Here is a 288,358-nt window from a genome sequence, read left to right as displayed (position 1 = left end):
CCCCCAATTCTTTCCTCTCCCTCCCTTCTTTTCTCAATCTCTTCTCTCTCTCTCTCTCTCTCTCTCTCTCTCTCTCTCTCTCTCTCTCTCTCTCTGCCTGTCTCTGTCTCTTTCTCCCTCTTTCTTCCTCTCCCTTTCTCTCCCTAGCTTCAATCCCTATCTATTGAGTCCTTTCTACTATCTACAAACATTCCAACATCTCCTTCATCTTTAAAAAAATCTTCACTTTAATTTGCTATTTCTTGGAGCTATCATCCCATATCTCTCTTCCTTTTATCACTAAACTCCTAGAAAGAGCTATCTCCATTTACTCTCCTCTCAGTTATTTCTCAGCCTTTTATAATCTGACTTCCAGCATCACCATTCAACTGAAACTGCTCTAGTTACCAGTGGTCTCTTACTTGACAAATTCAGAAATCCTTTCTCAAGTTTCATCCTTCTTGAAATCCCTGTAGCATTTGATACTGTTGACACAATTTCGTCACTACTCTCTCTTAGCTTTTCTCTTACCTGTCTGAGCATAGATTAATCATTTTTACTATGTCATCACTCATGTCATACTACCTAACTGTGGTTATACTCCCAAGGCTGTCTCCTAGAGTTTCTTTTCTTTTCTCCCTAAATTCCCTCTCTTAGTAACTTCATTACATAGTGACCCTTTCACATTATGAGGATTAGGGCCACAGTGCCACTGTGAGCTGGAAAATCCAGGTAAAATTTTTTAGCATTCCCTTTATACTTCATTTCCTTAAACAGGCAATTCATCTAGGGGCAATCTCCAGGATGATCTGCACTTATAGACATGGGAATGAGTCTAATTTCCTATTCTGAAGTATAAATCTGATTTTTTTTCTTTTTCTTTTATGGGATTTTTAGATTGCCTTACTGTAAAATTTGGGTTAAATATTTGGTCACGGTCTCACATTTAGTCTTTGCATGTTGTTTACAGTTTCCATAAAACTTCCCCAAAAAATTTCCATTTAATTTCCTATGCCAACTCAGATGTCAAAACTGCAATGGGGAAAGTCATGATGTAAAAGGGATAATTGTATTCCATGGGGGGGGGGGGTGTTCAGTTATCAGCTTTATGCTTCTATCTCCCAAATACACACATATATGTATAAATATATAATACTTTATGTTAGATATTTCAAACTGAATGTCCTTTAAATACTTCAAATTCATCATAAACAAAACACATTATCTTTTGCTCAAAACCCACTCCTCTTCCTGACTTTTAAATTTTTTCTATTTCTGTAAATGGCACCAATCTCAAGTCCTTAATGTATCCTTTGTTCTCTCTCACCCCCAATATAAAATAGGTTTCCAAGTCTTATTGATTCCTCCTCCACCTTTCTCACATCCATCTCTTTTTTTCCTTTCTTACAACTTCCATCCTAGTACTGACTCTCATCACCTCTACCTTGCTCTATCATGATAGTCTCCTTACTGGATTGACTCAGATCTCTCTCTCCAAACCATCCTCTACATAGTCAAAAGGATACTCCTAAGCTACTGGCCTGACCATGTCGCTCCCCAGCTTAATTGTCTTTTAATCCCCAAGACCTAGGATAATGCCAGACTATGCCTAAGCATAATAGGTGCTACCTATTACATGTTGCACCAACTGATCTACATTTATTGTAAAGAAAAGAGTTCCTAAAAATTAAAGCTGTTACATAGAGGTGATAAATGAAATCAACTATCTCAGGAGATAGTTGGTTTCCTTTCAATGGAGGTCTTCGAGGAAAAACAGAATTACTACTTTTCAAAAATCTGATAAAGATAAATACTACTCAGATCTAGGTTGCCCTATATGTTCTCTAAGTACCTTCATTCTTTTTTATTCTGTAATTTTCTAATATGATTCGGAAGTCCACATCAAGAAATAAGGCTAGAAAGTAATTTATATGAAGGACTGAATAATTGTACTACACTTAGCACTGATGCCCACCCCACTTATCTCAAATTAGAAGTCTTAAAAGTCTGGGTCCAAGCATCCAATCCCAACAGGTTCAGATAAAAAAAAAATGTAAACATGACAAGGTATTTAGTAAGCTATTCTAGTTAAGGCAATCTGTGGTTTGACTATACTTATTTTAGCATAAAAATTTCATATTAATAAGATTTTCTTTTCTTATAGTTTTGATTCTTTCCCTTTTCTTGAGTCCTCACTCCAGAAAAGAAACTATACACATGGACCATTGAAGGAAGAATAAGAAGTAACCAGCCGAATCCTTTTTGAAATTTAATGAAAACAAGAATATCTACTACTATAGTAAGAACTTTTAACTTTCCCCTTTTAAAAAAGAATTAAATTCATACATACTTCTCTAGAGTGCTTTGCATTTTTTTAAGTTAGAAGGTGTGCAGCCATGAAATTATAATGACCAAACTTGTATCCAGAGAAGAGTTGAAGAAATGCATTGCTCTCCCTTGTTTACATTCCAGAACTACCAAAACACCACATATCTTCTTATATGTTACACTATACCTCAGCTATCTCCTCACTCTGCTCCTGAAAGCCCCTTCTCTTAATAGTAAGTGTTAGAAATATGCTACAAAGATTAAAGGGATTCAGGAGTATATGAAGTAAGTTAGATTAATTATGGTTCTTACCAGAAACAGGGGCAGTCCATGGACTAATCTGTGCTTATAGACATGGGAATGAGTCTTTCATTTCCTATCCTGAAGCACAGGGTCCCTACCTTGTCATCTCAATTGGCTGGGGATGATGAAGTTAACAGACTACCATTGCATGTTCCTCCTTGACATGTTCTCCCTCTCTCATCATACAACCCATGTTCAAAAATGGTGGAAAACTCCTCCTTTGGGGAGAAGTTAATATTAATTCATTAAGCATGCACATTCAGTGCTTGTAGTTATTTTCCACCCACTTCTTGTTTTGGGATGATTTTTTAAATTAGTTTATCAGTTCGGCAGCTCAACATTTTGTTTTGCACAACTAACTCAATCAGGTGACATGAACTTTTTCTAAGTCTTTGTCCTTATATGGAAATATAATTCTTTAGATTTCTTACAGTTAGTTCTACTAGAACTTTCACTTGAGGGAAGATTGCCATCCCTCATCCTCCAGACTTAACCACCACATTTTGACTTTTTAAAAACAAGAAACATTTCTATTTATGCTTGTATTTGCTTGTGAAAGTTGCCTCGTTATTAAAAATAGTTTTATCTATTCTCTCCTTCTGTTTCTCTTCTTTCCTTTCTCTATATCTCCTCACTTCTCTATTTTTTCTTCTCTATCTCATATTTCAACCTTTTTTCTTTCCCTTATTTCTCTTCTTCATTCTTTTGTATTCTCTCTATCTTTATCTTAGTTAAATCTTTTGCAGGATTTTTCCCATCACATCCCCATAAATCTCTAGATATATCCTAGACCATACTTGATTTTTAATAATGAGGCAACCTTCACAAGAAACAAATTTATTAACAAAATACATTGACAGCATGTCTGAATCAGAAATAGGGAATATCTGATCCAAAGTTATATCAAGTCCTTAGCTTAATTTCATTTGGTCTTTGGAGTAATGTTGTAGTCATCATTGTGACTATAGCTCAGAAAATCATTTCCTTTCTCCTCATCTCTAGATAGTTTTCTATATAGTTGAAACAGAGCCTCTGAAAATTTAAGATAAAGAGTACTTGAAGTGCTGTGAACAGTGGTTAAATCATCTAATAAGCATTTTAAAAGGAAATTATGCAGGATAAAGAGGCTTTGAAGTGTGGAGAACAATGGTTACATCATCAAGCCTTTCAAAGGAAAATAATACAAGTATAGTCTATAGACCAAGTGAATAAGGTCTGACAAAAATAACTTATCTGACCTAATGCTTCCTTCAGAATCTTAGCCTCTCTCTCTCTCTCTCTCTCTCTCTCTCTCTCTCTCTCTCTCTCTCTCTCTCTCTCTCTCTCTCTTATCCTCTTGTGTATGCATTTCCCTTTTTGTATATTTCTTTCTCTCCACTTCCCTAATGTTTTGTGTCCATCTCTCTAATACACTTGTACTCTATCTGGCATTCACTTACTATACCTCTCTGCCTCCTTGACTCTGTTTTCTCTCCCTTTCAACTTCCCACTTTTTTTTACTCCTTTTTCATTTTTCCTTCTCTTCTATTCCCTTCACAGATGGACATTGATTTTATTTTTACACCTCACTCCCCTCCACATACTCTTCAAACCATGACCTCTCCCAAATCCAAGCATTTTCAAAGATTGTCTCCTTGCCTGGAATTCTTACTCACTTCATCTCTGGCTCCTGGCTTCCTTCAAAATTTAAATCTTCAATCACATCTTTTACAGGAAGCCTTTACTGATTCTCTCTAAAGCTAATGTCTTCCCTTTGTTGATTTTCTTCAATTTATGCTGTGTTTATCTTTGTACAAAGCTGTTGACATATTGTCTTCCCGATTTGACTGTGAGTTCTTTATTGATACTGTTTATTGTCTTTCTTTTTGTGCCCAGAGCCTAGCACAATGTCTGTCATATAATAAGTATTTAATAAATCCTTGTTAATTTGACTTGATTGAATTTAAATTATATACTTACCATTTATAATATTAAAATCAAGTGAGTTTAAAAAATTTTAATTTCTCCCTCAAATAATTCAAAAACCCATCCATAATCAGTTGAGTTGTTTTTATTTATGTATGACCTTCGATAATTCCACCACCACTTATTTTTCCCACTGGGTCAGTGGGTCTTAATAATTGAAAAAAAAGTAATTTTTAAAATAAGTTTTACTGATCTCTTTTAGTTAAAACATCACTAGCCAAAAGATATTCAACATAAAACAAAGAATTTTTTTAAGAAAATGAGGGGGAAAAAAACATTAAAACCAATGAATAAATCAAAAAACTGACTACACATATATATGTATAATGTTTCATATTTGTGGACCCTAACCTCTATAAAAAGTAAAGGTGAGGTAGTTATTGTGTACATTGTCTTCTTTCATTTTGTAGCAATTCATATTTTTTCATGATTCTCTGTGAGAATCCTATTCTTAGCTTTTAAAGCATAGTAATATTCTGGTACATTCATGTCAATTGAATGTCAATGGTCAATTTGTTTAACCATTCCCTCATCAATGAACATCCTTTTGTTTCTAATTCTTTGATACCATAAAATGTGCTGCTATAAATATTTTGGTATGTCTTTTAAAAAATTGAATGGATAAGAGGGGAAAGTTTCCCACTTCAATTCATGCTGACCAATACCAATAAAGATTTCCAAGTAACTTTTAATTCCTTTTTGCTTTTTCTGACAATTATATTTTAACAATGATTTTTTAAAAGTTTGAGTTCCCAATTCTCTCCCTCCTACAGCCCTCCCCCATCCATTGAGAAGTCAAGCAATATGATATCAATTCCAAATTAGCCATGTTACAAAACAAAACAAGCATACAAGAAAAATAAAGTGGAAAAAAAAGTATTTTTCAATATGCACTTAGATGTCACTAGTTCTTTCTCTATCTCTTTGGATATGGGTAGCATTTTTCTTCATGTGTTCTTTGAAATTTTCTTGGATCAAGTATTCAAAGTATTGTTCAAAGTAGCTAAGTCTTTCATAATTGATCATCATAACAATATTGCTGTTACAGTATGCAATGTTCTCCTGTTTCATCTCACTTCACATGTTTTCCCAGGTTTTTTAAAATCCATTTCTGTTATCATTTCTTATAATTCAAGAGTAGTATTTTGCAATCATATACCAAAACTTGTTTAATCATTCCTCAATTTATGGGGAACTCCTCAATTTCCAATTCTTTGCCACCACAAGAAGAGCTATTATAAAGAACTATTATAAATATTTTTTGTAAATATAGATCCTTTTCCTATTCCTTTGATTACTTTGGAATATAATCCTAGTAGTGATAATGCTAGGTCAGAGGGTATTGAGGGTATTGCACAGTTTTATGTACCTTTGGGCACAGAATAACTTTTAGTTTCAACCATTTTTGCCCCTTTTCCTGATGGCTGTATTTAGAATTCTAATCTTAATGCTAATAATATGACCTTAGGAAAAAGAGGATAGAACTAAATTATGACCAAAGAACATTTCTGTTCTGAAATTCTAATTATAGACATAATATATCAATGAGATCAAGAGCAAAGGTAACTGATGCCTGCAATTGCATTTGGGTCCATTTTTAAAAATACATTTTAAAAGAGATTTTCAAGGGGCAACTAAATGGTGCAGTGAATATAGTACTGGCTCTAAAGTCAGGAGGACCTGAATTCAAATCCAGCCTCAGGTAATTAGCACTTACTAACTGTGTGACCCTAGGCAAGTCACTTAACTTCAATTGCCTCCCAGGGGGGAAAAATATTTTTGAAAGCACAATATCTTCTGATATATCGTTAAATTTTGGGAGGAGGGAAGAAACCTCTTTTCCTTCTTCATGAAACTCTTAAAACTAAGAAAAACAATTGAATCAAAATGGATATCATGACTATGTGTGAAAACATATATAACACTTACCCTTGTGTCCCTTATCTCCAATCTATAAAAAAGTGAAGTTATGCTTCATTATCTTCTCTAGAACCAGAACTGGTTTTTCAGTTACTACAAAACTGACTTTCTTTTAAACAATTTTTTTTTCAGTTTCATTGGGGAACACATTGTATATAATGTTCTTTTGATTCTGCTCATTTCACTCTGAATCAGTTCACCCAAGTCTTCTGATATTTCTAAATTTCTCATTTTCATTTCTTTCTGCAAAATAATGTTTCACATATTCTTAACTATCCCCCAATTGATGGGCACCCACTTTGGTGCTAATGCTTTACTATTACAAAACATACTGAATGGTTTGGCACATATTATATCATTGTTTCTGTCTATAAGAATAAATCAGTTTTGATTCCAAACCAATAGAAACAGAATAAAGGCATAAGTATAAAAATAAATGAATAATCAACACATGTTTTCAGTATTTAAAACTGTTCCTTAAAAAAAAAAGTTAAATCACATTCTATTTTCAATATTTATGGAATTATAATTCAATATATTTATAGAAATTAAATTCCACATATTTATGGAATTTTAACATTGACAAAGGCTATACCTAGCACAAAACTGTGAAGAAGGCAAAATTCATCTTCAGAACCTCACTCCCTTACCTATCCCCATTCTTCTCCTTTTCTATTTTCCCTCAGGCAAAACTGATTGACAAGAAAACTCATTGACACTAAGATGTATGAATCTGATGAGCATTTAAATTATAACTGTCCCCAGGGGTAAGTACAGTTTAATAGAGATCAAAACAGTAAGATAAAAAAAAAAAATAGAGAGCTCTAACATTGGAATTTTAGAATTAGCCAACAGATAAATCAAAGAATTATTTAGGTCACTAGGCCTCTTCTGTGCCTCCAAAGTCATATTACTGAGGCTGTCACCTACTTCATAGGTAATCATCTAGTCTGAATAAAATCTGGCTCCAGCTATGCCTGTCTATACATGGCTGACATGGAATGGAAGTACTGTATAATTTCCAACATTTATTAAAACAATCTCTCAAGGAGCATGACAGGTCTTTCTGGGTCCTTAGTTTAGTGTGGCTAAACAGACAAGTGGCAGCAGATTGGACAACCATATTTTTTAGCTATGAGCAAAATACTTTCAATTCAACTATTTCTTTAATTTCATACATGCCAATTTTTACAACGTGTTAGTTTTTAAAAGAATAAAGAACAGTTATGAAAACTCAAATCCTTGAACATGAGGCATATTTAAAATATGATGCAGAGAAAAAGTATGTGTTTGTACAGTAGCATTTGCCACCTGAAGGAATATATTCTTGTTTGCTAGAGCTTGGAAGGTTGTTGGATTGGTTTTTTTGGATTGTTTTGTTTTTTTAAGCAAGTTCAATATATTGAAAGGAACTCAACTGACAGCTTTGAAACACAAAGTCCTCTGTTTATCCATAAAGACACACATATAGCCTGGCTACTAACAATTCCAAGCTTTCTTGATTAGTGTACCTCTGTTTGCCCCTCTAGAGAGTGAGAAGAGGGTTCATATTCCAGGCCCATTTGATTCTTGGCTGCTCTGCTAAGACTGCCAATTAGAGCATTTTGTGATATGGACATCTGTCCACTGGACAAAAACCAGCTCATTTCACAAGACAGTTGTCAGATGGTAACAACTTTTTGTGACAACCTGTGTGGGATTCAAATCCATGCCCTAAGAGGTTATGTGGCTTCTTCATCTATTCTCAATTCCAATATCCAAAACTGAGGTAAATAAAATTGATTTTTTCAAAATTAACTAAGAGAGGTGCTCTATAAATTGGAAAATTCTAAAATCAATCTGCATTTTCCTTCATTCTCAACAATGCCTCAATTTATTACTATAAGATAGGTCTGTCCCTGTCCTTCCCCAGCAAAGTTTTATTTATGGGAGAATGGGATTTTTCATGTCTTTTAAAAAGAAATGAATTCATCCTACACTGATTTGAGTTTCTATTATCTGTAAGATACCATGCTAAGGATGATGAAATCCTTGCCATTTTTTCCATGGTCTTATACTTTCCTTACTCCATTTAGCTGAAAATGTCTGCTGAATACATCAGAAATTCTTATCTCCTGCACCATGACTTTTTTTTTTTTACTTTCAATAGTGGAGATTGGGAGGAGATGAGGAAGACTAACAAAAAAAAAGTTTCACTAGTAGAAAGGTAATGCTTGAAGGTACTTTAGTTTCTCAACTATATATAATTACTTCAAAGGCAAAAAAAAAATCATAAGAATAGCTTTATTGTCATATTTTTACCAGTGGGTGTAGGGAGTGATTTAACTTACAGGTAATGATTATGTGATTGTATTGATACAGGGCATGCGGCCTACCAGGCTTAGTGAATCATCAAGACTGACAAGAGGAGGTGTAAAAAATCTGCCTGTTTCTATTCTCTCTCATCCTCCTGGTTTTACAAAGGAGAGAACTGTTTCTCACAAGTAGGGGGTTAGGGAGGCAGCAAAGCTCCAGATCACAGAAACAAATGCATAAAGAGAATGTGTCAATTCCTTGTGGTATAATTTAAAAATTAATTGGGTGGTAGTGGTAAAAACTTACCCAACCCAAATGATGACTTTTCCATCAGGGATACAATGCAGCTGACTATCAGAACCGACCTGTGGTTCAGGGAGAGAAAAATAACAACTGTAAACTTTCCAGTGCTAAACTAAAATACAAGTTAATCTCTCTGAAATGTTCCAAGTTGTTTGTTCATGTTTTACCTCCATAAGCCAGAACTGTTGCACAAATTCATCCATTTATTTAGACTGAGAAGGGACAACACACAAAATAAAGGTCCTAGCTGTAGTCTTGTAGCCTGAGGTAATTAAAGTGAGAATTTTCCAACCAATGGCCCCTGAAGCCAGAGCTGATTAAGAGTACAAAAATTTTTAAGATTGACAAATAATTGTGCCAAGGACAATGCTTGACCAAATGTAATTAGATGAATTTAGATAAATTCTCAGTCTGGCTTTCTTTAACTTGAATAGAAAAATCACACACTTCATTGGATAAGAATAGATTTGAAAATGAACATTTGGATTCTGTGAAGATGTTTTACTGGAATAATAGGCCCAAGATTTCATATGAACTGAGTGTAGGCTCTTTTTGACCCAAGAATATCAGCCTTCTGTTTTTCTTTTCAGTTCCTATTTGCTGATTTTTGTTAATATTTATAATAACAGAAATAATAGGCAAGGGAAAGCAATAGAATAACAGATCCATTTAAATCTTTACTCTTTGTTTTTTTTCCCAGGGTTTCTGGTTCTTTTTCTTGGGGATAATTAGAGATAAATGGTATGGTATTATATTTGCTCAGATAGCAATGCAAAAATGCCTATTTCCATCATTTTCAGTAATAGACTTTCAAGCTATATTTTCCTCAAACTTGATCCTCATTATTCCAGTAATATTTAAGCTATTAATTTCTCCAGAGAGTGCTTTTTGAAAATGGTAAATTATAAGACAAATCTCCAAATTACATTTTCTTTAATTTACAGTATTGTTCAAGCTCCACTGTTAGCATAAATGAATAGTCTGAGCTGCAGTCTCAAAGAAAGACTTAAGCATTAAACAGTTGGCTTGGAAACAGAAACATTAAGAATATGATTGAAATTTTTTACAGAAGATGAAATAACAGCATGCTCCAGAGCTGATTTATAATAATTCTAACATTTCTGCCGGAGCTATGGAAGTGACAACGTTTGCCAAAAACAAGGTGAAGGGTTTCACTTTCTGACTGGTGCAATGATGCCAATTTTGCCCTAAGTAAAAAGTGATTTTCTCAGTTAAATTATTTTAAATTCTTTTCACTCTAAACCAAACTGCCAGTTTACACACTGGAAGTAAAATATAGGGCCTTTCAAAACAAAAGTGAGTTAAAGAAAAAGTTGTCATGTTTGATATTTAAAATGCCAGTAAAATTTAAAGATTTAAACAACAGTAGTAAAAACAGTCAAACTAAATGCTACTACTGTCCACATGTGTCCTAGAAAGAATGACCTTTGGGTGCCTCACCATCGAAAAACTAGAAAAGCTAACTATGTTCTTATTAAAAGTGGATGTTTGTTATGCTAATTTATAATTGAATATGTATGAAATTTCATCCTTCATCCACAGGACTGTTTTTAATCACTTTAATTTATTTCATTCTGTACAAATCCTTCTTGTTTTCTTTACTTCTGTTTTATCTAATGGGTGACAAAGTGGACAGGAGGTATTTTTTGCAAAATTATGAACAAGCTCTCAATAAATCCCCAAAGATATCAGTAATCTGACACCCCTTGCCTACCTAAACCATCTGAGGCCTAAGCAATGGCCATAATCATGTATGATTCTGTAAATAAAAAGGATTCGAAGAGACTTGGAAAATCACTCACTCCATCTAGTGGTAACTGGTTGTACTTAAACCTACATTTTACATTATATTTTATAGGATTATAAATTTGCTAGAAAGGACCTTAGATACTGTCTAGTACAACCTTTATATTTAATTAAAAAGGATTCCAAGACACAGGGAAATATAGTGTCTTTCCCCAAAAGTTTTAAATGAAAGAACCAATATTTAGATATAGTTCTCTAATTCAAAATCAGGCACAATTTTCAGTGTACTAAATTTGGACATAAAGGCCCAGCAACACTGAGTTCTTGCCCAGGGTAGTAAGTAGTCAGATTAGGATCTAAACCAATCTTCTAATTCTGCACATAGTTTTCTTTCTGCTAAATCACAAGAGCCTCATTTTAATCCGAAGAATATTAAAACACCCAGAAGGACAACAAATAATCATGTGGGAAATGAGTCACATTCTGTTAATATTGTATATTGTTCTGTTATTGCCTAAAGCAGGTATGCAACACATCATTAATAAATATTAACTGAGTGCCAACCAGACACAGTCCTTATGCTTGAATTGCTAAGTTTTGTAGCTTCCACTTCCACAACATGTCTTGCATCAGTCCTCTTCTCTTTTCATATGATCACTCCTCTAGCTCAGCCCCTCATCTCTTACCCAAATTATCGCAACAGTCTCCTAAATACATTTCCCCTAGTTCTAACTCTATCCTCATATGATTCTATAATGCCTGCCTCAAATCTTTTCCTTTTCAATCTATTAAGCACACAGCTACAAAATGATGTCTTTAAAGCAAGTCTGACACCCCTTTGCTCAATAAACTCTATGCCTCTGTGGTATTCCTAGAATCAAACATAAATTCCTCTGTTTGGCATTTAAAAATATTCAAAACCAGGCCCCAACTTAACTTTACATTTTTATTAGATGTGATTCCCCTTCCTGTACTCTATGATCAAATCAAATGGACCTTCCTGCTATTGCTTAGACATAACACTATCTCCTGGACATTGCCTTTACAAAAGTATTTCCCATGCACTTACTTCTCACCTCTGCCTTTTAAAATCCCTTTCTTCTTTTTATTCAGTCATTCAGTCAATTCCTGTCTAATTCCTTGTGACCCTATGGACCATACTGTCCATGAGACTTAGCAAAGATACTAAACTGGTTTGTCATTTCTTTCTCCAGTTAAGGGAAACAGGATAAGTGATTTGTCCAAGGTCACACAGCTAGTTAAGTGTCTGAGGCTTAATTTGAACTCAGCTGTTCTTGACTTCAAGCCCAGAGCTCTATTCACTGACTCATCTAGCTGGCACTTAAAATCTGTAGTATCCTAAAAAACTGAATTCAAATGCCCCTTTCCACATGAAGTTACTACTGATCCTCAGGAACTACTGTCTCCTCTCTTTCCTCAATAGCGCTGCCTTTTTGTTACATATTTTATGTGGTGACTATTGGCTCAAAAAGCCAAATGTATGAGATGCTTCTTGGTAAAGATTTCTCAATGCCCCACGTCTGTCCAAGGGGTGATGCTGGTGAGAGCTGGAGAAAAGGGAGATCCTGGTTTTCTAGCTATCAGCTTGAAGGGAAAAGATGCTTCTCTTGAGGTCCTTAAAGAGAGAAAGATAGTGAAAAGTTATGTAGAGGAACTGATTCTTCAATCATCTTCCTATTCCCAGTTTACTATACAAAGAGACTTTGGTGGAATTTTCTCTTGAGGGAGATCTGAAATACTCTTTCTCTTGGTTGAGCTAAGTTACTTCACTCCTCAAAAATATATATTTATTCTATGTCTTGTCTGGTATATATTCCCCTATGTCTAGTACATATTCCCCAGGTGTACCATCTCTGATTTTTGATTTGCTATCAATTGGATAAATGGGTATATTTGCTATTTGTGATCTATTTGTGATTAGCCTGGATCATTGCTTCCCTATTAAGTAATAGTGATGAGAAGCATAGTTTGTACCTAAAAAATTCCATCTCCTGGACAAGAAATATTTAAGGGAGTAAATAGATCTCATTCTTCTCTCTCTCTCTCTCTCTCTCTCTCTCTCTCTCTCTCTCTCTCTCTCTCTCTCTCTCTCTCTCGCAGAGTGGCCAACCTCTGGTCCCTCTTGCTTGCCCTCCTGGAAGGAATCAATGTCTCATTTGGAGAAGGAGGAATCAAGAGAGATGCTAAAAATGTTTGTCCTTGCCTCCCTGCAAGCCATCTCTAGAGAGAACCCATGTGAGCACATGTAACCCACATGAGTAAAACAAAACACCCAAGCCACACTCTCCCACATATACTTTTATGTTTACACATTGTTTCTGTCAAAAGCCCTTTGAAGGCAGAAACATTTTAATTGTTGTCTCTAGTGCATAGTGCCTCATATACTATAAACACTTAATAAATGTTTGATGATTTATTGGCTTACATTGTTTTAGAGAAATATAAGCTAACATGCTAAGTAATAAATGAATAGTAAAAATGGCAAGTACTACAAAAGTTTAGAGGAAGAATCATGGAAATTTAGGGGAATCCTGCAATGATTCATTGGAGGAAGTGAAACATGAAAAAGTAGTGGAGAGTACTCTAGGCAGGGGCAAGAGTGATAATAAGGGGAGCAATTTTCAGAGAACAATATGTAAGCCAATTTGACTGGAGCAGATTTTTATTATTTATTTAACCAGAGTAGAAGTTAGTAAAATAAGTAGGAATTGGATCTTGGAGGACCTTGAGGACCAAGTTTGGACTTTGAGACAGTGGCACAGTGGTCAGAGTGGACAGAGTCAAAGAGATCTGGGCTTGAATTCAGTTATTAACTATGTGGCTCAGTGAAAGTCGTTTAAACTCTCTCAGCCTTATTTTTCTCATCTATAAAATGGAGATAACACCTGTTTCAAAGGGTTATTGTGAAGTTCAAATAAGGTAAACATTAAAGTACTATGTAAATGCTACCTATTATCATCATTATTTCTGGCAAAAGGGTACTATTAAAATTATTTTTAGCAGGTCACTGAAGTGATCAAAGCTGTGTTTTAGAAAGATCAATCTGGCATTATTTTGATTGGAGAAAACAAAGTTTCAAGGTAGTGAGACCAATTAAGAGACTACTACAATAGTCTAGCAGTGAGATAGTAAGAACATGGATCAGGGAAAGGGAAATGGAAATAGAAAAAAAGTTTAGAGAAATGAAAGAAAAATTTAGTGACTGACTAGAGACAAAGAGAGGGAGAGGGAAAGGGGAGAGACAAAGACACACAGAGACAATCAGAGAAATACAGAAACAGAGACAGAGACAGAGAGATGAGAGAGAGACAGAGACAAAGAGAGAGACAAGAGAGAGACAGAGAGACAGATACAGAGAGAGACAGAGAAAGAGAGACAGAGAGAAAGAGAGAGGAGAAAGAGACAGATTGACAGAAACAGACAGAGAGAGAAGAGAGGGCTAGGGAGGAAGAGGGGGAGAGAAGAGAAAGAGAAAGAAATGGAAGGGAAGAGGGAGGGAGGGGGAGAGGAAGGAAGGGAAGGAGAAAGTTATGGTTAACTCTAATGTTTTGAGCCCTGAGTAGCTGAGAAATATAACTGATAAGTTCAGAGGAGGACTTGTTAAGATAGGGAAGAGAGTCAGGGAAGAAAAGGAAAAAAGGATAAATTTGGCTTGAGACATTAAACTTGACATGAAAGCAGGTGAAGCAGACCAACATGCACCTGAAGATCTAAGATAACCATCCACATGATCTCATAATTCAACTTGAATTTATTCTCCTTCCAGTTAGTCTCCAGATATAATATCCTTGCTACTATGTGCTCATCCATGTTCTCCTCCCAACTCCACTCCTTTTTCAGTTCCCTTTTAGGTGTTGTCTTCCATATTAAAATATAAACTCCTTGAGGAGAGAGATTATCTTTCTTTTGCTTGTATTTGTATCGAAAACACTTAGCATAGTACCTGACATGTAATAAGCTTGTTGCCTGCTTGTTTGTGTCACACATTTGAAAATCTGCCAATGGGCATTTTCTAAGCATCTTTATTCTGAAACCACTGAGTATTAACTTCTAGGATACTTGTAGGATCCCAGCCCCAATTATCACATTTAAATGTATATAAATGTATATGCATATATATACACATACATACATATATTAATTTCTTATATAAATTTACATATTATACATTCTCATGAAATATATATACATGTAAATATTTACATCTATAACTTCTCATGAATCATGAAAGCTACTTCCTATTAAAAGAATTTCAGAATTGGAAGGAACCTTAGTGGCCACATAATCCAAATTTTATCTGAAAAAAATCCCCTCTAAAAAGTGGTCATCCCCTCTTTGCTTGAAGATTTCCCAAAAAAGGGAACCCTTACCTCTCAAGACAGAACATTCATTTTTTGGAGAGCTCACATTGTAATCCTTACATCAAGACTAAATTTGTCTATTTAAAACTTCTATCTACTGCTTTCTGGAAGCAAATAGAAAGTGTTTTAAGTCTTTTTACATATTACAGCCCCTGAAATATTTGAAAATAGCTATGTCTCCATGACTCTTATGTTCTCCAGATTAAGCATGCCCAGTTATTTCAACCACTCCTTATAAGGATTCATCATGCCAACTGCGCTCTTCTAGATATTCTATGGCTTATCGATGCCCTTCCAAAAATTTAGTTCCCAGAACTGAGCACAATATTCAGGTGTAATCGGACAACTGAAGTATCACTGCCATACTACTAGAAGTTGTTTGTTTTCAGTAGCCTGAGACTACATTCACTAATTTTTTTTTTGCCTTATCTTATATCAATACATTAACTTGAATTTGTTGTCCACTAAAATTCCCAGATCTTTTTCAAGAAGACTAACTTTTTCCCCTATCCTGGTTGAATTTTGTAAGTAAAAGGCTTTAGACTTCTTTCTATTATATTTAACTTTTTTAGATTCTTTTCAATATTCTAACCTGTCACAATTTTTAAAAATATCTTCATTATATAATCCACTGTGTTAGCTAGCTATCCCATCTTTAGTCATCTTCAAATTTAATAAGCTTACCTTTATCCTTTTATTAATACATTTATCCAAGTCATTGATACAAATTAAACAATATAGGACCAAATCCCAATCACTGGGCCATCCCATTTGAGACTGACTGCTAATGATGATATTATCCAGTTGATTTTTTTAATTTTGGCTAATGGTTCAACATGGTTAATATTTTAGAGATGGTCCCATTTATTGTTAGCTTTCAAGAAACTTGACAAATATCTGACAGGCTGAATTGTCAGGTTTAGACCTCAACCTTTGAAAAACCAAAATTCAAAAAATGTACTATTGATACTACCACTGTCTCATTAAAAAAAAAAAAAAACCAATAACAACAACAAAACCCAAACCATAACATTTCTATGTCAATGGTGATATTTCCTGGCTCTCTTATGATGATGGAGGAATTAGATCAATTGGGTCATCATGATGCATCTACTAGCAATTTTTCCTCATTACCATCAACTGTCAACAACTTTATCTAATTTGAAAATCTGTTGTGTTCATTGAGTCCTTTTCCATATGGTTTACCTCTTGAAAATTCTTATTGATTTGTGCATATAATCAAACATCAGATACAGTATGAGGACTGTAGGAATGGGGAGTGGGGAGGAAGTTGAAAACATATAGAATAGGCTAAACAGAAAGTAAGAAAGAGAAAAACAGATCTTTTTTTTTCCTTTCAACAAACTTCCTATCTAATCACACACAAGCTTCATTTTGCCCCATGGAATACATAGCATCTAAAAAAGGTTGCTGTACAGACACCAACATTCATCACCTTTCACCTGGACTACTTTAAAACCTCCCACTTGTGCTCCTTGCCCCCATATCTCTCCCTACTCCAAGTCATCTTCCACAATAACTGCCAAAGTGATTTTATGAAAGTGAATCTGTCGCACATACTCAATAAATTTCAGTGATTCCTCATTTCCTCTAAGATTAAATGTAGGGGACAACTAGATGGTACAGTAGGTAGAGCAGCTCTATCAGGAGGACCTAAATTTAAATCCAGCTTAAATCCAGACACTTAATACTTGCTGGCTGGGTGACCCTGGGCAAGTCAGATAACTCCAATTGTCTTGCAAAAAAAAAAAAAAAAATTAAATGTAAATCTCTCAATTTGGTATTTAAAAAATTGGACCCTTCCTTTAAGTCTTCTTACTCACTCCTCCACTCTACATTATAGGTATGCTGGCCTAATTTCTATTCCTTACACAAAATTATCGATCTCCTGTTTCAGGGCCTTTCCCTTTTACTAGCTGAAATCCCTAACTTTTTTCAAAATTCAATTCAAACATTAATTTATGCAGAAAGTCTTTCCAAGTCCACCAGCTATTAATGCCTTCTCTTTCAAAATTACCTTCATTTACTCTGTATATACCTTATATGCACCTATTTCTAGATATCTTGTCTCCCATATTAGAATATATGCTTCTTGAAGGCAGGGTTTGTTTTTGCTTTTTTCCTTATATCTCCAGCATGAAACCTAGAACATGGTAAGCACTTCACAAATGCTTATTTTTACATACTATAAATTACTGTCTATTGCTTATTCTCAAGAGATCTAGCAGCACACACTGAATTCCAGGCTGCTTCTCTTCTCTTCCCTATTCTAAGGCCAGAAAACTGAAGAGGGAAGAACAAAACTTTAACCTGAAAGGGATGTTTTTTTCTCTTGAAGATTGGGACTAGGAAGGAATAGAAAGAATATGACACTTTGTGCTGGTTTCAGTTTCTGTGTTTTTAATCTACTTGAATTAAACCAATTTCTCAATTATGTCCTGCGGGGAGAGGGTGAATGGGTCATTAAAATAATCTACTAAATCTTGAAGAAAGTATGACCAGTAATTAAGGGCAGAATCATATGAATTGACACATCAGGATCAACACATTCCTTTAAGAAGAGCACCATAAATCCTCTAGGAGAAACAATAGTTATCCCTTCCATATAGCAACTTTCCCCATCACAATTTTGATATATGTCAGGGTTAGTATAAGAAATTAGTATTGTATAATATCAATCCAACTTTTATAATAAGATGTAACCATCCCATAAAAGAAAAAGAAAAAAATTCAGACTTCTTCTCTAGTAAGAAGGAAGAGCCAAAAAATTTACAGGGATTTTCCAGATTATGGGGGCACCACATTGTAAAAGATTTATTCTCCTATTATTCTTCCCAACAATGTCCTTACTTTACATAAATAAGGAAATCGGGCTTTCTTGAACCAATATGTCAAATATGTAAGCATAAATCCCTTTGTTCTCATTTTTAAGTTTTAGCATAGAAAAGGTGTATACCTTTTTGTTCTACAGAAAACAGACACACATTGTTTAATCAAGTTAACCAACGTTTATTATACACCTACTCTGTGCCAGGCACTGTGCCAACCACAGCTCCTTCTGCTTCTGATACCTAACTTTCTATAAATGTTTCCAAGCATGATCTACAATTTTATAGTAGCTTTTCTTCCTCATACTATTAATGTTGCAACCTGGGTCACTCTCCACCCTCCAACCCCTTTCCTCAAATCTCCTGTTTCTAAAAAAATGTACTTTTCCCCAACATTAAAGCTAGATTAGGCTTAGGGAGCTATATAAGAATAATAAAACAATGACATCACAGAATGTTATTTCTGTAAGGAATTTTAGCAATTGTAGTTTAACTCCATTTTTAAGGATGAGGAAACTAATTCACTGAAAAGTTAAATGTTATTGTACCAATAAAGGTTCAAGTCTCCTGAATTATGGTCATAGAGAGAACAGCACTTAAGAAACAATGGAACAGTAAATAAATTCAGATCAGCAAGACAAATAAAAAATATATTCCAGCTAAGATTAATTCATGAATTTTTGCCACTATTGATACAAACCAAAGATTTTTTGTTTTGTCTTGTTTTATTTTTATTATCCCACTGCAATCTAGAGGTTGTCCTGTGACCATCACATCAAAGATGCCTTGTTACACACACACACAACACACACACACACACACACTCACATGGACTCTTCAAAGTACTTTGCAAATATCAAAGTGCCATATAAATGCAAGTTTGCTATTATTATTATTATTATTATTATTATTAGCCTATATCATCAGACCTCCTATCTGGTGAAAACTTCCTTCCCTGAATTTTCTTCCCTGAGTTTTGAGCTCCAGAAATGTTTATAAAGTTGTAAAGGGGTATGCTGGTCAATGTTTAACAATTCAGCCAGGAGAAAAAATCCTTTTAAGTTTAAGTTGCATTATTAACCTTTTATTAACTGTTTACTAAATTTAGACTCTAGACACTCAACAAAACAATAAATCAAGTCCTAATTTATAGTTATTACTGATTTCTGAAGTGTAATATGCTCACACTGAAAATTTAACAATAATCTTTGAGTTGTGAACTGATCCAACTGTTCTGGAGAGCAATATGGAACTATAACCAAAGGGGCTATTAAACAGTGCATACCCTTTGATCCAGTAGTGTCTCTACTGGGCCTGTATCCCAAAAAGAGCATAAAAAAGGGAAAAGGACTGCAAAATGTTTGTAGAAGCTCTTTTTATAGTGACAAGAAACTGGAAACTGAGTGGAGTTTCTACTCCTTTTTCCATGATAGCCACTATAGTTCAAGAGTAGATGTGTTGGAGAATCATCATCAGTTGGAGAATGGCTGAATAAGTTATATATGGTATATGAATGTTATGGCATATTATTATTCTGTAAGAAACAATCAACAGGATCACTTCAGAAATGTCTGGAGAGTCTTACATGAACTGATCCTTAGGGAAATGAGTAGAACCAAGAGAACATTGTACATGGCAACATCAAGATTATTCGATGATCAATTCTGATGCGTGTAACTCTTTCCAACAGTGAGCTGATTAGGCCAGTTCCAATGGACTTGTGATAGAGACAGCCATCTGCATCCAGAAAGAGGACCATGGGAACTGAGTGTGGATCATAACATAGTATTTTCACCCTCTTGTTGTTGTTTACTTGCTTTTTGTTTTCTTTCTCATTTTTTTTTTCTTTTTGATCTGATTTTTCTTGTGCAGTATAATTGTGGAAAAAATTTAGAAGAATTGTACATGTTTAACATGTATTGGATTACTTGCTGCCTAAGGGAGGAATAGGAGGAAAGCAGGAAGAAAAAAATTTGGAACACAAAGTTTTGCAAGGGTGAATGTTGAAAATTATCTGCAAGTATTTTGAAAATAAAAAGCTAAAAAAAATCAACAAAATGGGCTCCTTGGCTACAGCTGGCTCCAACATATCCCTGCTTTTGACCCAGTGATAGTACTATTAGGCTTAAACCAAGGAGGTCATAAGTAGAGGGAAAGTTCATGTATGTGTACACATATGTGTATTTATGTATATATTTCAGCATTTTTGCATTAGAAAAGAATTAAAGTAGGCACCCAATGATTGAAATGGCTGAATAAATTATTGCAAATGAACATAGTAGAATAATATTCCACTGCAAGAAATGGTGAATATAAAGAATTCAGAGTAACTTACAAAGATTTGTATGAATTGATGGAAAAATAAGCAAAAGTGAGCAGCATAAGCAGCACTAGAACAATTTATCTATTGACCATAATTATGAAAAGGAAATAATAAAGTGTTCAGAGCACTATCAAATCATTACTTCAGAAATATAATGATGTTTGCCTTCTACATCTAGTCAAGAGAGTCAATATTTGTTTTTCTTGACCATACTGTTACAAAGCATTTGGCATTCTATGGGTTAGGAGAAAGGAAGATCAAGAAGTTAATGAAAAATTAGTGTTCTTTAAAAAAAAAAAACAGAAAACATCAACAAAACATTTTTAAGTCAACTCTCTCTATAGTTGTTCTTAAAACTAGAATACTAGTTCAACTCTTTTTGTTCAATTTACTTCTCCATCCCCTCCAATACATACCTTTCAACCCACTGGATGGCAGATTAAACTAATTAAATCAGCAAGTTTGGGCACCCTTATAATTATAATTCCTTTTTCACTTAATATACAATACAACAATAAAAAGAAAGAGAAAGAGTTCTGGTTGCATGGATCATTTGGAGATAACTAACTTCCTATATGATTCAGTTCTTAGAGTCACTTTTTTCCATTAGGAAGAATCTGGAAAAGTGGCAACAGAGCTCCTGTTGATTCTTAACTATGCAATTCTCTATTAAGGTTCTGAATGTCCCCTTGACTATCTTTTGGCCTCAGAACCTGCCAACAGCCTGCCAGTAGGTGACCACATAAAGGATTTTTATGTATAATTTTACATAAGTGAGACACATAGTTAATAGAATAAAGAGTTATTTTAGGTAGCACATAATAAGGGCCTAAAATGGCAGTGAACCTCAGGAAATCAGCAGCTAAGTATTCATGTAACAGTTGTTCTCTGCTGAGCCTGACTCAGGCCAATTCTCTGGTAGTTTAGATTCAATATTGGAACAAAATGAGATATTCCCAGGTCTTTCAATAATTAACAAAAACAAACTTACTTAGTCATAGCAGGAAAGGATATTCAGTAAGGATAGGTATTAAGGATACCTCAACTTAATTTTTCTGAGCAAAATTTCATTGCCAATGCTATCCATTATGATCCACCGGGCAACTTCAGAGTACCCCTGGAGCTACTTGTGGGTACTTTCCACTCAGACAATAAATGTCATCAATAGTTCTGAGACTTTAGTATCAGAGCCAACCAAGTGTTTAGGGGGAAATTAGCCTAATATGCATGGGAAGGAGAAATTAGGATATTGTTTCTATCATAAAATGTTTCTACCATTCAATCTTGAATATATAGACAACCTTTCAAACAAATTTTAAGTTCTCCCTTTGAGCTTCTAATATCAGACAGTATTTAAGGACCCTAGTTTTCAATCTAGACAAATGGACTAAAAATGAATTATCTCATTGGCATCAGAATAGTTCTATAGTAAATGTTTTCTCCAGGTAAAGTTACATTTACCAGTCTCTGGGAGTTTCTCCTGGAGCTTCTTTTAACTATTTTCTCCATCTATTCTCCAAATTAAAGGATCATATTACATTCTATCAATCATGCCCTGCTCAACACTGGTTCTCTATGTCTAGCTAGTTTCTTTCCCTAAGACTGAGGCCTAGTAAGAGCCAACTTTGCTAATACTAATTTGCTAATAATAAAAATAAGCATTTTTCATTAAAAAATTTCTAATTGCATTTTTTAAAATTTTCAACATTCTTTTTTTTTTAATAGGAGCTCTAAATTCTTTCCCTCCCACACCTCTCCACAACTTGAGAAAGCAAAAAAATATGATATTAATTATACATGTTAAATCATACAGAACACTTTTCCATTTTAATTATGTTGCAAAAGAGAATACACCAAAACCCCAAAATTAAAAAGAATAAATAAAAATAGTATGTTTCAGATTGTACTCAGAACTCTCTCGCTGGAGATGGATAAATAGCATTTTTTATCATGGGTCTTTTGGAATTGTATAGTTGTTTTGATCAGAGTAGTTAAATCTTTCACAGTTGAATATTATTACAATGTTACTATTACTGTGTACAGTGTTCTGGTTATGTTCACTTCACTTTGATTCACTTTATATAAGATTTCCCAATCTGAAACAATCCTGTCCATCATTTCTTATAGCACAATAGCATTCCATCACAATCATATATCACAACTTGTTCAGCCATTCCCAAGTTGATGGGCATCTCCTCACTTTTCAATTCTTCGCCAGCTAATGCACTATCTTTAAGGTCTTCAATCTTTCCCAGAAATTTAAGTACTTTCTTTTTTAAAGCTATTATGTAGTCTACAATAAGTATTCTCTACTAATATGTAAACTAAATGGCAAATTTAAAGTTGTAATAAGTTATACATAAGTAATTTAGTCTCTTGGGAAGAGTACAAACATAGCATGAAATGTTCCATTTATTATTTGATATAAAATCTAAAATCAGACTACAATGAAAATGTTTGTCAAAAATGGGATTATTTTGACATTAAACTTCCTTATGTCTGAAAAATGGTTTATAATAATAATTTGTAGCCATTCTCAAGGGTATTAGAATTTTTGGATGCATAATAGTGACTATACATCAATACCAAATATTTTCTACCCCCACTACCCATAATAATCTTATAATTTTTCCAATAGTATTTTATTTTTCCAAATACATGTATAAATAGTTTTTAACATTCATTTTTCTAAGACTTTGTGTTCCTTCTCTTTCTTTCCTTATCTCCCTCCTTCCCTTACCTTCCTCCTCCCTAAGACAGAAAGCAATATGATATAAGTTAAATATGCATAATCCTTTTAAATATTTACCTATTTGTCATGTTGTGAAAGAAAAATCAGACCAAAAGGGGAAAAAAAAGCAAGAGAAAGGAAGAAAAAAACCCAAAAAGGTGAAAATACTATATTTTGATCCACATTTACTCTCCATAGTTCTCTCTGGATTCAGATGGCATTTTCCATCCCAAGTCTATTGGAATTACCTTAAATCACCACATTGCTGAGAAGAGCCAAGTCTATCACAGCTCATATGCATATAATCTTGTTATTACGTACAATATTCTCTTAGTTCTGCTTATTTCACTCAGCATTAGTTCAAGTAAGTCTCTCCAGGCTTTTCTGAAATCATCCTGCTCGTCATTTCTTAGTGAGTATCCAGTGAGACTACTGGATCAAAGACTGTGTACAGTTTTATAGTCCTTTGGGCACTTTATTCTTTTTTTTAATGTGAAAAGCAATTTTTAAAGTGAATTGTGTAAGGGTTAAAAAGCCTCTAGAAGCAAGGAATGTGACTCAAGGCATGTGGGAGGACCTGAGGGATGAGAGGTACTGAGGTGCAGGCGAGTCCTACTTGGAGGTGGGGCTTAGCCCCAGGAGGGGTGTCTGACCCCAGGTACCACATCTCCCTCCTTAGTGCTCTTAAAGCCTAGCACATCTCCCTCCCCCTTCTCGGCCCAATCCCATTATGCCAGGTTCCTAGAGGACCTTCCCCTTCCCCCAGATTCTCAGGCGGGGTATAAATATGTGCTATCTAAGAATAAAGTTCTCTTTTGCTTCACCTCTACCTCCTGGTGATATGTCTCTATGTTATCCAGGACAGGTAAGTGTGGCCTAGCCATGCTGTCGGCAGATGGGCATTAAGAGTAGTTCAAAGGAGAACTACAAGGTTAGGGTAGCGTTAAGGAGATGCTACAAGTGGCGACCAAATAGGAACAATTTTGGTTAGAACCTCACCTTGTAGCAGGTCTATAGGTGGAAAGAGAGACAGAACTCTGCTCTAGTGAGTAGAAAGTTAGGAAATGGGACAAATTGTTGTGAGGGTCCCAGACCAGGAGGTACCAGGGAAAGAAACTTATAGAATAGTAGAGCAAGCAGGACTGGAAATGTATTTTAAAACATGGGAGGTAGTAGGTTGTGCTACCTATGTTAGGAAGTTTAATGACCAAAGGAATATTCTCACGGGAGGCCACTGTGGCCCAAAGGAATCTAGAAAAAGTGTCAATACTGACGTGGATGGCCACACGGCCCACACGTGTCGTGTCCATTTTCCACAAATCATTGGGGAATAAACCCTGGGGATTAACTCCTTTACTAGGTGGAGGAGGGAGAAACTGAACTCACTGCTTCCCTATCTGTCGGACTTGTGAGGTGAGGCCATAAAAGCAAAATAGAGAATTAGCAGGTAAGTAGAGAAAACTATGGGCACGTTCAGGGGGTGTAGCGACCATGAGAAGGGAGCATCGTAAAGTACGGTCCACCACCTCATTGCCAGCAAATATGCCTCCTGCACAGCATTGGTGAGAGTATCCATGCAGGATGTAAATGGGATGTTTTCTAGTATGTAAAATCAGCTGCAAGTCAGCAAGAAGGTTAGCAACTGAAGAATTCTGAGGTTATAGGACAGCATCCTCAATGCCTCTGAGCACTTGGCAACTTCCTATGATAGGAAACTCTGGGAGCCATCAAGTGTTTGGGGCCACTTTAAGAGGTACAAACCACAATCCATTAAAAGTAGATAATAAAGTGCAAACCCTCATAAAACAAATGAGGGTTGTAAACCAGCATTCACTGGGACCAGCCATGCCTATAAAATGGAGCCCGACAGAAGTTAGCTATGGGAAAGAATCAGGAAATTAACAGGAAGACAAAGGAGGTGGATGTGACATGAAAGAAGGAAGAGGTAGTGAGGAAGAAGCAGGAAGTGGATATGATGGAACAGGAGGGGGCAGGGATAAGATGAGGAATGAGAAAGTAAACAGAGAGACATATGACCTTGAGGAAAAGGATGGGGATAAGATCAGGGAAGAGAAAGCAAACAGAGAGAAGGTCACCTCAATCTCCAAATGCATGGCCTTTTCCCTCATCCCCCTGCCCTCCCTGAGGAGATATGTCTCCTGTCTGCTCCCTCTGTGCCCCTTTGTGAAGGCTTTGCAGATTCCCAGACAAGTTTAGGACAAATAATACAATACAGAAAGCTGGAAAGTATAAAAGAAATGAGGATCAAATGCAATATGATAAAGCAGTATATGCAGCCATGTTCCAATGTGCCCAATGAGAATTTAGCAAAATTCAAGCATCTGTAAAGCAAAGGTCCTCAATGACTAGGATTAAACAGGGCCTCAGTTTATATACACCTCTACAGGATTTTTAATTGGGATCATTGAGGGTTTGGGCACCACCTTTCATATCACACCCATTAACATGGAAATCTAACACCCCAGTTTGGGTACCCCAATGGCCTTTCTCAGTTTATAAAGCCCAAACCTTACGTGAAATTATACAACAGTTGGAAGGCCAGACCTACAGAACCAATGTCCAGCCCATGGTATAACCCTGTATTTATTATAAAGAAAAAAAATCTGGAAAACTCAGAATGCTAATGGACCTTAGGGCCACTGATGCTACTATTGAACATATGGGAGCCCTACAGTCTGGCACGCCATCTCCTAATCTAGTACCCACTGGCTGGCCAGTTATAGTAAGAGACATACAAGATTGTTTCTTCTCCATCCCTCTGGCCCCAGAGGAGAAGAAAATATTTGCTTTTACCATTCCTCTATAAACAATGCAGGGCCTGATATGCACTACCAATGGAAAGTTCTCCCCCAAGGGCTGTGTTGTAGCCCCACTTTGTGTCAGGCGTACATAGCGCCAGTGCTAGAACCAATTAGGAAGGCGTGGCTTCATGCCATGATACTGCATTACATGGATGATATACTGTTATCAGTGAGCAGTGGGGAAGATCTCTCTGCCCTGCTTAAAGAGACCATGAGAGTTCTCACTCAACATGCACTGGTGGTGGTCCCCGAAAAGATCCAATATAAGTATCTCATCATTTACCTGGGATTCCACATGAGGACTTCTGCAGTTACTCATCAGATACCTAACTTACACTTAGACAAGATGAATATTCTGAACCAACTTCAGAAACTGCTTGGACAGATTCAGTGGTTAAGGGCTCATGCCCCTATTCCTATTTCTTTGATGCAGCCTTTATATGACATCTTAAAAGGATGTAAGAAATACCCAGAGCCCATTAACATCCTATCAAACAGCTTATATACTGCCGAGTGCTCAGAGGCATTGAGGATGCTGTCCCACAACCTCAGAATTCTTCAATTGCTGACCTCCTTGCTGACTTGCAGCTGATTTTACAGACTAAAAAACATCCCATTTATATCCTGCATGGATACTCTCACCAAAGCTGTGCAAGAGACATATTTGTTGGCAATGAGGTGGCGGACCGTGCTTTACAATGCTCCCTTCTCACAGTCACCACACCCCCTGAACGTGCCCATGATTTTCTCCACTTACCCACTAATTCTCTATTTCACCTTTATGGCCTCACCTGGGAACAAGCCCGACAGATAGGGAAGCAGAGAGTTCAGTTTCTCCCTCCTCCATCTAGTAAAGGAGTTAATCCCCAGGGTTTATTCCCCAATGATTTGTGGGAAATGGACATGACACATGTGGGCCGTGTGGCCATCCACGTCAGTATTGACACCTTTTCTAGATTCCTTTGGGCCACAGTGGCCTCATGTGAAGACTTTCCTTCAGTCATTAAACATTTGTATAGTTGCTTCTCCTCTCATGGAGTTCCTAATACCATAAAGACTAACAATGGTCCAGTTTATACCTCTAAGCAGATGGCTACCTTCCTCGCCACGTTTGCCATTAAACATGTTACAGGGATTCCCTATCATCCACAGGGTCAGGCCCTCATGGAACAGGCCCGTCATACTCTGAAGGCCACCCTTATTAGAAAAGGGAAGGAAGTAGACAGAACCCCTGATGGCCCACACAGGTGAATGTGGATAAGACCTTATATACGTACAATTTTTTGTACCTGGATAGGGATACCAGCCTCTCTCCAGGAATGATGCATTTGGCATAATCTTATAGACAGGACAGAAAACTAAGCTCCATGAAAACTGTGCTTCAAGTGCCAGAGAACATTCAAAAGGTCCTTTGGAAGAACGAGGAAGGACATTGGCAAGTCCATCCTTAGTACTTTGGAGAGGGCCGGGATATTTATGTCTTGCAGATCCTGATGGGGAAGGCCACTGGATTCCAGAAAAAAAGACAAGGAAAGTTGCTCCTATTAAAACAAGGGCTGAAGAAGAAGAGAAGGAGATGACCCAAGAGATGCCCAAAACAGCGCCATAGCAGAGAGATGATACCTTTGCGGGACCAGCTTAGTGATTGGATCCAACACATCTTCCCAACCCTTCTATTGTATCCCATGGGCTCTATGGAGCCATTCTGTATTGTTGCTTCTTTTGCTTTTGCCTACTTTGCTAGGATGCTTTATATGTATTCTTAAAAAATTCTTTAGAGGTGCTTATGGAAGAGCTTCTCATTTGTCAACATGAGAATACCTGGTCTTATTAATAAAAGGGGGGGAAATGTAAGGGTTAAAAAGCCTCTAGGAGCAAAGAATGCAGTTCAAGGCATGTGGGAGGACCTGAGGGATGAGAGGTTCTGAGGTCCAGGTGAGTCCTACGTGGAGGTGGGGCTTATCCCCAGGAGATGGTGTCTGACCCCAGGTACCATGTCCCCCTCCTTAGTGCTCTCAAAGCCTAGCACGCCTCCCTCCCTCTTCTCAGGCCAATCCCATTATGCCAGGTTCCTAAAGAACCTCCCCTTCCCATGGATCCTCAGGTGAGCATAAATATATGCTATCTAAGAATAAAGTTCTCTTTCACTTCACCCCTACCTCCTGGTGGTCTGTCTCTGTGGGATCCTAGTTGATGTGGTCTAGCTGTGCCGTTGAAGCATGGGCATTAAGAGTAGCTCAAAGGGGAGCTACAAGGTTAGGGTTGCATTAAGGAGCTACTACAAATTGTATTGTGTTTTCTGTTTTTATATCATTGTCATTTCCACATACTTTCTCCAACACTGACCTCTCCATTGTAACAAAGAAACAATTGAACAAAACTTACCTCTTGCTCATTTCTGATACCTTATGTAATATTCTTTCACTTACATTCTCTTCTCTACCAAAAAGAGGTGCACTTGATAAGCTCTTACTCAGGATTTAGCGTAGTCATTTCAATTACTCTGAGTTTGATTTCAGTGATGTTTTATTTTACATTATTGTAATGGAAAGGTGAGGTCAACTGAGTCAATCCATCAAACCATCTTATTCCATTTAAGTCAACTAAGGAGATAATAGCTCCAATTACCTGGAACAAGTGAGAAAATTTCTACTGAATCAATAAAACAGGGGTATGAACAAGTTCTGGATTCTCCAATTGTATCAAGACATTGAAAGGCATTTCAATAAAAATAGGAAGTCTATTGGAATTGGTTAAAGGAGTTGGTTAGGTTTATGATACTTCTGTAAAAGTAGGAAGCTAGTGCAGAATTTGTTTTATGAACATCTATCAGCTTAGTGGTGGAAGCTAACAAAACCCCAGAGAAGAAATTAACTGGGGGGGGGGGGGGGAAGAGTCAGCCTTCTCCACTACCACCTTTAGCAGAGAAGGATTTAATGAGTTTTGTAGAAAATTTGGCCTTTTTCATTAATCTTGTGGCAGGACCTCTGCATGTTTTATAGCCATTCTTTCTTTATTTCTTTTTTTCCTTTCTTTCTTTCTTTCTTTCTTTCTTCCTTCCTTCCTTCCTTCCTCCATTCTTCCCTCCCTCCCTCCCTTCCTCTCTTCTTTTCTTTCTTTCTTTCTCTTTCTTTCTTTTTTTCTTTCTTTCTCTTTCTTTCTTTCTTTTTATTTCTTTTTTTCTTTCTTTCTTTTCTTCTTTCTTCTCTCTCTCTCTCTCTCTCTCTCTCTCCCCTTTCTTTCTTTTGAAGCGATCAGTATTAATTGACTTGCCCATGGTCACATAGCTATTAGATGTGTGAGGCCAAATTTGAACTCAGGTCTTCATGACTCTGGTACTCAAGCACTTTTCTAAAAGCTAATTAAACATAGCTGGCCAAGTAATAACTAATGGTAGAAAGTAAACTGTGGTAAGGGTTCATGAGCTACAGTACTAGTAAAACACACCTAATTCTTAAGGGCTACATGTAGAGCTATCACCAAAGAAATGTAATAATTAATCTCTTGAGAGCTAGTCTGACAGCACAAGTTGAGATTGAAAGTATATACTACATATGAATGTTATGGAATATTATATATCCTTTACATATTGGTGACACAACAAATGTGAGAGAGAAGTATGTATGGCCCCAAGTTTTTTGGGTGACAGCAACAAAATAGTTTCCTTATTTCCTTGTTTTATACTGGAAAAATTCCCAATTTTGATAATAAGTTACTGTATCTTAATAGTCTGCTTCCAAAATCTATACTTTATAAAACTAAGTGATTATAGCCAAATTTTGATTTAAGGAATCTGAAGGCAGAGGGAACAGAAACTTTTGGAGCATTCAAAAGAAATGAGGTATTTAAGTCATCAGATACAAGCATTTGCTAATTCTATTTAATATTATTTCACATAAGAGAAATATAGAATTTACTTTGCAATATCTTTGCAGAATTTTACTATTTGCTTAAGCAATTGTATATTAAATGGGTTTTGGCAGGGCTTTTATTTTCCCCACATGCAAAATTTCAGCATGAGAGACATTAACAAGAAGAGGAGAGGAAAAAAAATCTCTTGAACAAATCATTGATCAGGAATGAGAGAAAGAACCATTAACTTTCACTGAAAGGTTTGGTTTTTTTATTTTTATATATATATATACATATATATATATATGGATCTATATTATGAAGAGGCAACAGGGAATAGTGGGGTAAGAGCTGGTCTTAAAGTCCAGAAGACTGTGGTTCAACTGCTTCCTCTGATAAATTTTAGTTATATGATTCTGGATAAGTTCTTTAGCCTGTCAGTGTTCCCAAGTAAGTTTCTAAAATTCAAATTTGCCTATAAAATACCAATGACAAAGTGAGTGTCTTCAATGAGAATTGTTTCTACCACTGAAACTATAGGTCAGGTTTAAAGAAATTACATTTGTACAAATGCATGTGCAAATGAGTATGTATGTTTTTATATATACATAGGCATACATGCATATGCATATACATGCATATGTATCACATACTTTTATTGTTCAATCATTTTTTAGTCCTGTCTGACTTTTTGTGATCCCATTTAGGGTTTTCTTGACAAAGATACTGGAGTGGTTTGCCATTTCCTTCTCCAGCTCATTTTACAGATGAGGAAATTGAAATAAACAAGGTTAAATGACTTGCCCAAGTTCACACAGCTAATCATTGTCTGAGGCCACACTTGAATTCCTAAAAAGGAGTCTTCCTGACTCCAGATCTAGTCCTCCATCCATTGCACCATCTAGCTGCCCACAACAACAATGATAACAAAATGTATGTATATATTATATAAGTATATCCATATCTATACATGTATGCACATTTGTATACATACATATCCATAAATATATATGTAGACACACATATACATACACATAATTTCTTCTTGTGAAAAGCAAGTAAGGAAAAGTCTTATAAAAGTCAGCTTGGTTTTTTGCAGGTAAGGGCCTCTACAAAGCAGATGCTTTTAAGTGAAACAGTTCCTCATAAGAGAGCAAAAGATCCTTGAGAGATAGGGGCTTCAATAACCAAAGGAGGTTTTGAAATGCTTTTTCCCTTTCTAATAAGTCTATACTTCTATTAAGGGAAGCTTACTTGGGAAAGAAAGCTATAAAGCATAATGAGTGACAGTTAACTAGTTAACTGATTGACAGTAATACATCATCTCTGTTTTGAATAGAAATTCAGTGATGTTGAAGGAGCTTTTTCCATCTCTTTTATCAATGCAAGGTAATAGAAAAACAAAGATTTCTTCAAAGTAGAACAGGGCCAAAAATTTATTAAGCAAAAGATTTTTGAAATGTGGTATGGTCAGGAGTATACTGGATAAAGTCACCTCTGCTAAAGCAGATTGTTAAACTTTCAGTGAGCATTTACACTTCAGAATTGACACCCACTATAAATCAGGGATTGATTCATTATTAACATAACATATGAGTGTCTAGACATAGGAAAGTTAAGAAAATGTTACTAATAAAAACTAAACTTTACAATATGTCTATATAGGGTTTTTTCTTAAGAACTGGTTATTAAATATTTATTAGTATACCCTCTGAATAGGATTTTCCCCCAGGATATTCCCAAAGATTCAGGAAAGCAACTGGGAAGAGGTGTAGGAGATATCTTCAGACAAGATTATTTAACCTAGTTTCTTGATATTTTCCTCAATGTACAATAAAATATGATATCACAACTTTGCAAGACTCTGTATTTGTGAACTGAATTTGTGGACTGGTAGTGAACTGAGAGAGCCTAGCTAAAGTAGTGGTTTCTGAATTTGGTACAAGTAATTAATTTTACACTTTAATATTTTGAGCAATTTTTTCCCCTAAATTAATTTTGAATTGGACTAACAAAGATCAATTCAAAATGTTTCAGCCCACCCCATTTGCTTTAAGGAGTGGGGTGGGGTGGGGTAGAGCAGCCTAAGGATTTACTAAGAAAGACCAGTTGAATACCAGAGTTTTTTAGAAAGGCTGTCTCAGCTCATGCCCAAAAGAAACTGATATGGAAGACTGGAGTGATGGCTAGAGTGACATCTAGTGTTCATTTCAGATATTGTAGTCTATTCCTATATAACAGAGAATTCTTTGAGGCTTTAAGCAGCATTGGAGCCATGTAACTCCAGTTCCATTTAGGTTGAAAGAGGCACTGTCTTTGGTCGAGATTGTAAGTCAAAATGTTCCTTGTTCACTAATACTACTTCTGGACTTTCCCTCTACTTCCTTGAGTCAATCTCTCCTACTCTGAGGTTTACTCTATCCAAATTTATTAATCAATTTAGATCCTAGTGGGTATAATTTACTGATCCCTAAGATCATCTACCTACCCTATGGGAAGACATGAGAAAAAAATAAAAACTGACAAAGCCAAAGACTCAGGCCCAAATATGTGTGTTGACTGCTATCCACTGTCTGTGAGGCCTTTGTCTCTGTGCCACCCTTGTGCCAGGATGGGACAACTGCCACTACTTAGATCTGCCTGAGAGCTTTTAGCCACTATTAGGACAGAGTGTTCCTATAGATCTGAGCTCTTAGAGTTTGCTACAGCAGACGGATTCTATCACCTTAAGCAGAATTTGATTAGAAGCCTGCATCTCCACTGCCTTCCTATACTCATCAGGACTGCTGTGGGTACTGCTGCTTCTTATGCTGAAGAAAAGATACAAAGCAACATTAAAAAAAAAAAAAAAAAAAAAAGCCAAAGAATCTTCTTCTTGTCCTAGTACAAGGACTCTATTTCCCTCACACACAATTCTGCTAAGGCTTAGGAAACTGTTCCTGTTCCATTAGAAAACTGATGACTGATATCTGTGCTTTTCAAAGGCCATTCACAGGAAGCTCCAGAGAGAGAATTATGGCTCACAGTTCATAACTTGGGGGAGAGAGTGAAAATTTTTAAAGTGGTACATCACTCCTGTATGTCCTCAGTTAATTAAAGAGAGATAACTGGAGCATTTCAAATTCCAAAAGTGTGTCTAAGTTCCTGAGGAGAATTTAGTATTGTTAATCAAGTATCTCTCCAAATGACTTGCATCAAAGAATCACAACAACAGCCACAAGATAAAATGTTGACTGGTTTATTAAGTTCCAAATTTTTTTTTTTTAAGCAAAAAACAAAACAAAACACAGTTTTTAGCCATCCCTGGATGGCTGGCACAATCCACATAAAATTAATTATGACTGAACACTGATGATTCAGCAGTATTATAATTTCTAAAAAGCCATTCAAAACAAACAATTTACATAAACATGACTCCCTGAGAATAGCTTTTTTTTTTCAGGAGGCTTCCCTTTGTGCAATTGAGTGATGATGACCATTAGTAGTACAAAGGTATGGTTTAGTACTATTATTTCTTCTCAATTAGACTTTTTCAAATAAGAGGAAAATTTCTTGCTCTCCCAAAAGTCAGTCTTTCTAGGCTGCTTTGAAGGTGAATCAAGTTCCCAAAAGATCACTTAGTACAACTTGAAGGCAGTTTAAATTATCAGGCTGAAGGACCAACAAAACTAGACCTATACTGCATACAATTATCTTCTAGGTACAATCTTTAAGGGCAGAGACTTATTCACATTGCTCTTTTATCATTGAATGGCCTCAGGCAGCTTACTCCCTAAACTCCCAGGAGTGAAAGGAACTTCACTGGAATCTCCCCCAGTCTCTAGAGGTATCACAGAAAACACCACTAAAAGAATGAAGGCCCCTGGGGGCCCATTTGCTTCCTCATTACTGCCCACTGCCCACTTAAACGAGATCACTGTGTTCCAGTCTTACAAAACTAAGCCTATCTTTCTTGACCTAGTCTAACAGACCAATCTCCTAGTGTTGAGGTCTAGATTTGGGGTACCTAAATGAAATTAGGGTTTAGTTAAGATCTAGTGGCAGGTTTGGGGTACAGGGAGTCAAGCAAAGCTCCTCTGCAACCCCCTTGGATTCGGCACAAGGGTACGGCTGTAAATGGGGTCTAGTAGCAGTGTGAGTTCCCAATAAAAGCATTTATTGGCCGGGAGAACTAGATTGATAAAAGAGGTTTATTATTGGGTAAGCACGGTTAAAGTATAGGTGAAGGTAGAGATAAGGAGGGCACTGGACAGAGGGTCCAGTGGAAGAATGTACTCACATGGCTACCATGTTTGGAATCTCTGCAAAGAGGGGTTCCCAGCATGGCCTTTTTATAATTAGGAGACTTAGCTCGAGGGATTTTTGGGTGTAGCCCCAAAGTTGGCTCAGAGACTGTGGGGCTGGGACAGGTCCGGATCTTCTATTGGAATTCAAAGGGACTAGGATTTGTGAGTTAAAGGGCAATTTACATTATTAACTAGCAGAGGGTGGGAATCTAGAAAGGAATCTTTCCTGCATCACTAGTACTTAAGGTTTGGCAAAATAAGGTATTCAAATATCATTTAATGGGTAATCAAAGGAAACTTTCCTAGCCTTATAAGTGGGAGAAGGATATTTAATAAGAATAAGCACTGAGAATAGCTCCAGATGAGTGATATTCCCTTGCCCATTATTTCTTACCAGCCATGTATCAAAAATCCTAAAGTTCCTCTGATAAGAGAAAAAAAACATTTTAGAAATGTTTTACATGAGGAAGAATTTCCATTTTGATAATTATATCATAACAAGGCCCTTAGACACCTCAATGCTAGTTAAACAATTTGTGAATTTCCATTCTGATACAACATCTTTATGATCACCATATCTGTAACTTAGAACTTTTACTCTCTGAAATAACCTCCAGATCTAGAAGGTGCTGTAATTATTCTTCCAAATATAGGAACCTAACATCTCATTGATTGGCTAAGTTTTAGGTACTCATCACAGAATACTACCAATAAGCTGTATTCTCTAAATGGTCCTGAAAAAGCTATAAAAATTAAACCTTAACCCTAGGAAAAAGATTAACCCCTTCACATGGATACAAATGACACTTAAATTTTAGTGGGTTAAGAGAAAAATAGGTAGGATTTCATGGACCAAAATGATTTAGGGGAAGTCAGCCCAGGACGGATGGGAGACTCTCAAGAGGAAAAAAAAAAAAAAAGAAAGAAAAAAATCTGATGAGGAAAAAAAGTGTAATATGTCTGAAGAGACTGATATAGATACACAGCAAACTCACCAACTAAGATTTTTTAAAATGAGATGGATAGAAGATGGAAGCTTGAATATAAGAATGGATATAGTCGCATTTTTTCTGAAGTGTTCAAAATGTTAAATCTCATAATGAGCTGAGGCTGATGGACAATGTAGAAGGAAAAAATCAAAACAAGAACTTTTGCTTGGGATGTATGGGACAATGATAACTGACAACAGAGAGAAGCTCAATTGTTATTTTGTGCTGTTTTCTCTGAAAAGCAAAATGACCTTTACACTGAAAATTACAACACAAAAATAATGAAAAGGGAGCTGATATCCAGACAGCACTTATGGCAGTGAGATGGCACAGAGGATGAATAGAATGCTGGACCTGGAGTCAGGAAAACTGATCTTCATCAGTTCAAATCTGTTCTCATGTACTTACGTACTACTTATGTGACTCTGGGCAAGACACTTAATCCTCTTTGCTTCAGTTTCCTTATCTGCCAAATGAGCTAGAAAAGGATATGGAAAAGTATTCTAGCATTTTTGACAAGAAAAACCCTAATAGGGTCATGAAGAATTCTAGACACTATTGAACAACAATAACCATAAATGAGAGAACTTTACCTATCCTTGATGATAGGTCCAGATGAACTACATCCTTAGATCCTGAAAGAACTAGCAAGTATAACTGGTAAACCACTGTCAGTGATATTTTAAAGATTATGGAAAATTGGAAAGGTCCTTCAAGATTAGTAAAGGACAAACATTTTTCTAATTTTTTTAAAAGATAAGAAAACAAAGTCCTTAAATTATTGGCCAATAAGCTTGATTTCAATTCCTATGAAAATTCTTAAAAGGTTCATTCAAGAGAAAGCTGACAAATATCTAGAGAAAGAAATAGGAATGATTTTGCCAGACTAACTTAATTATCATTTTTGCAGGACTACTAAAAGTAATAGATTTGAGAAATGTTATACATTAGAGTATAACTAAATTTTAGCAAAGCTTTGATAAAAAATATCTCACATTCTTCTTGTAGATAAGATGCAGAACTATGAGTTAGATGATAATGCAATTAGATGGATATGTATTTCTTAATTCTTCAGTGTCAAAATGGCAAGAGATCTCCAATGGAGTATTCCAGGGATGTGTAGTTAGGCCACAATGTCCAACATTTTGATCAATAACTTGGACAAAAGTAATGATGGTCTGACCAATAATTACTAAAGAAAATTTTCAAATGGCATGAAGCAGGGAGGGATATCTAATATGCTGAATGACATCTGGGCAGGCCAGAACAGTCAGCTAAATCTTAAAATATAAAATGCAGTAGGGATAAATGTAAATTATTACATTTAAGCATAAAAATATAAACTACACAAATATAAAATAGGATGGTGTGACTATACAAACAGTTTGAATGGACTGCAAGCTCAATATGAGTCAGTAGTATGATATAATGGCTAAAAAAAGAAAATTCAGTATTAACAAAGTTAATTGTTAAAGGGCAAAGTTTCTCACTTCTAACTGATCAACACCAATAAAGATTTCCAAATAAATTTTAATTTCTTTTTTATTTTTAATACTTATAAATATACTATAGAATAAGCAATTACTTCTTTAAGTAATTATTGAACACCATAATTTTGTATTCAAAAGGTTTTTCTAGAACATGATAGTAAAAAAAAAAAAAAATCATTCCTTAGGTTGGGAAAGTATCTTGAGTTGGCAAATAAGCTAAAAGAGAGATTCCCCAGAAAAGGAAAAAAAAAATGTTTTTTTTAAGTTTCCCAACAGGGGACTTCAAAATTGAAATAGAAGAAAAAATTACACTTATCTGGGACCTTGGATTCTAACATAGAATATTAGATTAGAACTAAACTCCACCATAAAAATAGATCTAGTTTGAATGGCTAACTGATAAATCTGTCTTAGGCAAACCTGGTGTAAGGAGAAATGGGTCCAGAGCGATTTGAGTCTTCCAAGGAATTAGAACTATTAAAATCCAGGAAAAAATAAGAATGTATTTGAGAATACAATTGGAGGGAAGGCTGAGTGAAGCTTGAGGGAGGAATCTTTGGAAGCTAAAGAGATAAGTGAGTCCTTCAAGCAAAGCCTCCATCCCTAGAGATAAGATTGGAAAATTAGGTTATAAATATAAATGTAGGATCAAAATCAACTCATCTCCTTTAGCTTCGATATCAGATGAAAATTCTTCTTGATGGTTAACTTGTTGTTCAATGCAACCCAACGCTTTGTGACCAGGGCATGCCAGTATGTCCATAGGGTATTCTTGGCAAAGAATCTGGAGTGGTTTGCCATTTCCTTCCACTCAATTCTTTTTCCCCTGAGACAATTAGGGTTAAGTGACTTGCCCAGTGTCACACATCTAGGAAGTGTTAAGTATCTGGGGTCAATTTAAACTCAGGTCCTCCTGACTCCAGGGCTGGTACTCTATCCACTGCACCATCTAGCTGCCCTCCCCCTCCTACTTCTACTGTATTAAGACAAAGAGAGGTTAATTGTCTTGCCTAGGATCACACAGACAGTAAATGTCTTACTTGGGTTTTTCTGACTCCAAGTCTAACACTCTACCTACTGTGCCACCTAGCTGCCTGATTGTCTATTAGGTGTGAACAAAACCTTCCCTACTTATAATAGGAAGTCTGTTTAGATTGGCTAAGGGACTTGGTCACTCCTTTGGGGACATAGCTTGAATGAAGAGTTTTGAATGCCAGCATTGGAGAGGAGAACCCAACCTTTGAGGAGGAATCACTAAAGGAGAGAGCCTATGCCTCATTCTTTGATTTGGAATCAGTTTCATTCCCTTTGTCTGATGGAGAACTTTGACAACTTGAAAGGGTCCAGTGGATTTTGGATTTCCTATGTTCCCATGCATCCTGTTGATGACCAAGGAACAACTGCTGGTAGTGTTTGCATTAATTGCCAAGAACATATTGATGCAGATTCAGAACTCTACAAAGATCCAAGTGGAAAAAATATACCAAATCTAAAGGGAACATCTTGAGGACTAGAGCAAAAAAATTTCAAAGAGCTCTGAGTTTCCTTTTGCCAAATGTACTATATTTTCACTTAAACGTAATATATACTTGTATGAGTATGTCACAGGTTTTTGAGGGGGAAAGTTAGTGCCAACTATGCTGAAATAGTAAAATACCCCTTGTAGAAACCTATTCATTCTGGCTGAATAATTGATATTCAATTAATAATCATAGAAGGAAGCATAATTAGTAGGAACTCATATGCTCTAGATTATAGAAATACACACCATCCTCAACTCCTCAGCGATGCCCCTACAAACATGAAGGGAGATATAACAACTCTTCTTCCAAGACCTAGACTGTCAGTATGAGCAGGAGTTAGGAGAAGACTGTTACTATGATTATGTGTTACATTAAAATGAAATAACTGAAAGACATTAAAATCTTGGCAAACTAAATTCATTATATCTGAAAATGGAGACCTAAGCAGCATCAAGGTTTAGTTTCAGTTATATTTTCATTGGAGATGCCAGCTCTCTACTCCTACAAAATAAAAAATAAAAAAAAAAAGTACTTATAGTCGTTTTTCTTATTTGGTTATCTTAAACCCTTGTATGTTTTATCTTAAGTCAGCACACAAAAATCCATTTAAAAAAATTTTTAAAAAGTAATGTATGTTTATTTCAAAAAAACAACATGATGGGAACCTGTACTACTTTATATAAGATCTGGGTAAGAGGAACACAGGTTGGAAAAAAAAGTAATAGCAGCAAATATCAATAAAGCAGCTCTGGAATCTCCCATGTGGAAAAATGTGGGATATCAAAAGCTAGCTTGAAACTAAAAAATATCTTTAGAAGCTTAATACCAATAAGAGAGTGGGTATTTTTCCATTCTGTGGAAAATTTCCATAATTCTTCTCCCTCACAAGAAAAGTAAGATTGAAGGGAGATTATAGAATCAACTCAGTTCCCCTTTTCTCCAGTTACCTTCTTATCCTAATTATCTGCCCTAGAATATTAAAGTTCAACTAACTAGCCCAACTACTTTTACAAGTGACCATTACTTTATTCCTTCTTTCATTCAATCAATATTTATTTAGTATTGTGAGTGCTATGAAAGATTAAAAATAAGAAAAATGTATTAAAATGTAACCAGAGCTCTCAAAGCAAGGTAGAATGAGAATATATCCAAAAACCAGACACATGCCAGATGCTCAAAGTAAGAATAGTGAAGAAAAACAAAAAAAGCTTCATTGAGAAGGTAGCATTTGAAAGAAGGATAAGAATTAGAAAATGAAGTTGGAGAAAGAACATTCAAGAGAGAAAATGATAGTAAAAGATAAAGAAGATTGGAAATACAGATTATTTTTAGACACACATTTCTATAACTCACTGAAAATTTTAACTTGGATAGCTAATTATTCCCTCCAAAGGAGTCAAAACTTGCACCCAGATCTTCTGTTTCTATGTAAGATAATTTTTTTCTGCTTGTACCATCTTTCACACAGGCTCACATTCTTTTCAGTTCAATGACAATCCATTCAACAAATGCTTTACTATTTGGTTATTGCTATTGTTTGTCCTTCATTCTTGAAGATGATCATGACATCAGGAAAATGATGCCATGATTTGCAAATAAATTGGGTTTAAGAGAGGGAGGGCTGTGTACCAAAGGTCACTTACCTCACTTTCTCCTCCAGTCATCTGGGTCTAGTGATAAAATATAGATCAAAATGGCTAGAGATGACTCTGTTTTTGCTTGTTTACAATGCTAACTAACTAGAGATGCAAAAACAAAAGCAAATAGTTCTTGTCATCAAAGGACTTATTTTTCCACTGGTAATAGTAACATTAGTAGTAATATTACTTATAATATATATATATGTATATACATATATATATATATATTACTGATTGCCAGTACTTTGGAATTTTAAAATTTCATACGATTTCAAGGTAAAAGATACCTTTGAAGTAACAACCTAACCCCCTCATGTTATATGTAACCAATGGCTTAGGACAGGGCTTCTTAAACTTTTTCTACTCACAATCCATTTTCACCAGAAAAATTTTTCCATGACTCTACATAAAGAGGTATATAAAATAGGTATGCAAATTGAACATTTACTGATAATAAATCATAATTTCACACATTCCACATGTAAATACGAGACCCCATGGGTTGCCATCTACAGTTTAAGAAGTTTTAGTCTAGGGCAGTTGAAAACTATGGCCTGAGTCTGATCATGCGTACTGACTTCCAAAAGACCACTTTTTTCTCTTTGGATTATATCTCTACCCAGAGTTTGCCCCAGAAAAATCTTACATCTAATTATATGCAGAGCCCCCAACTTCCATAAAAACATGCAAACAACAATGCAAACTAGGTATGAAATGATCTTATTTCATTTCGTAGAAAATATGAAAGGTACAAAGGACTCCTAAGAACACATAAGCTAATATAGAAAATACATGATACTTAATCATTGGAGTTCATAAGCAGATGTAGAAAATATAAATTTTTCTTATAACCTTCCTCCATTTCCCACTCCAACCAATCTTAACTTGGAGTACCTGAATAAATAGCACTTATTCCCATTAGATCTTCACTAGTTGAATCATTCATTGTAATAGAAAGTGTGGATAAGGTACAAAAATATTGCATATCCCTGTTGTCATTCCTTTATTTTCTATCTTCAAGACCTACATGGGTAATCCTTCTATTTTTCTTAGAGGCAATGATATTCAAAAAATCTTTTTTCTCTAGAAGTTCAGATTTTCAAAATCTCAAACCTGTTGTTACCCAAAAGATAATCCCAAAGACTGATACAGCCCAAGAGAGTTTTTCTTTCTGGCTAGGTGACTAGAATCTGGGATCATGTTACTTAGGAGAGAGAAATTCCCTCCTCTTCTACACTGACTTCTAAAGTCAGGTTCAATGTAAGTCAACATTGTCTATGAGCAACTATACAATAGTTATATAGCTATTGAGTTATACAAGTAAGCATGTTTGTTTCTTTCATGTGCTTTTGAGAGAAAGCTGTTAGTTCATTGATTGCTTCCTTCTTTGGGGCTGAATAAATCAATGTATAGGCGTTCTCTCACTACATGGATGAACACATTTTTACTTCTACTTTGTGCCTTTACCAAACTATTCCTGGGGAATGGGGAAGAAAAAATCCTTTCATCCTTCCCCCAATACTAAGGCATTCCAGAAGAAAGTCACAAAAGAAAATACACAAAAAAGATTAAGGTGAAAAAGCAAAAAAGACTGAGATCAGTGAATCTCTTTCATAGGCTTCTGCAGTTAGGCCTGACAAGGCTTCAGCCTCAGTTAGCCAGTCATATTGAAAGAAGACCTGGTTATCAGAAATCAATCTGTAATTGACCATGCTTTCTTAAAAAGGCAGCACACACTTTCTGGGGAAGCACCCTCCTTACTCCAGATATAGATTTATATCTTGTTACTTCATCAAATTTTTTGAGTGAACTCTACAAAGTAGTAAGGATTTTCCTGATCACCACTTCCCTCAATTTACTTAACAAGTAGAAAAGGCAAGAAGGCATCTATGTGCATATATGGCACCATAGTGCATAGAGTGTCAGACCTTGAGTTAAGGCAAATAAGCAAATAAATAAATGGATGAATGAATGAATGAATGAATAAATAAAACAACCAATTAATGAATTAATGGCATGAACTCAAAGCCCCTTTCCATGCTAGTTCTATGATCAACTAAATAGTTTTTAAATACTTAACTATATGATCAGCCCCATGCTAGGCATTGATGAATATTTTTTAAAAATTCTCAAATGAGAGAAAACCAGCCTTGGAATCACAAAGAATTGTCAAGTGTTGCTTAACATATGCTGGCTGTGTAACCCTGAGTAAGATCCTTAATCTCTCAGCACCCTAAGCAAATTTCTAAGACAGTAACTCACAATTGCTGTATCTGCTAGAGCAGAGTTCTGTACCAGGAGTCCCTTACATCAATGAAATGACAGGAATAGATACTACCACCTCAAGGGAAAAAGCAAACAAACAACACAACTATGACAAAGCAACAAAATAAATCCATATATTTATATATACTTTCCTTCTTTGGCTAATGCTACCCTAAACATTTTATCAGTTCACATGGCTAATCCATTGAAATCCACATGAGTCATAGTTATACACTTTAATCATTTTAGTAAGACTAAGATGTTGTTTGTCACAAACATAATGCCCTCTTCCCAAATGACTCATATCTTCATTGACTATTTTGATCTAAATCTTTCTCCCACTGTGCTGGGGTGTCTTTTAAAGTCAAATATACCACCTCTTGGCAGCAGGAATTTCCACCCCAAACAGCAATTTCAGGTCTCTTGTTACAAGGTTGCTTGAATAATAAGTAGGTATATGAACAACAACACTTGGGAATGTTATTACTCCTGCTGTGTGACCATGTGGTTTTATCAAAGAGGGTGCAAATTTTGCTGGTAACCATTTCAGTTTATAGTACTCTAATATGGGTCAAGGGGATGACATTTATTTATGCTGATGCAACATTGTTTCCCTTCATTCCTTGGTTTTTGAGAGAGATGGATAACTAAATTGCTTTTTGTCTGGCTTTTGGCCCTGTGCTTTTTCAGAGAAATCAGTGCCTCATTACAGTTATAAGCAACTCTGAATATGGGTATACAAACTAATAGTACCATCCAGATGAAGTCAAGTAATAAACAAAGTGTCTGAATTGAGTCTTAAAATTTTTTGGATACAATTGCTGGCAATCAAAATTGTTTTCATTTCACCCCTTGTTCTTTGATTCTTAATCTCTACTGGAATACTTAGCAAAAAAACTGAGTTGATAGCAGTTCAGACACAATAAGCCTGATTCTCTTCTGCATATCTTTAAAAGCAAAGGGGAGAAGATTTTTTTCTGATTTTCTTTTCAAATCCAAGTGCAGAATCACTAATATAGACTACAACCCATGCAACTACCAATGTGGACACTCAAGATCATGTGAACAAGAAGTATGGAAAGGTTGGCTTTGTAGTTCCCCTAAGCTCTCCCTTTTGTCTATTTAGCAATTAGCATTAAATACTTTAATACCACTTGATTAGTTTATCATTGCCCTGAAATGAGGCAGCCCCAGAGGCCCCAACTGCGGTTATGATACAGAAAGGCTGTATCAGACTGCCAAAAAAGCTTACCCTGCTATTCAATTGTGATTTTTCTATTGCAAACAGAAGTTTTTCAAAATCCCAAAAGCTACATGCATTGAATGATCTGTGAAGAAGAAAGGTACAGACTTGGTCTTTCTGGCTTACTCACATGAAGCCCAATTTATACTTAGCAGTATAAATTACAAACTTTAAAAGAAAGTCTTGCTATCCCATCAGTGGAACTTCCAAGAAAATTCCACAGTCCAGCAGCTAGATGGCGCAGTGGATAGAGCCTGACCCTGGAATCAGGAAGACCTGAGTTCAAAATTGACTTAGACACGTAACACTTCTTAACTACGTAGCCAAAAACATGGCTACATCAAGGACATAATCCATGGCCTAGGTCAGATGCTCCTCTTGCAAAAGTAGCTTTTGGGATCCTTACTGATTTAAAAAGAGGAAAGAGTTTTTCATGTCGTCAAAGACATTCATACTGGGGAGTTTATGGATTGTGATAAGAAAGCTTAACTCAACATTGGCAATGTCCTCACCGTTGGTACTATGCCTGAAGGGACCACTTTGTGCTGTCTAGAAAGAAAAATGCCTGGAGGCAGGGTAAGCTTGCCCATGCATCTGGAAACTATGCTACTTGTCCAATTCCTGAAACCAAGAAAATATCAATGAAGATACCTTCAGGCTTTAAAAAAGTGATTTCTGTAAAACTATGGTTAGTATTGTTGCTGGAGGAAGTCATATTGATAAATCCATCCATAAAGCAAATCATGCCTACCACAAATATAAAGCCAAGAGAAATGGCTGCCTTTGTATCCCGGTGTGCCCATGAAACCTGCAAAACATCCCCTCGGAGGCAATAATCAGCAGCATATGGGAAAAATATCCATTATTCAAGATGTCCCAGTGGGACAAAAGGTATGTCAAGATGTGCTGGTTAGTTGTGAGGTACCAAGATTGTACAGGAAAAGGAATTAAAGTACAGAATCCTAATAATAAAAATTATTTTGGAAATTATATAAATAGAATTATATTTATAATTCACTAGTAGTTACTTAGATTGCATAACTTTTGACAAACATGAAAGACTTAACATGAATTGATGTAAAGTGAAATGAGCAGAACCAGAAGACCTTGCACATGGTAACAACAATATTATTTGATGATCAACTATAAACAAATTAGCTTTTCTCATAAATACAATAATCTAAGACCATTCTAAAGGACTCATGATGGAAAGTGCAATCTACATTAAGAGAAAGAATTGAAGGATTCTGAATACAGATTAAAATATACCATTTTCACTTTTCTTTATTTTTTTTCCTTTTGGTCTTTTTCTTCTTTCACAACATGAGTAACATGGAAATATGTTTTACATGATTGAACATCTATAACCTATATCAAATTGCTTGTTGTTTCAGAAAATAATAGAGGAAGAAAAATTGGAACTCAAAATTAAAAAAAATGAATGTTAAAAATTGTCTTTATATGTAATTGAAAAAATACTATTACTATTAAGAAAAAAGAATTTGGAACCTCCAACAATACTGTGGGACTAGGTAAATTAGGTGCTATTTGTATAAAGCTTTTATGTTGAAGGAAAAAGCTAGGTCCTCTGACTTTGAAATTAGTAAGTTCTTATACCTCATCAGTGAATAATTTGAATATGAATTTTTCCTGTCCTCTTCTTTCCCTGCCTGATGTATATTAAAATGGAAAGTTTAGAAGAAAGAAAAACCCACAACTCTTTATTAAAAAATGACTGGCTCAACATTTACTTAGCAGTATAAATTACAAACTTTAAAAGAAAGTCTCGCTATTCCCATCAGTGGAACTTCCAAGAAAATTCCACAGTCCAGCTGCTAGATGGCACAGTGGATAGAGCCTGACCCTGGAATCAGGAGGACCTGAGTTCAAAATTGACTTAGACACTTAACACTTCTTAACTATGTAGGCCTGGGCAACTCACTTCACTTCAATTGCCTTGCCAAACAAACAAATATATATGTGCTGTTGTTGGGGCAGCTAGATGGTGCAATGGATAGAACATTGACCCTGAAGTCAGTGGTCTGTGATTATGATGGAATACTATTGTGGTATAAGAAATGATAAACAGAATGCTCTCAGAAAAACCTGGAAAGACTTCCATGAGCTAATGCAAGATCCAAATGTGCTATGTAAAAAAGTAACAGCTTCTCTTAAGAGAGATAATTCAGTCTACTTATTGTATGATGTATTGTAATTGGTATAACTTCTTTCATTTCAATTTCCTATCTAATTGCTTCTGTTTGCTATTCACTCTGTGTGGTAGTTATGTGTAGCTGGCATTTGGTTTAGAAGAGAATCAAGCCTTCAGATATGTAACTTGGGGCACTTTTTTCCACATTAAAGACAAAACAAGCAGGAAATGTAATTTGAATTTAAGTTATTTCCCCTAGACACATGGCTAGCAACACTCTTAACTGTAACCCAAATCAGATATAATGTAAAAATGTAATGGGAAATAGTCACAAAAAATAAAAATATAATAAATAATAAATACAATAAAACTTAAATAAACAATAAAACATAAATAAACATTTTGGCTAACTTAGTCTTAAATAGCTAATACCTTCCTACCTTTCCTCAATCTCCTCTATCCTCTGATTAAAGGATTGGAAGCATACAGCACTGAATTCCTCCCAAAGCTTTTCTTTACAGAATACAGAAAGGATTTGGATTTTCTATTCACTTAACTTTCCATCCAAAACTGCACTTGGTTTTTACTCCTTTAAATAAGATGCTCCACACAAGAAATTACATACACATGCAATATGAGTATAGAAATCTATCTTACCCTGCAGGATAATAAGTGAAAAATGGGATATGGGAAGGGAGGAGGGTGATAAAAGAGAGGGTATATTGGGGGACGGGGTGGTCAATAGCATTTTGAGGATGAGCAAGGTGAAAGGAGAGAGAGAATAGAATAAATTGTTGGGGGGGGGGAGTGGAGAATACATGTAGCAATAGTCATTGTAAAAAGAATTTTAAAGCAAGTTTCCCTAAGGCCTCATTTTTTTAAACACTGAAGAAAATGAGTCAAATTTATTTTTAAAAATAAGTCATTATTTTCGGTAATGATGTGATTCAGGCCAATTCCAATAGACTTGTGATGGAAAGAGCCATCTGCATCTGGAAAGAGGACTATGGGGGCTGAACATGGATAACAATATAGTATTTTTACCTTTTTGTTGTTTGCTTTTTTCCTTTCTCATTTTTTTTTGTTTTTGATCTGATTTTTCTTGTGCAGCATGATTAATGTGGAAATATGTTTAGAAGAATTGCACGTTTAACCTATATTGGATTGCTTGCTATTTAGGGGAAGGAGGGTAGGAGAAAGAAAGGGAGAAAAATTTGAAACACAAAGTTTTGCAAGAGTGAATGTTGATATTTAATATATATAGGACTGCTTGCCATCTTGGGGGGGGGGGTGGAGGGAGGGAGGGGAAAAAATGAAACATAAGCGAGTGCAAGGGATAATGTTGTAAAAAATTACCCTGGCATGGATTCTGTCAATACAAAGTTATTATTAAATAAAATAAAATTTAAATTAAAAAAAAAAAAGAGTGAATGTTGAAAACTATCTTCGCATATATTTTGAAAATAAAAGCTATCATTAAAAATTGTCCAAAAAATTGGAAAAAGAGCTATGCCCCAAATTGATAAATGATCAAAAGATGTGATCTTCATCCAAAGGGTTATAAATCCATGCACATCCTTTGACCTAACAATACCACTAGGCATGAGTACCAAAAAAGATTTTTAAAAGGAGTGGGGGGGGGGGGGAGGGAAGAGGAAAGGGACCTAAATATACAAAAATGTTTGTAACAGCTCTCTTCTCTCTTTTTTTTACATTGTAAGTCATTTTATTTATTTATTATTATTATTATAGCTTTTTATTTACAAAACATATGCATGGATAATTTTTCAACAGTGACTCTTGCAAAACCTTCTGTTTCAACTTTTCCCCTCCTTCCCCCCACCTCCTCCCCTAGATGGCAAGTAGTCCAATACATATTAAATATGTTAAAGTATATGTTAAATCCTATATATATATACACACATACATATACATATATGTATGTGTGTATATATATATATATAGTTATCTTGTTGTATAAGGAAAATTGGATCTAGAAAGAAAGAAAAAAACCTGAGAAGGAAAACAAAAACGCAAGCAAACAATCACAGAAAGAGTGGAAATGTTATGTTGTAGCCCACACTCATTTCCCATCGTTCTCTCTCTGGGTGTAGCTGATTTTCTTCTTTACTGAACAATTGGAACTGGTTTGAATCATCTTATTGTTGAAGAGAGCCACATCCATCAGAGTTGATCATTGTATAATCTTATTGTTGCCATGTATAATGATCTCCTGGTTCTGCTTATTTCACTTAGCATCAATTCATGTAAGTCTCTCCAGGCCTCCCTGAAATCATCCTGCTGGTCATTTCTTACAGAACAAAAATATTCTATAACATTCATATACCACAATTTATTCAGCCATTCTCCAATTGATGGGTATCCACTCAATTTCCAGTTTCTAGCCAGTACAACAAGGGCTACCCCAAACATTTTTGCACATGGGGGTCCCTTTCCCTTCTTTAAGATCTCTTTGGGATATAAGCCCAGTAGTAATACTGCTCAATCAAAGGGTATACAAAGTTTGATAACTTTTTGAGCATAGTTCCAAATTCTTCTCCAAAATGGTTGGATTCATTCACAATTCCACCAACAACGCATCAGTATCCCAGTTTTCCCACATCCCCTCCAACATTAGTCATTATCTTTTCCTATCATTTTAGCCAATCTGAGAGGTATGTAGTGGTATGTCAGATTGTCTTAATTTGCATTTCTCTGATCAATAATGATTTGTAGCACCTTTTCATACTAGAAATAGTTTCAATTTCTTCATCTGAAAATTGTCTGTTCATATCCTTCAGTCATTTACCAAGTGGAGAATGGCTTGATTTCTTATAAATTTGAGTAATTCTCTATATATTTTAGAAATGAGGCCTTTATCAGAACTTTTGAATGTAAAAAATGTTTTTCCAGTTTATTGTTTCCCTTCTAATCTTGTCTGCATTAGTTTTGTTTGTACAAAAACTTTTTAACTTAACATAATCAAAATTTTCTAATGAAATCTCTAGTTCTTCTTTGATCACAAATTCCTTCTTCCTCCACAGGTCTGAGATGTAAACTATCCTATGTTCTTCTAATTTATTTATAATCTCATTCTTTATGCCTAGATCATAAACCCATTTTGACTTTATCTTGGCATATGGTGTTAAGTGTGAGTCAGTGCCTAGTTTCTGCCATACTAGTTTCCAATTTTCCCAGCAGTTTTTGTCAAATAGTGAATTTTTATCCCAAAAGCTGGGATCTTTGGGTTTGTCAAACACTACATTGCTATAGTTATTAAGACTGTTTTGTCCTGTGAACCTAACCTATTCCACTGATCAACTAGTCTATTTTTTTAGCCAGTATCAAATGGTTTTGATGACCGTTGCTTTATTAATATAGTTTTAAATCTGGTACAGCTAGACCACCTTCATTTGATTTTTTTAAAAACATTTTTAACATTAATTCCCTTGAAATTTTTGACCTTTTGTTCTTCCAAATGAATTTTGTTTTTTTTTTCCTAGGTAAGATAGTTTCTTGGGAGTTTGATTGGTGTAGCACTAAACAGATTAGTTTAGAGAGTATTATCATCTTTATTATATTCACTTGACCTATCTAAGAACACTTAATATTTTTGTAGTTGGTTAGATCAGACTTAATTTGTGTGGAAAGTGTTTTATAGTTTTGCTCATATAGTTCCTGATTTTCCCTTGGAAGATAGATTCCCAGATATTTTATATTATTGATAGTCATTTTAAATGGAATTTCTCTTTATATCTCTTGCTATTGGATTTTGTAAGTGATGTATGAAAATGCTGATGATTTATGTGGATTTATTTTGTATCCTGCAACTTTGCTAAAGTTGTGGATTATTTCTAATAGCTTTTTTAGTAGATTCTCTGGGGTTCTCTAAGTATATTATCATATCATCTGCAAATTATTACCATTTAGTAGATTACCTCTTTTTCATCTCTTATTGCCAAAGCTAGCATTTCTAATACAATATTGAATAGTAATGGTGGTAGTGAGCAACTGATCTTATTGGGAATGGTTCCAGTTTATCCCCATTACATATGATGCTTACTGAAGGTTTTGAATGGATGCTACTTACTATTTTAAGGAAAAGTCCATTTATTCCTATACTCTCTAGTGTTTTTAATAGGAATAGGTGTTGGATTTTATAAAAATGCTTTTTCTAACAATTCTCTTCTCAAGGCAAAGAATTGGAAATTGAAGAGATGCCCATCAATTGGGGAGTGGATGAATAAATTGTGGTAATATGATTGTCGTGGAATATTGTTATTCTATAAGAAGTGATGAGTGGGAATGCTCTTGGAAAAAAACCTGGAAAGTCTTCCATGAACTCAAACAAAGTGAAATGTACTGTAGTCTGAAATAATCAATTGTAAGTGACTTTGCTATTCTCAGCAGTACCATGATCCACAACTACACTAAAGGAATTATGATGAAAAATCCTATCCATACTCAAAGTAAAAACTGACTATATCTGAATACAAATTGAATCATACTGCCTCTCTATCTCTCTTTAACTTTATTTTTCTTGAGGGTTTTTTTAATTGGGGGGGTTAATCTATGTTTTCTTTCACAGCATGCACAACATGAGTTTTCGCATAACTTCACATATGGTCTCTTAATGGGAACTAGGGGTGGAGATAAGGGAAAGAATATGGAACTCAAAAAAAATTTTTTTAATATTAAAAAAAATTGTTTTAAAGGTAACTGGGGGAATTATTAAATGAAGGAATGAGAAATCTAAAAAACAAATACACAAAAAAAGAATAAACAAAATGCCCCAGGTACCCTCTGATTCTTTCCCACTCTTCCAGCCTCCTTTTGTGTGTTATCTTCCTTAGATTGTATGCTCTTTGAAGATAGTGACTATATTCTTTTCCTTATTGTATCCCCAGGGCTTCTCACAATGCCTGGCACATTTTTGTTATTCAGTCATTTCAGTTCTGACTCTTTGTGACCTCATTTTCAGTTTTCTTGGCAAAAATACTGGAATGGTTTGCCATTTCCTTTTCATTTTATAGTGTAAATTGAGGCAAACAGGGTTAATTGACTTGTTCAGGCTCACACAGATAGCATCTGAGGCTGAATTTGAACTCAAGTCTTTCTGACTCCAGGGCCCGTGCTCTATCTGTTGTCACCTAGTTGTCCATAGCTGGTCCATAGCAGACACTTAATAAATGTTTATGGAATTGAATTTTAAAAACAGTACAATAAATGATCCTCAGGGATCCTTATGTATGGATTCATGGGCCTTGTTTCTATTGGAAAGATAAGAGTGATCACACTACTGCTTTAGGCTAGTAATATTTAAGAGGTTGGGTAAATATTATTCTAACCTGATATCATCTCTCTGAGGAAAGCGGAGCAGCAAGCATCATTGTCCCCATCTTTTGCTCCCAGCCCTGTAGAAGATGATATGCAGAAGAAATTACAGTATTTAGCTCCTGCTTGTTGAACACATATAGAAAACTGTTGAATTTTCAATAAACTCCAGTGATTCCTTATGATTTCTAGGAATATAAAATCCTCAAATATTCAAAGTTCTTCATAACTTTTCCCCTCCTACTTTTCCAGGGTTTTTTCTTAAATTCCTACACACTTTCATTTATTCTGATACTGGTTTCCTTATGATTTTTTAAACAGAACACATCACTTAACTTACTCTCTCTTGCCTGGAACTCTCTCCCTCCTCATCTTTCCCTACTGGCTTCTTTAGCTTCCTTCAGGTCCCACATAAAATTCTACCTTCTACAAGAATTCATGCCTGAGCTCCCTTAATGCTAGTGTCTTCTCTTTATTGATTATCTCCAGTTTATCTTGTGTAGATCTTGCTTGTACATAGTTTGCATATTTTCTATTAGCCTGAGCTCCTTAAGAGCAGAGACTTTTAAAATTTTTTCTTTGTATACTTAGTGCTTAAGATGATTTTTATTATGTAGTAGCATTTACTTTGCTTGTTGATTGTTGACAGACTGGGCAACATACACAGATACACAAAGACACTTTACAAAGTCAATGAGACCTTTTAGAAATACAGAGAAGGAAGTTCAGGGAGGATGCAGATATGCAGAAAAATATTGATACTATAATGTTAAACTTATTATGTGCTTTAAAAAATAAATCATTTATAATCATATACAGTCCCCTTCCCTGTTATCCACTCATGGAAATATACATGTTTGTTGGTGACTGTCAAATTCCTACTGTAAAAAGGAAAATAAAAAAGGAGTAATGCATGAACAATAGCTATATTTTTTTGTGTTTTTTAGCTATAGACCACTAATTTAAAATTTCTGAATTTCAGAGTTCAGAGATCATAACAAATTGTACATGTGGGAGAGAAAGCAGCATGATATTATATTCTTAGAACTACTTTATCTAAAGAATATTTAAAGAAATAGAGAAGAATTAAAGGGAAACACAAAGACCATTTTTGGAAAGCTTCAATAGACTTATTGGGTTAAAAGAGTGTAAAGTTAGAAGAAAAAAAGAAAGGATTCTAGGGATTTTTGTTTTTGTCTCTAAGGAAAATTACTATCAAAAGAATCAGAAGCAGTGAGGAAAATTAAAGATATTCCATAGCTTTATGAACTGTATAAGTCTCAGATGTATTTGTTTTCTTAAAAATACCATCTAGTTGTGTATTGGAGCCTATAAAGAAATATGTTTCAAAGACTTTGTGCTACATGGATTTCTATAATCTTTTGGTGTTACCCTCTTATTCTAAGATGGACACAGGAGCCAGCTTCATAGATGTGGGAGAAAGAATAGTATAGCAGGAAAAGTGATCAGATTTGGAGTTAGAAAAAATCTGAGCTTGAGTCTTTTGAGGTCTTCACTAACTATAAATTAGACCATATTTCTAAGGTACTTACTTCCTAGTCTAAAACCTAGTTCTGAGACTATGAAAGGGAAGGAAGTCGCCACTTAAAAATCCATTATGTAGAGAGGGTAGTCTTGGAGAACTAGGAAACCAACTCAACAAAGTATTGTCTGTGTTAAGAGGGGAACGGTAAAGAGATAAGGGAGACCAACACCAACTACTCAGTGGTCAAAAAGAGCAGAATTCTTTTAAGGAACTGTCACTTTGTAAACGTGTCCTTGCTAATCTTTTGAAGTTCCAAGGTTGGACACATATACCAGTGACTCAAGAGATTTGTTGTATTTTTCCTAATCAGAGTTGCAATGAGTTAAGAAATAGATGAAAAAAAGGAATATAATTAGGACTGCGCAGCGGGTCCTGTGTGTGTGTGTGTGACTTTGGGAGGAAAACATTTTATTTAACAGGTATTACATTTACATTTTAGAGCAAAGACTGGAGAAAGAATGGAAACAGTATTCAGAATTGGAGTTAGAAAAATCTGGGCTTGAATCTCCCAGTTCTCACTAACTACAAGCCTGACGGTTCTATGGCAATTCCTTATCTAAAACTTCTGAAACTGACAGTTCCTTACAAGGATTCAGCTTTTTTCAAGCACGATATAGTGTTGATCTTTCCACCCTTCCTTTTTAAAACACACAAAAGCAAGAGGTGGGGTCAACTTTGTAAAATATATATGCATTGTAGAGGGTACTATGAAATTCTGATACATAAACACAATGCATCTAGTGGTATATATGTATATATGCATACATGTATGTATATATGCCATATCCCATTATTTCTCTTCCCTCCCCCTCTTCAGACATAAAAACGGAATATTTTACATACTCTCATACTCGTCTTAAGAGAAGGATGCAGAGATATATAAATACAAATATATTTTTATAACTACTTCGATATAATAGATTATTTTTGTAATCCTTGCATTAAATTTCATGCATTTAAAAACATTAATCTGTAAAGGGGGGGTTCATAGCTTTCAAGATTGTTCCAGAGATCCAGGACGTTAGAACTCCTAGCCCCGCTGGGAAGCGCAGGGAAACTTCGAGGACTTTGCCTGGAGGTCGCCCTATTTTCCCTCCCCATTTTCCCACACTTGCCAGTCCGGCGGGAAGCCTCCTTCCCCTATGCAGGCTGGATTTCTAAATGGGGGTTCTAGGAAGGGGGAAGAGGGAAGGGCGCGGGCCGACGGGAGCCAGGGAGGACAGCTTCCTCCACGCAGCCACTTCCCTCCACTACTCCGCCCCCCCACCATCCCATCCCCCGTCCCTCCGTCCCCGCCGTCTCCTAGCCCAGATTGATTGGTGGGGGCCGCAGTCCCCTTCCGGGATGCAGGCGGAAGTCGGTTAAATTTGAATCTTCGGGGCCGTTGGTCGGGGTTCAGATCGGGGTTCTCGCGGCTACCTGAGGAGAAAGAGAAGGAAAGGGATGGAAAAAATAGGAATTGTCGCTGCCGGGCCCTGTGGAGGTCTCCAGGCAGCTTCCTCGGTGAGTCTCGAGAAACGAGTTCCGGACATTGTTTTTGCCTGGGCTTCGGGGGCCTCCAGTGTAACCGAATGATATTGTCACTGTTTACGCTGGTCAGCTCCAAGGATGCTTGGGGACGGAAAGTGGGGGTGGGATGGGTGTTGGAGGTGGGGGGTGCTAGAAGGATCTTGTACAGAGTTGTCCCTCACCGCAAGTTGTGGATAGGGGAAATGGAAGGCCTTCCTTTTGGGGGGAGTGGAAGGGGTGGGGAGAGTAAGCTCCTGGGCATCGGATGGGTGGTACCAGTGGGCTGCTCTTTGTCCTCTGTCTTAAACCTCGGCGTGCTCGTGTCTGGGGCTTTGCAATTTGTAGAATGCAATTTCAACATCAACAGTCTGAATTTACAACAATCCATTTCTTTCTAGAAACTTGCTAGTGTTTCCTAGGAGATTAGTTGAAATCCATGTCAGGGAATGTAAATCCCATTCCATAAGTAGGGCTCTACTTGGTCGCTGCTAGTTCTGCTTTGTTGTTGTAGTTGTTGTTGATTTGTTTTGGGTTTCGTTTTGTCTTTTTAAAGTGAAAAATTCAGGAAAATGCAGAATGGAAGATTAGGGTTGGAACTACCTCATGTAATCCTTTCTCTCATTCCTCTCCTGTTGTTTGGAACAGTCTCTGGAAAAATTCCTATACAAAAAATCATGATGACTTCTAGCCTTAAGTTGTAGGTCCGGGGATAGAGTGCTAAGGGAGTGTCTATTCTTTAAAATCTTTGGGGGATTTAGACTGAAATTTGAGTATCCTTTGGTCTAGCAGAATCTCATTAAAAAAAAAAAAACACACACACACACATTAACATTTTTCCTTACCGCAAAAAATCCTACTCCTTTACTTTATTTAAATTACATACGGGTGCCTTTGGGCTGAAATGAGATCTGCCCCAAGTTTCGGAGGTCTTTGTTGTTTGATAATAGGGAACTAAACAAACAGAACCGCAGCCCTGCCTTTTCACCTTCTGTCCTGTTATTGAAATCGGGAATTTTAATCACACGCACACTGTTGTCTAGAATTAAATTTTTTAAATCATGTTTGACAATCCTGAGTTTTCAGAACTCTAGCTTATTACAAAACAAGTGTCTTTTAGCTCAATATAAATTAAATTTTAAAGATCGTACATCTTGCAGCAATGAAAACTGCCAAGTGAATATGAAGTAGCTTTTATCAGGACAGTATTTTTTAGTTCAACGTAATGATTAGCACAATGTGGACATTAAAACATTTACTGCAAACAACCAATAATGTTAATTAACTAGCACAAAAAGATAGCTTCTCTGTCATTTTACTCAGTTCTCAGGGGTAATGCCAACTTCAGCATTAGCAAGAAGAACATATTAAAATGGAAGGTTTGGGATTCACTTAATTTTGGTACTTTCCAAAGATTTATTGTAAGCAAAGAAAAACTCAGGAAACAAACTCCATGGGTGAATGCTGGTCAGTACCTGCTTTGGGCATTAAGAAGTTTAATGATTTTTTAGGGCCAGAGGCTAGACTTGAAACTTGGGTCTTACTGACTTCCAGCTTCTATCCATTAAATCATACTTCCCTCATAAGAAAACATAATAGAACCTACCTGTTTCATTGATGACTGGACAAAGCCCACCACTTCAATATTTCACAATAGATGGTAATGCTTTACTTGAGTGCTTTGGATGAATGAGTTAGAAATAGAAAGTTTTATATTCTCCATCCATTTTGATGATTATAGGAATGACCTTAACATTGGTTGTTACCCTCATTCCCTTGCCGAGAAGGCACCTCTGCTCAGAAAAGCCCTAATTCACTTCAAAAGTTAAGCATAATTTACAGAGGACCCTTTCATGGTCATTTCTAATCCCTCACCCATTATCTTCTATTTGTTTTGTATATATTTTATACTTGCTAATGTATATGTATTATCTCCCTCCTTGGAAGGAAAGCTCCTTGAGGCTCAGGTTGTTGAATTTGTATCATCTCAATTTTTTTGTGTCTGCTACTTTGCAGACACTTAATGAAAGTATTTTGGTTGGTTGAAAGGAAATGGGGATTTGGAGCTGGAAGAGCTTTTAGTGATCATCTATTTCAGCCTCCTGTTATGGAATCACTGAGACTTAGAAAGATTAATTTATTTCACAAGGGTTACAAAGTTAGTAAATGGGGAGATTTCACTTTGGGTCTTTTGGATTTCAGTCTGGTGCTTTTTCCTCTACTATTTGACTTTTATCAGTTCATCAGTATAGGCAATATTATATATAGAAAACATACTGTTCCATTTAGTAAACACTTATTCTCTGTGCAGGTATGCTAAGCTAGACATTTTTGTATTTCCCTGTACAAAATTTAAGATATTGTTCTGGACCTCATAGTGCTTACTGTTTAATAGAAATACACTACCAACAGAAAACATGTATTACTTATAAAGTGCATTGAGCAGTTGAAAAACAAATTGCTATACTAAGATTTAAAAGGAAATGGGGAGAGTGTTCAAATTAGAGAAAGTATTGTAGATGGATTTTTTTAACATTTGGTTGGGAATTTTAAAAGTTGGGTTGGAATTCAGTAGATGAAGGTGAATTCTTAGTATTTCTTATACCATAAAGTTAAAGTATAATAAGAATTTGTGGCATGAGAGATGCTAGAGATTAGGATTATAGAATTAGAACTACCGTGTTTTCCCGATAATAAGACACTGTCTTATTATAATTTTTTGGGACAGAAAAACACCAGAGGGCTTATTTTCAGGGGAAGGCTTATTTTAATGAACATTGACAGCAATTTTAATAAACAGGTAAATGTGAACAAAAAAAAGTGCCTATATTCAATAATGATCATGTCATCTTCTTCAACAACATCGTCATAAGTGTCCATACCTTGAATTCTGTCCTGGATGTCTTGCGCCTCTATTTCCTTTAGAAGAAGTGGACCCAATCTGTCATGTCCAGCAATATAGCTCTCTTTAAATGAACGTGTCTTATCCAGGTAACTTGCTCGTAGTGCCTTGGCGACACAGCTGTCAGTAACTTTATCCCATGACTTCTTCACCCAAGTCAACGACTTCTTGCAGACAGGGCCTCCAGTGTAACCGAATGATATTGTCACTGTTTACGCTGGTCAGCTCCAAGGATGCTTGGGGACGGAAAGTGGGGGTGGGATGGGTGTTGGAGGTGGGGGGTGCTAGAAGGATCTTGTACAGAGTTGTCCCCACCGCAAGTTGTGGATAGGGGAAATGGAAGGCCTTCCTTTTGGGGGGAGTGGAGGGGGTGGGGAGAGTAAGCTCCTGGGCATCGGATGGGTGGTACCAGTGGGCTGCTCTTTGTCCTCTGTCTTAAACCTCGGCGTGCTCGTGTCTGGGGCTTTGCAATTTGTAGAATGCAATTTCAACATCAACAGTCTGAATTTACAACAATCCATTTCTTTCTAGAAACTTGCTAGTGTTTCCTAGGAGATTAGTTGAAATCCATGTCAGGGAATGTAAATCCCATTCCATAAGTAGGGCTCTACTTAGTCGCTGCTAGTTCTGCTTTGTTGTTGTAGTTGTTGTTGATTTGTTTTGGGTTTCGTTTTGTCTTTTTAAAGTGAAAAATTCAGGAAAATGCAGAATGGAAGATTAGGGTTGGAACTACCTCATGTAATCCTTCTTTCTCTCATTCCTCTCCTGTTGTTTGGAACAGTCTCTGGAAAAATTCCTATACAAAAAATCATGATGACTTCTAGCCTTAAGTTGTAGGTCCGGGGATAGAGTGCTAAGGGAGTGTCTATTCTTTAAAATCTTTGGGGGATTTAGACTGAAATTTGAGTATCCTTTGGTCTAGCAGAATCTCATTTAAAAAAAAAAAAAACACACACACACACATTAACATTTTTCCTTACCGCAAAAAATCCTACTCCTTTACTTTATTTAAATTACATACGGGTGCCTTTGGGCTGAAATGAGATCTGCCCCAAGTTTCGGAGGTCTTTGTTGTTTGATAATAGGGAACTAAACAAACAGAACCGCAGCCCTGCCTTTTCACCTTCTGTCCTGTTATTGAAATCGGGAATTTTAATCACACGCACACTGTTGTCTAGAATTAAATTTTTTTAATCATGTTTGACAATCCTGAGTTTTCAGAACTCTAGCTTATTACAAAACAAGTGTCTTTTAGCTCAATATAAATTAAATTTTAAAGATCGTACATCTTGCAGCAATGAAAACTGCCAAGTGAATATGAAGTAGCTTTTATCAGGACAGTATTTTTTAGCTCAACGTAATGATTAGCACAATGTGGACATTAAAACATTTAGTGCAAACAACCAATAATGTTAATTAACTAGCACAAAAAGATAGCTTCTCTGTCATTTTACTCAGTTCTCAGGGGTAATGCCAACTTCAGCATTAGCAAGAAGAACATATTAAAATGGAAGGTTTGGGATTCACTTAATTTTGGTACTTTCCAAAGATTTATTGTAAGCAAAGAAAAACTCAGGAAACAAACTCCATGGGTGAATGCTGGTCAGTACCTGCTTTGGGCATTAAGAAGTTTAATGATTTTTTAGGGCCAGAGGCTAGACTTGAAACTTGGGTCTTACTGACTTCCAGCTTCTATCCATTAAATCATACTTCCCTCATAAGAAAACATAATAGAACCTACCTGTTTCATTGATGACTGGACAAAGCCCACCACTTCAATATTTCACAATAGATGGTAATGCTTTACTTGAGTGCTTTGGATGAATGAGTTAGAAATAGAAAGTTTTATATTCTCCATCCATTTTGATGATTATAGGAATGACCTTAACATTGGTTGTTACCCTCATTCCCTTGCCGAGAAGGCACCTCTGCTCAGAAAAGCCCTAATTCACTTCAAAAGTTAAGCATAATTTACAGAGGACCCTTTCATGGTCATTTCTAATCCCTCACCCATTATCTTCTATTTGTTTTGTATATATTTTATACTTGCTAATGTATATGTATTATCTCCCTCCTTGGAAGGAAAGCTCCTTGAGGCTCAGGTTGTTGAATTTGTATCATCTCAATTTTTTTGTGTCTGCTACTTTGCAGACACTTAATGAAAGTATTTTGGTTGGTTGAAAGGAAATGGGGATTTGGAGCTGGAAGAGCTTTTAGTGATCATCTATTTCAGCCTCCTTTTATGGAATCACTGAGACTTAGAAAGATTAATTTATTTCACAAGGGTTACAAAGTTAGTAAATGGGGAGATTTCACTTTGGGTCTTTTGGATTTCAGTCTGATGCTTTTTCCTCTACTATTTGACTTTTATCAGTTCATCAGTATAGGCAATATTATATATAGAAAACATACTGTTCCATTTAGTAAACACTTATTCTCTGTGCAGGTATGCTAAGCTAGACATTTTTGTATTTCCCTGTACAAAATTTAAGATATTGTTCTGGACCTCATAGTGCTTACTGTTTAATAGAAATACACTACCAACAGAAAACATGTATTACTTATGAAGTGCATTGAGCAGTTGAAAAACAAATTGCTATACTAAGATTTAAAAGGAAATGGGGAGAGTGTTCAAATTAGAGAAAGTATTGTAGATGGATTTTTTTAACATTTAGTTGGGAATTTTAAAAGTTGGGTTGGAATTCAGTAGATGAAGGTGAATTCTTAGTATTTCTTATACCATAAAGTTAAAGTATAATAAGAATTTGTGGCATGAGAGATGCTAGAGATTAGGATTATAGAATTAGAACTACCGTGTTTTCCCGATAATAAGACACTGTCTTATTATAATTTTTTTGGACAGAAAAACACCAGAGGGCTTATTTTCAGGGGAAGGCTTATTTTAATGAACATTGACAGCAATTTTAATAAACAGGTAAATTTGAACCAAAAAAAGTGCCTTTATTCAATAATGATCATGTCATCTTCTTCAACAACATCGTCATAAGCGTCCATACCCTGAATTCCGTCCTGGATGTCTTGCGCCTCTATTTCCTTCAGAAGAAGTGGACCCAATCTGTCATGTCCAGCAATATAACTCTCTTTAAATGAACGTGTCTTGTCCAGGTAACTTGCCCGTAGTGCCTTGGCGACACAGCTGTCAGTAACTTTATCCCATGACTTCTTCACCCAAGTCACGACTTCTTCACCCAAGTCACGACTTCTTGCAGACAGGGCTTCACAAAGTTTCCACGCTGATTTCTTTCCATTCTATTTTCAATGTAGTCATTGATTCCATGTGCAAATGGTCCTTGAATGGCTTGTTTATTGCAAAATCAAGGGTCTGGAGATAGGCAGTCATTTGTGCAGGAATCATTACTTGATCTATTCTCTGCAAGGAAGTTCTTCATTTCTTTAGTGCGGTGAGTGCTGGCTGAGTTCTTTTATCCTCCATGATGCCCCCTGAGTTCTTTTATCCTCCATCATGGCCCTTTTATCCTCCATCATGCCCCCTCACTCCCACTTACATACCCGGTTTTTATGTTATCCTGTCTCAGCTCTCTTCCGCAGCACTGCTCTCAATGGCACCAGCAAGCAAATCACTGGGGAAGAACAGGATGACACGCTCACCGCTGCAGCTCTGATAGGATGCAGCTCGGAGTGCGTTTCACGGTGGGAGACGATGGTGCATACAGAGGGAAGCGTAATGTAGCATATAGCGCAGGGGATCACCTTCACTACAGTAGCAATCGCAATAGGGCTTATTTTCGGGGGAGGGCTTATTTTAGAGGAATCTTACACAGTAAGGGGAGGGCTTATTTTCGGGATAGGTCTTATTATCGGGGAAACACGGTAGTAGGAATCTCAAGCGATGACCACCTAGACCAATCCTTATGTTGTACCATGGGGAGGAGGAAAATGGCTCAGAGAGAGTATGACTTGTTTTTCTTCAGAACCAGTGCCTTTTTCTATTTCATCACTTCGTGTCTTTTAATTCAGTTTGTCTGGAACACAGACTACTTAGAAGGTAATAATATGAGAATAAGGCTAGAAAAGCATAGAGTGGTATCAAATTGTGAATGATAATCAGTGGCAGGCAGAAGTACTAGTTTATTGCAAACCATTGAAGTTTTTTTGTTTTGTTTTTAGCAAAAAAACCAATATGACCTGATTTATATGAGGCAGCTAGGTGGCTAGTAGATAGATGCCAGACCTGGAATCAGGAAGAGCTGAGTTCAAATCTGGCCTCAGACATATGACTTGGGGTATGTAACTCTATTTGCCTTTATTTCCTTGTCTGTAAAATGAATTGGAGAAGGAAATGGCAAATCACTTCAATATTTTCCCCAAGAAAACTCTAATTGTGATTACAAAGAGCTGATCAGACAAGACTAAAATTATTGAACAACAACAAATCTCTAAGAAAGCTGATTCTGGAAGCACCATGGTGCTCTTGTATGAGGAGGGCAGAATGGAAGTAGCAGTAGTTTATTTTGATAGTTGGTAAGGTGTAATGCTGCCCTTGGATAATGTAGTTGGAAGAGATGTGAAATGGATTGACAAGATTTGATTATTGATTAAATATGGGAAGTGAATAAGAAGAATGGACAAAAAGTTACCAAAGGTTATAAACATGAGACAGAAGCTGATGACACAAAGAGAGAAACAGTATCAGAATGAAAAGCCTTTTTAGGGAACAAAACAATTAGGGTTCTGATATGTTTAATTTCTGCAGCTGAGACATTTAAGTGGAGTTGTTTTGTAGACAACTGGTGGAGTGGTTCTGGTTTTCAGAAGAGCTATTAAGTGGAAGAAATAAATTGTCATCATCTTCATACAGGTAGCGGTTGAAGCTGTGAGTAAACAAATTATTATCTAGGGAGGGAGTGAACATTAGGAAAAGACATCAAGAAACTTGGGAAATATTCATATTAAAAGGTTGACAAAGGGGTGAGCAAATTAAGAAAATTCATTCAACATTTGAGCTAAAATTGTCCAGTTGTTTTCTGTATGTGACATTTTGTATTTTTCTTGCCTTTGAACAGGTTGTACCCTGTACTCCTTTTAAACCTTGGCTTCTGGGGGCAGCTAAGTGGTGCAGTGGATAGAGCATTAGCCCTGAAGTCAGGAGGACCTGAATTCAAAATCTGATTTCAGACACTTAACACTTACTGAATGTGTGATCCTGGGCAAGTTACAGACCCCAGTTGTCTCAGCAAAAAACAAAAACAAAAACCCTTAGCTTTTTAGATATACTAGTGTCCCTTAAAATCCAGCTCAGGTGCAACGTCCCATACAAGGTATTTGCTGAACCCCCACTGTTGTCATTAGTGCTCCTGCCCCTTCTGAAATCACTTTGTATATACTATGTTACTTCTATTTGTATGTGTTTTATTTCCTTTAATAGAATTTTTTCTTCTTGAGGGAAGATACTATGTTGTTTTTGTATCTCATCAGTGGGTCATTAATGTTGAATTGCTGTTATCTCTTAATTTCTAGTTAAGAGGAAGTGGTCAATAGATTATACATATATAGGATGCAAAGCATATTTCTCTTTTAGCTATTGCGCAAAAGAAAACAAGACCAAAGTGGGGAGGGCGGGGAGAAACAAGAATAAAGAGTTTAAAAACTATGCTTTAATATTCATTCAGACTCCATCAATTCTTTATTTGGAGGTGGATAGCATTTTTCATCATAAATCTTTGCATTGTCTTACATCATTGAATTATTGAGTAGCTAAGTCATTCACAGTTGATCATTGTATAACATTGATGTTATTGTATACACTGTTCAGATTCTTCTAACTTTGCATCGGTTCATATAAGTCTTTCCAGGTTTTTCTGAAACCATTCTGCTTGTCATTTCTTATAACACATTAGTTTTCCATCACAATCATATATACAACTTCTTTAGCCATTCCCCATTAATGAACATTTCCTCAAACTCCAATTCTTTGCCACTAACAAAGAGGCTAACATTTTTGTATGTATAAGTTTTTTTCCTTTAAAAAAAATCTGGTGTATAAACTTGGCAGTGGTATTTCTGGATCAAAGGATATGCATAGTAGAATACATTTTAAAATTTTTTCAATAGTATTTTATTTATTTTCCAAATACATGGAAAGATTGTAAGACTTTGTGTTCCAAATTTTTCTCCCTCCCTTTCTTACCCACCAAAATATCAATTAATTTGATATAGTTTAAATATGTTTCCCTCCCTCCCTCCTTCTTTCCTTTCTTCCCTCCCTTCCTCCCAATTGGAGTTAAGTGACTTGCCTAGGGTCACAGCTAATGAATGTTGTGTCTGAAACTGATTTGAATTTTGGGTTTTCTTAATTTCAGGGCCAGTATTCTATCCATTGTGCCATCTAGCTGCCCTTTGCTCATCATTTCTTATAGAACAATAATATTCCTTTACATTCATATATCATTTACCAGTTGATGGGCATCCACTCAATTTCTAGTAAAACACAATTCTTAATGGTCAATAAGTATATATTACTTTGTTTTAGGAATCAAAGACACAAATACAAAGAATAAATAAAACAATCCTTACTTTAAAGGAGCTTGATTTTCTTTATTGCCCTTCTAGTTACTCAGATTCACAGTTTTCATCACCTTTAACTCAAGGTTTTGCCCTAATTATGCCAGTTATAGGTGACAGACTATCCTGAGGGATAGTCCCACCTCTATGAGAATACTGAGATACTAAAGAAAAAGGGGATGCCCCACCAACCTGAAAGAAAATAGATTTTATTGGAGGGAGCTTCCTCACTAAGCCAGTCCTGGGCAACCGAAGTATGTAATTTCCACTTCACCCTCAGGTCAGGTGTTATATAGAAACAAAACAAATAAAGCATAGTATTAGGGGTGTTACATGGTCTCATATGTTTTCCCATGGGATAGTTAGAGCATCTTTTGTTCTTAACATTAAAGTTTATGTTAACTGTGGAGTCATATATCACATTCTCATACTCTGTCTCCCACTTTATATCCCACATATCCCTTCAGTTCTCAATTTTGTGAAGGATTTTAAGAAGAAGAGGCTATTAGCAATTGGGAAAAGTGGAAAATGCTTGTGATCCTGGAGCTATATTTTGAAGGAAGACCAGGATCTGTAAGACATTGAAGAAGAGAAAGTGAGAGATTGTATTTCAGGCATAGAATTCCAGTACAAAAGCACAAATGGAGAAAAATGTGATATGGGAGAAAGAGAGAAAGCTAGTTGAGCTATACTGAATTATAGGGTAAGATATAATGAACAATTAATCTGGATAGATTGGCACTAAAGAATAGGGACTTTCAGGTCCCATGAGCAACAAAATGGTGAACTAGACATTTTTTACAATTCCTACAACTTCTCAAACCTTTTCAAAACAGAAATCGTGTATCAACAATAAGATCAACAAGCTAGGATATTGGTCATTGGCGGGTTGCATAATGAGGGACATAGTTGGGAAGGAATCTTATCCTGGGCCAATATCTTCTCTGATACCTGCAATAAATAACTGGCATTGTTCTAGAAGTGAAGCACAATCGAAAAGGAGAATCCATGGAATAAACCCTATGAAGCCATGGCAGAAAGTATTGAGAGGATCCTAAATAGATATTTTCTCAAAATCGTTGATTGCATGAAGAATATAGAAAAAAGAGAACAGAAAATTATATGAGTCATGAATCAGAGAATGAGGCTCTAGAATAAAGAGGAAGAGAAGATGAATAATGAAAAGAGAAAGAAATATCCATTTTTGAAATTGTTGTAAAGAAATGATGTTTTAAAACTTAAGGAACAGAACTAGCTGAAGAGGGAAGAAAGAAGAAAGAATCTGACTAACAAAAAAAAGAAATGTATAATTATTTGAAAGCAGGAAAGAAAAAGGAACTAATAAATAAAACTATAAAGGGAAAGAAGTATTAAATGAAAAGGGAGGATCATGGATGAAGGGAAGAGAGACAGTAGGAACAGGGCCACATAAAGCAAAGTTATATAAAGGAACATAAATATTGTGTTTTTGCACAAGTGGGAACTTGAAGCTGAAAAACTTTGACAATGACAATGTTAATAGGTCTAGGGTGATAAAGGAATCAGTTGAATGAGAAAAAATCTTTGTATGAGATTTATCTGAAAAGGGGTTTTGATACTTAGGATATATAAATAATCAGTATATTTAATACTAATTAGCCATTCACCAATAAATAGTCAGAGGATATGAACAGACAATTCTTAAAAGAATTGCAAAATATTTACAACCACATAACTCTGAGGTTTCACCTATACACTACAAATTGGCAAAAATAACCAAAAAATTACAATAGTCAATACTGGATTGTGCAAGATAGGCACACTAATATATTGTTAGTAGAGCTATGAAATGGTGCAGTCATTTTGGAAAGGAAATTGAAATTAGATAAAGTGACTAAAATGCATATACCCTTTGAACCAGAGACTCCATTATTGGGCTTATATCCCAAGAAAGTAATAAGAAAGTCCCCATATATTCCAAAATATTTATAGTAGAGCTTTTTGTGTTAGCTTGGAATTAGAAACAAAGAAGATGTCTGTCAACTGGGGAATGATTAGGCAAATTCCATGAAGGAAATGAAATATTAATATATTGTAAGATGTGGTATGTGTGAGATAAATAGAAAGAAAATTGGAAAGATCCTTACAAACTCGTTCAGTTTGAAGTAGGCAGAGACAAGGAAACAATATATACTGTTATGGGCTGGAACTCTGAACTTGAAACAAAGGATTCTTACAAGGTACTAAGTCAGTGGAATTAATGGAGACAATAGTTACCTAATTTAGTTCAGTTCAGTATGATTCATTTAATCCTACAAGAAAATGTTATGGGCCAGAATTTGAAACAAGGTACTAAGTAGAATTGAGGAGACAATGGTTAATGTAGTTTACCATTGATTTAATCCTACAACAAATAATGGTTTCCTAGTGATACAATGATTAGTGTATACTCAGTAAGTAGCATATAAGCCTCAGCCAGGGAGATTCAGAGACAAGTGGACAGAAGGCTGGAGGCTGGAATCTGAAGGCTGGAGCACAAGCCCATGGACTCGGACAGATTCATCCCATCTCACACCACATTGATGGCAGGCTCTCCTCTTTTGTTTCTCCACTGAAGCCAAGACTCCGGAAAGCCTCCAAAGTGAAGGAAATAGGACTTTGAAAGAGATAATAAAGAGGATTTGGACTTTAATACCTGGCTGCACTTGTGGTGATTACTGAACTGAAACGAAGGCTGCCTCCAGAGACCCCAAGAAAACCTCAACAGGGAACATTACATTTTAGAGAGAACATTACAATGTACAATAACTACAATGTAAATAGAATGACACACCAAAAAAATCAAAATTAAATATAACAAAATTTAAAAGATCAAGTGAGACTCAAATGAAGACATATAAGAAGACATCTTTAGCCTACCCTTTCATGAAAGTAGGAAGTTGACATGTTACATATTGAGCATGTTTTTGGATTTTTTCAGTGTATTGATTATACTGACTTTTTCCCCCCGAGGAATATAGGATAATTTTCAGGGGTAATGAGGAGGGATATATATGGAATATTATGGTGATGTAAACATAAAATACTAATAAAAACTTTTTTAAATAAAAAAAAGATATAGGAACTGGCATTTGATTTTAGAGGAGCTAATAGAATTTATTGAGTAGCAAAATGATATGGTTAATCTACATTTAGAGGATGGACTGGAAAGGGAAGAAACTATCAGATAAAAAGTGATGAACATCTAACCTAAGGTGGTGGCTCTATGAATAGAGAAAAAGGGTTCAGACACAAGAGATAGGATATTGAGGGAAACAGATGAAATTCCATAATCATTTATAGAGTATTAGACCTAGCATAATTCTATGACTTCTTCCAGCTCCATTCAGAATTAGTATTAACTAGAGTGAAGAAGGCAGTGGGAATAAGCCAGAGTTATTATTTGACAAGGGATTTGGGAATAAATAGTACAGAGGTTGAATTGGTCAATAAAGTTAAAATTGAGAAAGGATGGAAAGTGAAGTTAAAGTAGGACTTAAAGGCTTGAGAAAGTACTAAGGAGTAGAGGTATTAGAAGTTTTGATATGGGTATGGGTTTAGGAAGGTGAGACTTAGGGAAAGATTGAATGATAGAAAATTATAGTCAAGAATACTAAAGTTTTATTAAGAAAACAATGCTGATGTTCATTGGCACTATCCCAATTCAGTAGCTAAAGAGGAGTGAAAGAGTTCGGCAATAGGGATTTAAAGAGATAGAAGGTTTGGGATGATATATAATGGAGACTGATAGAATTTCAACAAGGATATTGAAATTCTTTAATATAATGGCAGGAGTTGGAAAAGAGAAGAAGATAGTGAACTAAGTGCTGAATTCAGTGTACACAAGGCATCATGATTTGAATTGGGTAGGTAGTTGTGTTTGAACTTAAAAGAGGATAACTTGTTGAGTGATGGTAGCAAAGGGATAAGTCTAAAAATAAGACTGGAGAACACAAAGTATTTCAACTCTCTTTCCAGGGTTAATGTCTGTGGGGACAGAAGGTTAGAAGAAGAGGGGCTATAATAAGTGAAGGTAACAGGCATGGAGAGAATGACCAGGGAACTAATATATATTATGGAGAGATCCAAGTCTCAGTGAGAACAAGAAGATGGAAAGGGAGAATGGAGTGTGAGAGAAAGATCTTTACAAAATAATAATCTTCCTATTTATTGATCTGCTCATTTCTTCTCCAATTAAAAGCTCTGTTGGCTCCTGATTTCATATATGATAAAATAACATAAACTTGACATTTAAAGTCTTTCATAAATTTTTTAAAGCATAGCACTTAAGAATCAGGAGAGACTTGCATTTGAATCCTACTTTTCCAACATTTTCTTAGCTTGTTTAAGGGTAAATGACCTAACTTTTAAAGGTTTTACTTTTTTTATTTATATAACAGAGTTATTGAAGGATTAAATGAGATAATGTTTATAAAGTACTTCCTAAACCTGAAAACTGTATGTAAACTTTATCTATTATTATTACTCTTTATGTGTTCTACTTGATAGCCAAAGTGAAGTACTAATACTTTTTTTACATTTGTGCATTTATTTATGCAAGCTCTCATATTTTTAATGTTATCCCTTTGTATTTGGTTTATTTCTTTCAAAGTCTAAGCTCAGGTGCCATCTGGAATCCACTCAGCTAGAAGTGATCCACACCTTCTTAAAATTCTCTTTTCTCTCTATTGAACTTTACTATGTATTTACCACACTTTAATTTTTAACATAGCTACTTATGTACATATCTTTGATTTTTTGGGGGTGCAGGACTAAGCAGTGGTATTGCTGGTTCAAAGAGCTAGATCATTTTTTTTGGGGGGGGAGGTGTAGTTTCTAATTGTTTTTCAGAAAGGCTGGACTTCTTTACTTATACCGAAAGTTCATGAGTGTATCTGTTTTCCTGTGGCCTTTTTAGCCTTAGTCATTTTTCCTTTTTGTCACTTTTGTAAGTGTGATAGCTACTCAAGAGTTGCTTCAATATTGAAGTATCTAAATATTCATGATTTGGAACATTTTTTCACATAGTTTTTCATGGCTTAGATTTCCTCTTCTGAAAATTTCCCATTCCTGGATATTTTGGCCATTTATTGGTTAAGGATTTTTAATCATATTGGAATCAATTCTCTATATGTTAGAAATTAGACTTTTAGTGAATATTGCTGCAAAAAAATTTTCTGCATTTACCTACTTCTAATTTTAGCTGCACAGATTTTGTGTGTTAAAAAAAAAATCTTCTGTAATCAAAATTGTCCTTTTTACCTTTAATCTCTGTAAGCCCCTCTATTCTTATTTTTCTATATATTTATGTGTTTTTACATATTTATTATACATATGTACATACATAGATATGACTGAATTTTTTTTCTTGCTCCCTTAATTTGTGTCTAAATCATATAGATATTTAGAGTTTATGTTGATATAAAGATATTGTGACATATTGGTCTATACTTAGTTTTTGGCAGACTGCTTTTCAGTTTTCCCAGAAGTTTTTTTTTTTTCTAATGTATTGTGAGTTTTTATTTCAGTAGTTGGGATTGTTAGGTTTATCAAACATTAGGTTACTGTGTTTGTTTCTGTATTTCTGTACCCAGTCTGTTCCACTGATCAACATATTTCTTAACCAGTACCAGATAAATTTGCTTTGTAGCCTAGTTTGAGATCTAATGTTGCTAAGCTCCCTTTTTTCCCTTTGAGATTCTTAATCTTGTATTTTGTTTTGTTTTTTCAAAAGAATTATTTTTCTAGCTCTAAAAAAGTAGTTTGACATAGCACTAAACTATTAGTATGCCCATTTTTATTATATTAGTTAAACTTTCTCATGAGTAACCAATAGATATGTGCATTTAGTGTTGTGCATTTGTATTCACGTAGTACTCTGTATCTTGGCAGGTAGGCTCCCAATAATTTATACATTATACAATTTTTAAAATAGAATTTTTCTAATTCTTCCTGGATTTTGTTGGTAATAGAAACATGTGAGTTTAAATCTTTCAGTTTTGCTCATGTTTACCTAATTAATTTTTTGACTGTCAAGAGTTCTCTAAGTATACCATTCTATTTTATGCAAAAGGAAATAATAATGATTGTATACTTAGGGAACTCTGCTTTGCCAATGCTTATTACCTCATTTGCTCCTCTTGCTTTGTTGCTACAGCTATCGTTTTTAGCACTATATTAAATATTAGTTGTGATATGGGCATTGTTGCTTTACCCCTCATCTTATTGGAAAGGCCTCTAGTTTAAACTTATTTCATATAATTCTAGTTCTTTGTTTTAAAAAGATATTAATTGTATTAAGAACTATTTAAGATTATTTCATTCGCATCCTTTCTGGTGGTTTTTTTTTTTGTTTGTTTTTTAAAGGAATGGACAAAATGGTATTTTGTCAAGCCTTTTCTGCATCTGTTGATATAATCATATTTTTGTTGTTCTTATTATTAATATTGTCAGTTATATTGATAGTGTTCTTAATATATGATGCTAATAAAAATCTATTCTGGTCACAATGTATAATCTTTGTGGTATGTTGTTATAGTCTCCTTATTAATATTTTACTTTAAAATTTTTGCATCAGTATTCATGAGGGATGTTAATGGTGTATAGTTTTCTCTGTTTTGACTTTTTGTGGCTCAGGTATCACAATCGTATTTATGTCATAGAAGGAATATAATAGCAGCCTCCTTTTAAAACAGTTTTTGTTATAGTAGAATTACTTTTTAAATGCTTGAGAGAATTTGTTTATGAAGCAATTTGATTCAGAAGGTTTTTCTTGGGGAAACCATTTTATGACTTGTTTTCATTTCTTTTGCTCAGAAAGCGTTAAGATCTCCATTACTTGTGTTAAAAAAGGTATTTTCTTGGCAAATTTGGTAAAAAACACATTTCACTTAGAAATTCTGTTTTTTTGATTTAAAATTGGATAAAATAATTTGATTTCTAGTAATTTTCATAATTTTGTGTTCATTTGTTGTGAATTCACTTTCTTCATTTTTTGATACTGATAATTTGATTTTTCTTTTAACCAATTAGAGTACTTATTTTTCAGTTTTTCAAAAAAATTGCTTTGTGTTGAGTAATTTTTTTGGGGGGGGAGCTTTAAAATTAAATAACATTGGGTTTTCAGAATTTTTAAAATTAGGAGTTAGTGCCTTAAGGTTTGCAAAAGCGCAATACAGTTATTATATTGTTTCATTCTCACAACAGGTGCTATGATTATTTTCACTTTAGAGAGGAGACTAAAGGTAGACAGGTTATAAATGATTTGCCTATGGTCATGTAACTAGTAAGTGAGGCTGAAGGTTTTTCACTAGATTTTCTGACTCCAAGTACAATGCTCTCTTATCTGTTATACAAGCTATCTCTAGGAAATTTTGTTATTTAATTTTTTTAAATGATGTTGATTTTCTGTTTTTAAATTCGTCTTCTCAACTCCAGATATATCACTCTTATCATGTACTGTATATATCATAAACTATACAATATCATAAAGTGTAGGCATTGCATTCCTAATTCATTGATCTATTCATTCTTTTGTTGATGAAAGCAGGAGGAGAAAAATTTCCCCAAAGGACCATTTTGACTACTTCCAAACATCATATATATTGTCTTTTTGTTGTCATTATCTTTAATAAATTACCATTTCCCATGATTTGTTTTTTGACTTGCCAATTCCTTAGGAGTAATTTATAAAATAAAATTTGATGATAACTTTTGCTTGTTACAACTCCAGAATTTGTCACATTGTCCCACTCCCTTCCCTGCTCTGAGAACTAATATATGACAACACGATTGAAAGAACATAAAAAGGGGGGAAATGAGTAAAACGGTCAACCTGTGAGAAGTTAAGAAATAGTTTGTAATCTCTGTGTATGACTTTTGTTGTTGTTGTTTATTTCATTTCCTATCAGATAGTAAAAATCATTCCATGTTTCTTTGTATTCATGATATTTTTCATTTCTTATAGCACAATGATTTTCCATTACATTCATTTCAGTTGGTTTAGCCATTCCTTAATCAATGGATATCAATTTTGTTTTCAATTCTAATTTAACTTCTTCTTCTTTTTTTTTTTTTTTTTTTTTTTAATCTGAGGCAATTAGGGTTAAGTGACTTGCCCAGAGTCACACAGCTGGGATGTCTTAAGTGTCTGATGTAGATTAAAACTCAGGTCCTCCTGACTTCAGGGCTGATGCTCTATCCATTGTGCCACTTACCTGACCCATTTAACTTCTTTTAGCCTTGGTTTTCTCATCTATAAAATGAGTATAATAATGACATCTATCCACAGTTCTTGTGAAAATCAAATGTGATAATATATGACAAGCACTTTGAAAACATGACAAGCACTTTGAAAACATTATAAAACACGAAAACAGTTATTATTTTGTGGGTATTTTCTTCTTATCAGTGACTTCTTGGAGTCTATGCCTGATAGTGGAATTTCTAAGTCAAAATGTTGAGACATTTTAGTTACTTTATTTGCAAGTGACTATTTGCTTGCTAAATTGGTTGTGTTAATTCACAACTCTGACAACCATGCACTAGTGTGCAGCCTTCTATTGACTTGTCCATATGTATTGGATACCAAAATTTTACCTGAGAAACTTAATAAAAACTTAATAAAAACAGATTAACTTTTCTACTGACTGCTTGTTTCTCCTCATCTACATTGTCTTTGTAGGTGCAGGTAGCTGTTTGCTTTAATATATTTGGTTGCATAGCTTACTTATCGTCTTTATTAATTGTTCACCTGTCTTTATGACTTTAGTTTCTTTCTCTAGCTTATTGTTATTGTTAGCATTTTAAGAAATATATCTCTGTGTGGGTTTTGTTGTTGTTGTTGGTTTTTTGATTTTTTTCTGAGGCAATTGGGATTAAGTGACTTGCCTAGGGTGACATAGCTAGGAAGTATTAAGCATCTGAGTACAGATTTGGACTTGGGTCCTCCTTTCTGTCTTCAGGGCTAGTGCTCTCCACTGTGCTACCTAGCTTCCCCTTGAGAAATATATCAATCAACAACAAGAAGAAGAGTGGACTTTTTTTTTTCATTTACATATTTATTGGGAAAGATTCTGATATATCCCCATTGTATATGACTCTTGCTTTTAATTTTAGATACTCTTTATGCTATTCAAAAAGATCCTTCTGTCTTATACATGTGTGTGTTTAGCATAATCAGCTTTTAATTCTGTTTATCATTTCTCTATTTCTTAACATCTCCTTTTTTGTGCTTGTTTTGATTTTCCTTGTTGACTTTCTAATTTTTAAAAATTACCATTCAGTCCATTAATCTTCTCCTTTTCTATTTTGTTAATATATTTTGGGGGGAATTTTTCTTCTGTGGAATATTTTAGCATCCAGAATTTCTGGTATATTGTTTTATCAATATCATTTTCTTTCACATAATTATTCTTTCTGTGGTTTGTTATTCTGCTTGTTATTTTATATTTTATTGCTAGATCCATTTGGGTTTATATCTTTGTGCTCTGTAAACTGATTACTATTCTTATTTGTAATGTTTTGTGGAAGATGTACTTTCTATTTCTACCTTTTTAAATTTACTTGCTTTATCTCTATGTCCCGATATGGTATATTTTTGTAAAATTTCCACAAAATACATATTCTTTAGCAATCCTATTTAATAGACATCATAAGTCTAATTCTATATTGTTTACCTTTTCCAGATCCGTCCAAACCTGGGAGAGATTGATTAAAGTCTCTTTATGTTATTATGCTCCCATCTATGTCTTAATGTAAGGTATTTTTTTCCTTTATAAATTTGTATGCTAATGCATTTTAAGCATATAAATTCAATATTGATATTGGTTTATTTTCTGTTTCCTTTCAGCATAACATAAGTTCCTGGATTATTTCTTTATGTTGTAATTTTACAAAAATATTATGGCATAATTGAAAGTCCTAATTTTTTTTGGATTTACCTAATAAAATTTTATTCTATTCCCTCATTTTCATTTTGTGTGTCACCTTGCTTTTGGAGTATATTTCTTGGAAGCAATGTGAGGTTTTATGTTCTTTCCAATCCATCATTTTCATTCTTGTTGTATTTGTATCTATTCAAATTTATAGTTAATGCAAATTACATTTTTTCTTCCATTTTTTTCTTGAATTAAATTTTTGTTATTATGCTACTACTTCTGTAAGGAAAATGTTTTGTTTCCACTTATATTTTTTAATATTTCAAGGCAGCTCTTTCCACAGACTCTCTTCCCACTTTGTCATTCTTTTACATAGTTTTGTAATTTTACTTAGTTCTTTTTTCTTTCTTTTATTTAATATTCCTCCTTCATTCTCTTGATTAACTTTCTTCCTTTTCTGTACTAGATCTTTATTCTTTGATTCATGGTTCTTATAATTAATTCTTAATTCTAAAAAAGTCTCTCTTCAACATGGAATTAAATCTTCTAAGTTACCTATTTTGAGTTCTTATAAACAACATCTGTGTGTTACTACTTTATAGGTCTTGCATTCTCTCTATTTTCTTCTGTTGTGCCTCACTTTTAAAAATGTCAATTTACCATTTGTCACTGAGCAAGATATATCATATAATATCTTTTACTTCTACCACATGGTTCTTTTATGTATTGTCCAGTGTTTTGAAGTATAATTTATAATGTTTCACATCCATTTTCCCACCATCATATTTGTTTAAATTCTGGTTTTCTTTTTTTAATGGACGATTTTTAAAAAGAAATTTAATGTTGTTGTTATCCTTGTACAAAACTTCCTGTTTCTTAATTGTTTAGGATGGAAGTAGGATTCCATTTTTTTTTTCTTGAGATGATTTATTTCTTGTGTAGTCCTTGTTTATCTTTCTTGTGTGTGTGTTTTTATTTATTTATTTATTTTTTTGGATAAGGTTCCACAAAGCAAATAATTTGCTCCTAACCTTTTTTCTAACACCTCTTGTTGAAGTAAGTATTTTTTCATTAGCATATTAGGCTGATATTTACAGAGTATTGTGATGAATCTTAAACACCTTTGTTCTCTGGGACATTATTCCATTCTCTTCTGCAGTTTATATTGGATGAGGAATAGTCTCATAGTTTTCAGTTGCTTTTATTTAAAGGCCTTTCTTCTGCTTTCAGAGTTTGTTGTTTATCATTGGAATTGTTACATTTAATCACTATATGTCTTGAAGTTTGCTGCATAAAGTTTTTTGTGTTAGTGGTGATGTGTTTTTGTTCTTTTTTTTTTTTTCTCCTGGTGGCAATTTGGGGGGATTCTTTCAATTGGTACTTCTTTATGTTCAGAATTTTGGGAGATTTTTTTCTTGTACTCTTTTTTTGCATCATGGTGTTACTGTTTTTTTGAATTGTTACAATCACCCAGGAGACCAGTGATCTTCAAGTTGTCTCCATATATCTTATCTTCAGGATCAATATGTATGATTGTATGGAAGATCATATTTTCTTTTAATATTATTGCTTTTTTTTTTGTTTCTCACAGATTATATTTTGGTTTAGTGTATTTGTATTCCTAATAATTTGTTCTAAGCCTTTTCATCTCTCATATAAAACAATATGCCAGAATAAGAAATTACATTACCTCTTCTCACCCCAAGCATCTTATTTGAGAACCTCACTTCATATTTCACAGAAAAAAATAGAGACTATTTGAAAAGAGCTTCTTTTTTTCCCCTCCATATCTCATGTCACTTAAATATCTTCCTCATCTCCTCCTTTGCCATCTCTTTTGCCAAAAAAGGCTGGCCTTTCTTGCTAAGGCAAAATTATCTAGAAACAATCCTGATCCCATCTTTTCCTCTCTTCTCCAGAAAATTTCCCCTTCTCTCATCTGTATTTTTCCCAATTCTTTCTGTCTCCCCTGTCTACTACTGCCTTCCTCCGTCTATAAACTGGCTTATGGCGCCTTTCTTTTTAAAAACCCTCACTTGCTCTCTAACATATGTCTGTGAGCATTTGTCCTTTTTCTTTCCTCCCCTTCTCCATTAACCTTTTTGAGAAAGTGGTCTACATCTGAGGTCTCTATTTTCTCTCTTCAATTCTTAACTTTGTATAAGATGGGTTTATGGCTTTTGCTCTCTTCTTTGGATTGAAACTAATCTCTTTAAAGTAGCCATTGACCTCTTAATTTAACAAATCTAATGTTGTTTCAACTCTGACATTGTTCTCTCAATTCTCCTCTTTGCTCCTTCTTGGTCTTTTTTGCTAGATTTTAATCCAGGTCATACCCATTAAGCTTGGTTAATCCCCTAAACCCCATCTGCCCTGTGTCCTTGTCTTCTCTGGTGAGCCTATCAGATGCTCCCATAAGTTCAATGATCTTCTCCATGCAGATGTTTCTTAGGTCTTTATATCCAACCCTAACCTCTCCTGAATTCTAGTCTTTTATCACCAAAAGCTTTTTGAACATCTCAAAATGGATCTCTTATAAGCATCTCAAACTCATGTCTACCACAGGATTTGTCTTCCTCCTCTTCTAAACTTCCCTGTTACTATAGAGGGCACCACTATCCTCCCAGTTGCCATCTCTATTTCCTTGCTGGTAGTCATTTGACATATTCTGTCTGTTGCCAAGTCTTATTTCTATGACAACAGAACATCTTTCATATATATATACATATATGTATGTATATATGTATGTATGTATATACACACCTTCTCTCCTTTCATCACAACCACTATTCTGATTCAGACCTTTATCACCTTGCACATGGGCTATTGAGATAGCCTTATGATTCATTTCCCCAAAGTCTGTTTCTTCCAGAATCTATCTTCACTCAGCTACCAAAGTGCCTAAAATACATAATCTAACCATGTTGCTTCCCTATTCAATAACTCGTGTCTCTTTGTTCCCTCTAGGATTAAATATAAAATATTGCATTTGATTTTAAAAGCTTATTTTCTACTTTCCCAGTTTTTTCTTATACTTTAAACTCTTATGTGTACTTCACAATACCAATGACACTTCATGCCATAGTTCTGTGCCTTTTCATTGCCCCCCCCTTTCTGGAAATGTTCTCCTTCACTTCTGTTGACTTCCTTGCTTAGCTTTAAGATTCAGCTCAAGATCTCCCTTCTATAAGGCACCTTTCTCTTATCCAAGGAAACTCGAGGAAGAATGAAAAGGTGATCTTAGATAAGTCATAAGTTGATTCCAGTATCATCTTCTGAAAATGAGGGGATTGGATTAGAGGGGAGCAAAATTCTCTTCCAGATATAAATTGTTGCTCCAATTTTTCTGGAACAAAACTTAATTGTCTTTTTTTCTCAAATGCTTCTCTTCCTGACTTTCTAAATCTGCTAAAGGTACTATCATTCTTCTAGTTTCCAGTATTTAAAATCTTGACATCATCCTCAACTTTTCACTGTTTCTTCCATGTATTTTTTTTGTGCTAAACTTCAAAAGACAAAAACTAGCTATCTTGAACTGGATATCCTTTAGACATCTTAAACTCCACACGTCTAAGATTGAGTTCATTTTTTTGTCATCTTCAACTTCATACACTCTCCTACTCCCCATATCCAATCCATGAGCAAACTTTATTGATTATCCTACTGTAGCATTTCTAGTATATCTCCCTTCTCTCTTCTTACAGTGCAGCCATCCTGATGTAGACTTTCTTTACCTTACTCTTGGTCTATTGCAATGACCTGCTGGTTTAAAACTAAAGAAAAGAATGTGGGACAATGAGAAAGGTAGGCAGGCAGCAGAAAGGTAACCATGCTGTGAAGACATATGGTAGAAAAAAGTCTGAAATGTATGCTGAAGAGGAATGAGATATGGTTGGCCTGAAGGCCTTGGAAACTTTGAGAAGAATCATCTAATCAGAGAAAGAGACTGGGGCGTAAAGGTATTTCCTACATGTGAATTTTGGGGCTGGAATAAGTTTCTAAGCATGTTAGAGAAAATTCACATGTCTATAGTGCTGCATGGAGAGGAATTACTGTGTGTGAGTGTGTCTGTATGTGTTTCTTTGTACATATTGTCTTTTTTTCAATAGTCTAAGCTCTTTGAGGACAGAGACTTTCATTTTTAATTTGTTTTGTCAGGCCTTAGTACCTCAGTGTTTTTTTAGATGCTTAATAAAATAATTGTTGATTGATAAAATATTGATAAGATGGTTATTTAAATATTAAATTTGAAATTTGAAGTAAGTTTACTGGCTGTCACTAGGGAAATGAATCAGAATGAGGGCTTGTATCTGTATAGTGGGAAAGAAAGCAGTAGAACTGAGCATACCTCTAACTGCCATATTTCTAGACTCTTTAGTTCATTAGTGTTTAATCAAAAATGAAATAGGTTCTATGCCAATCCAAAACTTGAGTTTATCAAAAACCAATATAAACTTGATTGTTATTTTCTCTATACTATAGTCAATCTAATTAGCAATTTAAAATATATAGATTTGGGACAGGAGGAAATTTATTATGACTTAAGAAAAAGAATATGGAATGTTCAGTAAAAGACCTAGATTAGAACTAATTACCTCTGTGATCCTGGGTAAGTTATTTAAATAATAAGGCCCTTGTTTTTCCATGTATCAAATGAGACTGAAATAGATGTTCTTCATCAGCTTTAAAATCATATGTCTTTAAGTCATCCTAAAAATTCGTTTCCATTTTAAAATTTTTTTTAGGACTCAATTTCAAAGTCCCACATTATGAATGAAAATAATCTTTGTCAGATTGAGAACTTTGGTGAGTAAACATAATTTAATGCTATTTTATCTTTGTTCTTAGTACATGTTAACATTTTCAAAAGATTACATTAATGTTTTTTAAACCAGTTTTCTTGTTGATACTTTTATTTCACCAGCAATTTAATTTCCTCACCATAAAATTAGAAGTTTAGATTAGATGATCTCTTAAGATCTAAAAATTTGTTTTATAGGGTTATAAGTTCTCTTTAAGTATCTCGATATATCTAATAGTTTTGAATGACCAAATTGAATTGAAAACCCTACTATTTGAAACTTTATGTAAATAGGCAAATTTCAACATGGAATGTAACATTATAACAAAATTTTACTGCAACAATTAGGAGGTAATATGGAATTCAATTAGAATTAGAATTTTACTTTGGTTACCTATCTTAAGATCTTATTATGTGCTTTTGTATCTATATTTACATTATGCTTGATTTAATAGGGTTAGATCCCCTAAATATATATATTTTTTTATTTTTTACCTATTCTTTATAAAATCTTAGGGTAGGGACATTTCATTTACTGTTTTTTTTTTCCTAGTTGCCTTCCAGGGAGATGGAAAGAAATATAAGAAGGAAATTTGAAGTAGAGCCTTCTTTATATCTTTTTTCCCTGTTTTTTCCCCTGGTTTAATGTACTGTTTAAGGGTTTTTGTAGTGGGGAATATCAAAAATTATCTATGTATATATTTTGAAAATAAAAAAGCTTTAATTAAAAAAAATAAAATGTACTGTTTATTTGGCCCACACATATTACCGCTTTTATAACTAGCTTAGTAGATGCCATTCTTTCTATGAAACTTTCCTCAATTATCTCAATCAAAAATGCTATTTCTCTTCTCCACGCATTCATATATTGTTATCTGATACATAACTCTTGCTCTAAAATATATTTGGAAAAAATCTTTCATTCAGCTTGTGTTCTCTGTCGAAGAACTGATGACTATCCTGAAAAATATGGAGAAAAGAAAATTTACCAAGACCACAACCTCACCATACATTACTATTGTTTGGTAAGTATGATCAGTTTAAATTACTTGAAATTTTAATTTTTGGAAAAAGTAAGGCCATTTTTGAACACTGGCAAATTGTCTTACTCCTTAAATTTAGAGAAACTAGACTTTAATTATTCCTTTATAAAATGTAAGTATTGATTTAGATCAGGGTTAGCAAGCTATATACTCCAAGGATCAGATCAGACCCATTGCCTAGTCTGTGAACTAGGAAATGTTTTTTTATATTTTTAAATACAATAAAATTTTACTCAAAAATATAAATACTACTTTTATTTCATGGGCTTTACAAATAAAGACAATCTATACTTCTTTAAAGAATTTCATGGTTAATTTTTTTTCTGTTCATGTTTTTTTTTTTCCTTTTCTTTCAATAGTGTTTTATTTTTCCAAATCCATGTAAAGTTAGTATTCAGCATTCCCCTTTGCAAAATCTTGTATTCCAGGGTTTTAAACATATGCAATTTTTCTAAACATATTTCCATATTCATCATGTTGCGCAAAAAAAAAAAAAAATTAGAACAAAAGGGAACAAACCATTAGAAAAGAAAAACAAACCCAGCAAACAACAACAACAACAATAGTGAAAATAACTATGCTTTAATTCACATTCAGTCTCCATAGTTTTCTCTCTGGATGTAGATGACACTCTCTATTCCAAGTCTATTGAAATTGCCTTGAATTATCTCACTGTTAAAAAGAGCCAAGTCTGTCACAATTGATCATCACATAATCTTGTTATTTCCATGGACAATGTTCTCTTGGTTCTGCTCTCTTCACTCAGCATCAATTCATGTAAATCTTTCCAGGCTTTTCTGAAATCATCCTGTTCTTCATTTCTTACAAAACAAAAATATTCCATTATATTTTATACAACTAATTCAGCCGTTTCCCAAGTGATGGATATCTACTTAGTTTCTAATTCCTTGCTACTACAAAACATTTTTTGTACATGTGGATCCGTTTCCCTCTTTTATGATTTCTTTGGGTTAACAGATCCAGTAGAGACACTGCTTCATTAAAAGATTTGCACAGTTTTATAGCCCTTTGGGCATAGTTCCAAATTGTTCTCCAGAATAACTGGATAAGTTCACAATTCTACCAACAGTGTATTAGTGTCCTAGTTTTCCCATATCCCTTTCAACACTTATCATTATCTTTTCCTGTCATCTTAGCCAATTTAGGAGTATAAAGTGGTATCTCTTTTATATGATTAGAAATGGCTTTAATTTCTTCATCTGAAAATTGTCTGTTCATATCTTTTGACAATCAACTGGGGAATAACTTATAAAATGTGAGAGTCAGTCCTCTGTATATTTTAAAAATTAGGTCTTTATCAGAAACACTAGATGTAAAAACTTTTTACCAGCTTTCTGCTTCTCTTCTAATCTTAGCTACATTGTTTTTTGTTTGTGCAAAACCTTTTTAATTTAATGTAATCAAAATTATTCATTTTGCATTTCATAATGTTCTCTGATTCTTCTTTGGCCATAAATGTCCCCCTTTTTCACAGATCTGAGACTATCCTTTGTTCTCCAAATATGCTTACAGTATCACCTTTTATGTCTAATCCATGAGTCCATTTTGACCCCATAGGGTATTAGTAGTTCATCAATGCCTAGCTTATGCCATACTATTTTTTAGTTTTCCTAGCTATTTTTGTTAAATAATGAGTTTTTATCCCTGAGACTTGAGCCTTTGAGTTTATCAGACTTTACTACAGTCATTGAGTACTGTGTCTTGTGAACCTAACTTATTCCACTGGTCCACTACTCTTATTTCTTAGCCAGTACCAAATGGTTTTGATGACCACCAATTTATAATACAGTTTAGATCTGGTACAGCTAGGTCAGCTTCTTTTGTTTTTTTTTTTTTTTCCCATTCTGAAATTCTTGACCTTTAGTTATTATTTTTTCTAGCTCTATGAAGTAATTTCTTAACAGTTGATTTGTATGTCTTGGTTATTATAAAATTTCTAGGTTGTAGAAGATTTTAATGCCAATGAAATTTACTTAAATACAATAGCAGTTTAATGGACTTGACTAAGTTTCACACCAAAGAGGCTCGGGTTATTGAAGAAAATGCAGCTTAAAATTTTACATAGTATGATCAAAATGGCATGGGATAATTTTCTCTAATAGTATACTAGAACATTGAAATGAATGTTTTTTACTTAAATTAATACAAAGTAGCTATAGCTGTAGTAGTAGTAGTAGTAGTAGTAGTAGTAGTAGTAGTAGTAGTAGTAGTAGTAATAGCAGCAGCAGTAGTAATATCTGACATTTTTGTGGTGCTTTCAGGTTTCAAAATTGTACAATACTCATTATCTCATTTGAAGATTATAACAACTTTGTGAGATAGGTGAGCGATACAGTGTCATATCGTTACTTCCTAAGTAATTGTCAAGTAATAGATTTCATCTTATAACTTTTTAGCCGGCACTGGCCATATTGACTCTGGTAGTTCTTGTCAAAAAGAGAAAAATCTGTCAGTAGTACTAAGGACAGAAAGATCAAACAAAATTTAGAAAACAAATACTTCGTAGGCATAGGTACAGTTTTTCAACTCATGTACGATTTTAGTCCATTGATTAAACATTTCTTCATATTCTTGGATTGTTATTTTCCTGTTATCTGTAAATTAAATATTTCCTTACAGTTCATAGTTCGTAATGAAAGTCATACTGAGAAGTCAGTAATTAGCTATTTTGTCTAAAATAAGAATTTTAAAATTTAAAATTTAAAATTCCCATTGCTATGGGAAGGGAAGTGTTAAAGATAGAAACTGCTTTACTTGTATAAGCTGCTTTACTTATATATATCTTTCTTTCACTATGGTTGTTATATATCTTATACTCCTTTCCTAAAAGGAGGTCAGCAAAACTGGTCCCTGAAGAAGGTGAATCTGAACCCAAAAAGATAGCATAAAAGATAAATTGAGGGAAAATGTAAAGTTCACAAGCAAAAAAGTGACTTGTTAATAAGAGAATAAAGATGATTTACCCCAATGAAATGGAAAAAAACTAAAAATGAGGAGGTTCCAGATTTTGATTCAACAACAACAACAAAAAAGAAAATTAAGTTTTTTTCACTTGTCTAAGAGAAACTCTAGAAACATATCCTGCCTCATTGCAATTTACCTTATATGTTATATAAGTGTAAATATAATTTTAAGGAGGTAATATCCTGTGATAGCTTCTTTTTTTATAATAGACGCTGAATGGATATTAAGGAAATATTTAAATATATATTTTTTTATATTTATATTTTTCAAAATGAAACATAACAGATTTAAAATAGGGAATTATAAATATGACTTTTAAAGATCTTAACATTTTAACTATTTGTCTTCTGTATCTTTCCTATTTGCAGTAGCATTATTTCCTGAGTAAAAGTTCCCCCAATATCATCTCCCTTTAATAATAGTGTTTTAACTGTAGCATTGTTATATTTCTAGTGGTAATATTAACTTCTTCCACTAACTTTATTAATGTGCTATACAGTATTAGAAAACATTTGTAGAGAATTTTTCAATTGATGGAACTTTTCTTTGTAAAAGACCTAAGACTTCATTAATATTGAAGTTACTAGTAGAAGATATCCTTGTTTTGGGCTTCTAAAACCACTACAGAAAGGTCACTAAAAAATGATTCAGGAAGGGATTACATCCACATGGTTTTTAGATGTTTAATGCTGGCATTTAAATAAATCTGTTGTTCATAGTGTCTGTGTACTGGTAACTACCCAAGAATCAATGAAGTCTTAAATAAAAAAATTTTAAATAATATTTTTCTTTACAACTCTTCCAATTCTTCATTATTCTCGTTGATTATATTCTCAATCCATGGTTGGTCAGGCAGTGTGATTCTGCAGAAAGATATTAACTATGGAGTCTGAAAATCTGAGTTCAAATTCTGCCTCTAATGTTTACTACCTCTCTGAAATTAGGCAACTTTACTTTCTCTGAGTCTCAGAGAAATATTGGTGAAATATTTGGATTTAGGTAATCTCCAAAGTCACTTAGAATCACAAAGTTCTAAATCTGTGATTCTAATATGTGTATGAACCTATCATAATAAGTTACCCAAATCAAAGGACATAAATATTATGTTGCTTTTTTTGGCATGGAAAGTAATCATAGTAAACAAGGTGCTTCAGAATATTTATGAGTTTTTGAAAGGGCAGATATTTTGTTCAAAAGTAGTTTGTCATGATTTATTTTCTAACTGAAATCTATATTCTTAGTTGATGTCAAGTGGAATTTGGCAGAGAGGTGAAGAAAAAGATGGTGTTTATGGTTTTTTAATAGAAGACATCAAGAAGGAAGTAAATAGAGCTTCTAAGCTGGTAAGAAGGTGACTTTAAATGTCTTTTTAAAAATTTATAGGTTTTTTTTTCTTTAAGCATTGTTTATAATGAAAATTTCTAAGGTATTAAGTTCATGTTTTCATGCTGACTACCAGGAAATACAGTAAATAATTAATTATAATTTTTAAAATAGCGAAAAAGTAATTCTAAAAAAGTTAAATGCCAGTATTTTAGCAACCCTCCTTGTCCCTAGGAACATCCTAAACTAACCACCATTGAGAGATTTGGTGCAGCAAATCATGACAGACTGCAACCTATTAACAGGGAATCATAACTTAACAAAACTTAGTGAAAACTAGTTTTATTACAAAAAAAGTGAACATATAGGTGGAACCCAAAGAGTTCACAGAACATAATAGGAAAAAAGAAGGAAGAGATACCAGAAATATCCACCCAAAGGGGCTTTGCATGGGAGGGGGAAAGTTGCAGTAAAGGTGGGAAAAGAATAAAATCCCTCCCAAAGAAGAGGAGCAAGATAACAGAAATCACAGTCTTTTTTCTTAGAAACTGCTAGACTAGAAAATAGAATAGTTAGCTTCTCTACAAGAGTCTCAGCTACACAAGCAGTTTCTTAGCTTAGCATAAACTGATGTCTGTCATTACTCCCAAAAAACACACAGGGAGTCCAGTGTGGGATACAAATAATACATTATATTAACTCAGGTCAGAGGGAATGCTGGGGCATTTTTTCTTGACATATTCAGGGCTTCCTGCATTCTCTGGGTTCAGTGATTCTGGAAAATATAGTAACTCAAGTTTTTCTTTTGATATGGACTTGTGTCACATTGGGTCTAGAGAAAAGGGAAGTTACCTCTGCCTTGGATCTAGGCTCTTAGCTCAGAGCAGCTACATGCTGTTCAGCATTCTATGAATTTTAGAGCACTTCTACATTCAAATTTCTAGTCTTTTCAAGTTCTTGAAATACCAGCAAATGTTTTCCATGGATAAATTACAATCTTTTGAGATTACTTTAGAATAGATTCTTAAATAATACTTGAAGTTAGACCAGCTGTCCCTGCCTGGTTCTTCTGATTAAAATCAACAATATAAGAATATACAATGTCTCAAAAATCTTAATACAGTTTAAAAGCTTTTGTAGTATTAGTAGCATGTACTCCTTGTACTACAATCACATAAGTCACTTAATTTCTCAATGCTCAAGACAGCTAACTATTACATTGCAAATAAAATACCAATTAGTTTTGGTAGAGAAGTTTCCTTGTTAAACTAAGTTCTCTAGGATAATGAAATTTCAGTTGTAGTCCATATCTCTATTAAAACCACAAAGAACAGACTCTTATTCTAGATCATCTCTAGAATGAATCTGAATAGAATAACTGAATCTTTGCTTATCAAAAATGCTATGTGGGAAAACCAATCTTAATGTTCTTAAAAGGCAGTTATTCTTTTAATGAATATCTTGGTCTCAGTATTTTAATGTAAATTTTTTGTAATTGGATTCATCTGAGGTAATCCATGTTTTTCTTTTGTTTTGTTTTAGAAATGTTGTATTTGCAAGAAAAATGGTGCTTCAATTGGATGTGTAGCCAGCAAGTGTAAACGAAGCTATCATTTTCCTTGTGGAGTTCAGAAACAGTGTATTTTCCAATTTACTGGAAACTTTGAGTAAGTTTTTATTTTACTTTATTGTTGAATATAATTAAGAAGATATCTTGATTTAGTACATTTTAAATTCCTTGATAGATTGATGCAATGTCATGGAATTCTTTTTTTTTTTTTTTTTTTAATAACTTTTTATTGATAGAACTCATGCCAGGGTAATTTTTTACAGCATTATCCCTTGCATTCACTTCTGTTCTGATTTTTCCCCTCCCTCCCTCCACCCCCTCCCCCAGATGGCAAGCAGTCCTTTACATGTTGAACAGGTTACAGTATATCCTGGATACAATACATGTGTGCAGAACCGAACAGTTTTCTTGTTGCACAGGGAGAACTGAATTCAGAAGGTATAAATAATCCGGGAAGAAAAACAAAAATGCAAGCAGTTTATATTCATCTCCCAGTGTTCTTTCTTTGGATGTAGCTGCTTCTGCCCATCTTTGATCAATTGAAACTGAATTAGTTCTCTTTATCGAAGAGATCCACTTCCATCAGAATATCCTCATACAGTATCATTGTTGAGGTATATAATGATCTGCTGGTTCTGCTCATTTCACTTAGCATCAGTTCATGTAAGTCTCGCCAGTCCTCTCTGTATTCATCCTGCTGGTCATTCCTTACAGAACAATAATATTCCATAACATTCTTTTTTTTTTTAATTTAAATTTTGTTTTATTTAATAGTAACTTTGTATTGACAGAATCCATGCCAGGGTAATTTTTTACAACATTACCCCTTGCACTTGCTTATGTTTCGTTTTTTCCCCTCCCTCCACCCCCCCCCCCAAAATGGCAAGCAGTCCTATATATGTTAAATATGTTGCAGTATATCTTAAATATGTTGCAGTATATCCCATAACATTCATATACCACAGTTTACTCAACCATTCTCCAATTGATGGGCATCCATTCATTTTCCAGCTTCTAGCCACTACAAACAGGGCTGCCACAAACATTTTGGCACATACAGGTCCCTTTCCCTTCTTTAGTATCTTTTTGGGGTATAAGCCCAGTAGAGAATGTCATGGAATTCTTATCACCAATACTTTAATTTTTGCTATAACGAACTTTTTGTTAGTGCCCAAATTGACATTCTGTCTACCTTTCTCCCATTCTATTTTTGCCCCCAAGTTATATACTTAGCCTCTTTGTGTAATCCCTTTCTGAAACTATGAATGAATCAATAAAAAATAAAGTGCTTTCTATGTGCCAAGCACATATTATTTAAAAAAATACTCTCCATTTTTTTGGCTTTAGGAAGAGGACTTTATAGTTGAGGAACTTGGCTCACTTGACTTAAATCTTAATAATTATACATTATCATCATCATCACATAATAACACCACTGTGAGATAATATGTAATTATTCCTTTTCATGTGCTTAGGGAAATGTGCAAATTCATTGCAGTTATAGATTTTATACATGGTTATATTAATTACAATTATAGGAACAAATAGCACTTTTTCCAGAGAGCTAAATATTCATACCAAGTAAATTAAAAACTAAAATAGACATGACATTCTGAAAAATGAGTTCTAATATTATGAGATAATTTCTTAGCATATTTTATTCTCAACTTTCTTTTACTCATGTTTTACTCTTAACTAATTTCAACTCAAAGATTATCCACTTCAGACTCTTTTCTCTCTTTTATCTTCTACATATAATCATTTACCAAGCCTTGCCAGGTCCCAGCATCATCTTTCCTTATTGTGCCTCTACCATGACGCCATCATTGTCTGTTACTAGACTGTTGTAATAGCTTCCTAATTGGTTTTTGCTCTTGGGATCTTTTTTCTCCAATCCATTCTCCACAAAGCTACCAAAAAAATAATTCCTAGAAATACAAAACTAAACATGTCACTACCTTGCTCAAGCGGCACCTTGTTTTCTGTAGAATAAAATAAAAACTTTATAGTCTGGCATATAAAGCCTCTCATTATCTGTTTCTGCCTTTGCATATTCTATCTTTCCAGACTTATTTATATTCATTCACTGAATGCTGGTGCCAAACTGACTTACTTGTCATTCAGCAAGTATGATACTCAGTTTATCCATCCTTACCTTTCATAGGCTTACCTGTAGAAAGTAAGAATCATCTCCATTCCTCTCTTTATTTCTTATTCTAATTCCTAGCTTTCTTTAGATAAGTTGTTACCTCCCATTGGAAGTCTTTCCTGATCTCTCTAGTTATTAATGTTAACAATTTTCTCAAATTATTACATGCATTATCTGTTTACATGAAAGATCCTTCAAAAGAGTGATTTTTTAATTTTTATCTTTTTTATTCCTAGTTTTCAGCACAGTATTTCACACATATTAGGTGTTTAATATGTGCTTAGTGAATTGAACTAAATTGATTTGAATCATTATATTTTTCAATTCTAGCCTTTTTAATTAAACTGATATTTCAAAAAAAAATGTCATAAAGATCTATAATTTCATAATATGCATTTCTTCATAATCTGCATGTCATAATGAATTTCAGGAATTTCTGTGGCCAGAAAAAAACCCCAAACCCCAAACAACCCATCTTGAAACCAATTTGATAAAGAATTTTGAATTTAGCTAGGTTGGCCTTTGGATAACAGCTATCACTAGTCTCATATTTGAAGCTTTCCTATCTAAACAGAACTCGCCAGTTTTTATGCTCAGATGGAATAGTTGAGAATCTAGGATCACCTCTACTCTGGAATAGTTATTTAGTGTAATTATTATTTTTTTATTTAATTCAAGTCAAAATAAATTTATTGAATGATAAACAAAAGGTTTTTTTTTTTTTAAATTGTTACTGTTGTGAAGAAGAGGAAGTTGTTTATTTGGAATCTCAAATATGTGTATAAGCATTTTGTCTTTAAACTTGTAAATTTTTTTGGAGCACATGTTCAGTATTATAAGTTAGCTTATGAAAAACATGTGCCCTCAAGCTTTTACTAATTCACTGGAATCTGAAAATAACATTTTACTTTAGTTCAAAATTATATATAAGGCAAATCTCTTTGATTCCTGTGTTGGGAATAAAATTTTAATGAGCTTCTATTAATGATATAGAGGAAAAAACACTGGTTTGGGATTCAGTGACCTGAGTTCTAATCCCAGCCCTGCTCTCCTCCAGCTGTGTAATTTAACTATTCGGCATCAGATTTCTTAAATGTAAGGACAGTATATGTTCAATAAAAATTCCTTTTATTTCAAAATTGCTTATGATTCTATAAGGCCCTTGAGAACAGTGTTAAAACAAGTTCCTGTGTGTTAATTGATGATTAATCATGAGAAAGACTTGGAATAATTTGTCTTATTTATATAATATATAATTGCTCAGCCTAATGATATTTATTTGTATTTTATAATGCATTATTATAAATCCAAGGGGACATTCTTTTTTTTCTTTAAAGGTCATTCTGTTGGGATCATCGGCCTGTTCAAAATACACCATCTAGTCATTGTACAGTTTCTTCACAATGCACTATTTGTTTGGAATATGTTGAACATCTTCCAACATACAGTATTTTGGGAAGCCCTTGTTGTAAAAATGCTTGGTTTCACAGAGATTGTCTACAGGTAAGATAACATGTTTGAGCTTTTTATAATTTATTCATAAAGTTTTTGCTAATAAATTTGACTTTATAGCAGAAGAGTAGAAATTCCGGTTCATATTTACATTTAGTTTAATATTTTGAGGATATATAATTTTATCACGAATACACTCTGTGATGGTTCATGCTCTAACTCCTTTAGAGCATAGTTGATGATCTTCAAGGTACTTTAATTGAAAAATGAATCATATTAAAGCCTTGTGATTTCTTTTCAATTATTCTACACTGGACCTCAGACAACAGATACAGTCCATGACCAGTTGCATATTCATATTCAGTCTAACTTAATAGAATTTGCTAGCAGAATATGTTTTTTTAGGATCACCTACCTTTATGTCCCAATGAGGCAGTAGAATAGAATTCAAGGTATACTTGTAAACAATCATTTCCTCAAAAGATGTTGGAGGAAGTAGGAAAGTCTTCTCTTTCTATCATTCCTTATTTAGATAGTTCTAATTGTTTTTTCTTAAGTCAAATTAAATCTACCCCTTTATAACATTTACCAATTGTCACTAATTATCCCTTTTTAGCCAAACAAAATAAATTTTAGTACTCTTTTCCACAATGGCACTTAAGATACTTAAATGTTGCTGTTATTTTAATCCTGAATCTTCTCCAGGTTAATATTCTCTTGATAACAAGGCCCTTCACTATTCAGGTCTACCCTTTTCTCTATTTCAGTGACTTTGTGGAATGTGATACCTAGAATTTAATGCTATTTTTTAATTGAAGTCTGACCAAAGAAGGGACAATGGGACACTTCCTCTCCTAATTTCTTTTTTTCATGGAGCCTAAATGTTCACTAGTTATGTGACTACTTTGTAGCACTTTTGACTGATATTAATCTGTTAGTTTAATAAACCTTTTTCAAATGTAAATGACTATATAGCAGTTAACTTATCACTATTAAGTTTTATATTGTAAGAGGGCCAAATTTGCTTCCTGGTGAAAAATTTTTCGGTTCTTAATCTGACATAATGTTTTACTTATTCTTCCCAACTTTGGCTTATATACAGATTTAGAAAACATGTTAATTATGCCTTCATTCAAGTAACTGATAAAAAGGTTAAATTGCATAGATTCATACACATATCATTGGACCTCTCTTTTGCAGATCTCTACAGTTTGATATTGAATCATTAATGGGGTCATTTGTTCTATTCATTTTGAATCCATCTAAGTATGTACTATTGTTTTAGCTCTAAAGTCTTCATCTTTCCCCTGAAGATAGCATGGGAAACAATGCAGTTTTTTGCTAAATTCTAGCCTAACTATGCTTCTAGCATTCCCTAGAGTTACAATTCTAGTAATTGTCAAAAAAGGAAACAGAGTTCACCTTACATAACCTGTACTTAATGCAGTCATATTGGCTATTTGTGATTACTGCTTCCTGTCTAGATGTTAATCTAATCTTACTATTAATAATTTGATTTGAAAATTATCCTAGGAATCAACCACATCATACTGAAATTTTTGCAGACTCATTTTTTTCTTCTTTGTAAACTATTTGGACCACCTTTGGCCTTCAGTCCTGCCATACTTTTCCCATTCTCCAAATATTATAATCTGGTTATAGTGATTCAGTGTCACCTACACCAGTGCCTTCAGTATTTATCCTATCCAGTCCATCTGATAACTATTCAAATAGTCTTTCCAGATATGTAGTGCTCAAAAGCTTGAACTTGGTTTCCCATTGCTTTAAGAATGAAACACCAACTTTTTAGGGTCATATTTATAAGACTTCTATATTTTAATTCCAGTTTACCTTCATATTTTTATACTATTCAATCTGCATGTACTTATTTCAACCAAACAGTACTATTGATTGTTACCTGGTAATCTTTTGATCTATAATTATGCCTCGTTGGATTTGGAAAAGCCATACCCCCATGTCCTTCTACATCTCTGCCTTTCAAAATTCCATTGCTTCAAGGGCCTGCTTAGGTGCCACTTCTACCATGAAACTATTTCTTATTCCTCTTACCTGAGAGTGGTCTTTTTCTTTCCTTTTTTTTTTTTTTTTTTTTTTTTTTGTTTTGTTTTGTTTTGACTCCCTTCTTTGTTCTAATCATATTTTGCCTTACATTATTTTTTTTGTATAAATTTATAGATATGTATATATGTGCTGTACCCCTTCCCTTTCTTTAATCCTATCATTTTGCATGTAAGCTCTCTGGTAGCGACTATATTTTTTTAATCACCTTTGTATCCTCAAAATTTTTCATAGTGATTTGTGCATTGTAGGCATTTAACACAGCATTTGTGGAATTGAACTAAATGCTTCTATTTGTGGGGCTTTTGTATTAAGCTTTGAGGGGAATAAAAAGAACAGAATATGGACCTTATTTTTACGAACATAGGGTAGACATTCAAATTCTTTGTATTTTACTTTTTTGATCAACTTTTTAGTGAATTGAAAATGACAGTATTAATTATGTTTCCTTGGAAAAAAATGTTGAAAATCCAATTTATTCCTTTGCAACTTACATATAAGATACTTCAGAACAGTTCATAGATATGATATTTTGATTACCTGTTAATAAAAAAATTCATCATATATAAGAATGTTACTGAAAAATAACAATTATCTCAAGGGTTTGCTCCTTCCCTATAAATTTTTATGTGAACATTTTTTGCTTAATATGTTAGCTTTTAATGTTTCATGAACTCCATTAGTTTTTTTTTTGGGGGGGGGGGCGGTGTTGAGGCAATTGGGATTAAGTGACTTGCTCAGGGTCACACAGCTAGGCAGTGTCTGATGTCAGCTTTGAACTCAAGTCCTCTTGAATCCAAGGCCAATGCTCTATCTACTGTACCATCTGCTGCGCCCCCCTGAACTCCATTCATTTAGCAACAACAATGTATTATTCTTAATAACATGTACTTTTTAGTTCCTTTGTGTTTTAATTGGCATGAAATCCATATTTTTATATTATTTAAAGTAAAAAGTAACATTTATTCTTTTAGAGATATAACTCACAAATCAAATGGTTAATTTTTTCTCCTATTTTTCATTATAGGTTCAGGCACTCAGTGCTGGAAAATTTTTCTTCAAGTGCCCATTATGCAATAACAGTGATAAATTTCAGAGTGAAATGTTGAGAATGGGTATTCATATTCCTGAAAAGTGAGTCACACTTAGCTTTTTGGTGATTAAACAGCATTTTAAATGTAGGATTTAATAATGAAGAAAATATATATGAATCTCAAGGTTTCCTGACCCAATCAACTGTCATAGGGTAGCTATTACAGTTATCTGTACAGTATGGATGACAACTGTGGCTGCTTCTGGTCATGCCATCTTCTTGTCAGTTGTTCCCTCCTCAAGAGAGTATGTCAATCCATACAACCTTACCATTGAAGAACTATTGGGGCTTCTAATTTAAATAGAAGTATTTAAATGTTGGTTATTAATGAAAATATCAAAGATCATCTTAAACTAATATTTTTAATGTTATTACTAAATAATTTATCTTAGATTCATTATAAAATTTTCAAAAAGCTTTGACTCATAATAATATAGTAAACATGTTATACACATTGTAATCAATGTGTCTAAGAATATTAATACGAACAATTATTCTTTAGCTAACAACAAAAAAAGGACTGATTTCAATGAATTAGAATTTGGAAATTTCTCTTACTGCGAGAAAAATAAATGTGTTGAGAAGCACAGATGTGGTATTTACATTAGAATTATTATAGAGCATTGTTGTAATGGATATATATCTTGAGACTGTGTAATGGAAGTTTTTCTTAGACTTTTGATATAGGTATTTTTCTATTTCTACTAAATTACAACTTCAAATTTATTTCTAGATATGTGTATAAGTTTATATTTCTACCATTGCAGATTTTTTGTTTTGTTAAAATAATCTAGGGTATATTCTTTCTATAATCCCTTACATATGCAGCAAAATTTCTATTCTTTTCCATAATTATTCATTTTAATGAATTTTCTTTTGAAGCCAAAGCTTATTATTTATTTTTCATGTAAAAATAATCACTAAATGTTTGACTACTAAAAGTAATTCCTTAACTACTTCATTTTATTTTTGAATAAATGTAAGTAACTAATATGATGTGACATCTAAACTAATGGCATAATATAAAATGAGCATCTCATCCTATTATTCATCCCATATAGTCATATATTTCATATATAATATACTTAGTATATATAATATATTAATATAATATGCAACTTTACAAATTTAATCTTTGTTTTAGAATCTTAGAATCATATTATTAGATCTGGAAGAAAATTTAGCAGTTATTTAGTCCAGTCTTCCCCCCTTCTTTCAATTTAGAGAAAAGAAAAGACTCCCTAGCTAATATGATTCAAATACCTATATTCCTTCTGCTCTACTTTCTGAGTTCCTCATCTACCTATATTTTTGAAAGCCACTCAAAAGGACCACATGATTTTAGAGCTGGAAGAGGCTCTATGGATGATTTAATCCAACCTCTTTATTTACAGTCAAGAGAAATGACAGTGGGTTATGATTCTTCCAAGGTCATATAGCATATAAGTTTTTTTTTTTTTTAAATCCAGTATTAGAATTAAGTTATCCCAGTCCTGTGTTTTTTCTATTTTTATATCTTCTATATGCTACACTATATCTTCTTTGTTTCCTTGAGAGTTTTTTTTAACTGTACTATGCATTTTTAGAATTTAATTTACTATTTAATCTTCAGTATTTTCTCAGCAGATACAAAATAATTCTAACTGCATAACCATTTGATTTGGTTTATGTATGCCAGAAGTCCAATATTCTTCAAAATAAAATTGTGAAAATTAAAAACATAACTCTGGAATCCTGGATTAGACAAAAATGTTTGAGAGTTTAAAAATACTAAACAAAGCTTCTGAGGAAAGTTTAAGACCAATTTGATCTTTTGTAGCTATATTGGTGAAGGTAAGATGATGATATTGGATAATGGAGAGAACTGAAATGTTCAACTCTTACTTTGCTATTGTTTTCTTTTCCAAGGAGCATTATCTTTAGGCTGAAAGAGGCAAATAATACTGGCTAAAAGGGAGTAGATACCTAAAGATAAATAAAGTAATATAAGAACATTGACTTTTAAGTATTAATAGATGTGATCACTTGAGGTTATTGTTGTTGTTTGGTTTTGTTTTTTTTTTTTGAAAGAGCACTGAAAATAGGAAAGGTACCATAGGAATGAAAATCTAATATATTCCTGATTTTCAAAAGAGGTTATGGAATCAACAAATTATAGGCCAGTGAGCTTGACTTCAATAACTAGGAAATTCCAGAAGTAGTTATTAAAAGGAATTGGTGAACACTGAGAAAAGAATGATTTCCTTTCACTTAAAAAATGATTTCAAAGAGCTAAAGTGGTTTCATTAAAAACAGGTAATATCAGGATAATATTATGTCCTTTTTTAAATAGTTATTAAATTAGTAAGGGAAGTGCTATTAATATGATTTGCCTAGATTTTAGTAAAATAATTCATAAAGTCTCTCATGTTATTCTCATGGGAAAGTTGGAGTGTTGTAGACTAGAAGATAATAAAATGTGTCTCAAACTACATGAAGGCTATATCTAAAAAGTAGCCATTAATGATTCACTGTCACTTTGTTAAGGTTTCTAATGGAATTTCCAAAGGATTAATGGTTGGCCATGTGCTGTAAAACATTTTTACTAATGACTTGTATAGTAGTATAGATGACATGTTTTTCGTATTTACAAATGAAATAAAAATTAATATCCTGGATGACAATCAGGATTCAGAATAGTTTTGATAGGTGAGAATACTAGATTGAATCTATGAATTAGAGAATCATAGACTTAGTTAAAAAATGTCAACTCACAAATATGAAGTTGGTGGAATATTTTTATTTTTAAAAACTTCACAAATATAAAGTTGGTGAAATACTTTTATTTTTAAAAACTCAAGAGTTTTAGTATTAAGTTCAATGTGTGTTAATAGTATGGTAATCAAAAAAGTTTATACTATCTCACATTGCATTAAGAAATGCATTTTGAAATGAATAGACCAGGAGATCATTATATACTTCAATAACAATACTATATGATGATCAATTCTGATGGACATGGCCCTCTTCAACAATGAGATGAACCAAATCAGTTCCAATAGAGCAGTAATGAATTGAACCAGCTACACACAGTGAAAGAACTCTGGTAGATGACTATGAACCACTACATAGAATTCCCAATCCCTCTATTTTTGTCCGCCTACATTTTTTATTTCCTTCACAGGCTAATTGTACACTATTTCAAAGTCCAGTTCTTTTTATATGGCAAAATAACTATTTGGACATGTATACATATATTGTATTTAACTTATACTTTAATATATTTAACTTGTATTGGTCAACTTGCCATCTGGGGGAAGGAGGGGAAAAATTGGAACAAAAGGTTTTGCAATTGTCAATGCTGAAAAATTACCCATGCATATGTCTTGTAAATAAAAAGCTATAATTAAAAAATAAATAAATAAAATGCATTGTGTGCAGGATCAAATGGTGACAGCCTTGCTATACACTCTGTACTTGCCAGCCTAGTTTTGGGTACCACAGTTTATAAAGAACATCGATAAATAGAAAAATATGCAGAATAACATAATAAAATGCCTTGAATCTATTGCTGTATGATAATCAACTGAAGGAACTCAGTTCTAGAAAAGAAAATAGTTAGGGGAAGGTACTCAGGGAACAATATGGATTTCTAATCATTTGAAAAGCTTTCATTTGAAAGAGGAAATAAACTTCTTGACTCTAAAATGCAGTCATGGGAACTATCAATGGGTATTCTAAAAAGGTTATAGACATACTTTAAGGAAAAATTTCCTAAAAAATAGGTCTTCCCAAAATAAAGCTTAGTTTCTAAGCAAAACTTGGATGATTCCTTGTCTTAAATGGCAGGATATTTTGTTTTAGGATTAAGGTTGGACTAGCCTCTAAAGTCTTTCCTAACTTTGATATTTTTGGTGTTTCTGTGAGTTGAAAATATGGGGGAAATGATAGATGATATTTTAAAATGTTAAATTCTCTGTTTAATATTTGAGACCTTATTGCTAAAATAATAACAAAATTGTAAAATAAAATTGTTAGTTGGATTTAAATCCTGAAAGAATGATGATTTATACATAAAAGCAAGTATTCTTGTCTATTCATATTTATAATATGTTAGAAAAGTATTTTTAGAATCATGAAATTCTGAATGTCATGATATAAGAGGTTTATCGTGTCTATACTTTGTAGAGATGCATCTTGGGAACTGGAAGAAAATGCATATCAAGAACTTTTGCAGCATTACCAACGTTGTGATGTAAGAAGATGTCGCTGTAAAGAAGGGAGAGAATATAATGAACCTGATAGGTATTTGTGAAAATATAATTTAATTTATTGTTATAGAAATATGTGCCATATGTAATAATAAGTATTCTTTTACTTGGAGATGGGACTTAGGAAGGTCATAAAATTGTAATTTAAAGCTGAAAGAATTTAAAGTTCATCTAATCAACCTCCTCCAATCTTCTGCCCAACTCATTTTTCAGACACAATGAAATGAAGTTCAGTAACTTAAATTAACACACACACAAATTGTGTGTGTGTGTGTAAAATTTTTTCCTACATTGATATTTACCCCATGTCTCTGGAGCTTAACACATATCCTTAGGATATATTGAAGAAACTTATGGACAATAGAAGAATCATGTCTTCTGTCTTATCTCCCCTGTTTTCTCTCTCATTCTATCAAATCGCATATACTACAGATCTTAGACCCCAAAAGGTACAGAGGTCATTGAGCATAAGGTAGCAAGAAATTTTTTTTTGCACTGCTACCTTTGTTCTATGCCCAATGTATTTCATTTTTTCCTATTCCTTTCTGTTTTTGCAGATACTAGGGCAATTGCTACCTATTAGTTTGAATCTAAATTAAAAGGACAATCATTGAATAGATTATTTTGAGCTGTACCACTCATGCACAAAGAATAATTAAATTGAATTTGTTTGAATCTCCTTGTACAATTCTGTTAACTGTAGTTATCTTAATTTCTAATATGCCTCCAAAATTACAAATATTAATTTCTTCTAAGTTTATTAACACACACACACACAAGAATAAGGTTAGAAACCTATTTAATCATGATACTTAAGTTCTGATAGCATAATCTAACAGTAAATATTCAAAATACAAGTTCTATTTAATTTTCTATTGTTTACAGTTTTTCTTGTTATAATTTTTTACTAGTTATATTTTTGCTTAATCTTTGGCCTTTTGTGTCTTGTATTCTTTTTGTTTGTTTGTTTCTTCTTCCATTATTTTTTCATTGTAGTTTTTCTTTCTTGGAATATAAAACTATGAGACTGCAGGTTTCTTCCTTCTTGTCCTATATCTTTTATTCATTTTATCCTCATTGTTGGCCACAATTGGTGATAATGATTTAAGAATTAGTTTTGGTCTCCCTCAAATTGCTGTCTATAATCTTTCTACTAACTTGCTAACAAAAACATAGTAACTTGTATAATAAACACAAATACTCAGCAATGATATGAATAGAGAGTAGTGAAGGCACAAGCCAGATGCTGAAAGTACACAGAGTAACTAACTCATGGCTCTAACCCAACCAGCCATCTCGCAATGTTTTCACAGGAACACTGGAGTAGATGTAACAATATAATTGGGACCTATGATTAAGCAAATTATGATTTAGCTTTATATTCTCAATCTAATACACTTCTGTTACATAAAAGAAAAAACAATATTGGGTTTTTTTTCCCAGATCACAGGATGGGAGTTCAAATCTAAATCTACCCTCTGATATTTAATACCTGTGTGCCCTTGGGGAAGTGACAATATCTCCCTTCAATTTCCTAATCTATAAAATAAAGGAACTGCCTTACAAAAAAAATAAATAAAAAATAAAGGGATTGGACCAGGTGACCCCTGAGCTTTTTTTCCAACTCTAAATCTAAAATGCTCTAGGATTAGAATACTCTAATAATCTTGAATATTTGTTGAACAAATTAACAAAGTATAATTTGGAATGTGGAAAAACAATTTTCCCACATTATTTGATAATTGGATCTTATTAAAACAGGTGTATTTCATATATTATGTATCATTTTCAAGTGTTTTGTTATTCAAACTTACAATTTTGCTACATTGTGTATCTTTTTGTAATCCAGGCATGTTTTACAAATCTAGTAATATTCTAATTTACTTTTTGTAAGGTCAAAAAATTGTTCATTTATCACGTTTGCTTAAAAAATATCAAGTTTGTTAGAAAATGGACATTTCCATTGCTCCAAAGATGCTCCAGCATTGTCACTTGTGTGTCTGAGTATACTTTTTGGGAAACACATTCACCACCAATGAGAAAGGTCTTAGAATTAAGATTTAAAGTTGAAAGGGTCCTTAGGACATTTAGTCTTAACATCTTTGTTTTGCAGATGAGGAAATTGAAACTTTGAAAAATTAAGTTACTTGCCCATATATATTCACAAAAAATGGTAGTCAGAATTGAGCTCATGTCCTTTGATTTTTAAATCCAGCATAATTTACACTGCACCATGTAATAAAAAATATATATCCTTTGTAATGATCGTGTATTTAAAATCAGCTGGAGTCAGGAATTCAGGTTAAGGGGAAAATCTTCAATATTTATTGAAGTGAAGAGATGAATAAAGATTGCGATAGCAATATGGGCAAGAAAGATTGCTATAGCAATATGGGCAGCTGCGACAGGAAGCCAGCTAACAGAGAGCAGTCTGAGCTGAGCAAACCTCGCAATAGCAATGCCAAAAGTCTCTCCTTCCCCTTCCTTTTCCACTCCCCTGCCTCCACCCACCAAAATCGTCATTTCCTATACAACACATCAGGACTTGCACAAAGAGTGGGCGGGGGCCATTCTTTCTCCAAGCTTATATATTAATAGAGTATGGTCCAATTACTATTTAGCCTCATGTGCTTGGGACCTCAGTGCATCAACTCAAGCCTCAGCCCATTACAATCCTTAATTAAAGCAGTGCCAGATCACCTTATTTGGGGGTTAATCTAGCTATTCATTTTCACTTCTTTTTCAGGTACTATAAAAATGCCAGTCTTCATCAGGCCACAGCTTCAAATACGAAGAAATACTTGTTCTCTTATTCTCTTTATTATTGTCTTTGTTTGTGTACATATATGTGCTAATATTAAAATTTTGTACATACTTATTTCACAGGGAAATAGCAGTGAAAGAGGTTTGCAAATTTAGAGAATGATAAAGGCAAGAAAATGAAGAATTAAAATATTCCCAAAGCAGTTGACCTGTGTATTTGTTAATAATTGGTAGTTAAGAATGTTATCCTGTAAGATTCTGTCTTATTCATATGTTAATAGCCAACATAATTATCTCTTTTCCCTTCTTTCCGTAGTAAATGGGAAATAAAACGCTGCCAATATTGTGGATCTAGGGGAACACATTTAGCCTGTTCCTCAATAAGAACATGGAGACAAAACTGGGAATGCTTTGAGTGTAGAAGCATTATCTATAATTCAGGTAATATTTTCCAGTTCTAAACCAATATGCTTTTATTAATGCTTTTCAAAAAATTCTCACCTAACCCTGGAATTTAATTTTGCAGGTGATTTCAAAAGACCAAAAAAACGCTCTTTACCTAACTCAGAAAATATTGGGATCACTCATTGTTTATTGGAACAACCCTCTCCCAAATTCTCCAGACAATCCCCTAGAACTCAGAAGAAAGATTTGCTCAGGTAAGTAAACTGATTGGAGCAAATTACAGTATGAAATGATAGAATATTCCTCTTGGAAGTTAAATGCTAAGTAGATAGTTGAAACATTTAAGTGCTTTCTCTGAGCCAGGCATTATACTAAGTTCTAAGGATATAAAGGCCCTATCTTCAAGGAAGTTACTTTATAATGGGGGAAAATAATGCCTGGGACCATACATAAAATGATGATCCAGGATAGGGACTCACCCATTAAGAGAGTGTGGGCCTTACAGAAAACATCTCCCAGATGGAAAGATTACTCATAAAAGAAGTCTGGAGACATGGAATGTTAAATAATTGATAACATAGGAACCTAGAAAACTTTACTAATATATAGTGTAATGATCTGGGACAGGGAGGACCTTAAGAAGACAAGTGACTGACTACAGAAATTGCTAGATTTTTTTTTTATCTTCTCATCCAGTGAATGTTGATATGTGCCTGTGTCATTGTTAAAAATTATGAATACTTTAGATTTACAGATCACTTGATAAGTTACATTTTCTATGAAAACAGTATTTCATGATAGTAAAACAATAATTAGGTTTTATTCATTTAGTTAATGACTGTTGAATAATTGTGTTTGAGAAAAATTTGGTCTTGACATAGTCATTCACAATTGGTGACTCAAATGAAAATGGAATTTGATCTTTAAATGATGTTCCTCTAACTTAGTTTTTCTTTACCTCCATCTTTGGAAATATTTTTTTTCTTCAAGATTCAATTAAAGCATCATCATATATATATACACATACATACATACATACATACATACGTATGTATGTATGTATATATATATAAAGGCTTTACAGATCCTTTCCCTTCCCTGCCCCCAGCTGTTAGTGCCTTCCTCTATATTTATTTTACACACGTATTCATGTGTACACAAGATACATACATTATCACTCAGTTACTAGAAGATCCTTGAGAATGCACTGTTTGACTTTTTCTATTCTAAATTGACTTTAGCACAAAGTGGGCACTGAATTAGTGCTTGCTGAATAGGTGTCAAAACATCTCAACCTCTGCCCACACAATTCATGGTTGACTAACCTAGATTTCTGCCCCAAATGACTTTTGGGTGGTCATAACTGGCCTCAACTGGCTGCTCTTTCCCTTAAACTTGATAAATGCTTCCACTTGCATGGGAGTCCTCTCCTATGACTTATCCCACTTGTCTATTTGTCATTTCTCTAGTCTGACACTGGCGGTTCAGAACCTTACAATGTTGGAACTTTGCTCCTAAAGAGCTATGGCCAAGCTTGCTGCCAAGGAAACTTTCTTAGCCTAAAGTCAGGACCTCCATGAAGGCGGGGAGATGGGGGGGAGGGGAGGGCAAGAAACAGGTTTTCAGAAAGTGTTTTGATATTTATGTGTCATGTTCTTGGGTCTACTTATATATAGTTTTGATACCAGAGGCATGGGAAGTAAGGGGAGAGTGCTAAGTGAACTCTTACGGTTTAGTGTGCATCAGTTTCTGATTATTGTTGTTTTTAACCCTCTCTTAGATTCTGGGTATTCTAGACCATGGAAACAGTTGAAATTATTTTAACTTTGTTGTATAATTTGTCATGAAGAAATCTGAGAAATCATGAAGCTTGGGAAAAAATGGCTTGTTCACCGTCTTGTAGTTCATGTGACCCAGGAATACTAAGCTTATTTTTACACTGTATATGAACTTATTAATCTAAATGAGTTTATTATTCTTTCTAGAAAAAACAGAAGAAAACAATACATAATAAGTGTGTTTTTGTGTGTGTGTAGGGGGTGTTATTATTCCTTGTTTTATCATTGTAGAGAGCTCCTCTGTCAACACAGACTGATTTATCTATGCAATTTATAATCTTAGAGTTGCTGGGGCACTGAAAGGAACTGACTTGGAAGTGGTCATATTGCCAGTGACACAGTTGAAAATAGAACTCAAGTCTCCTTGACTCCAAGGCCAATTATGTATCTACTATGTCAGAGTTTCTTAAACTTTTTCTACCTGTGACTCTTTTCAAACCTGAGAAATTTTTATGTGATCCCTAGTATATTGGTATATTAAATGGATATACAAATCATATATTTACTGGTAATAAAGCATAATTTCACAGCCCACACATTCAATTTTAAGATCTATATGAGATTGTGAACCACAGTTTAAGAAGCTGGGAAAGAGATTCAGAAGAGAAAGGAAAATAGAAATTTAGTTATTAGAATTGAAGGAGAGGAAGCATATTAAACATTTTTATGAAAGTTTGACTATTGGCATATTGATGTGGCTGTACTGAGATAAAACAAATTTTGAATAATTCTAAACATATTCTAGAATATACTATATGTTATAAGTAAAAACTTAAGGATCTATTAATATCAAATTATTTTTTTTGCTTGAAAGTACAATAATATTTCTTGAAATAATTTTTCTTTCTAGGTCACCAAAAATATTACATCAGGGAAGCTTGACTCCTAATTCCTGCTTAGATAAACCACCATGTTCTAGAAGACTAAGGTTAATATCACCACTTATTAATGTTGCTACAAAGAATTCTACTAAAAGGTACATTGCAGAATTATCACCTTTTTTAAATTTGCTAGCTTATGTTAAGATTGAAAATGGTAGGGATTATAAAAAGTTTTCTGTAATCTTAAATAGTCTCCCTAGATTTAGGATCTAAATTGAGGCTTTTAAGCTGAGCTCTGTGAACTTGTTTAAAGTGAAGTTTTATAATTGTAATTCACTATAATTGATTTCTTTTGTAATCTTATATATTTTATTTTATGCATTTTATAACAGCATTTTGAGAAAAGATCCCTAGTAGTCCAGCAAAAGGGTCCATGATACAGAAAAGATCAAGAGTTCCTGATCTAGATGTTAACTTTTTTTTTTCAATTGGCAGGGTATGAGAAAAAGGAGATGATTAAATAAAATAGATCTGGAGATGAGCAAAAATAGGAATTTATTCATGAAGAGTAGGATTAGAATGTTTAGTTAATAAGTGAAATAGACCATGAGTACGAAAATGAAAAATAAAATTGAGAATCAAATAATTATTAGGTGTATGTAAATGATGAATTTAGAACACTAGGAAAATGAAAGAGAAAAAGATAATTGAGTACACAGCTTCAGAACACCATACAACACCATAATGGGAATCAAGTCTTCCAACTGATTTTGGAAGGTTTAATGTACGTTGTAGAACAAGAGAACAAATATGTCTAGTTCTCTTAAGAGTTTCCTGAGGAGTTGCCCTCAGGCAAATGTATGGGATACTTTATTGTTGGTTATCACAAGTGGGAAACAATAATGGGGTACAGGAGCTTGCAGCTAAACTTGGGTCTCATGACAGATAGAAATTTAATTCTATTATCACATACTTTTTAACCAGTCATCTAGTAGAAGGATTGCTTGCTTCTCTCCAAGAATTATTGAAGAATCTATATTACAATAAATCAGTTTCAAGGCTGGTGTTCTTATTACCTTGTAATATACAATCTACCTTGTAATAGAGACTGGCATTCTTTTTTTAATTTAAAAAATTGAATTTTGTTGAGGCTTTTGTTTTCAACACTCATTTTCTTCATATCTCCATTCACTGAAGGTTCATTGAGCTTTCCCTTGTAAAAGAGAAACAAGCTAAATGAATGGGCATTGACGATGTCTGACATTTTAAACTTATTGTCTTCTAGCTCTCTACCCAAAAGAGGAGGATGTGTTTTATCATTTCTTTTCTAGAAAGAAGACTGGCCATTGTAGTTATTCAAAGTTTGGATTCCTTTTACTTTATCATCATTCCCATTATGATAGATATTATATGTACATATTATTCTCCAGATCCTGCTTATCTTACTAAACTTTTTTTTTTTTCACCTTCCTGTGACTTCCTTATATCTATAGTGTCTTATGGTGCAATAATATTCCATTACATTCATTCTACTACTCATTTGGTTTTCAAGGGTGATTTTTTTGGAAGGGAGGTTGATTTTTAAAATGTTTTTTGCTATCATTGTATATTATTGTGAATATTTTTGTATTTTAGTCTTTTGGAATCCATTTAAGGTAATGACAGGTCTAGGATAAGCCTCTCATTCTAACCAGAGGAAGAAGATGTTACTAGAGTTAATAATCTTGGGGGAAGGTGGGAAGTTTATAACTTTATAACTCTATCTCCTACTACCCTCCTGCATAAACATAAAGAAATAATAGATTTAACAATAGAGAAAGATTTTGGGGGGCAATTTAATCCAATTCTTTCATTTTCAAGATCATAAACTGCAGTCCTAGAGGAGTTAAGTGACTGGACAAGATCACACAGCAAGAATTATAACCTAAATATTATGACTCCAAATCCATCCCTCTTTTTATTCCCTACCCCCCACAATGCCTCCTATTGGTCTGGTGATGATTTGGCATGATATACAAAAATGAGTCATTGTGGATGTTTATGATGTAAAAGGAGTGAAGATGGAGTTGGTATATTAGAACAATGTGATGGGAGGGGGGTGGCATCTGGCATTACATCAGCACTTTCTCAATAAAGTAATTGAGAGAGTGAAAGTCTGATGAAAGAGTAAGAGTCACTGAGTGCATGTAGAGACCATTGCAAATGCTAGGGAATAATATTTAAAATTTTTGCATAAATATAATCTGTGCTGCTAAAAATATAACATAGTAAAGGAAGCTGTTGATAGGGGAAAAAATCTTTGCCTCACATACTTCTGATTAAAAAAAAGGTTTGATATCTAAGATATAGAGAGTATTAACACAAAATTTTCAGACTTCAGAGCTATTTCCCAGTGGTTAAATGATTAAAACATAGGAACAGTATGTCCCTTTTAATGGGACATCTTGACAATGGAACATTCTCAAGAGAACTGCAAACTATTAGGAAAAGCTACTCTTAAACTATTAATAATATACATGAAAATCAAAATATTTCTAAGGTAGTAAGTAGCTCATATGCAGTAAATGAGAAAAGGTGACATGAAAATAGTCGGGTTTTAAGAACAAATTTGACATGAAAATAGTCCATTTTCAAGGTTTGCAGAAAGACAGTATGGGAGCTTGGATTTGGAAAAGCCAATTGCTTAAAATTACATTACCATAGCTTATGTTGTCTTATTGTTAAGAAAAAAAATAATAAAAACATAACATCCTAGAGACCAACCAGCTTATCCCCTTTTCCACTTTACAGGTACTGGCTATCCTTGCTTGCCCTGCTTAGCTATTTCTATTATTTTTCAAAAGTGTATTAAGTGCTAGCCTTTAAAGCCAGTGCTTAAGGTTTCAAAGAACTAGGGGAAGAACATATATTTTCTAGGTTCAGGAAATTTAAGGAGAGATACATATTCTTTTTATTTGATCATTGTTAGGAGCCCATAGTATGATATTGTAGTAATCTCAGAAAAAGTGTTTAGGTACTGCTACTAGCCTTCATTGATAAGCAGATTAACTTTTTCAGATAGAGCAGTTATGGTAAATCAGGCAGCTCCACATAACCTTTTGGTATCACTTATATTTTAAACACAGGTAATAAAATCAGCCCTTTATTCCTTTAAGGGCTTTTGTGAAGATAAGATTATTCATGTGAAAGCATTTTGAAAAATAAACTTTTATACTGTGAAGAGTAGCCAACAAAAAAACCTTTTGAATCCTTATCTGCATGACTGCATTCACTCAGAACGGGGACAAGTTTTTGATTTAAAGTTTGTTAGGACCCTCATAAAAAATATTCTTATATTTGCCATAAGAATTGTGATTAGGAAGGTGTATATAGGGCAAACTTAGATTTTAAAATGGTAAAATGGGTGGGATGGCAGCTGTTATAGTTTATAGATAAAGAACATTTTCTTGTGATTCCCTATTATGTTCTAGTTATAACTACTATATTGCATATGCAGAAAATATGTATGTTTTAAATTCCTATTTTTTAGGGAAATCAACACATTGAAAAGAGACGTTTCTAACATACTGAGAGAATTAGGATTCCAAATTAAACAAAAAACTCGAAAACTCTATATCAACAAAGACAGTATCTGGAATAGTGCCATAAAGGGATTCAGAAGGCGAAACTTTAATCCATCAGACACAATTGAGGTACAGTTCTGTAATGGAAATGGAGATGCTGATGGATCAAAGCTTGAATTCTTAAGCCTTTTAATGGAACATCTTGAGAGCTCATCATTATTTGAAGGGTCCCTGTCAAAGAATATATCCCTTAATTCTGAAGGTAAACATTTTATTTATAATTAAGTATGCTTAGTATATATAGCTAGTATGAAATAAATGAAAAAGAAGTTAAAAAAAAATTAGAACTGTGTTTTAAAATATTAAAATGGAATTTCCCTCAGGGTTTTGCCATCTGTACCTCCTTTGCAGCCTTAGAACTTTGGGGCCTTTCCATCCATCCCATAGCTAAATACACATTTTATATACTCGCAGGGGTCCTCAAACTTTTTTTTAAATAGGGGGCCAGTTCATTGTCCCTCAGACTGTTGAAGGGCCGCTATAGTAAAAACAAAAACTTTGTTTTGTGGGCCTTTAAATAAAGAAACTTCATAGCCTTGGGTGAAGGGAATAATCGTCCTCAGCTGTTACATCTGGCCCACGGGCCATAGTTTGAGGACCCCTGCTCTAAAGAGTAAGAACTGTTTTGCATTTTTTTGTTTGCATCTTCAGAGCTGAGCACAGTGCTTAGAAATTAGGAAGCACTTTTTCATTCATTCATTACTAAGAAAGAGTATAATAGAAAAACATGTTTAGTATAGTAAATCTTGGGAAAGAATTATTTTCTTTTGTTGAGGATGTCTGTAGTGATGCCTTTTAAGTTATGAGATTCTCTGGTTCTATGCCAAAATGCAGTTTACAATTTGAATTTTGAGGGGATTTCTTTATACTGCTTTACTATACTGCTTTTGTTGTTGTTGAGTCCTGTTCAACTCTTCATGATTCCCCCCTGGACCAGACTGTCCATGGAGTTTTCTTAGCAAAAATATTGAAGGGGTGTGTCATTTCTCCCTCCAGTGGATTAGGCAAAAAGAAATTTAATGACTTGCCCAGGATCACACAGTTAATAGGTGTCTAAGGCCAGTTTTAAAACTTACACCTTCTTGATTCCAAACCTGCTGAATCACCTAGCTACCTCCTAGGCAGAGGTTAAATGACTTGTCCCAAATCACACAGGTAATAAATATTCAGTACTTCACATAACTAAAAATAAAACCTATTAAATAGTGGACATAGTTTGTTTTTGTTGTTGTTTTCTTTCAGGACAAGTCATGTTTTCTTTTTGTTTTTGATCCCACACAATTCAGCCTCAGTGATTAAGGTGCCAGCTTCTGACTTAACTTGAAGCTTCTTTTTTTTTTTTTAATTTTCAAAACATATACATGGATAATTTTTCAACATTGACCCCTGTAAAATCTTGTGTTCCAAATTTTCCCCTCCTTTGCTCCACCTCCTCCCCTAGACGGCAAGTAATCTATCTATCTATATCTATATCTATATCTATATCTATATCTATATCTATATCTATATCTATATCTTGCTGCACAAAAAAAAATCAGATCAAAAAGGAAAAGAAAATGAAAAAAAAATGCAAGCAAACAACAACAAAAAGACTGAAAATGCTATGTTGTGATAGCCACTCATTCCCACAGTTCTCTCTCTAGGTATAGATGGCATTCTTCATCACTAAGATCATTGGAACTGTTCTCAATCATCTCATTGTTGGAAAGAGTCATGGTGGACATAGCTTCTAAATATGATTTGAGCAATATCGATTCTTAGACAAAATATCTAGTTGTTAAACCTTTCTCTGGCATTATTGCTTATGTTAGGTTTTCAAGATGAGAATGCATGAAACTATACCCAGCAAATCTCTTCTGTAACTAGAAATAGGAGGTGATATACAAACATTTTAATTATGCTTTAGAATTTTCTTCTCATGTTTCCTCTTAGCTCTCCATTTTTGTAACACTAATTCAACAAAGATTTGTCAAGTCCCTGCTGCTATGTTTGATAAGTCACAAAGTTCTCCTTAGAAACGTTATGGACTCTGTCTTAGGGTAGTAAAGAAGACATCCTAGTATTTTAAAATTCTTTCCACAAATTCAATAGAGATGTTGTTTAGTTTCCTATATTTTGAATGTTTTGCTTTACCATATTTTGGATTATATTTTTCTTAATTTAATTATTATTAAAATGATAGTTATTTAAGTAAAAAATAATAATAAAAGAATCCTCAATTTTCATTTATACTTACAGCTCTTAAAGAGAATCTCTACTATGAGGCTGGTAGAATGATTGCCATTTCTTTGGTGCATGGTGGTCCACCGCCTTTTTTGTTTTCTAAAACATTATTTCACTGCCTTATTTCTGGGCCAGAGAATGTAGAGCCAACCCTAGAAGATGTGGAAGACAGTAATACAATGCAAATAATAACCAAGGTAAGAACTTTACTGTTGTGCATGAAAATATAATTAAGAACAAATATTATTTGGTAAATTTAAAGTCCATAGTTTAGGATTAAGACAAGGAATAGACTTGCATGCTTCTTGATTGTAGCTTATTGCCTATTTGGAAAACTATATTTTGGAACAGAAAATTACTATTATCATCATTGAAGTGTTTATTAAACTTTTAACTTAAAAAAATTCTTAATTTCCCAAGTGTAAATCCAAAGTAGAGATAAAGCAGTAGATAAGATTTGTTTAAGGTATACACATCTCTAGTAAATATATACATATATGTTTATTTTTTCTTGGTGCAGATTAAAAGTTCAAAAAATTTGACTCACTTAAGGTCAGCAATACGTGATTACTTTGAATACCTCTCTCACATTGGATGTCTAAGACTTGTAACAATGCTAAGTGACAAGGATGTGTTAGTAAAAGACATACTCACCTATCATGTAATTAAAAGAGTGCAGGCACCCTTGGACAGGTAGGTTTGTTTGCATGTGGAATTCTAGAATTATGTTTTAATTTACATGGCCCAGCTTCTCACTGGTAATTGAAATTGTATTTGGTGTCCCATACATGACATAGCAAACCTAGGAGTAAGCTTCATTTAGTGTGCTCTTTGTATGGATTTCAGCTCCTCCAGTGAATAAAACTTATCAGCCTCACCTTATGGAATGGTTTACTATACAATAACAGCTCACATTTGTTTTGTTCTTAAAGGTTTCCAAAGTATATTACATCCTTTGATGATTATAATAGTCCTATTAAGAAGGCATTTTCATTATTATGATCTCTTTTTTACAGGTAAGGAAATAGGTTCAACAAGATTAAGTGACTGAAAGTTTTTGAGGCTGCCATAATTCTAGTATGTAGTAGGAGAAAGTAGCATCATATCAGCATGTCCTCTGTAAGGCAGAAATGTGAATTTTAAAAATAATTAAAGCATATGATAGAGATATTATTAATTTCTTTTTATCTCTAGTTGACTTTAATTGCAAGCCTAACATTTTTGAAGTCATGGCTTCTGAGGACACATTTTTCGTCTTTTAACAAATAGAACGACATCATTTGGAAATGCTTAATCCTTATATTAAGCTCCTTTATGTATATTACTATAACAATATTCAGGAATTTAATTCCCAAATAATTCTTTGAAACTAGAGAGTTTTCTAAGCTTTATGTTCTTTTAAAACATTGTATATACGAATATATTAAAATATAAAACAATTTGATTATAAGAATTTAATATCCTACTTCTTCATTACATATGAATGATGCCTTTGATTAAATGAGGTAACATGTATAGTGCTTTGCAAGCCTTAAAACACTATATTATTTTTAAGACTTATTCTGTATTGCTTTTATTATAGTGAACAAAACAAAAAACATTAGTATAGTTGTACTAAAGCAGATAATAGAACCCAGGTGTTCATGTAGTTGGGATTTGATATAGATAGGAAAAAAGGGATACTGTGAAAAATATACTTTTTTAAAAATAAATTTTTATTGATGCCTTCTTTTTTAGATTATCATAGTTATTCCTAGTATTCCTAGTTTTCTCTCCCAGAGAAACATGCTGTTTACACAGAGTTTTTTTAAAGAGAAAATAAATGAGCACAATTGTTTTAATATATTGAAAAAGTCAGAAAAATGTATAAAGTGTAATATTTATGAATCTCCCAGTTCCATGTAGAAGTGGCTTGGAGATGTTCTTTCATATCTATTCAAGTCCTTTATAATTTTGCTACATTTACTTTTGACTTTTTTGTGATAGATGGTAATTTTTTCATTTACTTTTTTGTAGTTATTTTGTATCATGATTTCTTGGCATTAATTAACATAGATCTTCCCGAGCTTCTCACTATTCATCATACACATAATTCCATTATGTTAATCTACCACAATTTGTTTAGCCATTTTCCAGGCTTCTACTTTGTTTCTAGCTTTTGCTATCACCAAAAAAAAACAAAAAACAAAAAAAAACTGCTCCTATAAATATTTATCATATATGGAAACTTTCTTTTTAATTAATGGCTTCATTTTTCTTTTTAATCAATGGCTTCATTTGTGTATAAGTATAATAATAATAACGTCTGGTTCAGAGGGTATCCATATGTTAATCACATTATTTGCCCTTTATTTTTCAATTGCTTTCTAAAATGGTGATGTCATTTTACAGCTTCACCAATATCAGTATGCCTTTCTTTCCACTATCCCTCCAATATTGACTGCTGTAATTTTTTGTTACCTTTGCCAATTTGCAGGGTGTGAAATGAAAATTTTGATTTGCATTTCCTTAGTATTAATGATTTGGAGCATTCTTTCATATGACTGTGAATACTTTGCAGTTTTTCTTTTAAAAAATATTTGTTCGTATCATTTTACCACTTATCTGTTGTAGAATGGCTATTAGTATTGTATACATTTATTAAATATTTATATACCTTGGATATGAGACACTAATAGGGCAGGTAGATTTCACAGTGGATAAAGTGGAAGGCCTAGAGTTAGGGAGATTCCTCTTTGTGAATTCAAATCTGACTTCAGACACTTATTAATTGTGCAATTGTGGGCAAATTCCTTAACCCTGTTTGCCTCAGTTCTTCATCTTTGTAAAATGAGCTTAAGAAAGAAATGTCAAATCAATCCAGTATCTTTGCCAAGAAAACTCCAAATGAGATCATGAGGACTTGGATTAATTGAAAAGACTCAGCAATAAAGACAGTAATGAGAGAAATTTGATTGAAAGTTTTTTTTTTCTATTTGATTATTTTCTTTATTTTTTTAATTGCAAATAAAATGTTTAATTTCAGAAACTTTAATTCACCATTTATAAATACACTAAAACGTAATAAATGCAGAAATTAGATTAGGCAAAGGTACAGTATTTTAACAAAACTATAACCATTTCCTTTCTTATCCTAGATGCATTAATTTTATCTGTGCAGAAGCTTTTTCAGTTTCAAGTAATCAAAACTATCAATTTATCTTTTGTAATTACGACTATTTCTTGTTTGGCTAAGAATATATTTCTTACCCATATCCATGAGAGTTATATGATCTCCATTCTTTCAGTTTTTAAATAATATGATCTCTAATATTAAGGTCACCCATTTAAAATGTATTCTGAAATATGATATAAGGTGTTAGTTTAAGTCTAATTTCTTTGACTGCTTTCTAGTTTTCCCAGCAGTTTTTAATCAAATAAGGAGGTTTTTCTAAGGTAATAAATATTTTCCATTTTTATCAAATATCAGCTTATTCATTACTATCATTCCTCATTCTCCTTTATCTAGTTTGTTCCATTCTCCATCTCTTTCTGTCTCTCTGTTTCTCTCATCTATAACCAATACCAGATAGTTTTGATAATTGTTGATTTTTATTATATAAAGTCTGTGGAAGGTACTATTCCTCTGTCTCCTTACTTTTTTTCCCCCATCATTTCCTTTGCTATCCTAGATGTTTTGTTTTTTCCAAATGAATTTTGTTACATTTTCAAATGTATCTCTTTGGTAATTTAATTGATTTAGCATTAAATATTTAACTTTTGTGATAATTGTCATTTTGTTATATTGGCATAGCTTAACTGTGAGCACTGCATATTCTACCAGCTGTTTAAACTATCCTTTCTTTAAGGAACTTTGCAATTGAATCTATATAAGTCTTTTTGTACTTTGGTAGGTCCCTCTCCAGATATTTTTGTGCATTTTATAGTTATTTGGAACGGGATTTTTCTATTTCTGTTTCTTGGATTTTGTTACTATTATATAGAAATGCTGTTGACTTTAGAGGGTTTACTTTGTAGCCAGCAACTTTGCTGAAGCTTTACTTCTTCAGTTAGTATCTTTGCTGATTCCCTAAGATTTTCCAAATGTACCATCATATCAGCAAATAAGGACAGTTTTATTTCCTTTTCCCTTTTTTTTTTTTTTTTTTTTTTACCTTTAAAGAAGTTCCACTACTAGCAATATTGAATGTTAAAGTGCAATTATTTTTTTTTCTAAAATGTTAACTAAGGTCTTTTGTAACAAATTATTCATGAAAATCTGATTAGAAAATATTCAAGTAGAAATAATTATTTTCCTCTTCCTGAATATTTGCAAAACAAAATTAATGGTTTTTTGTTTTTGTTTTTGTTTTTTCCTCAATAGATTAATTCTTTTTTTATCTTCCTCTTTATAGTTTTCAGCAGGGGTTGAGAACTCTTGGTGTGTTAGAAACAATGCAGAAATATCCAGAAGCATTTTATAGTATCCTATGTCACAAGCCTGAGAGACTTACAACCAAAATCCTTAGTGATCTTTTTACTATTCACAAGTTGTCTGAAGCACAGGATACCAGAGCTGTGGGGTTTTGGATGAATTACTTGCAGAGTGTTGAAAGTAAGTGAATATTTTATCATTTCCAAAATATCTTTGTTTCGATTTTGTTTAGGTTTCTACTTCATTGGGCTTTGTTTTACTTAAATTTTTTTTAGAATTTATTTTGCCTCTCAATTTTATAAATTCCTTATTTTTTCTTAGCTTACATTAAAATGTTAATATTTCAGTCTGTTATCTGACATTCAAAGTAGAATATAACATAAGGTAAATAGTAAAATTAACTACCAAATTCTCCCAAAAAAAATTTAAATCTTTTTGGAAAAACAAATTTTGGTAGTTTCTACTTACTACAGACATTTCTGTAGCATACATTTTACATTAGAATTTGACATTTTTCTAGTTTATGTACTACTGCAAAATTTTGGAAAATTTATAGTGAGTTTATCAGTCATTTAATCAATCAGCAAGTATTCACTCAACAGCCATTATTATCTCTGCCTTCATGAAGTTTACAGTGGTCAACTTCAGTACTTCCGTGGCTCTCTTGCAGTTTTAGGATAAGTCTGAATTATATAAACAGTTATTATGGTTCTGTTTAATAATGAAAACAAGACGGTGACTAATATTTTTTTCTTTCTTGTTCCAATATTTTTGTAATAAACCATTTTTTATTGGTTTGTCATTTATGTCAGTGAAATCATCATATTTGTACTTTTAACATTCTCATGTGTTTTGTGAGGAAATGTGAATGATCCCAAATAAAGTAAAGATTGGAAGAGTTGCTGAACTGGACCAAGTACATACAGAAATAAAAAGTGCTAGAACCACCCCAATTTGGAAAACATAGAGAAATTCTCAAGATATCTGAGAGAGAGTATCTTGCTACCAAAGAATAATTTCTTTTTCATTTCATTCAAAGAAGTGGGATTAATAGGACATGAGTAACAACCAACTTGTGTTTCTAATATAAATTCTCTATAATTTCTCTACAATCTTGAGATTGATTTATATATATCAAGAATACCCTAAGAGTATAAGATAGTTTAGCTAAGTTTTCATAAACTATTTTCTTTATTAGACCACTGCTTCTATTGTTCATATTAGGCCACAGCTTCATAGTTATGCAGTTGATTTGAAGGAACAGAAAATATGAGCTCTCACTGTTTTTATAGTGTCAAAAAATGACTCAGTGGAGCAAGCCTTAAAGACAGGTCCTAAAAGGAAACTACTATTTTTTTTTTTTTATGTCAGTTATTTCTTGAATTCTGTAAACTTTCCCTTGTACCAGCTAAATAAAGCTATCAACCCACTTGTGTGGGTCAGAAACCATTAAAAAACAACTGGATAGATCTCTAGAAGCAAAGCAAAGTTTATTTACACTCTCGAGAACGGGCCTCCGACCTTTCGAGCAGACAATCGAGGGGAGGAAGCAACGTAGGGGGCAGGGTTGGCGCTTTTATCCCTAACACAAATTCCCCCTCCCACCACTGACCCTCATCCTTATTGGCTGAGGATCTTATATTCTAAACGTGGGAACTATCCAAGAAATTGAACTTGACCAACAAGTACATAGTTGCCCTTATTTGGCTGAAATAGGAAGGATAACAGGAATGGGGCTTAAGTATGCCCTTAGGGGGGTGACAAGGAAGGGATAGCAGGGAGGAGACTTTAAGTATGTCTTTAAGAAGATTGCAGGAAGGAGACACTTTGAGTATGCCCTTGACTTAATGCTGAAAATCCTTCAGGCCTACTCAAACTTTGAAATAGATGAAGCCTTACTCGATTTTCACAACTGTCTTGAAAGATCTCACTTTATCTCGTTCACACTGGTTGTGAATCCCTCATCCCATATATATTGCTGAGAAGCTATTATCTATGTTTTACCATCATCATAGGTCACTATTTTGAGTTCTGAAGTTTTTCAGTATTGTTTATCTTTATGTTATTGCAGTCATCATGTAATTTGCTTTCCTGGTTCTGTTTTATAAATCACCAAGCTTTCTAAATTCCTTATATATATTTCATTTTTACAGGACAGCTATATTCTATTCCATATACTACAAGTTGTTAAGCTATTTGCCAGTTAATGGACTTCTACTTTTTTAAAAATTGCATTTTGTTAATAGGTATCTCTATTCTTATGTAATCTACATTTCTCAATCTATCTTTTCTCCCCACCTTCCCCAGAGCTATTTAACAATTAAAAAAAAAAAAAAAAAGAACAAAATTCAGTGAAATTAGCTAACACATTGATAAAGTCTGTTATTATAAAGTGTTCCACACGCATAGCCTTTTCACCTCTGGAAAGAAATAGGAAAATGGACAGTTACTTTCTTTTCAGTTATTTGCTGTTTTACGAAGTACTGCTATAAATATCTTTTATATATGTATGTGTGTGTGTGAGAGAGAGATTACCTCCCTTTTTCTAGTGTCTTGTCTAAGCAGGAGTATAAGTATAAGCAAATTAATAGCTTTGCTTAATTATCAGGTATTTGTACTTTAGGTAATTTCCTTAAGTAATTCTATATATCTTTGTTAGAAAGGTTAGACCAATTCACTGTACTACCAACAGTGCTTTAGTATGTCTCTTTTCCTATAGCCTTTCTATCAAAGGTCTATCTTCTGTGAGATGTCTACTATCCATATGAAAAGACCATCACAACAGATGTAATAAAAGAGGAGTTTGTTCAATGAATCAAAAAACAGAAAAACAATTTATCAAGATGTTAATCTTCATTCTTTAAATTGTTCCATATGATGCAAATTCATGAGCAATTCACTCCAACTGATTAAAGACTCCAGACTCTCCTGTTTTGGGGCTATTTGCATCAAGCCCTCCTGGCACTACTACTACAAGTTTTTAATGAAGTCTATAACCATTCAAAAGACTTCAATCTAACTATCCATAAAGGGAAAACCAAATGAATAAAGAAAGCTATTGTCTGGATTATGACAATGCAGCTGAATATGTAGGCCATTGAATTAGACCATCAATACACATAATTTAGAAGATTCTCCAGATGGATAATGAACCAGGGGTAGAATTGAATAGATTTTTCTATATTACAATTGAGAAATAGCCAGAACTTCCCATCATCCCATGTTGCACTCTGGAATAAAAGCTATCTTTTTGTAGAAATATACTATGTCTATAAATCATGAAACACCAAAATCTTTGAAAATTCACAATTGCAGATTATCCAAAGGACAATACATATTGTCAAAGATGGATTTGCACTTAAAATGGCAAGGTAGAATCTAGAAAATATATAATTGGGGAAAGATGGACTTGTTATATAGGAAGATCAAAGGATTTTAGGTGAACAGCCTGAATTTGATACTCTGGAATGTTAAAATGACCTAAAGACCACCTAGAATACATAAGACTCCTTACATGGAGGAATTTATGGGAGGAAGTTGATAAGAATTCCAAAGGAAAAGATGAGGATAAGTAGCAGTCTGTCCTATTAGTGAGAAAATTCCTGAATAAAATCCATTGAAGATAAGATGGTCCAAAGTCAGTAGTTTAAGGTGAAGGAAATGTTTTAAGCCTCTCAAAATATTTTTGGAATAAAAAGGATCTTTTCAGTGTTCTTATCCTTGTTATTTTGTTATTAGGCAAAATTATTTCAAAGTTTCTTAAATGGTATCCTACATTTCTCAATGGTATATCTTAATAGTTTTTCAACTTGGCAGTAGATGTGAATAATATAAAGAAATCAGTATGAACTATTTTTATTAGGATCCAAGCAAAAATTCTGATTTTGAAACTAATGTGTTCATTGTTTGCTAATTTACCTTTTTTGTTTTTATTGCTAACATTTGTTTTTCGTTGTAATTAAGATGCCAAAATTTATTTTTAAAGCAATTATTTTTTTAAAAATTGTTTTAACACCATGTTAAAAGTTAACAAACTTTTGCCACCCAAAAGGTTGAAGATTTTCTAAAATTATGCAAATATTTTAACTTATGTCATTTTAAAAAATGTTTTAGGTGGAGAATCTGTAGTAACATTAGAAGATATCCTAGCTTTTGCAACAGGTTGCCGCTCTATTCCACCTGTTGGATTTCAACCTACTCCATCAATTGAATTTTTGCATGCTGATTATCCTGTTGGAACCAAATGCTGTAACAGGTTAACTCTTCCAATAACCTGCACATACAAAGAATTTCAAGAAAACATGGACTTTGCCATCAGAAATGCCTTGGGACTAGAAAGAGAAAAAACTTACTACAATGGATGTTAAATCTTATTTCAGAGGTGCCTCCTTATAAGCTGCTATCATTATGTTCTTAACATTCCACAACTTAATCCTTATCCTCTTTTATCTTAAAACTTGCCAGTCCTAATTCAGTAATTTTGATATGAACTTAAAGTGGTGACTTTTTTTTTTAAATAAGTACATTATGTTAAGGAACTCCTTAGTCAAATTTGTAAAAAAAAATTTTGTATTAAGGCTTTTGCTTATCTATGAACTTCAAAATAAGTAACTTTAGTAAGTTGTTTCTTTGTCATGATATACAGAAAAACTGTTATCAACTAGTTTTCTAAGTTATGTTTACTTCAGATAAACTATAATAATTTTCCAGTTTTGTATTAAAAACTGGTTATCTTTCAATTTTTTTTAAATTTTAAAGCACTGACTAGAAATGCCACTGAAGTTTAAAGGTATTACAGATACTGTTCTCAGATGGAGTAGTCCTACTCTAGAAATCAAAGTGCTGCAGATAGGACACTAATAAAAAAAATAGAACTGTTCCTGTGAGATTGAATTATATTAAAATTGTGCCAAAAAGTTAATATTTTTCAACTGTATCTTTGGCCTTAATTGTAACAGTTTTGATTTCTGTAGATTAGGGCAGTTCTATGCCTTCAAAGTGAGTGAATGTGGGTTAATAATTAATTATTTTAGTTTGTCATTTGCCACATTATGAATTTGATTATGGTAGTGGATATTAATTGATAATGTGACTGAATTATTATGTAAGTCTCCTGGAGTCCACTCCATAGATATTAACTTTCAATATAGGTAAAATGATTTTGTGTCTATTAACTAAGTTGACAAATTATTTAAAGGAACAAAATTCTTATATTTATAAATCCATGTTCCCATTTCAGAAGTCATTCTCAGTTAATTTCTATGTAAGTGTTATTTTCACTGCATTCCTTCAAGATGTATGCATTTTTAAAAATTGGAAAACATTAATCTGAAGTTAGCACCAAAGTTTTAATGATCTTTTACATGTGTATGTAACTATTTTTTCCTCTAACTCCCAAGTGCAATGCCAGTTAAACTCCTCTAAATTAAAATTCAGCAAGAAACCTTATGAAGTAAATGGTTTAAATTTATTTCTATATTCTTTTGACATTTGTTGGTATTGACAAGAGTACCTTTGAGCAAATTTGAACTTGGAGAGAGAACAGAATAATCTCAGCTTCTCTTCTTCTTTTATTCCTTTTTAGTTTTGAAAGTTAAACTTATTTATTTGACATGTTTTTTGAATGAGGTTGTGTTTTAAAACTTTTATAGCTTCTGAACTTCTTTCAACAACTTTACTTCTCTTGGATTCACTTATGTTAAAGCTTTTAGGTAATAATGATATTATAAATCTTTTATTTTCAATTGTGTCTAAACAAAAATCAGTTTGTAGTTTACTTTTCATATGGTCATATTTATATAATTTCAAAATTGTATCTATGACTAAGCTTGGCTCTTTTTTCCACTTAAGCTTGTTTCTTTTAATCACTAATATTCTAGTATTTTCCTGCAATATCTTTTGGGCTTGTGCCATTTATTTTTCTTTTCAAATTAAATGAGATAAGTAATCATTGGATCATTGATAACTGAATGAGTGATTCCATGCTAATAAAAATCAATGTTAAAAAAAAAAAAAAAGATAAATTTGCCAAGTGGATTTGCCTTTAGTGTTCAATCATCCTAAGGGAAATAATTAGAATAAGATTTACTCTATTTGTAAATAGACAACATTTGATGATATTTTATTGTTACTTTTATAATGAACTGTACTATGTTCTGGTTGTAATATCAAATGTAAAATATTTCCTTTCATTTTACTTTGATTATTTACTTTAATGTATGTAGCTTATGTCAGCTTTTATGCAATTTAAAATTTGTTGTAATCAATTTCAAATTCAATTCTGTTAGTGAAAGTTGTATTTATATACATGAATTATTTTTAAACTTTAAGCAGAATGACAATGCATAGAGAACTGATCTCAAAGCCAGGAAGACTGAGATTGAAAGTATGCATCTGACACACCCTAATTTATGGAATAAACTCTTAGTGTCAATGCCCCAGTTATCTTTCTAAGACTACAAAATACGGAGATGTTATGGGCCTGCATTGGAAAAGGGAATATCTTCACCTGAGAATTCCCTATATTAATAAAATTAGTTTCAATTTTTATCCCTAAGTACTCTTACTTGTACAAACCTTTTAACTAGAGAGAAACTTAGATATGTCTCTGGGTTCTGTTGACAACCTTTTCAGTACTTACATCTTTGTCTACTCAGTTTGATACCCAAATTTGGATAATTTGTAATAATGTCTCTATTGCATAGTAAATGACTAGAAAAACACATGAAGAAAGCATCCTTTTGTGTAAACTGACAACCTAATGCTTTTCTTGCATGAAGTCTGTTCTGAATAAGCGAAGAGAGATTCCTTTTGTACCAAGTGGAAAAATCCTTTTACATAAATTAACTTCAATAAAAGTTTAATTAAACTAAACATATGAATAGGAAGTACATAAATGAGGCAGCGTTGTTATTAAAGCTTTAAATGAGACAAATAGCATTCTGAAATTAATTCATTTTTCATTTAATGAAAGAGAAAGAAAAATTTCATTCACAAACTTGCACATGACATACCCACTCACCTATCCACTAATCTTTACTTTTCAGTCCTTAAGTGAATAGCTGTTTATTGCCTCCATGGGTTTGAAGTATGACTGTTTATTACTCTGTAACTAACTACTTTGTAGTTTTAAGCATTTGGATATGTATATATTGTACATACTGAATGTAAATTGCTTTATATTCTTTATTTAACTCATAAGAAATTAAGTGGTGAGATGATGGGTTTAAAATTAGGGATCTGGGACTTACAATGCTAAGATATCAGAATGAGGAAGGAACTCTCTGAAGCCCTCTCAGATTTCCTTTTAAATATCTAGAAAGCCACTTCAGAATTGATTTAGGAGCAGAAAAGCAGCTTGCTAACCTGGCAGGAAACATCTTGTTTTACAGGGGTGGGAGGGGATTAAGGTCCAAGAACAGCAGCATGGAGCCTGCAGCAAGACTCTCAGCCTGGAGAAATCCACCAGTAAGGCCAAACCAGCAGCAGAGCAAGGCCCCACCCCCAACAAAAGCTACCAGCAAAGACTTGATCCCTTTGCTGACCATTAGTGAAGCCCTGTCCCAGGCCTAGTCAGTAAGGAGACCCCACCTTCTAAGGCTTACCAAATAGGGTGACCCTATTTCTGTGGCAACCCAGGAGCAAGTCCCTGGGCAGATCAGCAATGAAATTATTCCTCCAACGTCTGCTAGCCGAGAGACCTTATTTCTAGAGCAAATCAGCAGTAAGGCACCATTCCTGGAGCAAGTTAGCAATTAATCTCTACATCCAGAGAAGGCCAACTGGAAGTTTCAGTATAAACCAGAAGGAAAGCCTTATCCATCAGAGAAAGTAAATAACTAATCCCTGAAGCCAAGTGAAAGTCTGTAGCAAGACCCAGAGCCCCTGCACCAAAAGCTTAGACCAGAGTAGGACCAGAGCTTCTCTCTTACATAAAAACATCAAGTCAAAGTCAGAAAAATAGGCAAAAAATAAAAATAGCTTACTTTTTGAAAGTTAGCGTAAACTTTGAGGACAATAGTGTCAAAGTGGCTACATGTGAATCCTCAAAGAATAATGTAATTTGGTCTCAAGCCCAAAAAGAACTGAATTAAAAAAAAAAATTTAAAAAGCAAATTAAAAAAGCAGAAGAAAATTGGGGAAAGAGATGAAAGTATAATGCAAGAGAATCCTGAAAAAAGTCAATAGCATGGGGAAAGATATGCAGAATTTTCCAAGGACAAGAATTCCCCCCAAAATAGAAGTAGCCAAATGGAAAAGGAAGTACAAAGGCTCATTAAAGAAACTAATTAAAATTGAACGTGAAAACTAATGATTCTACAAAATATCAAGATACGATAAAACAATTTAAAAATTAAAAAAGAATTGTATGTTGGAGATGTGGGAAAACTGGGACATCTACACTGCTGGTAGTGGTGAGCTGATCCCTCCTTTCTAGAGAGCAATTTGGAACTGTGCCCAAAGGGATATAAAACTCTGTATCCTTGAATCCACCAATCCCACTACTAGGTCTATATCTCAAAGACATCAAAAAAAAAAAAAAAAAAAAAAGGGAAAAGGACCTATTGTACAAAAATATTTATAGCAGCTCTTTTTGTGCTAAGAATTAGAAATCAAAGGGTTGTCCCATCACTTGGAGAATAATAGCTAACCAAGCTGTGGTATACAGTTGTACTGGAATATTATAGTGCTGAAGAAATGACAAGCAGGATGATTTCAGAAAAACTAAAAAGATTTACATGAACTGATACATAGAGCCAGGAGAACATCATACACAGTAACAGTAATATTGTTCGATGAAGAAATGTGAATGACTTAAGTTATTCTCTGCAATGTAGTGATCTAAGACAATCCCAAAGGACTAATGAAGCATACCATTGACTTCCAGAGAAAGAACTGATAATGATTGAATACAGACTGAAGCATGTCATTTTTCACTTTAAAAAAAAATTTTCTTGTACAAAATAACTAGCATAAATATTTTATATAATTGCACATATATAACCTATATTTGCTTATCTCAGGGAGGGGGGAGGGCAGTGATGAGGGAGGGACTAAACATGGAACTCAAAACTTTAAATAAAAATGTTTAAATATTGGGGGAGAAATGGTGATCTGAGTATAGATAGTGGTAGACACAGAAAAGATTGAGGAGGGGAAAAAGGAATGTTGTAAGACAGTTCTCATTTTATGTAAATTTGCATCATGCAAATTCAGTTTTACATAAAGAATTCTAAAAGGCATGCATTCATAAACATATGAAGAGAATTTGGAAAAAAAATATTCTTGAAGTTCATTCCCAATTTTCATTGATTTGAAAGATGAAATGTTCAAAAAAGTAATAAGATTGTAAAATTAGCACAAGAATTGGAGTTAGAAATAGATGAGAATGATGTAAAGGAGTTGAGTCTCAGAGAACTGTTGAATGAAGATCTGAGTTTTATTAACTTTACTGTATAGTACTATGTATGCTTTATTATTAACTTTACCCTTCATAATTCTATTTTTTGTGGTACAATATTCAATATCTGCATTTTAGAACATTTTATGATCTGTGTAAAGGTATTTTGTGTATGGTTTTGTTATATAGTCCAAGTGAAGTGGAGGAGTAGGGGTAAATTCACATTACCAGTAGAGATCTGCACAATGATCCCCTTAAGTAAAGTGAGAATTGTCTATACCTCAATCATATTCAAAGGATTTTAGGAAGTGCAGAAGTTTTCATATATGCTCTCAAGCTCTTGAAGGGCTGACTTTTGTACGTATTGTTTAGTTTTACATCACTGGAGTGCAAATTAAAATCAGTGAATAAATTGACAAGTTGGTAGACATTTGAGTAAATTTATGCAATTTAATAATTATTTTAAGTGTGACTAGTATTTTGAAATATCAATATTTTTCCTTAATATTGGGTCATTTCTGTTGGAATAAGTGATAGGTAATCAATAGTGTTTTTGTGATTTCATTAAACTTTTGATGTGGTAAATAAAAATACTTGCCGGTAGACAAGATGATTGCTACATTTTAATAGCGATTATTATAATTTTAATATGCAAGTTTTAGTTGTGTAAATAGCAGTTTGACATTTACATTGCAAAATTTGGTAGTTTCAGAATCCACCAGTTAGTATGTCAGTGTTGAATTCCATGTTTTGGATATATTGATTATGGGAGATGAACTGTCATGTGTATCCATTTTTTGAAGTGCAATAAAGTCTAAGGATTCGAATTTATAACAATGATTTTGGGTGATTTTTTTTATTGTAGTTTAATAAGTTCACAAACCTTTTTTTCTGCCATCTTTCGCCTTCCCCACATTTCCATAAAGATGGGAAATTAATTTCATCTATGTCACCGCCTAGCCAATAGTTTGAAGCCTCTGTCTCAAGACAGAAAGGGGAAAAGGCCAATAAAGCTAAAGATTAATTTGCATATAGCCAACAATGGGATATTGCCCATCTATCAACACTTGTTAGGTAAGAACCGTACTTGGTGACCTCCTTTTACTCTCAGAGACCGACTTCCAATAGCGCAGAATTGCCACATTCCATTGACTTTAAAAATTTCAAGAGTGCTCCCTCCCAATCCTGGAAAACCACGTGACTTAATCCGACCTAGAAAAGGCGGGGCCGATGTAGTCATGTGTCCTCGGGAGCGCCTTCTGATTCTCCGTTTTCGGCTCCACGCCTGCATCCCGCCCCCTTTCCTTCCGGGGGCGTTAGGGCAGCCACGTCATCCTGCTGCTCCGGAGCCCGGGCGGTGAATGGTGGGAGTCAAGATGGCGGCCGCGGCTGCAGCCAGTATCCGAGAGAGGCAGACAGGTACCAGTTCGTTCGTGTCCTTTGTACTCTTCCTCTTCCTCCCTCCTCCCGCGCTTAGCTTTGCCTAATGCCAGGATCGCCTTCGGTTTTGGACCACCCGGCAAGAGAGGTGTTTGGGTAGTCAGAAGCTGGGTGCTGAGGGGCCCCTCCTCCTGCAGTCAGACAAGGGGGATGCAGACGGGGGCGAAGGGACCGGGCATCGAGGGTCGGGCTGTCCCAGCCCCCTCCTTGGGCCTGCTCTATCCCTTCTGTCTCCTGTTACCCAGTGGACTCAGCCTTTTGTCATTCGCCTTCTTCGCCTGCCACCACTAGCTGCATTTCTGCGCCTTTCCGCAGCATCCCGGACACTTGAGGCGTCCCAGGTGGTATTCTGGGGCTTTTCCCGGTCTTGGTCCCACAGATTGGTCTGTCCTACTCGGACGGGAACCCTTTGGAACACTTTGCCTGGGTTCATGGTCGAGGGAATGTTAGGTGATGAACGGCCCTCACAGGCGGCTCTCTGGGCGGTGATAAAAAGCCAAGGAGAGTTAGTTGCCACTTCCAGCGACGAGAATTCCTCTGAAGGCGCACTCTTTTTTCCATATGGTGCCTCAGTTATTCCTGGAAAATATTTAGGGCCGAGGTAATTAACATCTTCAGTCCTTACTTCTGGTGCTATTGGCAAAATACACATATATGGACATGTATACATGCACACACACATATGCATATTTTCAAAGGTTCAAGTGGGCATTTTGGTAACTTTGGCTGATGTTTATTATGATTGTGAAGGAATACAGTCTTTATGCATCAAAAATATTTGAGGCATGTAGTGTTTGTTTTCCCTTTCTTTTTGCATCCTAGGTCTGAATTTAGTTTAATTCATATTTTGCTATTTGAAACTTTGAGTTTTTCCTTAATATTTTATATCAGAGTATTTAATGGTCTCTTCAAGATTCTGTTATAGAAGTTTGCTAACAATGAAAAGCAATTTTTAAAAGGATCTTTGAAAGACAGCTGAGTGGTGCAGTGGGTACAGCACCAGCCCTGAAGTCAGGAGGACCTGAATTCAAATATGACCTCAGAAGTATAACACTTCCTAGCTGTGTGACCCTGGACAAGTCACTTAACCCCAACTGCCTCAGAAAAAAAGAAATTTAAAAAAAAAAGGATCTTTGGAAGTTTCATAAATAAAAATTTTCATTACAGATATTTCTATTTTTAAAATATGAGTATTAAGGAAATCGGGGGATTTCAGTTCAGATGAACTTGCTACAATGCAATACCACCTTGCTTATGTCATTAATACCAGATCTGTTATTCAATTTAGATGCTGAAGTCAATGTTTTATGCCCTTAAATAAAGTAAAATATTTATTTTCTGAATAATTAATTATATAGTAAGAAGGAATTTTTTTTCCCTGATGCATTTAGGGAATTATCTTTATGAATGTGCAAGAGCTTGCTTTCTCTTTTAAGAACTAAAATACTCTGCATATACAGGTAGTGACCCAAAACATTTTAGACAGAGGAAAACCAGGAGCAGAACGTGGAGGCACAGGATCATATTTTATAGAGGTATACTCCAACCTCTTCACTCTCCAGCTTCTTCTGTCCCTAATTTACAATTGAGAAGAAGCCTAGAGGGTGTAAAAGACTTTCCAGTTTCCTTAATAGTGAGTTGCAAAATTATAATTAAATTCCTAAATTTTTAGACTTTAAATCTTTTGTTTTTTTCTTTCTGATATACTACTTTGGCTATTTTTAAATTTTTTATTATTATGTATTTGACGAACTCTACAGTATACCTGAAGTACAGTATGTAGATCAATCTAGCCTATAGTTTGCTATAAAGGATTTGGGGGAGATAAGATTGAAAAGAAATTTGTTACTCCAAAGAACCTAGAATTGGCATTGTCTCTATCTGAATGACTGAATGAAATCTCTTATCATGAAAGTTGAAACTATGAACTGTTTTTAAAAGGACATTAATACATTAGGATTTTTACGTTAGAAAACATGTAACTATTAGTTTTGATGGTAAAGGTTATAGGTAGTTTTTACACACTTTTGATTACCAGAATTCCATTTATAAATATTTATGTATTGTTTGGAACTTAATGTGTTTTCTTTTTTGTTATTTTTGCTGAGGCAATTGGGGTTAAGTGACTTGCCCAAGGTCACACAGCTAGGAAGTGTGAAGTGTTGAGTATCTGAGTTCATATTTGAACTCAGGACCTCTTGAATTCAGGGCTGGTGCTCTATCTATCCACTTCACCACCTAGCTGACTCTTAGCTTTTGGGGGCAGAAAATAGAAGAGGAAGGAATTGGAAGTGATGTTGGCCTTAGAGACTGATAATGGGGCTAGTAAGAACACTAGAAGAAGAAATGGCTTTGGGATTTTATCTTCATTCGTCTCCCTTTATCCCTTATCCCTCTAATCCTGTCATTCCTGCCCTATGGACTAGTTCTAGGGTCAAGTGAGGACCAGACCTAACTTTGGGGAAAGAGGTTTGTGATAATCTGATGAAGAGAAGGGAAGACAAAAGGATCTTTAGACAAGTGACATACCCTTCTAGATTGTCATAGGGTCACAGGTTTAAAATTAGCAAGCGAGAGGTTATCAAGTTCATCTTCCTCATTTTACAGATAACATAAGTGAGAATCAGAGATGTTCAATCACTTGTTCTGGTTCACACAAATGAGTCACATTTGAACCCAGTTCTTCCTGACTGGGTCCGGGTCCAGTGTTCTCATCTAAATATCAAGTCACATAAATTAGATATATAATTCAGGGATTTGCAAAATTGAGTTAGCTTAGAATTCTTTAAAAATAATTCCCAAAACTGTTTTATTCTTTGAAAGAATATTAATATGATTATTTCCAGTTAATGCATATTTATACAAATCTACTTTTTTCACAACATAAAAGTGAATTATATTTTTAATAATAGCTTTTTATTTTCAAAATATGTGCAAAGATAGTTTTCAACATTCACCCTTGCAAAACCTTGTGTTCTACATTTTTTCTCTTTTCCCTAGGCAGCAAGTAATTCAATATATATTAAAAATGTGCAGTTCTTCTATAACTATTTCCACATTTATCATGCTGCACAAGAAAAATCAGATCAAAAAGAAAAAAAAAATGAGAGGAAAAAAAACCCAAGCAACAACAACAAAAAAAAGGTGAAAATACTATGCTTTGATCCACATTCAGTCCCTATAGTCCTCTCTCTGGATGCAGATGACTCTTTTCATCACAAGTCTATTGGAATTGGCCTGAATCACCTTATTGCTAAAAAGAGTCACATCCATCTCCGTTGTATAATCTTGCTGTTGCTGTGTACAATGATCTCCTGGTTCTGCTCATTTCACTTAGCTCATGTAAGTCTCTCCAGGCCTTTCTGAAATCATCCTGCTGGTTTTTTTCTTATAGAACAATAATATTCATATACCATAACTTATTCAGCCATTCTCCTACTAATGGGGATCCACTTAATTTCTAGTTTCTTGCCACTATAAAAAGGGCTGCTAAAAACATTAAAAATGAATTTTAAATGATATACCAGGAATGTGTTTATTCGGCTCTATGAAAAATAACCTGTTTAACCTTTCTGCTTATAATAGAGGCTCTCATCTCAGAGGGAATATGAGGAAAACAAAATGCCTTTTTTGAGAAGGCAAGTTTCAGATTTAGATAGAAGATAGAAGTAGAGTTTTAATAAGATTTTATCTCATTTTGTAATAACACATTGTTCTGATTACTTACTTTTAGCACAGTCTGACTTCAGCCTGTTTTTTCCAGTTATCTTTTCTTATATAGAACCAGACTTTGAATGACTGAACCTTTTTAAGTTTCATCTTCTTCATCTGTAAGATGAGGGAGTTGGAATCATTGACCTCTGAGATCCTTCCAGCCCTGGATCTATGATTCTACTTCTCCTGTTTTCTGTAGCTAGCCCAAGGCCCAAATCATCTCCCTTAAATTCTCTCTCTCTCTCTTTTTTTTTTTTTTTTTTTTGGATTCCGTGGCCTTGGAGAGAGACAGCATCCCCTGCATTTCCATTCCCTATGTAGACTAGCCTCTTAATAGCCTTCAGTTTGAGTGACCAGTGTATATCACGTTGTTTTAACTGTGTTATTTCTCTAGAACAAATTAATGGGCAGTTGGTAGACTATTCTTTTATGTACTTGTCTATTCTTTTAGTTGTAAAGTTTTCTGGAGAACTGTGAGGATTATTTTGAGAAATCTATTTGTACGAACGTAAATTGAAATTTGGAAGGAATTTTAGAAGTTATGTAGTCCAACATGCTTATTTGGCAGATGAGAAAATTGAGGCCCAGAGAGAAAAAGTGACTTGCCTAACTTTATAATAGCAGTTAAGTGGCAGAGTAGGGTTTCGAACCTAGGTCATCTTACTCTAGCTCTAGTACTATTTCCACTACATCAGGTTGCCTCCCAGGATATATGGGTAGTATAGGGACAAAAAAGCTTGTACAGTGAGAGGTGGAAACCAAAAGAGCTGGACATAGTTAATAATATCAAAGTAGGTAACTAGGGTCCATGGAAGAGTGAAGGAAATACTGGGAATCACATCAGGCTTCAGCAGAAATAAACAAAGCATTTCCTAGAGGAAGGACCCATAATGTGGCAACTTTGGCCTAACCTCCTCCCATTTCAACTGAGTCATGGAGCTCTAGAGATTTAGGTTCAGAGCTGCCCAACTTGAGTCTTGAGTGTATTGTTTGTGTGTGTGTGTGTGTGTGTGTGTGTGTGTGTGTGTGTGTGTGTTGGGGGAGAGGGCGGAGGGGAAAGGAGGGAGGAGAGGAAGAAGGGAAAAAATCTCTTTTATCCTTGATTTTTTCATACACCACTAATTATCCTACCTGGTCAATCTTCTTCTCCACTCCAACTCCTGCCCATACATAAAGGGATTTCAACATAATAGTATACATGTTGATGTTGCATCAAATATTCTGGCTCCAATGTTCACCAGCCTTGTCAAATTCCTCCCTTGACCTATGCCTTCAGTCACATACCTGGACAATCTTACCCTTTCTTAGCATCACTCTCTTGTGTTCTGCTTTTATGAGCAAGAATTTTAAAATCCCTCTATCCAACCATATCCTCCTAACATTCCATCTCTTCATGTCTCACTGTTTCACTCTATTTCCTGACCATTATTTTTGCTCTGGTTTCTTTTTTTCTTTTTTTCTTTTTTTAAATTTTAATATCTTTTTTATTGATAGAACGCATGCCAGGGTAATTTTTTACAGCATTATCCCTTGTACTCACTTCTGTTCTGATTTTTCCCCTCCCTCCCTCCACCCTCTCCCCCAGATGGCAAGCAGTCCTTTACATGTTGAATAGGTTACAGTATATCCTGGATACAATATATTTGTGCAGAACAGGACAGCTTTCTTGTTGTACAGGGAGAATTGAATTCAGAAGGTATAAATAACCCGGGAAGAAAAACAAAAATGCAAGCAGTTTATATTCATTTCTCAGTGTTCTTTCCCTGGGTGTAGCTGCTTCTGTCCATCTTTGATCAATTAAGGCTCTCTTTATCGAAGAGATCCACTTCCATCAGAATACATCCTCAAACAGTATCGTTGTTGAGGTATATAATGATCTCCTGGTTCTGCCCATTTCACTCAGCATCAGTTCATGTAAGTCTCGCCAGTCCTCTCTGTATTCATCCTGCTGGTTGTTCCTTACAGAACAATAATATTCCATAACATTCATATACTACAATTTACTCAACCATTCTCCAATTGATGGACATCCTTTCATTTTCCAGCTTCTAGCCACTACAAACAGGGCTGCCACAAACATTTTGGCACATACAGGTCCCTTTCCTTTCTTTAGTATCTCTTTGGGGTATAAGCCCAGTAGAAACACTGCTGGATCAAAGGGTATGCACAGTTTGATAACTTTTTGAGCATAGTTCCAAATTGCTCTCCAGAATGGCTGGATGTATTCACAATTCCACCATATCAGTGTCCCTGTTTTCCCACATCCCCTCCAACATTCCCCATTATCTTTCCCTGTCATTCTAGCCAATCTGACAGGTGTGTAGTGGTATCTGAGTTGTCTTAATTTGCATTTCTCTGATTAATAATGATTTGGAGCATATTTTCATATGTCTATAAATAGTTTCAATTTCTTCGTCTGAGAATTGTCTGTTCATATCCTTTGACCATTTATCAATTGGAGAATGGTTTGATTTCTTATAGATTAGAGTCAATTCTCTATATATTTTGGAAATGAGGCCTTTATCAGAACCTTTGATTGTAAAAATGTTTTCCCAGTTTATTGTTTCCCTTCTAATCTTGTTTGCATTTGTTTTGTTTGTACAAAAACTTTTCAATTTGATATAATCAAAATTTTCTATGTTGTGGTCAATAGTGATCTCTAGTTCTTCTTTGGTCATAAATTCCTCCCTCTTCCACAGGTCTGCGAGGTAAACTATCCTATGCTCTTCCAATTTATTTATCATCTCATTCTTTATGCCTAGGTCATGAACCTATTTTGACCTTATTTTGGTGTACGGTGTTAAGTGTGGATCAATGCCTAGTTTCTGCCATACTGATTTCCAATTTTCTCTGGTTTCTTTTTCTTCCCTTCTCATTTTTAACTCAGTACAACTTTTTATTGTTCTATACTCTTGAATCCCTTGTCCCTTTGCTCCAGTGTCACTCATTCCTTTCCAAACCCCAGTTTTGGATTCCCCTCCACCATCTGTCTGCCTTCTCTGCTTCTATTCAGGTGCTGCTCACTGGAGCTGGACAAAGTCAGGAAACCTTGCTGGTTGAATCCACTAAAATTAATTATATAATCTGAACTGAGCCCTCTTCCTTAATTAATTTTCTCTCTATTTTCCTGTACCTCTTCTAAACCTTGTCTATTCTCCTAAACCTTCCCTACTCTGCATTCCTTGTTCTCAGCAGAGAATCTCAGCCTTCTTATACTTCATTAAGAAAGTAGAAACCATCCCTCATGAACTCCCTCTTCTCCCCTATATTGCATCTCAAATCTCCTTGATAACATCATCCATTTTCTCCTTTAGTCTCTGAAACAGTTGCTTTTTATCCTCATTGAAACTAACCCCTCTATTTGCATCCTTAATCCCTTCTCTTCCCTGCTCTGTCCATACCTTCCTTCTCTCCTGTCTCTTGATAGTTTCCCTTATCCACAAACTAATCCAAGTGTCTTCCCCCATTCTTAAAAATCCTCATTCTTACTCATCCCCTTAAGTTATAATTCTACATCTTTGTTCCATATTATTACCATAAAGGAAAAAAAAATCTTTACTCCTTGCCTTCATTTCTGGATTCTTACTTTATTCTTATTGTTTATTCTTTTTCATTTCTCTGGGTTTCATTTTCTCTTCAGGTTTTTCTTCATTCTCGTTGGTCAGTCCTTATTCCTCCTTTGTAGGATCATCATCTGTGTTCTATCCCTTAAATCCAGATGTATCCCCAAGGATTTGTCTTGGACTCCCTTCTCTCTGTTCTTTTGGTGAGCTCATCATCTCTCAGTTATTATTTCTTTGCTGATGAATTTCAGATTATAATTTTATCCCCAATCTCAAATTCTTAAATTCATATTAACAATTGCTGGATATTTTTAAGTAGATCTAAATCTGTCCAATCATTTTTATCAGCACCTCCAGATTAGGGCTGAGAATTAACCTCTTTGCTTCCAAATTAACCACACACTCTGGACTTCAGTTTCTCCATCAATAAAATAAGGAGATTTGATTTCCTCAGTTCACTTCCAGTTCTGTGCTGTTTCTATAGTTCTAGTTTTTGTGATATTTAACTTATGAAGGTTTAATATTGTTTGATTCCAGTTACAAAGTATTGCTGAAGTTTGGAAGCATATTTTATAAAATTTCCATGTCACTTTTGACTAATAATCACTGTTATATACTTAACTAGCTTTTGGTGATATGATAGGGTCAGAAGCCATTCAGATTGTCTAAGTATTTCAGATAGCTCAATTAATAAATCCTCTGGGAATCGAAGTTGATTAGGCAAAGCTGATTTGATTACAAAGTATAATGACTGAGGAAAGTTGCAGTTTCTTTTTTATTGTGGTCTTGGTAGTAGCAGATGGAAAAGAGGTGGTATTCCTCTTGTGCCCTTTCTAGTAGCCAAGTCCTAGACCCTAGTAAAGGGAAATGTCATATTCCTAATACTTATGGCATATGAAAAAAACCATTTACCTGTTGCCTCTATGCTAATGATGGGAAATGGGCCTCGGAAATAGGAAAAACATTACTAATTTTGGGTGGTACGTTTATGACAAACATCGAATAGAAAAAGATTGTTAAAAAACAAAACATTATTAATGCCATAAATTCTATAGTATTAACTACATAGGTTTATATTTAAGTATACAGTTTTACAGTGTTGTGCATAGTACTTTAGAATTGATGTCAGATATATGATGGTAGTACCAACTTCTATGTCAATTGCAGCCATGGGATTGAGAGGTGAGGCACTTCACTAGTGTGAAGAGTGTATTGTAAGATTATAAGAGCAGCAAATTTTCCATTCTTTTGTAAATTTGAGTTTGTAAATTGGACAGTATTTGAGATTCAGTTTCTAACTGAGAGAGAAAGTAAAATCAAATTAAAAGCAGTAATATTTCATACAATTTTTTTTTTTTAAGTGGCTCTGAAACGTATGCTGAATTTTAATGTTCCTCATGTTAAAAACAACACTGGAGAACCAGTATGGAAGGTAAGACATTTAATATAATGGGAGAATTTCTTTCTGCCTTTAAATATAGTATATGATAGATTTAACTTTTATGTTTCATCTCTTATTTTCAAATTAAATTTTAAAAATTAAATTAAAAAATTAAGTGCTTCATTTTTTGGAAGCCTATTTTCAGCTTTACAATAAATACTTGGAAAGTTGGGTACTTTTGTGTGCCCAGTTAATTCTTTTCCTTTGTACCATATCTGATAACCTAGTTGTTTTGAGATATGGAAGAAGAACACAGATTTTTAAAAATATTACAGTGTAAATAAGATTGAAAAACTCTAGCTTCTCTAAAGAGAGTTGTAGCACATATGGAAGCTCCATATTAACTTTGCCACATGTCATGATGATATCACATCAACTATTATTTATTGAAGAAAAAGTAGAAATGGTTATTAAAAATATTTATCAACATTTCTATAATCCCTTCGTTGTCCAAAACTCTTCTTTGTATTCAGAACTTTTAAAATTGTTTTAAAAAACAGTATTAAATAGCATTATTTCAGATTTTCTAACTATCTTCATTAAAATAGATCCAACACATAAAATGATAACGCTTTTCAGTTATTCACTTGAAATTTTCATTAGGATTCTTCATTTTCATTTACTTTTCATCTGAATATGGTAATGGTATATGTTCTTTATTCTTGGAGGTACATTTAAGAATTATATAATTTGTATTTATTTTTTAAAACTAATTTAGGGGCAGCTAAGTGGTATAGTGAATAGAGCACCAGCCCTGAAGTCAGGAGGAACTGAGTTCAAATCTGGCCTTAGACACGTAACACTTCCTAGCTGTGTGACCCTGGGCAAGTCACTTAACCCCAATTGCTTCAGGGGGGGAAATAAATAAAACTAATTTTGGATTTGATTTTAGATCTGTAAGTAAAAGTATGGTTGGTTTTCTAAGCATTCCATAAGCACCATTCTTTTAAAAAAAAGTGCACATGAATGTATGTATAAATATGTATATTTACACACATGTACACAACATCTATATCTAAATAAAATAAGGGAGTTATTGAGTCTAAGGAGACTTGAGAGACCTTAGAGCCCTACTATTTGATACCATAAGATGTATTAGTCATTTAGAGAAATTGGTAAGAGCAGATTATATTTCCTTAAAATCTGATATTAGTAAACTTTGTATTCAGGCATAAACCTTGTTTCTGTAGAACTCTGAAAATCTTCAGCATGTGTAAGTTTCTCTCTGATGAAGAAAAAGTGTATTGTGCTGCTATGTATCTACCCTGTAGCTTAAAAAAAAAAAGTTTTGGTATTTTTATATTACATGTTTGCCTAGAAAAATGTTTTAGAATAGTAAATGTATGCTATTGCTATGTATGTATCATATTTATGATCAATTAATTTGAATGGTAATAAAATTTTTAAAATGAGTTGCTATATTACATCCTTTGTTAAGTGAGAAATGTTAAATTTAAGCTTACTTAAGAATTCAGTGTGATTATCAAATTAACTAAAATTTACTTATGTCTAAAAATTAAGTTCCTTATTTGTCTTTCAGTAGTAATACTGTTTCAAAGGAATGTTTTTGGGTTTGTTTGGGGGCAGGTGCTCATTTTTGACAGATTTGGCCAAGATATTATCTCTCCCCTGCTGTCTGTGAAGGAATTGAGAGACATGGGAATCACTTTGCATCTGTGAGTGTTAACACATTCAAAATAATTTTAAGTTATGTGAAAAGAAATGTTAAAATTTTTCTTCTGCATAATTGTGATTCCTGAATATTTTGATCTGTGTTAGGTAAAAGTGTGTATGAGACAAAACTTTGCCCTTGTCTTTTTTTAACTCTTAAGAGAGTTTTTCAGTATGAGACTTTGGAGCCCCAAGAGTTGCTTTTCTGTTTTAGGACTACAGAGATGTTATAAAATGTTCTAATTACCATATATAAGTTATCCAACTTCATACTCAGTTATTAACTCTTTCTTTTCCATTTAAAAAAATACTCTGAAATTAAACACCTCAATCTCATACCCCTATGTGCAGTCATCTTCTAAGTCTTGTCAGTTCTACGTCTACATCATCTCTCAGATCAGTCTCCTCGATTTTTTGGCATCATGATAGTTATCTGATCACTTCTTATCTCACTTTCTTTTAATTGATCTTCCTGCGTCAGATTTTTCTGTCCCTAATCTACCTTCTCCATAACTGTCCAAATAGTAATCCTAAAATACTGATGTTCCTATGTCAATCCCCAGTTCAAAAATCTTCCCTGCTTCCTCATTGCCTCTAGGATATAATACAACAAACTTCTGACTCTTAAATTTTATATTTTGACTTCTACTTTTCTTTCCAGTCTTACTTTTATACTCTGTAGGCCTTGCATTCTGGCCAGACTGGACTAATAACAATTTCACAAGCTCTGTTCTTCGTTCCTTTTCTCTGCATTCTCAGAGGCTGTTTTGCATATCTATAATCAAGGACCGCCTCATCTCTGTCTCTTATAAATAATAACAATAATATTAATTTGTTGTTCAGTTGTTTTTTAATTGTGTCCAATTCTTTATGGCCCTCCTTAGGGTTTTCTTAGCAGAGACTAAAGTGGGTTGCCATTTCCTTCTCCAGCTCATTTTACAGAGGAGGAAACTGAGGCAGACAGGAGTAAGTGACTTGCCCAGGATCATATAGTAATTGTCTGAGGCCAGATTTGAACTCAGAAAGAGGAGTTTTCCTGAGTGGGTCTGGCACTTACCTAGCTGCTTACAGAATTAATAGGTAGCATTTATATAGTGCTTTAAGGTTTGCAAAGTCCTTTACAATTATCTCATTTGAACCCACAGCAACCCTCGATATTACTGTCCCCTTTTTACAGATGAGGAAACTGAGTAAGACAGCGACTAAGTGACTTACCCAGGGTCACATTAATAATGTCTGGTGCTGGATTTGAACTCAGGTCTTCCTGATTCTCTGAGTATACTCTGTGTATGGTGCTACTGGCCAACTTAGCTTGTCTTCCTTTAAGACAACCTGAGCAACCTCCCCATCCCCTTCCAGCGCCTCTCTCCCTCTCCCTTCCCCCCAGGCCACTTTGTGGCCTGTTTCTTTCATCTCGTCATCGGTCTTCCCAGCTGCCACGCTTACTGTGGGTTAGATTAGACATATTGTAGACAGGTGGAATATGTGCTCCTTTTCTTAAGTGAGGCTTGTCTTTATCTCTGTGTAACTAGTAAAGCTTTTGTAGAATTATTAAAGAATCCTTATTTTTTTGCCTGTTTGATAGATTTTCTGTGATCCAGCTTTACTAGCTCAGGTTCAGTTAAAAGGAAGAAATGACCAGAAAAAGCAATATAAAGTGAGTTGCTGAAGGAAAGTGAGGCGAGTAGCAGGTCCAACAGCCAGCAAACAGCATAGTGCTGGCCAGCTGCTCTTGTTTTCATAGCAGTAAGCATTCACTCTACATGTTGGTCCACCCTCATCTCATTTGTGTCTCAAGGCACTTCGGAGGTTATTCTTCCCAAGAGGAAGCAGAGGCTCAGGTAATGGCCTGTTCACGTCACACAGATGGACTCCAAAATCTTTGCCCTTGGCTCTTCTCTAGGCCCTTTCCATGTCACTTTTGTTGGAGAGTTGATGTTTGGGGGCATTACAGGCATGCAGTTAAAGAAGGAAAGTAGTTTATGACGAGTGGTTCATTTGATATTTCTGATTTTTGCTAGGCTTTTGCACTCTGATCGGGATCCTATACCTGATGTCCCAGCAGTTTACTTTGTAATGCCAACAGAAGAAAACATTGACAGAATGTGCCAGGTAATGTCACATCTCCATGTCACTGACTATTAGATTTCAAAGTAGATAATCAAAACATTATTGATTACACTTTTAAAAAATAAAAGCTAGAAAAATTTTATGAGCTCCTTTTGCTTTTGTCATATATACTTCCCTCTTCCCCTATATTTTGAGTCTTCGCTTACAAAAAGATTGTAAAAGAAATAACTTTATTAAACTAATCAACATATCAGTTTTGAATGGCAAATTTTGCAATATGCTACCCTGTAGTTCCCTCTCATTATACCAGGATAGATTTTTTTTGTATCTTCCAATTTTCCATGAAAAAATGTTGTTGAAGAAGAATTTTTACATGACTTATTTGATAACCTGAAGTCCCTTGAGAGAAGAGAGCCTAGAACAGTGTCCAGGGGATATAGGAATGGAAAATAAGCAGGATCATGATCATTTTGCAGAAGAAATTGAGAAGGATTGACTAGAGAGGAGAAGCAAGAGAAAGCAATGTTATGAAAACTCAAAAGTAAATAGTTTTCAAGAGGGAGTCTATATTGTTAAATTCTGTGGAGATGGAAAGAAGGGTAAGTTCCTGAGAAAAAGCTGTTAGATTTGGCAGTTAATCTGTGATTAACTCTATAGTGCTGTAAATGGAAAGAACAACAATAAAAACCTGAAACTAATTTCTATAATTATAATGACAGCTTTTCTCTGTTGAAGAGATGAAAAAATTGACATTCCCCACTTCATTGGAGAAATCTGGAACCATGGCTTAAGAATATTGCATGTGCTGTCAGATTCAATTGATGTGTTAGTTAATTTTGCTGAATTGCTTGCCTGTTTTTTCCTCTTATTTTTGTAAGATCAGTTATGGTTTTTTAAAGTGCATCATTTCTTTGCTATTTGGGGTTCAATAATATTTCATTAATAAATATATATAATGTCAGTTATTTTTTTTTTAACCTGGACCTGTGATTTCATTGATATAAGAACTGTTTGTGAAGAAACTCCTTCAAGCAATATTGATTGTTAGCTCTTATGTCAGTTAGAGAGTCAGAGATGTCTGAGGCCTTGACAGAATAAAATAGCTATTTAGAGATACATTACCAGTCTGTGGCCCTTAAACTAGGATCTTCCCTTGTCTGAGGCCTGATTGTGATCCATTATATCATATTTCATCTCTAATTCCTCAATCAATTACTTTTTAAAATCCTAATTTATAGTCCTAAATAACTGTGATAATCTTTGACTTTCTCCAGTGTCACATTTATCCTTTTAAAAAATTTTCAATCATTTATGAGCAATTCTGTTGTCCAAATTTAAAATAGATAGCCCTATAAAATTTTATAAAAGGTATATTGTTTTCACAGGATCTTCGAAATCAACTCTATGAATCTTATTATTTAAATTTTATTTCTGCTATTTCAAGAAGTAAATTGGAGGATATTGCAAATGCTGCTTTAGCAGCTAGTGCAGTAACACAGGTAGCAAAGGTAAGAATTTCTTGTTTGACTTTTGACATTCCAGATCAAAATTTAAATCTTACATTATGTTGTACTTTTAATGACTTATACTCAGAATCTGGTCCATTTTTATTGATATGGCTTTTGTCCATATTTTCAGCAGTTAGGGACATTCATAAATAACCACATTGTCAATGCATTTTGCTATGTCTGATAATGCAGAAAGCAAACTGTCTTTCATTTGAGTATAACTGAATAAAGTTTAAAAAAATCTATAATACTTGGATGATAGATTTTATTACTCAGAAACTTTGAAAAATTGAAAAAGTCTTTGTCTTGGGCTGTTGCTTTTATTTTTTTCTCTGCTTAGCATAAATAAGAAACATCTTACTATTTTAATCATCCAAAATCCTTTTTTCATACTGTGCTAATGTTTGTTTTATATCAAATTACTATAGTTTTAGAACTCTTTAATCATGGGAAAGTGATAGAGAACCCATATCTTCAAATGGCTTGTAGTGTCTGTGGAAATGCGGGAAAAGGCAAATCACTTAGAACTTTAAGCCTCTGTTTTCTCCTCTGTAAAATGGAGATAATTGTTGCTGTACTTATCTTACAGGGCTTTTGTGAAGAAAATCAGTTTTAAAAATATGTGTTATACAAATGTGGTGTTATATTTTCTTTTGAAAGGAAAAAAAATTGATGGGTAGAGCAGTTTTAAAAGACAAATGCAATACATTATAGTACTTGTTAAATAATAACTGGCATGTAGCATTTTGAAATTTGTATAGTGCTTTACATTCGTCATTCTCATTTGACCTTTACACTTCTGTACAGGTTACTTCTTTTCTTTCCTCTCCTCTTTTTAGGGATATGAGATGGTTGTTCTCTTTTCTGGCCTTGTTCCTCAGATCCTTACTCAGATATTTTCAGCATCTGTAGCTAGGTGTAGTGGACGGCCTGTACCAATAGCATGGAACCTTCAGCTTGAGGGATGACAAAGGAGAACAAAACCAGAGTATAGAAGGCAGCTTAAAAAAAAACCTGGGGGATAAAACTAATAACTGATAATCTATAGATAAGGAAAAAGTTCATGACTGAACAAGTTTAGAGTGTCACAATAAAATGCAGTTTTGGTTATATAAAATTATTTTTTTGCACAAACATTTAATATGGTTAAAATTAGTGGGGAAACAAGTAAATGGGAAAAAGTCTTAGCAGCACATTTTTCAGAAAAATGTCTCAAATCCAGGATATAAGGAACTGATTCAAATGCAAACAGCCATATGTATAAGCCACTTCACTAGATAAATAGTCAAAGGATATATGAATGGGCAGTTTTCAAAGAAAGAAATTCAAGTATCAATAACACATAAAAATGCTTGAAATCACCAATATTAAAAAAATGCAAATTAAAGCAAGTTGAGGATTTTATTTTGAACTGATTACATTGTCAGAAAGAGGAAAATCACAAATATTAGAGAGACTAAGGGATAACAAGCACATTAGTGCATTCTTGGTGAAACAGTGAATTGGTTCAGCTATTTTGCAAAGCATTTTGGAACACTTCTCTGAAGTTATAGACCTTTTGACTTATCCATAGTACTGTACGGACTGTATCTCTAAAGAAATCAAAGAAAGAGAAATAGAACCACACACTATCTGTGTGTGGGTGGGTGGGTGTGTTCTGTTCCCTGATAGCCAAAAATTGTAAGTTTCTTATCAGGGAATGGCTAAACAAATTAAGGTATGTGAATCTAATGGAATATTATTGTGCCATAAGAAATGTCAGGATGAATTTCAGAGTAAACTGAGAAGGCCTGTACAAACTAATGTAGACACAAATGAACGGAAGTAGAACAATTTATATTGCGATTATAGAGAAAAACAACTGTGAAATGCTTTAGAATTCTGATCAAGGCAACAATAAACATGAGTCCTGAAGATGGCACATGAAACAAACCATTTTCCTCCTGTTACAGAGATGATGAACTTAAAATGCATAGAGTCACATATGTTTTCCTGTGTGGCTGTTGTGGGAATTGCTTTTGCTCTGAACTATGTATGAATATTTATGACAAGTTTTGTGAGGATGTATTGAACGGGGTGTAGAAGTGATTGTAGAGGGGTAGGACTGAGATGGACTATATGTGTATTGTTACTTAACTAATTAGTTATTTTTGTAATGAATAAAAAAAAAGTCTTAAAATATTCTAGCCAAAAAACATTTTAGCCACCTATATGTAAAGAAAATACTCACTAGAGAGAACACTAAAGAAATTTTTCTTGCCAAATACCTTAAAAAAAAAAAAAGTTAATTATTGAATTACTTAGAGTAAAACATAAGGGAATAGAAACTTTGCTCAAAGCTTTTTGTTGAAAGAAAACAAAAAATCCTAATAGAGAAAATTGAAAATGGAGTGCTGAAACTTAAAATTATAAAATCTGAATTATATTTCTCTAGAACAACAATCTCTGTAGATTGAATTCTAGTGAACGCAATTTCTTTGAAAAAATGGAAGAGCTGCTGTTTTATTCCACCTAGTAAAATCCTTTTAATCTAAAGATAATTGCATTTACCTTTGGTAGAGGTAGGCAGAATTAGAATTGACAGTAGCATCTTTTTAATTCCCTCTCTTTGGACCCCTGGAGATCTTAGAGCATCTTCTTTGGTATTAAAGCAACAGTTAGAAGAAGGAGGAGACTCCATGATTTGTTTCTACTCCTTTAAAGAATTAACTACAGAATATTTAAAAGGAACTGTAAAACATTTTTCAAAATCATAAAGTCCTACAGAAATGCAATTTTTTTTTTATCATGCTCTGTAAGTAAGAATGTTTTTAAAGTCTATTTTTAGGAAATCCAAAGTAAAGCACAATTCAATCAAATAGGCAATTAATTCCATATTTCTGCTTTTTCATGTAGGATATTGATGAAGAAATCTTTTTAAAAATTTATTTCAGTTTTTACCATTGGAGGGAATTTCTCCATTTAAAATGTGATTAGTTGGATTAGATTTGTATAGTAAGTCATTTTTTAAAATTGTCTTAAGGCTTATGATGGAAGTGGTCTGGCCCTACCTGATGATTCTTACCAACTAGAGTTCTGAAAAGTTGGCAGATTTCAGAAATTGAATCTTTTCCTGGCTGAGCAAATTCTTGTTTTGCTCTAAAGCCAATGCATACAGTACTTTATTATTATTATTATTATTACTATTATATACAGTCTCTCTACCATCTAACTTGCCAAAATTCCAATTTGTTAACATATGCTACAATTTATATTTTTCTCTACTCTGTCATTCTCAAGAAAAACTACCTTGGAACATCTAAGTTATTAACTATTTGTTGCCTAGAATATAGGCAAAATCTTAGGCAACTAGTTAATATAAGTGACCTAGAGTGAAGAAGACTTAAATTCATATTCTGCTACAGACACTTAATAGCTCTGTGATGCTGGGAAAGTGACTTAACTTCATTCTAAACTCATTTTTCATTTTTGTAAAATAAGGAAAGCATATTGCTTACAGGGTTGTCAGAAGGTTCAAATGGAGATAAATATTTGAAAAGCACTTTATGAATGTTGGCTATTATCCTAGAACAAATTATTGTCTTAAAAGAATTAAATTTTATTAAGTGTTGCTTGAATACTTAATTTGATAGGATCTGGAAATGTTGTTTTATGGTCTTATTTTAATTTGTTTTTACTGTTTTTATTAACTTAGTTACTCATTTGTAATTCATCTTTTTATTTTAACCTAAATTGTAATTAGCTCTGTCTTATGCAGCCTATCTATTAATCCTGTGGATAAAATTTTTAAAATTTTATTGAGATTGTAGCCAGCAGAGTAAGAAATGTTATTAATAATAAAAAGCTTAACAGTACTGCAGTGTCTTTAAAAGTTAAATTTTCCTTAGAAAACCAGATGTCTGTTTGTCATTTTGATTCCATTTTTAGAGCAATATGTTAAACTTTAATTCCAAGTATTTATATTGTTTATATGTGCTTTTGGATAAGCCAATTGTTAATTTCTTGGGCACAGACAGGTTTGATTGATTATTTTATTTTTACAAACATAATTTTGAAAATTAGATTATATGTCTACATATTGTGAGGATTTGGGGGAGACATTTTATTACAAAAAGAAAAATTTGTACTTATCAAGTATTTGGTGACTATGTCTCAGGGGAAAAGCACTTTATATTATAGAATTATATATTTTTTGAAAGGTTAAAAGAAATTCGGCCTTTTATAGGTATTATCCCCATGGTACATGGGGTTAATTCCTTTTCTTTTCATAATTAAATAATATTTAAGTTTTTCAAATCCTTTAATGCTATCTCAATTTATTATGGATCAGACTGTAAGTGTAATAAAATAACAAGCAAATTAAAAATCAGGTTAGTCAATAAATTCTTATTATTTAGTATTGTGCTAACTAAGCTTTGAGTATATGAAGAAAGGGGGGCAGTTAGGTGGTGCAGTGGATAACATGGTAGGCCTGGAGTCAAGACTCATCTTTTTGAGTTCAAATCTGACCTCAGACATTTATCAGCCTTGTGATTCTGGACAAGCCACTTACCTCTGTTTGCCTTAGTTTCCTCATCTTCAAAATGTGCTGGAGAAGCAGTGTTACTATTGGACATATCCCAAAGAGATCATAAAGAAGGGAAAGGAATCTGTATGTGCACAAGTGTTTGTGGCAGCCCTCTTTGTAGTGGCCAGAAACTGGAAACTAAATAGATGCCCATCAATTAGAGAATGGCTGAATAAATTGTGGTATATGAATATTATGGAATATTATTGTTTGGTAAGAAATGACCAACAGGATGATTTCAGAAAGGCCTGGAGAGACACAAACTGATGCTGAATGAAATGAACAGGACCAGGAGATCATTATATACTTCAACAACAATACTATATGATGATTAATTCTGATGGACCCCTGGCTATCTCCAGCAATGAGATGAATCAAATCAGTTCCAGTAGAGCAGTAATGAACTGAACCAGCTATGCCCAGCGAAAGAACTCTGGGAGATAACTAAGAGCCATTACATTGAATTCCCAATCCCTATATTTTTGCCTGCCTGCATTTTGGATTTCCTTCACTAATTGTACAATATTTCAGAGCCCGAGTCTTTTTGTATAGCAAAATAATGGTTTGGTCATATATACTTATTGTGTATCTAATTTATACTTTAATATATTTAACGTCTCCTGGTCATCCTGCCATCTAGGGGTGGGGGTGAGGGGAAGGAGGGGAAAAATTGGAACAAAAGGTTTGACAATTGTCGATGATGAAAAATTAACCATACATATAACTTATAAATAAAAAGCTATTTTTAAAAAAATGTGCTGGAGAAAGAAATTCACACGTCACTCCAGTGTCATTACTAAGAAAATTGCAAATGAGGTCATGGAGCTGGACAGGACTGACCAAACAAAATCTGAAGATAAACAAAAACATGGTCCCTACCCTCAAGTTACTCAGACTCTAATGGAGGAAATACAATAACCAAAATAACTAAGTGTATGCAAGATAATTACAATATAAATAAAAGATAATCCCAGAAGAGAAAGGGGAGGGAGGTGAACTGGAAAGAACTTTTCATTTAGCAAATAATTGAAGTGATTCTTTTGTACAAGGAATTTGAATCATTCTTCTTACTTCCCTTTACTATTAATACTTTCTCTTCCTTTTATTCAGAAGAGCCCCCTGCCTTTCTTAGAGACTTATACTTGAATTTTTCTACCTTATTAAAAAAGTGTGTTGCTGTAAAATTTCCTTTAAAAATAGCCTTAAAATTCCCACCAAGTCTCTTCATAATGGCTTTTTTGAAGGGGGGGTGGGGAGAGGAAGGTAAATGATAGTCTAACTTGAATTCCATTAATACATTTTAGATATTTATTTTAGAATTTCTAGTTGGTATTTTTAAAAATATTTAATAGTATGCATTTATCCTTAGTTTATATTATAGAGCATTTTTAATTTCTAAACTTCTCAGGGGAGATATAGTTGTCAAAACAGTTTTAAGTTTTATATTTATATTTAAGTTTAAATAGATTACTATTTAATGATATCCTTGTTGGGCAAATTTTATATTTTTTAATTATCCAGATGTTTTTACTTCACTCCTACTAAGTTAAATAATAGGTTGGTAATGATTATTAGTCCTAGTAAATTCTTTTTTATTTTTTATTTTTTTTGCTCAGTAAGTTTTATCAAATTGTATTTACCTTGACTAGAACTAAGTTTTAATGATTCTTTCAAAGATGTTCCTTTTTTTTCCCCTAGGTTTTTGATCAGTATCTCAATTTTATTACTTTGGAAGATGATATGTTTGTCCTATGCAATCAAAATAAAGAGCTTGTCTCTTATCGTGGTATGTAAAATTATAGTTTTTTATCTACATACAAGTACATAAATTTAAAAGTTTTCTTTTAAAAAGTGTATGATTGACTTTGATAGTAGCTTTTTTTTACAATTAGAGACTGTTTTTTACTTTAAGACCAGAATTTTTCATAGATTTATGAATGTAAAGTCATTAGCAGTACCAAAGTATACTTAGTTTTCAGCAATCTTATGAATATTAAGATCAAAAAGCATTTATCTAGTGCCTCTGTACTGTTATGTTAGATTTTGTATAGATTGTAAGTCATAATTTCTTTAACATACACACTCAGTATGGGTATAGAAATCTGTCTTACTCTCTGGGAAAGTAGAAGAGGAAGGGGAGAGGGTATATTGGGGTAGCAAAACACTTTTGAGAAGGAGTCAGAGTTAAAGTAGAGAGAGAGAGAGAGAGAATAGAATAAATGGGAGGAAATCGTTAACAATAGTAATTGGGAAAAGAATTTTGAATCAGATATCTCTGTTAATGCCCTGATTTCTCAAATGCATGGGGAAGTTTATTTATTATTATTTTTTAAAGAATCATTCTCCAGTTGATAAAGGATCAAAAGATTTGTTATACCCAAAGTGCTATAAAATCATATAAAACATATCTTTTGACCTAACACTACTACTAGACATGAATCCCTCAAAAAAGATAATTTTATATATACAAAAATGTGTATAGTAGCACTTTTGTAAGGGCATTGAATTGGAAATTGAAGGGATGGTCATCAATTAGGGAATGACTGAATAAATTATATATGATTATGGGTGGAATATAATTTTTCTGTGGGAGAAAATGATCAGGATCCTCTCAGAAAAATCTGGAAAGTTCTGCATGAACTCAAGCAAAGTGAAATGTACAAAATAATAGCAATGTTGTGAGATGGCAGCTGTGAATAACTCTGCTATACTCAGCAATACAGTAAAAAAAGATGAAGTCCATGCTCAAAGAAAGAACTGATTGTATCTAAATACAGACTAAAACATACTCTTTTTAAAAAAAAAAACAAAAAAAAAACTTTATTTTTCTTGAGGATTTATTTATATAGGGGGAATCTATGTTTTCATTTACAGTATGACTTTTATAGAAATGTTTTGCATAACTGCACATGTCCCTTTTTAATGAGAGGAGAAGGGAGAGAATCTGGAACTCAAAGTTTTTTGTTTGTTTTTTGTTTTGTTTTGTTTTTAATTAGTTTTTTATTTTCAAACCATATGCTTGGATAATTTTTCAACATTGACCTTCCAAAACCTTGTATTCCAAAATTTTCCTCCCTTTGCCCCACTTCCTTCTCTAGATAGCAAATTATCCAATATATGTTAAATATGTTAAAACATATATGTTAAATTCAATATATGTATACATATTTATACAATTATGCTGCACAAGAAAAATCAGATCAAAAGAGGAAAAAAACAAAATACAAACAAACAACATCAAAAAATGAAAATGCTATTGTGATCCATATTCAGTTCCCATAGTCTTCTCTCTAGGTGCACATGGCTTTCTTCATTACAGGATCATTGGAACTGGTCTGAGTCATCTCATTGTTGAAAAGAACCACTTTCTGCTCATTTCATTTAGCATCAGTTCATGTAAATCTCTCCAGGCCTTTCTGAAATCATCCTGCTGATCATTTCTTATAGAATAATAATATTCTATAATACTCTTATACCATAAGTTGTTCTCCATTCCCCAACTGCTGGGCATCCACTCAGTTTTCAGTTCCTTGCCACTACAAAAAGGGATGGTACAAAATTTTTGCATATGCAATGTGGGTCCTTTTCCCTTTTTTATGCTCTTTTTGGAATATAAGCCTGCACAGTTTGATAACCCTTTGGTTATAATGAACTCAAAGTTTTAAAAACAAGTATAAAGATTTGTTCTACATATAACTGGAGAAAATAAAAATATGAAATACCAAAAGAAAAAAGAAAATGGATATAATAATGATACCTACTTCCCAAGGTTGCTATGAGGATAAATAAGATAATAATTCTAAAATGCTTTGCAAATCTTAAAATATTATCTAAAAAGACATAATTTCTTAAAAATGGACTAGCCAACAGGTATTAAATGATTTCTAAAGTTAATAACAGAATAATTATTATTCTTTGAAAATACAATTATAAGTTGTGGTGTAAAGTCATTTCACTTTAAATTACATATATGGGATAGTGCAGCTTAGTACACTAATTCATCATTTTAATAAGCAGTCACTTTCAGGCCAGAGTTAACTTAGAACTGTTATCTTACTTTAATGGGTCTCTGGTTTTTTCACTGTCAGATATGTTGTGAAATGAAATAAGTGGAAAATTAGTTTACAATTTTAGTTTTACACCCCCTCCTCCAAACTGTGATTTTTCACTTGTAAGGAGATCCCAGGGAAGAATTTATTTATATAGACTGATCCTTCTCTGCAATTAATAATAGCCTTAGTTGCTTGGAGCTACTAGGGATAAAGTGACTTGCACCAGCAATATTTCACAGAGGCAGAATTTGAAGCCATATCTTCCTGAGCTCCAAGGCCATATATAGCTTCACTAATACTCACTGTGGTGACTTTATTTATTTATTTTAACCATTTATATCAACTTATTTACTTAGTTATCTATTATCATGTTGTCTGTATTATATTCTAGTTCCTAAATAAGCATTCTTGATAATTCTCAACATTATTTAAAAAATTTTTTTTGATCAGGAATAATAGGGTGTTTTGAAAACTGTTTGGAGACTCGGCAAGTTGTTGTTTTGTTGAAATTTTGCTTCCTATGTACTAAAGAGAGAGTTCATCCAATCTTTAATAGTAGTGTAAAGGCTTTGGCACTCTAGTTTTGAATCACATATTCCACTAATATTTCTGGCCTTGCCATATTCTTAAACTTTTTTGTGTCATGAACCCTTTGCCAGTCTGATGAAGCCAGAGCTTTTAAATACATAAAACACAAGACTATAAAGGTAACCAAGTACGTTGAGATACAGTCATCAAAAAATATAGAATTATTAACCAAAAAAAAGTCACAGAGTTTAGGTTAATAATCCCTGCTCAATATCTCTCTGTCTTAGGAGACAGTTTCATGAATTTCTGTGGTGGAAAAAACATGGTAGCTAATTTTCTGGTTAAAAAGTCTTTTCTTAACTTGATAAGATGGGCCCTCAGAATACAATTAGTTCCAGAACTTCTCTGGAAACTGTCTAGTCAGTAGGACCTGTCACCATTTATATTCAGTTAGTGTAGCCTTCAACAACTTAAGCTAACCTCCTCACTGTGCTGTAACATTGGAGGGGTGTTAGTGAGTCTCCCTGTCAGAAAGTTGGAATATTGTTTTCTGCTCAATTCATATTTGAGTGAGTGATCTCTTTTTCTGAGATATATATTACAGTGATTTGTGGTAATATCTTATACCTAGTGTAGGGTCTGAGCTCCACAAGGGCAGAAATTGTGAAAAACATTTTATTTAATCTTTTCTCACAGTTTTAGCGTGTTGCTCTACGTATAGGCATTTATAAATGTCAAAATTGAAGTTTTAGATAAAGTTAATGTTTTTTAAATTCTGAGATTTTTAATTGAGTTACATATGGTAAAATTCTATTTGTTAACTGTGAAGTGACTTTTTATTACTAATCACTTTTAGCACTAATTCCTATTCCTGATATTTGAAATATAAAATTTATTAATGAAATTTAAATTTGGCCATCCTACTTGTTATCTTAAATTTGTAATAAATAGTTTGGGGAATGCTATGGAACTACTTGAGCAGTTGTTGATAAATTAATGGATTTGATGTAAACCTATATTTTTGCTACCTTTTTCCTTTCATCAATTTTATTTTAGCCATTAATAGGCCAGATATTACAGACACGGAAATGGAAACCATTATGGACACTATTGTTGATAGTCTCTTTTGCTTTTTTGTTACACTTGGTAAGTTTTAAAGTTTTATTCTTTATGTAAAGAAAGTTTAATTTAAAATTTATATGCTATTCATTATACAATTGACTGAAAGATAAAGAGAATATAAGATACTTGTTGACAACTATAAAAAAAAAAAGTGTTTGATAGGTAAATGTAAACAACTAATTGAAAAACTTTCCTGGAATAAGATGTCTATCATCCATACATCTCAAAATTCTATGAGATGTAACAACTGAGAGAATGTTATTTGCTTACCCTCTAATCATTAATATTAGATAAGACACAAAACAGGTTGATACATCTGTGCCATAGGAAATGCAACTTGGAGTTGTTTTTGAACAGGTATTTCCTCTCAATTTTTAGATTTCCCACAAGTTCCTGCTTGTCGATCACATTGTTCCAATTATATCATATACAGAACAAACTGAATTCATTCCATAACCACTTAAAAAAATTTAGCTTAACAAACCTTGCAACAACCACATATATGAAAGATCAATCAATCAATAAGCATTTATTAAATGCCTAGTAGACGCTAGGTCCCTGGGATACCAAAAAAAAAAATGAATAGTACTTGCCTCTGAAGGACTTAAGTCAATTGAAGACGACTATGGAATTATATGCTGGGTGACCAGATTATGATTTGCAATTGAGTCAATAGTTTATAATTTTTGTCTTTTGTCCATTGATATCTAGATGGACAGAGGCAAGTGGACAATAATGAGTTGGGCTCAGAATAGGGAAATGGGGAATGTGGGCTGATGTGCCTTTGGAAAATTACTAAATTCCTGTAATGACCTGAACCTTCTTCCTAAAACAGAGGCCTATCTTAATACCAGTATTCTTTTGTTAGTGGTCTATGGCTCTGAAAATGGATTGCTACAGGCTCTGAATAACTGAAAATGAGTATGATCCAAAGGCAATGGAAGATATGTATAAATGGGCTGCCCTATACCTAGCCAGTTATGAATAAGGAATGGAGTAAAGGATGTCCTCAAATAAATCTGTGACCAAAAAAAAGATGCTGTGGTCCACTAAGATGGTCTTTTTGCTGCAGTGGCATCCTTCCCATTTCAAGACAAGTGAGAAACGTGAATATCTTGGTGAATTGAACTTTATGGGAGGACATAGGGAAGATACCTACAGAATGAACATTAATAATTAATTGTTACAGCAATTAAATTACATTTGAATTAGTTAGCATTGAAGTGTTACATAAATGTTAACTGTTAATATTTATAATTTAACAACAATTTGGCATGATAGGACAATTCCTTTATTTATGCCTCATTGTTTAGATCTCTGGTTTATTTAGATATTTGTGCATACTCCTGTCCCTAGAAAATGCCTCATATGTAAACTTTTAAATAATTAACTGACTGATAATTTTTGGTAATTATCAACTCATTAAATGAACAGAATCCTTGTTATTGTCCCAAAGTGCACATACTATGGTAAATGTAACATCCAATATTTTCTTGAAGCAAATGGTTCATTGGTAGTTTTCTGTATTGAACTACATTGTACTACATTGAACTTTTCAAGTTTGGAGAGAAATATGTAGATCAATAAATCATGGGATTAAGAGGGGATCTTAGGTATTTTTTATTTTAAAGGTGAATAAACAGCATTCCAAGAGTGACTTTACAAGTCCATATAATCAGCCTATTATTACATGTCAGATACTGTGTCAAGTTCTGGGAATACATGGTTAAAAATGAAAGTCCCTGCTTTCAATAGTCTACATTTTGTGAAGGGGGAGATATGTACTTGTATACGTAGAAGACAAATATGAGAATGGAAAGTGCTAACAACTTGAGGGAACAGAAGAGACTGTTGAAGCCAGCTAAAGTAGAGTTTTGATTAAAAACAGGATTTTTGAGAAGGGACTAGATATAAGATATCGTGCAAAAGCCTAGACATGAAAGGTGTAAAATGAGAAGGAGAAAGCTGGTTTGATTATACTATAAGATTATCTAAGGAGAGTAGTGTATATAACAAACATGAAAAAGCAGGTTATAAATACATCTGAAAAATTTTAAATATCAAAAAGTGAAGTTTGTATCTGAATCTAGTGTAGGAAACCAATGAAGTTTATTAAAAAAATAATTTGAGGCCTGTACTTTAGGAAAATCCATCTGGTAGCCATGTAAAGTATGAATTGAAGAGGAAGGGATTTGGGATGGCGATAAATTGGGAAATTGTTGCAATAATCCAGTTGAAAGATTGCAAGGACTCAAATCAGTCTGGTGGCTGTGTGAGTTGAAAAAGATGAGATGGATAGTTAACAGAATCACTGGCAAGTGATTGAATGGGATTGAAGGTGAGAGAGAATGAAGAATGGAGAATAACTTACCTAAGTTAGGAGCCTGGTTTATTAGAAAGAGTATATGTTGTTGAGAAAAATAGGGAAATTGAGAAAGGGGGATTGGGTATGGTCTTTTAAAAAAAAAACTTAAAAAGCAAGATTGTGTAACAAATCAAGCATCTGATAGGGAGTCTATTTTACCATCTGACTTCCACTTCAAGCCGACTAGAAAATTGTTTTACTAACTTTGTTGACGAGATTAAATCAAATGAACAAAATTAAATGGAAAATGAATTACCTAGTTTCTGTTAAATTGTTAATTCCATAGATTGATTTGCATATTCAGAGAATTTTATTGGAAACCCTGCTTACTATAGAATTTTTTTAAAATCTGTAGTCTTATTTTAAAATACTAATAGCTCCTATTAAGAATTTTATTTGTAATTTTTTAATATTAACTTTATTTAAATGGATACATTTAAAAATAAACAATAATAATATTGCTGTTAATTTAAACTAGGTGCTGTTCCTATAATTAGATGTTCAAGAGGAACAGCAGCAGAAATGGTGGCAATGGTAAGTTTTTCTTAAGGATTGATTTGATGAAGAGTGTAAATTAAATCTAGTGCTATTTCTTCTCTCCATGCTCAGTCTTTTTGTGGATATTTAAAGACATGGCTCCATGTTGCTTATGGAGTGGATACTTAATATTGCTTTTGGCTTATATAGATTTCCACTTTGATCCTTGTTCTTTATCCATAATTTTTTCAGTCTTATGTTTGGACCGGCATTAATGTCGGCCCAGCATGCTTTACTCATTCCTTTACTTCAACAAAGAATTATATTTGCCTTCATTTTTTTGTTTGTTTATTTAAAATAAATGTTTTTGGCCTTAGACATTTACTAGCTATGTGAACTTGCGCAAATCACTTAAACTTGATTACCTGACACCATTACCACCCCTTCCCCCCAAAAAGGAGTTTTTTGAAGCATTTTGTTTTTATCTGAGAGCCATTTCTTGATATTTCCTACCCTATTGAATTGATCTTTGTAAGAAAAAAAGAAAAAGTTCAACCAGTAATAATAACTGTTTATATAGTCCTTTTTGGTTTGCAAAGCTCTTTACATGTTATCTGATTTGATCCCCATGACAACCTCATGAGGTGGCGTACTTCCCTAATTTACAGATGAGGAAACTGAAGCAAAGAAAGTTAAAGTGATTTGTCTAGGATCAAAAAGCTAATAGGTGTTTTGAGGTAGACTTTGAATTCAAATCTTTTTTACTCCAGTTTTCAATGCTTAGCTATTCACTATATCACTTGGTTGAATTAAGGAATTTATAAAAGCCCAATCATAAAACTAATGGATCTGTGATAAATAGAAGATGTGCGGGAGATTTTTTTTCTTTCTTGGAATGGGATCCTCAGGCACTCTTTGCTGCTTCCATCCAATACAACCCCTAACTTATTTGCCCTTCTCTTCCATCCTATTCAGCTACACTTTTGAACTATTCTCTCTCCAGCCTCAACTCTCATTTCTGCAAATAAGCTGATATCTTTTAAGCTTTAGTAAGACAAAGTCAGTTCAGAGAACAGCGTTCAGGTAAAACCAGAAGCTTCTGAAATTTCTACTTTTTCTTTATGTCTATGTGATTAAAAGAATTGATGGCATCTCATTGTTCTCTCAGGGATATTCTGAACCAGGGTGTCTGACATGAGAGAGGAGGTTTGGCCTTATTAAATCAATGCCTATCTTAATGGCTCCTTAGTTAAATGATTGCATCTAAAGAACAGAAAAATTTGGTACATTTTACATTAGCAGTAGCATTTTCTTTCATAAGTTTGCATGTCTAATACCATTCATGTAATTTTTATCTTCATTTTATGAAAATGTACTTTAAAATTCAACCTCAAATTTGATTTTTTTTCCAGAAACTAGATAAGAAACTTCGAGAAAACTTAAGAGATGCAAGAAATAGCCTTTTTACAGGTGACACTCTTGGGGCTGGTCAGTTCAGGTATTGTATTTGTTTATATTTTGCTTATAGTAGCTAAAAAATGAGTAGCTATTACTACTTCTACCCTCATTCAAAGTTATTTTCCTATTTTCTTATATAAAGCCAGAGTATGGCCCTTTAAATGTATAATTGGTAGCAGGAAATCTTTAAGATATGAAATTCAAAGTTTTGGTGAAATACTTTAAAGAATATTAATACTAATTCTATCCAAATGAAGTTTGAAAAGATTAGATGGCCAGGATGGGAGAAACATTGCATATTAATGTTGTGTAATAGAGTGCACAGTTTTAAAATCACCACATTTTTCATGCTTCTACAAATATTACCTAGTTACTTTAAGTTTTCTAATATTTCTACATGGAAAGATCAAATTCATTGTCTTTAAGTCAATCTTGATCTATGAGGATGGAATCATGTTGAGTATTTGCCTTTCTTTGGTAGAAAATTCACTTGCATCTATTATCTTCTTTTTTCTTTTTCTTTTTCTTTTTCTTTTTCTTTTTTTTTTTTTTTTTGGCTGAGGCAATTGGGGTTAAGTGACTTGCCCAGGGTCACACAGCTAGGAAGTGTTAAGTGTTTGAGGCTGGATTTGAACTCAGGTCCTCCTAATTTCAGGGCTGATATACTATCTATTCACTGTACCACCTAACCACCTCCTGAATCTATTATCTTTAGGAAGAATGCCTAGTTCTAGTGGTGTGTCTTTGAAGGTTAGAAGTTTTTGTAATGGTCCTTTTAACCCACTTGGTGATGAAAAAAAATCAATAGAAAGCATTTAATGCTATTATATGATTTTTTTGTTAGATTTTCCTTTCTAGTAGCAAAGCTTTAGTATAAAAGAGATCATGAAATCTTAGGTATTGATTATTTAAACAAGTTTATCCCTATTAAGATACTTTTGAGTTATAGATGAGTTAGTTATATTTCAAGAATGAAGGCTTTGACTAGGCAAATGGTGCAGAGAGTTATATTAAATTATAAATTATGGTTGATTATAAACCACAGTAAAGAAGGGAGCATTGGGATGAAGGTTTGAAAAATAAAAGAGGTAATCTGGTTTGGTTGACTTAAAATAGTATATAGAGCAGGACAAATAGCTTTTGGAAATTTTCTTCCTCAACTCCTGAACCTACTTAGTTGAATTGTTGAGAAAAAACTTCTTTCCAGCATCCATTTCATAAACTTAAACTCCTTCTTGCCTTCTCTATACCTATTGATTCAAATTTGCTTTTTATATAATAAAGGACTATGGTGCTCTTCTAATAACTTGTAGATTACAAAATCATCATATCTTAATATATGCAATATATTAATGCAATACATATCTTCCTAAAATTCATTTTTATATTTTATCCTATTTTAAGTGACATGGAACATTTTGCCATTTTAGGGAATCAATGAGGAATAATTTTGTAATCAAAATAATTGCTTCTTAATTTTATTCTTTTTTTGGAAGAGGGTAAATCTAGATAATCATGTGTCAGGTTTGTTTAAAAAGGACATCATTTTTTTTTTATGTAGGTACTTTATAGTCATTTGAGCTTTTTCCTGGTTCATTAGTTGTTTTAAATTGTTCCAGAGTTTCTTCAGTGGTTGTAATATATTTTTAAAAGCAGCTACTGAAAACTAAATTTGAAAAAGCATATTCTCATTTAAAGTTTATTTTAGCTAAATATCTTAAAGATCTTTGATTTCTTATCTGTACTTAGAGTCTGCCTCAATGAAGATCACAACTTCTTTATGCTTTAATAAAATGGTTTTAATAAATTACTTTGGCTACAACATTTCATCATCTGATGAGCAACCGTGTGGCAATAATTCTCTCTCATCTTAGCCCTGGTTCTTAGGAAATAAATATATTTAATTACCAGCTTCATGATTGAAGCTTTTCTAGCCCCTAAGACCTCTCAGAATTTGTGCTTTCATGTCATAACCCTTAAGAATTTTAGTGTTCTCTCCATACCCTGAATTGTTGTTAGAGTGATGGATTAATGGTAACAGTACATTTTTAAACTCTATAAAATGACAAACTTAGTAAATCTTTTAAAAAATATTATCACAGTCAGTTTTGTGACTTTTAAATTTGAGATGAAGATGAACAAAACTTTTTTGGTTTAATTTTTTTTCAAGTGTAGTAAGGACAGTATGATTGTGCATTTTTCTTCTTGCACTAAATTAGCAATTATATGTCTTTTTTAGCTATTTAAAATTTTTTTAATGATGGTAGTTTTTTTGGGGGGGGCTTAACATATCTATTTGCAAATATATAATAATCTATAGCTAATACAAAGGAATATATAGATCTTAATTTTTTAAAAAATCAAAATTTAATGATGGTAGTATCTTAATAAGAATACATTATTCTTATCTTCATATTCAAGTATTTTATAATGATTTGTAGTTTGCCTTCTGCAAGAGAGAAAACTAAGTATCCTTTCATCACGCATAGAATTCATTAGTAATCTGAAGCATTTTTTAACCTGATTCAACAATTCCACAGCCTTATCATCCTTTGATGTAATGATGTAATTTTTTATTTGCAGCTTCCAAAGGCCTTTATTAGTCCTTGTTGACAGGAACATAGATTTGGCTACCCCTTTACACCATACTTGGACATACCAAGCCTTGGTGCATGATGTTCTGGTAAGAGATTAAATACATCACTTAATACTGAAATGTAGTTATATTAATGGTCCTTTAATTACCATCACATAGAATGTGTGTGTTAATCCTTAAACGTATAGACAAATATCCCTATGCTGAAGTTGTAGGATTTCTTCCAGTAGTCATAGTAATTTCTAATAAATTTGAATAAATTAAGTCCTGTTTGGATTATGGAATATTTTCAGATAAGTAAAATTCCATTAAAATATAAACAGTGACTAGAACTAATTAAGGAATTCTTAAGTAGGGGTCCACCAAACTTCTCTTCAGTATTTTACTATGCTCCTTAAAAATCTTTACATAATTACACTAAATGTATTCTGGTTAAAATATTTTTTAGTTCTTGGGAAACTAATCATTTATATAATCAAAATTTTGTGGGCAACTCGGCTTAGGATAAGGAATTGATAATTCTGAGATTCTCTTTTATGTATCTGTGGTTGTTTTGGTGGATCTCTAAATTATTCTCTTTTAGAACTGTGTCTCTTAGTTTTAAGTTGTCATTTTAATAATCAGATATCAACACACTTTAAAAACATCCGAAGTAAAACTTGCTTCTAATGATTTTAGGTGGCCAAATAAATACTCATGGGTAAAATACTCTTAAACTTCACAGGGCCATTGTGCTTTAGAAATTTCAGAGAAATGTTAGATGTTTCAAAAAGAAAATTTTATTACAAATGTAAGACATTAATAGTAGTTCTGAAAAGCGGCAAGGCAAATGGAGAGTATTAAATCACTGTCCTTCAGTATATCATTTATGAATTCCTCCATGTGAATATTTGCTCTATAACTGCAAATCACAATCCATTTAAGCATCATCATGCTGTTTGATTCTTGTATGTATCTTTCCATGAATTTTTCACAAATGAAACTCCTCAGTGATTTGGAAACCTTCTTCCGTTTCTTATAATGTTTATGGATGTCAAATGTAAAAGCTGTTATCTCATCTACCTCCCTATTAAAAATTATTTTTGGTATTCTATTCTTTTTTAAAATATTACTGCCATTTCTTAACTAAATTTCTCAATCTCTCAATTAGAGACCTCTCATATCAAATTAACACATTTCAGAGAAAAAAAGCTGTTGCATTATTCATATGTGAAAATATTTGCCTCATTCTATACTCTTCCTGTGCTAGTAAATGGGATGCTTCATAAATGAGTCTTCTCAACACTCAAATGGTCACTGTATTGACTATATTGGTCAGAATATTGTTTCCTTTGTGTTCCCATGGTCATTATGTAGACATTTTTGGTTCTGCTTATTTCACTCTTCATCAGGTTTCCCTGAATTCTTTCATATAGCAAAACAATATTCCACTAAGTTCATATACCACAATTTATTCAGTTATTATACAACTAAAGAGCATTTCCTCATTCTTGACTATTTTTTTAAAAAGTACTGCTATATTTAATATAAATAGGACCCATTCCTCTGTCTTTCATTGTATTTTGGACCACTTAAAATTTTGATTCTTCTGAGATCATGAAGTTCTATGATTCATAACTATACAGCATTATCAGGAAAGTATCATGTTTAAAAAAAAAAAGTGAGCTCAAGTGGTAGGGAGCAGTTTCAGGTCTTTGAAAACGCTTTGTAATTTCTGAAATGTTATTTAGCCTATTTCTGTATATGGTAAATATTTTCTTCCATAAGGAAGTTGGAAAGTTTTAAACATGGATAGTACCAAAAATTTTAGTGCAATTTTTGTTTTAACTTGCTGAAGTGGATGCTTCCTAAAACAGCCCATATTATAACCGTCCATATCCTTTCATAAATTTTCCATACCAGGTCCAATTATTGATTATATTTTGCTTTTATATTTCCTTTCCAAATGTATTTCTCCAACTTTTCTCTCTAGTGTATTTCTTATAATAGAAAATTTAAAAAGATGTATAGTGAAAGGAATTTAATTCAGCAAAATGAACTAATAATTACTCAGCCAAATTTGATGATATATATGTAATATGTTCCATACCATAGTTTTCTAACTTCAAAAAAGCAGGAGGTGCACATCTTCTTTTTCATATTATTATAAAGAAAACAGTGTTAGGTTTCTTTGTTGTTATTCTGCAGACACATTATTGTAACAAAGCATACTGTTTTTCTGGTTCTGTTTACTTCATTTTCCATCAGTTCGCCTAAGACTGCCCATGTTTCTCTCTAATCTTCATATTCATTGCTTCTTATGCTATATAGTAATACAATTTATTTTTTAATAATATTTTATTCTTTTCAAATACATGCAAAGATAGTTTTCAACATTTACCTTTGCAAAACTTTGTTCCAAATTTTCCCTCCTTTCTTCCCTAGACAGCAAGCCATTTGATATACGTTAAATCTGTGCGATTTTTCTAAGCAAATTTCCATAATTCATTGTATTCTTCAAGAAAAATCATATCAAAAGGGAAGAAAAAACATGAAAGAGAAAAAAATCAAGCAAACACACAACAAAAAAAAAACTGAAAATACTATGCTTTGATCCACATTTGGGTTCCACAGTTCCCTTTCTGAATGCATATGGCACTTTCGATCACAAATCTGTTGGAATTATTTTGAATCAACAATACTAATGCAAGGAACCAAGTCCATCACAAATGATCATCACATAATCTTATTATTACTGTGTATAAAGTTGTCTTGATTCTGCTTGCTTCACTTAGCATCAGTTCATAAAAGTCTTTCTAGGCTTTTCTGAAATCATCCTGTTAATTGCTTTTTATAGAACAATTGTAATTTATGACATTCATTTATCATAACTTATTCAGCCATTCCCCAACTGATGGGCATCCACTCAATTTACGTTCCTTGCCATTACAAAAAGGACTGATACAAACATTTTTGCACATTTTTCCATTTTTTTATGATCTTCTTTGGATATGTCAAGTAGAGACACTGCTGGATCAAAGGGTATGCATAGTATCTATAGCCCTTTGGGTAGAGTTCCAAGGCATAGTTTCATAGTTGCTCTTCAGAATGATTGGATCAGTTTGCACCAACAATGTATTAGTGTCCCAGTTTTTCCACATCCCTCCAGCATTCTGAGAGGTGGGAATTGGTGCCTCATAGTTGTCTTAATAAGCAATTTTCTAATTAATAATGATTTAGAGCATTTTTTCATATGATTAGAACTGGCTTTAATTTCTTCATTTGAAAATTGTTCATATCCTTTGACCATTTATACAGTCTTTAGCATTTTTTGACTATTATAAAAAGTGCTACTATTAATATTTTGATATATATGGATTTTTCTTTTGATATATGGGGATATAGGACTAGCAGGGTAATCTGCTGTCAAAGAGAATGAATATATTAGTCATTTTCTTAACATAATTCCAAATTGCTTCAGAGTGGTTGAACCAACTCAGAGCTATTGTGCTCATGTATCTTTTCACTTCAGCAGTACTATTTCCATATTTTTCTTTCATATTTATCAGTTTTCTGGGGGAAAGGGGAAACCTCAGAGTTATTTTGGTTTGCATTTTTCTTACTAATAATTTTGAGAAAATTTTAAAATTGTCTGTTATTCTGCCTTGGGGTCTTACTGCTAAGTAAGTAATTAACTGATGTTTAGAAAAGAAATATATGAGGTTGTTTCTGATTACATAGCCCTTTTGGAATAAGTTGATTATAACATCTGGTACATCCAATAATTGTTATTGCTATTAAAAAAAGAGAGAACTTATTCTGTCCTTCTTGTGAAGTCTGGGTTAGCACCCTGGATGCCTTAGAATCAACCAGAGTCAGGATAAGCAAAACTCCTTGGTCTTTTGAGGGGGGGGGAGGGGTTAGGAGGGAGAAGTGAAGGGAATAAACACAAACTCTCCACTACCTCCCTTTTCCTCCTCCCAGAAAAAGTGATTCTGGCTTGTCTTACTCCACCCCCTAATTCCTTCTATAATTCTGTGTACACCAAAAGATGGAGCCAGCATAGAATAGTGGGAAGGGCCATTTTCCAAGCATATGCTAATAGAGTATTGTCCAATAAGTAATTAGCCTTAAGTGCTCAATTGTCTGATTCCAGTGCATCTACTCAGAGTTTTAGTCCTTTACACTTCTGGTGCATGAACTTAAAAGTTGAAATCACTATCAGTCTTCAGAAGTTATGAATGGTCACTGCCCTGATTAGAGTTCTCAATTACAAGAATGGTTTTCCTTTAGGTTCTCATAATCATCTTATAAATTGTTCTCATTTTGTTTGTTTCACTCTCCATGTTCATACAAATCTTCCTAGGTTTTCCAGTCACTTATTTCTTATATAGTACAATCTCATTACATTTGCATATCACAATATATCCTGATAGTCTCTTATTAATACATATCTATTTTGTTTCAGTTCTTTGCTACAATAGAAAATGCTGCTGTACATATTTTTGTATATAGGGAGACTTTTTTTTTTGTCTTTGACAGACTCTTTGGATTATATAGTAAGTAATGGTGTTTGTGGTCATAATTTATGTATAACTTAGTAATATTTTGGATATCATTTCAAATTGCTTTCCTGAATGGTTGTGCCATTTCACAGTTCCGTCTATAGTTTGTGATGTATCTGTTCTTCCATCATCCTTCTAATTAATGATTTTTTTCCTCTTTTTAACTTTTTGCAAATAATTTAATATTTTAAACTAGTGTTGCCTTTGGTAACCATATCTTTCCATGTGACATGATGTAAATGGTTACTGTCTGAGGCACTTTGAGTAGCACTTGGCCTCCTTGTGGTTGAAACTATTTTTACATCAATGATTTAAATCAGAAATTGTGCTTGAACTAGAAGTGGAGTTGAACTAAAGATTTCTGCGTTATATGATGCAGAAAACTTACTACTTTCCATTTATTTCTGTCTCAATTATTGAAACTTTAGCAGTATGAAATTTTCAAGCAACATACTTGTGTTCAAGTATAATAAAAAATTCATTCGAAATGCAAATTGTTTTTGGAGAATTCAGCTTATTGGATGATTTACACCTCTTTGTTTCAGTTAGAAAACTAATCAAAAGTCACATAAGACTGTAGAGATAACCATAAATATTTAGGTATTTGAGGGATAGATATAACAAATGGGTGTTTAGGATAATTGGAGTTATTACTGTTGTCCAGAATAGAATAATTTTGTTAAAACTTTGTGTAAGAGAAATCTTGAGTAGAATTATTAGGACAGCTTTGTGATGATGCAGACAAAGCATATTATTAGGATATGAAAGATAACTTAGGCAAGAAAAAAAGAAACTAGTTACTAATGATTAGAGGTCCTAGAACTAGGCATAATAAAATATGAAGAAATTTTTAAAAGAATAGTATTATTAGCCTCCAGGCAGGTGTTCTGTGAGTGGGGGATAACTGAGAATCAATCCAGAAAGAGACTGCTAGTCCATATAATGTAATGTTCCAGTTAGCTTTCTACAGGTCTTTGGACCTGCCTTCACTTCAGCTGAGGAATCACCATGAGAATAGCCAGATGATAAAGTCCAAATTCTTTATTATCTCAGTCTGTCTCCTTGCCTAGGGCTCGGCTAGCTTTCTTGAGGCCTTCAGATGGGATTTGATTTCACTGGAGAAATGAAGGAGGACAGGCCAGCTACCATGGTGTTAGGAAATGGAGTGTATCTCTCCTTGGCTTCAAGACCTTGAGTTCCAGCCTCCAGTCCTCTGTCGTCTTTGAGTCTGTCTCCGAGTCCTCTTCTAGGTCTGACTCTGACCTTTTAAATACTCTATTACAATTAAATCCATTCATCATACTGAGTATAAGCCAATGATTGTAACACTAGGGAATCATTATTTGTTGTAAGATTAAAATCAGTCATGCTGAACTAGAGAATTATTAATCACCATGCTAAACTAGATAACCATTGTCTTATCAATTCCACTGAGTTAACACCTTATAAGAATCCTTGTTTTAAGTATAGAGTTCTGGCTTATTACAATATGATACCTACAGAGAATTTATGGGTTAGATTCTGGAATGTTAGCCTAAGTGCTTTTTCTCTTTTAAAGCATAAGATAAATAGCCTTTTAAGTTAGAATTGTAACTAGAGGAATAAAGGCAAAAGTTCATATCTGAAAAATCCACATAGAAAAATATGGTGCCAAAGAAAGAGTACCTGAAAGTACAGTAGAGTGCTGACAACGATTGGAAAAGAAGTTAAGTGGATTGAAGGGGAAAAATAGAATGAACGTTCGGTCCTTTCCTAGGAATATTTAGTTTAACTCCCCTTGGAGCTGGTTGGCAGTCTTCAAACTTTGCATAGCAATGTCTTTTTGTAATCTTTTTGCCCTAATAATTTCCCTAAGTTGTTAATAAATCTCTGTATTTTTCAAGTATTTGTTGAATTGAAAATGCTTTCATATACAAGTTCAGTTGGACTTCATGACAACGTTCTAAAATAGATTGATAAAGGATTAGCCATCTTTCATTTGTTATGTATTTATTAAATGTCTGTTGTTTGGAAGACAATATGCAGTATATCTTGGGATATTTTCAAATGGATTCCTAATCTGATTGTTTCAAGAGTTTTCTCTATTGAAGGAAGAAAAAATGGATGAATGGATAGAGGTACATCGCTATATCTAATTTTATGATTAACTGTTATTTCTATAGGACCTAGATTATAGCTGTTTGTGGCATTTGCTTAAATTGAATTGAAGAATTATTTTTTTTTAATCTGCAGTCTTTTGACATACCAAACTGTCTCTCACAGTGTTAGGAGAAGTGAAGTTTAAAACATCAGAGAACTTAAAAAGAAAAAATGAAATAATTGATTTTCAAAGAGGAATTATTGATTCCCTGAACAAGATCAGTAGAGTTATAAGAACAGAAACTAGGGCATTGAAGTGTAGATATAGTTAGAGGAATTGAATCATAAGAAGAAAGAAAAAATATGTTAGCTAAGCTTCCTGGGATTCCATATTTTTAAAAAAAAAAATTTTATTGCTATCTTATTTTTATATGTCATTTCCAAATCCACTTTTCCATTCCACTGAGCTATTTCTTGTTACAAAACAGTTAAATGAAACCAACCAACCAATCTATTTATTTCTTTTGATGATCTATACAAATACAAACATGGAGACAGCATCTTCTATCAAAGAACATGTTATGTAGGGGAATTGTGGCCAGGGAAATTTTGGTTTAGAAAGTCAGAGGGATAATATATACTGTACAGTATTGATATTATTTCTTGGATCACTGTTTCACAGTCGGAAACAGAAAGCAAAATGGGGAGGAATAAGTGCATAGAATTGGTTTTACATGTAAACGGAAAAAAAAACTAAAAAAAAAATAAGGGGAAAAAATGTGAAGGATTCAAATGAATAGGCGAAAACTTGTATGAACTAATAAGGATTAAAACAGTATTAGATACACATTTTGGACTACTACATTCCATACCAACTAGGAAAGTTGATCTACTCCTCTTTGGAAGAGACTGTAAAATATATGCATGCATACACAGTACATTTTGAGGATTTTTCCCCCACTGGGCTTGAGATACTTTAGTAGTGTTTTCAGATACTTTTTAGCTATATGACCCATTAGAAGTCAACTAATTTTCCCTATGCTTACAAGGTGAGGGGTCAGACTCAGTGTCTCTAACATCCCTTCCAAGTCTAGTCCTCAGTGAAGGAATGAATTCAGATGTATCAACATAGACTGATTATCCTGTAATGCTGAGCATCAGTCCATTTGACTGGTTGATTGAGTGGAAACTGGCCCACTATGTTTACAAGGTATTTGACCATGCTCCAATTTCCACATTCCAAGTTTCCTATTTTGAGTTTCAAATTTTGCCCCTCCCTTCTCCCCTTCATTAAGAAGACAAGCAATTTGACATACATTATACATGTGTATTCATACAAAGTACATTTCCTTTTAGGTCATTCTATTAAAGAACAGACAAAACTAAAGAAAGTAAAGAAAATGATCTATATTCAGGCTCCACCAGTTCTTTCTCTGGAAATGGATAGTACCTTTCATCATAAATCCTACAGAATTGTCGTGGATCATTGTATTGTTGAAAATACCGAAGTTGTTATAGTGAATCATCATATAGTATTGCTGTTGCTGTGTACAGAGTTCTTTTGGCTCTGCTTACTTCACTTTGCATCAGTTTGTGTTAAGTCTTTCAATGTTTCTTTGAGAGCATCTTATTCATTATTTCTTAAAGTACAATAGTATTCCATCACAATCATATACAACAACTTGTTCAGCCATTTCCCAATTGATGGACATCTTTCAATTTCCAATTCTTTGCCACCACTAAAAGAGGTGTTATAAATATCTTTTGCTTTTTGTTTTTAATCTCTTTGGGATACAGACATAGTAGTGGTTATTGCTTGGTCAAAAGGTATGCATGGTTTTAGAGCCCTTTGGGCATAGTTCCAAATGCTCTCCAGGATTGTTAAATCAATATATAATTTCAACAGTTGTACATTAATATTTTAATTTTCTTACACCCCCTCCAACACTTAGCATTTTCCTTTTCTGGTATATTAGCCAATTTTGAAAAAATGTGAGACAGTAATTCATAGTTTTAATTTTCATTTCTTTCATCCATAGTGATTTAGAGCATTTTTTCATGTAACTAAATGGCTTTGAATATTTTTTCTGAAAATTGCCTGTTCATATCTTTTGACCATTTTTCATTTGAGGAATCACTCTTGTTTTATAAATTTGACTTAATTTTCTGTGTTCGAGAAGTAAGATGTTTATTAGAGAAGTTTACTGTTAAAAAAAAAAATTCCCCAGTTGTGATTACAGGTTCTCTTTCTCCTTCTTCCCTATCCATTCTCAAAAGTGTTTTGCTTTTGACTTTTTCCTGTCCCAAACTATCCTTTTCTCTTCTCCTTCTTTATTCTCTTCCCTTACTACCTTCATACATTGATAAGATAGATTTCTACACCCCACTGAATGTATATTTTCTGTGACTCAATTCCATTGAGAGTAAGGTTTATCTCCTTTCCTCATTTCTCCCTCCAAGTCTCTTTCAGGGCTTTTTTTTTATGTCAGATAATTTATCCCATTTTACCCCTCCCTTTCCCCTTCTCCCAGTGCATTCTGCTTTCTCATTCCTTAATTTTATTTTTTTAGCTAATCATAACATCATATTCAACTCACACTTCTGCTTTCTATGTATGCTCCTTCTAACTGCCCTTATAATGAGAAAGGTTTTAAAGGTTATAGAGATCATTTTCCCATATATGGATATAAACAACACTAAACTTATCAAATAATTTATGATTTTTCTTGCCTGTTTACTTGTTAATGCTTCTCTTTAATCTTATTTTTCAAAGTCACATTTTCTGTTTGGCTCTAATCTTTACATCAGGATTGCATGAAATTGCCGTTTCATTGAATGCCCTTTTTTTTTCTTTGAAAGACTTTACTCCATTTATCTGGTTGTAGTCCTAGCTCCTTTGTCTTCCAGAATGTCATATTGCAAGCCCTCCAGTACAAGACAACTTTTAGAAAGTTGTAGGATAGGTCTGTTACACCAGAGTGAGAAAGGAGCATAGTCCAATGTAGGCTATGCACTTGTAGCCTGGACCCTAGCAAACCAGGAAGAGGCCTTAAGGCAACTGAAATAATGGCAGCTGTGGTCATTTCCAGACTTCTCAGTTCAAATACAGTAACAGAATCTTTTTTTTTTTTTTTTTTTTACTTTCTTGCCCTCATGCTTCTCTTTTCTTTTCTTTTTTTATTATAGCTTTTTATTTACAAGACATATGCATGGGTAATTTTTCAGCATTGACAATTGCAAGACCTTTTGTCCCAACTTTTCCCCTCCTCCCCACTCCTTCCCCCAGATGGCAGGTTGACCAGTACATGTTAAATATGTTAAAGTACATGTCCAAACAGTTATTTTGCTGTACAAAAAAGAATCGCTCTTTGAAATAGTATACAATTAACCTGTGAAGGAAATCAAAAATGCAGGTGGACCAAAATAGAGGGATTAGGAATTCTATGTAGTGGTTCATAGTCATCTCCCAGAGTTCTTTCGTTGGATGTAGCTGGTTCAGTTCATTACTGCTCTATTGGAACTGATTTGGTCCATTTTCATTGTTGAAGAGGGCCATGTCCATCAGAATTGATCATCATATATTATTGTTGTTGAAGTAAATAATGATCTCCTGGTCCTGCTCATTTCACTCAGCATCAGTTCTTGTAAGTCTCTCCAGGCCTTTCTGAAATCATCCTGCTAGTCATTTCTTATAGAACATTTCCATAATATTCATATACCACAATTTTTTTCAGCCATTCTCCAATTGATGGGCATCCACTCAGTAACAGAATCTTACTGCTAATATAGAAACTGCAAAAATCTTTTGTAATCCTGACTGTGGTTCCACAGTATTTGAATTGTTTCTTTTTGGCTACTTAAAGTATTTTTTCCTTGATCTGGAAAATCTAGAATTTACTTATAACATTCCTGGGAGTTTTCATTTTGAGATTTCTTTCAGGAAGTAATCTGGTAGATTCTCTTAATTTCTATTTTGCCCTGTAGCTCTAGAATATCTGGGCAGGAGAAAATTTTGAAAGATGATGTCTAGGTGTTCTCTTTCTCTTTATTAAATAGCTTTCAAGTAGTCCAACAATTCTTAAATTAACTTTACCAAATCAGATTCACTTCAGCTCTTTTTCCAGTGAGATATTTCACATTTTCTTCTATTTTTCATCCTTTTGATTTTGTTTTATTATTTCTTAATTTCTCATAAAGTCATTAGCTTCCACTTACCCAAGTCTTGCTTTTATGGAATTATTTTCTTCAATGATTTTTTATATATCTTTTCCCATTTGGCTAATTCTGCTTTTCAAGGCATTCTCCATTGGATTTTTGTGCTGCTTTTAACTATTTAACCTTTTTTTTTTTAAGGTATTACTTTCTTCAGTCTTTTCATATTATTTTCTTTATTATTTTACCAAGCTGTTGACTCTTCTCATGATATTCTTATTTCATTCTCATTTCTCTTCCCAGTTTTTCCTCTACCTCTCTTACTTGATTTTTAAAATCCTTTTTGAACTCTTCCATAACCTGAGATCCCTTCATATTTTTCTAGGAGGCTTTTGATGCAGAAATTTTTATTTTGTTGTCTTCTGACAGCAATGTATGTTTTGACCATCCACAAAAGCTTTCTAATCAGAACTTTTTTTTTTCTGTTTGCTCATTTTCCAAACCACTTCTTGACTTTTAACTCTGTTAAATGGGGCTCTGCTTCCTAAGTAAAAGGGACACTGTCTCAAAACTTCAAGGTTTTTTGTGTAGCTGTTTCAGAGCTAATTCTGGTATGATCTAGGGAGAGGTATGTTTAATATTCTCCTGTATTGTGCATTAGTTTGTGAGTAACCACAATTACTCTTTTCAACCCTGAAACAATGACCCAAGACCTTGCTTCTCTGTGGCTGCAAACTTTGCCATGCTCATGCTCCTTCTGGCCCTACGTCTCAGAACGGTGACCAAGTGTAAGCTATGCAACAGAATTCCCTAGTGCAGGCAGAGGGACCCCTATAAATCTCCTTCTGACCCATTGTTGGATCCCCTTACTGTTTGTGGACTGAGAGGTCTGGAAACCAACACTGCTACCACTGATTCCCATCACCCTAAGTCCATTCTTGTTTTGCTGGGGCCCAGTCTGCTGGCATGGCCACACTGGAATGCGCTCCTCTCTTACCCTGGTGCAACAGACATTTCCTGCTGGGCTTCTAAATTGTCTTGGGCTGGAAAATAGTTTCATGCTGTCTTTTTGTGGGTTCTGCTACTCTATAATTTGTTTAGTTATTATTTAAAGATATTTAGCTGGGTTTGGGGAAGAGCTCAAGTAAGCTTCTGCCTTTATTCCACTTCTTATTCTTGGCTGTTTCTGACTCCTTAACATTTTTATAGTAGATTTTTATGGTATTTTATTACATTTATATACATATATACACATATATATAATAATATATATATTACATTTATATATATATGATTTGTTCAGCTATCTACCTATCAAGAGATTGTCCTCTCAAAAGACTTTTTACAAATATTTTGATATACATGGGATTATTTTTCGATTTTGTTCAATAGAAGTATATGCTCAGGAGTGATGTGTCTGGACAAAAAAGAATGTCCAGTCTAATTACTCTTCTCATAAAAAAACTGTTTAGTTTAGTTACTTTTCTCATGTGATTTGACATTTTTTCCCTAATGGTGGGACTGAATTCACAATTCTACCAATAGTGCATTAGTGTATCTGTCTTTGCATTTTTCCTGGCAGTAGTGAAATGTCCAGTTGCTTAATTTGCATTTCTTTTATAAAATACAGGGATACAAAGATCCTAACTTTTGGGATAAAAATTCATTATTCGATAAAAACTGCTGGGATAACTGGAAATTAGTATGGCAGAAATTAGGCATGGACCCACACTTAACACCATATACCAAGATAAGATCAAAATGGGTCCATGATCTAGGCATAAAGAATGAGATTATAAATAAATTAGAGGAACGTAGGATAGTCTATCTCTCAGACTTGTGGAGGAGAAAGAAATTTGTGACCAAAGATGGACTAGAGACCATTACTGATCACAAAATAGAAAATTTTGATTACTTCAAATTAAAAAGCCTTTGTACAAACAAAACTAATGCAAACAAGATTAGAAGGGAAGCAACAAACTGGGAAAACATCTTCACAGTTAAAGATTCTGATAAAGGCCTCATTTCCAAAATATATAGAGAATTGACTCAAATTTATAAGAAATCAAGCCATTCTCCAATTGATAAATGGTCAAAGGATATGAACAGACAATTTTCAGATGATGAAATTGAAACTATTACCACTCATATGAAAGAGTGTTTCAAATCACTATTGATCAGAGAAATGCAAATTAAGACAACTCTGAGATACCACTACACACTTGTCAGATTGGCTAAGATGACAGGAAAAAATAATGATGAATGTTGGAGGGAATGTGGAAAAACTGGGACACTGATGCGTTGTTGGTGGAGTTGTGAATGAATCCAACCATTCTGGAGAGCAATCGGGAATTATGCCCAAAAAGTTTTCAAACTGTGCATACCCTTTGACCCAGCAGTGTTTCTATTGGGCTTATATCCCAAAGAAATACTAAACAAGGGAAAGGGACCTGTATGTACCAAAATGTTTGTGGCAGCCCTGTTTGTAGTGGCTAGAAACTGGAAATTGAATGGATGCCCATCAATTGGGGAATGGTTGGGTAAACTGTGGTATATGAATGTTATGGAATATTATTGTTTTGTAAGAAATGACCAGCAGGATGAATACAGAGAGGCTTGGAGAGACTTATATAAACTGATGCTAAGTGAAAATGAGCAGAACCAGGAGATCATTATACACTTCAACAATGATATTGTATGAGGATGTATTCTGACGAAAGTGGATTTCTTTGACAAAGAGACCTAACTCCATTTCAATTGATAAATGATGGACAGAAGCAGCTACACCCAAAGAAAGAACACTGGGAAATGAATGTAAACTATTTGCATTTTTGTTTTTCTTCCCAAGTTATTTTAACCTTCTGAATCCAATTCTCCCCGTGTAACAAGAGAACTATTCGGTTCTGCAAACATATTGTATCTAGGATATACTGCAACATATTTAACATATATAGGACTGCTTGCCATCTAGGGGAGGGGGTGGAGGGAAGGAGGGGAAAAATCAGAACAGAAGCGAGTGCAAGGGATAATGTTGTAAAAAAATTACCCTGGCATGGGTTCTGTCAATAAAAAGTTATTATAAAATTTTTTAAAAAAAGTTATATTTTGGGGGTGATATTTTGTAATAAAATGTCTATAGTCTAAGAATTAAAAAATAAAATAAAATACAGGGATAAACATATTTAAATTCCTTAGGGACTTTACCTGATTTAAACTCTGCTAAAAACTTCTGGGCTACAAAGGGCGATCAAACTGTGCATAACCTTTGATCTAGCATGTTTCTCTTGGGTCTTTATCCCAAAGAGATCATAAAAAATGAAAAAAGACTCACCTGTGCAAAAATGTTTATAGCAGCCTTTTTTATAGTGGCAAGAAACTAGAAACTGAGTGGATATGGTATATGAATGAAATGGAATATTATTGTTCTGTAAGAAATGATCAGCAGGATGATGTCAGAAAAGGCTGGGGACACTTACAGGAACTGATGGTAAGTGAAGTGACTAGAACCAAGAGAACACAGCAACAACAAGATTATGTGATGATCAATTCTAATAGACTTAGCTCTTTTCAACAATGAGGTGATTCGGGCCAATTCCGATAGACTTGTGATAGAGAAAGCCATATGCATCCAGAGAGAGAACTGTAAGGAACTAAAAGTGGAATCACAATGTAGTGATTTCACCATTTTTGTTGTTTGCTTCTTTTTTTCTCATTTTTTTTCCTTTTTGGTCTGATTTTTCTTTTGCAGCATGAGCATTGTGAAAATATGTAACATAAATTCGATTATTTGCTGTTGGAGGAAGAAAAATTTTGAATACAAGGTTTTGAAGGGGTGAATGTTGAAAAGTATCTTTGCATATATTTTGAAAATAAAAAGCTATTTTTAAAAACTTGTGGGCCATTGTCAAAGCTAGAGATAGAAAAATAGACTTCATCAGAGAATGTATTTCTAATATTTAATGTGATAAAATTTACAATTATTTTGCTCTGTCCCAAATAATTTGTACATACTTATAGAAACAATCTTAAAACTCTTACACAAGCCATTCTTTTCCTTTTTATTACTTTATAGACCACCTTTGCGTTACAGTTGGAAAAGATGCTCTATAATATTCAAGTTGTATATGAATTTGAAGTTAAATCTCCTAGCAAATAATAGGATAATTTGCATTGACTTAATCATGAGCTGTTTTATTATTTAGTTTCAGATGTGTGCCAGACAATTATCGATATAAAAATTTTACAGAATGTAACCAAAATGGTTTTATTGATTTCCTAAAGTATAATTTTTAAAAATTAATTTCCACTATTTTTAAAAATAATTTTCTATTCTAGGTATTACATATTTTATATCTTTTACTTCCACTAGATGGGGTAGATGTTCTGCCTACAAACCAGTAGTTTCACATTGTACATTCTAAGCTGATTGTGTTTTGAACATTTGTTTAATATAGCTAGGCTATGCATATTATGATTGATTTAGAAAAGGATATTTTAAATTTTAAGATGTTAAGAAATAACAGCATTAATCAGAAACAGTGATGAACTTGAAATCTAGGTTTTATCACTCTGTTAATAAGTTCTCTTCCTAGTTCTGTAGAGTATCCTTTTAAAAATAATTTAGTCTTGGTTTCTCTCACTTGATCAGATGAATTCTAAACTAAGCTGTTCAGACAAATCAGAACCAAGGTTCTGATAATTATTCTTTTAGTGTGTTTGGGTAGAAATGCAAATAACTAGAGCTAAATGTCAAGAAAGTTTATATCTTCCAAACAGTTGCAAAAATTTTGGGGACCCAAATCTGACTATTCCATAAATTTCTATTATAAGAAACAATTTCAAATTGTGTACCTGAACTTTAAAAAATAATATTTATAATTGTTCTTTCTGTAGTTTAGTTTTCTAATAACACTTGTGACATTTATATCAGACCTAGTATTTTGTTAAAAGGTTTAAAAATGAAAATGTACTTTAAGACATGGGAGTTTATGTGTGTGTATGTATTATATGTAGGTGTGTGTATATATACATATACAGTATAATATACATTCATACATATATAGTTTGAATTTTCTAAAATTTCCTATTGATTAAGGAAAAAACCTCAAGGGTATAGCATACAATCTAGCTAATATAATGGTACACAATGTTAAGAAAAGACCCCTATGGTTGGATCCTCCAGAGGCCCATACTCTTTTGGGACTTCTTTGCAATTAAATTAATATCACTCACTGTAATAATGAATTTGTTAGGCAAAAATGTAGATGGAGTAAGAATGTCTGCTGTGGGGATGGAGACTCTCCCATCAAATCTTCAGTTTTTTAATTTGTGCCTTTTTCACTTTTCCTTGTAAGTCTTTGAAATAAGGAGCATAATTTAACTTGGTATACCCAAAATACATTCGACTTGTGAAAAGGAAATCTTATTTCCTGATTTTACCCTACACATAGTATCTTAATGTTTTCATCAAATCTTACTGTTCTTCACAAGCTAAAAGATTTTACTCTTCTGCTTATAGTCTATTCATGTGAAGGTCAATGACAGATGTGTTTTCTGGCTGACTTATTACATTCCAGATGGATTCTCTTATCACTTTGAATTCTGCATAGATAACTTATATTCAACAAAGTGGCAGCCATTCTTTCTTCAAAATCAGTACCAAAGACAGCTAAAAGGACCTCTATATCACTACAAAGGCAGAATGGAACAGAAGCATTCATGAGCTGAGTATTGAAAGAGACTAGGGATACTGTGAGGTGCCATGAGGTAGGAGCGCCTTCCAGACTTGGGGACAGTCTTTCAAAGTCACACAGACAGGGGTGGGATGTGTGGGAGCAAAGGGGAGAGGAATGTGTATGGAATGTTGTGTAAGGAAAAACAAGCCATTTACTGTAGTTCACAGAGTATGTAAAATGAGGGAACAAATTCTCCTACAAAAGTAGGTTGAAGCCACACTCAAGGGCTTTAAATACCAAATAGATTATATTTGATCCTAGACATAAGAGGAAGCCACCAGTTTCCTGTAAGGACTCTACTGAAGCTCGAGTACACACATATTTTGAAACCTTATCTTTTAGCATAAAAAGAATGCATGAGACTTACATAAATTATACTTTTACATCTTGCCTTCAGAATTCTGAAATTGGGGGGAATGAATGTGTGGGTCAAATGAGTAAAATTTTAACTTAACTATCCATCTTTTTGTCATATCTATATAGCTAATAATATGGTTACTGCAATAATGAACTGAGCTAAAAAAAAAAGTTACTTCTGTTTAAAATCTTTTCTAGTAGTTACAATAGGTTTATAAAGTAAACATTTTTATATTTCTTATGATTGTCAAGTTGTCACGTCATGCTGTCTCAAGGAAAAGTTTTTGTTTGATCTTTTTTTTAGGTGGTACAGAGATAATGATATATTCAAGCATTAATCAACTTTTTCATCTGTATTTGTGATTACTGCCACCGAAATATTATGAATCTTTTCTGCTGAACTTTTTTACTTTTTTTTGTTTTTTCACGAGAATTTTATATATATAATATATATGTATGTATATGTATACGCATATGTATATGTATGTATGTTTTTTTTTTTCCAGAGAGATGTGAGATAGACTAAAGTTAACCCAATTTACTTTTTTAAGTTTTTACTCTGTCATTCCTTGTTCAATCAACTCTAATAGTTCCCTCTTGTTTCCAGGATCAAATATGATATCTTCAGGTTTTTGAAGTACTGTAATAACCTGTACTGTTACTATTTTTCCAGTCCTCCTTTACTGGACTGTATTCCCCACTCCTATCACACATACACACACACACACACACACACATGCATATTTTCATCAGTCCAGCAACACTAGCCTCTTTGCTCTTCCTCTCACATGACACTCTTCTTTCCATATTCCAAGTATTTCACTAGTTGTTCCCCTGGAACTCTTCCTTTGTGCCTCCTCTCCCTTCAGATTAATCTATCTTGTTTTCTCTTATGTGTATTTTCCCCTTTTTTCCTCCCTGAGAGATATTTATTATAACTAAGAATTTTTTCCAAAAAAAGAGAAAAAGAAAAAGCAGTAAAACCAATATAAAAAAAGAATCCAGTCATCACCAAATAGGAATAGTTATGATTCTATGCCTTTAGTTACCTTCTCTCGTTTTCTGGTTTCTAGAGCTATATAAAAAATAGTGGAGGCAGGGCTTCTTTGCTTTACCCCTAAATATAATTTGGGTGGAGGGAGGAAATAAAAAGAATTATCAGAACCTGCTATGTACCAGAATTTGCTGCCAAAAGCAAGAGCACAGATGAAATAAAGGATTAACTTTAAAATATAAAATAGCTAAACTTAACAACACCAAAAAGCTTAGAAAGTACAGTTTCAGAAAAGGAGAACCAGATGCAAAGAAATTACAAAAGAAAAAAAGCAAGGGTCTTTCACCCTAATTCCATTTAAAGAACACTTAATGTAATTTTTAACCTATTGAAAAACTTTCAGAAATCTAGATTTTCAGTATCGGGGAGAATCTTACAGGCATCCAGGAAGGATCTGGTCTTGAAGACTTGAAAGAATTACTTTATTTAAAATGATGTCTCCAGTAAGAAGTAAAACTCTTTAAGAAATAACACTTCATTTGTTGAGAAGTATTAATGTGAAATACTTAATTAGCAAATAGTTGGTTATTTACAACATTTCCATTATTAAATCGAGGACTATGATGATTTAGTACAGACAGGTTAGGGGATATTGTTTCACAAAATCAAGGAGTGAAAGTAGAAAATTCTATACAAAGATGGAGGAAGGGAGAGAAAAGGTGTTAGTGAATTTCATCTTATCTGAACTCGTGAAAGAAAGAAAGAATATACACATACACATATATAATCTCTAAGGTCTATAGTTCTCTTTTCGTGAAGAATTAAAATTATGTTAGAGAAGGCTAAAAAATAAATGATAGATTTTTAATATTGCCTTTCAAAAAACTGATTTAGAAGATATGTCAAAAATTCTTTCCAATTAGAAATTATACCAAAAGGACTCAGGTTAGATGTGAAAATATACTCATATGAAATTACCATTTTTTTTAAATAGTTGAAAGGGTTGGAGATTTAGAATTCCTTTCACTGAAAACTGATAAGGGCAGGTTTGGCAGCATTTCTGAAGGAAAAGGTAGTCTTAATATAGATAGAAAGATAGTCTAACAATGTCAGATAGCCTGGCTTTGAGATACAGCTTTGTGACTGTCTAGTTTTTGTGATCCATTCACTTAATCTCTTAGGTCTCAGTTTTCTTATCTATAAAATGGGGATAGTAATGTTTTCATTATCTACCTCAAAGTATTGTTAGGAGGAACACATTTCATAAAGTATTTATTAATGATATTTATATCAGTGTTGTCAAACTCAAATAGAAACACTATTCTGTTCATAAGGATGCCCGTGAGCCACATATTGACTTAGAAAACTGCATATTAACATTGTTATTTTGTAATTTTTTATTTTAAAAAATTGCCCAGTTACATTTTAATTTTGCTCAAACACTGAATAGTGCTATGTGTTTGATACTTCTAGTCTAAATGATCTCCAGTTTTATCTTTTAATTCATCTTAACAAGTATTAAGAACTGTTCATTCAGCTTTGCTATGTGTTCATACAAAAATGGAACATGTTTGTGCCCAAGCCCTACAATTTAATGATTTTTTATTTCCCTTCCAACTGCTTGCTTCTCTGATTATATTCCTTTTATGATTAGAATTTTATTAATTGAATGAAAGTTTGTTCATTAAAAGCATGTTTTCCATCTGTTTTCAGTAAGTGTCTGTACTTAAATCCATTGAAAGCTTTCCAGAGGCTATCCCAATTATTTTATACTCTGCTGTACATTTCTAAACATTTTCTTCTGACAGTAATAATAATATTAGGAAGCATTTATGTGGCACTTTCAAGATCTTTCATTTTGTCCTTAAAATCACCCTACGAGATTGGTGATAAATCTCAGAAAAAATTTAATCCATAGTATGTCTTCTTGGAGGAGATTTTAAAAAGTTATATCCTTTCTCTTCTGAATTGAGTAATCTTGGGAGTTTGGCAAATGATAAGTAATAACATAACAAAAAACTGAAAAAAGCTAAAACTATCCAGCCTTCTTAGTCCTTCTTAATGTAATTTGTTTGTACCTAGTGAACTGCCAACCTTTATTTTGTGGCGCCAGTGCTTTGGTGCACTGATGCCCACAGTCTATTACAAGCCTGGAAAATTTGATTCATAATATGAAAGGATTTTAGGTATTTCATCCTGTTAAAAACATTTCTCTTAGTGTATAAAGTGTGTGAAGTTTCTGTTTTCCAGTATTTGGGATGATGTACAAAATGTTCCCAGTTCTTTAATTTCAATATTAAATATTACCTTTTCTGCCTTAATATGCAAATGACAGGTAACAATTTGCTCTTTATTTTGTATCTTAGGTATCTAACATGTTTTGTCCTTTTAAAAATAATTTTTCTTAAAGGCTTATACTTACTACATAGTTTGGAAGTTTTCATGTAATCTAAATCAAAAAAGATAACACCCTTCATTTTTTTTAAAGGATTTATTTGGAATGAGTCATGTCACTATATTTTTTATTTTTACATTTGAAACAGCATATATTTTTATCAAGCACTTGGTATTTTATTAGAAACTACTTAATTGAAGATTTAGAAGTTTTAGTTTGTTTTATCCAAATAGTAATCTTATTAAAGGATGCAATCTCTAATCTCTGGAACATTAGATGGGGGATGGGGGATTATAAGTTTAGTTTTACTAACCATTAATGGAAAGGTAGCATTTCCTTCAATAAGAAATATAGATAAAAGAAATTATTTTGTGCTTTGCCTTGGTTAATATCCTTTTGGAGTATTATGCCCTGATCTAAGGATCATGGTTAGGAAGGTAAGCTGAAGCATGTTCAGAAAGAAGGGCAACCAGGATGATAACCGGCCTTAAGTCCATTCATATGAAGGCCTGTTAATTGGGAATGTTTAGCATGAAGAATAAAAGACTTAAGGGAGGGATAGAGTTCCCTTGTGGTGTTTGAAACATGTAAAAGGAGTTGGACTTGCTCATTGGGGGCCCAGAGTATTGAATTAAGGGCAATGGCTAGAAGTTGCAAAGAAGCTAATTTTGGCTTGAAAAAATTTCCTAATTATTAGAGCAGTATTCTAAAGTAGAATATGGTTAAGGTGGTTTTTCTCATTAGATATCTTTAAGCAAAAGGTGCTTTACAACTTACTGTAGTATATTTTTTCAGTAGGAAATAAATTAGATAATTACTGTCATACTCTAAAATGCTGTAACATTTATACAAATCATTGACATGTGGACATCCTCTAGTGAAAGTGAATGTATGCTTCTTAAGGGTAGAGACTGTTTTTGTATTTGTATCTCTATCTTGTAATACAGTACCTTGAACATTACAGGCACTAAGTATCAATGAATTGAACAATAATGAAAAATATATTCCATTCTTTGTAATTTTAGCCATTAAGTCCTATTCTGTTTCTGCCTCAGGCTATTTTTTCCATTTTAGGCATATTTTCTCAACCAACCCATCTTTAAAAAAAAAAAGTAATTATAATTTAGAACCCTTAACAATAAAGAATCTCATTAATTTGAATGGCAGGTATCACTTATAAAGTCTACTCTTTTCCCTGCTAACAAGAATTAAATTCCCTCTTCACTGGAATTGATGAAAAGAAGAAAAAACTGTCTCAAACTTTTGATTTTAGGAATGACTATACATAGAGGCAGACATAATAATCAAGAGAGTATGAACATTCTTAAAGCATACTCTGTGAGAAAGGCACAAAACAAGAAAATCTGATAGAAAGCATATTGCAAAAATGTTATGTAGTTATACAGTACTAATGTGTGACATCATCATAGACTTGTGGAATATGATCTGGGCATATCAGCATAATTTGGACATATTGTCCTTTTCCTATTTTTGCAGAGACTTTTGTATACATTTATTATGCACTGCATCTGTTAACAGTATAATAATTGCTCATATTAATTAATTATGAATAATCAAGAAAAAAGTTACCAGATTTATTATCATTAAGATAGAGAAATAGGAAATAATGTGTTAAGAACACAGATCAAATAGGATTTGAAAAAAAAAAGTTGAGCATTCTGCAAGTTAAAATATAACCAGTATAGACCAATACCTTCAACCATGCTAGATAACCGAGAATGTTACTGTAGTATATGGAAAATGATAATATATTTTATGGTTTGCATGTTCAGATAACAGTTTTTCAAATCAAGTTTACAATTTTCCAGGATTTTCACCTAAATCGAGTTAATCTGGAAGAATCTTCAGCGATAGAAAATTCTCCAGCTGGTGCTAGACCAAAAAGAAAAAACAAGAAGTCATATGATTTAACTGCAGTTGATAAGTTTTGGCAAAAACATAAAGGCAGGTAAGTAAGACAAATAATCAGATAACAAAGGTGATAGATGCTTTGATGAGTCGTCCTTTAAAAAACTATGAAAAGATCTTGATGTTACAAAGTTTAAAAGAATAATTAGATTTTTTTTTTCTTTATAGTTTCATTTGTCTTTGTTCCCAATCTCTAGTCTTTTGATCTCATTTCTGTAAGGTCATTATCATCACATTAAATATAGATGTGTTACCATCTTATTCTAAAATCTTTTAAATTTGGAAACTAACCCCTTCAAGAATATATATTGAAAAATGATGCTTTCCCAGTGCCATCTTTTCCTCACCTACAGATTTATATCTGAATTGAACCTTGCACATCTACCTTCCTCATCTTATGAACTTGTGGTCCAGAGCAATTAAATGACTAACCCAAAGTCACACAGATACTAAGTATTAGAATTGAGATTTTATACCAAAACTTTCTTTTTTTTTTTTTTTTTTAATACCAAATGCAGCAATTTTTCAAACTGCAAGGCCTGGGATCAAGCCACTTAAAAAGTAGTGAGAAGAATAAATAAGAGAGGGCTTGAAACTTGACAGTAATTCCGTGGGGTGATTAAGGAGAGAGCATATATGTATATTAGCTTAAGAGTACACCTTGAAATTCAGGCTAGAAATTGAAGATACATATATTTAGAACTGAAAGCAATTTTAAGCATCATCTAGTTGGACCTAACCACCTTACTTTACAAATTAAGGAGACTAACTCCCAAAGTCATTCAGATTATAAATAGCAAAACTGGGGTTTGAACCTTGATCTTGTTCAAATTCATTTCTATTTCCATTCCATTATGCTGCCTGTAGTAACTATAACATAATATATCCTCTTCAATAAATACTTCTGGCAAAATTGTTTTATGATTTTTTTTAAGGAATAAAAAAAGTTATTCTTTTAGTGGAAAAAAAAGTTTTTTTTTTTTTTTTCCCACTTTGGAAACTTTGCTGTTTAATAATAATATCAGAAACATATTTTTCTTTGGGATGTGAGATCTCTTAGCAATTCTTAAGTTATATATTATGTATGCATTTGATTTTCTTTTATTCCTCTGATTTGATTTACATTTATGTGAGAAGAGAAAAACACAGTTTTCTGTACTACCTTTCCCTGTTGAATATTTTCTCTGTTCTTATATAACATGGTAGAATAAAACATATTATATTTTCTAAATGTTTTATTAACATAAATTTTCCCCAACTTCCCCAATTAGAATGTTAAATCTGTGATGTGCTCGAACAGTTAAGCTCTTTATCAGTTTCATTGTTAAAATCAAATTATTTCAAAATATTTTAATACATTTTCTTCCCTATAAACGAGAAAGATATAGCTTGTAATTTAAGAGAATCAAATTTTACTAGGGAAGTAATTTACATAATTTTACATTTCATAATTCAGATAAATTTTGATAGTGTTGTGCTACAGTCCCCATTAGGTGACCTAGATTTTCTTAGGAATGGGATCTTTTGTGCTTTTCGGTTTTTATAGCACACCATTAAATTAGAGTTGCTTATGTAGAACAAAGTTTCTTAAACTGTGGCTCACCACCCACATAGGGTCACATAATTGAATGTGTAGGGGTAGTAAATATTTTGGCAGTAGTAAAAAGGTATCAAATATTTTATCGAGTTTTAATTCTTTATGTAAAAATATAAACAAACATCCATTTCATTTGTATGCAAATTTACTCTCTTTAATAAATGATAAAATTATATGTATAACAAAGAATTGTTTTATATAAATTTCTTTATGGTTTATTATCAGTAATGTTCAATTTCTATGTCTATTTTATATAGTTATATATCTGGGGCTATGTAAAAAGGGAGTTGGGAGTAGAAAAAGTTTAAGGAGCTTTGATGTAGAAGGTAGCAGATGGGAGACAAATTTCATCTATAGAGAAAAAATCAATAACATCTAAGGGTGTTAAGAATGTATGGTCGTAAAAAGTTTCTTTTTTTTCTGAGTAATTTTAACATTGCTTTTAAACTCATAATTTAATTGCTCAAAACTTTTTTGACACTGTGTGTCATGTTGATGAGAATGCCAGGTATATAATTTCATAAGTTCTTTTTTACATATAATGTTTCTTGTACTCCTGAAGGAGCTCTTTCAATAGATTTGTCTTCTCCTATCATCTACTATTTTTCTCTCATTTTGTTTCTTTTTTTTTTATTCCTTGCTTTCTTAGAATATTAAGTCAAAAGAAAATGTAATGGTTAACAAAAAGTAATAAAAATATAAATTTTAATCTGTATTGAAATAGTATGATTACTATGGTTAGCTTAGCATAATCTTTTTATTTGCAAATAATCTCTTGTATTTGATATATTTGAATATTTAAATAACATGTATTTATATAGAAATAAATTTGAAAAATAGCATAACCTACTCACTTGATATAAAAATATAATACATTATATATAAAGTAGTACATTAGTTTGCTTCTTAGTAAATTAAATAGGAATAAAGATATTAGTAATGTTTTATTTCACTAGTTTATCATGTGTAATATTGTTTTAGTCCTTTCCCAGAAGTTGCAGAATCTGTTCAGCAAGAATTAGAATCCTACAGAGCCCAGGAAGATGAAGTAAAGCGGCTTAAAAGCATTATGGTAAGTTTATGTGAGAATACTTAAAAGGCTTCTAACAAAAGAAATGTTTTTTATATGTTTACATGAGCTCTTTCAGAGTGGCTACAGTAAATGATCATCTCCTAAGACTTGGTTTAGGCAAGTCATTTTACTTTGCTTGGCATCATTTTTGATTTTAGTTTAAAAAAAAAAAAAAAAACCTAGTAATTCTAATATTGCTTATCCTACACTATAAATGTAGGTAAGAAAACACGTTGTAAATTTTAAGGATTATAATCAAAAGTAATCTTTTGTTATTATATGTCTATTTGGATAACCTTTGTTATCTATCATTTTGTTTCTCAAAAGTAGCACAGGTGTCTTACCCTTTAGTATTGTTCCACATTGATTTGATTGATAAGATTTTTCCAAATGGAAGATATCAAATTGTTCAGTGAAACTAAGACCTTACTTCACTTGGACAATATATTATAAATTAGAATTATTACAAATTGTGCTATAGAATGATTTTTTTTTCTTGGAGAAATAGTTTGACAGCAGTCATTAAAATTAATAAATAACATAACAATAGCTTTAAGACTAGTTATAATAATATAATGCTTTAAGGTTTACAGAATACTTTATGCAAATATTTCATTTAATCCTCACAGCAACCCTAAGAGGTAGGTGCTTTTATTATCATCATTTTACAGATGAGGAAACTGAGGCAGACATTGATTAAGTGACTTGTCCAGGGTCACACAGCTAATAAGTGTCTGAGGCTGGATTTGAACTCAGGTCTTCCTGATTCCAGGTAGAGCACTCTATCCACTACAAAACATAGCATTTATTGGAGGGTGGGGGTTTGGGGCCAAATCTACTATTTTGAGGGATCTATTACATAAATTATCTTAGAAATTGAGTATGTAGTTGTTGGATTTTGTTGGTTAATATTATGGTTTTTGTATCCTTTTATAGGGATTAGAAGGAGAAGATGAAGGAGCTATAAGTATGCTTTCTGACAATACAGCCAAGCTAACATCAGCTGTTAGGTAAGTAGGTGACAAATTCTATATTCATTCAATTCAATTTGAAAAAAGTTAGAATAATGAATAGTAATATTTCCAATAATAGTAAATCTTTGATGATAAAAAACAAATATTATATCTAACTTTAAAGAGTTTTTTAGTGCATTTTCAAGTTGATTTTATTCCCTTATTGACTCTCCTAGTTCTCTTTTGAAGATTGTAATATATTTTATAAAAACCCGTTTATAAACGTTAAATATTGTTGTATAAATGTCACTTGTTTTTGTATTATTATGTCTGAGTGTTGTTTTCTGCATTTATTTATTAAATTTTTTAAATCTCAGAACATTTTTTATAAAGGTGCCATACCAAGTTGAAAATTTATATATTCACTTGTTAATCATCAAAAATCTAATTTTTCCAAAATTTTATCCATAGGCTTCTTTTCGTAATTATCTTTTTTGTTTAACTGGAAATATACTTTTAGCAATATTTGTTTCTGAAAAAGTCTTTCTTCTCATCTTTATGCCAACTATATGTACTTGTATTAGATTCTTTATTGCTCAAAGTATCTTTACTCTCTGCCAAAGTTATTCTTCAAATAATAGTGCCAGAGATAACTAACTAACTAATTAATTAATTAATTGCAAGGCAGAGTGACTCCTAAGCAAAGTTTTAAACTGTGATTGGTTTATGCTTGGTTCTTTTTTCCTACCTCTCTTCCCTTTCTAGGTTGTATGACCTTATGGAAAACACTAATTAAGCCTGCTCTCTTAATGTTTAGGCCAATAATTTGACCTTCAATATCTCTTCCTAATTAAAACTATTATACCTTGGGTTTTAGTTCTTTGTCTCAACAGCAAGACCAAAAGTGTACTTTTTCAGAGGGTATTTCTCATATCATGAAACAGTAAAAATTATAAAAATAATGATGATGATGATGATGATGATGATGATGATAGCAGCATTCTAATTATTCAGAATAAACATATAGCCTGCCTTGGATGCCTCATTATAATACAGAAGTGTTTCTGATTTCTTGACTGTTATGCCAGAGGAATACAAAAACTAGCAAGCTCTCCTAGCAGATGAATGTAAATGGAACTGTAGTATATGTAGTAGATGAACTGCAGTGGAAACAATGTCAGATGACATTTGAAGTCCATTATATCAGTGAATGTATGCAATTCTATGACATGATGTGCTGTGTCAGGCCAAGTTCTGAGAAGACAATTACCAGACTAGCTGCCAGATGATTAGTCTTTTGGTTCATAACAACATTCAAGAACATCTTCTAAGATGTAGAAGGGCTTCAGTCTAGAGCAGTGAAGGGTAAACCCACATAGACAACACTCTTAAACATAATAATATAAAAACAAGTGGCAGTTATACAATGATGTTAACATTTATAAATGGGTTTATATAAATTATATTACAATCTTCAAAAGAGAACTATGAGACAGTCAATATGTATTAAGTATTCTTAAATCATCAGAATTGATTTTTAAAAAATCTTTAACAGTATTTATTTTTTCAAATACATGTAAAGATAGTCCTTAGTATTCATCTTTGCAAAATCTTGTGTTCCAAATTTTTCTCTCTCCTCCCTCCTCAAGATAGCAAGCCAAAATAGGTTAAACATGAAGAATTGAAATTTTCTAAAAATTTAATTTGGTAAGTATAACAATGAACTTTAAAAAAAAATTTTTATTAAATAGAAATACCATTAATTAATTTGGTAGAAATAAAAGATGAAAATAAAATTAATATACTTAAAAAGAAAATAGAAGAAATCATTAATAGGAGAGTAAATTATTAAAAACTTTACTCAGTCATATTTTGGCAAAACTGATGAATGAAATGGATGAATATTTGTAAAAATATACTTAGACTAACAGAACAAGAAGTAGAGAATTTTAAAAATCCAGTCACAGAAAAAGAAATTGAATAATCTACAAAAGAAACTGGAAAGAAAAATTCTTTAAGCTTGTATTTCACAAATTACTCATTCATATTAAATTGCCTACAAAAGTAGACAGCTTGAGTGTCATACAAAAACTCCTTCATTGAGAAAAATATAGTACTGATGAAGAGAACTAAAATCAGGAAATTATAGACTAATCTTTCCAATTAAAATTAATTTCAAAAATATTCCATAAGGTATAGAAACCATAGCAATGTTTTTAAGAGTATCACTACTATCAAGTTGTATTTATTCCAACAATGAAAATTGACTCTGTATTGGGAAAACTATAAGTAGGATATTATATTAATAGCAAAAAATGAAAGAGTATATTAATATAAATACAAAAAGCTTTTGACAAACTATAACACCATTTTATTTTAAAAACAATAGCATAGCAATAAACAAACCTTAATATTGTAAATGGTGTCTTTTTAATATTAAGAACTAGCATCATATATAATGAAGAAATCATAAATGCCTTTCTTTTACCCTTACAATCTTAGGATAAATGAAGGATTTCCATTGTCATAAGTATTATTTGATGGAATTCTAAAAATTCTAAGTATTGAAGTAAAACAAGATAAAGAAATTGAGGTAATAAGCAAAGGTGAGAAAGAAACACATCTGTGGGTTTTTTTTTAAAGATGATTGTTTACAGAGAGAACTAAAAAAACTTTTTTTTTTTTAAAAATAACTTTTTATTGACAAAACCCATGCCAGGGTAATTTTTTACAACATTATCCTTTGCACTCACTTCTGTTCCGATTTTTCCCCTCCCTCCCTTCACCCCCTCCTTCTCAGATGGCAAGCAATCCTTTACATGTTAAATAGTTTACAGTATATCCTCAATACAATATATGTGTGCAGAACCGAACAGTTCTCTTGTTGCACAGGGAGAATTGGATTCAGAAGGTATAAATAACCTGGGAAGAAAAACAAAAATGCAAGCAGTTTATATTCATTTCCCAGTGTTCTTTCTTTGGGTGTAACTGCTTCTGTCCATCCTTGATCAATTGAAACTGAATTAGCTCTCTTTATCGAAGAGATCCACTTCCATCAGAATACATCCTCAAACAGTATCGTTGTTGAAGTATATAATGATCTCCTAGTTCCTCTCATTTCACTTAGCATCAGTTGATGTGAGTCTCGCCAGTCTTCTCTGTATTCATCTTGCTGATCATTTCTTACAGAACAATAATATTCCATAATGGAGAATTAAAAAAACTAAAAACAATTTCAGGAGCGTAGCAAACTATAAACTAAACCCACAGAAATCATTTGTTTCTTCATATATTCCAATAAAACCTGGTAGTAAAACATAAAAAAAAAAAAAAGTCCATTAAGAATGATTATTGACTTTATAAAAAGTATTTGGAAGTCTGCATACCAAGATACACATAGAAATTACATAAATAAAACTGAAAGTCACTCTATACAGATAAAAAAAAAGATTTAAGTAATTAGTGAAAAATGAATTGGTCCTACCTGGGCCAGGCTAATAAAATGTTGATAGTATTTTCCATATTGATCATGCCATATTGATCAGATTACTAGAGGGTTACTTTGTAGAACTAGACAAAAAGAAGGAAAGATGTTAACAATATTAATTAAGCATACAAAATAATAAAAATATTTATCTTAATGAATAAGAATCTCAAAGGAAAAAATAAAAGATCAAGAATCTCAAAGAAAATAAAGGGGAAAAAGAGTAGAAGAAAAAGGACCTACAAATACAAAATCATAACTATATTACCATACTGTTTAATACTGTTTAAAAATGTAGAAAAGTTAATTATCAGGGCAGATTAAGAATAAAGGATCCAAAAGTAAAGAACATATGCTCATATATTATTCAGTAAACCCAAGGACCCTATCTACTATGACAAAAACTCACTTTTGATGGAAAAAAAAAAAAAAAAACGGGACAATTGGAAAACAATTTCGCAGAAATTAGGTTTAGATTAGTTTTATTATCTCATACTACTAGAAAACTCACATTGTTATACGATCATTTCTTTGATAAAAAATTAAAGAATTCTGTTTTATTTTCTTAGCCTTAGAAATATTTTATATTTAGATATATTTCCTTTTAATTTGATCATTTATAGGTAAGGTTTAAGATTAAAGTTTTTAAACAAGGATACTGTAGCATTTTAAAAACTATCTGTGTGTCTATATATGTGTATGTACATATCTACACACATATGCAAATAAAATCACCCTAAAAGATAAACATTTTTCAAAAACAAAAAACTGGAGTTGCATAGAGATAAGTATATGTATATTTGTAGTGACCATAATGCAAAAGAAAAAGAAATAAAAAGAATGTCAAATGAAATTTTTTACAAAATACACAGAATGCAAAAGCAATTTCAGAAGTGGAACATCAGCAAGTGGGTTTTGATTTTCTTTTTTTACTATACATTTTTAAAGGCATACACAATAATTCATAGTTTGATATGTAATCCTCTTTTTCTGTTCTTAGCATATTGAAATAGGTCTTGTTATTTAATTTTCAGGTTAAAACATTTCTCCAAAAAAGTCTATATTTAGTATCTTCTTAGTGTTAAAATCTTTCATTTTGAGAGACAAAAGCTGAGGTGCTGGAAATGCTGATATTTAAGGCTAGATTGTTTTTTAATTAAAGACATAGTTTTCATATTTAGAGATGGAAAGTAGCTATTAGTAAACATTAAACTGCTGTTTTGTGCTGTTTTACTGTTCTGAATTCTACTGGAAGAAAAGCCCAAGTGTAATATTGATTGTAATGCATTATTTTATTGGAAACATGAGGAATAATTTCCAAATTCCTTTACTCCTTTAGCTCTCTCCCAGAACTTCTTGAAAAGAAGAGGCTCATTGATCTTCACACTAATGTTGCCACTGCTGTTTTAGAACATATCAAGGTAAGCCTTTCTTGTTCTATAAGTCTGCATTATACGCACACACATTATTCCAATAATGATAAACTGCAGAACTCTACTAACGGTATAATTTTAAGGCCTCCTTTCCTACAGTAGAATCTAAGATATTCATTTTATGAGTATTGTTTCTTGACTTTGAGTTCTTCAGTTGCAAAGGAATCAGACCACACAGTCTCTGGTTTGGCCATACCAAATATTGATTGATCATTAAGCTGATGTTTTGGGAACAATAAACAAATAGTACAATTAAAAAACTTAATTGAAGTGATTAAAATACTCTAAAAGATAAACTGAAAGACATTTGACTTAAAAGAATTTATCAATTTTCATAAATAATCACAACTGATTGTTTAACAATGTTGATGAAGATAAAATAACACTTTTTGCGTTTTAAAAAGAATTAATATATTTTTGCTTGGATTTGGACTTGTAGTTATGTTTTATGTAATAAACAGTTCTCCCAGTGATTTTTATGCTAATGATATTTATCTAATTGTATAGATATTTATGTATATATTGGTCTTAACATATTTTTATCAAAAAATGAAAAACATACTATTAAAAACATATTATTTTGGTTAGACTGAGTTTAACCAAAACATTTGAAAAGCAGTTAGCTAGTATTACTGAAACATTACCAACCAATCTCAGCAATTAATTATGCCTTGTTGGAGCTTCATTTTCATGGAGATTATTTTTAATGCTATAGTTTACAGTCCATCCAGCCATACTTTCTAATTCTGTTTGATTCTTGTCTGTGTCTTTCCATAAGTCCTCAATGGGGTTGATTCAGCATTCCTAGGCCCTTCCTTGAGGAGATAACAATAGAATGTTCTGGTTTTCTATCAGTTATACCTAGCATAACTGCCTATCTTTTTTTTTTTTCCTTTTTTCTTTTTTCCTTTTTCATGTTTTTTCTTTTGAATATCTTTATGCTACAACTTTTGTGCAAAACTTTGTTGATAGTATGTCTCAATCTACTGGGAGACTCTTGATTTTCTGGTACCTGATACAGTCATTATGGTGTCATCCAAAAACAGGTACGTTTGGAGAATGACCTACTGAATTGGATAGGATTGTGAGAAATTTTTTTTTTTTTTTAATTTTCAGTAGTACTTTATTTTTCCAAATACATGTAAAGATAGTTTTCAACATTCATATTTGTGGGACTTTGTGTTCCAAGATTTTCTCCCTCCCTTCCTTACCTCTCCCTTGCCCAAGACTGCAAACAATCTGGTAGAGGTTAAATATGTGCAATTCTTTGAAACATATTTCCATATTAGTCATGTTGTGCAAGGAAAATCAGACCAAAAAAGAAAAAAATATAAGGGGAAAATAAACAAACACTGGTTCAATTGATATTTAATCTCCATAGTTCTCTCTGGGTTTGGATGGCATTTTCCATTCCAAGTATATTGGAATTGCTTTGAGTTATTGAAAAGAGCCACATCTATCACAATTGATCATCACATAATCTTCTTGTTGATGTGAACAATATTCTCTTGGTTCTACTTACTTCACTTAGCATCACTTCATGAAAGTCTTTCCATACTTTTCTGAAATCAGCCTGTTCATCATTTCTTATAGAACAATAATATTCCATAACATCTATATACCATTACTTATTCAGTCATTCTCCAACTGATGGACATCCACTCAGTTTCCAGTTTCTTGCCACTACAAAAAGGGCTGCCACAAACATTTTTGCACATATGGGTCCCTTTCCCTCCTTTATGATCTCTTTGGGATACAGGCCCAGTAAAGATACTACTAGATCAAAGCGTATGCCATTTTATTGTCCTTTGGGCATATTTCTAAAATATCCTCCATAGTGGCTGTATCAGTCTACAACTCACCAACAATGCAGTAGTGTCCCAGTTTTCCCACATCTTTACTTTTATCTTTACCTTTCATCTTAGCCAATCTGAGAGGTACCTCTGAAGTTATACTTCAGTAGTACCTCAGAGTTGTCTTAATTTGCATTTCTCTTATCAGTAATGATTTAGAGCATTTTTTCATATGACTAGAAATGCCTTTAATTTTTTCACCTAAAAATTGTTCATATCCTTTGACTATCAATTTGTGAGTGACATGTATTCATCTACATTTAAGTCAGTTCTCTATATACTTTAGAAATGAGGCCTTTATCAGAAACACTGGCTTTAAAAATTGTTTCCAGCTTTCTGCTTCTTTTCTAATCTTGGTTATATTGGTTTTGCTTTTGCAAAACCTTTTTAATTTAATGTAATAAAAATTACCCATTTTGATTTCATAATGTTCTCTAATTCTTCTTTGGTCATAAATTCCTCCCTTCTCTAAGGATCTGGCAGATAGACTATTCCTTGCTTTTCTAATTTGCTAATAGTATCATCTTTTATGTCTAAATCATCAACCCATTTCGACCTTATCTTGATAGAGAAACTCCATATAACCTTTTGAAATGAACTACTGTTTCGAGTAGGGGCCTCCATCTTCTTAAGGACCCCTCATGAGATTTCAGAGGATCCATAAATTAAAAAAAAAAATCTAGATAATTTATTTCAAAAATAATTGGTTTCCTTTGTAGACTTTTGTACTTGATTTTAAGCATTTTAAAAGATTATTTTGAAAAGCAGTACTTAGATTTTACCAGATAACCAAAAGTGTCCACGATAAAAACCTGGTCTAGACTTAACTCCCTAATCATGTGACTGTGACATTGATTTCCTTCTCTATTACTGATTCTCAGATTTTGTATATTATTATGCATGAATACTGTTGATTTGGGAGGGGTTATTATTTTAAAGTCTGTAATGTTTATTAGTATCTTTGCTAGTTTTCTAGAAACCATCATATCACCAAATAGGAATAATTTTTTAATGGACTTAAACTTCTTAACATTTCAACACAGAAATTAGTAGTCTCATATCCCAAGGAGGCCTTTAATGCCAGGAAATTTCCCATGTACATCAAAATATTTATAACAAAACTTTTTGTGATAGAAAGCAATTGGAAACAAGTATCTGCCCTTTGAGGAATAGCTAAAGAATTTGTGGCACATAAAAATGTAAGGAAATACCACTATGCTATAAGAATTGACAGGTAGATCTTCTTGCACTTGTGTTATTTATTACATGAATTGATTTAAAGCAAAGTAATAAGCAGGGTCCAAAAAAAAAAAAGAAGAAGAACCAATGCGTAACAACTATAGTAATGTAAACAGAACAATCAAAAATGAGCATTCCAAAATTACAAAGAATTAACATGTTTCTAAAAAGATGGTTGTCTTCTTCTTTTTGTTCTGGATAGCCAGATAGGCACATACACAAATGACTAGGCTGTATGAAATGATAGAATATGTAATTTTTTAAAAGACTTAGTAGAATATGAACCCAATTATGTATAAGATATGTAAATATAGATAAAATGGGGCAAAGGAGCTTGTTATAGAACATTTGATGTGTACATATAAGAAGATATGGAATTCAGCTGTTGCTTCAGACAAGATACAGAATAGATAAGATACAGAAAAAAGAACAACTGTCTATCCATTGTTACAGACAAATGTTTTAAGATTAAAGTTCTTGTGGATAAAGTGAGGTAACCTCGTAGAATTCTCAGGTTTGGTAGTTCTTAAGGAATCAGCACCTGGATCATGTGGGTTTTAAAAACAAGTATTCTGAATAAAGTATATAAAAAAAGAGAACTAAGGGAGAGAGGCTTTCTTTTTGTATTACATAAATTCTTTATTTCAGAAGACCTTTGATTTTCTTGGATCAAACAAGATATTTGTACAACACTTTTTAAAACTTAAAAAGAGCTATATAAATGATAGATAATGTTGTTATAATAATTATTAACATGGGTCAGCCTTCCATTAGCACTTATCACAACATCTGTATGTCTGAGACATATCTTTGTGAGTTGCTGTGGCCACATAGTTCATCACTGTTAACAAATTGGTGAAGAACTTTTGCAGTTAGGCTTTTCTTCAGATGACAAGCAAACAGGCTATCACTATGTACCTAACTTTTCCATACATACACACACACACAAACACACACACACTCTCTCCCTCTTCCCTTTTATATTAATACAGACATTCCTTTCATTGTTCTGTGAATAGTAATTCTAGTTTAAGATGCTCTGTAGGCGGGAATTAATGAAGGATCTCTGTTATTGTAGGAAACCACCAATAAGAAGACTCTTTCAGAACATATCCCATTATGACTTAATATTGAGGATTTGTCTAAAGTACTCATTGAATTGTCTAGGTTGTAAAACCTGTAGTTTTCATAGGCCAGAATTGTAGGTCCTCCTAAATATTGGGCAGTTCAGTGGCACAGTAGATACAGCACCAGGCCCAGAGTCAGAGAGACCTGGCTTCAGACACTTATGAGCTAGGGGACCCTGAACAAGTCATTTAACCCTGTTTTGTCTCAGGTCCTCATCTGTAAAATGAGCTGGAGAAGGATGTAGCAAACCACTCCAATGTCTCTATCAAGAAAACCCTAAAAGAGATTGTGAAGAGTTAAGACGTGACTGAAACAGTGAGCAACAACAAAAATTTTCTGACTTTTAAGAATAACATATTACTCACTTTGCCAAGCTTCTTAATTAAATTTTCAGCATTAATTGATGGGGAAACTGAGGCACAGAATTACTCAGTCACAGAAATACATTTAAAGAACTGTAGAATCAAAGGGAATGTCAGCTAATCTAACCTTTTTCCAATTCATGAATCTAGTCCAATAAGATCTAACTTCCTTTTGGAGCTCTCCATTGTGACACAGATTTTAATACTCACTGAAATCTTAAAAGTTTGGTTTTTTTTGTTTTGTTTTGTTTTTTTGCCATTAGAAAATTTTCCCCAAAATCCTTAATTGAGCCAAAACAATTAAGATTTCTATAAAGTGGCCTTTTCAAAACATAGCATAATCTTCCTCCTGTTTAATTCTCAGATATTTAAAAACATCTATTATTTGCTTCCTAAAACTAATCCTCGCTCTCCAAAGTGTCTTTTAGATATATTCTAGTATGTCAGTGGTCATTCTAAAAGGTGTGACATAGAACTGGACGTAGAGATTATCTGACTAGACAGAAGGACTTGCACTCGCTTCTCTTATTCTGTTAATTTATCCTTAGATCAAATTAGCTTTTTTCAACTGTCATCAAACTATTGACTCACTCACTGTTTTCTTTTATTTATTTATTTTTTTAATTTTTATTTAATAATTACTTTATATTGACAGAATCCATGCCAGGGTTAATTTTTTTACAACATTATCCCTTGCACTCATTTCTGTTCTGGTTTTTCCCCTCCCTCCCTCCCTCCACCCCCTCCCCTAGATGGCAAGCACTCCTATATATGTTGGATATGTTGCAATATATCCTAGATACAATATATGTTTGCAGAACCGAACAGTTCTCTTGTTGCACAGGGAGAATTGGATTCAGAAGGTATAAATAACCCGAGAAGAAAAACAAAAATGCAGATAGTTCACATTCGTTTCCCAGTGTTCTTTCTTTGGGTGTAGCTGCTTCTGTCCGTCATTTATCAATTGAAACTCAGGTCTCTTTGTCAAAGAAATCCACTTCCATCAAAATATGTTCTCATACAATATCGTTGTTGAAGTGTATAATGATCTCCTAGTTCTGCTCATTTCACTTAGCATCAGTTCATGTAAGTCTCGCCAGTCCTCTCTGTATTCATCCTGCTGGTCATTTCTTACAGAACAATAATATTCCATAACATTCATATACCACAATTTGCCCAGCCATTCTCCAATTGATGGGCATCCATTCATTTTCCAGTTTCTAGCCACTACAAATAGGGCTGCTACAAACATTTTGGCACATACAGGTCCCTTTCCCTTCTTTAGTATTTCTTTGGGATATAAGCCCAATAGAAACACTGCTGGGTCAAAGGGTATGCACAATTTGATAACTTTTTGGGCATAATTCCAGATTGCTCTCCAGAATGGTTGGATTTGTTCACAACTCCACCAACAATACATTAGTGTCCCAGTTTTCCTGCATCCCCTCCAACATTCATCATTATTTTTTCCTGTCATCTTAGCCAATCTGACAGGTGTGTAGTGGTATCTCAGAGTTGTCTTAATTTGCATTTCTCTGATCAATAATGATTTGGAACACTCTTTCATATGAGTGGTAATAGTTTCAATTTCATCCTCTGAAAATTGTCTGTTCATATCCTTTGACCATTTATCAATTGGAGAATGGCTTGATTTCTTATAAATTTGAGTCAGTTCTCTATATATTTTGGAAATGAGGCCTTTATCAGAACCTTTAACTGTGAAGATGTTTTCCCAGTTTGTTGCTTCCCTTCTAATCTTGTTTGCATTAGTTTTGTTTGTACAAAGGCTTTTTAATTTGAAGTAATCAAAATTTTCTATTTTGTGATCAGTAATGGTCTCTAGTTCATCTTTGGTCACAAATTTCTTTCTCCTCCACAAGTCTGAGAGATAAACTATCCTGTGTTCCTCTAATTTATTTATAATCTCGTTCTTTATGCCTAGGTCATGGACCCATTTTGATCTTATCTTGGTATATGGTGTTAAGTGTAGGTCCATGCCTAATTTCTGCCATACTAATTTCCAATTATCCCAGCAGTTTTTATCAAATAATGAATTCTTATCCCAGAAGTTAGGGTCTTTGGGTTTGTCAAACACTAGATTGCTATAGTTGACTATTCTGTCTTGTGAACCTAACCTTTTCCACTGATCCACTAATCTATTTCTTAGCCAATACCAAATGGTTTTGGTGACTGCTGCTTTATAATATAATTTTAGATCAGGTACAGCTAGGCCACCTTCATTTGATTTTTTTTTTTCATTAATTCCCTTGAGATTCTCGACTTTTTATTGTTCCATATGAATTTTGTTGTTATTTTTTTAGATCATTAAAATATTTTCTTGGAAGTCTGATTGGTATAGCACTAAATAAATAGATTAGTTTAGGGAGTATTGTCATCTTTATTACGTTCATTCGGCCGATCCAAGAGCACTTAATATTTTTCCAATTATTTAAGTCTGACTTTATTTGTGTGGAGACTTTTTTATAATTTTGCTCATATAATTCCTGACTTTCCTTTGGTAGATAGATTCCCAAATATTTTATGGTATCAACAGTTATTCTGAATGGAATTTCTCTTTGTATCTCTTGCTGTTAGGTTATGTTGGTGATGTATAAAAATGCTGAGGATTTATGGGGATTTATTTTGTAGCCAGCTACTTTGCTAAAATTATGAATTATTTCTAATAGCTTTTTAGTAGAATCTCTGGGGTTCTCTAGGTATACCATCATATCATCTGCAAAGAGTGATAGTTTGGTTTCCTCATTGCCTACTCTAATTCCTTTAATATCTTTCTCGACTCTTATTGCCGAGGCTAGTGTTTCTAATACGATATTAAATAATGGTGATAGTGGGCAACCTTGCTTCACTCCAGATCTTACTGGGAAAGGTTCCAGTTTTTCCCCATTGCATATGATGCTTACTGATGGTTTTAAATATATGCTCCTGACTATTTTAAGGAAAAGTCCATTTATTCCTATGCTCTCAAGTGTTTTTATTAGGAATGGATGTTGGATTTTATCAAATGCTTTTTCTGCATCTATTGAGATGATCATATGGTTTTTGTTTGTTTGGTTATTGATATAGTCAATTATGCTAATAGTTTTCCTAATATTGAACCAGCCCTGCATTCCTGGTATAAATCCTACTTGGTCATAATGTATTATCCTGGGGATGATTTTCTGTAATCTTTTTGCTAATATTTTATTTAAGATTTTAGCATCAATATTCATTAGGGAGATTGGTCTATAATTTTCTTTCTCTGTTTTCAGCCTACCTGGTTTAGGTATCAGTACCATGTCTGTGTCATAAAAGGAGTTTGGTAGAACTCCTTCAATCCCTATTTTTTCAAATAGTTTATTTAGCATTGGAGTTAATTGTTCTTTAAATGTTTGGTAGAATTCACATGTAAATCCATCTGGTCCTGGGGATTTTTTCTTAGGGAGTTGATTGATAGTTTGTTCTATTTCTTTTTCTGAGATGGGACTGTTTAGGATATTTACTTCTTCCTCTGTTAGTTTGGGCAAGCTATATTTTTGGAGGTATTTTTCTATTTCATTTAAGTTGTCGAATTTATTGGCATAAAGTTGGGCAAAGTAACTCCTAATTATTGCTCTAATTTCCTCTTCATTAGTGGCGAGTTCTCCCTTTTCATTTTTAAGACTAACAATTTGATTTTCCTCTTTCCTTTTTTTAATCAGATTTACTAAGGGTTTGTCTATTTTGTTGGTTTTTTCTTAGAACCAACTCTTAGTTTTATTAATTAATTCAATAGTTTTTTTACTTTCAATTTTATTGATCTCTCCTTTTATTTTTAGAATTTCAAGTTTAGTGTTTGACTGGGGGTTTTTAATTTGTTCCTTTTCTAGCATTTTTAGTTGCAAGCCCAATTCATTGACCTTCTCTTTCTCTATTTTATACAAATAGGCCTCTAGAGATATGAAATTTCCCCTTATTACCGCTTTGGCTGCATCCCATACATTTTGGTATGATGTCTCATTATTATCGTTTTCTTGAGTGAAGTTATTAATTATGTCTATGATTTGTTGTTTCACCCAATCATTCTTTAGTATGAGATTATTTAGTTTCCAATTATTTTTTGGTCTACTTCCCCCTGGCTTTTTGTTGAATGTAATTTTCATTGCATCGTGGTCTGAAAAGGATGCATTTACTATTTCTGCCTTACTGCATTTGAGTTTGAGGTTTTTATGTCCTAATATATGGTCAATTTTTGTATAGGTTCCATGAACTGCTGAAAAGAAAGTGTATTCCTTTCTGTCTCCATTACATTTTCTCCAGAGATCTATCATTTCTAACTTTTCTAGTATTCTATTTACCTCTTTGACTTCTTTCGTATTTATTTTGTGGTTTGATTTATCTAATTCTGAGAGTGCAAGGTTAAGATCTCCCACTATTGTTTTACTGTCTATTTCTTCTTACAGCTCTCTTAATTTCTCTTTTAAGAATTTAGATGCTACCCCACTTGGTGCATATATGTTTAATATAGATAGTGCTTCATTATCCATGCTGCCCTTTAGCAAGATATAGTGCCCTTCCTTATCTCTTTTAATTAGATCAATTTTTGCTTTAGCTTGATCTGAGATCAGGATGGCTACCCCTGCTTTTTTGACTTCACCTGAAGCATAGTAGATTTTGCTCCAACCTTTTACCTTTAACCTGCATGTATCTCCCCGCTTCAGGTGTGTTTCCTGTAAACAACATATTGTAGGATTCTGGCTTTTAATCCATTCTGCTAACCACTTCCTCTTTATGGGAGAGTTTATCCCGTTCACATTTATGGTTAGAATGACCAATTCTGTATTACTTGCCATCTTGTTAACCCCGGTTTATGCTTTTCTCCCTTCTTACTCCCTTACCCCCTCCCTTACCCCCCTTCCCAGTATTAAGCTTGTGAGCACCACTTGCTTCTCACAGCCTTCCCTTTTTAGTATCCCTCCCCCCGCCTTAGAGTTCCTCCCCCTATCTTACCCCTTTCCCTCCCAGTTCCCGTATTCCCTTCCGCTTAGCTTATTCCTTCCCTTTTCACTTTTCCCTTCTCACTTTTCAATGAGGTGGGAGAAGTTTCACCATAGATTGAATATGTCTTAAGATTTTTCACTTAAAGCCAATTCTGAAGGCAGTAAGATACCCACTATATTCATCCCCCTCCATTCTTTCTCTCAGATATAATAGGTTTCCTATGCCTCTTCATGAGATGTACTACCCCCACTTTACCCTTTTTCTGGTACAATGTCCTTTCCACATTGTTTCTAGAACAAGATATACATGTATTCTTTATACATCTTTATAGCCGAAATATAGTTCCCAAGATTAATCTTTACCTTTTTAGATTTCTCTTGAGTTCTATATTTGTAGATCAAACTTTTTGTTAAGTTCTGGCTTTTTCATCAAAAATAAGTGAAATTTGCTTACTTCGTTGAATGTCCATCTTCTTCCCTGGAAAAAGATGCTCATTCTAGCTGGGTAAGTTATTTTTGGTTGCATACCAAGTTCCTTAGCCTTTCGGAATATCATATTCCAGGCCCTTCGATCCTTTAATGTGGATGCTGCCAGATCCTGGGTGATCCTTATTGTGGCTCCTTGATACTTGAATTGGGTTTTTCTTTTTTCCTTTGTCTGAGGGTTCTGGCATTTGGCCACTATATTCCTTGGTGTTTTGATTTTAGGATCCCTTTCAGTGGGTGATGGATGAATCCTTTCAATTTTTATTTTTTCCTCTGTTCCTATGACTTCTGGGCAGTTCTCTTTGATAATTTCCTGGAAAATAGTGTCCAGGCTCTTTTTTTCATCATGTTTTTCTGGGAGTCCAATGATTCTCAGATTGTCTCTCCTGGATCTATTTTCCAGGTCTGTTGTCTTCCCCAGAAGATATTTTACATTCTTTTCGATTGTTTGATTTTTTTGGATTTGCTTGACTGGTTCTTCTTGTCTCCTCGAGTCATTCAATTCCAATTGTTCGACCCTGATTTTCAGTGAAGTATTTTCTTCACTCACTTTTTAAAAATCTTTTTCTAATTGTCCCATTGAGTTCTTTTGTTCTGTGGAATTTTTTCCATTTCGCCAATTTTGTTTTCCAGTTCACCAATCCTATTTTTCAAGGATTTTATTTCTTTATCCACTCTCTCTTTAACTGACTTCTCCAGGCTCTTTTGCCAAGCCTCCCATTTTTCTTCTAGCTCCCTTGTGAGAGCCTTTTTAATTTCCTCCATGAGGTTCATCTGTGCTGAGGAACAGATGATCTCCTCCTTTGGGGATTCACCTGGGGACTGTCCGTTTTTAGTCTCCTCAGGATTTAGAGTCTGCTCTCTATCTGTATAGAAGCTGTCAAGGGTTAAAGTCCTCTTCAGTTTCTTGCTCATTCTGTCTAATAATCAGAGACAAACTAGCAAAGAAAAACAGAAAAAACTGGAGTCTTTCTTTGGGGGAGGGGCTGAGTGTGTTACCGAGTTTCCTCTACAGACTGCAGGGGGCAGCAGTGAGGCACTAGCAGGACTGTGTGCTTGTGGGCTCTGAGATCCCAGAGCGTGCTGAGTCACTGTTGGGGGGGTAAGGGGGGGGCGGCCAGGTCCCGAGAGACTCCAGCTGTTTGGGGTTATATTCTTCAGCCCCGGTGTTTTTAGCTTCTCTGCTGGGCTGCTGACTTGCTGCCAGGGCAAGGTATCCAAACCTGTAGCGAAGCTCTCCCCGCAGAGACGGCTGCGATCACTCCCCACCCCCTCTCCAGTCTGCTCCCGTGCTCTCACTGCCGCTGCCCTCAGCCTGCGCCCGATCTAAAACCGTCCCAGCCCTCCAGTAAAGACAGACCTTTCTTGGCGGATCTCAAGGATGGCTTCTCTTGGTAACTATTTGTGGGTTTTTTTTTTCAGTCAAGCATTAATTCAGAGGCTTGTAATGAAATGGATAGTGAGAGAAAGCGCGGAGCTTATGCAGCTGTGAGCCTCCTCTCCGCCATCTTAACCGGAAGTCCTTAGCTGTTCATTTTGTTTTATTTTTAACATGAACTACCTTATCTTATACTTGTACAGTTGATTTTGTGAATCCAAGTGTAGAGCTTTGCATTTATCTCTCTTAAGTTTATTTTGGGGGAATGACTTCAACTCATTCTTCTACTCTCTTGAATTATTTTTGAATCCTGATTCTGTTATATAATATGTCAGCTATCCTCATCTTTGCATTACCCAAAATATATTAAGCATGCCATATATGCCTTCATCTAAGTTATTGATGAACAGTATCTAACAGGATAGAGAGATAACAGCAGATCTTTATTTAACTGTATTGCCAATCTCCCTTCCAGGTTAGCATTGATCCACGGACCAACATTATAGCCTGTAGTCAGACCAGTCTGTTGCAGAGCTACTGTTATTGCATAGAGATCACTCCATCTTGTCCAAAAGAATATCATGAGATTGTCATGTACCTTTGATCTACGTAAAATCAATGAGATCATGAGGGTAATGTCTTGACTTGCACCGAAATTGGATTTAAATGAGGCAGAATTGCATGAAATAGCCTCACTATCTCATTCAGAGTCATCAGAGTACAATGGCAAGACAAAAGTCAGGATGATTTGTGATGGCCACAATACACATGATCTTGGCATCTTCATTGTCTGACCAAGCTCTTAAGTGCCCCACAGTACCTGCTCCAGCTCCCTTTATGGCCATTGGAGCAAATCTCTACCTGTTCCATTGGGAGAAGTCTTCACATGCTTGGGTAGACATCGTCCTAACTCATTGACATGTTTGATATCTCTTGGTTACCCTTAAGCTTGGTTTAGCTAATCTGCCAAAGTAATTTACTAAATTGTGACTGCTGTACATGCCATAGCTTCTTGAAATCGCAGATAAACCTCCCTAAAAGAAATATTAATTTGGGAAGAATATATGCAGGTTTATAGTGAACACAACTTCATTAAATGTTTGCAAGTTGTCATTTTGATAATTCATTACAGAATTTTAATAGGAATTAATGTCAGTCAAAATCCAGATGCCTTCTTTCTTTTTGTGAAGATTGGTATGATATTTATCTTCAGTACTTCTTCCTTTTGCTATGATTCTTTAATGACTACATTCAGCAAGAAGTTCAATAATTTCTTTTGCAGCTTTGTTGCCTACCCTGAGTTATAAACTTTAAGATTAGAGTTAGGTGACTTGAATTCATTCAAGAGAATTTATTGCATCTCTTCACAGATTTCTGGACTTTTTTTCTATATAGTAGCCCAAAACTTGTTATTGTGCTGTATTAAGAGGCATAACTTCCAAGAATATGGAATTAATGATTCCCATTGTTGTCTGCCTTTGTTTCACTACACCTGGAACAATTGGGGTTCAGTTTTGACTGCTATGATTTAGAGAACTAAGGTATTCAGAAGAGGGCAGCTAGGATGAATAAAGGTCTTGAGTCCAGACTATCTGAGGAAAAGGCAAAAAGGAACACAAAACAATATGATAATTATCTTTAAAAATCTGAAAGGGTGATTGAGGGGTTCGAATTATTATGTTAGTAACAACATCAGTGTGTAATAATCATATATGTTGGATAAAAACAAAATGTAAAATTGGGAACAAGGGAGGAAACTGCAGAGAATTTGATACAAAGGAAGTTTGCACATTTACAAAGGAGAAAATTGCAAATTTTGGGGGAAACCTGCTCTAAATATCAGATTTTTTCAAAAGTAGAATGTGCTGACATAGAAAAGTAGCAAGTTCTTTCTCTGTTTGTTTGTTTGTTTTTCATTTGTTTCTGAGCAGAAGACCAAACAAAATAAGCAATTCCACATGTAGAAAAGGAGGATTATGAAACTGAATCTCTAGTATATATAGCTTGCTTTTATTTTTAAGTATGTAACAAAGTTATCATATATCTTTAAAAACTGTTCTTCTTGTCTTTGATTCTTTCTGCTTTTTTTAATAGTGCATTTTTTAAAAATCAGTGACTCATCCTTTAAAAAAAAAAAAAAAGTGTGATCTCAGCTCCCTCCAAACTCTACTACCATTAGAACAACAACTAACCCCTAATAACAATTATTTTTAAGCAAAACAAATTAATTGATTCCCATTGATTGGTGGTCTTTACAAAAACTAGATAATCATTTATCAAGTATTTTGTAACAGGGATTCTTTTTTTTCAGATATTGATTGAATTAGATGGCTGCTAAAATTCCTCTCACACTGCAGAATTTTGTGAGATTATTTTTCTTCTGTCCTTCCCCTGCTAATTCTCATTCTTTTTCAGAGAAAAAACAGATATAAAATAGAAATTGAATAGTTTCTCTTTTCCATCTTCTTTTATTTTCTTCCTAGGTGTGTCAGACAGAGACCCCTATTCCTTTCCTAATGATTCTTTCATTATCTTTCCCTTTCCTAATAGTTTTAATTTTTTTTAAAGCCATATATATCAATCTTCTGTCCCTTTTGTAATTCTTTAATATTTAAAATCTTATCTGTTTACATTTCAGAAAGTTGGGAAAGTACTGGAGAAGAAAACTTTTTCAAAGATCCTAATGTGGTCATTTATAGATAAACAGTAAATTATGCTTGTTCATTATTAGCTTTTACTTGAGATTAATGGAAAACAATATATGAAAGTCTCTTTGTTTTGGTTTGTTTGTTTTGTTTTGGTTTGTTTCCTAAAAATGAAATTAGCCTGGAAAGCATCACCCTTATGTTGATTACTCCAAAACTTTTTTCCCCCCAGTCTAGATTCCTCTCCCAATGTTGGCATTTCCAGTTACTTTTAGAAAACTACCTGGAAGTGTTGGCACCTTAAGATTCAACACAACTAAAACTGACCCATTTTACTTTCTTCCAAAATAAATTCTCTCTCTTGATTTCTTTGTTTCTGGATACTTGAACTACAAATACTCTGAAGATGCAAAATGATGTAAAAAATATAGTGCTAGACTTAGAGCTCTCATTTACCAGATTTTTCTTGAAGCCTTTCTTGCTCTCTCAATTAGAAATGAACTTTTCTTTATTTAAAAAAAATTTCTTTTGTAAAGTAATAATCAACAAACATAACACTTCAATGTACAAAAACAAATAATGACTTAAAGCACGTCTCTTTTCTTTTGACAAATAGATAATGTACTAGAAAAGCATGATAAGATAATTCATTCTCAGATATGTTTTGGTTCATTTGGTTTGCTGATTTGCCCTCTTTTTTTTTTTTTTTTTTTTTTGGTCTTGATGTAGCATATTGTAACTTTCTTTGTTCTTACCAATATACTATCAGTTAATGTAAATTTCCTTAAGTCTAAAAAACAGATTTTAAAAAATAAAAAGGTCTTCTCAATACATTTTGTACTCCCCCATCACACAAGGCAATTAAATATGTATTAAATACTTATTGTATATGTGCTGAAGAAGATAAAATAAGATGTAGCTGATGGCCTTAGGAATTCCTAGAATAATAGAAAGCCTAAGAAAATATATATGAAATAGAAATCAAGTTATAAAAGAATTGTTTGCAACTGGATGAGCCCAAATATAAGATTTGAACAGGTAGGCAATAGGGAACTGGATAGCCCAAGTTTAAGGAATGGTATGTAAAAATATGGAAATGGGAAAACATCAACCATCTTTGAGGATAAAAGTAGACCAGTTTTGCTGAATCCCAGGAGTATATGAAGAGAGGTAGTGTCAATTATGGTTACACAAAAGGTTCAAGTCCAATTACAGAGGATCCATATAGTGCCAAGATAAGAGAGGTTTTTCTGAAAACATTAAGCTTTTCATTGTGCAGAACACATTTAAACAGTAGGTAACCATTAGGGATTTTGAATTACAGAGTGGTAGAATCATACATAACACTATAAGATTATTCTGGCCAGTTCTTCTGTATGTCTTGTATGTTTCCTCTTAAAACTTGTTAAAAGCATTCTGTCTGATGGTATGTATTGTATGGTCAGAATTTTCAGTGAAGAAATGAGTGGTTTTAAAAAACTAACAAAGAATTTTGTGGACCAGGTAGACCATGTTTACTATGCTTTTCTAATGTAATTTACTTTTTTATGCTTATTTTGGAATAGACTCGAAAGCTAGATGTCTATTTTGAATACGAAGAAAAAATAATGAGCAAGACCACTTTGGATAAATCTCTTCTGGACATGATTTCTGACCCTGATGGTAAGTACCACAAATCTGAGACTGCCATTAGCTCAAAAATGGTTGAGACTATTATTTAAAATTTGACACTATTCCAAATAGAAGTTCTGTTTCATCAGGGCCAATCACATTGTTAAGTTGATTAGATAAGACATTTGCTGTTGTAAAACTGTTCTAAAGATGTTTCAGGAGCTTTGGAGCTGAACATGGCTTTCATTTTTGATTTATTGAAATCTTTTGTTTTTGTTGTAAGTTGAACATAATGGACTACATTAAAAAAATTTTTTTCTTCATACATAAGATCTCATTCTTTTTCGATTAATTTCAGAAAGTTTAGTGAGGAGTCTGAATAAGTGAAATATCTTTGTGAATTTGTGGAGTGAAATTATTTAATTGGACTTTTTATCTGTTTGGTATGATACATTGTCTCATCAGTGGGTGGAAGAAGCTCACCAATATGCATTGGCCATTCTTGATTAAAGTATTTTCTTGCTTTTTTTTTTTTTTTCTGCTTATATATGTACATTCATTTTTGTTTTGTGGTGTTTTTTTTTTTTTTTAAACACATTTCCTTATGAATTATATTGGGACAGAAAAAAATCAAAACAAAAGGGAAAAACCATGAAAGAAAAAAGAAGAAGAAAAAATAAGTGAGCATGGCATGTGTTATTTTACATTCATTGTCCATAATCTCTCCATTCAGTCTCTCTGAGTGAGTAGAGTATTTAAAAAAAAAAAATCCACAGACCAAATCCTTGGTGCTCAGATGCTGGGTGGCACTGAGATGGTCTATAATATCCTGGAAATATGAGATGCTATTTTTAGAGACCACCATGAAAAAAAGAGAAAAATTGAACTTGCTTCTCATAAGCATTGCCAAGACTTAGAGTTATCAGGCTGGACCACATGAAAGAGTCCCCAAAAACTAGTAATTGAAATGTGAGAGCTGTGCAGTTATAGTAATTTTGTGGGCTTGAGTAATATATTTGTTTCTCATTTTATCTTTGTTATTATTTATTTTATTATTTTGTAATTTCATTGCCTAATTTCACTGTGATTTGATAACAAGCAAGAGAAGTTAAGAAATTGATGAAAAGAGATAATTGTTTGCTTTTGGAGAATGAATATTAGTTATCATAACTAAGACTATCATAATCCTAAATATTTTGTGGTTGGGCATTTTTTTCTCATAAAATATGGTGATATAATCTAATATTTTCTCCTTGAAATAAACCTTTACTTTGTGTAATCAGGTATTATAGTGACAAATTTAGAGATGATGAAGACATCTAATCAAAAGAAATTTTGAGACACCTAGACATGAAGTGACTAGCCAAGGTCACTTTGATAGTAATGTCATGTGCCCAGCAGAACATCAAGAAGAATTCAAAATATATAACAATAAATTATCAGATCAAGAAAGTATATATGTTAGTAGAAGTTATATTTATAAATGTCTACTTTTTCTTTACTTCCTTGTAAATTGTTCTTTGGTTCTCTGCTGCACACCTTATTTAGTTTATTCTTTTTTCCCTCTTTGATCCTCCACTCCCATCCCCAAGCAAGCTATAATTAGGAAAAGATATTTAATGTATACATATATATGTTCGGGGGCGAATCGGTTCGGGCGCCAGTTGTTCGGGGCGAATAGTGGTATTCACAGCAAAAGCAGGTCTCCTTCCTCCGCAATCTAAGCCCGCCTACCGCGGACTCAGCTTCGGGTGTCCCGGATCCCTTAAAAGGGAAATGACTAGACAGGGAGCCGGAGTTTACTGCAACAGTTTATTTAAGCAAATGGAGGGGAAAAGAAAAGTCCGTCTGCAAGTCCGTGCTTCTTTCTTTTATCTCTCTAGGCTTCTCTTCCTGTATTTTCGGTGGCTCCTCCTAGATCCTCCCCGAAGGTAGAGCTATGTTCCTCTGTGCCTTCCCCCCGCCCTCAGCTCTTGTCCACGTAAGCCTTAGCCAACGTGGCAATTCCGGGTGGGCGGTTTCAGACACGGAACTGCTCACTTCCCATTCAGGAGGTCTATTCTGGAGCCCCTCACATATATAGATAAATATATACATATAAACACACACACATTCTCCCCACTGTCCCTGCTGACTCTAATTAAATTCTGATTCCTAACTTGCCTTAGTATTACTTAATCTTCCCCCACCCAAGGATCCCTCCCTTGTCTTCTTCTCTCACCCTTTACTTCCTGATCCTCCCATCCCTCTCTTATTTCTTTATAGATTTTGGAGGGTGCTATACCCTTCATGGTATATATGTAGTATTGCCTGTTGAACCCATTTCAGATATGAGTAGGTTTTCAGAACTGTAAGCCTTTCACCCCACCAATGCCTTTGTATCTATTCTTCTTCTGCATCTCATTTGTGTAACAATTACTATTTTTACCTTAATTCTGCCAATCTTTCTTTTGAACTATCCTATTATTGATGTGAATCTTAAACATATGTTATACATATATTAAAAACATAAATAATTTATCCATGTTTAAACTGTCCATGTTAAATTCCTTAAAATTGATCTTTCATATTAGCTCTTATATGTTAAATTTTCTGTGAAGTTTGGGTTTGGTTGATAGAAAGTCCTGAAAATCTGTAAGTTTATTCAATGTCCATTTTTTCTCATTTAAAATTACAGTTAATTTTGCTGCATATGATATTTTTGGACGCAGGTCTACCCCTTTTGATTGTCAGTAGATATGATTCCATGACCTGCGGTCTTTTATAGAAGCTGCAGATAAGTCTTGTACAATTCTAATTGTAGCTTCGGCATATTTAAATTGTTTTTTTCCTGTTTCTTGCAAAATTTTCTCTTTGATCTGGGGATTTTGAAATTCGGCAGTACTATTCTTTTTCCACAGAGGATCTCTTTGAGGGAGTGATTGGTGGATTTTTTCTATTTCTACTTAGCCCCGTGTTCTATCACTCCAGGACTATTATCTTAGATTATTTCCTGCATTATTGTGTCAAAGTTCTCTTTTTGGCCAGAACTTTCTGGCAGTTCAGTTATTCTTATATTTTCTCTTCTGGATCTGTTCTCTGGATCTGTTATTTTTCTTATAAGATATTTCACATTCTCTTCTATTTTCTTTTTCTTTATAATTTGTTTTGTTATTTCTTGTCTCATAGCTTCACTGGCTTTCCCTTGCCCAATTCTAATTTTCAGAGAATTTTTTTCATCTTTGAGACTCTGTACCTCCTTTTATAGTTGGCTAACTTTTTTTTTTTTTCATAATCTTCTTGTTTTTCTTGGATGGTTTTTATTTTTCTTTTTAGTTTTCCTCAGTGTCTCTCATTTGATTTTAAAATTCTTTTTTGAGTTCTTCTATAAATTCCCTCTGGGCAGGGAGCCATTTTCACATTACTCTTTGGAATAGAGACTTTTCTTTACTAAAGTGTCCTCCTCTGAAGATGAACTCTGGTCTTCCCTGTCGCCACAATATATTTCAATGGTGGGTTCTTTCTTCTTTGCCAGTTCACTTTGTTAAATAAGTTTTAGTGTAAGCACCTCTAATCGTGGGGTGGGGGGATAGTGCCTCTAGTTTTCCTTCAGCTCTCCCCTCCGTCCAGAAACCCCAAACGAAGAGCTTCCCACTCCTGTAAGTGCTGGCAGCCAGCAACATCCCTGCCTTACTGGCTGTGCACTCACTGGGTGCTGGTTCCTTCTCACCCAGAGCAGCAACTCAGCAGTGTAGCTGGGCCCGGCATTCCCAATCACCCGAGGTGTTCACTTGGTCTTCCCAGACTCAGACTTCCATAGTCTGGGAAGTTAAGTCTCTGTGGTTCCTGCTGAAGCTTCAGTCACACTTAACTAGCCCAAGGTATCCCCACTTGGTGTTTCTGCATAGTTGACCCAGAGGTGTTTGCACTTCTGATAAGTTAATTCTCAGTCTAGGGTCTTTCTTCAAATCTTCTTGTATTGTATCAGGAGGACCCCTGCTCTGTCTCAAGTCTTCTTGATTTTTAACTAGTCTTTATGTTCACCCTGTGGGGGGAGAATCTGGAGAGCTTGAAATTTATCAGTCTATTCAACTATCTTCCCAGAATCCTCCCCCAATTTTTGTATTTTTAAAATGACAGTTTTAAATTTAAAATATTGTTTCTCTTCTCTCATGCCTGGAATTCTCTCTCTTCTCTTCTCCATTTCCTGGCTTCCCTTCAGTCTCAGCTAAAATCCCATCTTGACTGAAAATACAGACTAGGATATAAAGGGAATAGGATATTTACTTTAGGATAGGAGCCAAAAACAAGAATATAAAAAATAACAATACTAAGTTACTTTTTTGTTTTAGAAAATTTTGAGGAAAAGTAGAGTAGATAATTAGAAGTTTCAAGAAGACAAATTTCAAAGGGAAACAGTATTTTCAGTATTTTCTTTTATCTTATTCCTTTTATTCTCCAAATTCCACTAAAAATGTTCTGTTTCAAAGATTACTGGTAACTTTTTTGCCGCCAAATGAGAAGGAAATTTCTCTTTTCTCATTCTCTTGATTTCTTAGCAAAATGTAACTATTGGGCACTGTTTCCTACTAGGCAGGTTCTATTTCATTGGCTCTGAGACACTGTACTTTCCAGGGTTTTCCTCCATAGTTCGTTAAATTTTCTTTCATTCCCTCTCAACCACTTGCCTTAAGGTCACCCAAAGCTTTATCCTATTTTCTTGAGAATTCATTCAGTTTCTCAGCTATAGCTATTATTTCTATGTAGAAATTTCCTAAATGTAAATTTTCAGGACTTTTTTACTCTGAAGCTTCAGATCTACATTTCCAGTTGGTTACAGAACACTTATATATCCTGAATATCCTCCATTACTTCATATGCAGCATTCCAAATATATTTATTGTCTCTGCACCTTCCTTCCCAGCTAAACTTCTTTCTTTTTTAACTTGTTTTTTGTCGGTGGTACCATTGTTTAAAATCTTAATGTTACCTTAGGAGTTAAATTTCCTCTTGCTCATTTTCCCAAATGTACTCACTTATTATTATTGTTTCTACCACTATATTTCCTAAATCTGCTTTCTAGATATTTCCACTGATACTACTTTACTATGAGCCATCATCACCTGCCTTAACTATTTAAATATGTTTTGTAGTGCCTTTCCTAATATAATTGAGTCTATGTAAAATAAGTCACCACAGTTTGGAGACCCCCTCCCCCCCCCAAAAAAAAAAAAAAAAAAAGAATAGAAGCAATCACTTGGATCTTTCTTCCCAAGTGAAGAGTGTTGGTACCCTGACCACAGTTCAGAACATCATTTCACTTGCAAAATTTTCTGAGAAATTCTGATGGCCATTATCTGCAAAGAATTAACAAGTACGGAAGACAAAGAAATGATTAACACCTAGAAACAAACTATTCTCAAAAGAATTGCAGACTATTAACAGCTATATGAAAGATTGGTGCTAATAAAAAGAAGCAGAATTATGGAATGAGAGAAATACTTTATTTGAACTCTTAAGTTCACATCTTGCCTCTCTATGTATTTATGTAACCTTGGACAAGCTGCTTCATCTTCTTGAGCTTCCATTTCCTCATTGTAAAATAAGTATGTTAAATTAAATGGCTTTTTTGGTATGATTATAATTTTATTTTGTGTTCTAAATTCTCTCCTGAGGAAAGCAAAAAAAGCAAAAAAAAAAGGGGGGGCAAAAAAAATTTATAAAATATGAATAATCATATAAAATCAATTACTGCATTCATTATGGGGGAAGAGAGAAAGATAATAAGCTTCAAAGTATACCAACCACTATCCTTATTGCATGTTTCAATTTAAGTCTTTTGGGATGGTGACTGGTTGTTGTATTGATAAGAATCAGTCTTTGACAGTTGATTATCTTTACAATATTGCTATTACTGGTTAAATTCTTCTCTTGGTTCTCTTCCTTCACTTTGAATCAGTTCATACAAGTCATCCCAGGTTTTTCTGAAATTATCCCCTTCATTCTAACAGCACAACAGTATTGTCGCATTCATATACCATGAATGTTGTCACATTCATATATCATGATTTGTTTAGCCATTTCCCAAGTTATAGTATTCTTCTCAATTTTTTAATCCTTTGCTACCAATATAAAGAATTGATATAAATATTTTTGTACACATGGGTCCTTGTCTTAATTCTCAGACCTCTTTGAAGTTTAGATCTAAGAGTGTTATTACTGGAATGTGTTATTTATAGAATAGCCAGAAAATGAGTAAGGTACAAGAAGACTGGAAAAAGTTTAAACCTGGATTTTATGGGATTAAGAGGAGAGTGAGAAGGAGAAAGAAAGGGGCTTTTTGAAGGAGTTTAGTTCCAAAGGACAGAAGAAATAATAGTAGAATAGTTAGAGGGAATAGAAGGATCAAGTGAAAAAATTTTGATGATCAAGTGAGGGGTTTTCAATGATAGGGCATGTTTATAGATAGAAGGAAAGGAGCCAGTAAACAGGGAGAAATTGAAAATAAATGTTGGAGTGAGAATGACAAAGAGGGTAGTCTTTTAGAGAAGACAGAATAGAATGGGATCTCTTGAGCAGGGATAGTAGATGTTACCTGAAAAATTATCCAAATATGAATAATCTGGTGTTCAGCTTCTGTCCTCCCAAAAAGGAAATAAATGGAATCATCCATTGAAGACCCTTTTGATTTTAAAAATCATATCAAAAGAATCTTTAAATTTTAAATTAGCAGAAGGAAATTTTACACACCAAAAATTAAATCCAGAATAAGTAACATATTGGAATTTACCTTTATCAAATTAAATTGTTTATAATTTAATAGTGTGTGTGTGTGTGTATATGTATATATATATAAATATAGAAGTTCATATATATGTGATCAATAAAATTTTCCACTTATTTCTTTGCCACTAGAGAAGAAATAAAGCCTAATAAATTTTCAGAAAGAATTTTAGAAACATTATTAAGAACCTCTTACTAACCATTCTTCTGGTACTGTCATCCAAAATGTCATTGGCTGACTGTGGAAAAGAAGTTCAAGTTGTTCTTTAATTCATAAATAATAACTGGTCCCATATAAATGCAGAATAACAGCGGTCAGAAGTGCTGTCAACATTTAGCTCTATTTTCATAGGATAAAATTAGAAATAACAAAGTACATACTGTCCAAATTTTGACTTTAATTATTATTCTCAACACTACAAAGACCACAAAAAATAGGCATAATATGAATGTAGAGCATTAAATATCTTATTCAGACTGAAGTCCTGAAATAATTTTATTTTTCAATTGCCTGCTGGGCTTGTCAGGCCAAATGTTTCTTTGGTTTCCAAATGGCTTTTGATCTTGTTATTGGACATGTTTATTTTTATAATTGTGATGAAATTAGGAACTGTAGTCCTAAGATGTTCTAACCAGCAGCCTGAAGAATACTGCCAGTGAAACAGTAGGATACAGGCCTTAGCATCTTTTCTGACAGTGTTTTGAACTAAAAAAGGGGAAGGTGCATTTTGAGAAAAGTCTTATTATTTATTTCATCTCAGCTTGATTTTGGAAGCTATTGTAAAGTTGTGTTGGAAGCTTGTTCATTGGACTCAAATCAAGGGTGTATATTCCTTTTACTTAAATCTTACAGAAATTGTTACTTGAAACATATTTTCGAAAATATCCATTGAGAAATAGACTCTTTCTACTATACCTGTTTATGGTCTATTTATACTATACTACTATTGTCATTCTTTTAACTTACAGAATAAAGTTCTCCTTTTTAAAAAATGCATTTGAGCTTTGCGTTTGTGTGTGTGTGTGTGTGTGTGTGTGTGTGTGTGTGTGTGTGTGTGTTCTGAAATTTAATCTTAAGATCCACTGAGAGGTGCTTTATAAATGCAATTCACTTTTCCTGAAAATATTTTGTAGCCTTAAAAGGTATCCTATTGTGCTGTTTTATTACGTCAAAGTGATCATGAACTTCTTGCCAGTAATGGAAGTAGAATGGAAGCTTTGGCAGGTCCTCTCAAGCTGGAAAAGCTTTGGGATTTGATTTTAGTGGTGAATATGGTTTCAGGGTCTTTTGAAGTCAATAATTTGGCTTAATGGTTTAATTATATGTATGATCTCCATTTTAGGGAACAATTTGGAACTATGCTCAAAAAGTTATAAAACTGTGCATACCCTTTGATCCAGTAGTGTTATTACTGGGCTTATATCCCAAAGAGATATTAAAGAAGGGAAAGGGACTTGTATATGCAAAAATGTTTGTGGAAACAAATGGATGCCCATCAATTGGAGAATGATTGGGTAAATTGTGGTATATGAATGTTATGGAATATTATTATTCTGTAAGAAATGACCAGTAGGATGATTTCAGAGAGGCTTGGAGAGACTTATATGAACTGATGCTAAGTGAAATGAGCAGAACAAGGAGATCATTATACACTTCAACAACAGTACTATATGAGGATATATTCTGATGGAATTGGATATCTTCAGCAATCTTCAACAGAAGGTCCAATTCAGTTCCAATTGATCAATGTTATACAGAACCAACTACACCCAGAGAAAGAACCCTGGAAAGTGAATGCGGACTACTTGCATTTTTGTTTTTCTTCCCAGGTTATTTTTACCTTTCTAAATCTGATTTTTCCTGTGCAACAAGAGAACTATACAGCTGTGTATACATATATTGTATTTAAGATATACTTTAACATGTTTAAGAGTGTATGCATGAGACTGCCTGCCATCCAGGGGAAGGGGTGGAGGGAGGGAAGGGAAAAGTTGGATCAGAAGTAATTGCAAGAGACAATGTTAAAAAATTACTTATGCATATGTTCTGTCAATAAAAAGCTATAATAAAAAAATATTTTCTACAGGTGCTGGTTCCCAGAAATTACCCTTGTTTGGGAATGTTTTACACAAAAAAAGTTATTTTTTATTTAATTTTTTATTGAGTAGAAAATTAAATGCTTCTTCATGTTGGTCTTAAATTCTTTTTCATAAAAGAGATATTTTTTATGTTAGTGGTTTGTTTGGGAGGATAGGAAGCGGTGATAAGAGATTTTTGTAGGCTTCGTTATTGTAGTGTAAATGCTTTTTTTTATGATGACTTCAAAATCTGTTTCTTAAAATGCCTAGAGAAAATGAATCTTTTTTTTTTTTAATATACCTTTTTATTTACAAGTTATTTGCATGGATAATTTTACAGCATTGACAATTGCCAAACCTTTTGTTGCAATTTTTCCCCTCCTTTCCCCCATCCCTTCCCCTCAATGGCAGGTTGACCAATACATGTTACGTATGTTAAAGTATAAATTAAATACAATATAAGCATACATGTCCTGACAGTTACTTTGTTGTACAAAAATCATCGGACTTTGAAATCGTGTACAATTAGCCTGTGAAGGAAATCAAAAATGCAGGTGGACAAAAATATAGGGATTGGGAATTCTATGTAATGGTTAATAGTCATTTCCCAGAGTTCTTTTGCTGGTGTAGCTGGTTCAATTCATTACTGCTCTATTGGAACTGATTTAGTTCATCCCATTGTTTAAGAGGGCCACATCCATCAGAATTGATCATTGTATAATATTGTTGTTGAAGTGTATAATGATCTCCTGGTCCTGCTCATTTCACTCAGCATCAGTTCATGTAAGTCTCTTCAGGCCTTTCTGAAATCCTCCTGCTGGTCATTTCTTACCGAACAATAATATTCCATAATATTCACATACCGCAATTTATTCAGCCATTCTCCCAATTGATGGGCATCCATTCAAGTTTCCAGTTTCTAGCCACTGCAAAGAGACCTGCCACAAACATTCTTGCACATACAGGTCCCTTTCCCTTCTTTAAGATTTCTTTGGGATATAAGCCCAGTAATAACACTGCTGAGTCAAAGAGTATGCACAGTTTGATAACTTTTTGAGCATAGTTCCAAATTTTTCTCCAGAATGGATTCTGATTGGTATAGTGCTAAATAAATTGATTAGTTTAGGTAGTATTGTCATCTTTATTATATATGCTCGCCCTATCCAAGAACATTTAATATTTTTCCAGTTGGTTAGATCAGACTTAATTTGTGTGGAAAGTGTTTTGTAGTTTTGCTCATAAAGTCTCTGATTTTCCCTTGGCAAATAGATTCCTAAATATTTTATACTATCAGTAGTTACTTTAAATGGAATTTCTCTTTGTAACTCTAACTTTTGGGTTTTGTTAGTAATATATAAGAATGCTGATGACTTATGTGGGTTTATTTTGTATCCTGCAACTTTGCTAAAGGTGTGGATTATTTCTAATAACTTTTTAGTAGAATCTCTGGGGTTCTCTAAGTATACCATCATATCATCAGCAAAGAGTGATAATTTGATTTCCTCATTGCATACTCTAATTGCTTTAATCTCTTTCTCAACTCTTATTGCCAAAGCTAGCATTTCTAATACAATATTGAATAGTAACAGTGATAGTGGGCAACCTTGTTTCACTCCTGATCTTATTTGGGAATGGTTGCAGTTTGTCCCCATTACATATGATGCTAACTGATGGTTTTTAATAGATGCTACTGATTATTTTAAGGAAAAGTCCATTTATTCCTATACTCTCAAGTGTTTTTAATAGGAATGGATGTTGGATTTTATCAAATTGAGATGAGATGGTTTTTGTTAATTTGGTTATTAATACTGAGTTTTCCTAATATTGAACCAGCCCTGCATTCCTGGTATAAATCCTACTTGATCATGGTATATTATCCTGGGGATGGTTTTCTGTCATCTTTTTGTTACTATCTTATTTAAGATTTTAGCATCAATATTCATTAGGGAGATTGGTCTATAATTTTCTTTCTCTGTTTTCAACCTACTTGGTTTAGGTATCAGTACTATGTCTGTGTCATAAAAGGAATTTGGTAGGACTCCTTCATTCCCTATTTTTTCAAATGGTTTATATAGCATTGGAGCTAATTGTTCTTTAAATGTTTGGTAGAATTCACATGTAAATCCATCTATCTGGTCCTGGGTTTTTTTTTTTTTTTAGGGAGTTGATTAATAGCTTGTTCTATTTCTTTTTCTGAAATGGGACTATTTAAGCAATTTACTTCCTCCTCTGTTAATCTGGGAAGCCTATATTTTTGGAGGTCGTCATCCATTTCACTTAAGTTATCAAATTTATTGGCATAAAGTTGGGGAGAAAATGAATCTTAAATGTGTAATAGAACCACACTACTTCATCCATATTTCATCCACTTTGGAGAGTGTTCTTAAATTTTAGAGTAAAAATTTTTTCCTAAACTGTATCTAATTTGTTCAGATTTGAGCCTGATGTCTGTGGCAAATGTCTTCAACAGGCTATGGAGAACACTGAATTTTTTTAGCCTTTTTATTTTTTTTTTCTATAGAAATGATCACATAATCAGGGTAAATAAAGCTAACTTGATAGTAAATCTCATCATGAAGCACATTTGCTATGAGATCCCTTTTCTCCTCTCCTTATCTCACATGGCCTAGGTACCTTCTGCCATAATATCCCTTTTCACCTCTATTACAAGTGGCTATTCTCCTTTCATACCAGTCCTTTTACACACTCTCTCTTACCTATTCTCCCTTCTCTTCAATCTACCCCCGGATACTTGTTTTTCAGCAAACATGTCCATGTTTCTTCCATCCTTAGAAAATCTTTTTTGATCCTTCTACCCCTCCTGTCTTACAAACCTTCTGCCTTATGTTGCCAAACTATTTGAGAAGCCCATCTATGATTTGTGTGTCCATATTCTACCTTCTTACTTTTCTTAACTCCCTTCTCACTCTTTTCTTAACTCTCTATAGTCTGCCTTCCATTTTCATCATTCAACTGAAAATGCTCTCTTTAAAATTTCCTAATGATCTTTTAATGACCATGTCTGTAGTGACCTTTTTTTCAGCCTTCATCCATCTTGACTTTTTGGTAATCTTTCACACTTTGGCATAGACTCTAATCCTTATTACTTTTTTCCTGGTATTATATTTTTCAGAACACTACTCTCACCTGGTTTTTCTCCTGCCTCTGATCACTTCTTAGACTCCTTCGCTGAATCTTAATCCGGGTCGTGTCCACCAACCTTCATTATATACCTCAAGGCTTTGTCTTGCTCCCTCTTCTCTTTTCCTTCCATACTATTTCATTTGCTGATCTTGGTTCCCATGGATTCCATCAACATACCTGTGCTGATGATTCTCAGATATGTTTATTGTCTTAGCTTTTCTTGCTATTTTTCAGACTCATATCTCTAGCTATCTAATAGACATCTTACTGAACTGGATGTTCAGTAGGCATCTTAAGCTCAGTGTGTCCAAAGCTGAACTCGTAATCTTTTCTTCCCCAACAAATGCTCTACTCCCCACTTGTCTTTTATAACACTGCACTACCATCCCAAGACCAGAGCCCCAAGTATCCTTCTCTACTCTGCGTTCTCACTCCCTATATCTCTTCAGATGCCAGGACCTTTCATATTGCTGTCACTTAGGTTCAGGCCCTCATCTGTTCATGACGCAACTATTGTAGTAGCCCCTGATTGGTCTGCCTGCCTCCAGTCTTTCCCCATTCTAGTCTATCTTCCACTCAGCCATCAGACTGGTTTTCTTAAAGTGCAATTCTAACCATGACAGCCTGGTTCCCATTCAGTAAACTCTACTGATTCCCTGTAACCTCCAACACCAAATATAAAACCCTGTTTAATATTCAAAGGCCTTCATAACCTAGCTTCTCTCTTCTTCCCATCCCCCATCTTTACATTTTTCTTATTCACATACCATTTTCTCTTTTTCCTGCTTTCCCTCTCTTCCTTTTCTCCTTTTTTTTTTCTTTCACAGACTTCATTTATACTACAGGCCTTTCTTTCTTCCTTCTTTTCACATAATATACTTCCTAACATTATCTTCTTTCTATCACTTAAAATTCTCTTCTATCTCACTACCCCATTTTGCTCATATCAAATTATTAGATTTGGAATAAAAATGAATTTATGGAGAATTCCCACAGCTATAGAATATTTTATAGATCTGCTTTATGTCATTTAAGATTTTTTCTAAGATTTTTCCTATGAAAACAAGTAAGATTTTTTTATACTGACCTTACATGTCTTAGTCAATATTTCTTTTTTCCCCTCTAGTATGCAAATGAAACTTTCAATCACATTTATAAAAATGTAAATGATAAGACTATATAGTTTTTGAACTTGGAATATATATTTTTTAATCCTTGATAGAGAAATGATGCATCATTGAATTGAAAGGAATTTAGAATTAAGATCTTTCTACCTCCTGGCAAAAACTACACATAAAACTCACATAATGAATTTAGTGATAGGAAATGGTTTTCATATTTTTTTAAGACATTAAAAAAGGGTAACAGGTATCAAATGTATCAAATCAAAAAAGTATCATTTGACAATTCTAAGAGATCAGAGAAAGAACTTAATAGAATATAACAAATTATCAGTAGATAAAAAATTCTAATTCTCAAATATTTGCTAAGAGACCACTTATCATTTCTTGGATATACATTGGTACATTCATTCACTTATAAATTCACATTTTATTGTTGTTCACTCACTTAGTCATGTCCAACTTTTCATGACCTGATAGAACATACTGTTCATGGGGTTTTCTTGGCAAAGGTACTGGAGTGGTTTACCATTTCCTCTCCAGCTTATTTTACAGATGAGGAAACTGCGGCAAACAGCATTAAGTGACTTGCCTGGAGTCACACAGCTGGTGAATGTTTGAAGCCAAATTTGAACTCAGGAAGATAAGTATTCCTTACTGTAGACTTGGGATTCTAATTCATTGCATCACCTTGCTGTCTCACTAAGTGTCTGAAACCATATTTGAATGCAGATCCTCTTGATTCTAGAGTTGGTTCTCTATCTGTTCACTGAGCTATCTAGCTGCCTCATAAATTCACATATTTTTACATTATAATAGTATTTATATGCCACTTTAAGGTTTGCGAAAAACTTTACATATGTCATTTTACACACACACACACACACACACACACACACATATATATATATATATATATATAAATGTGTATATATGTTATATATACACAAAATTAATAATTACATTAGAAATAATAGGTGGTGATTAGCACTGCTGCTGTGATTATATGCTCAGAGTTTTTAAGGGATTTGATTCCATGAATCCTTCCACCCAAACCTCTATTAGACTTTTATCTTTTCTTTTTTTTTTTCTTTTTGCTGAGGCAGTTAGGGTTAAGTGACTTGCCCAGGGTCACATAGCTAGGCAGTGTTAGGTGTCTGAGATGAGATCTGAACTTAGGTCCTCCTGACTCCAGGGCTGGTGCTCTATCCACTGTGCCACCTAGCTGCCCCAAGCTTTTATCTTTTAATGGAAAAAAAAAAAAAGACTTTGTTGGCTCATCTTTAGCCACTACTTGTTTGGAGTTTCTGCCACTTTTTTATGTGATCCTGCTCCTTGAATTTGGGGATGGGGAAGAGGGAGCCTGGATATCCTCTTTATCTCAAGGAACAGTCTTAGCTTATTATATTATAAAAAGTCATTCATGGTCTAATTTTTTTTTCTCTTTTGTCACCAAGAAAGCATGGAAGCTGTATCAGTGCACATTGCTTCCCTAGAAGTTTCAAATGAATAGTCTGTGTGTTTAAAAATCAGTTTATGTCTAGTCCTGTTCCTCTCCTCTTAACCTTGCTTCAGCCTTGACTTCTCCATTACCACCCAGCACTCTTTACAGTTGTTTAGTCATTGTGATAGAGCACTGGACCTAAAGCCAGGAAGATCTGAGTTCATATGTGGCCTCAAACACTTACTAGCTCTGTTTCCCCAGGCAAATCACTTAATCCTGTTTGCCTCAGTTTCTTCATCTGTAAAAAAAGGTGGAACTGAGTATAGTGAACCACTGTTATCTTTGCCAAGAAAACCCTAAGTGGGGCTATGAAGAGTTGGACATCAGTGAAATGATCAGACAACAAAATTAGTCGTAGTAGAGACAGTGCCAGTATGTCTCACAGATTTGCTACTGGCATTGGCCTGACTCCCTCAGACACAAGACACATCACCAAGGTAAAATACCTGGTTTGATGAAACTTCAAAAGACATTTTCAGGCTCTAAATCTTCTAAAAGATTCTCACCTAGGTGGCTACCTTCATATGATGACTCTGGTGACCCTATGGTCTTGCTGTACTCTATCTCTAAACAGGATTCTGACAGTCTTAAGTGATAGTGTGCACCTCTCCAAACTAACCATCAATGTGAAGTATTCTTTCCCCAAGAGCAGACTTTGACAACCTCTACTTGCCCCCCAGAATCCTTCATCAATGCCCTCAGATGCATCACAAAAATGATGATCATGGACGAGAGGACTGGGGTTCTGTGCTATGGTGGATAAGTGTGCATAAGTGTGGAGTCCCATTGGTCATTACAGGCATCAGTTATATTGCTGCATCCACCTAATTATGCTGCAGGCCTCTGGGAAGCCCTATTAGATGACTACCACAAAGGAGATCTCAGTATTATCACCATAGAGCCTGAAAATGTCTTTTGAAGTTTCATCAAACCAGGTATTTTACCTTGGTGTTGTGTCTTGTGTCTGAGGGAGTCAGGCCAATGCCAGTAGCAAATCTGTGAGACATACTGGCACTGTCTCTACTACGACTAATTTTGTTGTCTGATCATTTCACTGATGTCCAACTCTTCATAGCCCCACTTAGGGTTTTCTTGGCAAAGATAACAGTGGTTCACTATACTCAGTTCCACCTTTTTTTACAGATGAAGAAATCACCATTATATCACCAGTATATCACCATTCCAAAAGTTAGAATATTGTATATACCATTGAACACTTGAATGTGGAAATATATGTGAACTGGCTGAGTGAAAATGCACACCTAGCTAAGGCGTACTGAAGGAGTGCAGATCATTCTGCTTCTCAAGGGCAGGCTAATCTCCCTGTCCTGTGCTGATTGAAGATGTCTCACTTACACCATAAGAAGCCCTTACAGCAGCCAGGTGCTGGCCTAAATTGAACTGTGAACCTTCCTGGACAGGTACCCCGTGGGGATGTACTTTCTGCTCAGCAAACTGTCAGCGGCCCACTTTAACAAAATAAACATTTAAGATGATAGAAAAACAGTCTTGCAAGAAGTATCTTTTTAAATATGACTACAATGCTGAGGCCACACCACTCTAAAGGCTCTAAATGACCACCTTTGCACAAAATAATAAATGTTATCTAACCAATAAATATTTTGGTTAAAAATAATAATGGTAATGATGATAATCATAAAAGTCTGCTTGTAAAGTTTTGAAGATAATAACTATCCAGACACTCTTTCTCTTTATTGAATACTTTAAGCTCGGCTGGATTTCAATTTAGCCATCTGAGGTTTAATATAATAAATAGATAAACTGAATAGTCTTTGTAATACACTCATTCTTATGGTGCAAAAAGAATTATATACCTGGAACACAGAACACTTGAAAACTGTTAAACTAGATAAATGCATCAAATTTGGCTAGTTAGACCAAGAAATACTCTCATAAAGAACTAAATAAAATTCAACTCTAGGACATAATTTTGCTTCAAAATTGTCATCTGGTTCAAATATCTTATCACTGTCACAAGAGCACAAAAGAAAGTTGGTGGGGGAAAAATTTGGTACTTTTTTACTTTACTTTTAACTCAAAAAGTTAGGAATATCACCTATGTAGATATATACATATAGGCATTACTAAATATCTTTTTCTTTATAATTCTGGTAAAAATTATTTATATCGAAATAGTCAAGTAGAAGCTTGATGAGTTTTTAGTGCTATTTACTAATCAGCTGTCTTATTGGTGGGGGGGAGGGTTTTTTTTTCTTCCTTAATTTTATTTGATTTTTTGCTAGGCAATTAGGTTAAAATGACTTGCCCAAGGTCACATAGCTAGTAAAAGTATTAAATATCTGAGCCTGGATTTGAACTCAGGTCTTCCACTGCATCATATAGCTGCCCCTTAGGTGTCTTACTGTGTTCTCATTCATTTTGAAATTTTAGTACCAAATTTATTGTTCAATTCAAATTTCATAAGGTTTTAAGAAATAAAATAGAAAGCTTCATGCTTTAATTCTAGGAGAATGTGACAGACAAATATTAAGAAAATCCTTCTTTCTGATGTGTTTATTTAATGTCAAAAGAGAAATAAAGAAGTTCATGAGTAGATGAGAAGTCACCCAAGGTCACATTATGGCAGTTCCATGTCTTCTCTTTAGTATTTTATTAATGCAGTAATGGTGATTGTCTGAAGACTTGAGGAACATATGCCCAGTTCCCAAGGGATAGTGAAGAGGCAGGGGAGAAGAGCACAAAACTCATCCAAAGATGAACATTTTTGAGTCATGGCCTTGCTATCAGCCATGATTCTGGAAACCTGGTTTAACCTTTCTGAGCTTGACTTTTCTCATCTATAAAATTGGAATAACAACACTCATACTCTATATATATTACAGGTGATGATTGGTAAAATTATGCACATCTTAAAGTACTGCAGCAGTGTTAGGTATTATTTATAATTCTCAATGCTGTTTTGGTATTTCTAAGAGGTTATCTGGAATCATATAATTGCTTGTTTTGGTTTGGATTATTTGGAGTTAGCCCTGTCATTTGTTCTCATTTTGTCATTTTTGTCATATTCAAGAGGCAAAAAAGGTCTTTTTTTTTTTTTTTTGCTTAATTGTTGATAGATCACCTGTTGTCTTATGAAAGGAAACCTTTTTTTCCTTGTTCTACAATAAAATAGCTACCCTATTGTCTTACTAATTTGGAAGGACATACTTTAGGATAAGAAGTGGTAATGTAATGAATGGTTATTATTCATTTGATAAGAATTTTCTAAGTTAATCTGATTTCAATTTAGATAGACTATCTCTAAATTTTACGTTCAGGTTAATGTATATAGTCATCTGTTATAATGTGATGGTGGGTATATGTGAAATGTTTTGGGGTTTTTTGTTATTTTTAAACAAAATACATATTTTTTCCTATACAGCAGGAACTCCAGAAGATAAAATGAGACTATTCCTTATTTATTACATAAGCACACAACAAGCTCCCTCTGAGGTATGTTCTTTGTATTTTATTTTGAAAAAATCTTGTTCGTAGAATAACTGCTGCCAGCTAGAGTTTCATAAAAAGAATAAAAGTCACTCTAACCAACTATCTATCCATTTCATTCTTTTCATTAAAAGAAAAAGTGTGTAAAGACTTGGTGTATAGATACTGTTAATTGTTACGGGAGAATTTTTTGCCATGAGAGTAGGAAAGTCTGTCATCAAATATCTAACTTGATAAAATATGAACATAAATCTTGTAAAGAAAAAAATCTTATCAGAATGTTTTATTTTCTAGGTTATTTAAAACCAGATTTTTTCTTCTTACTGTTTTTAACAAATGGAGTTAATTTTCTAAAAAATATGAGTAACTTGGTGTCTCATGAAAAAGTAACTATAGACTTAAAACATAGTTTGCCATCCATGCTCTTTTAGCAAACATTTATTAAGCATCAATTATGTTCCAAGCATTGAGAATGCAAAACAAAAAATTCCTTCCTTGTAAGTAACTTTTATGGTTCTCCAAATTCAGATTTTAAATGGATTTCTTTAAGTCATGGGCAGTTGTGCTTTTCCTTTCCCCAAAGAAATCTTTTATTTGAAGTGACCACTTGAAAATTTTCCAAGTAGATGTAATTTTAGAAATGATGTGTCAGATGTTTCTGGGAAGATGGCAGAATAAGACACAAAATACTGGGCTCTCCAATTTTCTCCTCCAAACAAGACAAAACATTGCCTCAAAGTAAACTTTGAGTGGCAGAAATAATTAAAACTTGAAGTGCTGCAGTTTTCGTCATAAGACAACTTGTAAGACTATCAGGGGCAGAGGTATAGCCTAAACAAGGTATGGACATCTTCCTGAAGACTGTTGAATCAACATAAAAGAATAGGGGAAGATTGAAGGGGGTCCCCACCCCCACTGTCAGGACATGCCAGGCCTAGGTGTGCTGGCCAGATGAGGTCCTCATCTGTGGCTTTTGGCAAGGAGGAACACTACTGGCTGTGGGAACTTTTAAGACAATGGAGTTCCTGGTTGTGCTTCCAGGGCAGATGGGTGGACTGAAGTCTGCAGCCAGAGGAGCATTTGCAGTGACAGCATAGCTGGGGGCCCTAGATGAGATGCAGGGGTAGAAAGGAGGCTCCAAGGTCAGCGCCTAATGCCCCCCAAACAGTTCAGGAAACAATAGTAAGAAAAGCTTGAACTCTGATGCGGGATCTCCCACACCTCAGGACTAGAATATCACTATAATAATAAGCTGCTAAAAGTAACAATAATAATGAGTAAGCAAAGGAAAAAGAATCTGACCATAGATAGCTACTTTGGGGATGAAAAAGATAGGTGTTCATAGTTACAAGCCCTAAAAGAATTCTTGGAAAAAATTTTTTAAAGTTCTTTAAAAATAAACAAAAGTTGAGGAAACATTCAGAGAAAAAAAATAAGAGCTATCCAAGATAGTCAAGAAAATTATGAAAAGAGAGTCAAACAATTAGAAAAGAAATCCAAAAACTTAAGGAAGAAAACAACTTCTTGAAAACTATAATTGGGCAAGGGGAAACTAATGACACCCAAGACACCCAAGAAATAATAAAACAAAATCAAAATAATGTAAAAAATAGAAGTGTGTGAAACAGAAAAATAACTGATCTAGAGAACAAATTGAGAAGAGGCGATACAAGGATCATTGGATTATCCAAAAGTTAGGATTAAAAAATATCTTGATACAATGTTTTAAGAGATTGTTTTTGAAAGTTGCCCTGGAGTTCTAGAAAAAAAGAGTGAAATATAAATAGAAAGAATTCACCAATCACTACCTGAAAGAGATCTCAAGATAAAAACTCTTCATAATGAAGTTTTGAAGCTCCCAAATTAGAGAAAATACTACAAGCAACAAAGTGGGAAGAGGGAAACCCAGTTTAAATTATGTGAAGCTATAGTCAGTATAACATAAGATCTATATTTTGAAGAGCAAAGAAGCTGGGTTTGCAACCAGGAATAATTTACTCAGCAAAGTTGAGTATAAGTCTGAATTAAAAAAAAACAAAACATTTAATGAATGGATAGATAAATGATCAGATTTTTGTGATAAAAACTTTCAATGGAAAATTTGATATTTAAGATCTAAGAGAAACATAAGGTTAACATTAAAGACAAGGTCAAAATGCTTATTTATGTGGGAAAATGTTATCTATACTCTTTAAGAATGTTATTATTTGAGTAGTTTGGAAGTATATGTAGGTGAAAGCCTTGGTATCTGGTATGATGGGATCATTCTAAAAAGTTAAAAAAAAAAAAAATTAGGGAGAGATAAAATGGAGAAATCTCAAACAAATGAGGCATAAATAGAAAAATTAGTACAGTGGGAATAGGTAGGAATAGAGGGCTGGTAGTGCTGGAATCTTCTTCTTGTCAGAACATCTAGAAGGTTATAAAAAGTCTTCTAAATTTATAAAGAAATAGGATAAAGGGACAGGATAAATTTAGAAGAGTGTGTAGATCAAGAAGTTGAAGGATCCAGCGTTGGACTCAAGAGGACCTGAGTGTGACCTGGCTGTGTGCAAGTCACTTAGCAGCAATTGAAAAAAGGTAAAGGAAGAAAAGGACTTTTTTAAGGAAGCAAGAGGAAAAAATTAGGAGGAGGAAAAGAAGTAGGAGGGTAGGGGAGAATATAGCAGAGGAATTCTTAGAGAAGAGAATTGAATAAGAAATTGGAAGGTAAGGGGGAAGGATAAGGGAGGGATTCTTTAAAAGACTGCTAATTAAGGAGTTAATGATTAAGAAGTAAAAGGAGTCAATACAGTAAAAAGAGTAAAAAGGATAATAAGAAAAATAGGATGGAGGGAAATACAGAACCTAGCATTAAAACTTTTGAGTATGAATGGGATCAACTCACCTAAAAAATGGAAACAGCAGAATGGATTAAAGATCAAAATCCAACAATATGTTGTTTATAAGAAACACATTTAAAAATGAGAGATACAAACAGTTAAAGAACTGAAGAAATTTTATTTCAGCTGAGGCAAATAAAGCAAATAGTAGTCATGATCTCAGACCAATCCAAAGTGTCTGTGATATTAATAATATTAGTGCCTAATTATTAATAATTATTAAAATAACTCTGTTTAAATTATGATACTGTATACAGCAGTAAGATGTTTTCTTGAGCCCCAAAGGTGTGATGCTTTCCCAAACATAGCTAGTACAAGGCTTATAGTATATTTCATTTTCCCTTTGTAGCTTTCTTTATTTTAGAAGCCTGAGATGCAATGATGACAAACCAGATGTTGATAATATTTTGCTAATCTGCAAGACACTTTTCCAAATAAACATACCTCTTAAATTTTAATGTAAATGAAATGCATTTTACCTTAATAAGTACTTCTTGTTAATTTATAGGCTATGTAAAATAAATTACCAACAAAACATAAAGCTTTAACATTTTTAATTCATTAAGGTCCTTAATTTTTTAACTTGATTCAAAGACAATTTATAGTTTTCATTTTAGATGCACAAAATCTTGTGTTCCAAATTTTCTCCTCCCCTAGATGGCAGGTAATCCAATACATGTTAAGTATGTTAAAATGTATGTTAAATCCAATATGTGTATACATATTTATACAGTTATCTTGCTACACAAGAAAAATCGAACCAAGAAGGAAAAAACAACTGAGAAAGAAAACAAAACTGCATATTCTTTCTTACTTGATATGTTCCTTTTTATGATTCCAGGCTGACTTAGAACAATATAAAAAGGCTCTAACTGAAGCAGGATGCAACCTCACTCCCTTGCAATATATCAAACAATGGAAGTAAGTCTTTTTTTACCTCTCCTTTAAATTTATCACTTGAGAGATGTCATTTAATACAGTGGGACAATACACCGTTAAGATGTTGCGATAGAGCTCTCTTCTTTACTCTTCCTCACCAGTCAGTGGCTCATAGCATGACTTAAAATAGTTAACATCTATACAATCCCATTTCCTCTTCAAATCTCTCTCTCATCTTCCAATTTTTTCTGTGCTATTATTATCTCTGTTGAGTAATTAGTTAATCTTAGTTTAAACTGGTAAATATAAATCTGCCTCCACAACATCCATCATGTCTGTCTCTTTTTCTCTACTCATGATCACCAACCAAATAGCGTTTCCTGATTTCCAAATCAGTACTCTTTTCACTACATACTTTTTGGGTATTTGGTCTGGGAAAAAAAAATGGAATGAGACCATATTGTGGTGGAAGCTTTTTCCCACCTCAACAGATCACTCTTTCTGTGTAGGAGATAAGTTTTAGAATGTTGCCCTTTTTACTTTGAGGTTAAGTGACTTGCCCAGAGTGGCACAGTATCAGAGGGAGGACTTAAACTCAAATCTTTCTGACTGCAAATTCATCTTTCTACCCAGTATCGCCCTGCTTTTAGAATAATTATAACAATGATGTCAAAAATATACATAATGCTTTTCTTAAGCTAGGAAATTTTAGAATGTTGTCAAAGTTTGAATTTTTCCTTACATTATTTTTAATACATAGATTAATATTAGTAGTAGAACATTTATATTCTCTGAATTTGCAACAGTCAAAAGTAATATTCTTAAGCATAATTATAATAACATGATTCTCAAAGCCAGTTTTAAAAACCAGTCATTATCTTTCATGTTGTCATTTTGCAGGGCTTTTGCCAAGATGGCTTCGGCGCCAACCAGCTATGGAAATACTGCCACTAAACCAATGGGGTAAGTAACTTAGTTTAATGCTTATTGAATTTCTCTTGCTTCAGTTAACCAAGCAGAATTATAATTAAATTATATCTGGGGCACATTTCATTTGTTGAGAAAGCCAGCACAACAGTTCAGAGAATCCTACCAAAGGTGAAATTATGCTAGTGGACAGCCTAACCCCCAGAGTCTGGATCCTCAGCCTTTTAGGACTTGCCTCCCATCTCCCTCCCTTATCATGACTCTGGTAAAATTCTTCTCACCAAAGATTGATAAATCTTTATGGTTTTTATAGTTATTACCTATAGCAAAATATGATTTACATTTGAGAATCACAAATAATAATGTATTTCTGGTAGTTTAAATTCTGATTTTGAAAAATGTAAGTGAACAAGTTTTATGTTAGAATGTTTGATACAACTGCTAGTGGTTATAAACTTCAAAAATTGCTATTGTTATTTAATATACTAAGCTGTTTAATTTTTTTTTAAATTTGGACGAATAATTCAGATATATTAGAAAAAATACTTTATGATGTAATTGAATGAAATTTTCTAAGCATGATGAATGTTCAATAATGACTGCCTTTGAAAATTTAACATATAACAGGAATTCAGGCTGAGATAACAGCAATTATGCATTATAAAAACAGAATCTAGCACTTAAATTCAGATAACAAATACAAAATGTTTTTCAAATCTGAAATGAGGTGTAGATCTGTTATGTCTATAACAGGCATAAATAGATGGATTTATTTTCAACATCTTGCTTCATTTTGTTTTACCTAGTAAAAAGCTAGGTATTTAAATTGCTTTCTTATAAATCTATTTCACTATGAAGAATATAGGAAAAGAGCAAAGAAGTCCCTAAAAATTGGAAAATGGCTAATAGATAAGAAATATTCTAACTAATAACAGTTCATGATAGTAACTATTTTGTTAATGTTTATTGATATGAAAATAGTTGTGAATATTATAATGACTATAATTATATTTATAATGGATATATAATATTATATGTGAATATTACAATTACAGCAATCTGTGAAAACAAAGGTTGTTACCATTTGTATTCTGTCAAAGTGCAGATGATTTATAAAGAATCTGTATAAGTCATTTGTAATTATTTTCTATTCTTTGCATTTTTGCCTCCAGTCTCTTATCCCGGGTCATGAACACAGGGTCACAATTTGTAATGGAAGGAGTGAAGAACTTGGTATTGAAACAACAAGTAAGATTATTAGGAGGGGTGGTGAGGAAAGGGCTTCTACTTATAATTTCATTAGTAATAGGGAATTCCCTTTTCCAGTGAAGGTCAATATCTTCTCTACAAATTTATAGTTCCAGAGAGTTGCATAGAGCACTGAAAGATTGTTACTTAACCTAAGTCACATGACCATTATGTGTCAGAAGCAGGATTTAAACGCAGATCTTCACGTTTTCAAAGTCATCTCTAACATCTGTTATGCCATACTGACTTTTGTAGTATACATTTACAACTATTTGTAGTATAAGCCATTTACCTTCTTTAAGGTTGCTTTACTAAAATGTTTTGGAACATTTGCTGCCCATTTCTAAGTTAGTTGTTTGTAACTTAACATGATTTCTCTCATAGAAAGAATGCTATAAGTGTTTAGGTTTTCAGGCTAGTTCACAAAAGCCTATATAAAGCAAATATACCTGTATTACTTAAGCTTCTTTTATAATATTATATATAATAACTGTCTTTGTTATGTATAACCATTATTTTAAATCATCAATTTTGTGGGGAAATGTATTCTCTGACATTCTTAGATATCAGGAAGAAATTAGCACCCAAGAAGCCACTGAAGTAGGGAATGAGGTGGTGGGGATAGGAGAGACACAAGGTAATTATAAAACAAAGCTAAGTAAGAAAATATCCCTGGGCCACAGTAACTTGTTGCATATCTCTGCTTTTCTCTTTTTTCTCTCCATCTTTCTCCCTTTTCCTTGTATAAGAGAAAATATATATCTGAGGGAATTGTGTCCAAATGTTCTTAATTGATGAGGGGCAAGAGAGGATTGGAGAGTGGAAAGAGTAGGAAAGGCTTTTATAAATCACAGATTATCTATTGTACAATAGATTTTTGTGTACATATACATTGCCTCCTTTAATAGATTAGGTTTTAAATCCCTTGAGTACTTTTTCTTTATCCATAATATTTTGCTTACAAATTTTCAGTAATTATTTGTTGAACGAAATATGAGTTCTTATTCTTCCCTTCCACCATACATCTAAACCTGTCTTTACTAATTTCTGTTTTTCAGTCTCAGAAAATGAGGTATCATTTCTACCCAAGGCTAATTTATTTACTCATACCCTTAATCTCATCCCTGTTTTTCAACTCAAGGCCCTTCTTTTATTAACTGTCAGGAATTTTCCTCTCTCTATTAACCTCCTTTCCCCTAGTCTGCAAATATACTTGAGCATCCCTAATCATAAAACAAAAACTTTATTCATATTCATATGATTCCCAAAGATATATTCAGATACATTATCTCCCCTTGAACTCTATTTCATTATTTAAAGCTATCTCAAACATACCACGTTCAAAATTGAGGTAACCTAGCACAGTGCTCTTTGAAGTATGCTTTTGCAAAAACTGGATAAAATGATGAACCTATCTAATTTATCTGCCCAAAAAAAAAAAGATAGCATTATGCCCAAATCATGAATTGAGAGAGATCACATGCTTGCGTCCTGCCATCATTTCTTCCACATCATTTTTTGGTTGGTTAGAATCCAGTCATTGTGGGAAAGACTTATTAACTTTTGCTTTTTTAAAAAATAAATTTTTATTGATATTTTCTGTTTCTTAAATTTCCATAGTTATCAAAGTTATTAAATTGTCCCTTTTCTTAGCTTTTTCAGAGTGCCATCCTATGTGACAAATGGTATTTTTAGAGAGAGAAAAAAAGTCAATACAGTGGATCAGTACATTGAAAGAGTTTAATAATTTGTGCAGTGTATAATTGTGGACCTCCCACTCCTTGAAAGGATAAGTTGGGGGCATCCCTTCCTTTGAGTCTGCTGAGTTCAAATCTGATCTCAGACACTTAATACTTATTAACTATGTGACCCTGGGCAAATCACTTAATCCCACTTGCCTAAACAAAAAAAAGAAAAGAAGAATTTGATTTTGGCAGAGAAAGTGCTAAAAAAACCCTTGCACCTGTCAGAATACTTGCTTTCACCCCATAGGTACTATTATAACACTATAAAACTTCAATATTTGGTTTGCGATTACTTTCTCTTTTTAAAATTTAATATATATTTTCAGTTTCAAGTTCTGTTCTTCTCTCCACCCTTTCCCCTGTCAATGGGGAAAGTAAGAAATATGTTATCCATTTTCTATATATGATATCATGGAAAGCACATTTCTTCATTAGCAGTGTTCACCAAAAAAAGGGGGGGAAGGAGATTAAGAGAGGAAATAAAACTATATTTCATTCTGCACTCTAAAATAATCTGTTCTCTTATCTGAAGGTGGATAGCACATTATATCATAAGTACTTTAGAATTGTGGTTGGATCACTGTATTGATATAATCTGTTTCTCAAATGGGAGAAGAGAAAGAAACAACATTAAGCACCTACTATGTGCCACACACTGCTAATTAAATACTTTACAAATATCTCATTTTATCCTCATAACAAGTCTATGAGGTAGGTGATATTACTTCTATCCTGTAATCGAGGAAACTGAGGCAGATAGGTTTAATGACTTGCCCAGGGTCACACGACTAACAAGTATCTGAGGCTAGATTTGAATTCAAGCCTTCATGCCTCTAGGCCCTGCATTCTATTCATTGTGCTACCTAGCTTCCTTTATGTGTTTCCTTCTCCTGTCCAAATAACTGGTTTGTAGCATGCTCACCGTTCTATTACCTCTGTTTCTTCATAAACCTAATCATATGTTTCCTACTCTGATTCCTGGATTTTCTCACTTATGTACATATTCTTAATATATAATGCTATTCTACTACTTCTTTCATCTTTTTTTGTTGTTGAATACTTGTTAAATTATGACCTGCTATCATAGGTATATTTCAGAAATGAAAACTATTGATAAGTTATTCTGAGGTCTTTTTTTTTAATTTCTTAAACATTTTGGTTTTTAAAGTTCTTTTTCATGCAAACTTTTTAAACTCTAAACTAAATAAGGCACTGGGGCATGAAAATAAGTAGGATAAATCACTTTTCTTTTTCTAGTAAACTTAGGAGGATTTTTAATGCTATCTTTTTATGGGCAACATGAGTTTTGTGCATCATAGATATCAGCTGTCACATAAAATCTTGAATGATATTCACAGCTTTAGAAGATATTTATATGAGAATAATTTTGCAAGAATGTGGTAATGAATAATGTAGTACAATGAGTTGCATAATTTGAAAGCCCTTCTGTTTGTCTCAGATTTGTTTGCCAAAATAATTCCTTCTGTTAAAAGATGTTAACACTTAAATGTTAGACTTGCTGTGACCATACAGATATATGCAATTTCCATCAGTTGGTATCAAGTATTTGACCTTGTTGTTCATGCTGATATACTACATATTTTCATTTTTTTTCTTTAGAGAATGAGTCTTACACATCCAAAAATAGACATATTCCTACATTCATTATCTTTTTCATCCTATAATTGAGCATGCAAAATGAATTATTTGCACATCCTGTTTTTTCTTGGCAGTGTGTCCTGTTATTGTCATTTTTTTGATCGTTAAGAGTATAATATTGTCTTACTATATTCACTATCATAAAATTCAGTTTTAAAATGTCCAAAAGTTCTCTTTCTTTGCCATCCCCTCTGCTTTTATGTCCTATTGCCATATACTTCTCATTTTAGCCTTTATTTGATACTAAGACTACAGGAGTACTAATATTGTTCTAAAGTAAGCACTCCCTTCTATGAGACCTGTATTTTTAAATATATATGAATTCTGATAGCTAAGACAGTGGGAACTCTTTGTTTATCTCTATCCTATAGCTCACACAGCAACATCATTTATAGCAGAATAGCATCCTTAGAAAGGAAAGAATGATGGAAGAATAAGTGATCATAGGCTAATGTGGTGTTCTTTTCTTTTTATAATATAATGGTTCTCTCTGGGAGCAGGTTTCTTGGGGAGGCAGCCTTAGTTTCAGATCAGAGTAATAATCATCGCAAATACAGCTAGCTGATAAAATCCAAACGTTTATTTTCTCCTTCCTTGATTCCAAGAGCTCTTACAGCTTGTCCTTTGCTTTTGCCTCTGCTTTCTTCAGCCTCCAGCCAGCACAAAGGTGGAAGATGGAATGAATCTGACTCCACCTCCAAGAGAGGGCTTGTGGGCTTCTGTATCTCCCAGAGTGCTCCTTGGCCCTGAGAGTTTCTTGCTTATATGCTGTTCACTGAGTACACACCAGTCATTATATCACTGGGAAACCATTATTTGTTGTATGATTAAATCAATGCTAAACTAGATTTAAACATTGTTTCCTCAATTCTACTTAGTACCTTGTTTCAATTTCTGGCCCATAACATCTCCTTGTAGAATCAGATCAATCATACTGAACCATGCTAAATTAGATAATTATTGTCTCTATCAACTCTAATGAGTTAACACTTTGCAAGGATTCCAACAGGCTAAGTTTCATGTTCTTTTCAGAAATCATTTTTGCAATTACTGATGAGGGAATAGGGCACAGTATTAGTCTGTTTTGAAAACAGAATAGTGCTATACTAGGCAGGTAGTGGCACATTTGCACATATATGGAGTGTCGGAACTCATCTTCTAAGTTTACTGTGTGACCCTATGCAAGTCACTTGACTAACCCTGTTTGCCTGAGTTTTCATATCTATAAAATGAGCTAGAGAAGGAATTGGCAAATCATTCCAATATCTCTGCCAAGAGAAACAGGGTCACACAGAGTCAGATCTTTACTGCCTATCTAATCACACTTACCTGAAACGGGGGTCAACCTGTAGAACAACCATTTGTTATTATTATTGGCCAGCTGACTTCTATGTTTTACTTCCTGCTAATTATTGTCCTTATGCCTCTTGCAGGCTTATTTGAAAACTATATATTAAAACCTAAGTGAAGAGTCTAAGTAATTTAACCAAAATACTGGCCTTGTAAGTCAGCTATGAAGGTAAAACTCCTTCCTAGGACCCATCAGGAAGAAGGCATTACAATGCCCCATCATCAACACCCAAAGCTGATATTCTCTTTAAACTACTTCCTGCACGTCAAAAAATTTTTTTCTTTTTATTTGCAAAATTTAATTTATATACTATCTCAGTATTAATTTTTTTTTCGCAAAAAACTTATTACATAATGTTTATATTACAAGACATACTCATACATAGGACATTCATATATATTCCCCTATCATATAAGCATGTAATTTACATATAATGTATTTATAAATATTTATGTATATAGAGCATACATTTATAATTCTATACATATTAAGTAAATATTACCAAATACATTAATATACTGAAAATGACTGAACAACAACATACCATACCACTTGAGATTTAACATTTTAGAGAACAGCCTGTGACACACAAGGCTGTTGTTATTATCTCAACTTTTTCAGTGACTAAGGTCATAAAACTTGCTAAGAATACTTGGCAAATTTCTCCTAGTACTATTTTTCTTGAGATGAAATCATCTATTTCTTGTATTTCAAAGTAAAATCTGTATTTTCCTTATTTAGTTCTTCATAAGGCGACACATTTTAGAATGCATATATAGCTATAACAATAAAATTTTTTTTACTTGTATCCTTTTTTAACTTGTATCCTCAAATTGCATCTATTAGTTTTACCTAAATACTAGGTTTTTTCCCTTTAAATTTTATTTTTAAATCCAAATTCTCTTACTCCTACTTTCCCCTCCTAAATGCTAGCTTTAGACAGTTACTCACCACTATATTACAAAACAAAAGCTAATATAACTTTAAAATGATAATAAAAGTGGAATGAGTGTCTGTAAAGATATCTAAGGATGGGGCAGCTAGGTGGTGCAGTGGATTGAGCATGAGCTCTGGAATCAAGAGGACCTGAGTTCAAATGTGGCTTCAAACACTTCACACTTCCCAGCTGTGTGATCTGGACAAGTCACTTAACCCTAATTGCCTTCCCTCCCCCCCCCAAAAAAAAAAAGAAAACCAAAAAGAAAAAAGAAATTTTAGGACAAAGATCTTTATTTCTTTTAATTTGATTTTAAATGAAGAACATACATATTATTTATTTATTTGGCATTGCCACTAATATCTTTTATCATCTGATTAAAGTTCATTGATAGCTCTAGTATTACTTCTCACAAATTTTTTTTGTGATTATAAAATGATTTCTGTGACCATGCACTATTTCTTAACAAGAAATTTGCCTTTTGTTTCTTTTCTTTACTACTTTGTTGCTGATATTTCAATTAATGATTAAAAACATACAATTTTTATTTTTCCAGAATATATAGATTTTTCAGAGAATTTTCTCACTTATGTTTTAAAAGAAATATTGTTGTTCCTCAAATGAGGGAGGAGGTAAATTAACAAAGTTTTCTGTTTCAACAGAATCTATGGTAGTACATAGAAATATATGAGAACTATATAAAGACAGTCACTTTTTTAAAAAGTATATTCTTTCAGTTTGGAATTATACATGAATACTCAAATCAACTACAAAGGACCAATGAAGGAAGGGTACTGTCCACCTCTAGAGGAAGGACTGTTAAAGAGATGTATACATAGTATGGTTTTATACATACACACGTACATATATGCGTACATACATATGTGTGTATCTGTATCAAATGGCTGCATTTCTCTAGTGCAGATTGGGGAAGGAGAGAGGGAGACAATTTGGAACTTAAAATGTAACCAAACTAAATTTAATTTTAAAATTAATTTGAAATTATGCAAAGAGCATGAAAAATGTCCATAATCTTTGTGCAAGATTTCCTACTGCCAGGCATATCTTATTTTATTGTGCCTCACTTTTTCATATACATTTTTCAAATACATTTTTTACAAATTGAAAGTTTGTGGTAACCCTTTTTCAAGCAAATTTTTCCATTTCATTCTTCAAGTAGCCTGGGCTCACGTTGTGTCTCTGTGTCACATTTTGGTAATTATTGTACTATTTCTAACTTTTTCACTATAATTATGTCTGTTATGATCTTTGATGTTAACTGTTATAATTGTTTTGGAGTGCCACAACTCCATCTATATAAGACCACAAACTTAATCAATAAAGGAGCCAATCCCCTGTTTTTTCTCCTTCCTTGAGCTTGCTTTCCACCAAGCTTCAATATTCTTGAAATTAAATAAATTAATATTATTACAGTGGCCTTTTAAGTATTCAAGTTAAAGGAAGAATTGATACAGCAAACTACATTGTGCCACATTCATCCCATTTTTCAGTCACTACCCTTTACCACTGCAAGGTAAGGCTGATGGTTTCTGAAGTCTTAGATGATGGTTAGCATTTTTAGCAGTCAAATATTTTTTTATTAAGATATATACTTTTTTTAGACATAATACTACTGAACACTTAATACTAGTATAAGGTAAATATAACTTGTAAATGCATTGGGAATCCAAAAAAAGTGTGTGATTTACTTTATCGCAATAATCATTTTATTTTGATGACCTGGAATTGAATATGCAATATCTCCAAGGTATATTTATATACCTCCAAAAAGACTAAAGGCAAAAGGAAAAAATTCATGTACCCCAACATGTTTCTAGTAAGCCTTTTTGTAGTAGCATGGAAGTAGAAATAAAGTAGATGCCCATAAATCAAAAAATGAATAAAGAAATTGAAACATATGCATATAATAAAATATTGCTATGTTGTAAGAAATGATGACTATACTAAGTGTAGAGAAGCATAAAGAAACTTCCATGAACTGATAACAAAGCAAAATAATCAGAACCAGAAAGTAATATACACAATTACTATAATCACTTTAAAGACTAATAAAATCTGAATACCAAAAAATTATACTAAATTAGGACCTGTAGTCCTTCCCCATCAGTTCTTTCTCTACTGTTTTCAAATATGCCCGGGAGAGAAAGGTGTTTTTTTGGGGGGGGTTTTTTGAGGGTTAATGCAATAGAGAAATTGTATTGGTCTTTTTTTTTTAATATTTTATTTTATTTAATAATAACTTTATATTGACAGAATCCATGCCAGGGTAATTTTTTTACAACATTATCCCTTGCACTCGTTTCTGTTCCGATTTTTCCCCTCCCTCCACCCCCTCCCCTAGATAGCAAGCAGGCCTATATATGTTAGATATGTTGCAGTATATCCTAGATACAGTATATGTTTGCAGAACCGAACAGTTCTCTTGTTGCACAGGGAGAATTGGATTCAGAAGGTAAAAATAACCCAGGAAGAAAAACAAAAATGTAAATAGTTCACATTCGTTTCCCAGTGTTCTTTCTTTGGGTGTAGCTGCTTCTGTCAATCATTTATCAATTGAAACTCAGTTAGGTCTCTTTGTCAAAGAAGTCCACTTCCATCAGAATACATCCTCATACAATATCGTTGTCGAAGTGTATAATGATCTCCTGGTTCTGCTCATTTCACTTAGCATCAGTTCATGTAAGTCTCGCCAGTCCTCTCTGTATTCATCCTGCTGGTCATTTCTTACAGAACAATAATATTCCATAACATTCATATACCACAATTTACCCAGCCATTCTCCCAGGAGAAAGTTTACTAGCCTTTGCCATGCCTTCAAATCATCATTCTATAGCTTTCCTCTTTTTTTATACTAGATTCCCAGAAAAAGCAGGCTGTAGTCATTTACTTCACTTTCCCTTCCCTCAATCACTCCTCAAAACATTTGCACTTCATCACTCCATTAAAATCATTCTCTCCAAAGCTATCAGTGCTCTCTTAATTGTTGTATCTAATATTCTTTTTTTCTACTTCTCTTCCTTTTCACCTTTCTGCTATATTTGACATTGTTGGTCACCCTTCTCTGGATACTATCTCCTCTGCAGGCTTTCATGACACTACTTTTTTCAACAGTTTTCTCTTGGACATTTCAAACTAGTGTTCAATAAGCATCTTAAGTCAAAATGTCTAAAAGCTAACCCAGTGTCTTTCTCCCAAAACTTTCCCCTCTTCTAAATGTCCATGTTTATGTTGAAGGCTCAACTATCCTTCTAGGCACTCAAGTACACCCAAGATTTTATCCTCTTCATTTTCACTTAATCCTCATATCTAATCAGTTGCCAAATCTTGTCATTTCTTATTCTACAATATGTCTTCCATAGATACAATACTCTCCATTCAAAACCACCACTTTAGTTCAGGCCCTTGGGACCTCTTACAATCTATTACTGCAATTGATTGCAAATTATCTCCCCTGCTTCTTATCTCTCCCCACTTCAAACCATCATTCACACTGTTGCCAAAGTGATTTTCCTTAATTAATGGATCTAAGTAAATCATCTTCCTACTCAGACTTCTTCAGAGGCTTCCTAGAAACCTCAGATACAAACTTCTGCTCACAAAGCCCTGCACAATGTTGCCCCAAACTCTTAGCTTTGTTGCATTGTTCCTTTTCCCCTCCCATTCTTTAACCTGACCAAACTGGCTTTTTTTCCTTCCTTGTTGCAAATGACATTTGCATCCCTTACCTCTGTAGTTACTATCCCCAGTACTTGGATTACACTCATGCTTATTTCTACTTTACAGAATTCCTTTGTTCTTTGAAAATACAGTTTAAAGACCACCTTGGACATAAGCCTTTCCTGATCACCTCAATTTTTAGTGCCACTTTAATACTGTCTATTTGTCCACATTATATTCTGTATATTTTTATGTTATCTTGTTCAACCAAATGTGAGCCACTTGCAAATAGACTTTCATTTGTACCCATGGCAAGCACAGTGTCTGGCACATAGTAGATAACTCAACAAGTAATTGATTTATTGTTTGATTCAATAGAACATATGATTGACTCTTTTTTGATATATCGTTTAGTTTTTGCTAAACTTTTTAAAAGTCTTCATCTTAAAAAAAGGGAACAACCCATTGGGAATTATAGTGATACGAAACCAAAAAAGAAGAATTTGCTTTAAATATATATGTGTTCTTTTAAGGGCATATAAATTCTTTGTGGCTGTTAAATTATTTTTGCTTCATTCTTTTACTAAATAGGTACTTTTTCATACTAAATGCCCAAGTAACTTTTATTGCTAGACTGGTAAGTAGCCTTTAGTTATAGCTAGTCAATAGTAAGTAAAGGAAAATTTCACGTGTTTCTTAAAATACATAAAATATTTAAATACTTTCAAATTTTATCATCCTCTAGGAGAAATAAAAGTATACCAAAATTTTTACTTCTATAAAATCATTATCAATTAGAAAATTCAGGGTATTTATGCCCTTTTGTAGTTTTAATTTCTTTCTTTGAGAAAACAAGAACAGCCCTTATTTCTGTTGTTTATTTGAAACGAATATTGTTGTCAGAATTGCATGGTAAATTAGTAGTCAGGATTTTGAGGATTCATTACACTCTTGTAACGATCTGAAAATGGATAGTTATATTGAAGATATACTTACTTGTTTTCTATAATCTGGGTTCCTTTTTTATCTTGAAGAAATGTTTTTATATGAAAGAATTAATAAAACTAAATATAAAGTTTGCCCAAAAGGGATTTGAAGACATTTGCCAAGTATCATCAAATATATAGTTATTGTGAGCATTTATTTAATCAAAATTGTAATGCTGTTTTATTCAACATGTTCACAAGGACCTTAAAACCCTACAAAGAAACAGAATTTCTTCTTTAAAAATATGTGTTAGTGGGGTGAAAATGAGTGAAAAAGACTTTTCCCATGTATATAATAATTATCAGTGTCTTACACTCAGCTTAGACTGTTAGTTTCCATGAGGGAAAGAAGGTATATAAGTGTACCTTGGAAATATTGCAGTTTCAATTCCAGGTCACCACAATAAAATATCACAATAAAGTGAATCACATATATTTTTTGGTTTCCTGGTGCATTTAAAAGTTGTATTTACCTTATGCAACAGTCTGTTAAGCATGCAACAGTATTGTGTATTTTTAAAAATATACATACCTTAATTAAAAAATACTTGACTGCTAAAAATGCTAACCATCATCTGAGTTTTCAGGGAGTGATAATCTTACTGTGGTAAAGGGTCTCATTGTCCCTGTTACAATGAAGGAAAGAATTCTGTGAGATGTTATATGCTGTACAATTAAATAACAATTGGAATCCTAGAATTCTATTGCTTTTTGGTATTTAGTTGAGTCAGTTCCTTTAATATTTAAGTGAGCATAACTGCCACATGCTTCATAAAAATGTTATTAGAAAATTGTAGTTTATATAATATGGTTTTAAATTTTTTTTATAATGATCACATACAATGTCTTAAACGGAACTTATGGCTGCACATCTTTGATATTTTAATTTTACAATAAGCAATGGCAAAGTTATATCTAGGGATTATTAAATCATAATTTTTGCCATAGAAATATATTCTAGGTATATTTCAGGCAACTAATAAATAGCACACTTTTTATGTGTTGTAGTTAGATTTTCTTTGTTCATATAATCAGAAGACATAAATAACAGCCCTGAGTCTGTAATAAGATTAGCTATTATCTAGTAATTCTGATATACCAGGAAAGATATATCTCCTTTTATAAAAGGAAAAATTATGAATACACATATGTAACCATGCATTTCTTTTTAGTCACTATTAATTTAACAATTCTAATTCATCATTGTATAGGTGTTAAAGTGAAATATTAACATCAGATTTTCTTGTCCTTTTTGTACAGCATAATCTGTTTAAGTTATATCTTCATTTAATGTGATAATTATTTATGGAGTATGTCTTAACCAGGAAATGCTTTATAAAACTCACCTAAAGTGGTCTTGTGAATGTAGAGGAAGATGTTAGTAAATCATTAAAATATATGGTGTAAAATTCTACTCTTAAGAAACTACAGCTCTGGAAATACATTTAATCAGCTTGATGATTTGATGCCCATGTTTAAAAACTTTCTAGCCAATAAAAATAGCAGGAAGTAACCAAATAGCTTTAATTCTATTTGCCTGGGATAATCTCAGAAGTTTTTTTATTTACTGATCTTGAAAAAGAAAACACACATCCTCTCTCTTGACAAAACATTATTTCTTCATAGGAATTCTGTCTCAGTAAAAGCAAAATGTGTTATGACGTAAGAAAACTAAAAGGCTTCTGACTCAGATTGTTCTATTTGTTATCTACTTAGTTCTAAGTGTCCAGATTTTGTTGTAGAAAGTCTTAAAAGGTGGTAAACTTACTTCTAGAACATCCTGTTCAGTTCACCCAAAGGAAATGCCAGTTCAAAGTGGAGAAAAGTACTATTTCAATAAGGAATAAATTTAAAATGTTAAATGTCCACAATAGTTATTTAACAAAAATCATGTATGTTATATTCAAAACTATTTTAAAAGAATCATAGCATTAAAATTCAGTCTGGACCTTATGTATAATCAATAGAAAGATTACTTTCAAGCTTTTAATTCAGAAATATTGGCCTTTTCCTGAATTAGTTAAGCACTAGAGAGAGCTCTTTGTTTGAGATTTTGATAGAAGTATTTTGTTTTTGTTATCGTTTTTAATGTAAAATGAATAGTACAATTTGGAATATATTTAGATGAAAAGCAAATTTTAATTTTTCAGTGACTAGATATATATTCACATATTATGATCAATTATCATATCTACCCCTGCTTATGGAATTTACAGATTTAATTATGTTGGCTTAGTTAATATAATCATGTTTTCTGATTTTTTTTTTAATTATCTTACTATCCCAATGATTTAACTAAGTCCTTTTTATCTTCCACAGAATCTACCGGTTACTCGTATTCTAGACAGTCTCATGGAAATGAAGTCAAATCCTGTGAGTACTGTATAATGGCATAATTACAAATTTGTGAAAAAAAAATCAAACTATATTTTATATTGTACTTTCCTAGATCAGTGATCTCATTCCTAAGGGTACAGATTGTAAGCCATCTGTGTCTTTTTGTCCCATATAATTCATAAATTCTTCATAGCTGATTTATCCAACATGCTAGAGATTTTCTTAGATCATTTTGCTTATGTACCTTTGCTTGAATCACATGAGTTGTCTCTATTGTTCTTCCCTCTTACTATGTACCTTCTTTTCCAGCACATATTATCTAAAATAATAAGTGATAACATTAAATAATTGACCTTAGACAGCACAAAACAATTAGCAAAGAGAACTTTGGAAAACTAGATACATAATAGAAAGTCTTTTAGAATAATTTACATGGATATAGTGACATCTGACTCCTGTCACAAATTCAGGGGCTATACGCAATAATCAACTCCTCTGTTCATGAAGTTGTACAGTACTTCTAGAATAAAACAAATGTTTTGGATTTAAAGATCTCCCTTTACAATCTAGCTCCAGCCTGCCTTTGACACATTATTTCCTTTATAGACTCTACCTGCCACTTAGCTTTTTCACAGGCCTTGTCTCCTTCCTGGAATGCACTCTCCTCACTTCCACCCATCTGTGTTATCTTTATGTTTCCCTTCAGTTGTCTATTTACTTGTGTGTTAACATTTTCCCTGACAGAATGTGATCTCCTTGACATCAAAGACTGCAATTTTGACTTCCTCTCCCTAGTGTCTAAAATACGGGAGGTAGACACCTAACTGCTTGTTGTTTGCTGTTAACCTAACTAAAGCTTCATATGCCCGGACTGCTGATTCAGCATAGGTCTAGGAAAAGTAAACACTTTAAAGTGAAAGTGCTTTTTCATGGAAGCATAGAATTAGAGTTGGAAGACTCCTTGTCCCACCCTCCTAATTTATATGTGGAGATGCACAAGATAAAGGATTATGTGACCTTCTGATGGGTTGTAAAGGTCTGAAACCGAATAGGTGCACTTGAATCAGACAACCGAGCACTTAAGGCTAATTACCTATTGGACAATAACTCTATTAGCATGTTTGGAATTTCTCTTCTCACAGTTAATGCTAGCTCAATGCTTGGGGTTAGGAGAATCTTAGGAGGGATTAGGGGGTGGAGATAAGCCAGAGTCACTTTTGGGGGATGAGGAGAAGGAAGGTTGTAGAGAGCTTGTGGCAGTTTTGTCCATCCCCTTCACTTCTCTCCCTAAAGACCAAGGACTTTTGCTTATACTGACTCTGGATGATTCTGAGGCTTCCAGCAAGCTAACCCGGAACTTAACCCGGTCACCTGGAAAAAAAAAAGCAGGGATTCAAGCTAAGGTGCTCTTATTCCAAATTGAGGACATGTCTCCTTGGTGATGCTGTTTTTGCAGTCTATATATTTTGATTATAACATAATAACTATGCCTTTTTTTTTTTTTTTTTTTTTTTTTTTTTTTTGACTACAACAAATGACTTCATAGACCCTAGATTATCAGAGCTGGAAGATGGCCTGTGGAACCCTCTATTCCAATTATTTCATTTTATAATTGAACAAAATAAGGACCAAAGACATGACATGCCTCACACATGGTCACACAGCTGGCTATGGCAAGCCAGATGTTATTTTCAAAATAATTCCCTTATAAAATCATTCCCACAATAAAATATACATTTATTTTGATGATGCTATTTTTCTGAAAACATTTTGATTTTTTTACCATTAGAGAGTCTGAAATATTTTGAGCAATGGAATCTTTGTAATAAATGTGTAGTTCCCACTTCCCACCAAAGTATTTACTCACTTGGATATATAAATCCTATTAATAATTATTCCAAAGTAAATGTCATTACTTTATATGCACAGAAAATTGTCACATCCTTGTAACCACTTTTACTAGACATTTATGAACTACTAGCAAAACTGACAGATGCTTACTACAATCACATTAATTGCTACACATCTGCTTTGCTGGTAGAGCTAAAGACATAAAGAGACGCTATTTTCTCATTTTAAAAGTAAGGATTCTCTATGATTTTACTACTTCACAGAATTGTTTTAAGCATTAAACACTAATTAAGGTAATGGAAAGTTCTATAAAATATTTTATAAATGTAGATAGTATTACTTTATTGCTATTTCTTTTTGATGATAAACCAGGAAATTCACTTATGCCTTAATGCCAAGAAAATGATAAATAGGACAGCATTGAAAAAATTACTAGTCTCTTTAGGGAAGCTTGGTCCCATTTTTCATTAAATCAAGGGTGCTAATGGCTACAGAGTATACTATTGTGATGATAAATGTTGGAGTAACTGATGAAAATTCATTATTTTGTTTAGTTGATTGTTTTAAAGACAAAATTGTGAAAGGTTTAGGTGTTTGTTTTTATGAGAGAAAGACATTGCTTGCCCCCTCTGTACTTCAAAAAAATTTTATTGCTCTTTTGGTATGCTTCACTCCTTGCCTCTTTTCTGTTGGATTAAGGGTTAGATGTTGTTAAGATAAACTCTGAGGGACAGTCCAGACCCTTTAGCTGTACCATGGTATTCTAAACACAATTCTTGTATAATTCATTCCCTCATTTAAAGGTGAATTCTCTCCTAGCTACAGTTTTCTTGGCAATAAATTCAGTCCTGTTCATTTCACCAAGTTAAGCAGTTCCTCATTCTTTTTGTGTTCACAGTCTAGTGGGAGGGAGACACTCCACAGCATTTTCTTGATACCCCTGAGAAAAGTTCTGCAAAGAAACTAGAGAGAAAGACTACCATGCAATGGAAAGAGCTTTGGACTAGAAATCAAGAGGCTTGTGTTCTAATGTATCAATATGTCATACTGAATCTCAATTCTCTTATCTGTGAAATAAGAGAGTTGAATATTATTTTATCTTTAAGTGACATTCTATTCTGTGACTCATGCTATTCTTTGATCTTGAGCCCCATGAAGTCACTGGGGCAGACACTGAATTTGGGGGGAAGGAGGGGAGAAGAAGAGGAACAATATAGGAAATGATTAGGGAAGTGTTTGGAGGTGGGGTGGACCAGTTCATTCGTGAATCTAAATTTAGAACTGACAAGAGTCGGGGGGAAAATTATAATTTATAAGTTAAAACATTCTACAAATGTATACTAATTTGTCATATATCCAATTTGTTCTTTTTTTAAAAGGCAAAAGAAATTTAATATTGAGTAATTTTTTTCTAAATGGATTGTGAGTTTGAAATAAAATTTTCTCTTATAATAATTCAGTTCCAAAAATAAACATTTTGTTGGCATATTGAAATATTAGTGAAAATATTTCATGCCCTTTATTTTGTACAGATGTAAGAATTTAATCATTTAACCCTAGAAAATTCAAATTTAATTTTGTTTCTATAATAACTAACAGATCAGCAATTTTCATTAAAATCATAGTAAAATTTTAGGATTGATTAGAATTTTAGTGAAGGTAGTGCTTTGGAGAAAGCACTGGATTTCTCATCAAAATCCAGAATTCAAATCTGGCTGTTACTGTCTAACCTGGGTAACTCCATTTCCTCATATGTAAAATGAGGAGGCTGTATCAGACGGCCTCTAAATCTTTGGTTATGTCATTCTAGGAGATCATTGTCAATCCTCTTCCTTTTTAGATGAGGAATTTGAAGTCAGACAAGATACTGACATTCTGGGAATCGTGTTATATATCACTGCTAGTGCAATGCTCTGCCCACCACAATACAATGCTTCTCACTGTTGTAATATCAGTTTCAAATACTTTTCAAAATAGGCTTTTTTTAAAAATTAGAAATATTTTGTTTAGCAATTACAGATGGAAACTCTAGAATTGTGTTTATGCATATTATACTTTATCCTTTTGATATATTATTTTAACAGAGTTCTGTCTTATTAATAGGAGACTGATGACTACAGATATTTTGATCCCAAAATGCTACGGGGCAGTGACAGGTAAGCTGCTTTTGACACAATATTAGAATTTTTCAAGGTTCTTTTAAAAATTATTTTACTTTGTTTTTAGCACTGTCATGGATTATGTTTTCATCAATAAAAATATTCCTTCTCCCATTTCCTTTCCCTAAAGATTTGCCTTTGCATTTCTTAATTTTCTAGGATATTAGAGAAACTTTCAGGCTGTCTTTTGGGTATCCTTCACTGTGAGACATCTCCTTTTCCTTGATTATACTCCTCATGGCATTTCCATTTATGCTTATCTCCCACCTGTAATTTAGATTCTTAGATCATAGTGTTTGGTACAGCCTAAAAACATCACCAGAAAAACTTCATCCATATTAACAGTCTCATAATAAAGGAAACCAGAAGACAAATTGGTTGCTGAATAGGAAAGCAATTTCTGTGTTCCCAGGGAAGTGAATAAAGGACTGGATGGGAGTGGGTCATCATGTACTTACATATACTGAGCAACATTTTATGGGACATTTGTTCATAAAAGCAACTGATGGCTAAACAGATGGAATGCTGATCTTGGAATCAGGAATCTAGGAGTTCAGAATAGACACTTGGTAACCTGACCCTGGCAGCAAATAACACTTGCCTTCCAGTGTTGTTGTGAGGATAAAATGAGATCTTAATAAAAGGCTAAAAGCTGGTGGAATATCAAAGCCAGAGAATAAAGATGAAAGTTCATTTTATAACCTGGTTCACAGGGTATGGATAAAAAGTCTTTAGAACAATAGGTTACCCAATAGAGAGTGGACAAACACAGTTGGTAATTAAACTGCAATATATTATTTAGCATTTTTGTGCTAGCAGTGACAAAATATAAATAATCAAAGACTTGTATGACCTCTGCTTCTCTACCTATCTACATATGTTGACTTTGCATATTGGAATACATAGAAATCTTTTTTATATTTGTATTCCCAGTATTTAGCACAATGCTTGGCATATAGTAAGCATTTAATACGTGTTTATTCATTCATTTACCATAGTATGTTAACTACTTCCCAGTTGATAGAATATATTCTGTGTCCACTTCTTTGTTAGAACAAAAAGAATGTGGTATTTTTTTTTTTTTTTAATTATAATATGTTAAGCTATCTCTGAAGAACAGGCTCAAGTTCTGTCTCGGTTACACCAAGTTATATAGTAAAAGGAAAGTAAAACATGAATTCAGTCAATAAACATTAAGTATTTGTTTTTTTTATCAATTCTAAAAACCACAAGTAGGAGTTACTTTGCTGTCTTTCTTTTTTTTCCAGCTCAGTTCCAAGAAACAAAAATCCATTCCAGGAGGTAAGTCATGTAGAATTATTTCTTTCCCTTAAGAAAAAAAAAGAATAGTAGAAGCAGCGAAATGATTTGGTCAGTGGTCAGATCTATCATAAAACAGTTTAATGTAATTACATTTTGTTATATACTTTTGTTATTAAACAATCATTCTCGATGTTATAAATTTGAATACTAATGGCTTTAATGAAAACACTAGAAAACAAGTTGTTCAGATTGTTTTTGTAGGAGTTTTATGGTTGGGCCCCATGTAAAATTGGATTCTAAACATTTTAAAATAGATCTTAACCACTTTTTAGTGAAAACAATGTAAGTTATAAGTTTCTTTTTTTAAAATAGATATGCATTTTTAAATGCTTTCAAAAAATCAGATTTAGAAATATGAATGTGAGCTTTTTATTTGCTTCAGTAAAACAGGTTTAGTTGATTATAAATATTTCTTATCATACCTCCTTCCATGTCGTTAATGAGTGTTTTTTTTGTGAGTTGATATGATTAAGGAAGTCATCATTTTTATTTAACATTTTGATTCTGATTCATTAGACATTATGGCTGATTTGGTCCTAATAATTTTTCATGAGGCCGACACATAAATCTTTTCTGGTTTCTGGTCACTTTCAGAATAGCCCCAGAATAGAGCTTTACAGGAGAAAACTCATTATTTACTATTAGCTAATTGCAGACAATAATCATTTTTCCCTTAGTTTCTATAAAATTCAAATTTCATTATTTCTTACAAGAAATTATAGTTAAATTTTACTTTAAAATTAAATGGTTCTAGACACATTCTTATATTAATAGCAGGTAGCTTTTATACTAGCATTCCAATTTGGCACTATGTTAACTGACCTAATAATCTTAGTGTACTCTCAATAATAAAAACCATATCATCATGGTTAAGATTTTGTTTCATAATTCTGATTTCAAAACATGCATTCTTATTTAATTTTTTTGTTTTATATTTATATTTCAGGCAATTGTCTTCGTAGTAGGAGGAGGTAACTACATTGAATATCAAAATCTTGTTGACTACATAAAGGTACATTTTAGTCATTTTTATTTTACTTAGTCACTTCATAGTACTGAATAAATTCTCAGGCTTTTAAAAATCCCACAATCTCCAAAGATCCCTTTATCACCAATATTACTGAGAGTGAGGAAGAGGTGGTAGCAAGAAAATGGTCACAGATGATATTAAAAAAGACAGTGGTAGCAGGGATAGCAGCATAGGCGTTGGGAGAAAGTAATTATAGAAATGACTTGCCATTCCATCTCTATTGAACAATTCTTTAGAGAGTACTGCAGCTTAGGTCTTTGAGACATTCTACTTTACTTACTTCCTAATTCCTTAAAAACTTTGAATTTCTTGGTGAAGCAACCTTAGATGTTGAGAATATCAACCTCCCGGGAGTAAAATTGTATAACATTGAGTTTATTTAAATAACTATCATAATTGAAACAGACAGTAAAAAATATCTATGGTATGTAACACTGCCAAACTTTAGTTTAGTATGCTAAAGCCACAATGGAACCTCAGTAGCTGGAAAAGTTAGTACTTCTGGAAAATAACAAATAATGAAAAGTTTTTCTCTGCTTTATGAATGTGATTATATATGTGCATTGAATTACCTGAATTGACTTTTAAAATTAATCTGGTTTATGCAAATTTCTCAAAATAACACTGTATCATATTGTTTATGTATATACCACATAATTCAGATAATAATCTATAATTAGTAGAATCAGTACAGTTTTGATAATGCAGTCCATATATTATAGATTTTCCATGATCTTCCCAGGATGTAAAAGTACTATTATCATTTGTGTTATTTTGTAAGCCATCATTTTATTACCCAGTTCTAAATGAACTAGAACTTAGAATGTTTCTTAAAAATATACTAGTCTGAACTCCTAAAGAGGTTAAGTGATATTGCATAAAGTCACTAAGCATGTTGGTGGCAGAGGTAGGAATAGCTAGGGAACATGTTAGACTTGGAGTCAAGAAGACCCAGTCAGGAAGACTGTTTCCAGTTCTGTGACATTGGACAAGTCACTTAATCTCTCTCTCCCTCAGTCTCTTCATCTGTAAAATGGGGATAATAGTAGTGCTCCCTTCTGAGATTATGAGAAGGGCAGTATCCTTTCCAGAGAAACATCTTTCTCTCAACACATTTTGATGAGGGACACTATAGTAAATTTTTGCAACCTAAAGAATCCTCATTGCTCAAACCATGCTTAAGATACCAGAACTTTTCCATAAAAGACCCAAAGGAAGGTTTTTAATTTTGTGATGGAGAATCTGAGTTATCACAAAAACCATTAATGAAATCATCAAAAATATTTCTGAATGCTGTTGACTAAGAAGAAGTATCATTGATAATTTACTATGTAAATTTGAACATAATTAACTTGATTCAAGTAAATATCTACTTTTATGTGTTGGTCTTTAGACTGGAGATAAGAATTATTGTATCTGTGAAGTATGGAAATTCCAAATTTTAGTATAATATGTGCTTTAGTAATGAGATTAACTAATAGTATTAAAATTAAATCATTAAATTAACTTCCTGAACTTCAAGTGAAACATTCACCTTCTCTGTGCCTGAGTTTCATCATTATAAACTATAAGTGATCTTTTATGAAAATCTTTGAATTACATCCAATTTTAGAAATAAATATTTCCATGTAAAACTAGATCCCATTTGCTTATTTCAAAAGTTCTCTTGAAATTAGTTTTCTACATAAGAGAAATTCATTACTAGTATTATAAAACACTTCTTGGTTGAAGTGTGTTAGTCATAGTGCCTGAGCTCTCCTTGACTCTTTATTCCCTTTTTCATAGGGCAAACAAGGCAAGCATGTCTTATATGGCTGCAGTGAGCTTTTCAATGCTTCACAGTTTATAAAACAGGTAAACTTTTATGCTGCAGGTAATTTTTTTAACCCATTTATTAGCCTACCACCCTTTCTTTTGTATACTAAGGTAAACTAGATTATTTTATTTATTCTTTATTTCTGCTTTTAGGCAGAATTCCATTTCATTGTTTCTGACTTTTCCAATTTTTCTTTCTGATCTCTTTATTTTACTTCTAATCAAATTCATCCCTGAGAAAGTTGTTTTTTCCTAAAGGGCACAGTGTCAGATAATGATACCACTATAGCTTCAATTTCTGAGTAACTGCTATTTGCTGTATTTCAGTATGTCTTTAGTGCTCCTTTGCTAAGAATTTTCCCTAATTCTTTCTAAGCCTTTCTAAAATATGACTAAGGCACTAATAAATTTGATCAATGAACTCTAACTTAAGAAGGCTGATTAGTCATACTTAAACTTGAGTCATACTTTTTACTGTGAAAATAATATTAATTTTCTTTTAATCATATTAAAAACTAAATTCAAGATGAATAAAGAGTGTGTTTTCACACAATAGAAATTTATATGTTTTCACCTTGAATTAACGTTAATTTTTTAGTGAGGTGATACAGTGCATCACAGAGCATTAGATCTCGAGTCAGAGACCTGAGTTTCAAATCAGGCCTCGGATATTTGCTAACAGTGTGACTCTCGGAGACTTACCTAACTAACCTCCACCTGCCTCAGTTTTCTCAACTGTCAAAAGGGCTTTATAGTAATAAAACCTACTTCTCAGAGCTGTGAGAATCAAAGGAGAGATCTGTAAAAGTGTTTAACATAAGGCTTCACACATAGCACGTACCTGATAAGTGCTTATTTCTTTATTGTCTAGTCTAAAGTTTGCCCTTTTCATAATCTGAATTTGAATATAATGGCATCTTTTTATGACTAGAGGTAACATACTATATATTCTCCAAATGTAAACAAAACTTGTATATCATTTAGTGAGACTAGAAATAAAAGATAAATTTCATGTACCTTTGAACATTTTTTCTGCTCATTGTTTTAATGATGAAACTAAGAATTTAAATGATTAATAGATTGCTGATTTGTTTTCTTCCAAGCTGTCCTTACTTGGACAAAAGTAGTTCAGAAGAACCTCAATATCTGAATCCACTTGGACCTTGGACAAAGTATAAAAAAAGTCAGAAGAGCCAGATGCCTTCCTGTCAGTAACTTGTCTGTCATAGCATTAAAGCTTATACTGTTCCATTAATTTGATAATTTTTAACAGAATACTGTACTTAATATAATGTATACTGATTTAAAAATATTTCAGAAATAAACCTTTAAGCCATGTTATTTCTGCTTTATGATAAATGAAAAGTGTTTTGGTTTTTTTTAAAGTTTCGCTTTAAATACAATATGGTTATGGACTTTCCTTCATTTGCTCACTTCATCACCTATTTTGGCTGCTTTAAGACTTACTCATAGGTGTTTAGTTGGTCTCCAAGGCAGACTCAATTCTCCTGGGAACAAGGAGCCCATAGTTTAAGAATTGTTTTAATGTCTCTTTATCTTAAACATTTTCACACATCCTATTACTTCTTGTAACAAGGGGAGAATCAATAACTTGACAGCAAGTTGGTACAATTTTATTTATGGATTCTTGTCAGATTTTTTTTTTTAATTCAACAAACCTTTACTTAGTTAAGACACTACTAGGCCCTGGAGATAAAATAAAAAACAGTCTGTCCTTAAGGAGATAACATTCTATTGCTAAATATAACATATATATATATAGATACATAGATAGATAAAAACAGCATAATTTTAAAAAAGGAATAAAATAGCAACAGCTAAGGATAAGTTTTGTAGAAGAATGGCACTTGAACTCAGCCTTGGAGAAAGAATATCAAATTCTAGAGAAGCTAGTTTAATTTGGCTTAAATATAAAGTGCATGAAAGGCTATTATTTGTGATAAAAAGAACTACAGCTTGGTCATACTCAAGAACTTTATCATTGAAGTATTATGTTTTTTGAGTGATATAATTAAACCTCTATCTTAAGAGAATTATTTAGGTAGCTCTGAAGATAGACTGGAAAGGGGGGAATATGTAGAAGGGAAGCTATTCTAGTATAGTATTGAAAAGAAAATTAAGTCCTGAATTCTATAGGTGGCAGCAATGTTATTAAGGAAATAAGTGGAAGAAATTTTATGCAGATAGAATCTGAAGGCAAGAAAACTACACACAAGTGCATTGTAGACATCTGAAAAGCAGATTACAAAAGATTTAGAGGAAGGATAAGACATCATGTACTAAAATTCTATAGCGAAAAATCAGCCCAAAAAGGACACAGTTCTTAATAATAAAGGGAAGTTGTCCAAAGAAATCAATGTGGAGTGAGAATGAGGAATCAAGGATATACTGATATGAGCCTAGATGACTGGCTGATAATTCAAAAATTCTTGAAAGTAATTTTCATTTTTTCTATATTTCCAATGGATATCTGCCAAAAACCAACTGAGAGTAGTTGGAAGCAGTGCTATGGACATTAAAACTTGATTATAATCATTATTCCAGGTTAAGAACTCAAGATTTTTATATCATCTCCCAATGACCAACTGAAAGAGAGGTTTAGTGGTAATCAGAGGGAATGACAGGTGAAAGCCCGAATTTTAGAATCACAATAAGTAATATTTTCATGAAGTTTGTATGTATCTATCAAAGGGGAAACACAGTCCATGGGCCATATATAGCCTAAAACACTCCGGGTGGTACACCAGATTAAAATGAAATTGAGAAATATTTAAATAAAAAGATACCACATTTTAAAGCTTAATTCAGCATACAGGCCAGAGAAGTCTTTGTGTGCAGATTTCTTTTCAGTCATTTCGTTTTAGTCATGTCTGACTTCTGGTGATTCTATTTGGAGTTTTTTTGTTAAAAATACTGGAGTGGTTTGCCATTTTCTTTCTCTAGTTCATTTTACAAATGAGGAAACTGAGGCAAACTGAGTTGAGTAATTTGCCCAGGGTCACCTAACTGGTTGGTGTCTGAGGCTGGATTTAAATTCACAAAGATGAATCTTCCTGATCTGGCATTCCATCTACTGTGTTACCTAGCTGCTATGTGTAAATAAGTGGCCCCCATTTCTCTTTTTTAATAGAAATTTTTTATTCATTTTTAACACTTTTTAAAAATTTTGAGTTCCAAATTCTCTCCCTCCTACCCATTAAAAAGGCTAGCAATGTATCAGTTAGTTGTGAAATCATGCAAAAGTGATAATTGTAGAAATATGTATAGAAGAATTGCATGTGTTTAACATATATTAGATTACTTGCCATCTAGGGGAAGGAGTGGGAGGAATTTGGAACACAAGGTTTTGCAAAGGTCAATGTTAAAAAATTATACGTGCATATGTTTTGAAAATAAAAACCTTTCATTAAAAATTTTTAAAAATCTCAAAAAAAAAAAAGAAAGGAATCATGCAAAAGATGTCCATATTAGCCATATCACACAAAAAAGCAAGTAAATTATGCTTCATTTTTCATTCAAAATTCATCAGTTCCCTGGAGTTGAATAGAATTTTTTCATTGGAATTCTTTGGAATAATTGTCTTGGATCATTGTATTGATCAGAATGTCCAGGTCTTTTACAATTCATTATTACTGCAATATCACTATTACTGTGCACAATAATCACCCAGTTCTTTTCACTTCACTTTGCATCAGTTCATATAGGTCTTGGCATGTTTTTCTGAAAACCCCCTCCTCGTTTTAGAGAGCACAATTATCTTCAATCACAGGGAAGTATCTTAGTGGATAGTGTACTGGGCCTGGAGTCAAGGACTCCTCTTCCTGAGTTTGAATCCAGCCTCAGATACTAGCTTGTGATTGAGTAAATCATTCAATTTGCTCTGTTAGTCTCTTCTGTGAAATGAGCTGGATAAGGAAATGGCAAATAACTCTCATACTTTGTCAGAAAAAAAAAAAACTAAACGGGGTCATGAAGAATTGGATACAACTGAATACTCAGTCACAAGTCATATGATACAACTGGTGTAGCCATTATCCAATTGATGGGTATCCCTTCAACTTCCAATTCTTTGCCGCCACAAAAACAGCAGCTATAAAACTTTTTCTTTTGATTTCTATTAGTGATAGTGCTGGATCAAAAAGTGTAACAGTTTTGTAATCCTTTTGGAATAGTTCCAAATTGTTCTCCAGAATGGTTGAATCAGTTCACAACTCCACCAGCAGTCTTTCAGTGAATCTATTTTCTCCCACTTCCTCCAGCATTTCTCATTTCTTATTATGTATTTATTAGGTTCTGGTACCTCAGAGTTGTTCTTATTAGCATTTCTCTAGTACTGATTTAGAACATTTTTCATAGGATTGTAAATCAAAGCTTCTTACATGGGGTCATGTAATTGAATACAGAGGTTGTGAAATTATGATTTATTATCAGGAAATGTTTGATTTGCATACTTATTTTACATACCTATATACCCAGAGTTGCATAAAAATTTCTTGGGTGAAAAAAAAGCCTTTCTATAGATAACTTTGATTTCTCCTTTTGAAAGGATCATTTAACTTTTATCAGTTGGGGAATGGCTCTTATTTTTATAAATTTGATTCTATTCCCTATGTGTTTGTGAAATGAAACCTTTATCATAGAAACTTGCTATATATATATTTTTTATATTACTGCATTACTACACTTTAGCCAAATCTAAATATCTCTTCTAATTAGGTCTATTTTTGCTTTTCCTTTGTCTGAGATCGTAACTGCTTACCCAGCCTTTTTTACTTTAGCTGAAGCATAATAGATTCTGTGTGTATATTTTTTTAAGCATGTTTCTTATCAACAACATATTGCTGGATTCTAGAATTCAAGAATAAAATAAGGAACTTCAGTCAGGATTATACTAGAATAGAAATCTTGAAAAACAAAAGGGATGAGCAAAATTGAAAGTTAGAAAGAAAACATCACTGAACTAATAAGGAGCTGGAGGGTTTTTGAGTCAGAGGTGGAAAAAAAACAATAAAATAAACCATTGGCTAATTTGATTTAAAAAAAAAAGAAGCCATTATCAATTATAAAAAATTCACAACCAATGAAGGTAAAATAAAGCAATTACTAAGAACTATTGTCCAATTATATGCTTTTTTATAAAACTCACCAGCTAAATTAAATGGATGAATATTAACAAAAATGTTAATTGCCCAGATTAATAGAACAGGAAGTAGAATATTTAAATGAGGTGGGCTCCATAAATGAGTTTCCCAGTGAAAAAATCCAGGATCAAATCAATTTAGAAACAAATTCTATAAACTTTTTTTATTCATTAGGTTTTTTTTTTTTTTCCAGTTACAGGTAAGGATTGTTTTCAATTTCATTTTTGTAAGATCTTGAGTTCCAAATTTTTGTTTCTTCCCTCCCCCCTTCCCAAGATAACAAGCAATCTGATATAGATTATACATGTCTTCTTAAACATTTCCATTTTATGTGAAAGATGAATAACAAAAGGAAAATCATGAGAAAGAAAAGAAAACTAAAAAAAGTAAAAATAATATGCTTCAATACCTATTTAGGCACCATAGTTCTTTCTTTGATGTGGATAGCATTTTCCATCAAGAGTCTTGGAAATGTCTTTTATGATCGTATTGCTGAGAAGAGCTAAGTCTATCACAGTTGATCATTGCACAATATTTCTGTTACCATATACAGTGTGCTGGTTCTGCTCACTTCATTCAGCATCAGTTCATGTAAGTTTTTCTAGGGTTTTTTTTTTTTTTTCCTGAAACCAAACTGCTCATTAGTTCTTATAGCTCAATAATATTCCATCATAATTATATACCACAACTTGGTAAACTGTTGCCCAATTGATGGGCATCCACTCAATTTCTTGTTCTTTGCCACCACAGAAAGAGCTGCTGTAAATATTTTTGTATATGTGGATCATTTTCCCTTTCTTAATGATCTCCTGGGATATTGACCTAGTAGTGATATTGCTGGATCAAAGCTTTCAAATATTTAAAGTACAATTTCAATACCACATATTTGAAAAAAATAGGTAAAGAGAGAATCCTATCAAATACCATCTGTGACAAATATCATCTTGATACCTTAAACAAAGGAGAGCCAAAATAGCGAAAAAATTATTCACTGATCTCCCTAAGGGCTATTCATTTAAAAAAATATTAAACACAAGATTATAACACTATGTCACAAAAAATCATGCATTATGACCAGGCTGGATTCATACCAGGAATGCAGGGCTGGTTCAATATTGGGAAAATTAAAAGCATTAGCCATATAAACATTATAGGCAATTTCAAAAATAAACACAACAGAACTATTGTTTAAAAAACACAGGAAAAACTTTTGATCAAATAAAACTAATTTCTGCTGGGAAGGAAAAAAACTCTAGAAAGGAAAGGAGTAAGTGGAACTTTTCTTAAAATAAAGCATCAACTGTAATGGGAATAAACAGAAGTTTTTCCTGTGGTGAAGCAAGGATGTTCATTATTACTCAAGCCATTCAGTTGTTCCACTTTTGGTTATAACTGTTGATGGAATCAAATAATAGTATACAAAAATTCTCAATATAACAAACCCACAGGTGTGTTTCTCATACCCAAATATAGGTCATGAACTTGCAAAGTTCAGATACCAGAGTGAAGGTGAACAGAGATGGGCAGTGATCAAAGTGCCCTGGATAAGAACAATTTGGAAGCACTGAAATACTGCAGATCCCTAGCCTGAGCTGTTTCTGATATCTTGGAGTAATACAAATCCATACACTAAGAAAGCAGCAACAGGAGCAGCCTAAACATATCCTCCGGAAGAATCTGGCCCTAATAAAGTTTAAAGACATAAAACAGGTTCAAAGAGTAAGCAGAAAAATTTAGTTATCATAAAAAGCACAATAATTATCACCAAAAACACAAATAACAAGAAAAAAAAATGACACCAGAACATCTGCAAGCAAAGAATCGGAAGGGTAATCAACAACTTGTAACAAGAGACAAAAAAAAAAAAAAAAAACCCTTGCCCAAGCAAAAAAGCCCTTGAAAATTACAGTGAACTAAATGATGAGACAACACAACAGATCTTAAAAGAGTAAGAAAATAAGGAAATGTAAATTATGTCATAAGCAAAAACAACTAACTTAGGAATAAAAGAACTAATTTAAGATCCATTGGACTACTTGAAAATCATCAAAAAAACTCATCTACATTTCAAGAAATCATAAAATAAGATTAGTTGCCCATATCTCTTAGAACCAGAGAGCAAAGAATAAATTAAAAATACACTGGTGACAATGAAAGAAACCCCCAAATGAACATTTCCAATCAAAGATAAAAAACTGCAAACAGCCAAGAAGAATTTGAGTACCAAGGAGCCACACTCAGAATTACATTACCTTAACTGATCACCACTATGAAAGAACAGAGAAATTGTCTAAAATTTTCGTTGGGGTGGGGAGGACAAGAGAAAGATTTAGCTTTAAAATGAAGAGTAATTCAGAAAAACTGAATCTATTCTACAAGGAGGGGGGAACTACTAATGAAATAGAATTCAAGTATTAACTGCAAACACAGGAGTCATGAGAAAGACAAAAATGTAAACATGAACAAACAATTGTAAGGAAATGAATTGTTTATACTCTAATAAAAGAGAATAATACATGTGTTCCCTCTGAACCATAAAATCCAAGGAACAAATGAGAAGACAACAAGTGAGAGGCTCTGTTATGCTTTGATATTCTTAAAAAGAATAGAAAAGGAAAAGACACCAAGGGACAGAAGGAAATAGATTATAAAAAAAATAAAGAGAAGTGTATACAAACAAGGAGGATGAGACAGAATGAGTGACTGGCACTTAAACCGGATCAAAATAGGCAAGAATACATATGCATAGTCTAGAAAAATGTCACTAAATAGGGAGATGAGGAAAAGGATCCGTGGTAGAGAGGATAATAAGAAATAAGGGTTAATTTATGAAAGGATTAGTTAAGATAAGTACAAAGAATTTACAAAAATGTTTACAGGAGCTATTTTGTATGGCAAAGGACTGGAAATGAGGGAGATGCTTCATCTTCTGTAGCATTGTTGGATAAAATATAGTAAACAAATGTGATGGAATACTATTATTCAGGAAAGAAGAAAGAGAGAGATATCTCTTTTTATTTTTACCTTAATTTTCCTTGAGGGTTTTTATTGCCATTAGGGTGGAAGATCTATGTTTTCTTTTGCAACTTGACTTTTATCGAAATGTTTTCCATAACTTCACATATGGTTTCTTAATTGTGGGTGGGGATAAGGGAGAGAATCTAGGACTCAAAATTCTTAAAATAAATGTAAAAAAAGTGTTGTGAATGTAACTAGATAAAAATACTAAATAAATTATCAAATAAATAAAAGCAAGAAAGAACAGTGAAGTGAAAAAAAAGAAAAAGAAAGAAAGAAGAAGAAAGAAATAGAACAGAATAATATCAGAGAAACCCGAGAAGAATTATCTAACACTGATGAAGAGTGAAGTGAGCAAAACCAGGAGAACAATTTATAACATTGACAATATTTGAAAACTGTAAGATATTTAGGTACTTAGATCAGCATAATAATTACCTACAGTTCAAGAGAACTAATGATGAAAAATGCCAACTATTCAAATGGACAGGAGACTTTTAGTTTGTTTAAGCTAATGTGGGAATTTGTTTTGCTTACTTACATATGTCTGGAACAGGCCTTTTTTTCCCTTCTGAATTGGGAGTTTGGGTATTAGAGAAAAATGATTTTTTTGATGATTTGGAAAATTTAATTTAAACATGCAAAAGTTGGTCAGTAGAATAGATTATATGACATAGAAGCAAAAAAAAACAGTCACATAATATTTGATAAGCTCAAAGATCCAAATTACTGTACTAATGACTCATTTCTTTTAGCAAAAACTGAGAAAACTGGAAAGCAGTCTAGCAGAGATAAGGTTTAGACCAACATCTCATACCATAGACCACAATAATTTTAAAATGGATAACATTCAAAAGTCATATCACAAAGAAATGACAGAAGCAGGAAAGGATTGAGAAAGAATTTATAATCAAAAAAGGGATAGAGAGGGTCTCAAAATATTAAATGGTCAATTTACATAAAATTTAAAAGATTTTGTGTTAAAATCAATGAAGTTTAAAAATGGAAGGGAAACATTTAACTGATGAATCTTTGCAATAAGATTCTCTGATATACAAAATGAGATAAGAAACCAATTCAAATATATACAAGCAAGTGCTACTCAATAAATAGTCAAAGAAAAATAATAAGGTACTTTTTAAAGCAAGAATCCAATCTAGTTATACATGTATACACACACACACACACACACACACACACACACACATAAACACATTAAATATGTACACACATATATATATAGGAGAGGAGGGAAAGTAAATGCTCTCACTAATAAAAAATATAAATTGAAATAACTAAAGTTCTGTCTTATGCCTATCAGATTGCAAATATTACTGAAAGGAAAGCTAACCATTATTGGAGGAACAGTGGGATGAAAGGTATGTTAATACTCTGATGGTGGAGTTAGAAGTAGTTTTCAATTGTGCATACCCATTTCTAGAACAAAAATATCAAAGAAAAGAGGGAAATAATGTTTTGTACAAATATATGGTAACTCTGTTGTAACAAAAATATGTATACTAAGGGGGCGTTCATCAAGTGGGGAATGAAAACAAATTGGGGTACATGGCACTTTCAGGTAACTCTCCATTTTCCATTGATAACTGCTTGGTTTAGACTCCAGGGAACATGCCCCTTTGCAGGATACCTCCTGGTAGCCTCCTGTGTCTTCCTTTCACATTTTTCAGCTTCCTTTTATGTGTTATCTTACCCTAATAGATTGTAAACTCCTTGAGGACAGAACAGTGCCTTTCTTTTTTTTATACTTCCAGCACACAGCACTGCCTCATCATAGGTGCTTAATAAATGTTTATTGAATTAAGCTGAATTGGTATATGGGGTGGAATGGGATGCTGTAAGAAATGATGAAACAGGTGGTTTCAAAGAAACCTTAGAAGACTCATATGAATTGATTCAGAATGAAATAAGCAGAAGCAGAATAATTTATATAATAACAATATTATAAAGAAAAACAATAGGAAAGATGTAAGAACTCTGATCAGTACTAATAACCAACTAGAGAACTAATCATAAGTATCCAAGTGCAGATGAGACTTTTTTTTTTTTGACATAACCAATATGGGGATTTTTTTTGCTTGACAATACATATCTGTAGAGGGCCACAGATAGTGGGAGAACTCTGGGTAAGGGAGCCCAGAGGAAACCTGCTGACAACATCTGGTTTGTTTCCCCATCTCCCTTTGATGCCCATCTCCCTTCATGAGAAGTCAGGGAGGGCATGGTCACCTCCCTTTGGTGTTCTCACCTTTTCCTGAGAAGTCAAGGAGGGCATGACCACCTGTGTTCTACTTGAAGCAAGGATACTTACAGCTAGAGGTCTTTTACATATCAGGATGCTTATAATTAACACATTCTCAATGTGATTGATGAGATAATGGTTCTCTAGTTCGCACATACTTAGTGTGCTGTAGTGATGTAATCATACTGAGATTATTTAAGGGCTGACAGGACTGGAAATGAGATTCTCCATCTTTGATCATCCTGGTGGCTCTCCTGCTTCCTTCACTCCTTCACTAATACCAAGGTTGGTCCCGAGATCCTCCAGAGAGCTAGTCTGGATACTACATTTTGGTGCCCAATGTGGGGCATACTACATCGAGAGGCGTTAAATGTGGGGCTCTAGACATGAGGTTCTGGATGTAAGGACCTACACTCAGCAGCTCAACTGATATGATTGTAAGCTCAGTGGAGAAGTCCCTGTGACCCGGAAATAGGGTGAGTACAAAAATAGACAAGCAGGAAACCTTGGTAAGGGCTAAACTACTCACTTTTGTTGGTTTTTTTTTTTTTTTCAGCCAAAATGGTGCAAATACTAAGAAAAGAGCCTCCCCCACTATGAGGGAAGTGTGTAGCATGCATAGTTAGGTTAATAGAGAAGCAAGGTTTGTTGGTAACTCAGAAGCAGATCACTGGGCTCTTAAATATATTAGAATGCACATCTCTTTGGCTCTCTAAGGAAGAAAAATTAGAGCCAGATATGTGGGAAATAGTGGGAGAGCAACTAATTGAATATTATAAAGCTATGGGTCCTGATTCCTGAGGAAACATTATGTAAAATATAATACAAATGGTTTTAAAGGATCCTACAAGTATGTTTAAAAAAGGAAAATTTTTAATGTGGACAGCCAGACAAGGAAGTGTGAGGAGAAAGAGCAGGAGGGGTTTGGTACTGACAATGCAGCTGGAAGGCATGGAGAGTTGGACAAGAAAGGAGTTAAGTACGGTGCTGATGAGGACAGTGCTGATGAGCTTAAGGTGCAGTGCTTCTCACTTTCACAGCTCAGTTTCACTTCCACCAAATCCAAACAGGTGCCCGTAGGGCATTCCCCATCTCCTGACCCTCCTCCCTCAACTCCACCTTTGTGGGCAAGAGGAGGAGAAGAAGTGAGAGGGGCAGTGACACCATCAGCATTGTCCATGCAGTAGTTTTGTCCACCCACTATGACATGATTACAAAAGGTATTAGTTAAAGCTAAAGAAGAAGGACAGGATATATGTGATTTGAGAATAGAAGCATATCCTGTGATTGAAGAATTTGCTTCTTCAGCTCAAGCCAGGAGAAGATACACTCCTTTACATCTGGAAATCATCAAAGATTTGAAAAAGGCTTGCACTCTTTATGGGTCTACATTGTCTTATGTTAAGATGCTATTAGAGAATTTGGCTTATGAAATTTTAACCCCTAATGATTGGAAATCTATAGCAGACATGTTTAGAATGTAGACAAAACTTGTTGTGGCTTTCAAAGTATGGTGAACTCTGTAGAATACAAGCCCAACAAAATAGGCAACCTGGAGTTAATATACTAGTCATCTTTGATCAACTAGCAGATTTAGGTCCTTATGCAGACACTTTAGAGCAGATTAATTACCCTATAGCAGCATGGAGCAAATTGCTTCTGTTGCTGTCAAAAGTATAGGGCACCCTCCCAGGAAGGCACCCAAGATAGAGGGGAAGCCTTCACAAAAGTAGTGCAAGGTCCAAATGAACCCTTTGCTGATTTCGTGGGATATCTGCAGACAGCTGTCATAGGAATTATTGGTGAAAATGTAGCAACAGAAATTATAAGACAACTGGCTAAGGAAAATGATAATGAGGTTTGTAGAAGAATTAAACTTGGATGACATAAGGATGCTCCTTTAGAGGAGATCATAAGATGCTGTGCCACAGTGGGTACAAATACCTTTTATGCCCAGAATATAATGCAGGCTTTTCAAGATCTGAACATGGGAAGACAGAGTCTCTTTTGGGAAGGGATTTCCAAAGAGACTCATCAGTGCTTTCAATGTGGAAAGGCAGGGCATCTGAAATCTCAATGTTGGCAAAAAGATAAAGTGAAAAAACAGGGTGGGAGAACAAGACCCAAAACCTTATGTCCAATATATAACAAAGGTTTCCATTAGGCATCAGAATGCAGAGTGACTCAGGGAAATGGGAAATGGGGCTCAGCTTCAAACCCCAGGCAAAAAATACTTGGAGCACAATGGCAGCTGATGTTATACCCAGAGAGTCTTTAGAAGTTCAGTACTCAGAAATGATCAATCAGCCAAGAAGCAACCTGATGGGAAAAAGTAATTACAATTGGGAAGAATCGAGTTGTATGCAGACTACTGAGATAGCCCCTAGAGAGGTGAAATCTGTCACTGTCTGACCTATGAACAAAAATTCAATGGCATGCTCCTTTTTAATATTTAGGATATGAAGTATATCCTAAGGTGCTTATAGTACAAAAGCTTTCTTTAAAAACAGAGAAGTTGAACACCTTAAATGACTTTCAGAAATTGATAGGAGATATCCAATGGGTGCATCCAGTGTTAGGCTTAACTACCAATTAATTGGGAGACAGTGCTTTAACCTCACCATGACAGCTTACTAAAGAAGCTCAAGAGGCTTTGAGAGAAGTTGAACTGGCTTTATCCAATGTGGTTGAAAGAGTCACTCAAAGATCCTTAGAAATAAGGTTTTTGCTACAAAAGAGGAACCACCAAATTTCATGCAAGGGTCTTCCTTAAAGATAACCCAGTTATTACATAACTGGCAATGGATTTTTGAAGAAAAGGTTTCTAAGGTTCCTCTTGAAGGACCCACTATCTTTACAGATGCATCCAAACATAACATTTGTACTGTATACTCTCATGATTTAACCATAAAGAGAGTAGTCAGAACTCCTTTTTAGTCAACTCAGTGGAATGAATTGTATGCAATCCTGCTAACTCTTACTTATTATCCAGGATATATAAATATAATATCTGATTTGGCCTATTTAGTAGGTGTGGTACAAAGAATTGCCACAGCCCAAATAAAATTTGTAGCCTCTAATATATATCAGCTCTTTAAGAAACTTCAAGAGCAAGTGAGAAAGCATCCAGGTAAGATTTATATTTTGCATGTCCACTCTCATAGTGGACTTCCAAGGTCCTGTTTTTGATGATAATTCAAAGGCAGATAGCCTTCTAACCATATTGGCCAATACTCCTCTATTTCAAGAAGCCTAAGAATCTCATTCTAAATACCATCAGGCTACTCGAGCTTTATGTTTTCAATTTGGGATAACAAAAGAGGAAGCTAGGAGCACAGTTAAAACCTGCACAGCTTGCCTTCTTTTCCACACTCCTGTGCTTCCTCCAGGAAAAAAAATCTTCGTGGTTTTAGACCCAATTAAATTTGGCAAATGGATGTGACCCATTATAAATCTTTTGGTCGTCTGTCTTTTATCCATGTTGTAGTGGGCACCTTTTCAGGATTTACTTTTGCAATGCCAGCAGCAAAAGAGACAGCCCAAGTGGTCACTGAATTCCTTATACAAACATTTGTGATTATGGGTGTTCCACAAGCAATAAAAATAGATAACGGGCCTGCATATACATCTAAATATTTTGCACACGTATCATATTTTACACACCAATGACATATTTTTTAATCCTTAAGGACAGGCAATAGTAGAGAGGAGAAACAGAGATATTAAGATGCTCCTCCAAAAACAAAAGAAAGGGGGAGCCATAGGTAACCCTAGAGAACTTTTAAATTTAGCTCTTTATACTATTAACTTCTTGATTTTTGATAAAGATGCACTGGCTCTAGTATCCAGGTTTTATAACCCACCAGAAGGGCAGCGTCCAGTGTGAGCAGCTCCACTATCTTGATATGGAGAGGTCCAGAAAGTGGTGAATGGAAGGGACCAGATAGGTTTACTGCTTGGGGCAGAGTTTTGCTTGTATTTATGCAGATGGAAAAAGAATCAGATGGGTGCCTATGAGCTGTATTTGCCTTGTCCATCGGAGAGAGACAGAGAAGACCCTTGAAATGAAGAAGACTCAAGAAAAACCTGGTGGTTCCATCTCTGCCTACATGTGCCACTGAAAGAGCATGGTTGTTAACCCAATGTGTATGACACTTGACTCATGAACATTAAAAATTGTTGATGAGACTACTGTAGGACTTCAAAATCTGCAGGAATCATTGGATTCCCTGACACAAGAAGTAAAAAACAATAGCTTGGTTTTGGACTTATCTCTTGGCTGCTGAAGGAGATGTATGTGTGATTGTTATATACCCTCCTTCTAGGATTATAGAAATCTTTTACAATCTCATGTTGATTCATATTGTTTGCTATAATACTATGCACTTGTGTAATACCTCCCATGCTGATGGATTTATGTATACCTGTTTCAACTAAAACAAAAGAAAGTGGAAGATGTAGAGGGCCACGGATAGTGGGGGAACTCTGGGTAAGGTATAAGACCCTTCAGCCCAGAGGAAACCTGCTGACAATGTCTGGTTTGGCTCCCCACCTCCCTTTAGTATTCTCACCCTTTTCTGAGAAGTCAAGGAGGACATGACCCGCTGTATACTACTTGAAGCAAGGGATACTTACAGCAAGAGGTATTTTACATAGCAGGGTGTTTATAGTTAGCACATATTCAGTATGCTGTAATGATGTAATCATATTGAGGTATTTAAGGGCTGAGAGAACTGGAAATGAGAGACTCCATCTTTGACCATACTGATGGCTCTCCTGCCTACTTCACTTCTCCACTAAGACCAAGGCTGGTCCAAAAATCCTCCAGAGAGCCAGTCAGGACACTACACATATCTGTTACAACTGTTGTTTTTCCTTTTTTTTTTTTTTTTTTTTTTTTTTTTTTTGTATAATTGGAGTACTTGGGAGAAAGAAAAAACTGATTTTTTTGTTATTTGTTATATATTATGTTTGTATGTATTTTCAGATATTTGATTCTACCATTCTCTCCAGCTATATTTATATTCTATATACTATATCCTATATACTCACAGCTAGACTCTGACAAAAAGCTTTCTCCATAACATAATATCCCACACTCCCACTTCTTACACAATTTTACAACTTCACTTAAACTTGAGATCATCTACTAGGATTTCCTAGCTCCCTAGCTCCATTCCAGAAATACGTGAGTAGCGTCATCCAACATCTGATCTCCTCTGAGCTCTCTCCCTTTTTTTTCTCACAGGCAAGGAAGTATTCCTATTTCTAAGAGTAATCATGCTACCAAGAGATTTTCAGACATGCTGATAATTGTTCTATTTAAATACATTTTTATTCCTATTTTTGTTTTTTGTATCCTCAGAATTTCTCCCTCTCAAAAAGCTAATTCATATTATGAATAATATTTGTGGAGGAAAAGAAAGAAGGTGGTGGTGGTAGAAATCAAAACTAATACATTGAAAAATCTAGAAATATATGCAATATACTATATCTGTATACCTCCTAACTGCAATGAAGTGAGTTGGAATGTCTTCTAATATATCTTCTTGGAGCCAGGTTTGTTTTTTTTAATTCTGCAGCATTTATTTTTTATTGTTTTGTGGATGCTTTTCACTTACATAGTTGTTATCACTAGATATGTTGTTTTCTTGGTTCTGCCTTCTTTACTCTGCATCACTTCATATAGATTTTCCCATACTTTTCTAAGTTCATTATATTTTATAGCACAGTAATATTTCACCACACATTGCATCATAATTTATTCAGACTTCCCTAATCAATGGGCATCTTCCCCCCACATTTCTTTGTCATCACAAAATATGTGGTTCTAATTATTTTAATGTATATGTTGACATTCATTTTACCAATGACCTTCCTGGAATATAAACTTTGTAATAGAATTCCTGGATATAGACAAATTAATTATTTTATTTGCATAATTCCAAATTGCTTTCCAAAACAGTTGCACTGATTCACAGCTCTACCAATAATGCACTAGAAGATCTATCTTCAACACTGACCATTGCCATCTTTTGTCATCTTTGCTAATTTGCTTGATGTAAGGGTAAAAGCCAAGAGATATTTTGACTTACATTTTTCTTATTAGTGATTTGGCAGCATTCTTTCATATGGTTGTTAATAGTTTGTAATTCTTAATTAGAATTGTTTATTCACATCCTTTGGCCACCTCTCTATTGGACAGTGTCCTTTGTATGTGTATACACATGTGTTAGTTGTCTGGTTTCTTTTTTCCCCCAAGTTCTATTGATGTATTTTGTTTTTACATTGCAAATATTTGCAGATTACCCCTATTCCATGAGATGTTTCTTGTAACAAAGTAAACCAGTGGAAAAAAAATGATACTATAATGGCCTCTATATAGTGATCTAAAAAGGAATATAATAGTTTGTATCTGTAGCACACTCCTATACCAGCTTTCTATTTTCTATATTTTTAATTAACAAATTAACAAAAAAATCTAATTAACAAATTTAATTAATAAAAATATTTTCTCTCCCACTCATATACCCTCCATCCTCGCTCTATCCCATTGAGAGAAAAGAAAAACAAACTCCTTGTAAGAAATGTGCATAAGTCAAGAGAAAGTTCTCTCACTGGCTATATATTTTTTAAAAACCTACATATTTCACTTTGCATTCTAAATTTATCATCACTTCATCAGGAAGTGGATATGTTTCATTATCATCATAAACATTCACTGTATTGATCACAATTCTTATGAGTTTTAGAATTGCCTTTAAATATTGTTATTACTATATAAATTGTTCTCCCATTTCTTCTCATTTAATTCTTCATCAATTATCTGTGTATCTTTGATACCAAGCCCTTATCTAATAAATTTTATGCAAAGATTCCTTTTTCCCAACTACTTTCCTTTTTAAACAAATCTGATGATACTTATTTAACAGAAAAGAAATATGTAATTTGGAAGGTATAATCACAAATAAACACATTTCTTGTGAACATATACACAGCATGCTCAAAGCCAAGTTACACTTAAATTATCTTTCTTTGAACTTTTTTCCAGTTAGGTTGTTTTTGACCTTCCCCACTCCCAATTTTTTTTTTTAATTTTCTTTTTCCCCCCCAGTCTTTGAATTTTGTTTTCATGTTGTTTTTGTCTCAGTCACTGATTCCTGTTTGTTCCATTCTAATTTTCAGAGAATCCATTACAGAGAAAAAGTTTGCCATCTTCTGTTTTAAGATAGTTATCCTTCCATTTTTTTTCCTTCAGAGCTTTTATTGCACTTTTAATATCATTTTTTATCTTTGCTTAATTTCTTCTAGATACTCATGTAGTCCTGTCGCCTTTTTTCTCTGAGGTTCTGCTTGTAGCTGTTGTAACATTACTTTTATTTTTAAGGTTGATTTCTTGGTTGTCTCTGGATCTATATCATCAAAGATCAATAACTTCTTTTGTTTACTCTTATATTCAGATTCAGATTCTGATATTCAACTTTGTTCAGGGCCCATTCTCTGCCCCATCCTACACCTTTAGATGGAGTGAACAGATGTTTATTTCTTAGGTTCTAACTGACTTCCTTACTGGATCAGCACTCAGAGAAGTAGTAGATTTCAACTCACCCTGATCATCTAAGTACAAAGCATACGACTCTTTAGGAGACTCAGAAGAATCTCAGATCAGAATGCTACAAATTTCTGCAGTCCCTGGGATGTCTTAGCCTGCATACAGACAACTCCTCTAGATTTCTGGGTTTCACTTGAAAGCTTCCTAGATTAAAGAGTTAAAGATCTTCCAGTCCCTGGGTACAGAATTCTTAAGATACCTTTTTAGCATCTTGCTGATTTGTCCTGAGGCGGGCCTCTCCCAGAAGAGAGTTTCTCAGAGTTCATCCCATGTCTTCCCCCCCCCAAATCAGGAAGGACAGTATCAGGGTTCCCCCCGCCCCTGTCATTCTGTGTTTGACACCACTGCTTAGTAAGTTTGCCTTTCTTTGTATCTTTAGAACTCAGCATGGTGCCTGATATATAGTAGGTGCTTAATAAATGCATGTTGACTTGATTTATATATATGATATGATATATAGATGATATATAGATAGATATATGAGAATTTCTTTGGAAGAAATTCAAGAAAGAGGAAAAAAGATCCTTATGTACAAAAAATAGTTATAGCTGATCTTTGTATGATGGCAAAGAACTGGAAAGGAAAATAAATCTCTCAGTACCAGATCTCAAGTTATACCACAAAACAATTCTCCTTTAAACAATTTAATACTGTTTTAAAATACTGGTTTATCAGTGGAACAGATTAGGTAGACAACATAAAAAAGTAAACTAAAATTGTACATAGTATTCAATAAACCCTAGAACCTCTGTTACTGAGATAATGATTCATTGTGATTTTTTTTAATTCTGGGAAAACTGAAGCAGTTTGGCAAAATTTTGGAAGAAATTAGCTTTTTATTTTTATGTGTGGGAAGATTTCGTGACTAAAGTGGGAGAAAGAATCAAAGGAAATAATATGGATAATTCTGATTACATCAAATTGAAATTTTTAATGCAGTCAAAATTACTAAGGAGATGGAAAATGAGAGGGAAATTTTTACAATAATTTTTCTCTGATAGAAATTTCAGTTCCAGAAAGTGAACAATAGAGTAATATAAGGAAAAAATAATAAAATTTCTAAAGGTCTTGGGGAGGAGGGGTGGAAACTCAGTTAAAACTATAAAGTATGCAGGGAAAATATTGTTAAGTGACATGAAGATGACTTCTAAATCATAAAGGAGTCCAAACATCTATAATAAAATTTGTAAGACAAAGGAAAATGCATCAACACCTGATGAGATAGACTATTCTGTGGATTCCCAAGAGAGTTTGGAACCACAGTAGGATTTTCCTGAATGGTGTGAGAAGAAAAGTTGTAAAAGCAGAATTTTTGGCCTGCACAGCAAAAATAATTGGCAAAATAGAAAAACTTGACGTCACAATGGCAAAAAATCAATAAGGAAATAAAGGAAAGAGTAACAGATTAAAATGCAAACAACAACAAACAAACAAACCTGAAAGAACAGAAACAAAAAGTAATAAGACCAAAATATGTATCATTTATATATTTTATTAGAATTCATATTTTTTCAAAAGATATCAATCTCAAAAACAAATTATATAGGAATAATTCAAGATCTCCCAGATAATAGCTCTCCCAGATTTGAAAACTATAAATCAAAAATAACTGAACACCATAATGCAAGAAAATTACCGAGAATTTGTAAATTATAGTCATTAAATTTATAATTCTAATGCTAAACAATAAATTCTAAAAGCAAGCAAAAGAAAGATCTTCTAATGTAAAGGAAAAGAAATTTGAATAACAAGACTATTCAGTAACTAACACAAACCTCACAAGGGAATAGAATAATATGTACAAATTAGCTCAAAATGTAACCCTAAGCATTAATGAAGAAAGATAAGTGTTTAATAAAGAGACATTTGGTGCATTCCTACAAAGCAAACAAGACTTAGATAAATTAGTTGTTTTGCAAACCCCTCCACAACTGAAGTACAAGAACTATAAACAAATAGTCAACCAAGGGGTACAGGTGACAAAATAAATTACCTTAAAAAAGGGAGGAAAAAACCAGAAAGATGTCTAAGAACTTAGCTATAAAGACCAACAACAATAACAAATTAAAACAGAGAGTTTATTAAGAGAGTTCTGTCTAAAATTCCACAAGGAAACATAAGTGAAAGTAGAATCAAATAGAAGTGAAGGTAAAGGTGAACTCCTAGTCTATAGGTGATTTGATACATACATACATATATATATATTATGGGACTACACTGTGAAATAAGAGGGAAAAGAGAGTAAGAAAAGGAAATGTGTGATATAGCCCTACAGAAGTCAATAGTTAGCAGTAAAGAAAAAATAAAAATAATTTCTTAGCTTTTAAAGAAGAACAAGACTGATTGGAAAATGAATGAAGAGTCAAGAGTAGGGATTTAAACAAAGAGAAAGAGAAAGGGGATTCTTACTTCATTGATGGGAAGGAATCTCACTAAAGTTTGCTTGTGTAGGAAAAGAGAAATATTCTGAAATGAGAAGGGGAGCTTCCATTGGTTATGATCTACAGGAAATTTAATTTTTAGAGGAGCCACTGTTTTTACCTCAGAAGAACAGGAATCAGAACTCTTAGGGACAAATGTAAAGGCATGAATCCAGACATGAAATTTCATAGCAAATAGAGAAAAGGTGATCATGAAGAACGCAAAGCACAATAAAGAATTGAATGATCGGGACATGGGAAAATGCCAACAGATGGGGAAAGATGGAAATAGAGCAAAAACAAAACAAAACTCTAAGGTAATAACAGAGAGACTATTTTATTAGAGGAAATTCAAAATAGATACTTTTAGAAGTTTTAATTTTGAGAAATACAGAGACTAAAGATGAAATATTTGAGTTTAAAGGCCATGAATCAAAAAATAAAAGTCTAGATTAGATGAAAAGGGAAGTGAAACAATGAAGAGGATGAGAAAAAGAAATGCACAGAAAATGAATTTTTAAAAAGAGAAGAGAGAAAGGGGATTTTGCTTGACTACTTAACAGAGGGGGGAAATATTTAGGATACTAGATAAAAGGAAGAAGGAAAAGGAATAAATAGTGCAAAATTCCAAAAGGAGGGAAAGAGTTGAAAAACGGGAGATGAGTTTGAGGATGAAAGGAGGAAAGGCAGTGGAAACAGGATGACTTTATAAAAGACTGAGATAAAATAACTAAAGAAGCAAAGTACTCTTTTTAGAGACAGAGCAAGAAGATCCTAATTTTGAAATAAAAATGTTAGAGAAAAATAAAGGAAAATAAAAATGCAACTCTCATTACATTAAATACAAATGAATTAAACAATCCAAAAAAATAGAGTATCAGATTGGATGAGAAAATAAAACTTTAGATTCTTTTATTCACAAGAAACATATATAAAAACCAAAAACATATATAAAATGAAAATTAGAGACCAGAAAAATTTACTGTGCTAAAAAAAATTCCAAAAAAAGGAATATTTGCAATCATGTATCAGGTAAAGCAAAAAATAACATTCATAACATAAACAAAGAAACAACATAATACTGAAAGGAACCACAGGCAACAGGCCAATATCAATATATATCATATCAATATTAAACTCAAGTGCCTTAGCACCAAAATTCAAAAAGGAAAAATTAAGTGAATTGCAAGAGGATTAAGCAGTAGATTTTAATGTCCCTTACTTTTGAACAATTCTAGCAGAAAAATTAACAAAAAGGAAAATAACAAACTGAATAAATTGCTGGAGAAATTAAAGCAAAAAGACAAAAGAATATATAAATTTTTCAGCACCACATGCAATATTTCCAGAAGTAACCATGTTTTAGAGTACAGAGATATTACAAATGAAAACAAAAATCATGATGCATAAAGTCATCACATGATTTACAGATTGTAGCACAAATAAAATAGTAATTAGTATAGGGAGCACAAGTGAAAGATACAGACCCAAATGAAAATCTAACAAGGAAATTTTAAATAATGAATGAGTTCAGAGAACAAATCATGTAAGCTAATTACATGAAAGAAAATAATAATGTTGGAACAACCTACCATAAATTCTGAAATTCATCTGAAGCAGTTGTCAGAAGAAATTATATCCCAACAAACATATTAATAAAAATGGAATGGGAGAGAATTAATGAATTGATTGTGCATTTTAAAAGTTAAAAATTCAACAAATATACAAACCTAAAATAAGCACAAAAGAGGAGATGTTAAAATGAAATAAACCTGCAAAAACTAATGAAATTATCAATAAAAGTAAAAAAAAAAGTAAAAAAAGACTAATAAAATTGATAAATCTTTAACAATTTGATTACAAAGAGGGAGAAAATTAAATCAAAATAGCAAATGAACAAGGTAAAATATCACACATACACACCCACACAAATCAGAACCTATTATGTACATTTATATACTACAAAAACAGAACACAAAAGAAATAGGGTAATACTTTCAAAAATGTAAAATACTCCAAGTAATAAATTTAAAAAGAGATCTTAAGTAATTCAAACTCAGAAAAAAGAAATTAAACTAGTTATAATTTTTAAAAACTTTCTTGTTCCTAATAAATTCACAGAAGAATTTTATCAGATCTTTACAGAACATTTAATACCAACACTATACGAGTTATTCTCAAAAACTGAGAAGGAAATCACCCTATAGATTCCTTTTATGAAACAGAGTCCTTCTATCTATACCAGGGAAAGATAAAGGATAGAAGGGGCATTATAGAACAATAATATTAATGAATACTGATTGCAATTTTTAAATAAAATCCTGTCCAAATAGTACAGTAATTTATCCATTAAAATAGTCATTATGGTCTATTTTGATTTATACTGAGGATACCTGAATAGTTCAATATTAGGAAAACAATCAATATAATTAATCATATTGAAAAGGAAAACATCCAAAACCAAATTATCTCAGTAAATGTAGATAAAAGTCTCTGATAAAGTATAATATCCTTTTATGCTTATAAATAAAACTTATATGGATTTTAAAATATCATAAAATGTATCTATCTAAAATCAGAAGCAAGCATCATATGCAATGGGAATATATTAGATGCTTTCCCAATAAATACAGTAATAATACAATGTGAGGAACCCACTCTCTCCATGATTATTTGAAATAGTTCTGGAAATGCTAATAGCAACAATAAGACAAGAGATAGTTTTATCTCCTCTTTACTTATCTTTATATCTTTCTCTTTTTGTTCATGAAATGATGTTTTATTTAGAAATCCTAGACTCAGCAAAAATATTCATTTAAATAATTAATACATTCTGTAAAGTCACAAGCTACAAGATAAACTTTTAAAAATGAATTGTATAAAGAACTGATAGTTTGAATGCAGAGTGAAGCTTTTTAAAAAAAATTTATTCTTCTAGTTGTTTTGTTAGTCTGTTTCTTTCACAGGTTGAGGGGAAATGAGTAAAAGGGAGGGATGAAGAGAATTTGGAATTCAAAAATTTTAAATAAATGTTAAAAATGGTTTTAAATGCAATAAAAAATATTTTAAAATGCAAAAAGTCAATTGCATTTTTATGTGATGAAGTTTATGCAATGCATTATTTATCTCATAGTGTATTTTTATGACAACAAAATCTAAGAGTCAATAATAGAAAGAGAAATCCTATTCCAAATAATAACAAAATGTATAAAATATTTAGGGTTCAATCTATCAAAACAAATAAAATACTTTTATCATTTCAATTACAAAATACTCCTTAAGGAAATAAAGAACAAATTAGATGAAGGAATATTAAGTGCTCCTGGCTGGGCTATGCCAATATAATAAAAATGACAATATTACAAATTTAATTTACAGTTTTAGTATTATGCCTAACATAACTACCAAAGGGAAACTTTATAAAATTCAATAATATAATAAAAATGCATTTTGAAATGATAAGAAGCCTAGCATATCAAGGGAAATATTGAAAAGATATAGGATTGAAGGGATAATAGCACTTCCAGAGCTGGAACTAAATTATAAATTATCAGTCATCAGAACCATCTGGTAATTAGTTTTGTAAAAATTATGTAATCAACAGACTAGACAAGAGAGAATGAAAAACAGTGGAACTCAATAATTAATAATTTAAAAAATCAAAAAACAAATTACTTAGGAAAAAAACTTCATATTTAACAAAAATTAAAAACTCTTGGGCAAACTAGAAAGCAGTCTGGAAGAAATTAAGCTTAAATACCTTAAATCATGATACATGATACATTTTAAATGAATATGTGATATCACTCCATAAAATATTTGGAATATTAAATCATTCCATAAAATATTGGAAAAGGACCAGATCATATTCTTTTCATAGCTATGATACAAGAGATATTTCTAATCAAAAAAGGATAGAGATTACAATAAAGCATAAAATAGATAACCGGTTACATGAAAGTGAAAAGCTTCTGAAAAATCTTGGTATCAAATTCTTTGTAAGATAAACAACACATATATGCATATATGTATGCAACACGCATGCATATGTAAGATATACATGTGTGTGTCAGATATTGTCATTTGTACCTAACCGAGCATAAATACAAATATTTATATATATGTAAGCTATATTAAGAACAGACTTTTGGTGAAAACTAGGTGGTGCAGTGGATAGAGCACCAGCCCTGAAGTCAGGAGGACCTGAGTTCAAATCTGACCTCAGACACTTAATACTTCCTAGCTGTGTGACCCTGGGCAAGTCACTTAACCCCAATTGCCTCAAGAGGAAAAAAAATTTTGGGTAATAAACCCATACATACCCATATCATGCATTTGTATGTTGTTTATATATATAATCTAAACTCTTTTTAGGCAGCTAGATGGTGCAGGGGACAAAGTGACAGTCCTAGAATCAGGAAGGCTTATTCTTCTGATTTCAAGCCTGGCCTCTGATACTTACTAGATATGTGACCCTGTGTTTAACCCAAGTTGGTCTCAGTTTCCTCAACTGTAAAATAAGCAGAGAAGGAAATGCAAAATACTCCAATACCTTTGTTAAGAAAACCTCAAATAAGGTCACAAAGAACCTAATACAATTGAATAACAAAAAGTTCTTTTCAGAGAATTTGATATAAAGACCTCTCCCCCATTTGCCCACTTCTCTTTTTATACTACATACTTAATTTATTATAATTGATTAATTATTAAACTATAACAATTCATCTTAAATTTGTTTTCTATATTACTTATATACTTTGTGATAGGTGATTAATTTATATTATTAGAATATAATAACATGATAAAGTATAACATGTATATCTGTTATAAATATACACAAACTAAAAGCCTTTCCTCAGTAATAAAATGCTCACAAGATATGAACAGTTGTCCAAAAAAAATTTATAAACAATCCTATGAAAGAATTTCCAAGTCATTAATAATAAAAGAAATGCATATTTATAAGAACACTGCCATTTTTCTTTTTAAACTCCAATTTCACAAAAATGACTAAACATAGAAATAGTTAATATGTGTAAGAGTTCTGGGAAGATTTACACACTAGTGGATTGTTGGTGAAATGATAAATCAGTATGATCACTTTGAAAAGTGTTTTAGGTTTATACAAGTAAAGTGACTACAACAGCCAATCTTTGCATCCAGAGATTCCATTATTGAGTTTATACCCCAAGTCACAAAAATATCTAAAGCAACACTTTTCATAAAACCAAGAATTGGAAACAAAATAGATGTCCATCATTTGAAGAATAGCTAACAAAAATGTGGTACAAGACTATAATAGAATATTACTGCTGTAAAAAATGATAAATACAGAGAAGCAGAGAAAGATCTATATTAATTGATATGGGGTCAATTGAGTCAGTTTTGCCTATTTTAGCCCTTTCTTTTTGTTTTAAAATATTATTTGCTATAATGAGTTATTCTGTGAAACAGGGAGGCAAAGGATCCTGGGGGAAATTATTGCTATGTTTAAAAAAAAAAATCAATTTTTTTCAAAGTAAAATCAAAAGATTTTTTTTAATGCAAAGTATATACTTCCAAGGTCACACAACTAAAAAGTTTCTAAGTCTGCAATCCAACACTGGTCTCCTAGCTCACAGTCCAGTATTGTTTCCAATATCCTTAAGTTTCATAAAATCTTAATCCACATTTATGTATTGCTTTAAGGTTCACTGAGTCCTCTCTTCCTCCTGGTACATCTTGCCCTCCAAAGGGCTCTGAGTGCAGCCAAATGCTAAGAGCTGTTGCCAAACCATAGCAACAGAAAGAACTGGAAGTAAGTATAAACATATTTTGTCTGTTTCTCAGGTGTCATCTGTGATTTGTTCTGCCTCTCTCCTGGCAGGATCTCTTGATTCGATCATCCCCTTGTGGTCTGTACGTAGGCAGCAGGTGCCAACTGTTGCTTCTATCCAGGCCAGTCCCTTTGCCAAAGCTGCCAGTTTCTGCAGCGCATTTATCTACTTTGGCACGGACTTGAACTCCCGTCATGATTTCAAGAACCTGCTCTCCAGTCTCCACAAAAATTAAGATTCATCCTTACAAACCCCAGCATTCATAGGCTCCCGAGCTTAGAGAAATATCTGATGCCCAGAATTCCTAAAATCAAAATGCCAGACTTCAGAACGGATCCAGCCCCAGAAACAATCTTTCTGTTTCTAATAAATTCCTTGTGTTTAAAGGGAAAATAACTCAAAGGAAAGAGTGAAGCAGATCACCTTTGATCTAAAGCAAGAAAAATAAGGATGATGTTTTTCAAAGAGTAAAAATAACTGTCTATAGCAAAGGGACCTTTGTTTGTTGTCCAGTCCGAGAATCACTCCACTCTCCTTCTCCCCTTTCAATCCTACTTTCTATTCTCCTACTCAGTCCTTCATGTACCTCCCACCCCCTCAAATATACTGGAAACTCCTCATAATGTTTACAGGTTGACCCAAAATAAATTCAGTTTTGCAAATAAGAGTCCCAGCAAATGGGCAAATTTAGTAGATGAGTGACACCATTTCAGGATTGATAGGAAGCACAGAGTATAGAATACTGGAGTCAGGAAGACCTAGTTCAAATTCAGCCTCAAACACTAACTAGCAAGCCACTTAAGCACTATCTGCCTCAGTTTCCTCATCTGTAAAAATGGCAATAATAATAGCTCCCACCTCCCAAGTTTGTTATGAAGATCAAGTGATATAAACTATGTAAGGCACTTTACAATTTTTAAAATAATATATAAATGATAGATATTATTATCTTAGTGGCCATTAAATCTAAACTGTACCTGATAAAAGCCTTAACTAGAATGTACTTTACAAGTAGTGATCTAGTGTTTGCTTAAAGGGGAAATCCACTCCCTGTATAAGCAATCCTTTCCACTGTTGAAGCTTTCCCTGTATCAAGCCTAAATTTATATCTTTACAACTTTCACCAGTTACTCCTTCTTTCACTCTCTAGGGCCAAGCAGAGCAATTCTAATGTTTTTTCCACATGATAGCAAACCAAATGCTAGAAAACAATTATGTGCCCTCTAAATCTTCTCTTTTCCAGGGTACCCATCTCTAATGTTTAATCGGTCCTCCAGTCCTTAAACTTGAGTCCCTTAGCTTTCCTCCTTCCCTACTTCTAGATGGCTTTTGATTTATCAATATTCTTCCTAAAATGTGCTTTCAAAAATGACCTCTGGAGGTGGTATGATAAGAGAGCCTCATCTCAATTTCTGGATACCATCGTCGTTATAATTGTTGTTGTTATTAGTTCATTACCTCGAAGAGAACCAATGTTGTCATGAGTAGGATTTCTCTGCTAGCATGGGAACTGGATATGAGTGGGGCAGAGCTGGGAAAAGTCATCAACCTTACTCTTTCCTCCATCATTGAAGTCAAGTGGCAAGACAAAGGTTAAGATGATTGGCAATGGTGCAGGAGGCAATCTTTTGATAAAGACTAAGATCACTAGAGAAAGGCAAATTAAAACAGCTCTAAGGTATCACCTCACACCTCTCAGATTGGCTAAAATGACAGGAAAAGATAATGACAAATGCTGGAAAAAATGTAGGAAACCCAAGGACTAATGCATTGTTGGTGGAGCTGTAAAATGATCCAACCATTCTGGAGAGCAATTTGGAATTATGCCCAAAGTACTATAAAATTATGCATACCCTTTGATCCAGCAGTGTCTCTACTGGGCCTGTATTCCAAAGAAATCTTAAAGAAGGGAAAAGGACCCACATATGCAAAAATGTTTGTAGCAGCAATATTTGTGGTAGCAAAGAATTGGAAAATGAGTAGATGCCCATCAATTGGGGAATAGCTAAACAAGTTGTGGTGTATTAAGGGAATGAAATATTGTTGTTTTATTAAAAAATTGATGAACAAGCGGATTTGAGAAAGGCCTGGAGAAATTTACACAAACTTATGCTGAGTGAAACAAGCAGAACCCAGAATACACTGAACACAATAATAGCAAGAATGTGTGATGATCAATTAAGAAAGACATGATTCTTCTCAGTGGCTCAGTGATCCAAGGCAGTCCCAATAGACTTTAGACAGAAAATACCGTCTGCACCCAGAAAAAGAACTAAGGAGACTGAATGTAAATCAACACATGCTATGTTCACTTCTTTTTTCTGTTTTTTTTTCTCTCCCATGGTTTTTCCCTTTTGCTCTGATTTTTCTCTCCCAACATGATTCACAAAGCAATGTGTATTAAAAATAAATAATTTTTTAAAAGATGAAAATAAAAAAGACTAAAATCACATTAGCCTTTTTGACTGTTTTATTGACAACACTGGCTGATTGAAGTTGCAACTTACTAAAATGATCAGGTTTTTTTTTTTTTCAATTATAACTAATGTGCATTTGCAATAGACTCTCCTCATTAATGGACTAATTACTCAATGCTCTACACCTGCATATAGGGTGAAATAGGTAAGAGCTTGATAGAAGAAAAGTCTTGAATTTCTAGCTTCATGAGGGAAGAGGCACAATTTTCCAGATTCAAAAAGTTTCCTTTAAAAAAAGAAAGGCTCTGGAAAGAAGTCAACCTTAGCAGAGCCAGTATTTTGATCATATCCCTATCCTTATCTTACTGCACTACAGACTCTGAGGGATTTCTTTTTAGATGAGATCTGGGACTTTATTTCTTGTTTGAGCTGAGATATCAATATCTCCCTGATATTGATTCTCTCATTTATTTCAAATGAAATATCAATATTTCCCTCTGTGAAAGCTCATTCACGTCATGTTTTATCTGATATATTCTCACCCACAGACTTTCTCTGATTTCTATTTACTTTAAGGCATGAATAAATGTATTTATTTGCTAATGTGACATGTGGTCTTTGTGTAAATGACCTTTGGGGGGAAGGAAGTCAGCCCTTTGATAGATTTCAGACATTCCTTCCCTCAGTAAAGACACATCACTATCTGCTTTGCTTCTATACCCCAAGGATTATGGAACCTTTCCATCTGACTTGTAGCTGTAACCTATTCCTCCTAAAATATGAGCTCCCTGAGAGCAAGATCTCTCTTGCTTTTCTATTTGGATTTTTATTGCTTAGCACCATGCTTTGCACATAGTGAAGGTTTAATAAATACTTTTCTATTTATTCATTCATCAATAAAATAGTGATCAATTGAGAGAACGCATGCTTCGTGAACTTTGAAACTCTACAGTGTCAGTTATTATTAGAAGAGAATTCCTGCTCAGAAATGCTTGAACTTTGGATTCCATGACTTCTGAGATCCTCTCCAACTCTGAGTTTTTTCTGATTCTCAATATCTTCCTGTTAATAACCACTTTTTTTGGCTGCTTTATGTTTTCTCAGGTGCTGCATGAATAGTGTCTGGTTATTTCTAAGTTTTAACAATCTTTTTAATTCTTTCTTTTCAAATTTGAAGGGACATGATGCAATATTTAACGTGAGTGAAAATATCTGGAAAGCCCTCACCTTCCGAAGTCATTCTGCTAACACAACCTGGTAATTATGAGATATTCATAGAATGTCGAATACACTGCTTTCATGAGTCCTCCAAGAGTGAATCAGACTCCACAACAATCTTTAACTAAATGATGGTAACTAGTAGTAATAGTAAATAATATTGCTCTCATTTATGAAAAGGGGAACTGGTTTCAGTTTTTTGGGTTTTAGTTTTTGTTTGTTTTTTGCTATAACACACTTATTTTGTCTTAACTCCTGGTTACTTTTCCCATTCCCTATTCTTCTACCTAGCTCCCTCTCTAGATCCTGTTAGCATCTTTCTTTGGAGTCATGAGCTTTAAAATTTATATTCACATTCAGTACCTTATAAGGAGCTTATTTCTGTATGAAAATGAGATCCTGCCACCCACAGGTACTTTGCTGTAATAGACAGTATTAGAACCTATAATATTAGGAAGAGCTTTTTAATTCACCTTCCTTTTTCTCAATAATATTTCTATTTTTTTACTGACATGTGTCTATTTCCCTGGGTCATTGTACAATCAAAACAGCAAACAGAGACCATAGTACCCTGGCCTCCCTGCTTAATACTGCAGGACACATCATTTGAGTCAATGATTTTAACAGTCTTTTTCACTATGCCTTGAATATCAACAAACTTTGACTGGTTTTTCATTGATTAGGTGTTTTGCCTCTGTCTCTTGAATGATTCTAATATGAGAAAAGTCTGATTGTCTACCTTTCCCCTCTCCTTAGGCATGGTATTTACAGTAGGGTGCTAGTTAGTTTAAAATTATATGAAATTCTGAAATCAAACACTCTCTTTTGGAAGCAAGAATTATCACATACTCCTACATTCTTCTTGGACTCCAGGTGTTTATCTCATGTAGTATTGGGAACTTAAAGGTGACATCGAATCTAATTCCATATAGAAAAAGAAAATTTGTGTTTAAGTAGTTGATATGACTTGGCAAAGATCACACAAATAGGAATAGGATTAATATTCCAATCTGGACCTTCTTTTAATCATAAATTCAATTTTACTGAACAATACTGCTTCAAATACTAGCCACCTATATTGTAGTAGCTATAGTACAAATATTTGTATTCCTGACCATCATTACAATGTGGTCATCCAAAGGACAGAAGTAATAAGAACTACTGAAATTTATTTCTAAGGGGTGCTCTTATCACTTCCCTGATTCTGCAATCTACTTGTTGGGGTTGGGTTTTTTTATTTGTTTGTTTTTTGAAACAATAGGTTATGTGACTTGTCCAGGGTTGCATAGCTCATGTCTGAGGCTACATTTGAGCCCAGTCCTTATGATTCCAGGGGTAGTGCACTATTCACTGTACCATCTAGCTGCCCTTGCAGTCTACTTATAAGACTGTAGTATAATGTAGTATAAATGTAAATGGAGGATGAGGAGGAGGAATGATGATAATGATGATGATATTTTAGCATTTATATAGCACCTACTTATAAGACTGTAGTATAATGTAATATAAATGTAAATGGAGGAGGAAGAGGAGAAGGTGAAGGAAAAAAAGGAGAGGAGAAGGAAGAGGAAGTAGAAGTGGAGGAGGAGGAGGAGGAGGAGGAGGAGGAATAGAAGTGGAGGAGGAGGAGAAGGAGAAGGTAGAAGTGAAGGAGGAGGAGGAGGAAGAGGAGGTAGAGGAATGATGATGATGATGATGGTATTTCAGCATTTATATAACACCTATTTATAAGACTGTAACATAATGTAATATAAATGTAAATGGAGGAGGAGGAGGAGAAAGAGGAGAAAGTGAAGGAAAAAGAGGAGAGGAGAAGGAAGAGGAAGTAGAAGTGGAGGAGGAGGAGGAGGAGGAATAGAAGTGGAGGAGGAACACGCGAAGATAAAGGTGGAGGAGGGGGAGGAGGAGGAGGTGAAGGAAAAAGAGGAGAGGAGAAGGAAGAGGAAGTAGAAGTGGAGAAGGAGGAGGAGGAATAGAAGTGGAGGAAGAAAACATGAAGGTAAAGGTGGAGGAGGGGGAGGAGGAAGAGGAGGAGGTGGAGGAATGATGATGATGATGATGATGGTATTTCAGCATTTATATAGCACCTACTTATAAGACTGTAATATAATGTAATATAAATGTAAATGGAGGAGGAGGAGGAAGTGAAGGAAGAGAAGGAAGAGGACGAGGAGAAGGAGAAGGAGGAGGAGGAGGAAGAGGACTGATGGTGGTGATGATATTTTAGCATTTATACAGCACCTACTATGATTCAGAAAATTTACAAATATTCTCACATTTCATACAATAATCTTGGGAAGCAAGTGCTATTATTATCCCCATTTAACCTTGAAAAAACAGAAGCAAATATATTTTCCCAGGATCACAAAGCTAGGAAGTGTCTGAGACTGAATTTGAATTCAGATCTTCCTGACCCTAGACCTAATGCTCTATCCACTGCCACTAGCTTTTAGTTCAATTCAACAATCATTTTGTGAGTTCTTGCTATCTTTGAGCCATTAGGCTGGGCATTAGAAATATAAATGGGGTGAAAAATGACCCTGCCCCCAAGGGACTTGCATCCTAATGGATTTGGGGATAAAATAAGTTTTGTGATTTGAAAAACTATATGAAATCAGAAGCGCCAAACCCTAGAAAGGCACCCTCTCCCCCCCATTTCCACTTAGTATATTTCGCTGTTTCCAAGCAGGACTGCTCCTAAGCCAGTAGAGGAGAGGGTAGAACAATGGGGCTCTTTTTCTGTTTTTCAGCCAATGTTGATAGAGGTCATGGTAGGCAGTGTGGCCTTTCTGAGTGTTCTGTTTAGGCCTCCTACTGAGAGTTGTACTAGAACAGAGCTACTGTGGCTATAATAAGCACAGGAATTATTTTTAAACCAAATATAAAATGCTAAATTGTGTGGCTAAAACTACTGGAAGGTTGGAGAAGGTGAGGAGAAGCTATTTCCCCACCAACCCAATACACTTTATTTTAAGAATGAACAATAGCATTATCTACATTTTTCCACTGGGTTCAGGTACTGAACCACCACACTGCCCTATAGAGATTGAATGATTTTATTCAGGTTCAGCTCTAATACCACATTTCCAAACAGAAGTTCGTTTTTACTAAGACTATTATCACAGAAATCCAGGGTCCCAGCGTTGAATTTCTGCTAGGATGATCTTTAGATGTTGAATAATGGTGCCTTCTATTACTGGTTGTATTGTTGATCATTCTGTGAAGTTGTACTGTTGTTTGCCCCAATACAACATAAGTTCCTGAGGGTAAGAACAGTTTCATTTTTCCCTTGGTATTCTAATGTTTGATGTAGTGAATAGGTACTTAAGTTGAAATTAGAAATTCCTGGGTTCAAAACATATCTCAAATACTTTCACCTTTAAGCCCCCAAATAAATCATAATCTTTTGGTTCCTCAGTTTCCTCATCTGAAATTTTTTTATGTCCATACCCTAGTGTCCCAGAATGATTTATTTATTTATTTTAACAATAACTTTTTATTTTCAAATTACATGCAAAGATAGTTTTCAACATTCACCCTTGCAAAACTTTGTGTTCCAAATTTTTCTCCCTCCTTTCCCTTCATCCTCTCCCCTAGTAATCCAATGTATTTTAAACCTGTACAATTCTTCTATACATATTTCCACATTTATCATGCTACACAAGAAAAATCAGATCAAAAAGGGAAAAATTAAAATTAAAAAGCAAGCAAACAACAAAAAGGCGAAAATACTATGTTATGATCCACATTCAGTCCCCATAATCCTCTCTATATATACAGTTGGCTTTCTCCATCATAAGTCTATTGGAATTGGCTTGAATCCCTTACTTGTTGAAAAGAGCCAAATACATTAGAATTGATCATCATATAATCTTGTTGCCATGTTCAGTGATCTCCTGGTTCTGTTCATTTCACTCAGCATCAGTTCATGTAACACTCTCCAGGCCTTTCTAAAACCATCCTGCTGGTCGTTTCTTATAGAATAATATTTCATAACATTCATATACTGCAACATATTCAGCCATTCTCCAACTGATGGGCATCCACTCAGTTTCCAGTTCCTTACCACTACAAAAAGGGCTGCCATGAACATTTGTGCACATGTGGGTCCTTTCCCCATTTTTAATGACCAAACATTTTTAATATGAAAGACTACAATGATGTACATAGACTCTCAGTGGAGTTTTCCTTTGTCTTGCCACATACAAAGCCACAGTTTCTTTCCTTTTTTCATTCAGATTTTTCTTTCTTTCTTTATTGTTGTTGTTGTTTAATTATGTTTGTCTTTTTATGATCCCATTTGGGGTTTTCAAGAAACTAAAAATTGAGTAGATGCCCATCAGTTGAGAAATGACTGAATAAGTTGTGGTATATGAATGTTTTAGAATATTATTGTTCTGTAAGAAATGATCGGGAGGAGGATTTCAGAAAGTTCTGGAGAGACTCACATGAACTGATGCTAAGTGAATTGAGTAGGAGCAAGAGAACATTGTACACAGCAACAACAAAATTATATGAAGATCAAATTCTGATAGACATGTGTCTCTTCAACATTGAAGTGATTCAGACTATTTCTAATGATCTTGTGAAGATGAGAGCCATCTGTACCCAAAGAGAGGACAATGGGACATGAGTGTGGATCACAATATAGCATTTTCATCTTTGTTGTTGTTGTTTGCTTGCTTGTTTTTTCTTTCTCATTTTTTTCCTTTTTGATCTGATTTTTCTCATGTAGCATGATAATTGTGGAAATATGTACAGAAGAATTGCACATGTTTAACATACATTGGATTACTTGCCATCTAGGGGAGATAGTAGGGGAAAGGAAAGGAAAATAAATTTGGAACATGAGGTTTTATAAAAGTGTATGTCAAAAATTATTTATGCATATGTTTTAAAAATAAAAAGCTTTAATTTTAAAAAAGGGGGGCATGATGCAAACATTTTTGCACATGTGGATTCTTTTTTCTTTTTTTTTTCTTCATCTGTAAAATTAAAGGGAGTGAGGTTTGGACTGTTCTAAACTTATGATCCTGATGCCCACAAGCACTAATATCCTCTTCCACTGAATAGAATATAAGTTCCTTGAGGGCAGGGATTCTTTTATTTATGGTTTTGTATCTCTAATACCTAATGCAATGCCTGACACAAGAATTTAAAGAATGATTATTGATTGATAAGTAGATTAAAAACTTGTCTAAAATAAGATTAATTATGTTTGGAAAGAACCCTAGAGATGTGGTCTGGAGTTTTTAACATGGGATCCATGAACTTTTTTTTTTTTAAGTATTTTGGCTCTTCTTCCCTGGCAAATAGACAAAAGTGTATTTTTTTTAAGTCTTCATTCCAAATTCAATTTAGCTCTCCATCATTTCTGGGAAGGCATAAGCCATATCCTTTCATTTTTTTCCCTAGTACCATACAGTAGTTTTAAATACCACATACAATCTCTCATGTACAGATGAAAACCACATTTCTCTCCAAGTACAAAGTTTTGAAGCTTCACGAAATAAGGAACATTTGTTTTAAAGGGCTTTTCTCAATCCCACAAGCAAAAGATAGAAAATTAGTTTCTGTCCCAAATAGAAACAAGCTATACACTGGCTTTTCTAAGTTTCCCTATAGAAATTTGGGGCCTGAGAAATGGCCAATCTAGAATTGCCTGAGCTTGATCAATTAACCTAATATGGAGGCAACTGAGGGGCCACTGAATCATGCCCAGATTGCTTCACATGAAGATCTCCTGATCCACTCCCACATCCTTAGATTGACTGCCTGAATCTTTAAAATTGGTAAGACTAAAATTTTTTGTCTCTTTCAATTGTTCTTTCTGCTGTTTTCTTTCTGACTCAACAAAAAGAGAAGAATAAACAAGATGTTAAATACAACAAAGGAAAATACATAGCAATCATAACTGTGAATGCTGATGGGATGAATCTATCTATAAAATGGAAGTAGCAGAATGAATTAGAAACCAGAATCCAACAAAATACTTGAAACAGAAAGACATATATAGAGTAAAAATAAGAAGCTGGAGCAGAATCTAGTATGATTCAACTGAGGTAAAAAAAAAACAGAGATAGCAATTATGATTTCAGACTATGCAAAAGCAAAAAAATAGATTTAATTAAAAGAGATTAGAAGGAAAACTACATTTTGCTAAAAAAATATACCAAAGAAAATGAAGTAGTATCAACACTAAACATATATACAACAAATGACAGAGTATCCAAATTCTTTTTTTAATAGTTTTTTATTGTTCCAAATATATATATGCAAAACCTTATGTTACAAATTTTTCTTCCTCCCTCCCTGTCACTCCCTTCTCCTAAAAAGCAAACAATCCAATATAGATTAAACATGTGCAATTCTTTTAAACATATTTCCACATTCATCGTAATGCAGAAGAAAAATCAGATCAAAAGGGGAAAAATAACATAAGAAAGAAAAAAAAAGCAAACAAACAACAACAAAAAAAACTGAAAACACTATGTTTTGATCCACATTCAGTCTCCATGATTCTGTCTCTGGAATGGGAATGGCTTTTCTTCATAAGCCTATTGGAATAGAGCATCCAAATTCTTAAAGGAAAAGTTAAGTGAATTATAGAAGGAAATAGTAAAACTCTATTAGTAGCAGACCTCAACTTCAGACCTCAGAATGAGATAAATCTATCCAATAAAATAAATAAGAGTTTAAGGACATGAATAGAATTTTAGAAACTTAGTATAAAAAAAAGTATGTTAAAAAATATAGCTTTTTTTTTAGATATACATGGCACAATACCCTTTGATCCAGCAGTGTTTCTACTGGGCTTATACCCCAAAGAGATACTAAAGAAAGGAAAGGGACCTGTATGTGCCAAAATGTTTGTGGCAGCCCTGTTTGTAGTGGCTAGAAGCTGGAAAATGAAAGGATGTCCATCAATTGGAGAATGGTTGAGTAAATTGTGGTATATGAATGTTATGGAATATTATTGGTCTGTAAGGAATGACCAGCAGGATGAATACAGAGAGGACTGGCGAGACTTACATGAACTGATGCTAAGTGAAATGAGCAGAACCAGGAGATCATTATATACCTCAACAACGATACTGTTTGAGGATGTATTCTGATGAAAGTGGATCTCTTCGATAAAGAGAGCCTTAATTGATCAAAGATGAACAGAAGCAGCTACATCCAGAGAAAGAACACTGGGAAATGAATATAAACTGCTTGCATTTTTGTTTTTCTTCCCGGGTTATTTATACCTTCTGAATTCAATTCTCCCTGTGCAACAAGAAAACTGTTCGGTTCTGCACACATATATTGTATCTAGGATATCCTGTAACCCATTCAACATGTAAAGGATTGCTTGCCATCTGGGGGAAGGGGTGGAGGGAGGGAGGGGAAAAATCGGAACAGAAGTGAATGCAAGGGATAATGCTGTAAAAAAGATATACATGGCACAGTCACAAAAAAAAAAAAAAGACCATATGTTAAGGCAGAAAAAACCCAACAAACTAATTCAGAAAAGCAGAAATATGACATGCATCCTTTTTAGATCAAATGTAATAAAAATTATATTCAATAAAGAACATGAAAATATAGATAAATTGGTTAATTAAAAAACTAAATAACCTAATTCTAAAAAATGAGTAGACAAAAAACCAAATCATAGAAATAAACGATAATTGTTATGACACAAAACAATTCTGATACTCAAACCAGGAAGAGTAAAAATAAAACTATAGACAAATTTCAATAATAAATATTGATGCAAAAATTCAAAATAAAATACTATCAAGAAGATTATATATCCTATGACCAGGTAGGATTTATACCAGGTCTGGCTCAGTCTTAGTAAAACCATCAGCATAATTGACCATATCAATTATAAAAACAACCAAAATCACATGATTATCTCAATAGATACAGAAAAAGCTTTTGACAAAATGCAATGCATTAACAGTTACTAAAACCATCCTGGTATTGGCTAAGAAATAGACTAGTTGATCAATGCAATAGGTTAGGTTCAAAGGACAAAACAGCCAATAACTTTAATAATATAGTGTTTAACAAACCCAAAGACACCAGCTTTTGGGATAAGAATGCATTATTTGACAAAACTTGCTGGGAAAATTAGAAATTAGTATGGCAGAAACTAGGCATTGACCCACACTTAACACCGTACACCAAGATAAGGTCAAAATGGGTTCATGACCTAGGCATAAAGAATGAGATTATAAATAAATTGGAAGAGCATAGGATAGTTTACCTCTCAGACCTGTGGAAGAGGGAGGAATTTATAATCAAAGAAGAACTAGAGATCACTATTGACCACAAAATAGAAAATTTTGATTATATCAAATTGAAAAGTTGTTGTACAAACAAAACAAATGCAGACAAGATTAGAAGGGAAACAATAAACTGGGAAAACACTTTTACAATCAAAGGTTCTGATAAAGGCCTCATTTCCAAAATATATAGAGAATTGACTCTAATTTATAAGAAATCAAACCATTCTCCAATTGATAAATGGTCAAAGGATATGAACAGACAATTCTCAGATGAAGAAATTGAAACTATTTATAGACATATGAAAATATGCTCCAAATTGTTATTAATCAGAGAAATGCAAATTAAGGCAACTCTGAGATACCACTACACACCTGTCAGATTGGCTAGAGTGACAGGGAAAGATAATGCAGAATGTTGGAGGGGATGTGGGAAAACAGGGACACTGATACATTGTTGGTGGAATTGTGAACACATCCAGCCATTCTGGAAAGCATCAAACTGTGCATACCCTTTGATCCAGCAGTGTTTCTACTGGGCTTATACCCCAAAGAGATACTAAAGAAAGGAAAGGGACCTGTACGTGCCAAAATGTTTGTGGCAGCCCTGTTTGTAGTGGCTAGAAGCTGGAAAATGAAAGGATGTCCATCAATTGGAGAATGGTTGAGTAAATTGTGGTATATGAACGTTATGGAATATTATTGTTCTGTAAGGAATGACCAGCAGGATGAATACAGAGAGGCCTGGCGAGACTTACATGAACTGATGCTAAGTGAAATGAGCAGAACCAGGAGATCATTATATACCTCAACAATGATACTGTTTGAGGATGTATTCTGATGGAAGTGGATCTCTTCGATAAAGAGAGCCTTAATTGATCAAAGATGGACAGAAGCAGCTACACCCAGAGAAAGAACACTGGGAAATGAATATAAACTGCTTGCATTTTTGTTTTTCTTCCCGGGTTATTTATACCTTCTGAATTCAATTCTCCCTGTGCAACAAGAGAACTGTTCGGTTCTGCAGGCATATATTGTATCTAGGATATCCTGTAACCCATTCAACATGTAAAGGACTCTTGCCATCTGGAGGAAGGGGTGGAGGGAGGGAGGGGAAAAATCGGAATAGAAGTGAATGCAAGGGATAATGCTGTAAAAAATTACCCTGGCATGCGTTCTATCAATAAAAAGTTATTTTTTAAAAAATGCAATGCATTTTCATTCCTATCAAAACACTGTAACAAACAAAAACTATAACAAAGTAACAAAACAGAGTAGAAAGTGTAATGTTCTATGTTTTGGTTTTCTTTTTCCTGGAGGTCTCTGGAAACAGCCTTCCTTTCAGTTCAGTAATCACCATAAGAGCAGCCAGGTGTTAAGGTCCAAATCCTTTATTGTTTCCTTCAAAGTCCTATCTCCTTCACTTGGGGCTCGGCTAGTTTTCTGAAGGCTTTCCAGAGTCTTGGTTTCAGTGGAGAAGCTGAGGAGAAGAACCTGTCACCAAGGTGCTGTGGGATGAAGTGAATGAATCTCTCTGAGTCCAAAGATTTGTGCTTCAGCCTCCAGCCACCACAAAGGTGGATGATGGAATGGATCTGTCTCAGCCTTTGCTGGCTGTAATATACTCCGTTATCATAGGTGTGAATCTTGTGGAACTATATTAAATACTAAGTACATGTACTGAATTACCATTGCTTTATCAATTCCACTGACTTAACACCTTGTAAGAATCCTTTGTTTCAAGTACAGAGTTCTGGCCCATAACAAAAAAGCATAACAATAAATAGAACTTTTGTTAAAATGATAAGTAGTATATATCTAAAACCATCAATAAGCATAATCTGTGATGGCCATAAACTAGAAGTCTTTACAGTGAGATTAGGTGTGATGCAAGGATGTCCATTATCACCACTGTTGTTCAATAGAACTAGAAATGGCAATAAGACAAGAAAAAGCAATTGAAAGAACCAGATTAGGCAACAAGGTAATAAAACTATCCTTTCTGAAGATAATATCATGATACATTTGGAAAATCCTAAAGGTTCAGCTAAAAAGTTAATGGAAACAATAATTTTAGCAAAGTTGTAGACTATAAAACAAACTCACACAAAATTTTATATATTAGCAACAATGTCTAGCATCAAGAGATAAAAAGAGAAATTCCATTTAGTATAAGTGCAGACAATATAAAATACATGGTAATCTACCTGCCAAAACAAACCCAGGAACTATATGATTACAATTACAAAACAATTTTCTCACAAATAAAGACAAATCTAAACAAAGGCAATATATTAATTATTCATGAGTAGGCCAATCCAATATAATAAGAATTATACTTCTACTAAAATGAATTTACTTATTCTGTGCCATACAAATTAAACTACCAAAATGTTATTTTACCGATTTGGGGGAAAAAACAATAATCAAAAATATTTAGAAAAACAAAAAGTCAAGAATAGCAAAGGAATTAATGAAAAAAAATGTAAGGGAAAGCAGCCTAGCAATAACAAATCTTCAACTGTAGTACAAAAGATATTCATGAAAACAATCTAGTACTAGCTAAGGAATAGAGTAGGGGATCAGAGGAATACATTAGATACACACACACAAAAATGCTAATGACCATAGTGATCTAGTATTTGATAAAACCAAACATCAAAGCTTTGGGTTCTAGAACTGATTATTTTACAAAACTTGCTGGGAAAACTGGAAAACAGTTTGGTAGAAACTAAGTATAGACCAATATCTCCTACTATTATATCTAAATAAAGTCAAAATGGGTTCATGGATTTAGACATAAAAGTTGATATTATAAGCAAATTATGGGAACATAGAAACTTTTGCCTGTTAGATCAGCGAATAAGGTAAGGATTTATAACTAAACAAGAGCTAGAGAATATCAGGAAAACTAATTGATAATGTTGATTACATTAAATTAAAAAGCTTTAGTCAAATGCAACCAACACAACCAAGATTAGAAGGAAAGCAGGAAACAGAGGGAAAACTTGTACATTAAGTTTCTCTAAGAGCTAAGGTAAAGCTAGAAGCACTATCCTCCCACCCTACAATTAGACGTGCTTACACTAATAATCTCTTATTTAAAAAATTAAGTGGCTAAGAAGAACCCCATCATAGAAAGTACTATGGGGACAAGGAAGACCTAGGTTCATCTTTTGCTTCAAAAAAAAAAAAAAAAGCAAAAAAAGCTTTATGGCTCCCTGCTCAGAGAGAATTTATAGAACTCAAAAAAGAATTTAGAAATCAAATGAGAGACATTAAAGAGAAACTAAAAAATAAAAAACATCCAAGAAAAACAAGAAGATTGTGGAAAAAGTTAACCAACTAGAAAAGGAGATACAGAGTCTCAAAGATGAGAATAATTCTTTGAAAATTAGAGCTAGGCAAAGGGAAGCCAGTGAAGATATGAGACCAAAAAATAACAAAACAGATTATAAAGAATGAAAAAATAGAACAGAATGTTCAACATCTTATAAGAAAAACAACAGATCTGGAGAAAAAAATCAAGAAGAGAAAAATCTAAGAATAATTGGACTGCCTCAAAGTTGTGACCAAAAAAGGACCCTGACACAGTAATGCAAGAGATAATTCAACAACATTATTCTGGAATGATAGAACAGGAGGGGAAAGAGGAAACAGAAAAAAATCCACCAATCACCACCACAATGAGATCCTTTGTGGAAAACACATAGGAACATTATTGCCAAATTTCAAAAGCCCCATGTCAATTTTGCAAGAAACAAGATAAAAACAATTCAAATATGGTAGAATTACAATTAGAATTGTACAAGATTTATCAGCAGCTACAATAAAAAACTGCAGGTCCTGGAATCATATCTATCAACAATCAAAAGAATTAGGACTGAAGCCAAAAATATCAGATCCAGCAAAATTATCTATAATATTGAATGAGAAAAATGGACATTCAATGAACTTGCAGAATTTCAGGACTTTCTATCAATCTAACCCAAACTTAATAGAAATTTTAATATATAAAAGCTAATAACGGAGTCAATTTCCAGGAACTCAACATGAATAAATTGCTATTTTTCTTTACATGGGAAATGTATACCATATGTCTAAGACTGACATCAACCAGTCCTGAAGTCAGGACGACCTGAGTTCAAATCTGGTCTCAGACACTTAACACTTAACACTTCCTTGTGTGACCTTGGGTAAGTCACTTAATCCCAATTGCCTCAGCAAAAAAAAAAAAAAAAAAGGAAGGAAGAAGAGAGGGATGGGCAGATGGGAAAGCAAAGGGTGAAGGAAGAAGACAAGGGAGGGATTTTGGGGTGGGAGAGGTTAAGTAATACCAAGGCAAGTTAAGGAATTAAAGGAAAAGGTCAGCAGGGATAGGAAAGATGTGTATCTTTATCTATATATAGTTTAAGGTTTGCAAAGCACTTTGTATACATTAAATTATTAGATCCTTACAACAATTCTAATGAGGCAAGGCATAATATAAATATTACAGATTTATTAGAACATAGGTATTATTATCCTATTTACAAGTAAGAAAATGAGACTCATTAAGTTAACTTACTCATCATTACATAGCTAGTAAACTTGAGGATTTGCACCTAGATCTCTCCCCATACCCATGTTATTATACTAAAATGAATCCTGGAAGGAATCACAACACACATGCACAGATGTCTCAGGCTGATGTCTCAACTCATGTGTGAACAGTGAGAGAGTTGCATAAAATCATTGACCTTACTCTTTCTTCCAGAGTCATCCAAGTCCAGTGGCAAGACAAATCATGATGACTGGCAATGGTTGGGATGCACTGGATGACTTGAGTGTCTTCAATGTCTGATCAATCTCTAAACATTTCACATCTTCTCTCAGCTGCCATCATGGCTGTTAAATCAATTATTGTCATCCCCTCATTCTGCTGGGTGAAGTCT

The 288,358-nt window shown here is 33.5% G+C and overlaps 2 protein-coding genes across 5 annotated transcripts; both read left to right on the top strand.

Annotated features, from left to right (window-relative positions):
• The first annotated feature begins 53,581 nt into the window (after positions 1 to 53,581).
• G2E3 (G2/M-phase specific E3 ubiquitin protein ligase) lies at positions 53,582 to 122,203 on the top strand. Its single transcript, XM_051977306.1, has 16 exons — positions 53,582 to 53,790; positions 77,880 to 77,940; positions 78,863 to 78,960; positions 83,205 to 83,306; positions 84,829 to 84,953; positions 88,343 to 88,508; positions 91,564 to 91,670; positions 95,797 to 95,913; positions 98,959 to 99,083; positions 99,169 to 99,301; positions 101,736 to 101,861; positions 105,236 to 105,531; positions 107,568 to 107,749; positions 108,073 to 108,245; positions 111,947 to 112,146; positions 116,080 to 122,203. The coding sequence occupies exons 1-16, from the start codon at positions 53,731 to 53,733 to the stop codon at positions 116,331 to 116,333; spliced, it is 2,325 nt and encodes a 774-aa protein (XP_051833266.1). The 5' UTR covers positions 53,582 to 53,730; the 3' UTR covers positions 116,334 to 122,203.
• A 474-nt stretch (positions 122,204 to 122,677) lies between these two features.
• SCFD1 (sec1 family domain containing 1) lies at positions 122,678 to 246,566 on the top strand. 4 transcript variants are annotated; one of them, XM_051977307.1, is made up of 25 exons: positions 122,678 to 122,785; positions 131,445 to 131,515; positions 133,112 to 133,200; positions 135,217 to 135,307; positions 136,651 to 136,773; positions 143,039 to 143,126; positions 146,977 to 147,066; positions 149,886 to 149,941; positions 151,297 to 151,382; positions 153,926 to 154,025; positions 176,024 to 176,163; positions 178,702 to 178,792; positions 179,729 to 179,802; positions 184,569 to 184,650; positions 200,295 to 200,391; positions 218,354 to 218,424; positions 222,142 to 222,221; positions 223,080 to 223,142; positions 224,279 to 224,354; positions 237,030 to 237,083; positions 241,002 to 241,054; positions 242,326 to 242,359; positions 243,327 to 243,392; positions 245,196 to 245,264; positions 246,329 to 246,566. In XM_051977307.1, exons 1-25 carry the CDS (start codon positions 122,728 to 122,730, stop codon positions 246,350 to 246,352), a joined length of 1,926 nt encoding a protein of 641 aa, XP_051833267.1. In that variant the 5' UTR covers positions 122,678 to 122,727; the 3' UTR covers positions 246,353 to 246,566. The 4 variants fall into 4 exon arrangements, with proteins under 4 accessions (XP_051833267.1, XP_051833269.1, XP_051833270.1 ...); XM_051977308.1 differs by lacking the exon at positions 122,678 to 122,785 and adding an exon at positions 125,681 to 125,950; XM_051977309.1 differs by lacking the exon at positions 133,112 to 133,200 and having other exon boundaries at positions 122,681 to 122,785.
• Positions 246,567 to 288,358: the final 41,792 nt, after the last annotated feature.

The sequence above is a fragment of the Antechinus flavipes genome, chromosome 2, assembly GCF_016432865.1.
Source record: "Antechinus flavipes isolate AdamAnt ecotype Samford, QLD, Australia chromosome 2, AdamAnt_v2, whole genome shotgun sequence".
Lineage (NCBI taxonomy): Eukaryota > Metazoa > Chordata > Mammalia > Dasyuromorphia > Dasyuridae > Antechinus > Antechinus flavipes.
This window is presented reverse-complemented; position numbering and strand designations above follow the sequence as displayed.

Excerpts from the sequence above, each read along its gene's own strand:
- G2E3 (XM_051977306.1), top strand. The coding sequence starts at position 53,731 with ATGGAAAAAATAGGAATTGTCGCTGCCGGGCCCTGTGGAGGTCTCCAG. Across the intron at positions 105,532-107,567 it reads TATATCCCTTAATTCTGAAG|CTCTTAAAGAGAATCTCTAC; the intron begins GTAAACATTTTA and ends TTATACTTACAG. Across the intron at positions 108,246-111,946 it reads GTGCAGGCACCCTTGGACAG|TTTTCAGCAGGGGTTGAGAA; the intron begins GTAGGTTTGTTT and ends TCCTCTTTATAG.
- SCFD1 (XM_051977307.1), top strand. The coding sequence starts at position 122,728 with ATGGTGGGAGTCAAGATGGCGGCCGCGGCTGCAGCCAGTATCCGAGAG. Across the intron at positions 200,392-218,353 it reads CATGATTTCTGACCCTGATG|CAGGAACTCCAGAAGATAAA; the intron begins GTAAGTACCACA and ends TTTCCTATACAG. Across the intron at positions 245,265-246,328 it reads CTTCACAGTTTATAAAACAG|CTGTCCTTACTTGGACAAAA; the intron begins GTAAACTTTTAT and ends TTTTCTTCCAAG.